Source organism: Rhinolophus hipposideros (assembly GCF_964194185.1).
Source record: "Rhinolophus hipposideros genome assembly, chromosome: 3".
In the NCBI taxonomy this organism is placed as follows: Eukaryota; Metazoa; Chordata; class Mammalia; order Chiroptera; family Rhinolophidae; genus Rhinolophus; species Rhinolophus hipposideros.
This window is the reverse complement of record NC_138049.1, coordinates 85,485,502-85,773,859: the sequence shown is the minus strand read 5'-3', so window position 1 is coordinate 85,773,859 and position 288,358 is coordinate 85,485,502. Positions and strand designations below refer to the sequence as shown.

The 288,358-nt window shown below is 34.8% G+C and overlaps 1 protein-coding gene across 4 annotated transcripts; it reads right to left on the bottom strand.

The window, feature by feature from the left end:
• Nucleotides 1–118,363: 118,363 nt before the first annotated feature.
• On the bottom strand, nt 118,364–272,286 carry COL21A1 (collagen type XXI alpha 1 chain). Of its 4 annotated transcripts, XM_081036182.1 has the most exons (30): nt 272,086–272,286; nt 221,476–221,601; nt 216,948–217,499; nt 211,828–211,996; nt 211,518–211,734; nt 209,078–209,251; nt 207,850–207,927; nt 205,870–205,878; nt 205,472–205,555; nt 198,497–198,559; nt 184,170–184,223; nt 184,019–184,072; nt 169,940–169,993; nt 169,385–169,436; nt 168,721–168,776; nt 168,554–168,607; nt 157,080–157,133; nt 139,678–139,722; nt 137,561–137,614; nt 135,867–135,920; nt 132,916–132,969; nt 131,029–131,100; nt 129,241–129,276; nt 126,365–126,409; nt 123,068–123,100; nt 122,448–122,594; nt 122,303–122,357; nt 121,628–121,828; nt 120,725–120,802; nt 118,364–119,631 (listed from the first exon to the last, which is right to left on the bottom strand). In XM_081036182.1, exons 2-30 carry the CDS (start codon nt 221,561–221,563, stop codon nt 119,444–119,446), a joined length of 2,874 nt encoding a protein of 957 aa, XP_080892308.1. In that variant the 5' UTR covers nt 221,564–221,601; nt 272,086–272,286; the 3' UTR covers nt 118,364–119,443. The 4 variants fall into 4 exon arrangements, with proteins under 4 accessions (XP_080892308.1, XP_080892306.1, XP_080892307.1 ...); XM_081036180.1 differs by lacking the exons at nt 205,870–205,878; nt 207,850–207,927; nt 209,078–209,251; ... (3 more) ...; nt 221,476–221,601; nt 272,086–272,286 and having other exon boundaries at nt 118,367–119,631; nt 168,721–168,774; nt 169,379–169,436; nt 205,472–205,602; XM_081036181.1 differs by lacking the exons at nt 205,870–205,878; nt 207,850–207,927; nt 209,078–209,251; ... (3 more) ...; nt 221,476–221,601; nt 272,086–272,286 and having other exon boundaries at nt 118,367–119,631; nt 168,721–168,774; nt 169,379–169,436; nt 198,505–198,559; nt 205,472–205,602.
• Nucleotides 272,287–288,358: the final 16,072 nt, after the last annotated feature.

The window sequence follows — 288,358 nt, the reverse complement described above, 5'->3', positions numbered from 1 at the left end:
CCTGCATCTGATGTTAAAAATAGGATATCTGGTCTTTGGAGGTCCCCTCTGGAGGAGTGAGAAGTTCCAGGCCCATGCCAGGCTCCCCAGCCTAGGGTTACAATGCAGGGGAGAGAAGTCCCCATAACTTCTCACGTGAAAGCCAGCAGAGACTGCAGCTGAGTGGAACGAGGGCAGCTGGAGTCCCAAGTGCTCGTCTTAACGGGCCCATGTACAGATTACTTGCTGAGGGACTCACTCACTCTGAGCTACAGTGCTGAGATAGCAGCTTGGAAGATGCCAAGAACATACTGGCACAATCCATTGTTTCTTTGTTGAGCCCGCACCCCTCTCAGTGTGCAGACACACATGCTGCCATATGTAAGTCTCCATCAACTTGGCTAATACCGTTCCCTTGCCCTGCCCTGGAGATTACCTGAGACCCTGCCTCACCCAATTTTCAGGCCCACCCAAGCCACTTCCAGTGGCTTTTCCATACAATTGGCCTGTCTTGGTTCATCCTACAGACTTTCCTAAAATCTCTCAAAGGTTCACAAAACCCAAACAAGCAGCATCTGACTTCAGCCTGTCTCATAACACTTGTTGAGCAGCCCCAAGTCTGGCATTAGCAACAGGGAGCCTTGGTGCATGGCTTGGCCTATTGAGGCCCTCCAAGCCCAGTACAGGTGGCACCCATCTGTGGATTACTTTGTGGTTAATGCCAAGTGGCCAGCTAGGCAGAGCACAGGCAGTGGCTGAACTTGTTCTGCACTGTAGCCTCTCTCAGGAGGCCTGACGGCTGGCAAACTCAGTGGCCAACTGCAGACCGAGCCAGAGCATCACTCGGCTGCCTCCAAGGACGACACACACAAAAGGCAGACTGGGCAGGCACCAGAGATCTGCTAAAGTGAATCCTGCTCTGTAGGGTCAGTCCCTGCACTGTAGCTCTTCCACTGTAGTCACAGCCAGTCTTCACAATCAATCAGCCCATTGATGTACAAACAGCAACCAAGGCTTAACTACAACTGAAGGGCATGCACAACCCACACAAGGGACACACCTGGAGCATCTGGCGCTGGTGACCAGGGAGGCGACACCACTGGGCCTCACAGCACACCTACTACATAAGGCCACTCTACTAAGACCAGGAGACATAGCAGCCCTACCTAATACATAGAAACAAACACAAGGAGGCAGTCAAAATGGGTAGACAAAGAGACGTGTCCTAAATGAAAGAACAGAACAAAGCTCCAGAAAAAGAACTAAACAAAATGGAAATAAGGAATCTACCAGACACGGAGTTTGAAACAGTTTACGAGGATGCTCAGTGATCACAGGGAGAACTTTAACAAAGAGATAAGAAACATGACAATGGAGATTGAAAACATAAAAAAGACCAGTCAGAAGTGAAGAATACAATAACTGAAAGGAATAATACATTAGAAAGAATCAATAGAAGATAAGGTAACAGAAAACAACCAAACAGAACAGCAAAATGAAAAAAAGAATCCCAAAAGATGAAGATAGCTTAAGGGGCCTGTAGGACAACATTAAGTACACAACATTTGCATCATAGGGGTACCAGAAAAAGAGAGAGCAAGGAATTGAAGACCTATTTGAAGTAATGACTACAAACTTCTCTAACAAGGTTAAGGGAATAGACATACAAGCCCAGGAAGCGCAGAGAGTCCCCAACAAAATGAACCCAAAGAGGCCAACACCAAGATAGATCATAATTAAAATGACAAAGGTTAAAGACAAAGAGAGAATCTTAAAAGCAGCAAGAGAAAGGCAGTTATTTACCTATATGAAAGCTTGCATAAGACTGTCAGATGATTTCTCAACAGAAACTTTGCAGGACAGGAGATTGGCACAAGATATTCAAAGTGATGAAAAGCAAGGACTTATAAACAAGATTACTCAACCCAGCAAAGCTATCATTTAGAATTGAAGGAAAGATGAAGAGCTTCTCAGACAAGAAAAAGCTAGAGTTCATCACCACCAAACCAGTATTACAAGGAATCTTAGGAGGGACTTTTTAAAAATGAAAAAAAAAAAAAAAACCAGACATGAATAATAAAATGGCAATACCTACATACCTATCAACAATTACTTTCAATGTAAATGGATTAAATGTTCTAATCAAAAGAAATAGGAGGGCTGAATGGATTTTTTTTTAAAAAAGACCCTTACATATGCTGCCTGCAAGAGACTCACTTCAGATCAAGACACACACAGACTGAAAGTAAAGGGATGGAAAAAGATATTTTATGAAAATGGGAAAAAAAAAAGAAAGCTGGAGTAGCAATACTTACACAAGACTAAACGGACTTTAAAACAAAGGCTATAACAAGAGACAAAGAAGAACCCATTAATTTTCTGAAGAAACCCAAAATGCTACTTTGAGGGGACAGATGTACGCATCCATACGTTCACTGCAGCATTGTTTACAAAGGCCAAGATGTGGAGGCAGCCTGGGTGTCTGTCAATAGACAAATGAATAAAAAGTAGGTGGTACATATATACAATGGAATATTTCTCTTCTATGGAAGGAACTGAGTACTTGCCATCTCTAGCAGCGTGGATGAACCTGGAGGGAATTTTGTCGAGTGAAGTACGTCAGACAAAGACAGATGCTATGTGATTTTGCTTATATAGGTGTCTAATGAACAAAATAAACAAACAAAACAGAAACAAACTCATAGATACAGAGAACATTTGATGGCTGCCAGATGGGAGGGGGGTTGGGGGGATTGATGAAAAAGAGGAAAAGATTAAGAAATTCAAATTTGTTGTTACAAAGTAGTCATGGGGATGGGTGCAGCATCCCTTCAATAAAGTTAATATTTTAGTAGCTATATATGGTGTTAGATTGGTACTGGATTTATTGGGGTGACAGATGGGAGGAGAGTTAGGGGCAAGGCGAAAACGTGAAGGGATTAAGATGTACAAATTGGTAGTTACAAAATAGTCTTGGGTATGTAAACCAAAGCATAGGGAATGTAGTCAATAATATGGTAATAATTATGTATAGTGTCAGGTGGGTACTAGACTAGTCTGGGGGATCACTTCTTAAATTATATAAATGTCTAACCACTATATTATACATCCGAAATTAACATAAAATAGTTAATTTCAGCTGTAATTTATAAATGAATGTCAGCTGTAATTTTAAAAATTTAAAGTGGGGAGAATGATGAAGGGGAATAAGATGTTCAAAGTTCCGGGTCAAATAACAAATAAGGTATGGGGATGTAATGTACAGCATGGGGAATGTAGTCAGTAACACTGTGATAGCATTGTACAGTGTCAGATGGTTGCTGGAACTTATCATGGTGATCATTTCTTTAGGTATATAAATGTAGAATAACTACAATGTACACCTGAAACTAATATAATGTTGTATGTTAGCTATGCTTTCATGTATAAGCATGATATCAGTGTATATGATTTCCCCTTTTTATCTATAAACTCCCTAAATCTCAGTAACGAATCCCAAACGATACCTAGCACAGAGCCTCACACATACGTACTAGACGAAGCAGAAATGTGTTAAATGAACGAATGCCTTTTTCTGCTACATCTTTTCTTCTCTACTAAACAATCACATATATACACAAACCCTGCCAACACCATAAATCACATGAATTCAAATTTTACTTATGCAGAAATTGTAACAATAGGGTTTCATAAAGTTTTGTCCTGGAAAAAAACAATGCGCTTTCAAATTTATCTTCTTATTTATAACTTACAATATTTTACTTAGATAGTAAAAGTAGTAATTGTTAATTTTATATCACAAATGAAAATTTAGTATCAGAAATTTTAATTATTTTTTAAATTTATATAATAGTGATTTCACTCCTGAAATAGAAGTAGAGAAAAAATTAAATAACTTGACAGTAACCTTTAGGCTAATGTTTTCTAAATATGCTATATTCTTGACTGTCCATAATAATTATGATTATGTTTCCTTTGAAAAATATTTAGAGGGGTTAAATCTGTGGTTTTAAAAAGTGTATGTATGGATGCAGCAGAAGGTCCTTTTTTCCTTTGGCAGAGTAATTAGAGTTCCTTTTTAAAAATAAGAAAGCAAGTAAGTATTTTGGCAATTCCAATGAGTTTCTTTAAATATTAGCTCTGCTGATTTCAAAAGAAGTCAATTGATCCCATATTATGCCTTTATTTTCTCAAGAGAGAGCAATCTTGCATGTATAAGACATGTCTACCTTAAAGATCACATCATGTTTTACAAATACAATTTCTAAAAAAAATCAAAAACAAAAAAAAGACAAAAATATGGTCTAAGGTAGTACCATTATATGAATAAATATCTTAAGCAATGATGAAAAACCTATGCATGACCAAATTTGCAACTTTTATATTTGCCAGTAACAGTAGCCATTTAATACTATGGGAAAATGTATACACACATATACATATATTTCTCCTTAAAATAATATCCTAAGAAGTTCTTAAAAAATAATATTCTCCATAGAGAGCATTCTGATGAGGTTTGAGTCAGAGTGACAGAAAAATCTGCTAATCTCCTATCAGGCAGAGAGTTAAATAACAGTGTTATTAGAGACTTTGATGATTTTGGAGGCAAATTTAATAATGATATAAATCAAATGTTAAAGTAATCCTCTAAGGAAACTTACTTCATTTGGGAGAAAAATAAAGTTTCACCAGTAACCATAGTGAGTTGATATTATTGCAGTTGTTTTTATAAGTTGTTGCTATGACTTTTTTGACTTTTGGGCTAGATTCTACTTCAAATACAACAGATGGCAACGATTACACTTTTGTAACTTTTTTTTCTTGAGTAACTAAACAGAGCACAATAAAATAAACAGGGTTATACACTAGAGAGTTTTGTCTTGTTTCACATTTTATCAAAACTAAAAGTGAACAAAGTAACTCAAACTAAATATAAAAAAGGACCTCCCTGTATCCCAAACTTTATCCACAAATTTTAAAATATTAAAATATTCCATTTTTTAATTCTCTCGTGGTTTCAAGAGGACTGAAACAAAAGGGAACAAAAACATTGTAAGGAAGATAGTTTGCGACACTGACAGCTCAAATCGGAAGCAAATGTTAAAGGCCTAGGAGAAAGTTCCTCCGTATCTGTCTCACTTCCTAGAAAATTTGAAAAAACCAGATTTAGATGGCATTAAAATATGAAAAAAAAAATCTTATAATAGAAATTTTATTACAAACATTTCAATTTATTTTTTAGTATTATATATCTCCCAACACCTTGATATTCTCTTCGCATGACCTCTCCAAAAATGATTTGGATAATTTTCAAAATTCAAACTAAAGTGTACAGATAAAGCCAAATTACAATTACTATTCACAAAGCATATTTTGAAATAAATTGATTCTATAAGGATTATTTACTGAAAATGGCATAGATGATGGGAAATAAGCTCAAATAAATAGGACACTTAATTCGATGTCAGGGAACGGAGTTCCATTTTCAGATGTTTAAAATGATGATGTATGTCCTTGGGTAAATCATTTAATTTTCATTCTTTATTTTTCTTATTCTAGTAAATGAAGACAGCAAGTTATCTGAAAAAATAGAATTTGTAAATCATCCTCAAATGTTGACATATTATAATTAGATAGGCACGTTAATGCATCATAATTATATCAATGTTAATGCTATTAGTCATAGTGATTTCACTGGCATCGATAAGAGTCTTTTTTAAACAGTGTATGGAATGGCTTCTAAAGTGCCAAATTGCCTTTTTTTAATGATCTCATCATGATTTCATTCTTTGCTTAACAGCTTGAGTATTTGATGGAATAAAGTGTTCTGATTGAGCAATACCAAAAGTATTTGACTATAAAAATTTTATTTTAAAAACAAATCACGTAAAAATTCAGCAAAATGACCAAAAATCAAGAAAACAAATCTTTGCAATGGTTAAAGATCTAATCCTGCTAATAATTAGTATTGCAGACTACAGACCGTCAATCCTAGAACAAATAAACGGAAGTTTCTTATTCATATGTTTCCTGATTATAGAAATAATACTTGATGATTACTTTTTTTTCAATTTGGAAAACCAAAAAGAATAAAACAAAGAACACAATAAGCATTCATAATGCTCATTTTACTCTACATCCTTTCAGGGCTGCTTTGTTTGTTCGTTTGTTTTGCTTTCAATGTCCAGGAAGTCCTCTATTTACATATGTTTGATTTCCTGGAAATGTATTTCAAAGTCAGGGGCAAAAAACAATCAAATATTTATATATTATGTGTAAGTAGATCAGGTTATATTCCCAAAGAATTAATTTCATATATATACATGTGCACACCATGCACATATTACAAAGCCTACTTAGCATAGTAGTTCAAATGGGCCCACGCTTATTTGCCTGAGAATCTCCAAGCACACAGATACTTCCCGCAAGAAGACTCTACTGGGACCATACCGGCCACGCCATCTTGACCAGATTGGGTCTTCTACCTCCCTCAACTCTTCTGCAAAGAACAGAGGCAGAAGCCCCTCAGCCCTTTTGGCCTGAATAAGCTGAGTGCCTTGAATGGGCAGTGGGGAGAAGGGGTTATTCTTCCCTTGCACACACTCGAACGTAATGTGTTTCAGCCAACCATGTGCACTGTGACCACCCACATGAGGTTCCCAGCTTGACTCCTTGTATACACACAAAAACAATGCTACGTGACACTCATCTTACCCACTCCACCCCTCCATCCTCCATCCCAAATTCACCAGGCAGGAAGTACAATAGGAGCAAAGCTTGAGTCACCTCTTTGCATTGTCATGGGGCCTAAGAGTCATGGGCTTCATGGAGAACCCTCAGCAAACCAGAAAGGAACATTAGAAGATCAGGGAAGGCTGACTGGCTAGGTAAGAGGTTTGTCTCTGAGGTATGGGACCAGCCTCACCACAGAGCAGCTCAAACACACAGTCAAGGCTGTGGCAACCTGCCTTTCTCGGTATCCTACCGTGTAAGCCCTCAAAAGCATTCTGCGAAAGATCAACTCTGTACAAAACTATATGTGTTAAGTAATCATATAAATGTGTAAGTTGTAAAAATGCCATATAAATTTATATATTGATATAAATATTTTACACATGCACATCTGTATACATATACTATATGCATATTTGATTGTAACATTGGACTATGTGAGCTTTTTTTAAAAAAAATATTTGTTTCCCCACTGCATTAAGTTACTGTCTTGTTTTTTGTTTTTTCTCAAAGGAGGGTATATATGTTTCCAATTTTTAAAATTTTGTTTTGTACCACTATCTACCATCTATTTGCTTATTTGCTCAATCCCAGAATATATACACATAGTGGTATCAGAATTGTTAATCTGTACTTTAATGAGAAATAAGTTTATTAACTATAATACAGTGCTTACGTGTAGTTCCTTTAGTACTTAGCTTATAGTCTCTACTCATATCCTAAGCTACTTAGATAAACTTTTTTCTACTCCCTTCAGCGAACTTATGTTATACATCTGTAACATAGATTTTTTTAAAAATAAATGTATATGTCTTTCATCCATTTCTTACCTCCCACCTCTGGCAATCACCAATCTTTTATTCGTATCTATGAGCTTGTTTGTATGTAGATTCTACATATAAGATAGGTCATATGGTATTTGTCTTACTCTGTGTGACTTATTTTACTTAGTATAATTCCCTCATGGTTCATCCATGTTATCACAAATGGCAAGGTTTCGTTCCTTTTTATAGCAGAATAATATTCATATATACACACACCATGTTTTCTTTATCCTATTCATCCATCAATGGACACTTAGATTTTCAGTTGTTTCTATATCTTGGCTATTGTAAATAATGCTGCATTATTTACCATAGGGTTGCAGATATATTTTTGCCTTAGTGTTTTGTTTTCTTCAGGTAAGTATCCAAAAGTGGAATTGCTGGATCATATGGTAGTCTATTTTTAGTTTTTTGAGGCACCTCCATACTGTTTTCCACAGTGCCTGCACCAATGTATATCCCCACCAACAGTGCAAAAAGGTTCCCATTTCTTCACATCCTTTCCAATACATATTTCTTGTCTTTTTGAGAATAGTCTTTTGAACAGCTGTGAGGTGTTATTTCACTGTGGTTTTGATTTGCATTCCCCTGATGATTAAAGATTTCCAGCATCTTTTCATATGTCTGTTGATTATTTGCATGTCTTCTTTGGAGAAATGTTTATTGATGTCCTCTGCCCATTTTTTAATTGGATTGTTTGCTTTTTTTGCTATTGAGTTGTATGTTTTCTTTATCTATTTTGGATATTTACCCCTTATCAGATATATGATTTGCAAATATTTTCTTCCACTCAGTAGGTTCCCTTTTCATTTTGTTGATGGTTTCCTTTGCTATGCTTCATCTTTTTAGCATGATGTAGTCCCACTTATTTTTTTTTGCTTTTGTTGTTTTTGCTTTTAGTGTTTGACAAAAAAAAAATCATCACCAATACCTATGTCAAGAAGATTACCACCCATGTTTTCTTCTAGGACTTTTATAGTTTCAGGTCTTATGTTAAAGTCTTTAATTCATTTTGACTAAGTTTTTGTACCTGATGTAAGACAGTGGTCCAGTTTCATTCTTTTGAATGTGGCTGTCCACTTTTCCCAATATCACTAATTGAATAGACTATGCTTTCCTCGTTGCATATCCTTGCCCCTTTGTCATAGGTTAATTGACCACAGAGGTGCAGGTTATTTCAGGGCTCTCTATTCTGTGTATTGATCTATGTGTCTATTTTTATGCTGATAAACGGTTTTAGTTACTGTAGCTTTGTAATGGAGTTTGAAATCAGGGAGCATGGTTCCTGCAGTTTTGTGCTTTCTTTCTCAAGATCACTTTGGCTATTTGGGTTTTTATGTGGTTCCATACAAATTTTAGGATTGTTTGTTCTATTTTTTTTTTTTGAAAAATGCCATTGGAATTTTGATATGAATTGCATTGAATCTGTAGGTTGCTTTGGGTAATATGGACATTTTAACATATTGATTATTTTCACCAATAAGTATGGAATAACTTTTCATTTGTTTGTGGCTTCAATTTCTTTCATTAATGTCTTAATTTTCAATATAGAGGTCTTTCATCTCCTTGGTTAAATTTATTCTAGGTATTTTATTCTCTTTGATGCATTTGTAAATGGGATTGTTTTCCTTATTTCTCTTTCTGTTAGTTTATTACTAGTGTATAAAATACAACAGATTTTTGTATATTGATTTTGTATCCTGCAACTTACTGAATTTGTTAATTAGTTCTAATAGTTATTTGATAGAGTCTTTAGGGTTTTGTGTATGTAACATTATGCCATCTGGAAATAGTGACAGTTTTATATCTTCTTTTCCCATTTGATGCTTTTCATTTCTTTTTCTGACCTAATTATTCTGGCTAGTACTTCTAGTATTATGTTGAATAGAAATAGTAAGAGTGGGCATCTTGTCTTGTTCCCAACCTTAGAAAAAATAAGCTTTCACCAGTGGGTAAGATGTTAGTTGTGGACTTGTCACTTATGGCCTCTATTATGTTGAGGTGTATTCCCTCTCTATACCTGCTTTGTTGAGGGTTTTTGTTTTGTTTTGTTTTGTTTTATCATGAAAGGATGTTGAATTTTGTCTAATTCTTTTCCTGCATCTGTTGGGATGCATCTGTTGGGATTACTATATATACTATATACTATATATACTTTAACCTTCATTTTATGGTATATTACCTTTACTGATTTGCAGATGTTGAACCATCTTGCATTTCTGGGGGAAAAAATCCACTTGGTTATGGTGTATAATTTTTAAATGTATATTTCAATTTTGTTGACAATTATTTCATCTATGTTAATCAGGGATATTGGCCTGTAATTTTTTTTTTTTTCTTGTCTGGTTTTGGTATCAGGGTAATGCTGGCCTCATCAAATGAGTTTGGAAGAGTTCTTCCTCTTCTATTTTTTGAAAGAGTTTGAGAAGGATTGGTATTAATTCTTCTTTGATTGTTTTAGAATTCACCAGTGGCACCATCTGGTCTTGGACTTTTGCGTGTCAGGAGGTTTTTGATTACTGATTCAATCTCCTAAGTGGTAATCAGTTCAGATTTTCTGTTTCATCATGACTTAGTCTTAGTAGGTCGTAAGTTTCCAAGAATTTATCCATCTCTTCCAGGTTGTCCAATTTGTTGGTGTGTCATTTTTCATAGTAGTCTCTTACAATCCTTTGCATTTCTGTGGTATCAATTGTAACATTTCCTCTTTCATTACTGATTTTATTTATTTGAATCCTCTCTCTTTTTTTCTTGGTGAGTCTTGTCATTTTTGTTTATCTTTCAAAGAATGAGCTCTTAGTTTCATTGATCTTCTCTATTGCCCTTTGGCAATATTTCATTTATTTCATTTATTCTCTATTTCATTTATTTCTGATCTAATCTTTGTTACATTCTTCCTTCTACTAACTTTAGGCTTTATTTGTTCTTCTTTTTCTAGTTCCTTGAGGTATAAAGTTAGGTTGTTTGAGACTTCTTCTTTGTTAAGGTAAGCATTATCACCATGAACTTTCTCTTAAAACTGCTTTTGCTACATCTCACAAATTTTGGTATGTTATATTTCCACTTTCTTTTGTCTTGAGATACTTTTTTATTTCTCCTTTGATTCCTTCTTTGATCCATTTCTTGTTCAGTAGTATGTTGTTTAATCATCACACAGTTCTGAATTATTTTCATTTTCTTCATGTAATTAATTTCTAGTTTCATACCACTGTAGTTGGAAAATATGCTTGATATAATTGCAGTGCTCTTAATTTATTCAGACTGGTTTTGTGGCCTCTCACTATATTAAGAATTTTATCTTTGAATCATCACAGCATGCAGGGGAAATTTCATTCCTACAAAGATGATAAACCTCACATTAAAAGAGAGAGAGAGAGCTATTGGAAGAAGATGAAAGTACTCACTTAAATATTTTAGATATCCCAGGACATGGTGGGGTGGAATAGTTCCAAAATGATTTTCAGACGGATTGCATAGGAACACTTAGATGGGATTTGGAAACCCAGGTGAGTTCAGAATCTTTCAGGCTTTTATTGGACATGAGATCTTTGAAAAAACATTTAAGTTTGCCTTTCCTCCTTTTTCTTAAGATTGGTTTGTGGATTACACCTATCTTTAATCCATTCCTTCTTCAATACTTTTATAACACATGTGGGAGTGGAAGTTGTACGTGAAGACAACATAGGCCAGGGAAAGAAAGAAGGGAAAACAGAGCAGAGGATAAACAAATAAAAAGTAGTCCGTAAATCACCTCTGGGGGAAAGTACCATAGATGGCGGAAACAACACTGAAGTGAAGGGAGAAAAGTGTTTCAGGAAGGAAAAAGGTGGTCAATAGTCAAATATCTCAGAGAAGCCAAGAAAGAGAAGAGTAAAGAAAATTTTCCATTGTCATTTTAGTTCAATAAAGAGAGCAGAAGCCTGCTCACAATAGATGTGATAATTATATAATATTCTTTTCAGAAAGAAAAAGGAGGGATGGCAACTGCTAGTCAACTGACATCCGTCATTCTTTTGTGAATATTGAAAGAGGATATGGGATCTTCACTTAATTAACTAGTCATTTTCTTTATTTAAAAATTCCCCAACAGAATTAGTAGAAATTGCCCCCACCTGAATGAAGCTCCATTGTAAATAGTCATGTCAATCACACCAAGAGTTCTAAATACATAAAAGTACACTAGTAAACTCCTCAGAAGTATGTGACTTATTCATCTATGTAGCTCCAGAAAATATTATAGTGCCAGGGTCTTTTTCAATGTGAAATAAACGCTTAGAGTTCCACATGATCATGGATCCTTTAGGTCACTAACTGTGCTAAGAAAAGCTCAAGAAAGGGTTTGGTGTTTTCTTTTTATTTATGTATTTATTTATGTATTTATGTGTTTATTTATTTATTAATTTTTTATTTATTATTTTAGGTAGATGGAAATTTAACTTGCTTATATAGAGAGGAAAATGAAACAATAAAAAAAAACATACACAAGAAAGTGAGAGATCACTGATGGACTAAAGATCACCATGGAGGTGACAGAGGATAGAATCCAGGATCCAAGTGGAAGGGCAATTCTTTCAACTAAACAGAGGGTTTAATGGAGATAAGGATACACGTAGGTGCAGATAAATGTCTATGTGACTGTGAGTGGGAAGAGTGGAGGAGTGAGACAGGAAGGAATTTAAAAGACTTTCAATCTGTGAAGTAGTCAGGTTATCTGCTGAATGTGAGAAAAGGAAATGGCACAGTCTTACTTGAGCTGTGATGGTTTGTAGTACCTGTTGGAAGCAATAGGCTGTTTGAGATAAGTATATGAAAGTAATTTCTACATTATGAAAGCTTACACAAACTTAGGTTCTTAATAATATATATGCAATTGTGGTCATGTAATGTAACTGAAATGCAATTGTAATGAGAAAGCAAGCTTATTAATTTAAATATATGAAAATCTCTAAACTACGCAAAAGGAAAAAAAAAACTGAAATAATAAATTTGTAAACCTGTGAGCATAAAATCACAAAAGGAAAGAAAAGGAACCAAATACTGGGGGAAATTCTTCAACTGCATTAGGAATCAACTAATATAAGTTAACAATGTGACTATTTCTGCCTTTCAAATCATCAAGTTGTGTTCTTCAATAAAAATTATCAAGAGTAATAAATGTCCCTCTAATGAAAGAAAAATTAGAAATTAAAATGTTCCAAAGAAAAAAATTTGTAAACTCACTTCAAATTCAAACACACAAATAGTCACTATTTAAATTTTGCTACATCTGCTTTCAGATTTTTCTCCTGCCCAAATACGTGTAAAAATTTGTGCCCAGATTTAGAGATTTATAGAAGTATTACATATGTTTTTCAAAAACTTGCTTGCTTCACTTAATATACCATGAACATCTTTTCATGGTGATATATATCCACACAATTATTAATAGCTATTTGCCACCCCAATGTAATAACAAAATATATTTAATGATACTTCTTATAGATATTTTCATTATTTATAATTGTTACAATTTGTTCCTATTACAAAGAATCCTTCAAGGATCATTTTCCCACATAACATCTCGGTGCATCTGTATAGTTATTTTCCTAAGGGAAAAACAATTTCTAAGTGAAATTTTTGAGTCAAAGACTTTGACTATTAAACCCTTTGAAAGAATTGTCAAGAAAAATTGATTCAATTTTTGCTAAGAGCAGTGAGTGTAATTATTTTTTGTTTAATTTTCCTACACCCATGCCAACACTTGGCATCACCCTTTAATCCTTGTTAAACTAATAAACAAAATATGCCATTATTTAATTTGCATTTGTCTAATACAAGTGAGATTGTAATTCTTAAAAACATTCCTTAATGGTCATGTGTATTTCTTCTTTTTTAAATTGCTTATTAATATTCTTTGTTTAGTATGGTAAATATTTTAATAGTGATAATATTCAGTGCTAACACCATCTACTATTGGTAAAGTTGCAAATTTATTAATTCTTTCCTTAGCTGTGTCACATATGCTATTTAACCCATTCATTAAGTTTTCAACATGAAAATTTAGTGTTTGATTTCTAGATGTTTTCTCAGATTCTTTTAATTTCTGATGGTTATTTTTTAATGTTTTTTTCTTCATAATTTTCTATTTTATCTTTTATTTCTGCAAATAGATTATTAATATTATTTTAGATTATTGGGTTCTTAAGAATCTAATTTTTTATTATTTTGCTTATTTTCATTCTCAGTAGTTTGTTTCATTTTATATTTGATAACTTTTGAATGTGCTCATCTCTTAAAAAAAAAAGCTTTTATTTATTTTAAGTGTGTAATCCAGGACCAATCAGCTCTAAGTCAAGTAGTTGTTTCAATCTAATTGTGGAGCGTGCAGCTCTCACTGTCCCATGCGGAGATCGAACCAGCAACCCTCGTTGAGCATCACGCTTTAACCAACTGAGCTAACCAGCCACCCCCTGAATGTGATCACCTCTTGATTAGAGCTTGGATTCAAGGAATAAAGAAGAATAGGCCATTTTGTAATATACCATAAGAATAATATCACTACTTTTTGTTAGGAATTTTCTTTTGCCTAAGAAAACTATTAGAAAAGATGCTTACTCCTCTAACTTTATTTCAACTGAAGAATCACCTTCAGCAGATACATGTATTGAAGTTACTATTTATACTTGTACCCCCGTCTGTGACCCCAGGGACTAATGAGTTTTAATAATTCTGTCATGTTTCCTCAACATACTGCCTTCCCTCCATTTTCAAATTCTATAAATTTTTCACGCATGTTTCCTCAGAGTAAAGGAAATGCCTTCATGTCAACCTATAATAATTTGATTGATTAGTATATTTCTTGAGTCTTTGAACAAGCCATATGAATTCCAGGTTAATTCCTTCGGATTTTCTCCCTGACTCTGAATTGAACTGGTAAGGGCTGGAAAACCATGGATTTGGGACTTCATACAGTAAGAGATAAGATGAAAGACACTTGGAGAAACAATTCTTAGCCAATTAATCTTTAATAAAATCTGTGGCACCCATTATATTAAACACCCCAAAACAACATTTGAGATTGTCTCAATTGAGCACCCATTCAGCTGGGTAAGGAAGAAAATAAATAAATCCACTGGAGGATATGTATAGAAAAGAACTTTGAATGAGGTAACTGGAAAATGGAAATGGCTGAAAGCAAGGAGTACAGAAGCCCACCAATTTTTTTTTAGAAAAAAAGTATTGTCTAAAAAAGCAAGAATCCTAATGAAAAAAGAGAAGTATACTTGATTGTTTGAGACAAAAGTTCCCACAACCCCTACATTTTCAAAACCAAGGCAGGTTTTAAAGGCTATATAGCCACCAACAGCCATTTCAGATATGGCCAAGGAGAATAATGGATAAGAAAAGTCCTCTCAAACGGCAAAGTAAAAAGGCACAAAAAAATACCAGATAAGAGACTCTTTCCTCTAGAACAGAATTGGAGACCTCCCCACCACCCCAAATACCAGGACTTTACAGAGTTTGCTGCACAGGATTCCAGTATTGCTATAAGACCCTCTGAGGGTCTTCCTTCCTTCCTTTTTCCCAATAAGAGGTTTACTAAGTTTATCCTGCCCAATCACTATTGTATAGCAGGCATATGGGGAAAAAGAGTAAGATTGGTTTTGGGAGGAAAACCAATCTTAGTAGCCCAAAGACTAAGTGAAGGGCTAGTCTTTGGGCTACTAAAACCCAAAGGGAGGGAGAGAGGGATGATTTGTTCTTTTAGTTTACAGGTTAAAAAAACAAGAGGAGGCATATTTGGGTTTGATGGAAAGGACTACAGAGACCTGAGGCCCTGAGGCCCTGAGGCCCTGAGGCCCTGGACGGTGAGCTGGATGCAGTGAATGCCTGGATTTCATGCCATTATCCTGGAGGATGGGATTGGTGTGTTCTATGTGTGCAGAGGTGACAGCACTTGATCCTCTGGACACACAACGGTAGGCAAGTACTAACTCATATACATGAGTGCTATATTTTTTCCAGCCTCTCTTCAGACATGGACTTTCTTTAAAGTTATATCATCTCTTAAGAGAGAAGGCAGGTCCATGCACATGTGGATGGAATTGATGTATGCTACTTTTAGACCCAACCCTAAACATGTTTCCTGAACACACTTTCTTTTATCTATGTGGCTAGGACCAAAGGATTCTGAGATGGTGTAGTCATGTTGATGGAAGGAGGTGAAATTCTTTCTTGACTGCTTTCAAGAGTCACTCAGTCTGCTTCAGACTGCAATGATAATAAACCATTAAGATTTGTTACAGAAGCTAATGTCATTTACTCTGAATAATACAAACCAGATTACTTAGCTGCTCCCGAACCAAGTCAGACCCTATAGCTGAACCAATGAAATATGATCTCCCATAGACACTTAACTTTTATAAGAACAGTTTTGGGGGGCAAAAGAGAATACAACAAAAGCAGTAGTAGACTTAAAACATCCTCCTAGAGGATCAGAAAATGGTGTAAGGAAAATGATTTGTCAGCCCCCAGAAACAACGTAGGGTGTTTGGCGGGTGGCCATGTATAATATGAAAGTGGATGTCCCAGACTGGTCATAGAATATGAGCTCATGTCTTCAGACATTGACTTAAAAAAAAAACAAACAAACAAACAAACAAAAAACTTAGATCACAGTCTGAAAGGAAAGGAAGGTCCACTGATGTTATGTTGATACTGGTTGGGACAGGTTCAAGACACATAGGTGGTCACCTTAAGATTCAGTACTGGTGAGCTGTGGCAGACACTATAGAAGCAATGCAACCAAGGTAAATGCTGCTAAATTCTGGAAACTTAAGGATTTACAAAGATGCATTAGGGGTGCCCCCAGGAGGAATATGAACCACAATTTTACCACACGATGGTATGGAAATCTTCGGAGACAAAAATAGAGTTGTGAAAATTCTGTAAGTCTCCTCTCTTGAGGACCATTTGTGGTTTAAAAACTACAAATTTATCAGTTTAGGCTCATGGCAGCTTGCATGTCTTACAATAAGTCTTGTATTATGTAATATGCCAAATATACTACTGCAACAAGAGTTACAATTTGTACACTGTAACTCAGATGTACCAAAATGCACTTTTACAATCCAAAGACGATGTCATCTGTTTCAAGTATGCATTTCTATTTAGTAGATTAAAAAAAATAACAACAACAACAACAACAACAACAACAACAACAAGTTCAAATGCTTTCAAGGGCGCTTGGTCCTTTTAACCTCAAGAGTCTTTTTAGGATATTAGTAATTCACACTTATCATTACATAAACTCATTGAATTTTTAATTATTCCCTTCCTCGTTCTTCCTGCTTTCCTCTCAAAAGAACAAATAACCTCGGGGGGGTTAAGCTACCTTATCCTATAATCAAGTTCAACCCAATTAGTCACTGAGAATTCTCTGCCCATATCTCTGCGGTGGGCATGGACCTAACTGGTTCACTTAGTCTTTGGGCTAGAATCCGATGCTGAAGGCCAATGCTGCTCTATCGCACCAAGACACATTCTCTGCACCCTCTCTTACAGTCTGGTTCTTTCAGGCACTTCTATGTCAGTAGGGCACAGGGAACTTCTGGGTTGCCTAGGTACTCAGGCTGTGGGGATGTGAGACTAATATCTCAGTTCCATTTACTTAGACATTTGCCTCAACCAATTCTAATTTATTACCCTGCCTTTTCATTCTCAAACCACTGGGTATAATGCTCAGAATCTCCCAAGGTATATCCAGAGATGAACACTAAACTAGCTTTTGCAGGATTCTCCTGTCCCTTGTCACCTCCCTCCAGAGGAGGAAGCAGGGAACTTTTGACTTGTTCCCAACTCTTCTTCTCTTTCTCTCCAGCTCTGTCTTGCAGCAGGAGAAGGGATTTCCATTTTCCATACCCGTAGGATAAAAATTCCCCTGATGATATATTCTTCTTAACCAAAAATGAGCCTTAGTCTCAGAACACGTAGCAATTAGCTTGAGGCACTGCAGATGAAATAGGGCTTATTGTCACCATAGGAAGTGGCATCTCCATGGTTCCACACTTGAATTTTAAGAACTCTTGTAGTATCTTTGCAAGGAAAATAGATACCTACTTTACCACCTCCATAAAGCAGAGTAAACAAACTGAAAAGTCCCCAGAATAGCAGATGTTTTCTGAGGAAACTCATAGGCAAAGACTTAGTAAAAAGGGTCAAATGCAGAGTTAGCACAGCATTAAGACAAATTAAAGTGGAACAGCGAAATAAATACCTGACTAAATTGTCACAGAAATTATTTTCTTATATATATATGATATTTAAGGATAATAAATTTGGGGGGAGGATAAAGGACACACTATAAACCCTTTTATAATTTTGAAGGGTTTAGAAAAATTTATATAAATATAGGGTGTTGACTCAGTCATTCTCAACACATCTAGAAGTCTTTGAAAATTTAAGGTAAATCTCCCTTTTGATATTTTTAATAGATAAATACTTGAATTGGGTAGATATATCTGACAATTAGAGTTAATATTCTGGTGGCCAGCAGAAGTAAAACCAGGTAAATAGCCCCCACTTAGTAATGTTGCCTTAACATGCAGTCCTCTCCAATCATTTGGGCATTCTTAATTTTTCTTGAAGACAAAATATCAGGGTCATTGTACATGCTGTTCCCTCTGTCTGAAGTGCCATTCACGACCCCCTCCCCCCATGGCATGGAGTTCACATCTCCTTTCATTGAGGTTTCTGTCTAAATGTTAGCCCATCCAAAGCATTTCCTGACCAAACTTTATAAAATAGAATGAACCTACCTTCAATCTGTGCGCTCTCACCTTCTTTACTTTTCTTCAAAGCACCTACTATTATCTAACATAATAAATATGTATGTATCTGCATCCTGTTTTACCTACTAGAATGTGAGCTCCATGAAGGTAGAAACATGATCTGTCTTTGTTCTTCTGTATTCCTAGCACACAAGAAATATGTGTTGAATACATGAACTAGACTATATTTTCCAGCAAATGCTACATATTACATACATGTATGATCACATACTTGGAGAGCATTTAAAAAGATGGGAATAGTTGCAATGTGTTAAGGTTATAAGTGGGTTCTCTTACTTTTTAACTAATACTTAGAATTGTTAATAATGGTAATTATTTGCATATTATAACTTGAAACTAACAGTACATTCCTAGTCTTCAAAAGTGTTTTTGAATCAAATAAGGTACCAAATGTTTTTGGTACCTTTCAGATCATTGATCTGAAAATGATAAAGATTTTTATTAGCATAGGATGTTGTATAAATGTAATGTTATTTAGGTTAGGGATATATGGTAAAAGTGAATTTTTAAGATAATTAACAGATAATAATGATACAGAATACAAACAGATTTGGGTGCCCCTGAATAGTCCAGATTATCTTTCTGTACTTATTGGATTATCTATCTTTGTTCATTAATTATTAATATATAACCTTCATTAATATTTCCTTCCAGTTTTTTCTGTTTCTAAATATGTCAAATAGACTATTAAATTATTTCCTGGATTATATATTATCCAACTACTTCCATAAAAATATGTCTCATATATAAAGGCCGACCATAAATATATTCTACTAAATATGACTTCTATATTTTTTTCAAATAAATTTAAAAGGTTCTTTCTTTCTTAATTAATTAATTAATTAATTAATTAATTAAAATTTATTGGGGTGACAATGGTTAGTAACATTACATAGGTTTCAAGTGTATAATTCTGTATTACATCATCTATACATCGCATTGTGTGTTCACCACCCAGAGTCAGTTTTCCTTCCATCATTGTATATTTGACCCTGTTTATCCTCATCTACACCCCTCCCCCCCCCCTTACGCTCTGGTATCCACTAAACTATTGTGTCTATGAGTTTTTGAGTCTGTGTCTATGAGTTTTTGTTTGACTTCTAAATGTAATTAAGCCATATTGCAGCACATAAGAAATCTTTTTAGATCACATATTTAAAAGAAGGAAAAGCTATCTTTATAATTAATGTTAAATTCTCAAAGTATTAACAATGATATTGACCTAGAGTGCATTGACAAAAGAGAATAGACTAAATATCAGACATGACAATACATTAGAGTGACAAACACTTTATTTCACATATGACTCTCCAGGGTGAAAACAAACCCTAAGCTTGAGTAACTTTTCTAAAATTTTCTGTAACTTCGAATCATCTTAACACTTCCTATTTTACATTTAGGTAAATATTTTTCCTTCTCTAGTTTTTCTATCTTTTGAGCACACTGGCCTCTTGCCAGAATACTTAACTAACAGCTATAAAACTCATTATCGTATCATTTATGGCTTTAATTCAAGCCGTAAAGCCAAGGCCCCTAAATGTCAAGTCTTATTTCTTAGAAATACAGGCTATTCCTACAAAGAAGTAAGATACGTGGCATCGTAGATAAATGCCAATGATTTTTTAAAAAATGAATATTTTATTCTAGCACTATTTTTATACCAAGTATCTGGTATTCTAGTTAGGAACTACTGGACCAATCCACAAGGTGTTTAATGGGCTTAGCAAAGTGCCAATTATGTGATAAAATGCACCTGGTGGAAAAGCATGCTCACCGCCACTTCTCCAACCCCTCCTTCCCCTAAGTAGACAGATAAAATTTGATCTCATGTATTTCAATCTTTATTATTTACTGAGTGATTTATTTATTTACCTTTTGCTTATTGTTTCTCTTTACAAAGTTAATATATGCTTATTACAGAAAACACAAACAACACTAAAACATATTGAGTATCAATACATGACAAAAATATGAGTGTCCTCATTTCTAAATAGGGAATATCATGGTACCTACTTCATATGGTAGCCAAGAGGATTCAGTGAGTTAAAACGTGTAAAAGCACTTTTAACAGTGCCTGGTTTTGAATGCCTCGTTTTTTCAATAAAGGTTAATTGTAATAAATATTGTCAATATTATTGTGATTATCTTCACACTCAGAGCACCTAGGATAATTCCTGAATAAAATAGGCACACACTGTGCTTCCCCAAAAATAAGACTTAGCCAGACCATCAGCTTAATGCATCTTTTGGAGCAAATTATGTTAAAATAAGACTGGGTCTTATATAATATAAGATTGGTTCTTTGATATGATATGATATGATATGATATGATATGATATGATATGATATGATATGACATGATATGATATGATATGATATCATATGATAATTAATACCAGGTCTTATACTAATTTTGCTCCAAAAGATGCATTGGAGCTGATGGTCAGGCTAGGTCTTATTTTCAGGGAAATACTGTATATACATTTGTGTTCTAAAATGCTTTGAGTGGTTCTCAAGGTATCCAGGAGACTCAGGTGACATTTGAATGGTTTGCCCAGAATGCAATTTAGAATGAACAAGATTTAGTAAAGGACATACAGTCTGTCATTCCTGCTTTGTGATCTCATAGGCATGTGGCTCTGAGTAAGTCACTTATACCCGATGAAACTGTTTCTCTATTTGTAAAATAACCGAGATAATATAAGAGATTCAAACTGCCAGGAATATAGTGACATAAAGGTGTTTCCTTAATAAAGGTGTTTCTTCCTTTTAAGCACACCATAGAAATTAAAAACTCTCATCCCTAAACAGGTGGAGAGCAGCCAGGGGCAGAATGGGTCTGTTTGGAATCACACTCTGCTAAACTTCTCAACTGTGAATCAAGTGAAAATGTCTAAATCAATACAATCACAGAACATTTGATTAAATCAAGCTTCTAAGGCCAGCAGGGCAGTCTGCAGTACCAGCATCAAAGTTCATATCTCTAATGTCAAAACACACTCAACTCCCCCCTCAGCCTGGGCATGCCCAGGAGCACCACTAGGTGAGACTTACACAGTACTTAACGTCCATCATTCATAAGTTCTTGGAGACTGCGACTTCAAGCAAAATAACATGTAACAAATCCAATTTTACCATCGGCTAACTGATACAAACCAGTTATGTTCCTACCTGTCTGCATATTTCTGTCACGAAAATATCACCAAATTTGGAAATAAACACGCCAAACACTTCTAATACTAAACATTGAAATACATGTGAACTATACATACATTTAAGAAATAAGAATAAGAGGAATCAGTATAAGTAAGAGAATGATTTTCCAACCTGCTTGTTCCAGTTCATTGTTACAAGTGGCTTGAGCCTCTCCCAGCTGCTCAGGAAGCCAGGTGAGACCCCACTTTGACACCCTTCCATGGCAGGCCCACTCACATCCACTTCCAAACTTACTCATACTGAGACAATATAAACACACCAATTCACCTCATGTACACGTCTTTGGGATGCGGGATGAAATCAGAGTACCCACAGAAAACCTACACAGACATGAAGAGAACATGCAAACTCCATACAGACAGTGGCCCCATCCAGGAACTATTTTTTTATTCCTCATCAATGTTACAATGAAATGACATGAAAGAAAAAGACATTATTTGAAGACCTGCTGTACTGATATCCTTGGTCAGTGCCAAATGCTTACCTCTCTAACCCTCTTTCTTCTTCCTGTACTGTCATTGCTACACTGCCATGCTACTTTTCAAAATCCATGTTTCCACTGTTCCTTCACAATCAACTATTTGTTTGTTGGAGAACTCCATTCTATTTAAACCAGACATCTTTGTTGTTAACCTTTCCTTGCCTGCTCCTACACCTGCAGTCTTGAAGTAAAACCTGGCTCTCAGACATGGTTCCTGCCACAGATGTCCTGGGTGTTGATTTCTCTTCCACACCCTAGCCCTTTGTCCCTCCATGTTTATGTACAAAGTCTCTGCTCCTTTGAAGTTTATGGCTGCTATCCTGGTCACTTGACCAGGATATTCCCATATTCATTTGGTTATTTTGACAGCACACTCAATACTCCATGCCATTTGCGAAGTGTAAATGCTTGATGCTCCTAAGTCAGATATATTTGACTTATCATCATCTCACTCCATATCTTTGTCCTACATGCTCGTATATAATCCCTGGTCTCCAACTAAAATCTATATGCCCTTGGCTCCTAAATCTATTTCTCCATTCCATATATTTTTGATTCCTGGACCCGAGAGTTAGTTCCATTTAAACATTCTATAGGCAGCTCACATTCAAGAATTGAGAAATGAATGCATGCCAATCCCATACCTTTAGTCACTTATCTCAGTGACTGCTTTCACTAACACTCAGTTGTCCAAATCTTGTCAGTGACTGTCATCCTGTTGCACCCCCTCTTTCCCACTTCCCAAATCTGAGCTGTCACCAAGTTTGGAGAACAGCATTTCTTAATCCTATCCATTTCACTCAACCCACTGACACTGCGTTAGCTCACACTATAATTTTTTACGTACATTGCTATAATGTTTTTACAACTGGCCTCCTTACTTTCATCTTAGCTCCTTCATATCTATCTCCATCAGTGCTAGGAAGAATCTAAAATGCAAATCAGATTCTATCATTTTCCTGCTTATAATCTCTAATAGCTCTTTAAAGTTTTTTTTTGTTGTTGTTGTTGTTTTTTTTGTTTTTTTTTTTAGAAGATTCCAAACTCCCTAGCATGGACTTAAAAAAGCTTTTACCAGTTGACCCTCTTGATTCCTCACTAAACTCCAGCTCTTCATTGGTCTAGTTATATCTTCCAAATATACCAAACACCTTCTCACCTCTAGACAGCTCAACATGCTAAAATGCACTCTCTGTACCATGTCTTCCTTTCCATTGCCTAACGGCCTTTCTTTTCCACCCAAATCTAGCTAATTCTTATTTATTTTTCAGCACCCAGGCTGAATCAGATTTCACCTTTTCAAAAAGCTTTCCCCCAAGGATCTCTCCTTCCTCATTTATACCCCTACTCCACTATGAGTTAGATGCCCCTCACGGCAGCTCTCCTTGAACTCTGTGCTTTATTCTATTATGGCAGTAACCAGGGTGTATTCACATTGTTTAGTTATCTGTGGCACAAACCTAAGCTGTCAGTTCCTGGAAGTCACTGACATGGAAGTTCCATGCAGTCATGTCTACAAGCCTCGTGTAATGCCTAAAATTTGGTACATAAATATCTGACAAAGAAGAGAAGAAGAGAAGTAAAAGGAAAGAAGGAGAGAAGGAAGCAGGAAGGTGTTGCAGAAGGTCATCAAGAAGACGTGACTGCTGGTTTGCCCCACAAACTGGACCCAAGCAATCTGAGACTCCTAAACTCCTCCCCTGTCCTTGGAATATATGCTCTGCTTGCTTCCCCCATGCTAGAATCTGCGCAAGGACACAGCCTTGAGATAATAACGTGGTGTTGAAACAACTTGGAGTGGGTATGTGACTAAAACGAATTTAGGATCCCTGTGTGCATAACCAACCCCAGTTAAGGCCTCTATATAAACTTTAAAGATTCTGGCGGGCAGGTGTGGAAAACTACTTGTCTTCTGGTGGCCCAAGACAAGCCTCGCAAGTAACCCCCCTTGCTTATTAAACCTGCCACCTATCAATTTAAAGTATTCTTCCCTTTTCTTCAGTCTCTCCCTGCCCTCTGTGAGCATGAGGGTCAGTTTTAGATTGCACCCAGGAAGCTCCCAAAGAGGCTGCAAACTAACAGAAGGAAATGAAGAAAGGAAGGTGGCTGGCTCTCTGGAGAAACTGAGGTATGGAAATATCCCCCAGAGATCCCTGTAAACATATCAGGCCAGCACAGGCCCTGATCAAAATCATCAGAAAAGATCAGCAACATCATAAATATTTAGGACATGAACAAAACAGTCTGCAAGAATAACCAATTATAAGTACTTTATTTGGAAAACACTGTTAGCAGTCACTTTTATCATGCTCACAATATGATAAATATTACTGCAAGTTTCAGCAATTCCTGTTCTGGGTGTTTATCTGAGGAAAATGAAAACACTAATTCTAAAAGATATATGTACCACATGTCCATTGCAGCATTATTTACAATACCCAAAATATGGAAGCAAACTAGTTGTCAATCAATAGATGAATGGATAAAGAAAATGTGGCACACGTGTACAATGGAATATTACTCAGCAATAAAAAAATAATGAAATTTCGCCATTTGCTACAACATGGATGGACCTAGAGAGTATTATGTTTAGTGAAGTAAGTCAGACAGAGAAAGATAATACTATATGATTTCACATAAATGTGGAATCTAAGAAAAAAATAGACAAACAAAATAAAACAAAAACAGACTCATAGAAACAGAGAACTCACTGATGATTGCCAAAGGAGGGATTAAAGGGATGAGTGAAAAAGATGAAGGAAAATAAGAGGTATTTTATAGCTCTACGTTATAAAATAAATAAGCCATGGAGATGTAATGTACAGCACAGGGAATATAGTCAATAATATTGTAATAACTTTGCACAATCGCAGATGGTAACTACACTTAGTGTGGTGATCACATTGCAAGGTATAGAAATATCAAATCATTCTGTTGTATACCTGAAAGTAATATAATATTGAATGACAACTATATTTTAATAATTGTTTTAAATTACCCTTTATTAATTAATTTCTCACAATCATACAAGGCAGCCATAGTATTATTATACTCATTTTGCAGAGGAGTAACCTGAGGCAAGGAGAGATCACATAACCTCCTCAAGATTACATTTACAGGGCAAGGGTTTCAATCGAGGTGATTGGACTCTGCAGCCCATACTCTTAACCCCTATGCAGCTCTGCCTGTATGCCTTTTAATTACATCAATTCATGTGGAATCACTATCCACTACAGAGTTCTACATCTCTTTGTGGAAATTGTTTTTAATCCATATTTTATAAGATGGACCAAACAAATACATGCACACATACACAATACACATACCACACACACATCAGGAAACAGTTTAGAACTGCAGTAGTGGTAAAAGCAGGCAAGAGTTAAAGTAAGGCATGTCTAAGAAACATGGATGAAGTAGTCTCTTACTTTCCTCTCAGGTAATATACTAAGTGTATGCGTATTAGCATTTAGATCTATCCAAGAGCTGTGCTCAAATGAATGCTTACCCTTCAACCTTCCCTGCTTATGAGCCGAGGCGTAAGACATTATTACTCTTAGAAAGCCAACAAGTATAAACAGTCTTTACAAACAGCTAGTCCAACTTCTAAGATTCTGCATTAATTTTTCTTTAGTTCAAGTCTCTTTTTGTATTGCTACAAATGATTAAGAAGTACTATTTCAAAGAAATGGCATGTGACCAATTTTTCTCTCTGAATATAAAAAGGCTCTCCCAACTTTTTCCAGAGCCACATTTAATGGTTGACTAAATGAAAGATGCTCCATTTTTACAGCAGATTTAAATCTGTATTGCATTAAGTTTCCTTTAAATTGTCTTTCTATAGTTAATGGAAGACACTATATTCCTGAAATGCTTGTTGATATGCTATTGTTTTTTTAGGCAAAACTACTAAAGATTATGGAGATTATAAAGCACTTCTTAAAACTTCCCAGGCTAGTTACACAACCTAGTGGCTCAGTCTGTATAAACTTCACCAACTGCCTGACCCATTAAAAATATTAATAGTAACATATGTGGCATATTACATTGAATAATTTTTGGGAAATCATTGAAAAGCCAAAAATAAATCTTTGAAAATACTTACATACTTAAATAAACATTAAATACACAAACATATTAACAATAAAACTGATTTTAACTTAAAAAATATCTATAATATGGGAAGTATTAAATGATTTTGTCAGTCTTTCTTTCAGAAAATATTTTCTTTTTTCTAAATTACCCTTTGGTTTTCCAAAGATTTGATCTTTCTCACTGTATTCACTGTTATAAGGATCCTGTGGAAACCCATAAAAACATTTTTTTCTTATATCCCAGATGGCCCCCTTCTTCCATTTTACATTTTTTTAGAGGCAGTACCACTTAATAACTGATGGTTTGCAGTCCCTCTACCAACCGGGCTGCTTTTGGTGTTTAACAGAGAATATACTTCTCCAAGGAACCATGCTTAAAGAAAAACACAATAGCTACATGTATTTTCGTAGCAAACTCCCTATTTGCTAAAATCTGAAGAGTGCTTATTAATGAACACCCAAGAAATACTCAGTTTAGAATCTACACACACACACACACACACACACACACACACACACACACACACACACAAACATGCAGCTGCAGACAATGGAAACTAACTGAATAAGAGGAATTACACATGTTAATCCACGACATTAATTAGGTTTCTTAATGATTTTTTACACAAAGGAGTAAGAAACACATTTTTGAAAACAGGGCCAGATCTTAAAAAAAACAACATTCCCAAAGAGCTTCAAACCCTGAGTCCAGGCCTGGATAATCACAGGTCCAATTGTCCAACTCTCTTTGTAACATGGCGAAAGAAAAGGTCTAGTTCACAGGATTCCTACCCCTAAACACATCATATGACTGGTCTCATTAACCTTTAATCGCCTATTAGTCATCTGTAGATGGCAGTATAGTTAAGTGCCTGTTAGAGATCAAATTGTTTCCCTCTCGAAATTTATATGTTGAATTCACATTCTAGTATCTCAGAATGTGACTGGATTTGGAAGGAATTAAGATAAAATGAGGTCATCTGGGTGGACCCTAATTCAATAGGACTGATGTCCTTATAAGAAGAGGATATTAGGATACAGTGACATGCACAGAGGAAGGCTATGTGAAGACACAGGGAAAAGATGGCCATCTACAAGTCAAGGAGAGAGGCCTCAGAAGAAACCATCTCTGCCAATATCTTGATTTTAGACTTATAGCCTCCAAAAGCGTGAGAAAATAAATTTTGGTTTGGTAAGTCACCAATATATGGTACTCTGCTATGAAACCCTGAGCAGACTAATACAGATACAGGTCTGTTTCACCAGATTCTTCTCCCAGTGTACATCGCATGACCAGTCTCATTAGCATATTTTCTTTTTTTTTAATTTATTGGGTTGACAATTGTTAGTAAAATTACATAGATTTCAGGTGTACAATTCTGTATTACATCATCTATAAATCCCATTGTGTGTTCACCACCCAGAGTCAGTTCTCCTTCCATCACCATATATTTGATCCCCCTTATCCTCATCTCCCAACCCCCACACCCCTTACCCTCTGGTAACCACTAAACTATTGTCTGTGTCTATGAGTTTTTGTTTCTCATTTGTTTGTCTTGTTTTTTTGTTGTTTTGGGTTTATATACCACATATCAGTGAAATCATAGGGTTCTCTGCTTTTTCTGTCTGACTTATTTTGCTTAGCATTATACTCTCAAGATCCATCCATGTTGTCACAAATGTTCCTATATCATCTTTTCTTACCGCCGAATGGTATTCCATTGTGTATATATACCACAACTTCTTTATCCATTCATCTATCAAAGGACACTTTGGTTGTTTCCATGTCTTGGCCACCGTAAACAAAGCTGCAATGAACATTGGAGCACACGTGTCTTTACGTATAAATGTTTTCAGATATTTTGGGTAGATACCATGGAGAGGGATTGCTGGGTCATATGGTAATTCTACTAGTAATTTTTTGAGGAACCTCCACACTGCCTTCCATAACGGCTGCACCAGTCTGCATTCCCACCAACAGTGTATAAGGCTTCCTTTTTCTCCACAGCCTCTCCAACACTTGTTACTATTTGTCTTGTTGATGATAGCCATTCTGACTGGGGTGAGGTGATATCTCATTGTGGTTTTCATTTGCATTTCTCTGATGATTAGTGATGTTGAGCATTTTTTCACATATCTATTTGCCTCTTTGGAGAAATGTCCTTCAGGTCTTCTGCCCATTTTTCAATTGGGTTGTTTGTTTTTTTGTTGTTGAGTTTCATGAGTTCCTTGTATATTTTGGATATTAGCCCCTTATCGGAGGCACTGTTTGCAAAAATCTTCCCCCATTCAGTTGGTTGTCTCTTTATTTTGTCGATGGTTTCTTTTGCTGTGCAGAAGCTTTTAAGTTTCATGTAGTCCCATTCGTTTATTTTAGCTTTTACTTCCATTGCCTTTGGAATCAAATTTATAAAATGCTCTTTGAACCCAAGGTCCAAAAGTTTAGTACCTATGTTTTCTTCAATGCAGTTTATTGTGTCAGGTCTATGCTTAAGTCTTTGATCCATTTTGAATTAATTTTGGTACATGGTGACAGATAGCAGTCCAGTTTCATTCTTTTGCACGTGGCTGTCCAATTCTCCCAGCACCATTTATTGAAGAGGCTGTCTTTCCTCCATTGTATGTCTTTAGCTTCTTTGTCAAAAATTGTCTGTCCGTATTTATGTGGTTTTATTTCTGGATTCTCAATTCTGTTCCATTGGTCTATGTGTCTGTTCTTCTGCCAATACCATGCTGTTTTGATTATTGTAGCCCTGTAGTACATCCTAAGGTCAGGGAGTGTGATACTTCAGTATTGTTCTTTTTTCTTAAGATTGCTTTGGCTATTCAGGGTCTTTCGTGGTTCCAAACAAATCTGATGGTTTTTTTTTTTGGTCTATTTCTTTAAAAAATGCCATTGGGATTTTGATGGGGATTGCATTAAATCTGTATATTGCTTTGGGTAATATGGCCACTTTAACTATGTTGATTCTTCCAATACATGAGTACGGAATATCTTTCCATTTCTTTGTGTCTTCTTCAATTTCTTTCAAAAAAGTCTTATAGTTTTCAGCATATAAGTCCTTCACATCTTTGGTTAAGTTTATTCCTAGTTATTTTATTCTTTTTGCTGCAATTGCAAAAGGAATTTTTTTTTTGTATTTCTTTTTCTGAATTTTCATTGTTAGTATATAGGAATGCAATGGACTTTTGTACGTTGATTTTTGTAGCCAGAAACTTTACTGTGTTCATTGATTGTTTCTAATAGCTTTTTGGTGGAGTCTTTAGGGTTTTCTATATATAGCATCATGTCATCTTGTTTTATTATCAGAGTGACAATTTAACTTCTTCATTCCCAATTTGGATGCCTTTTATTTCTTTCTCTTGCCTGATTGCTCTGGCAAGGACTTCCAACACTATGCTGAAAAGCAGAGGTGATAGGGGACAGCCCTGTAGTGTTCCTGAACGTAAAGCAAAAGGCTTCAGTTTTTCACCGTTAATTATGAGATTAGCTGAGGGCTTGTCATATATGGCCTTTATTATGTTAAGGTATTTTCCTTCTATACCTATTTTATTAAGTGTTTTAATCATAAATGGATGTTGTATCTTGTCAAATGCTTTTTCTGCATTAATTGATATAATCATATGATTTTTGTCCTTTATTTTGTTTATGTGATGTATCACATTGATGGATTTGCGAATGTTGAACCATCCTTGTGCCCCAGGGATGAACCCCACTTGGTCGTGATGAATAATTGTTTTAATGCATTGTTGTATTCGATTTGCTAGAATTTTGTTTAGGATTTTTGCATCTGTATTAATCAGAGATATTAGTCTGTTTTTTTGTGTGTGTGTGTCGTCTTTACCAGGTTTTGGTATCATCGTAATGTTGGCCTCATAAACTGAGTTAGGGAGTACTGTCTCTTCTTCAATTTTTTGGAAGAGTTTGAGCAGGATTGGTATTAGATCATCTTTGAAGGTTTGGTAGCATTCACTAATGAAGCTATCTGGTCCCGGACTTTTGCTTTTGGAAATGTTTTGGATGAGTGATTCAATTTCGTTACTGGTGATCTGTCTGTTTAGACTTTCCATTTCTTCATGGTTCAGCCTTGGAAGGTTACCTGTTTCTAAGAACTTGTCCATTTCTTCTAGGTTATTGAATTTGGTGGCATATAGTCCTTCCTAGTATTCTTGCATGATCCTTTGTATTTCTGTGGTGTCCGTGATAACCCCTTTTTTCATTTCTCATTTTGTTAATTAGTGTCTTCTCTCTTTTTATCTTAGTGATTCTAGCCAAGGGTTTGTCAATTTTGTTAATCTTTTCAAAGAACCAGCTCTTTGTCACATTAATTTTTCCTATTGTCTTTTTGTTCCCTATTTCATTTAGTTCTGCTCTGATTTTTGTTTTTTCCTGTCTTCTGTTGACTTTGGGTTTCACTTGTTCTTCTTTTTCTAGTTCTTTAAGGTGTAACATGAGGTTATTTATTTGGGATTTTTCTTGTTTCTTGAGATAGGCCTGTAGCATATTTTCTTTAATCACCTACCCACCTAATCATCTGTAGAAGACAATAGAGTTAATTTGGCTTTGAACCCATAGCATACATACGTCTTCAGACAACAGGAATTAATGAATAAGGAATCAGCAAAGTATTTTTGAAGATCAAGAGCTAAGCTCTCTCTTTAGTGGTCAAGAATTACACATAGCCCTAGTTAAAATCTACACAAAAGAGAAAGAAAAAGGAAAATAATCCATCCTATTTCCAGCGAAAATACTGTCAACAGGAATACAGGCAACGTTTCATCTCTGTTTTTTATTTATTATAGAGTATTTGTCTTTTAGTTTTGATAAATATGTAAGTACTTTGTGTGTATGAGTCTCTTGTCTTATAGTGCTTTCTAGAACCCCATGAGTATACTGCAATTCCATCAGTAACAACTAAGACAATTGTTCTAATGATAACTCTGTATCTGAAATGGAAACTACAACTCTTAAATTACTAAGAAAATATTTTCAGAATCTCAGAAGTTTGTTTTAGCACTATAAAGTCAAATCCATCTCATTTACTCATATACAATTTCTTAGTATAATCTATTACCAAGACCATGCAAAGAAAGCATACTAAAGTATTTACGTCCAGAAATACTTAGTGCTTTGGGAAGTCACTGTGAAAAGTGATTCTGTGAATCATGAGAGACCCCTATTGACCTTTTTAGGTATTATGAGAAATCCATCACTGCTTTAGACAATACTTTCTCTGCATTCTCCCATGCTTATGAGCATTTGTGTAAAACAAGGGTGCTTGAGATGTGTGGCCATGTCTTATTTATTTTTGTTTCCTAATGCCTATCAGAGCCCAGTAACTACTAGCAGTCCAATAATATCAGTTTTGTAATATTTAATTGTAGTGGCGAGAAGTGAATTGTTTACCAGTAAGAGGCTTCCCATTGAGGCTTAGTTAGATGCAAGGGAATTTAGAGAAAAGATGTGAGAACCTCTCACATTTCCAAAAACAGGAATAGAGTTGGGTTTCAGATACATCTGGAACCTATGATGAGAATGCAGTCAGGGCTCTTTGTTCATCTGTTTTTTTGGTTTCTCTCTGCTCATCTCTTTCTTACATCTCTGTCATTTCTCTAATCTATGCAAAAGAATACGAGGATATTAGCAGAAACAAAATTTTGATGTTGCAGTTTTTCACTACACGTGAAAAGCCTACTTTGATTAGTCCCCAGTCCAGATTCTCTAGTGAACTTTAAGTAGAGGAGGACACAAGTCTTAGATGAAAAAAATGAGCTGACATTCCCACTGGAATCTGTTCTATAAAAGAATGAATGAATCGACCAATCAATGAACAAACAAACTAATGAATAGTTGTCTGGCATCATAATATTAAAATAGTCTGAGAATATAAGAGCATATAGAAGGACCACTTTATATGTTATTAGGTTGGTGCAAAAGTAAAAATAATTGCAAAAATCTCAATTACTTTTGCACCAACCTAAATACCATACTGATTTTCTATTTGAGATGACTGTGAAGGGTTAACACATTCAATAAATTTGGCAACTGATATATTATCAATGTACTGGGAAAATTGTTAGCAATGGAAAATACCGGAAATATTAAATAAACTAAAATCCAAATTCATATACAACTATTTTATAGTGAAGCTGAATTTCATATAAATGTTAAAAGTGTGAACATTCTTTTTCTTTCCAAAAAAAAAGCTGACAGAATTTGTTTAAATTGTGGACTGGTTAGACTACAATATTGGAATATTGGAAAACGGGGCAAAATTCTTTGTTGGACATCTAGTAAGTTGACTTTAGTTTCAGATGCATCATTACTAGTTTTCTCCCAAGCAGAATTAGCCAGATTGGGTATGAATTTAAGGTCTTTTACATTGGATTCCTCCCTCTCTCACAAATCTTTAAGGCATGACCTCCAGACGTTTTCTAAAGATTTAAAACAATAATTTCAGCATTGTTCTGCAGCTTGCTACATAGTAGGTTCTCAGGAAATATTTGTTGGAAACATGAATCTCCTCTGCTCACTTTCCCAATTCTCTGCGGACAAACTTAGCAAAGTTTTCTGACAATTCCTGAAATGAAAAAACAACAACAACAACCAAAAAGAGGATGACTAGTGAATTGTGAAGAGTAGAAAATGAGAGAATTTATATGATTTAAGAGTCAGGGTATTCTATATTAAAATTCTAAATAGTTATGTGGTAGGTATTTGGTCTGTACTTTAGATCACATTAGGTGTTCAGGGAAGCACTGACTTCATAAAATTGAGATCTCTTAGGCTTGAATGATTCTGAAACAACTGAGTGATTTCCTAATGTTTATGTGCATCATCTTGAACTAGCAAATGTTCAAGTCACAGAGTTGTGTTAGCAGACTAAATTATCATAAAAGTTCAGAAAATAGTTCAATTCTTTAAAATCTCCGATAACCTGATAATTTCCAAAATTACCTAGAGGATTATATATGTATAAAATATGTCATATGTGTATATGTATATATGTATATGTATATTTGTATATATGCGTATACTTGTGTATATATATATATATATACACACACACACACACACACACACACTCACATACAGAGGGTGCCAAAAACTGTATACGCATATTAAGAAAGGAAAAAACTGTATTAAAATTGTAATACTCAATATATATCGATAACAAAAGATGAATACATATATCTTTTTATCACCCCTGGTATGTATATATATATATATATATATATATATATTTAGTAATAACATAACCACTGAAAAACTGCCAAGACCAACATGCTAACTGATTCTAATGAAATGTAAGTAAGGTATCTACAAGGTTGACAGAAGTACCATTGCTTGGTCTTCATTCTTCATTTTTCCTGTGTATTCCTAGAACTGAATATGACAAGATAAAAATGTACCTTAACCCCTCTTTCTTTTGAAGCTCTTATTTAGAATTTCCATTTCTTCTTTTCATCTTCCACACATTGGTCCCTTTAACCAAATAATTTCTCATTTATTTAAGATCCTAGATTGTGATTCGCATTTTCCTTGTTTTCACTGAGGATTGAGGTTTACAAAGCCTACTAGTTTAACCTATGTAACTGAAGCATTATTAAAAAGGGGCATGATTTGTTTCTGTAGAGATAGATTTCACTCCGTTTCCTGTCTCTATTTAATCTGGAAAAGTGGAAGTTTAATCACCCTTCTCTGACTAAAACTTACATGGTTCTACTAACACAATTCAGAGCAGGAATTAGGTTTAAAGATCCCATAAAATAAATTTTAGTTCTCCGTTTCCAAATCCCATGAACCATCCAAATGAACTTCAGATGATTTGTTTAAATGTTCTCTTTCAGAGTATTTATTTAAAATACACAAGAGCTAATGTGCTATGTTATACTTAATTAATGCCCAACTAAATGTTCTAAATTATAAATCTGGCATATTTATCCAAGAGTTAATTTTCCTTATAAAATAGGCCATATATACAACATTTTCATGGATTTCATGTTTGAATTATGTCGTTAAATTACACATTATTACTGAGAATGCTACTGAGCTGTTAAATTTCCATTATGCAATCGAAAATGAAGGTACTATTAACACTCAACTTAAACTCTGAGCCTTTAAAATGCATTACTAATTTCTCATTTTAATTACACATTCTCTCAGTATGTTGCTGATTTATTTTTCTTCAAGGGGAATTTTAAACTATTTTCATTTTATTCATCATGTCCACTCAATCAATATCCATAGTTTAGTACTGATAATTTAATAGGCCTAAGAGACTCTCTTTACTTGAGTTGTTCTCCTCTTTAAACACAAAAATTCAATGTATCTTGATTTATTTGATAACATAACTAACTTAATAATTTAAGCTTCTGATTTTTCACTTCAGTTAAAACTAAACTCAAATAAATTAGGCCAACATTTAAACATTCATATTGTATATTAGTACTCAGGAAAGGTATTATTTAAGGAGACGAACACTATCCCTTATCATCATAACAAAAGAAAAGGCAGATGATATTATCACATCACATAATTAAACCTTTTGAATATAGGTTTAAATTAAAATTTCCTAGAACACCTACCATACCATTGGGATATCTATTATTATTACCGTGTTTTCCCCAAAATAAGACCAGGTCTTATATTAATTTTTGCTCCAAAAGACACATTAGGGCTTATGTTCAGGGACTGTCATCCTGAAAAATCATGCTAGGGCTTATTTTCCAGTTAGGTCTTATTTTCAGGGAAACATGGTAGTTTCAGATTTCATCTAAATATTAAAATAAAAGCTAAGCTTACTAGTTTATAAAGCTTACTAATTTATAAAGTCATGTAATTTAATTACTCAATTAGGAAATTTAATACACAGAATTTCAGAGAAATTATTTCAAAATTCTTCCTTTTTTCAACTCTGCAGATTCTTTAAACACTTATTTCTAAATGCTATAACAATACTTTTATCATTTAAATAAAAATGTGTTGTAGAATTCACTTTTGAGATAGTTTTGTAATTTAAATCTAGCCTGTTTCAGTTTCCCACAGTCCACTTACATTTTAAACAAATAAACAATCTTACCACAGGGGACTATGACAATGAGAGCATGGGGAAAGTACATTTATTTGGAGGCAGTTAAAAATAAAAAATAAAACAAAATGGAGCCAGTTGTCTCATTCCCTAATATTTTACTTCTGGACACAAGCAAAGAAATTCTCAAAGCAGATGTATTGCTTCTTAGATTAAATATAGCTGACCTACCTCTGACTAAGACTTTTCTAGGACCCTGAGAATTTGAAGAAATCAAAGGAAAATCATTATGTATTTGAGGGGAGGGGGGCTGGGCATTTGGCCAATTTTATTTACATTTCCAAGCACAGATCTTTTCACACCTAAGTTGAAAAACACAACAACAAACTTCTATTAAACAACTCTTGGGTGAAAATAAAGACAATGGCAATAAAAGCACTACCTATTAGAGTCTGTAGGATATATTTAAAGCAAGTCAGAGGAAACCTTATAGCACTAAATACTTTTATTAGTAAAAATAAAACAACAAAAATAAATGAATTATGTCCCATTTTAAAAACTAGGAAAAGAAAACAAAACAGAAAAACAAAGTAAGCCAAAAGAAAACGCCGAAAAAAAGAGAAAGAATTAACGAAGAAAGCATAAAATAATAAGTTATATAAAAACAGTACATCTAATTTGTGAATGAAAATCCTCTTTTTTAAAACAAATATATAGCTACCATTAGCTGAGTTGATGAACAAAAAAGGAAAAAATATATAAATACAAAACATAAAAATGCCAATGAGAAAATATCCATTGAAACAGAAGAAAAAGTTTTTAAGTCACAAGAGAATAATTTACAGACACCTGTACAAATATATTTAAAAACTTCCATAAAATGGATAATTTCCTAGAGAAATACAGACTACCAAATTTGACCCCATTGGAATTAAAATCTTTAAAAGTCAGTTCTCTATAAAAGTAATAAAGTTATTAAAGGACTATATTAGTTTTCTACATTCCTGAAACAAATTACCACAAACATGGTGGTTTAAAACAAGAGATATTTATTCTCTCTCTGTTCCGAAGGCCAGAAATCTGAACTCAAATGTCAACACTGCCTCTTAAGGTTTGGGGGAGAATCTTCCTTTCCTCTCCTAGCTTCTGGTGGCTTCTGGCATTCCCTGACTTGTGGCAGTATAACTTTAATGCCTACCTCTGTCTTCACATAGTCTTTTTCTGTGTCTATGTGTTCTCTCCTTTTCTGTCTGTGGTAAGGACACCCACCATTGGATGTAAAGCTCACTCTAATGCAGGAGGATCTCATTTCAAAATCCTTACTTTAATTATACGTGCAAAGACCTAAAGATTCATTTTCCAAATAAGGTCACCTTCACAGGTCTGGGAATTTAGGACTTGAACATATTATTTGGGGGCCACTATTGAACCCACTACAGGAACTAATCCACAAAAATTACCAACCTCAAATGATTTCAGAGACAAATTCTACCCAAACTTCAAAGACCAGATAGATCTAATACTCTATAAATTAGTCCAGAGATGGAAAGGAAAATTCCAAATTCCTTTTATGAAACAAATATTACACTAATACTTAAACCTGGTAGACAGGTATAAAGATAGAAAATTACAGACCAATATCACTCATGTATATACATGCAAAAGCACTGAATAAAATACTAGCAAACAAAATACAACACAGTTTAAGAAGATAATGCACAATGACTTAAGTACATCTATTCTAAGAATGCAAGGTTGTTCAATATTAGGAAATCCATTAATGTCATATACCACATGAACAAATCTAAGGGGGAAATTATGATTGGTGTCACAGATGCTGAGAAAGACTGATAAAGTTCAACACCTATTCATGAAAAAAAAGCTCAAAAACAGGAATTGAGGGATACTTTCTGACATTGTAAAATATATATGCCTTAGTCTTATAGCTAGTGTCTAATTTGGTGGAGAAATACTGGAGATATTTCCTCAAGATCAGGCATAAGACAAGCATGCCCATTATCTCCAGTATTAGAGATATTAGGTCATGCAATTAGACAAAATAAGTTAAATAAAGGGCTAAGAATGGTTAAAAAAGAAAAATAAAATGATCTCTATTTGCAGATGATATAATAGTATACTTAGAATATCTAAAAATCAATCATAAAACTCAAATAAAAATAAGTCAGTTAGGGAGCAGAATGCAAAATTGGAATAAAAAAAAGAAAGGCCTTAAAATATACAAACACTAACCGAATAGAGATATATGATAGAGAAATCCTTATTTATAATAGCAACAGAGAAAATTAAATAGTTAGGAATTAACTTGATATTAAAATTCATGGAAAAACAAACAGAAACACACAGGAAAATACTGAAACATGAAAACTATGAGGAGGGACTATTCCAATCAAATATTAAAACATAATATACAGTGTCTTTAATTACAACACCTTGGTCCTGGATTATGAATGCAAATAGACCAGTGAAATAAATAGAAAACACAGAAATAGACCCAGATATATACATGGAAGTTTAGTATATGATAAAAGTAGCATCTTAAATCATCAGAAAAAAGATGGACATTTTAATAAACTGTGCTGGGACAACTTGGTCGTAATTTGGGAGTAAAGAAAATGATATCCATATCTGTATCACACATAAGAAGAAACTTCAAGTAGATTAAATGTAATGTAAATGTAAAACTTGAAACCTTACAAGTAGTAGAAAAAAGCATGGAAGAACGCCTCTTTGACTATCGAATCGGGAAAGGTTTTCTGATGTTGACTACTAATCCAGAGACAATAAGATTGATACATTTGACTACATAAAAATTTTAAAAGAAAAAGAACATGTTTTCATGGAAAATGACACCATAAAGTCAAAAAGCAATGGAAAAACTGGTGGAAAATTTTGCAACATATATCACAGACAAAGAGCTGAAATCCCTAATATATGAATAACTCTCAAAAATTAAAAGACAAAGTTGTAAAAATCTAGTAGAAAAATGAAAAAAAAAGATATAGACAATTTAAAATAAATATATAAGAATAACCCTCAACATGTAAAAAAAATGTTCAAACTTAATTAGAGAAACGTAAATTTAGATAACACTGAGATATCATTTCAGAATGGAAAAGTTTTCAAAGTATGAGAGCACATCCTGTTGGCAAGGTTGGTGGTAATACATCTGTGTACTATGTTTGCCAATTTTCTGTAAGACTAACAATATTTTAAAATAAAAATTGAAAGCAAAACAACAATAATAAGAACTCTAAGAAGTACAGGTTCATCTAAGCTAACATCTGGGCAAAATTAAAATGAAAATGATGAATGCGTTGGAATTTGAAAAGGATATAAATATATGTAAAAACTCCAACTGGGGGAAAAACCCAAAGTGTTACAAAATATAATTTGGTAGAAATTCTGAGAAAGGAGCTTAAAGGGGAGACAGATCTTGTATTGTATTGCAAGTCTACATATCCACCTTGGGGAAGAGTAGAAAATATTTAATTCATTACACTTTGGAGCTAGTTATTGTCTTTCAACAAGTCCAACCTTTGTATGCTCCTCTGTAATGGTGGAGCTGAAACTCTGCAAACTATGTTCCCCAGACTTCCTGCCAGTTGGCTTCCTGTTAAGATCAGCCAATGAAGGAAAATTGCAGTGGAGGAAAAATGGAGGATTATCTTCTCCAGTGGAGGAGAATTGGAAGTGTGAGGAAGAGTGAAAAGACTGCCTTCCTGGACTCCATTTCCTCTCAACATTGCCTCTAGAGCCACAGCCTTTTGTCCCCTCCCCAGTTCCCTTCAGCACTCCCAGCACCAGCTTCTCCAATCTCCCTCAAAGTATCACAGTAGGCAGCACTGTGACCTTAGGGGCCCAAGAACCAGCCAAGCCATGTGCTAACCAAGTAGGCCTTAGTCCAGGACCATCCAAGCACCTACCTGTCACCTTCACCTCAGCAGTCTGAGTACCCACCAGGCCACACAACCTTCAGAGCTCTGACTCCTGACAGACCATGCCCTCTCTTCAGAATCCCAGTACAAACTGTATAGAGCTTCCCTCCAAGTTCCAAAGAATCAGACTCACTGAGCCCTTCCGTCAAGCTCTTAGTTTCCAAAACCCACCTCTTCCGCATTGTCGCTCTAACTTCTTGAAGTTATTAAACTTAGATACCTCAGTATCCTCTTTTCACTCTTTAAAGCTTCTACACCTGTGTAACCAATGTCTAATCCAATCAGTTTGAAATATCCAGTGTGGATTCTGCTTTCCAGTATCTGATAGACTTTTTCTGGAAGGGTTAGGGCAGGGAGAATTTTGTTTACAGTTCATTTATTCATTAATTTAATATTTATTAAGTAAATAATTGGTGCACATGACAAATAAAGATGAAAAAGACACAGTTCCTGCCTTTAAGTATTCACAATAAACGGGGAAGGTAAATATGTAAACTAGCAATCATCAAGTAGATAAGTTCTATAACAGAGGACCACTCACAGTGCTGAGTGCACATGAAAATGTACAAAGACACAAGAGAGGGCTTTTTGCTCAGGTGACATGAAAGTATTGCAGGTCACGTAGAAGTCTTAAGGAGAAAAGGACATCCTGTCAGAGGAAAAACTATCTGAAAGCATATAACAGAGTCAAAGAATGTTGAATAAATCCTGTACCAGAAAGGGACACAAATTGAAGCCAAATAGGGAGACAATAATCAGGAACTAATTAATTTTAAATTCTCCCTAAAACAATGGAGAACCACCAAAGGATTTTTGGAAGATATTTCCTTTTTATATTACTTGTACAGTGTTAAAAAAGAAAGAAAGAAAGAAAAGGAAAACAAAGATATCCATCAGCTCCTAGACCCTTCTTCCAGAAATGTTTCCTACATATTATTTCCAGAAAAAAGTTGACTAACATATACATTCATAGTAACTAATATAGATATTATTCGCCAGATGCTGTTCAAAGTAAGTTACACGTATTTATTAAACCATTTAATCACTTTCACAACAGCCCTATTAGGTAGTTACTATTATTACTTCCACTTAACAAAGAGGAACTTGAGGCTAAAAAAGACTAACCAACTTGCCCAGGGTCATAGAACTAGTAAGTGGTGAAGTCAGACTTTGAACCCAGCAAGCATGGCTCCATGATCTATGCTGTTAACCAGTATGCTACAGTGCCTTCTATAATTATATATGTTTGTATAGATGTGTGCGAAAAACAAGAAATAAATATTCTAACATAAATGACACATACTCCACATTTTACTCTGTACTTTGTTGCTTCAATTAGTGACATACCTTGTCACATACCTAGTCAATTAGTGACATACCTTGAAGATAATACCTTATGAAAACATTTTGATCCACTTTATTATTAAGAACTGCACAGTATTTCATTATGTAAACACTCCAAACTATAGTTAAACATTTCTATGTTGATTAATAGTAAGGTTCATTACAGGTTTGGTTCTTAGAAATAATGCTGCAAGAAAATTAATAGTAGAGGAATGGTTGAAAGGAAAATTTATTTTTAGTATTAAAAACATTGCACAATTGCGTATCATAAATAAAGATGTCCAATAGCCATACCATCAGTAGAAGAGTACTTATTACCCCACATTCCTGTCAGTGGTAAATTTTCACCAAATTCTGTTTTAAAATTTTTTGCCCCTCTAGTAAGTAAAAAAATAACCCCTACAGTATTTAAAATAGCCTGCTGTGATGGAATGTGTGTTTTGAAAAGACCCTGATGAAGTGGTATAGAGAGATTCACATGGTCACACCAAGACTCAAGGCAAAAAGGACACATAGGGGACAATTGCAACAGATTGTATAAGAAATGAGAATGGTTTAGTTAGAGCAGGGCCTTGAATGTATTAGGAGGAATAAGTAAGAGGGAAGGCCATATCAGAAAGTCCAACTGTTGAAGGTTGCCGGTTCAGTTCCCACATGGGATGGTGTGCTGTGCCCCCTGCAACTAAAGATTGAAAACGGCAACTGGATGTGGGGCTGAGCTGCGCCCTCCACAACTGGATTGAGGGACAACGACTTGGAGCTGGTGGGCCCTGGAGAAACACACTGTTACCCAATATTCCCGAATTAAAAAAAAATAAAAGGCGAACTGTTGAAGTAGCTCAACAGATCTTTGTTCATGATATGTAATATAGTGTTAGAAGGGCGCAAGAAAGAGAAAGGATTCAAGAATATCTCCTAAGTTTATGAGTTAGGATACCGGGAAGATTGTAATGAAAATAACCGTCTTCGGAAACACAGAAGAAGGCAAAGTTTTGGGAACATGCTAGAGGAAACGAGAAGGATAAAAAGTCCCTTATAAATCTAAGATTCTATTATTTATTTATATAAACTACCTTTATCTGTGGCAGGGGCAATTTCAGAATATTCATATATATTTAATGTCACTTAATAATAAATCATTAGATTTTGCAGCAATATGAAGGCCTTTAAATCAAATTATCCAGCACATTTATGATACTAGCTATACTATGCTGGAGTATTCTTTTAGTATTCTGCCATCTAGCGAATAACCATCATTTGTGCAACTTGGCCTATAAATTGGTTGTTTGGATAAAAGAAACCTGAATTTTACGTCTTCTCATCATGTATCATTTCAGTTTCCACAACATAGAAAAATAATCTGAAAATGCCTCACATTTTTGGCATAACATAATCAGATGATTATTAAATTCATAAATATAGAGAAAAGAATGAAAGCATAGAATTTGTCAGCCTAACCCTAAAATTTGACCCTAGGCTCAGTTTGAAAATTCATGTCATTAAAGTCATGGGGAAAGTTATTGTGAGTTTCCTTTATGCCATCTCTTGCCATCATTAACAACAACAACAAAAATACAAAAACAAAGCAGAACCTTTACTCATTAGCAATTTTCTTCACTGAAATAAAATATATTTAAGTAAACAATCTTTGTCCATTCAACAAGCTATGCTTAATATTATTAAAAAATTATCATCTGAAAAGTTATCTTACATGACACATTAGAGATTGTATTTGAATGTTATGGAAGTATATTATAAAAAATTGTTTTCTCTATATTTCTATGAAATTTTTATTATTTTTTCCTGACTTGATTGCTTGTTTTGTGCAACTAATGTACTTATGTATTGCTAATGCATGGTATTACTTATCATACTTTATGCATATACATATATGAATTATTTGTTTGCAAGCGTGTATTCCCAAAGGACCTATGAATTTCTTGAAGAGACAATATCATGTTCAGTTTTATATCTCCTATAACTCTCATGACATATAGTACCTATTTGCTTTCAATAAATGTTAATAGAAGAAGGATTTGAAATAATTGAACTAATGAAAAATATTTTAAGTTTCATTAATTTTAATTCAAATTAAATTCAGATATAATTTAAAATAAGTAATTACTACATTCAGCTTCCTGAGTTAAGCCTAGACGAAACAACACTGAACATATTGCCCAAGTACCCACAGGGCCCTAAAATATAGATGTATGCACATTAGAATTATTGGAAATAGGTAGACAAAAATCCCCTTTTGAAATTTGTCCTTATGGGTAATGGCAATATTCCCAGACTTGTCAACTTCTTCCCTTGGCAGATCTCTGTGGTCTATCTGTTAATCTTGAAGGCTAAAATGCTCTCAAAGTGAGTATGCCTTATGGATATCTTTATTCTGCATGATTATATGCCAGCAGAATACATAAACCTGAGCAATTTCAGATTGTCAACTGAAATTGTTCCCAAGAGAATATTTCATTGCCTTGTGGATAATGATTATGGATGAAACTTCAAAATCATGAAATAAGAGTTCAATTGATATTAGTTGAGTGTGTTGGTTGCAAGGCTTCTTAATCCATCTACATGTCTGACCTCTTTGATTTTATTATATCCAAGCTAAACCTAAAGATTAAAATAAGGACCCTGTCTACGTTTTTTTGTTTGTGTTTGTTTGTTTTTGTTGTTGTTGTGTTTTTTTAAGTATTGTTACCCAATTCTGGTCCTTTGGGCAGCTGTTTTTATTTTTCTTTTAATTTTCAGCACCTCCACTTTTAAAAAACAAGTCTGAGTACTTTTTCTTTTTGGATCATTAATCATACTTGTGTATTTCACAGAGCCCTTATCCCCATCTATTGTGTGATATTGAAGCTTAAGGAAACTAAAAAAGAAAAACATTATTTCTCTTCAGAAACTTGTTCTATTTTAAAATTTATCTGACCTCTATGATATACATTTTCCTTACCTACTGTCTTGTGGATAACTGCGTGTCTCAGAAAATTTAGATGATAAACATAATCTTCCTGTTCAGATAGAGTCCCATCAAATTAGGTTGACAGGTGATTTCAGCAGAAGGAATTAAGCATCCCCTACTTTTCCTCTTCTGGGTCCTTTTTCCTTTCCCTTTTATAATTCTTTTTTTCTCTAGAAACACATTTTCTACTCCATCAAGCTGTGATTTTATAGGGGCACATTCTGGCTAGGGTAGATGGGGAATGGAGTTGTAGTCATCCAACTCTGGCGATGGAGAGTAATTTAAATTTAGAATGAAATATTAGAAAAATCCATTTGGCCCCAGATCCCAGCCATAGTTCCTATTAAACTGTATCTGTAATAAGCTGATATAATATTAATAGGTATTTGCTGGATATGTGTCTTAGTTCCTAATTAATACTGAACTCTGGAGGTAAAGAAATTAGTACAATTTATTAGTAGCCCCATCAGATGCCAACATGTATTATTAATCAGGCTTTCTTCTTTTCAACTTTTGCTAATGGCCTGGCTTTTATTTTCATAATTATCATAAGGTACATGATCTTTGAAATACTCCTTGTGATCTTATGATCTTCAGCTGAAAGAGCTTGAGAAGTTGCAAACAGAACGTATAATAGAAAAAAAATAGCATATAATAGGAAATATATTAAATAAAAATATTAAAATAGCATATAATAGGAAAAAATACTCACAGAAGTTTTAAAAAACAAAACATTTTAAATAATTATATAAAAATAATTAAAAGTAGTTTTTAAAAAGATTCATATTTAATACTTAGGTAAGTATAATCATATTAATATGAGAGTAGACACATTAAAAAGAGCTTTCTCTTTAAGAAAAACCTGGGATAAAAGAACTCTCCCAAGAGAACCATAAGAACATGGAGGAATTCATGGATTTAAAGAATCAACACATTGTAAAGACATTAAAGTGTACCTGGCAATTCAGACTCCAGAAGAAATGGAACAGTCAAACTGTGTCTTTAAGGCGTCCTGTATGAAAACAAGCTTTTAGCATGAAGAGTATTTCTGGTATCCAGGTGTTCTGCAGATAGAAGGCATGAATGCCATAGAATCAAACTTGATAACTGATTCAGTAGGTGAGACCAGACAAGTCTTTTTTTGCTTTCAAGCCACATATTGGAGAAAATGCTAGATCCCAAAGTGGCTGGGAATCAAAACCTAAGAATTAAGGAGCTCATCTGCAAGTCCACTAAAGAGTTCCTTCTAGGATGTTTAAACACTGACCCATTATATCAATTCCCACAATTCCTCAATGGAGGAAGGTATCTCATTGGCCACAGCTGAGCCTATAGAAGAATGCTGTGTGAGACCCACTTAATACTAAGACAAGCCCAAAGGATGTCAGGAAATCAAACTGGAGCATAAGAAAATGAGAATAGTTTCCCACTAGGAATTTTTTTTTTAAAGGCCAATAGAGAATAAGTACAACAGTAGGCATTAAAACAAAAATGCCTAAAGAGGATAATGACATGTTTGAAGATGCTGGTCATTTTAACTTTGTGAGATCAGAGACATCAATTCATCTCCCTTCCTAATAATCTAGAAAGACACCCAGGAACTGAGTATTAAGGAAGTTTTGTCCACAATATACTTACAAAGATACTCGTATAGGCTGAGAGCAATAGCTGCAAAGACTATCTATCCACCAAGTCTTAGAACCAAGTCAATCGTGCAATTCTTTCAAACACCATTGGCTTCCATGGCTGATTGACATCAGCCTGAACTGATGAAAATGATTGCTTCTGGAGAAAGGAATCAGGATATATAAGGAAGGTCAGGAATATGTATTGGTGTATGTATGTGTTGCAATGAGCTTGTATATATAGCTTTATATATAAAACTTCAGATTTTATCACTTAAGAAATAGAGAACATTGATAAAATGTTTAAATTAAGTGAAATAAAAATACAAACAAATTTTTTACACAATCCTTACATTAGCACGGATCAGTGTGATCTCCAAGCCAGAAGCTTCAGCATTACCTGGGAACGAGTTCAAAAGGCAAATTCTGCTGCACGTCTCTCCAACTTGATTAGAAACTTGGGGCGCAGGGAGGGGTGCAGTGTGTGTTAGAACCAGCCTTCCAGATAAGTCTGATAAACACTGAAGTTTGAGAACCACTGGCATAGAGTATAAAGAAATAACAAATTAACTTGCAAGTTATAGTTTAAGAACCTCATTCACACATTATGTAATAAGCACAGATTCAGAACTTAAAGTAAAAGAAGTAAAAACCTTAAATGATCACATGGTAATGACTAATACATTTGAAATTCATTACAGGTGGGAGTTGAAAGTGAATTATTTATTAATGGCATAATATGGTGTTTTTATGAAGCTAGAATATGTTTGAAGATTTTAAAAATGTATTCTAACTAAGAAATAATAGAACCAGTATTATATTGTATTATACTATTAATTGTTTCTGCTCATCTACTCTTGTAAAGAAGTGAGTAAATTTTTTCAAAGGTAGGACGTTCCCCTAATGAAGCGGAAGTAAATGAACAGAAAATCAAATGCAAACTCCTCACGCTTGAGAAGAAAACGTCAGGCTTAAGATCATAGAACAAGAAGTGGACAGCTGGACTGAGTGACACACTGAGTTCAGTGAGCAAAACAAATTAAATCTGAAGTCGCAGACATCCAACTTCCAGCTTACAAAATGAGTGAAATTCAAGTCTGAATAATTACATTTTACTGATGACAGGATTTGCTATTGATTCTGAATCTAAGGACATATCTAATGAGAAAGAAAATTGATGGAGATGGAATAATCTCAGCCAACTAACAGAAGACTGGTGTGAAAAAATTGAAAATGATCAATGTCTCACGGATATAAACTATAGTAACAAGCGTTGAAGATAGAGGCTGTTCACAACCCAGGCTGAACGGTGAGATGTCATCTAGGGATGAACTGAAAAACAGGTGAATAATTTGGCAAATGACACGTTAGCCCAGAAGTTGACCAAAGATTGATGAAAAAAAATGCAAACCCTTGCCACGGGAAGCGGAGATCCTTATAGAAATCCATGAGCAAATAGGCATGATGCTGTGAAATAAACTGAATGGAGAAGAGCAGATGCTGGAAGAAGAGTGAGGAAGTCTCCTAAAATACAGAGTACAGCAGATTTAAAAACAGAGAATTTAAGAAATAGAGGGTAAATTGCAGAAGATAGATACTCCTGAAACCATATTGTTCTTCCTCTGTAGGCAAGCTGTGCCCATGACTCACTGTATCTCACAGCTATTGAAGTGTGTAGCACAGGAAATCCGACCATTTTCATTCCAGTTCATGTAATTTGATTAATTAACAAATGATGTAAAACTAAGTGCCATGAAAATATAATGCTTTTCAAAAAATTGTAAAAACAAAGGAAAGAACTATCCCCATACATTTTCACTTACATGTTATTGGACTATTGCTAAGGATACTGATTTAGAGAGAGATCCTGTGAATAAATTTGATATATTTTAAAAGAAATATTTGGTCCTCAAGACAAGAGGCATAGAGGATTATGATCCTCAAAAGAAAATAAAAACTTGATGAAAATGAGAGAAAAAAAGATAGGAAGAAAGGGAGTGAAAGGGAAAGAAGGAGCAAGGGAAACATCGATCTGGTGAAAGGAAGAAGATATCTACACAAAAAATGAGAGAAGATATGGTAGCACCTCTTTTTTTATCACGTGATCTAATGGATCTGAAGCCCATGTGACAACCAGACCTTCCCTTCCCCACCAATGGACACAGGGGAACACAGACCTCTACTTGAACAGAATCTTGGAATATTTCTCATAAAATTTGGAAAAAAAAAACCCAAAAGATAAATAAGGTACTGTGGAAAAGTTGAAATCATTCATATCCCTATTATGCTAGGGAACTACCATTTTTGCATTTTGGCATCTTTCCTACTAATATTTTTCTCTAAGCATAGCCATGTTGAGATCATACTATGCTTTCATGTATGGCAGCAGTGACATATCTTGAAGGTTCTCCTAGATGATACTAGTTGCCTCTCCTTGAGTCAGTCTTACTGGTCATTACTTTTTTGGCTGACCTGAAACCAGCTTATTCTGCTGCAATGAAGATAATAAGAAATATCCAGTGAGGGTAGGAAGAAATACCAAGAATCTGTTCTGATTCTTTTTACTAAGCCACTCTTGTCTGGAAACAAACATCATGTGTATTTTGGAACTCTGTTCATTTCCCTTAATCCATCTGTTTATTTTTATTCCAGCAAAACACAGTTTTAGCTCCACAGTTAACATTGTACAATATGTTAACACCTGGTGGGTGCTGGTGTACCTTTATTTATTACCTTCTTAAAAATTGTCCTTTGCATTTTTATATGTTAACTTATTTTCAAATAAATTTTGGTACCATTTATCTCTAACTAAAAAATCTTTTATTGGTATTCCATTATGAAGATTTATTGAGTGCATAAATTAAGACAGTGTTAATAACATTATACTACTGAATATTCTTGTCCAGGACCAAGGTAGATTATCTTTGTAATGGCTTTCATTTGAGTCTCTTTTATTCCCTGCAATAGAGTTTTACAGCTATCTTTACATTGGTAGTATGCAATTACTGTTAAATTTACTTATAAGTAAATCTCTTTTTTTATAATCTTTTATTCAGTTATATTTTCTATCCAGTTATTATTTGTACGAAAAGGGTTATTTTGTGTGTGTTTTCTAAATAACTTACTCAAATCTCTAAACATTTTTAATATTTTTCAGTTCAGAAAACATATTCTCATGTTTTCCAGGTATGCAATGTTAACATCTGAAAAGCCTGAAGATTTGCATTCCTGCCATTTATTTTGTGCATCTTTTTAATTGCATGAGCAAATACTTCTGGAATAGCGCTTACAGTGGTGATAATGGCAGCTCTTATACCATTCATTACAATGAAAGAGAATAATGCTGACTTTCATCTGAAACATACATTTCACTATCATATTTACAGTAACTACTTATTCCTGGTTGTTAAGATTGTTGTATTTTATTAAGAATTTCTTATGGTTTTCCTCCTTCATAGTTCTCAAGAGTCTCACCAAAATAAGGTTGCAGTATTAGTTATAAAGTATTCAATGCCAGATGCAGAGAAGTTCACACTGGTTGGTCATCCTCCAGTCTTGAATCGAAACTGCCATACAGCAACCACTACCAACCCTCCTAATTTCTCTAAGTTTCACTGTACCAAAGAAGGTTCAACTCTGCTTCCTTCAAAGAGGGAGCAGAGCTCTGAAATAATTGGGCTGTATCATTTCCACAGTAGGTTGCAAAGAAAATCACAGATTGTTCCATGTAAATGATGGAGATATATATATATATACATATATGTGTATATATATATATATATATATATATATATATAAACAAAATGATTTGATTTATAGATTTATTAGTTGACTCTTATCAAGCACATTAATCACACCTGATTAGAAGGAATAAGTCTCAAAGTTTTACCACTGACAGGGAAACAAAAGCATGGCCATCAAAAGCCAAGAATGTGGACAAATCACATTAGTAATTGTCATTAATTTCAGCTTCAATCCGTTTAGATTAGGAAAAGAAAGATGTTTAAGCCAGAAATCCCCCATGACAGATGACTTAATCATTCCTTTCACAAACATCATTCTTTTCACAAATATCATGATATTTCACAAATATCATGAATATATCAACATAAATATAAGTCTAAATTAAGGGACTCTTGTGACAAGGCCCTGGGCTCAGTAGCGTGGTTCTTAGCATACACAAGAATTGCATCTCTGGGAAGAGATATTCTTCATTTCATAAAGTCCTTTTGAAGAAGCAGAAGTCAACAGTTCTAGTCTAAGGCTGAGTAGTATCAAATTAAGTAAACAAAGAAACCGTTTTACTTCAAAGCACAATTCCTCCAAGGATTCCACAGGCTGGAAGGGTTTTATTTTTTATTCTAAAGAAGAAGAAGAAAAAAAAAGAAAATAACGCCAAAGAAGTTAAGTGACTTTGCTTGGTGATTGTGCAACATAAGAACTAATTAGAGACTAGGTGTCAAGTCATCAAGTTTTAGCTCTGTGGCATTACCATGAAGTCATAGTTAATGGGAGGTAAGGAGGGGGGAAAAAGTATGCACAATTTTCTAAAAATGAAATAAATCAGTTTTTATCTTCTCTGCTGTAATTCATATTTTACAGGTTTTATGGTATACTTTCTTGTAAGCTTCCAAATATCTTTTGGATTCTAAAACTGTTTTTCAACACCTTGTGTTTTGTGATTCAAACCTAGATGGCTCAACAGCAGACATGCTCTTTAATTAATATTTTAATTGAGTTCACTAGCAACCTGATAATACCTGAGTAAATTATAAAATGTAGATTTTAAGCCCCTCAGGCAGGCCATGAAATAGATCGTATGGGAATTCATTAATAGACTGTTCGCTGATGAAGTTCTGCCCCAAAGGGCAGCTGGACATAGCCATTTCTTCACCAAAATAATAGTCCTGTACACTTTCATTAGGGGCTTTCCATATTCTTTGAAGAAGTAACCAGATTGATAGTAGCACTTTTTTCCTTGTCAACCTTTCTTTGTCCCTTTCTTCCCTTTTCTTTTCCTTCCTTTTCCCCTTCTCCCTTTCCTTTCTCCCTCTTCTCTGGAAAACATACTAACAAGAGGTTAAGATAATAGAGACAATGTTCCAGTCCAAACTGAAAAATGTGTTTGCAAGTAAGAAAAGCAAATAAAGACAATGAACCATGACCCTTCTTAACTGAAGCTGGCCAAAATTCCAGTGCATATTCAAGAAAATATCCTCAGCTCAAAGTGGAGAACCTTAAGGAGTTCTATCAGTCAACATATAATCCTACAACAGAAGTTTACTCAGGAAAATCCCGAACTGACTGGAAACAAGCAGAAGTTGACAGATGTGGAAGAGTGTAAGCTAATTCGACATTCAATACATGAACTATAAATTTCAGAATAAAAGGAGGCTCTGTAAAATACTAAGTTACTGTTAATCAGAAAGTACATGACAACTGGTTCAATATTTCTGCTGTAGAAAGAGCTTTCAAGAGAGAGAAACAGAACTGAATATAATTCTCTGAATGTTAATATGTATAACATTAATTCCATCAAATCCCTCCCTCTGCAGAAATATGTCTGAAAGACAAGTGGGCTCTGTTGCCCCAAGGTGGTGGACTATGCCAACAACTTCTCCTTCTAAATTTTACCAAAATGAAATGCCTAAAAGTAACTTGTGCCTCTGGATAATCACCTACCTCATTCTAGTAGAGCAGTTGAGTTTTCTGGAAACATACTTGTCTTTGATCTGAGCTCCAATGTGAATGATTATTGAAATGTAACAAAGATGACTTTTTTTTTGGCCCTTTCTCTGTGAGTGATGAAATATCTAATTACCTCTTGATCAAAGAGATATGTCAAGAAATTGTCGGAAGATTTCAGACCTGCCTCCTTCTGGTACTGATGGACCAGCTGAGAAGTAAAGAAAAATATCTGCTAGCTGGACACTAGGGCTATTTTACTGATGCACAGTGCCTAAAATGTTTTTTTGCTCATTCTTTGTGAGTGGCAAAGTGTAATCCCCTACGGAAAATGGAGTAGAAAGACCAACTGCCTTGATTTGTCTGGGACTGCCCAGATTTCAGCACTTAAATTCCCATGTCCCAGGAAATGCCCAGACAATGGTCACTCTAGGTACATGACACTGATGTATTTTTCTCTGCAGAAAGGAGATTTGCCTAGATATCAACATGAGACTGCGAATGGGGTTCCACACAGGTGCTGGTCAATACCAGCGTGAGTAGGATAAAAATCACATGTTTCTGGGCCCCAATCCAGAAAAGGCTTGAAACGATTCCCTGGAAACTCCAAAAGTACAAAAGTTTGACCCCCAAAACAAACAAGTCACTTTAACAATTCGGTTTGTTTTCCTGAATCTAAAAGACATGTTTCTAAGATTACAAAGAGAATACTCCTGATCTAGAGAATCACATGAGTCATTTGAATACATTTGTACATCTCACTGGGGCCCTGACATACCTCCCTGCGAGACCCTCGTAATGAAACTAACTCCAATATGAATTTTTCCCTGAAAACTATGTTTGCCTTCTTCAACAGAACTTATTTTTTACTACCCTGATGTTGTACATCCTTGAAGCAAACAATTCTACTCTGATCATGTATTTTTAACTAAATAAAGACCACTATTGAAAAAACTGCCTACAGTACTTGTGTAATACAAAACCACTCATGGTTCATTTCAGTTAATAACGTTCATCAAATTACTTAAGATGTCATTTAAAAAGCTTCATGTAAAAATCCGTATTATAGAAATAAGGTCTTCCCTTCAATTAATTAGCTTGTTATTCTTGCAGTCCATCGAGTCTGGATTAAAAACTAGGTTGCAAAAAGTTGAGGCAATGCCAATTCTAAAACATTTTCCAGTAATAGTTACAAACAAAACAAAACATAGAAGCAGTTTTGGAAATGTTAGAAAACTTCTCTGCAAATAACTGAGAATGCAAACCTATTTTCATCATATTATCACAATGGTAAGACAGGATTCAGAAACTAGCATAGGTACCCTGAGGTTTCCCCAGTCAACAGGAAAGATGCCATTGTGTGCTTGAACTGTATTTAATTTTTAATAATACATTTTTCTGGTTTTTAAAGCAATAAGTATTACTTAAAATTTTATGAACACTTTTGAAAATAATTTTTCAAAAGAAAAGAATTAAAATCACCTACGACCTCTCTTATCATATTTTCTTTCTGTTCATTATTTTTGCAACACATTTTTATGTTTTATTTGCGAATGCATACTTAAATGCAAAAGAGAAAAGAACAGAATTAGATCCACACTGCTTCTGATTTTCTGTGGGTGGTGGGGGACTCAGAGAACAGTCTTACTAGGGTGATACTTCCTCTGGCGTAGATCAGAGTGAATCATGCTCTGGGAATAAGGGTGGCCACTATTGCCAGGCTAGCTACGTAGTCCACACCGCTGTCTTTCCAAAAGTCCTCACAAAGCCACTTCTATCCTGAAACTCTCACCAGGCAAGGGTGTTCTATCTTTTTCTGAATAGAGGTCACTCTGGTTTCCAATGTCCACGTTTGGTTAGGCTCCATGGAATTTTTCTTTTCTGCCTGGGTTTTCTTTTGTTGTCCCAAGTGAGTAATTTTTTTTTTTTTCTGAGAGAAATAGAAAGGAAAAGTGTAAAATAAAGAAAAAAATGATGTAAGTGACTATACATGCTGAAAGAAAAAGAAAAAAATATATTTAAAGATGCATTCTATAGGGAAGAAAAGTATTCATATACAATCTAACTGGATTCATTGGAGACAAAATACCAGATTAAAACATCTGAACTCATCAGAAAGGTACATTTTCTAAAATACCATCATAGGAATTTATCTTTTATTTCTTTTGGTGGTGATGGTACCATTTACTTATTCGGTTATTAGAAATGAATATTTTATTGCACCTCAAAAGAAGAGGATGAAAACAGAAGAGTTCCCCAATTAAGAGAGCATTCTAATTAAGAAGAAAGTGTGTTTTACACAGCACCCTTTATAATCAATCTCTTTTCATGTTGTACATAGAGATTATTCTGAAAATTAAATTGTGATTTTTTTTTAATAAAGCTTAGGAATTTTTATATATACGACACAACTTCATAAAGCAAAGTCTATTATTCATTGCTATTTCCTGAAAATGTCATGCCTGCATGTCTGGTTTTATTTGTTAGTTTGTACAACCATGCATTAACAAGATGAAAATCATCCTTGAGACCAGTCCCAATTCTCTCTGTCCCGTTAATTATTTCAACATTCCTAACCTCTTTTTGTGTCCTCTCTCTCTCTGTTTCTTTACTTAGCAACATAGAGTTTATGATTAATAAAAATTTTTAATAACTTTTTCACAGAGTAAGGACCATCGATAAGACAGTGTTCTGTGGAAGGCTGTAGGAGTCTGTTCCCTGCATCCTATGTCTCTAGGAAATACCTATTGCCACAAATTCCTTGCTAGGGCCTTCTCAGTGTTCTGCAACCTTTGGAAAAACTGGTAAACATAACCTACATGCAATAGAAAGAGAAAAAAAGAAGGGAAAGGAGAACACACTCCAAAAATATAGAGATTATAGTTCTCAATTTCAGTAACTTATAAACTATAACCAACATTCCCTCCTTCATTATTTATTTCCTATTTCTCTTACCTCAGCCAGCACCTCTGCTGATTAGCTTTTTCTTCTGGTGGGCTGATCTAAACCTTAATTTGTTATTTCTGAGGAAATCGGTATATGATGCAATAGACAAGTGTTAACTTTCACTATCGAATATAGTTGTAGAATAAAGAACCTCTAGGCTCCCCAGACCCTCTCACCCCCTACCCTACACTTTTGCCAGGATTTCCAGCCATTCATTTGTTTTCAACAATCCCATTTCTCCTTAAAGTCAGGATCAGTTAATACACTTTTTTTTTGCCTGTTTCCCTAAGAGTGTGAGAAGTCCAAAAGGATGAGGTAGCAGTCTCACACTTAAATTTAGAGTGAAGGGAAAACACATGTCCCCCCCACTCCTCCCTTTGCTTTAGTGGAGAACAAGTTTTTATTGCCCAATAAGTATATTCTTTGCTTACTCCCTCCCTCTTCTTTTTGGACTGGGAAATTTGGGAAAAGGAATTTATGGGGTTTTGCTCGACTTTTTGGGCTCTCTCTCTATTAAAGCAACATATCTTTCAGTTACAGCAGCCCTCCCCACTCCGAAGGGAAAGCACCCTGCCCTTGCCATGGGGAAGTGTGTGGCCCAGAGAATGGTGCCAGCGACTGGGTGGGTCAGCCTATTTGATTCAGAAGTCAAGATTAGAGATTCAGGGTGACCACACACCTGTGCCACATCTTCCCATCGAGCTTTAATCTCCTAATATTCTAGCCTCCTTCTGTCTGTCTGACTATTGCACCTCTCTCTCAATTGGTTCTGGTTTTAGCGTTGAAGATGTGGCCACTGTTAACCCCTTTGAAAACCCACACTACTGATCTGAAGGACATGATTATGCCTAAAGCAGAGATTTGATTTTCCTTAACATTAGTGATCTGCAAACTTTCCCCAACTGTTTTTATTCTTAGATTCTTATGTGCCACACGCAATTAGGGAATACGAGACAAACTTCATGAGAGAAGGCTGTAACCCTAGAATTTAAGCCAGTTTTATAAGATGTAGCTGTCGCTTTGCTCTACATCTGCCCATTCTCAAACCTTTAAGGTTACAACATAACATCTGTATTGAACCACAAGCTATTTGTTTGTTTTATGTTATTGTTTTGTAAGTTATATAAAGCCGCTTTTTTGGTGGCTAATAAACAGAACTAACTAAAAAAAGTAATTTTCACATGGAATCTAGAAGATAACTTTAAGAATCAGTCCCAAAGTTTTGTGATACTGGAATTATTTTTTGTTTGTTTGTTTGTTTTTATTACTTTCTGAAATTGGTTATGGTGCTAAGTGGGTATGTAGAGGTTTATGTTGTGTGGATGAATGAAAACAATGAAGAGCTAGCTATCTTTAGTTAAATTATCAAAAACTTTTTCGGGGTAATGGTATTTCCTAACTTATTTTGCTAAATAAAAAATTAACTGAATATATGCTAACAATTGCCTGAGAAAATGAATATTTCTTGTACATTGATGTGATGTCATGAGTATTATTTAAACATAAACCATTATTATGGTTGTTCTCTTTTTGTAGCCTTAAAGGTAGGTTTTCCTAAAATCTAGATAAGAAATTGAGGTTTAAAGTATGCCACTCAAATTTAGAAAGCGATCTCTCAAAATTAGAATATCCAAATTGTATCAATTGATGAATTAGTTACTACATTGGACATAAGTTTGTTAAACTTTACTTTAAACATAGAAAGCAATTAGAATGGATAGCCTCCATAAGTGCTTGATCTAAGTATTTATTTTCAATACTTATTCAATACTAAGTATTTATTTTCAATATAAATTATGGCTTAGTGTATGTTATTAATAGCTTTCAGCTTTAGATAGTTTTGAATTTATCATAAGTATATAAGCCTTTATTTTCAGTTTTTTGATGATATCATTATTGACATCTGATGACTTCTTTCTCTTCATTAAATTATAATGGTATTTTTAACCATTTGTTGCCCCAGAAGAGGAAAACAAATTCCATTCTGATCAAATGATAGCTAGCTCTTTAGCAATGAAATGAATACATACATAAACTCCATCATTTAGTCTCTAGATATGAAACTGATTGATGTGCCAAAGATCCAGAGAAAGCGTTGCTGTTAGAGGGACTATTCCAATGTAGTAGAGAAAATGAGGATGAAGGAAAAATAAAGTACACTACCTTTATTCTTCATTTTTCTTGGAATAGGGTAATAATAGAGGACAAATACACGATGAAATATGTCAAAATCCAAATGGTACTTCTTTAGGACTCCCAGTTGCTCACATTTATCAATGTGTTTCTCTGGATTCAACCTTCAAAAAAAGAAAAACTTTAATAATAGTATGTTATTATTTTTTGTTGTTGTTAACCACTTTAGAAATTTTATGTGTTAGTTTTGGATACAGTTAAATTTGATTGCAGTTTCTGGGCAAATTGTAAGAATGATTTTCATGTGGTCAATCTTTTTTCTTCTAAGTTACTGTTGTGATAGAAAATGTTATTTGTAAGAGCAAGAGAGGCTCTATGTTCTTGTGTCTTATAGATAAAATTTTCCATGCACCAAACCAAAATATGAGTTAGAACACAGACAAAGTTTTTTATGGAGCAGAGTGAAAAGTGACAAAAAGAAAATAGAAAGAAAGTCAACTTGGAATTGAGACAGACCTGCGATTGAATCCAGGCTCTTCTACCTGGTATTCTGGTTTCCAATTGACGTTGGGCAACATGCTAACGTCTGTGAGCCTCCCATTCCTCATCTCTAAAATGGAAATAATAAAACCTATCCAGTGGGGTTGTTGTAAAGTCTAAATACTTAATACATCTGACAAATTCCATAAATTTTAGAATACGCCTGACTGCCTTTTCTTCCAAAATATTTTGTACTAATAAGGACATTTTCAGTGAACTATTAATGCTAGCAGACAAAAATGGGAGTTGGAGGGGGGAGGTCTAGAGAATTGCAACTACTCTTCCCAGATGATTTATTTTAAAATAAGAAGCAAATGGATATCATATCCAAACCAAAGTCAGTTCTGCCGAGGTTTTTTTTTTTTTTCCCATCTGAGAAAACACATCTCATAACACTTTACTTCATTAGCCAACATAGCAGTATACAGCTTCCCTAATCCTCCTGTGCAATGTGATTATTAAAATTCTTGGCAGCTTGATGTGCTGGAGATGAGAATAGATTAACTCAATTATAGGCAGAGAGGCATGCTTTTTTAGAATACTACCTTGCCTCTTATTACTTGGGTTTAGCTTGTCAAAAGTAACAAATGAAAGACTTAACTTTCCATAACTTTTTCCTCCCACTTCATCTATTACATCTTTCAATATCCTCAAAAGTACTTTTTGTACTCCAAAGAAACCTGGACTTAGATAGTCTTTGAATTTAACGTCAAAATGTCCATAATATATTAACTTTGCCAGACAAAGTTTGAGCCAAGTATTTTTTGTTACCTTTCTATCAGAGGGCAAGCTCAGTTTTTATTTATTTATAAAGATGTTCTGTTAGCAACACTTGACTCTTTCCCACCAACTGGGGAGACACACAGGAAACCTAAGTAAGCTCTAGTGCCTAACCAAACTGCCTCAGTTTTCTTTTTAACATTTCCGATAATAAATGGCTTCTTAGGGGCTGGTATTGAGACTGAACTGACCTCTAAGTTCTCTTTTAATTCTAAAACTCTACATATCTATGAGTAGGTTAAGCGCTTACTACGCATCCGTATTTTATACCTTAATAAAATATGCCTTTTGTTAAGGTATAAAATAGCACAAAATAAAATCGTGTTAAAATCAAGGAGGTTAATGCCAAGTTTCCCTCCCATCTCAGTCCTTAACTACTAATAAGTGGGTTCACTTTCTCAAGACACAAGATAAGTTGATTCTCATTTGCATTTTTAATTTACTATATCTGTTATGCACCAGGACTGGGTTGCAAAGATAAACAGAATAATCATAGTTTCTATCACAACAGAGCTTAAAGTCTAGAGAGGGTGTCTTTAGTCCATTCAGGCTGCTATAACAAAATACCATAGGCTGGATGTCTTCTAAACAACAAAAATTTATTCCTTATAGTTCTGGAGGGTAGATATCCAAGATCAGGGTGCCAGACTAGTTGAGTTCTGGGGTGGCCCTTTTCTGGGTATAAGAGGGCCCTGTTCTCATTCTATCCTCCCATGACAGAAATGAAGAGAAAGTCTCCTTTGTAAGAGCACTAATTCCATCATGAGGGTTTCACTATCATGGCTTAATTTTTTCCCAAAGGCCCCACCTCCAGATATCATCACATTGGGAGTTAGAATTTCAACTTATGAATATTGAGGGAACATTCAGTCCATAACTGAGACAAACAAATAATTAAAGCTAAGATAGGGGCTTTGTTAGGACAAGTTTTGAATGCTTCTGGTTTCTGGCTTAGACAACTGAATGAATGGTAACTGCTGTCAAGAGATTAGGATACCCTACTTCTAGAGATTAGAATAAAAATAGTTATTTCAATTTAGGATATTCAGCTTGGGATATCAGTTGAGTTTTAAAAGCTTTTTCCAGAAAGAGCTTTCAAAAATATATAACCTTTCTCTAATCGTGATGTTGGTGCTAGACTGGAATTATTTGGTACAGGATTAAGGAAAGTAGAATCTCCTATAGGGATTATTTTGAGGTTCCAATAAACCAGGGGTGTCAAAATTGGGGCCCACGGGCCAACTGCGGTCTGCAATCCATTGTTAATTGGCCCGCAGCAAATTCCAAAAATACATTTAATTTACTTAAATAAACCAGTTGAGGCAATATGTACTTCACCTCAAGTGAGTGGCCGGCTGTTTGTGTATTTCACTGCATATGGCCCTTGGTAAAAAACATTGAAAAAAGTGTAGACACCCCTGCAATAAACCTTCAAGCAAATGAGAAAGACGGTGACCAGTTCTCCTGCCAGCCAAGGAAGAAAAGTCTCAAAGGTTAGGTTCTTTTTAGAACTCTGTTAAGACATGGAAAGTGAAATGTAATTATAACTAAGGATGATTTGGGGGAAAGGGCACATGTTTTACTCTTTTAAAAAACAAAATTGGAAATTACTTTCTGTGATTGGAAAGAATCCAGTCATAGAAATTTTAAGCTCAGTGTTCTATGGATGTGCCTCTTTATCTCTTCTGTAGTCTTATGAGCTGAAAGAAATATTTGGGCCACAGGCTGTAATGTAAAGTTTTTCTAGTTGCTCAACAGTACTGGGAGAGAAAATTAAACACCTTTTTGATTAGGTTGGAAATAAGGGATCTCAAAAGGACTGTAAAAATAGACATTGCTGAGGGAAAACGAATCCAGGGCATGGAGAAGGGCTTTTGATTGTCACCTAAAAGTTCAAGTCAAATTAACACAGGAAAAGTTAAAGATGCTGTGTTTCACTGATCCTAAGTTCAAACTTTTTCACAATAAAATGGTAAGTGATCTCTGAAATCAGCATGTTAATCAGTTATCTTAAAGTTGCTATGATGCTGGTGGCATTCTTCATGTAACTGTTACACCTAAGTATGCACAAACTTGGTAGTAGCTATTTATTTTGTTATAATTTTAATAATTTTGAGGATTTTAAGGAGGACCCATGCTGAGTTTAATTACCACAAATTAAGATTGAGTTTAATCGCCTCAAAAAGATTGTATTATGATTCAGCATTTAATAAAAAATTACCATACATTCATAAGTCATGGAAACTGAGCAGTGTAATAATAATATAAATATCTGTGTCTAATAACTACAAAAGAACTTTTTCAATAATTATAGAATTTTTTTAAATTTGGAGAGAATGTTTAAATTCTACTTTTAGCAAATTTTAGTTATATAATAAAGTGTTATCAACTCTAGTCACCATCTTATACATTAAATCTTCAAAAAACAAATAAATATGAGAGGTGATGGATGTGATAATTAACTAAATGGGGGAATTCTCTCAAAATGTATGCGTAAATCAAATCATCAAGTTGTGCATTTTAAATAACTTGCAATTTTATTTGTCAAGTCTACCTTAACAAAACTGAGGAAATTCTACACAATAAGGAAGCATAATATTATTGTTTAATTGTCAATGTCTTTTCCTTCTTAATGATACATAAATGAACGGTGCTAGTTAAAATCAAAGCCATCTTAGACTTGATGAAATGTGGAGAGTGAACAAATCCCAAAGTATTCCATTGTCTCTTCAGATATCTTTAATTATGTATTCTTTAGTGTGATTTAGTCTTAGTTCATTATTTTAAGTTATTTTGAAAACTAGAGTCTGGACCTCAAAGAACACTTTTTTAAAAGGTACTATATTTGTTGGAGCTACCTGATGGCAGGCAATCCTAATTATTGGAAAATATTAAAAGAGAAAGCAGTTTCTAAAGTGCTGAAACTAAATTTTGGAGTAACACATTCTGGCAAATATCCCAGATACTTTTATGGACCTGAAAGAATACTTGCATTGGACTGTATAAAGGAAGTGACATGGTAGACTTAGATTCTGATTAACTTTTCCCAAGGACTTCAGAAAAACATTCTCTAAGTCCAGGTTTGTCAATGAGAGGGGATGTAAATTTCAGTCGTTTGGGAGATCATTTATGCATGCCATAAATGCTGAGCACCTGTTTGTATAAGGATCTGCATTGGGCTCTGTGGTGGATACAATTATAAATGGGCAGAGTCCTTGTCATCAAGGAGCTTATAATCTGGACTAGAACCTAAAATGGGATACAAATAATTAAAAAAACAATTCCATTTACAATTGCTCCAAAGACTATAAAATATCTGGGAATAAATCTAACCAAAGATGTAAAAGATCTGTACTCAGAAAATTATACGACACTGAAGAAAGAAATGAAAGAAGACATAAATAGATGGAAACACATTCCATGTTCATGGATAGGAAGAATTAATATAGTTAAAATGTCCATACTGCCTAAGGCAATACACATATTCAATGCAATTCCTACCAAACTACCAACGACGTTTCTCACAGAAATAGAACATATAATCCTAAAATTTATATGGGACCATAAAAGACCCCGGATAGCCTCAGCAATCTTGAGAAACAAGAACAAAGTGGGAGGTATAACGATACCTGACTTCAAACTATACTACAAGGCTACAGTAATCAAAACAGCATGGTACTGGCATAAAAATAGATGCATAGATCAATGGAACAGAATAGAGAGTCCAGAAGTAAATCCATGCCTATATGCCCATCTAATCTACAACAATGGAAGCAAGAATGTATGATGGGGTAAAGACAGTCTGTTCAACAAGTGGTATTGGGAAACCTGGACAGACAGAAGCTGGACCACCTCCTTACACCATATACAAAAATAAATTCAAAATGGCTTAAAGACTTAAATGTAAGATCTGAAACCATAAAATATCTAGAAGAAAATATAGGGAAAAACTTCATGGACATTACCCGGATTAAGATTTTCACTGATATATCCCCTCCCGCGAGGGAAGCAAGAGAAAAAATAATCATGTGGGATTACATCAAACTAAAAAGTTTTTTCACAGCAAAGGAAACCATCAATAAAACAAAAAGGGATCCTACTGAATGGGAAAAGATATTTGCCAATGATATATCTGATAAGGGATTAATATCCCAAAACTATAAAAAATTTACTCAACTCAACTCCAAAAAAACAAACAACCCAATTGAAAAATGGGCAGAGGACTTGAGGAGACAGTTTTCTAAAAAGGACATACAGAAGGCAAGAAGACATATGAAGAAATGCTCAACCTCACTAACCATCGGAGAAATGCAAATAAAAACCACAATGAGATACCACCTCACGCCAGTCAAAATGGCTATCATCAATAAATCAACAAACAACAAATGCTGGCGCGGATGTAGAGAAAAGGGAACGCTAGTGCACTGTTGGTGGGATTGCAGATTAGTGCAGCCACTGTGGAAAACAGTATGGAGGTATCTCAGGAATCTGAAAATGGAACTACCCTATGATCCAGTAATTCCACTCCTAGGCATCTACCCGGAGAAATCCAAAACTCCAATTCAAAAATCTGTATGCACTCCTATGTTTATTGAAGCACTTTACACAACAGCCAAGATATGGAAACAACTGAAATGCCCGTCGGTAGATGACTGGATTAAGAATCTGTGGTACATTTATACAATGGAGTATTACACAGCCATAAAGAAGAAAGAAATCTTATAATTTGCAACAACATGGATGAATCTAGAAAACATTATGTTAAGTGAAATAAGTCAGAAAGAGAAAGACAAGTACCATATGATCTCACTTATATGCGGAATCTAAAGAAAAGAATATGTGAATGAACTAATCAGAAACAGTTTTGGGGACACAAAGAAAAAACCTAGAGTTGTTAGATGGGCGGGGGGCAGGGGGATAAGGGGAAAGGTGAAGGGATTAGGAAGCAGCTGGTAACCACAAGATGGCCTCAGGGTTTTTTGAAAATTAATTTGGGGAACGTATTCAATAATGTTGTAAAGATTTTGTTGGGTATCCAATGGACATGCGTCCTATTTGGGAGACCACCTCGGGGAATCTGTGGATGCCTGATCATGGCATTGTACACCAGAAGCTAAACATTAATGAATGCCAACTATAATTTTATATATATAATGTGATGGCTCGGTGTGAGGTCAGAGGGATAGTGGATGGGGGGAGGGGGGGTTCACAGTGTGAGGGATATAAATGATGAACGTCTAAGTATTACCTTGTCTTGTACACCTGAAACTAATAAATTAAAATAAAATTAAAATAAATAAATAAATAAATAAATAAATAAAAAAGCATTCAGGGAGATGCGAACCAAGGACCCTGCAACCAAGGTGTTCACATACCTCTCTATTTTAAATGAAAGTGGAAGGGGGTTGGGCGAGCAGACAATTAAATACAGCTGTGTGTCATGAGGAGTTTTAATGAGCTACCCCTAGAAAATGTGAAATTGGATCTAATATTATTCTTCAAAGTCACCTTCAATATCAGTACACTTTAAGATGACTATTTTAAAATCTGGGGGAATAAAAAGGAAAATAAAAAGTATTAACATTGCTTTTCCTTATGATGCCACAGCATTGGCTTTTAAAAATAGAATTTAAATATGTGTAATTTTTTGGATATATCTCCTTTTAAAAATGCATTAGCATTTTAAGATCCAAGTTGAAATAATTTACAATTTATAATTTTTCATCAATGCTTTCAAAGTCATCGCTGAAATGAAAAAACGAACTTTTTTATTAATGGGTTAATAAAATGATTTAGTATTTTCTCTTTTTATGTAAGTCAATTAAATACATTTTCATGTCCACATCCTTTTTTGACTATTTCTTTGTTTTCACCTTCATAGAGATTTCTTTATTTCACTTTCTACCATAATTGCTTATTTATAAGAATGGCTTTTTATTTAGACCATGAGTATTTGAATGCAGAGACTATATCTTATTTACTTGCTTTCCCACATCACCTATTAGAGTGCCTGGAACTTAGCAACAACTCAACGAATACATCATAAATGAATGCAATAAAAAATATTTAAAGTATCTTAGGTCTCTCATATTTTATATGTCAAATTTCAATTCCAAAAGACTATATTTTTATCAAATGTTTTGAATTTTGTAAAATATTATTACCTATTCAAATGTAACATTTTGTTGTTACCTAGAAAACCACTAAACAGAGAGAGAAAAATAGTACGTGAATTATATGCATTTTGTCTGCCTGAAGTAAACCCAGTTAGAATTACAAACTACTTTCCATACTGGCTGTACCAATTTACATGCCCACCAACAGTGTACAAGGGTTCCTTTTTCTCCACAGTCTCTCCAACACTTATTATTTGTCTTGATGATAGCCATTCTAACAGGAGTGAGGTGGTATCTCATTGTGGTTTTGATGTGCCTTTTCCTAATGACTAATGATCTTACATGTCCACTCATGTACATAACGATCCTTCTTATACCATCTTTGGAGAAACGTCTATTCAAATCCTTTGACAGCTTTTAATTTGGTTATTTGTTTTCTTAAGAATCCCTTGTATATTCTGGATACAAGTCCCTTACTAGATACATGATTTGCAAATAATTCTTCCCAGTCTGTGGGTTTTTTTTGGTTTGTAGATGGTGTTTGAAGCAAAGTTTTCAATTCTGATGAAGTCCAACTTACTGATTTCCTTTTATAGCTTGTACTTCTGGTGCCATATCTGAGACATCACTGACTAACCCAAGGGTGTGAACACTTGCTCCTATGCTATCTTCTAGGAGTTTTATGTTTCAGCTCTTGCACTTAGTTCATTGATCTATTTTGAATTAAATTTTGCATGCTGTGTGAGAACAGGGTCCAAATTCATTTTTCTGAATGTGGATATATAGTTGTGCCATCTCCATTTGTGAATAATAGCATTTCCCCCCATTAAATTGTCTTGGTACCTTGTTGAAAATCAATTGACTACTAATGTAAGGGTTTATTTCTGCGCTCTCAATTATGTTTTATTGAGTTATATGTCTACCTTTATTTCAGTATCACACTGTCTTAATTATCGCAGCTCAGTAGTTAAGTTTTGAAATCAAAAAGGGTAACTTCTCTACCTTAATTCCTGTTCCAAGATTTTTAGGTTTTTCTGGGTTTCTGATATTTCTATATAAATTTTAGGATCAGTTTGCTAGTTTCTGCAAAAGAAAAATCAAGCCAACTGGTATTTTGGTAGGGATTGTATTGAATCTGTAGATTAATTTGAAGTATATTGTTATTTTAATATTATTACATCTTCCAATTCCTGAACATCAGATGTTTTCCAATTTATTTAGATATCCTTTACCTTTTTTTCAACTATATTTTGTAGGTTTTAGTGTACAAATCTTGCAGTTATTTTGGTAAATTTATTCTTTTTTTATACTATTGTAATAGGATTGTTTTCTTAATTTCATTTTCTAATTACTCATTGACACTCATTTGAAACTGCAGTTGATTTGTGTATATTGTTCTTGTATCCTGCAATCTTGCTAAACTTGTTTATTAGTTCTAGTAGTTTTTTAGGAGATGCATATGACTTTTACAATCCCATTTTTTATTTTATCAATATAGATAGCTTTTGAAGTCAATTTATATATACATTTTAATTCTCATTTTAAGAGTCACATGTAAGTAGTCCATATTATGATATAACAATATGTACTTATTCATCCCCCTATTGATAGGCATTTATATTGATTTCTCTGTTATGTTTGTTTTACTATCACAAAAATACTGAAACAAAAGTCATTCATCATGTCTCTACTCATACATGTTTATATGTTTTATAGGTCAAAATCCTAAAAACAGAATTCACTGGTCATAGTGCGTATGTATGTATGTGATGTATGTGTATGTATGTACGTGTATATATGTGTATATATATATACATATATGTATGCATGTATGTATATATATATATATACATATAGAGAATAAAATTTTCACAAATATTGCAAAATTTTCCCTCAAAAGGGTCCAATGTTTCCATCATCAAAAGAAAAGATGGGTTTGTTAAGGTCGAACATCAAAACTAACAGTTTCTAATAATGATCCTTTAACTTGAGCAGAAAGAATTTCTCTTCAATAAAGCAGCAAGACTCCTCCTGTGATAGTCAAATTGGTGTAGATAGATACAGAGCAGAACTCCTGGGGAAGGCATCTTCCTTTCCCGGATAATTATAACCAGGAATAACAGAGAGAAACTAAGAGGATTTACTGTAGTTCAATCAATCAACATACATGCTGTGAAACTTTCTGACATTTTTACTTACTGATCCCAGAGGAATGTGGTTCAATAGGTCTCACAATAGGAAGCACATGTTTGGAACACAGAGACATGTGCTGACTAGGTATTGCTATATACTCAACAAGTACTTCTCCAAATAAATGATTACTCAAGTTTGTATATACATATGCACTGATATCTGATATATGTACCATATACCAGGGGCGCCAGAAAAAATGTATACACAAGATTTGTGTTAATCTTTTGTTATCAGTATATATTGAGTATTACAATTTTAATACAGTTTTTTCCTTTCTTAAAATGTGTATACATTTTTGGCACCCTCTGTGTGTGTGTATTTTATATATGTAAATATTATATATATATATATATATATATATATATATATATATATATATATATAAAATAATGTTATACATATATATATATATATTTATATGAAATGGTTAACCAGGAACCCCCTTGTTGCTACTAGAGTCTGGAATATTATAATCATATTCCAAAGGAAGTGTGACAGTGGTGCCCCCTCACCAGGGAGATCCTGGTTAGGTTACACACCTTACCTTCTAAAGAGATTTAAACACTTTTTTCCATTGCCTCTGAATGCAGGGCCCAGTTGACCATGAATGAAAGGATAAAAACCACAGACAGGCCAAATGTTCCTACCTTGGAGCATCATAGCTTTATTCTCTTTAGACTGTAAAACTGCCAACCAGCATTTGTGCAGAAAAAATAGAATGGAAACAAAATCTTCAATAGAAATGACTTAACAAAAACTATTCTCTAAGTCAGTATATTATCAAAGACTAAATAAGATCTTTCTACCTTACCAATATGTTATCAGAAGCAAGAAGTCCACTGAAAATGTGATTCCTGTGCTGGATGACCAAAAGAACCTGGAAAGTGAGGAATGTAAGACGATCCCAGACCATAAATTATAACATTAGCCACAAGATTAAGGTATATAGATTTTTTCCCATTTGTTTTTTTTTTTTTTTTAGAGAGAGAAAGAACTAATTGACAGCAGAATCTGGGGTACGCAATTTCTAGTTGACAGGCATTTGGAGTTAACACTAAAGTAAAATCTGAATTACTATTTGTCAAGATTCCTTTGTTCTTAAATCAAAATTGTTTTCTATTTTTGGTTTTTATCTCATCCCCAAAGCATATTAAGCAATTTCTATATGAAAACTCTTGGCAAAACAGTGATAATGGTTAATGCCATAATGGTTAATGCTTTAAAGGATCTTACGATTCAGAGGAGAAATAGGCATACATATACATACATAGTTGTAACACAACCTATAAAAATCGACTGATCATAGTATGGAGAGATTTTTCATGCTTTATAAGTTTAATAGTGTCAATATTCTACAAACATAAAGCTGTTTAATCCTTTAAAGTTATTTTCCAAAGAAAGTTTAAATAATTATATTGCTTTATTCTGATTTTTAAAGTAATAAAGAAAACTCTCCAAAGTCAGAGGCTGAGTCTGTCTTGTTCATTGCATCCTTAGTAGACACTCAATAAAATTTGTTGAAATTTGTTGAAATCATAAAGGGAATTCAGATTAATGCACAAAAACATGAAAATAAAAACAAAGACAACACACAATTTGACCAGTTTCATAAATACTTTAAAAGTTTATTTTTAACCCAGTTTTTTGACTGTCTTCTTAGAAAATTATTATAATTGTACTTATTATGTTTTAAGTTTGTTTACATTTTACACTGTAATACATAATGACTACCTTCCAAAAAGTTTATATTACTTTATACTTCATCACTAGTATATGAGATTACTAATACCCAACCACGCCTCAGCACTTTGTCAATTCTTCCTTCTTGGTCAATCTACTATGTGACAAATAATCTTGCATTGCTATTTTTATTTGCATTTCTTAATTACAAAATGGAAAGAGCATTTTTTGTTCACTTACCTTTAGCAATACTTTATGAATTGGTGTTTTCTTCTCCAACTTTCTATGAGTGTGTAAGCTCTTTATATCGCATGCTATATAGTACTTTTATGTATCATACATTGTCATTTGTTCAATTTTATGTTTGTTTTTTAATGTCCTCCACTCTGTTATTCATCATGTATATGTATATGTTTTTATATACATTTATATATACATATAGAAATATATATATATAATTTTTTGTAATCAAACCTATAAAATATTTCCTTTTGATTTCTTTGGTATCATACTAAAGGCTATTAACAACCTATGATCACATCATTATTTATCTATAGTTTTTCTTGTTCCATTTTTTCATTTAAATTTCAATACATCAAGATAGCTATGAGGTATAAATTTAGATTTGTTTTTTACAATCAACAAGTTATTCTAGTATCATTTGATAAATAGACCAAGAGCCTTGACATGCTACATTATAGTGCTAAAAAAAATTATGACTATCTCTATTTTTTTGGTCTTGTGTCATTTATCTTTCTATTTTAATGATACATCACCTTTTTTTCAATGTCAGGTAGGCTAATCCTTACCTGTTCCTCCCTTTGGAGGGCAGATTGGAATATGATGATTGGAGTTTGCATGATTCCTGATTGTCTCCGCATAATCATGACTTTCAACATCCTGATTTCTCCTATTTGATTACTCCTGAAAAAAAAATGTATACCACCTTTTAAAATTACAGTATCTTTACAATATCTTTTGTTTTATAATATCTTTGTATTCATGTTTTATTGAGAGGTTCCCTTTCTTTAGGTGAAGCATTCCTGTTTCTGGACCGTTCTTTTATGCTTATTTTTTTCTGACAATTTTTTTAAAAAAAACATTTTTTAAACCAGGTTTTTCTCCCCAAATCTCATTGGAATTGGTTTGGGGATTCTCAGACCACTGTTAAAAACTCTCCATAAGATAGTTATTATGCATGATTTTAACAAAAATAATGGTACTTTGTTCAAAAGAACAATAATAAATGAAAAAATAAATACTAATGGGAAAATTCAGTGTCAAAAACCTCATCAGCAAAGAAAAGACTTGGGTCTTTCCTCTGTAGGAGTAAACTAAAACCAAACCAAACACAAAATAAAACCCTGTATTTTAACCACCAGAGGGCAGTGCACACTAAAAAATGGACCTCAGCAATCATAATGTAGCCCCGATTCATGTAACTCGAAGATCAAATTGATGTAGGAATAACAATAAGTCATAGGTTTATTTCAAACTCTTTAATAATTACAAAATTTTATCCTGATATGAGCAATACAACATTTATTTAGAATGTTTATAGAAATAGAGCCACCACTAAATTATCCATGTTAATACGTCAATAGCTCCTTGTATAGTCACATTGCTGAAGACGTACATGAAACAGGAAGATGCTCTCTATGAATGAGCACTCTTTGAAGACAGGAGCTGGGTCTTGTTTACCAGTTGTTTCTTCAGCACATGCATAAGATCCAGTTTATAAGGACAACTCAATTATTTGATGAATAAAAAAATAAATGATCTACTGTCTCAGGCTTACTCAATTTCTGAATTAATTCAAATTAAACCTGGAACTCCATTAGGAATAAGTATTACCCTTAGGCAATCAGGATGCCAGCCCTGGCCCCTGACCTTCAGCAGGCCTTATCTAGCCCTCCTCTGGCTGTACCACCTCTCTATCAGGCTAGGACTACCCTCCCATCCTTTCATCATCAACGCAACTTGGCCACTTGAAGCCTATGGTCACTTTTATGTCATGCTTGGCTTATCTCAGATACAAATCTCAATAGAGTATTCAGTGTTATGTAACCTACCTCCCTGAGATTGTCTTCTCCAGAGTAGATCATGCTGTGGGTGTGGAAAGCCCTATTCCCAAAAACTAGCTGATGGGAAGCTATTTCTTTGGAATGTAGAAAGAGTTTCCTTGTGGAAGTTGGGATTTATGGACAAGAGAGATTGAAGAATTTTCTCTCTTTATTCCTTATATTTCTGGATTGCATCATTTTAAATAATAATTGTGTATTAATTGTATAATTATTATTTTTTTAATACAGAGGGAAAGATAGGAAGTAGAATCAACATGATTTAATGACAGATGGGATGTAGAAGGTGAAAGGAAACAAGTGATCTGTCCCTAGCTTTCAGGCTTAGGAAACTGGTTGAGTAACCGAATCATCTAATAAAATTAGAAATTAAAGAAGGGGAAAGTGTTTGAGTGCATGATGTAAGAATGATAAATTCTGTGAAAAACAAGTTGTGTTGAGGATCCGTGTAATACAGGTATGCCCCGCTTTTCCACTTGGCTTTTACAAAGGATCTACATTAGTACATGGTTTTGCTAATCAAAAGAAATCTGAAGAAGATTTTTACTTAAAAAAAAAGGTGAAAAGTGAAAACAGCGGTCAGCATTTACTTTGCAAGGAGCTGAACCATTATAGAGGCAGCACGTCCCCAAGCTGCGAGAGTGGCCCTGTCAGCTCCTTCCCAGCAACTACAGCCAGCCTCTCAGTATAAAGCTGCCAGAGTTTTGACCTGTGTCTGTGAGAACCTGCGCTTTATCTTGATTTATTTTCTGCATTCATACTTTTACTATCATGTATCATGTATCATGTTAGGTTTTGTGTGTTATTTCTTATGATTTGGTAGATTATTTGGGGGGTCTGGGAACATTAAAAAATATTTCTATATATATTAATGGTAATTGCTTCTTTGCTTTACATCATTTGGTCTTCCCAAAGGTTTAATAGGATGCTCTACTTTCAGATAGTGGACGAAAACCTGTATTCATGTGCAAATATCTGAAAAGCAGTCAGAAATTCTAGTGGTGATTTCAGGAAAAAGAGTTGGATTAGACCATGCGTTTAAAAGACATCTGTGGAGAGCTGACAATATAAGCAAAGAAGCCAACCAGGAAATGTATATAAAGTACAAAGAGAATAAGGTCCAATCCAGTAGCTTGGGAAACACCAGCATTTTAGCATAAGAGGGAAGGTGACTGAGAAAGAGTGATCAGACAGGAAGAAGAAGAATGGAGAGTAGAAACTAAGGAAAAGTTTCAGTAAGTACAAAGTACTTGATTGTCAAATGGAGCAGAAAGTCCTATGCAATACATTCTTACAAGCACTGTCCAGTTTGATCTTCAAGAGGTCGCGTGTGACCTTAGAGACAGTCCTGTCGGTCAGTGGTCAGGGTGATGTCAGAGTGCTACAGGCTGAACAGTGAAAGGGAGCTTGGGAAGTAGAGCTTGTGATGCAGGGTACATTTTCAAGATGTCATCCCTGCAGAAGAAAAAGAGTTACTCAGAAGTTACAAAGAGTTACTTCTGAGCTTGATGGAGGAGGCTACTTCCAGGAGAAACTGTAGGTTACTAATAAGAATATCTGAAAAAATGTCATCTCAAAGACTGCCTCCTTTGGAAACTCAAACGTCACCTCTAGCTTTGGTCTTTGCCTGTTCCTTCTTGACTCTCAACCTCCAAGATCCATCTTTGAGTGGTGCCAATTAAAAGTCAAACATTAAACAAATGAACTATTTCTTGTCCAAAATATGTAAGTTCTCTTCTGTGAAGATTAATGTTAAAGTACTCCTTTTACTCATCATCATTGATCATTTTCTTGAAATGTAAATTCAGTAAATGGAGTCTCAATTTATTAACCAGAAAATTTAGACAACATAGAGTTCTAACCAGTAAGTAGTATGTTGACATGCTCATTTGGTAATACAGAGCCAGAGACTAGTAAAAAAAAATCCTTAAAGAAGTCAAAAGAAATGTAGGTTTCCCAATCTTTTTTTAGTTTCCTTTGGCATGCTTATCTTGGCTTTAATTTCTCTTCTTATGATTAAATTTCTAAGTAACGAAGGCTTAGTATTGATTTATGTCAACTTGGATTTTAATGGATTCATTATTGGTCTAATTCAAATATCACTTTCCACTTCTTTGAAGAGTCACTTTGTTCTGGCATATACAGCAAATCCCCCTGTCCCTGTTCCTCAACATTCTCTTCTCTCTCATAACCAGTTCCAACCGTGAGCCATTGTCACCTGAGAAGTTCATATTCTGCCACTCCTATGCACAGCCCCCAGAGTAAGTGCTACTGTGTTCATGTGGGCTCCACAGGCAACAAGTTGGTGAACTAAATCCTCACTTAACATCATCATTAGGGTCTCGGAAACAATAAATAATGGAAACAAATTTACCATAGGCTAATTGATATAAACAACAGTTAAATTCCTATGGCATGTTTCTGGTCACAAAACCCACCAAACTTCTAAATAAAGACCCAAAATACTTCTAATATTAAACAGTGAAATAAATGTGAGCTCTACGTACATTTAAGAAAGATGAATAAAAACAAGTAAGATTAACTTCACACAGACAGTGGCCTTGGCCAGGGATCAATTCCTCATCCCCCCTCACTCAGTATTAAAACAAAACAAAGTTTAACAAAATTATGTTATTCGAGGACCTGCTATATACTTTTTAGAGTCCAAGGGAGAATCCTCTGGACTTTTGGTTGGTTGGTTGGTTGGTTGGTTGGTTGGTGGGTTGGTTGGTTGGTTGGTTGGTTGGTTGGTTGGTTGGTTGGTTGGTTTTGGTGTCTGTGTGTGTATGTGTGTGTATGTGTGTGAGACCCTTTGACTGGATTAATTTACTTTCTGGGATCTTTAGGCCTGTAGCAGTGTAACTTCAGTTCTCTGTAAACATAGTAAGAAGCATTCAAAGGTAAAGCAAAGAGAAGCCAAACCTCCTGCTTTACAGGAGACAAATCACTACCCTATGATCTACAGTGTGGGGTGATAGCACATGTAGTGATTAGAAAACGTTTCTTTTTTAAAAACATTAAAGTTTATTGGGATGGCAATGGTTAGTAAAGTTATATAAGTTTCAAGTATAGAATTCTGTAATACATCATCTATGGATGTTCACCACCCAGAGTCAGTTCTCCTTCCATCACCATATTTTGATCCCCTTTAACCTCATCTCCCACCCCCACTCTCCCTGGTAACCACTAAACTATTGTCTATGTCTATGAGTTTTTGTTTCTTCATTTGTTTTTCTTGTTCCTTTGTTGTTTTCAGTTTTATATACCACATGTCAGTGAAATCATATGGTTCTCAACTTTTCTGTGTGACTTATTTCACTTAGCATAATTATCTCAAGATCCATCCATGTTGTCATAAGTGACAAAATTTCATCTTTTCTTATGGCAGAATAACATTCCATTATGTATATATACCACAACTTCTTTATCCATTTATCTATTGAAGGACATTTTGGTTGTTTCCATGTCTTGGCCACTGTAAACAAAGCTGCAATGAACATTGGAGCACACGTGTCTTTATGGATAAATGTTTTCAGATTTTTGGGGTAGATACACAGGAGAGGGATTGCTGGGTCACATGGTAATTCAATTCGTAATTTTTTGAGGAACCTCCACACTGCCTTCCATAACGGCTGCACCAGTCTGCATTCCCACCAACAGTGTATGAGTGTTCCTTTTTCTCCACAGCATCTCCAACACTTATTTTTACTTGTCTTATTGATGAAAGTCATTCTAACTGGTATGAGGTGATATCTCATTGTAGTTTTTATTTGCAGAAAATGTTTCTTTCATTAGCACATGCTATCCCACCTTATGAGGCAGAAGATTTCAGATCAGCATCCTCTCATTATCTTATGCTATCTCAAACACTATGAGTTACAAAAATATACTAAAGATGCCCATTGTGATAATAACATTTTCAGATTATCAGAAGCTATTAGCTATAACTTGCAACTCTGCCTATAACCATTACCTTTCAAACTGACTTTCCACTAAAAATCATAAACTTCCCTGTATGTACACCTATACGTTTGTGTGTGTGTGTGTGTGTGTGTGTGTGTGTGTGTGTGTGTAGGAGATATCTTTGAGGGATATAATAGCAGCAGTAACCAGCATTAAACCTCTTTTGAAATGTTGCAGGGTATAAGTCAATAATTAATTAGTGTGGAATGAAATTCAGTTTTTTTTCACTTGTTTTTTTTTTGAAATTCAGTTTTATATATTAAAAATTTTAGTAAGTAATAGAACATAAACAACTTTTCCACAAAAGAAATAAATAACACCCAAAATATATTTTAGATAAAACATTGCAACTATATATTCCATTATGACTGCTACCTAGAATGAATGTTACTGTAAGGACTGCATTATTATATTTTTGGAACACTGGATCTAACCACAGATGCTTAAGCTAACCAAAAACCCACAATGTTAAAAGTATGAAATTTTTTCCTTTCACAGACACACCTCCCTAATCCCAGATTAACAAAGAGTGGCTCCCGAAACTGAATCACTGGCAATTTACTTGTTTGTCCACAACTGATACAATCTTGGAAAATGTGAGTCTCCCCACAGAAGGGAAGGCCATTAATTAGCCATGAGGTAGCAATTTAGGTAATTTCAGATCTGTTATGCAAAATCTATTAGGCAAGTCTCTCTCTCTGCAGATGACAGAGACAGAGATAGAGACAGAGATAGAGATATAAGTCATATGTAATATATATAAATACATATATAACCAAAGATATAGACATATGTATTTTTAAGCATTTTCTCTTTTTTGTCTCCTCTCAACTTCCCCAGAATTGTTCTCAAATAGCTAAACGGCTATCATTTTCTCTTCTATTCCTCAGTTAATAAACAAGCATTCATTGGACACCTGTTAGGTCCTGCTCATCATACTAGCACCAAGGATACTGATGAATATGGTCCCATTTCCTGCTCTCATGGAGTTTACACTCTAGAGGCAGAAAATGGACAAAGAGAAAATAAATACATAAACATACACCACTAAAATTTTAAATTGGAAGGGTCTTTTTAAGCTGGAAGTGATCTTAAATAATAAGAAAAATACAGCCTTGAAGTGGTCTAAGGGAAACGTCTTCCAGGCAGAGACAACAGCAGGACATGAGAGCCTAGGGCTGCAGCAAGTAGTGCGTGTTTGAGAAACAAACCCAAAGCCAGTATAGCTGGAGCATACGTGATAAAGGCGGGATAGTCAGGACCCCGATCTTGTCATCTCTTGCTGGCAGCAATAAGGAGATTAGATTTTATTTTAAGTGAAGTGAGAAGCCATTGGAAATGTTTAATCAAAAAAGGGAACCAAGATAAGACTTACATTTAAAAAATATGATTCCAATACAATGTGGTGAATGGGTTCTAAGGGTAGAAGTAGAATCAGAAAAGATAATTAGGGAACTACTGCAGTAATTCAAAGAAGAGGTGATGATCACCTGAGCCAGGATTGTAAGAGTGGACAAGGAGCCATTCATCAATTCAAGGTATTACTTGAAAAGTCAGCTAAGAGCATCTGTGGATGGATCAAATGTGACAGGGTGAAGAAGAAAGGAATGAGCGATGGCACTTGTGTTTTGGACTAGGTTGCCAGTAGAATGGAAGATGACACTGTTTACTAAGAAGTGTGAAGGGGGTGCAATTTGAAGCACAGGGAGCAGGGAGGAGAAAGGGAGAAGGAGGCAAATGTTTTTAGTTAAGCGTGTTAAGTTTGGAATGCCTAATAAAGTAAGTTCACCAACAAGGAAGCCAAAGACAATTTTTAGATAACTTATCCAAGACCATACACAGCTAGGATATGTTCTAGCATTTAAAGTTCAGTCTTTCTCATTCTAAAGTGAATGCAAGTTTGGAAGAGACTTCAAAAATTATCTTATGCATCTTGTACCCACAACATAGAATTTGCCTACTTACTGATGACCAAAGACGGAATTATTCTTCTCTGTATCATTCTGGATATTTACTGAGCAGTATTATAGATAGTAAAAACAAAAATAATGGAAGGATTACCCCATGGAGTACTTTCTTAAATTTGCTTAATGTTAAGTATAACAGCACTGTGTATATCTTGATTGATTAAGGCTAGGAAAAATGGCTTACATGAATTTGAATATTTTCAGAGAGGAATGTACTAACAAGGATCATTGTTCTAAGTGTAACTTGGATTGAATCCTGGAACAGAAAAAGGACATTCATGGAAAAACTGCTGAAACCCAAATAGAGTCTATAGTTAATAGTACCGTACCAATGTTTATTTCTTAGTTCTGACAAATGTACCATGGTTACATGTGATGGTGATATTAGGGAAAGAAGAGGGAAGGACATACAGGAAGTCTCAGCAATGTCTTTGCAACTTTTGTGGAAATCTAAAACTATTCCAAAATAAAAGGTTATATAAAAACAAACAAACAAAAGGATACTGATACATCTCATGGGCCCAAGTGGTTGAAATGCCTCACAAGGAACTAGAACCATAATAGAACAATCAAATTGTGCTGATGATCATATACACACTGTGAGAGACACTCATCATATCAGAATATTTACTACGGCTAATAGAAAACTTACCACATACTGGGAAAAGAGGGACTTTTTTTGGTTATGGTACCTAAAAAGTTCAAAATTAGGTCAAGCTTCAAGTAAGGCCTGGTCAGAGTGTATAAATATCCAAGTTCTTTTTGTCTCTGCTTTCTATGGTGTCCACTTTATCTTAAAGTTGACACCCATATATCCCCAAACTGCTAGCAGTTCCCTTAGCTGTAATCTTCCTCCTTTTCATCACGTTAAGAGAATAACCTTCCCAATAGTTCTGAAAAAGAAAAAATTTCTTGCCTCAATGACTTGAGTTAAGTCATGGGTCCATCACTCTGGCCTGGAAGATGGTTTCCTAGATGGGTCCAATCCCTCCAACACCATCTGGATGAGAATATCAAAGAGAACGTCCATCAAAGGAAATGGAGAATACCATTTCCATACAGGAGAGGTATACATTAATTTAACTTTTTGGAAGCCTTTTTAGAATAGGGAATTTTCAATATTTTTAGCTTTTTAGTTTATTTAAAACAATCAAAACTGTACAAAAAAGGAGTGTGCACAAGAGATGTTTTGATAATTTTATGTATAAAAAGGTTGAAATAATCTTAATTCCCAGCAATAGTGTGTTTGTTACACAGATTACAATGCACTGCTCGGTGGACTATTATGCAGCCACTAAATATCATGGTTTCAAAGAATATTTATTGATACGTGAATAAAAGTCATACTGTACTAGTAAGCTCTAGCAATAATTATTGTAGTAATAATAATTGATAACCTACCAAACTAGTTACTAAATTATTACTACAACTAGTAATAATTATTGATAACCTACCATGTGTCAGTCTCTAGGATACATCAGGGAACAAAGCACACAAAGATGCCTGATCTCCTGGAATTAATGAAAAAATAACATTATAAAAAAGAATGTGAATCATTTTTTTTTAAATACCAACATTCTCAAAAGCATGTGTATACTAATATCTGTAAAGAACCAACATTTTCATACGCCTGCATACACAAAGATCTGTAAAGTTGTACATTAATATGCTAATAGTAGTTTTCTCTGGCTACTGGTATAAATGGGATTTTGGGGGTTTCTTCTTTGACTTTTACTCTATTTTTAAAATTATCTACCATAAATATGTTTCCTTTTAAACCAGAAAATAAGTAAGAAACTTGCTATTTTTTAAGAGTGACTATTGGCTTTTGTTGATACTTGGCATTTGCACAACATCTTTTAAATGTTTAATTTATTTCTTTCCACTCTTACCTAGTTGGGGATTGGGTAGTAAGAGAGGAAGAGAAAGAAGATGTTGAATTTATTTTTCTATACTGAGTTGAATAGATTGGGATAGACCCCCAATCTATTGCAAAGATTCTAGAATTCCTTTTTTTTTTTTTTTTTTTAGATTTTAAAACTGTTTTTATTTTGCTTTCTAATAACTGAAGGACAGATTTTTTCTAGGAGGAGGGGGAGAGAAAGAGAGACAGATTGAGAGGGAGAAAGACAGAGAGAGAGAGAGAGAGAGAGAGAGAGAGAGAGAGAGAGAGAGAGAGAGAGGAGGGGTGTCAGCAAATAAGTTTAGATGATTTTCACTTTAACAGATAATGTGCTGATTGCTGTATTTTATCCTTTTCTCACCTCTTCTCTCCCTGTTCTCTCTGTCTCTATCTCTATCTCTACGATTATGCCTGATAGCAGTGTTTACCACTTCCTCAGTTGTGCCATAGAATTCCTTTTAATTTGCTCAAATCAAACACTTCTTACATCAAGTCTCACTCATTTTAGTAAATGTTGATGAGGAATTTATAGGAATTTATATTTCCTAAAAATATAGGAAATATTTAAATATAGGATAATATAAATATAGGAATTTATAAATTCCTTAAAAATTTATATTTTCTAAGATAGAATAGATTTGTGAAAAAACAAATTTGGATGGAAGGGATGGGACATTACCTATTTTTATCATCTAAGATATGATTGCCGAGAGAATTAACTATTTTACATTTCAGAATTCCCACAGCATGACTTTTGTCATGTATTAAAAATAACTCCAATACTGTCCAAGGCATTCTGTATTAACCTTGGTGTGTGAATTCCAAAGCCATTCCCAGAGTAGAGATGTTTTTAAATCAATTTTCCCATGAGAAAACAAAGCATCTGATGTTGGTGATATGAAAACTAAAATGTCCACTCAACTATTCAACTTTTCTATATTAATTATCACTACCATGTCATTAGTGTTAACATTGTCCTTAGCATATATAGGCCAATGGTAAGTATTTTGAGGAAGCTGGCTCCGTGGAATCGTTTCACAGTTCATATGACATCTTAAACTCAACATGATCGATTTTGACCTTTTAGGATTAAACAGTTGGTCAAACAGGACGATAAAGGTTTCTTGGAATTTGCTGAGTGAGTGATGAGTGAATTCAAATTAATTCCCAGGAGTGTCATCAAGTTACTATTCATTCATATATTGAACAAAAATTTCTGAAACCCCTTTATAATCAGAGATGTTTAAAGAGTTCCCATGCACATGAGATGCTCTCTAAACATGCTAACATCCTAGCCTAAAGGATTAATGACTCCCTCCTGATTCCCAGAAGATTCTATTGCAAAACTGGCCTATGATTTATCCCAAAGAAAAATTGCTCACTAGATCTTTGACACTTGTTCTTTAACTATTTGTTGAACACCATTTAAGAAACTTGATTCATCTAAAGATAAATATCAAGGGTAGTGTGGGGACAGAGTACCAGAGAGCAGTTTCCAGACTCTCGGCCTCGTGTGGGGAGGTGCTGAAACCACGAAGGCCTCCCCACATGACAGGTGGCTAGTTAGCTCAGTTGGTTATAACACCAAGGTTGCAGGTTTGATCCCTGCATGGGCCACGGTGAGCTGCGCCTCCTTAAAAGACATTAAAAGAAAAGTAAATAAATAAAGTTTTAAAAAAATAAAAAATAAATATCAGGTATGTCAATTATTTTCATGAACAGGACCCCCAATGAAGTTATACAAGTATCAGATACCTCTCATTTCCAAATGTCTCTTCAGATCTTGGGTAATGACAGATTTCTGCTATATATTAGTTCCATACATTATTTAGTATGGGTGACTGCTTAAAATATCTAGACTCAGCCCATCACTTCCAGAGAGTCAGAGCATCCATTTAAAACAAATGAAGGCCATCTAGATTTTCTATAGGAGATTTAACTTTTTGGAACAGAGATTATTAAATGTCAGAGGCCAATGGCAAGCCAACATCAGCTTTAGAGCAGATATTTTCTGCAAAACATGAAAGGAAGTAAAAATAATACTAGATATGAACAGACTAAATAATTCCTAACCATACTGTTTATGAGTGTTATTATTAATATGATTTATGACTTTTTCAAAGATTTGAAACTTTTAATAAGCTATAATCTCAAATAAGATTTGAAGAATAAATATAATTTTTTTAAAAAAAGACTCTTAAACACTTTTCAAAATCAAGGTCCATAAGACAATATCAGTAAGAATTCTTAAATGTAGTTTTTAAATTATTTTGCGAAACATCCTAATAATACTGCTCAACTGTTCAACCTGACAGTTAAACATAAAAATACAATTGATATTCATGGCTCAATATTAAGAAATTGATTCAGCAGAAGACCATGAAGACTAATGCTTCATACAAATTGCAGTGTACAAATGGGAATTAAAATTCAAAAAAAAAAATGTCTACTCTGGAAGTCAAAAAACCACAAATTCCCCTTGTACTGCTATAACACCATATGCTAATTGACAATAAAATTTACAACTGTTTGGGTTTATTAAAATAAATCCCTTAAGATCAAGAAATAGGATAAACTAATTACACTAATAATCAGGTAATTAACTGCTAAGTATCCAGTAGGATTACTATCATTCCTGGCACTGTAAAAAGCAAATTAAACTATCCTGGCCTTGATATTCAAGAACTTCAAGATAATCCTGATTTTGCACCTGGAATTATCAAATTCTGTTATCTGTAAAGTCTTCTACCCAAAAATATATTTACTGTAACCCAAGTAAATCTTGAAATTCAGGACCTTCCATGTGCATGGGCCTCCTTCAAGGTTCTTGAAGAAACCCTAGCAATGTGTTACATGGTGAAGTTTTTGATAATTTAACTGCAACCAGTTAAGATCCCTGTTTCTTTCCTCACGAAACTCTTCTCCATCATATTTCTTATGCTACCATGTTTCCCTGAAAATAAGACCAAGCCGGACCATCAGCTCTAATGCATCTTTTGGAGCAAAAATTAATATAAGATGCAGTCTTAAATTATATATTATATTATATGTATTATTGTGTGTATGTATATGTATATTATACTAAAAACCCAGTCCTATACTATATTAAAATAAGATAGGTCTTAGACTATTTTTTGCTCCAAAAGATGCATTAGAGCTGATGGTCCAGCTATGTCTTATTTTTGGGGAAACATGGTAGGTAGTGTTGAAGAGGCCATGGGCATTTTGGGGATCTGGCTAAGAGATTTGTACTTGGGGATTCCCTTAGTTCTGGTTTGGTGGGATATAGTCATGGAGTTTGCAGTTACTCTCACGTATCCTTAAATACTTGTTAACTATCTCGGTGTACAAACGGGGTCCAATAATTTTCCTACTGCTCCAAGTAACCCAGCTTTGAGGCACAAAGATTCAAGACACGAAAGTAATGATACAAAAACATTCTGTGACATCTGGCACTGGAAATAATGTCATGAAGAAGAAACAAAATTTATCAGTTTATCTGGGATCTGATGAGTGGATTTCAGATAAATTCATGAATAATCTAATCTAATAAAATGGCCAGGTGGTTTTAAATTTTTCCTGCAAAAAGTCTTCAAAATATATACTCTTAATAATGTAAACCCAAGAGAGCAAAAAATAGGAAAGCTTACAATTCTGTTTCTAGTATGAACTTATACTCAGCCACATTAAAAGTTAAAATAACGATGATTCAGTGGTATGTGCCAAGATACTATCATAAATTATTTTCACTGTACAAGAGGAATATTGAAATATGGGTTTACAGCCTTGTCCTAAGGGTATATTATGCCTTAAGATATTAACTAATGCTAGTAAGAATATATTCTTCACAACAAGCAAAATATTTAAAAGCAAAGATGGCAAATAAGAAAGTAAAACTCTAATTACAAGAGCAACAAATATTTTGTGATATTAGTGAATTTTAAATATATTATCTTAATAGCTTACATTATATGTTTATAAAGCACATAGTGCGCTAATATTTATAGCTAACATTTACATTATACCAGGCACTGTTTTAAGCACTTTACGTATATTAATTTTCAAAGTAAACCTATAAGGTAATATTATTATTTTATTTACAGAAGAAGAAATTGAGCACCTTTTCTTGCCCAAGAGCACACATATAGTACAAGATGGAATGGAATCTAAGCACAGTTCCTTTTCTTACTAGATTCACCTTCCCCTTTCCTGCCCACCAGATCTTACCATAGTGCTTCTTGCCTTCCAGAATAAAAAAGTAACAATAAGTGATGAAATCAGTAGAAAGTATTCTGACATTGAAAAGGAAGTTTTAATTAAGACAGAAAAACATAGATCCCCTAGAGTCCAGGCTAACAGAGACAAACTTCTTATCATTTTCCTTCCACAGCAGGTAAATATATTTTTGCCTTACAAGAGACTTAGCTTTATATTGAGATTTTAGTTTCAACTCCATACTTTACATGGACCCAATCTCCTATCCCCACATAGAACAGTCACGCCCCTGGGATATCAAGACCAGCACACCACCTCCCATGCCCAGGGCACAGAAAGCATCGCATATGGACCATCAAAGCTCTAGTTGTCAGCTGTCTTTGTTTCTGGCTCCTACATGTTTTCCTAATTTTCTCTTGAGCCCTTCTACCTTTTTGAAAACATTCTATATCTCTAGCATTTCTAAGTGCCTTCCCAGGGGAGTTTCAGATTTTCCAGTCAGAACATTGTGACTAGGTACTTCTGTACTAGTTGATTTTCCTCCCATCCTCTGGGTCTCACCAGACAGGTGTTACTTCTTCCTCTTCATGTTTGTTCATGACACCCCTCAGGACTTCATTACCCTTTCTCAGACACTGACATTTGTTCTTCTTCGTTTCCGGGGAAGGGCAAAATGGCTGACAGGGAACATGAATTTTGGGGGAAAAGAATGAAAAAATATTGACTTAAAAATGTTAAAATTGTATCGCTTGTGCCAGAGACTGACTAGATACTCCCTGATCCTCTTTCTTCTTCTTGCACAGTCACAAAAATGGCATTTCCCAGTCATCCTTTTCATTAGGCTGAGAGCATCTGAGTACTTTCCAGTTAATGGGAGGTGGAAGGAGGAGGAGTACTACACCTTCTGGCCTGGCCCTAAAACTCCCAATGACATATTTCATACCTCCTCTCCTCTTTTTCAGATGATGGAGCTTCCCAACGGAAGACGCTGGAACCCCTGAGTTAATGACTAAAGGAAATCAACGAAGAGCTGCCTGATCCTTGTGAGACTGGGATTTCAGCAAGGAATTAACTTTTATTGTGTTAAGTTATTGAGTTTGTAATGTTGCTGGCATTAATTATCCAGACTAATATATTCCCAGTAGAGTTATGTGAAATATATAGTTTTAAGCTGAAATGTTCAAATATATGGTAAATCCAAAAAAAAGTGACCTCACTAAAGTCAAAATATGTTCATGATTTGTAGTGTCACTACATTTGTAGAATCTTATTGTAAATTTATCTATCAATTTTTCATTATCTGATTGTTTACTCCAAGTAAGATGTCAAAATATCTATTATAGTATTTCTGGCAGCTGTACATTTATTTATGCAATAGAAACCTCAAAATGTTCATAAATTTAAAAAAATAATAATAATGGCGTCTTGGAACCTGAATGAAATGCTAAAAATCTTGAGTCAATACCAGAGCAGAGAAGTGAATCCTCACCCATTCCCAGCACCCAACTGGATTGTAGATAGGCCCACAAGTGTGGGTATGTGGATCCCTCTCTGTATTCTTTAGAGAAAAATGAATATAAATGGGGTCAGCTTACAGATAAGTTCTATATCTGACTGAAGTTTCTAACTAGTGTCTATTATCTATGAAGATACATATATGTGTGTGTGTTTAACCATAAGCAAAATGTTTAAAACTGAACTCATCCTTCATAGCATTTTTATATATTACAATGTATAGAATTTATTAGCACTGGAAAAATCTATTTATGGAGAAGGAGGAGTCTGAATTCAAAATGAGAACTACAAATGTCCCATTTTGTTTTTCTCACGTACGTATTACTGTGACATGGTAATTGTTCAAAAGCTGTGTAACATTTTGACATTGTTGACAGTTATATTTTATACCTTTGCAGAGCTATCTTAGTTTGTTTCAAAACACTAGAGAATTTTCCAATTGGGAGGGATTTCAAAAATTACCATTTTAAGATAATTTAAGATGCAGAAACAAAGGCATAGTTAGATTAATTGCCTTACTCAAAGTCTTAGAGAAAGCCGATGACAAATCTGGCAATATAATCTAGTTTCTTGTTTCCCTATTTCTCTCTTGTTTTATGCCCCATTATAGAGATCTTCCTATTCTGAAATAAATAGCAAAATTTTTTTAAAACTTTGCGTTCTGCTTTTTGAAACTTATATACACATAACTTTTCATATTTGAGAGCAACTTTACACATTCAAAATGTATATTTTCTACTTTTGTTTTTTTCTAAGTAAAAATACCAATTTAGGAAGGAAGGAAAGAGAGGAAAGGAAAGGAAAGTTGCTTCAGAATAAAGGAATTTTTGTTCAGAACTGCATCTCTTAGCCACAAAGAAAGGCAGCCTTGGATTTAACCTAGATGCAAAAATGATAACCCTGCATCGGAACCATCCACATAGCTTCAAAACCAAATCCCCACTTCACAGCTGTGAAATCCTGGGCAAGTTGCTTAACTCCTCTGAGACTCAGTTCCCTCATCTGCAAAGTGTGTGTGCATTGGAGGAAGTGGAGAGTAGAGACAGTTCATAGAGCTTTTAATATTAATAAGACCCAATGCCTTGAGTGTCATAGAGCCTCAACCAATAAAATGCAATGTTATTTTAAATAATTCCTCTAAATATATACTTGTAGAAAACTATAAGTATTGTTTCCTGATATAAACCTAGAATTATAAGATATTTAATTTCAATGAAGTAGTTTTCACTGTTCTTATACTTTTTATTGCAAATATGTCATAATTTTATATTAGGATAAAATGTGAATTTCTAAATGTAATGTTCTTGGCGACAAAAAACAAGCTGGATTTTGCAAGCCGACTCATGTTGGAAGGTCTTTTAGATGAGAAAGTTTCAAGTTAGAATCCTCAAAGATCATTCATACTAAGAAGCTGGTTTGTCATCTGAATGTAATTTTTTTCCTACAGATGAACTAACTGCAAATTGCTTGGCTATAGAATAAATGATTTCAGCGCCTTTAGGATTAAATGAACATATGTTTAAATCACTTCCTAGTATTTGTTGATAAGGCTAGCTAAGCAATAAAAATACACTCAATATTAAAGAAAAAACGTTTCTGGGTTTAAACTTATTATTTCATGTACTAGACTAATTTGCCACTTCAAATATTAGTAGATTTTTGTCAAATAACATTCACTTCATTTGTTTCTTGCCTCTCAGAGACCACTGTCTCTTGTTGCCTAATATCCGGGATCTTGAGAACATTTTCATATATTTTGTTTGTATTTTTGTTGTCGTTGCCTTGGGGGTGGAGGTGGGGTGGGTGGCAAAGATGGTTCTTGCTACTCTTTCTAGGAAGCAAAGTACTGAAGTGATTTTAACAAGGAAGCATTCATGAAAACATTTCTGAAAGAGGGAAAACCTTGTGCTGAGGTAATTGTAGATGACTTACTAGGCATTGTGGAATAGCACGGAAAATAATGAATGGAAATCTAACTGATTTATTGTTTAGCGCAGACACAGGGAAATTGATTTAGTCTACTCTACAAAGGATATGGAAATTGACCATCTTACTTATCAGACCACTTAGGGTAATTTTTGTTGCTAAAACGTAGAAACACCTGAGAAGTTCACTATTCCTCTATCATAGGACCTGGACTGATAGAGCACCCTCCCTGTGAGATATATCTAGTTTGATGACAGAGGTAAAAAAGAAAATGCTGAAACTGCTAAAGGTTTTATAGCTTCTGCTCAAATATGTCACACATGACATTCATTTATATTTTATTGACCAAAACTACTCACATGCCTATCCTCATCTGGATATACAGACCTTGTATGTAAGATTCTTTAATATTTTCAACATTAGTAAAATCTACCATGCTCAATAAATATTAAACTAGTGGTGCTTAACCTCTTTTGAATTCTTATGAAGTTTTACCAGAAAAATATAAATATGTAACAAATGAGAATATTTTTCATGTAAAATCCTAGGTCTTGTGGGACCTCTGTAGTCTACCCAAGGACCAGAGGCCATAGACTCTAGGTTAAGAAACCCTGATTATATAGCTTTAATGTTCTATAGCTATGTGGCCAGGAGAAATCTTAGTCAGGCTATTGTAAATTTTATAGAATTGAAAGATCATACTTTGAGAAAACCAGAATATACCCTAATTCTGTTGACCATAAACACTAATGTGATTGTAAAGATATCAAAATATTCCATATAGTAAATATAAATGAATTTGAATTTATTAAACATTTGTAACACATAAGAATTAAAAAGTCATTGAATCTACCATGACTTATACTCCATTTTCAGAAATTTTAGTTGAGCCATCTTAACAAAAGTGTTCTTCAGACTAAAGCAAGTTTGCTAAACTTCATTTGAACTTTTAACTCAGTCATTTGATTGGGCCTGTGAGAATCACAAAACACCTGTTGGTCAGTGTTAGTTCTGTTTCTTTTAAGAAATCTTGCCAGATTTGTCAGACTGAAACTACACATGCTCCCTTAAAAATCAGAGAAAATCATAATAATATTGAAATAAGAGATAAAAGTAGTATTGTTTCATTGTTGTTTTGAAGAATGGAAAGGAAAATGGATTACATACAAGAAATAACAAAAAGGACCAAAGAGCAAATTTTATCTTTAGGGCACAATTTTATCCATCTCATTTTGTATGTGAGAGTTGTATTTTTTGTTGTGTATACTGATAATCATTATACAATATATGAAAATAGGTGAGAAAATACTTATTGGTTTAAGAATATGATTTTTGTATGTGTAATATTTAGTGAGATTCAGATAGTTTGAAAATTATAATTTTGTATTTACAAACAATAAAAATATACCATGTAAATTTTCTTTTTTTTTAAGAACAAGGCAAGAAGCAGATAAATAATTAAGACACAATAAGATGACTGAATGAACACTGTAATAATCAGAGTCCCAACATTCAAAATAGGAAAATTCTAGGAGTGCTTATTTACAAAAGAACAATTTTCAAAAGGATAGGCAGAGAGTGTAGGGGAACCACAGGAATACTGCAGCACTTAGAGTTAGAAACAGCAGAGCTTCACAGCACAGACAGCAGTAAGAGCAGTTATCGGGACTCCGAATCAGAGTCCTATAGAGAAATCCACTTGGAGAGGAGCAATGACCTTTGGTGGAAAGACACCATCATCCCAAAATAATTACCAAGAGTGGAAGGAATACCCTGACCTTATTCTCCTGCCTCCTTCTGATCTGCTGGAACTTCCTGTTGGTAAAATTAAGCTTGAAGAAAGCAGAAATCAAGGAAACCACTTTATGCTGGAGTGGATCTCAAGGGGCAAATGGGAGGAATCTGGCTCAAATACATAAGCACAGAATTGGATGATTTTGAGAAAATTAAATGACATGATCAATGAGTGAATTATACTCCAGATATACCTTTTACTTCCAAAATCACAGTAAATCTTGTTTCATCATTATTTTCTTTTATTCCTCCCATAAGGAGGGGGAAGGATGAAGAGGGGGAACAAGCTTCCTCAGAGACTTATAGTCTCAATGGCTTATAAATTGATCGCAGCAGGAAGCCACACTTACAAATCTTTCTATGGTAAGCACCTGGCATGTATTTAGAACACAATAAATATTTACTGAATTAATCGAATAAGTGAATGAATCATGTTAAAATGTGAAGGGATTGATGTACAGAAATCCCAATAGTAAAAATGGAAATCTATACAACACAGATTGTTAATCCTAAATGGAACTCTTCTGGTGGTTTCTCATAAATCTATGTGAAACCAAGAAACTTTAATTCTGTAACACCCTGGCCTAGGTTTCAAAATTATTCCTTTAAGTAATCTCATACAATTCTCTGCATATCTAAACATACAATCCGCCCCATGTTTTCAATTTATTTTATGGTAAGATGGTTCTCGAAATATATCATTACTAATTTCTCCAGTTTTCTGTGGGGGTTATATTGTAACATATTAATCTCCAAATGAAAACAGGATGATTTGTTGGAATCAATCAGTACTCAGACCACCCCACAGAAATAAATCTCAGCACTTTCAGGAGAGCCAAGGGAGCCTTGTTCTTTTGGCCTCAACTTGGCTCACCCAGAGAGGGATCATCTTTAAACAGCAGAGTGAAAAATTAAAGTCCCTTAGAAACCTAAAATCTGTAGCTAAATCCATTTGTAAGTCAGTTTTCACTTGACTGAAAACACTGCTCTCTATTTAATTCACACTCAGAAAGCCTATATCCTCAGGCTAATTATGAAGTCATTCTTCTCTGTCCTTCCCTTTTCCTTCTCTCTGTTCTTCCTCTATACCAGGAGACATCTACAAAACATTCCCAAATGCCATAAACAATTATATGGAAAAGGAAGGTGGGCCACACGTATGTGTATAATTTTCAACTTCTTTATAGACTTTCTGATAAAATCTAAGGGGATTTTTTTCCAAGTTTATGCATTCTAACTTGAACATAGTTATGACAACAATATCACATATATCATAGATGGAGGAAGAAATCAAGGAAAAGGGAGGAGGGCAAAGGAAGAAAAGAATGGATGGAGAATGGGAGGAAGGAGAGACAGAAGGGGAAGGGAGCAGTGGGAATGGACAGAGAGAGGGAATTTTCTTCTACTTATTCATTCATAATTCTTAAATCAGATTCTTCACATCAAAGTAATAAAGAAAAAAATGGAGAAAATGTGTAATAGAAACGATATGTGCCAAGTCTTCTAGAACCTTAACTATATCATGATCATCATTTGTTGGACTTTAAAATAGACAAGAAAAGGAGCTTTTATAATACAGGAATATCTTACTGATGTAGGTGAGCTTTAAGGTAAAGATAGAGGCACTTAGGGGAAAAGATGTAACCCCCATGTTACATCTTTAGTAAAGAGAGACCATGGGCTTTGAGGTCAGAATATGTAGGTTTGAGTTGTGACTATGATTTCAAATATGTCTTCTAACAAAAAAAAATGATTCTGATCAGTTACACAATTAAGTGGCTATAAGATGAGTTAAAAATAATTATTGAGGTGAAGCTTATCTTAGAACTGATAGAACTTGTTCTGTGGTTTTTCTGTAAGAGGACATTACGTGATGAAGAAAAACACTAAACAATAAATAAATGAGATTAGTATACAAAACCTATAAAGACTCTTGCAGCATGTTCCAAGGACTCAGATGTCCAGCTGTGTTATTTCTTTAAATCAAAAGATTTATTTCTTTAAGTCATTCATCTTTGGAAGGCTGCTTCCATTAATCAATCCACATACAGCTAACAGTCCTATAAAGCAATTCAGTGTAGCTCATTATCAAGCTGTATATTTTGACAACTAGTTTGTAACAATATGAAATTATATCGTTTAAAGCTAGACATTCTTTGGATGATTGAGGTTTTAATGATGAGACTTTAATTACACAATTTTTTATTTTATTTTATTTTTTGTTAAATTTATTGGGATGCCATTGGTTAATAAAATTATATAGGCTTCAAGTATACAGTTCTGTAACACATAACTTGTATATTGCATTGTGTGTACATGACAAGATTTATTTTTTTCTTTTTTGTTTTCAAGCATACATGTCTTAGTATTTTTTAGATGCTAAGATTGGTAGAGCATAGTGAAAAAGTGTGGGAAAGAAGATAAAAATGTCAAAGTAAAAAAGAACTAGATAACACAAGCCCTGATAAGCAACGATAAGAAATTTCATTTTAGTCTCAGAGCTACAGGAAGCAATTAAAAAGTTTTAAGCAGAGGAATATATGGTCTGAACTATTATTTCCATATTGTTTTAAAAGCCTATTAACTCATATGCTAGACTACAAATTTTATAAGGGTGATGTCAGGAACTTATCTTTTATTTTTTTTAATCCTCAACCATCTAACATAATGCCTTATGTAAGATGTATGGTACTTGCTAAACTAACTAAAAGGACTTTGTGATTGATTCATAGTACTTATGGGACATGTGGTTAACACTACCCATCATTGCTTCCTGCCTCTTAGTATTCACACCCTTGTATCATCCTCTAATTTGAGTGTAGACAAAACCCATGACTTGTTTCTAACCAACAAAATGTGTCAAGTGTGATGAAATATTATTTCCATGATTAAGTTAGGTAAGATTATAAGTTCCATCTTGCTAGCTGACTCTATGTTGCCTCCTTGTCTTGTACACTTTGATGAAGCAAGATGTCATGTTGAAGAGATCTCCTCATGGCAAGGTATAGACAAGAGCTAGACAGAAACTGAGACCTTCATCCAACAGTCCTTAAGAAACTTAATTCTGTCAGTTCTCCATCTGAAAGCAGCTCCTTCCTTAGTTAAGCCTTTGGATGAGACCTTACCCCTGGCTGACATCTTGATTGAAGCCTTATAAGAGACCCTGAAGCAGAGGAACCAGCAAAGCCACACCCAAACACTTGACCCTCAGAAACTGTACAATAATAAATGTATGTTGTTTTAAGCCACTATATTTTTAGCAATTTTTTAATATAACAATAGATAAATAGTATTATGAGGAGGGGCCCTCAATTCACATTAATTCATTCTGCTCTGAGGATGTCTTTTACATATAGGTGTGAGTGTTCAGGAGCCATATTTGGGCTAAGAGACCAGGCTCCACTATTAATTAATCCATGGGTAGTGTCCTGACTTCAGCTGGGCCATTCAGAATCTGTCTCCCAAGAATTTAACAGTTGGAAAAGAGAGACAATGGAGTAAAGGTAGTCACATTATTGGTGCCACTCTAGAAAAATGCTTGAAATGAGATACTACTATAGTTGAGGATATAATTCAATAAACCATATTTCAATCAATGGCAATGGCAAAGTGGGTGAATTTCAAAGAATCTCCTACAGATTTAGACCAAAACTAACAAACAAACCAACCAACCAACAAACTAGAATTTCTCTATCCAATCTTTTAAATCATAATTCAGGTGTAAGATAATTTCAGAAATTTATAGCCCATAACCAAAGCCTTTCATTTTATATTAAGGGAAGAGTTAAGTTAAATTTGTGGACAGTGATTTTTTTGTTGTTGTTCTTAACAATTTTCATTGTGGACAATGAAATTTTGGAATAAAGATACATATACCTAATCCGGAGAGGTAGGTTAAAGAAAATAATCAGTAAGAGGAGTTTAAGATGGAAGTGAAGGATGACTGAAATTACTTATAATTTTGAGAGAATAATATGAAAAATGCTGAGGTACCTTCTTTCTTTCCGGAAACAAAAAATAAAGGAAGAATAAAATTTGATTTAAAAAGCTTTTTCTATGCTTGTAAAATAATTAGATTAAACAGAATGCATTCCTAATCTCCTTTAAAGTTATAACTTTTTATGACCCTACTACAGAACACACTGTAAGGAGAAGAAAAAAAAGTGGGAAAAACCCCCTATTAAATCTGCTGTCACTTCCTCCTCCAGAAGAGGACAGCACTTAGGAACAGGATGGAAGACCCAATTCAGTAGGCCTTTTTAAGTTCTTGGAAGCCCGGTTACATTGAATATTACATATAAACCAAGTTAACAGAAAGAGATGCTTGGATCCAAGAAAAACTTGGATAAAATGTTTAGAAATCTATTTTTTTTTTTTTGTATAACATAAAGATGTAAGATTGAATTGTTATTTACTATGATCAATCCTGCATCATCCATCAACACACTTAACTAATACACAAAAATCACCAACAACCTAACGGGGACTTAATATCAGTTTTCTTTATAAAAGAAGTAGTATTTTTGGTTCATAGTTAGGCATAAAATGATACTCAAATGTCACTGTTAATTCCAGGCAGGAGGAGGCAGCAGTCACTCTGACTTGAGACTCTAATCTGATTAGCATGGCATTCCTTGCTGGGTGGTGAGAGCATGGAAATTTGAATAGCCACTTTCTTTGTCTTAAATGTGTATGCATTATCACAAGAGATGGAGAAACTGACTTGTAAGTTGAAATAAGATGCAAGATTGTTTTTCTGTGTGGTCTTCTTTCTTACAGTCTAATTCAATTTACAAAGTCTACCAAAAACAGCAAAGAACAATGGTATAACTCTGAGTTACTTCAACCCTTCTTTCTTCACCCCTCAGGCTATACACAGACATAACCAGGAAAACCTAAATTGTGCCTTTCATTGCGGAGAGGATGCCTTATAGAAAGTCTCATGTGTGGGTTTATGGTAGAATTTGGCCCAATATCCCATCTTAGGTGGATCCAGTTTGTTTGTTATATTATTTTTTTTGTTTCATTTTATTTTTTGGTTCAATAGCCATTACCTTAACTGTCATTTGTGTCTCCTAGCATATTCTAAAAAAGACTAAAATTATGCAAAGAATTTTGAAAATAAATATTAAGAATGTATTCAACTCAGGAACATTTTTCTATAGTATATAGGTGTGTATGTATTTTAATCATCACTATCTTGTGTTTATGCAAATACATCTTACCTGTAAGTAAAGGTTTTAGAATGTCCAGTTATTTAAGGGATCCATTGTTAACATAACTCAAAAAGAGAAAAGTAATTTTAAAAATAAAAAAAACAAAAAACTAATTCAAGTGTAATATAATTCAAGTATAAAAATTGTGAGGCAGAATTCTGAACTTTAAGACTGCTACTTAAGAAAAAAATTAAAATTTTTGTTAATTAATTATACTTTGGAAAAGTGTGAACAGTTGGCTATATAGATACAAGAAAAGTAGTTTAATTTATATAAAAAGTTCAGAGTCGGCAGTAAAACAAAATAATCTAAATTGTTTGTATAACAGTAAAAATTATAGTGTAGCAAAGATACTGAATACTGTACTAGAGTTTAAGAGACTAAGAATTAGACTAGGACTGGCAAATAGCCTCAATTCAAGTAAGAGGACCTAGAACACTGTTGAGAATGAGTTATGAACCATAGCTGGGTTCAGCAGGGAAAATACTAATTAACAATTTCTCCTATAGATAATCATGGAAAGAAGTGTGTTTAGGAGTAGAGGGAAGGAGCAGTGAATGTGTGGCATTTTTGTCCTAAGCAATATTGCCTACAGCTAATTAGCTATGTGATTTTCCCTCAAGGCCTTTTTCAGTTTTATTATTTATAAAACAACAGAGTTGGACTATGTTATAGCCAACTGTAGTAAATCTGTGTAAATTATACTCATGTATTTTAGGATAAATTCTTAAGATAATTGATAGCATGAAAACATTGTAAATATTAGGTTGGTACAAAAGTAATTGCAGTTTAAAAAGTTAAAAACATTGCAAACACCACAAGTACTTTTGCACCACCCTAATATATAACTCTACTTGATGCTTTTTATAAAACAATTAAGTGAAAAGACATAATTCAGGATTGTCATAACATCCAACTCAAGAGCCTGTTAGGAGTTATGCTTACAGAGTAATAGGGTAACATTACAATTATACTCCACAGATGGATTTACTAAAACAAAATATCAGTGTTTCAAGAAGAAATCATTGCGTATTGTTTTCACACCAGTATCTAGAATAATGCCATGAAGAAATCTCATGAAATTAATAACATGAGCATTGAGCACAGTTTAGAGATCCGACTATGAAAAGTGTATCTACTCCCTCAACTGGTATGGCTTACATACCACACATCACAATTTGGAAGGCACTATTAACAACAGATGATTTTTACAAAACAAATCCATTAATATTCTTCGTTCAAACTTAAGAAAGGAAAAAAAGATGTTATGAAGATATGAAATGAAAGAAAAGCTGTAGTGACCATGGCAAGACATCTTAATATGGAGTGCTTTAAATAAAACCTAAATCCTTGGTATACATTGATCTGTGTTAACTTAAACCTAAAATTATGACTCCAACATATTGAAACCTTACTAATAGAATGGGAGAGGAGTCTCTATTACTTGGATCTCCTTTTTTTTTGGTTCTTCTATAGCTGAAAAGAGTATGTGGAAATAACTACCTTTCTACCTAACACTGTTTTATTTGAAAATGATTTTAATATTCAGAGAGAAAAATCAAAATATTGAAAGAGAAAAATCTGTACTGAATGCATAAACTAGTTTGAAACATCTGGAATTCTGCTCCAGCAAATCGTTGATTTTATGTAAGCATTGACAAGATTCAGGATAAGTTAGTTGGGAGAATAGCAGACACATTCTTGCAAAGGTAAACTTTTTCTAATTTGGAAAAGATCTTTGTAAGTTCTAACACTTACAAAAGAAATATTTTCCCTTCTCTTTATTCTTTCTTATGCAAGGACACCTGAAGGTGAATTTAAAAATCAAGCCAAATAGAGCAGAGAAAGACTTATGCAGCAGATAACTAAGTTTCCTTGCATGTTGATAAATAATGGTAAGAGAGCCAAGGAGGAGAGTTATAAAAGCTGTTATTTTCCTCTTAAGTCTTAAATATAATAGATTGTTTCTCACATAAAGTTCTTGAGCCCACTAAGAGCAAGACAAGGCATAGTCTCTGGAGTAATTCTGACTCTAAGATGCAGAATTTTACTTCTGATGTAAGATTAAATGGTAACCGATAATATTTGTAGATTCATGAGCAGTGAAGAAAACTGTACATAGGCATTTGTCTTATTAAATAATTCTTTGTACAAAGTTTTCATAATGTACCTTTGGAAAAAAAATAACATAATTTTCATCAAAACTCATTCCTTTTATCACAGCAAGAAAGTTGTAGCCAGGCATATCATAACGTCCAGCCATAAGCATCAGTTCTCTCTCCTGCAAAGTGAGCAGAGGTGATATGAGCCTCTTCCTGATCTAGGTCTTGTTTTGACCTTGAACAGTCATGATTTTTTCTACCTTCCTGTAAGCTGGCACACACACACCTATAACTCAGCTTTTCCCATGCAGACAAGAACAATGCCCCGGGGAAAGGTGGAGAAAGAAGGAAGGAAGAGATCTGGGTCTTGGGGTGACAAACATGGAGCAGAGAAACCACAATAGCCTGAATTGTTTCTTTAAGGATTTTTCTGTGAGAGACAAATACATTAATTTTTTAAGCCACATATTTTAGAAGCATCTTGTGTAGCAGCTTAAATTTTGCACCATAATATTTTCTGTAGGTATTTTTACATTTATTGTGCAATATCATATATCTATATATATACATACATATAATAAAACAGTGATTATCTTTGTACCCTTTACTCATAATAAATAAAACATTACCAGTATGGTTATGGGTCCTGTGTGCTCTTTACCAATCAAAATTCTTCCTGTTCTCAACCTCTGAAGTAAATATCAGGTAGTCTTGAAATTATTCCACATTATTCCTAGACATGTTTTTATAGTTTACTAACTATGTATGTTTCCTTAAATAATATATGTATATTATCATTTGCATGTTTTATAATGCTATATAAATATCTTTATCAGCTGGAGATCTTAGTTGCAAATGCAAAAGAATCTACTTTGGTAAGTTAAAACAAACAAAAAAAAGGAATTTATTGCAGAATATTAAGTAGTTCATAGAATCTCCAGGGTTCTCAAAAAGGCAGAGTCTGAAACTACCCAGTCCAACTATATCACAAAAGCTTCTTTAATGAAAACGCCCATCTTCTAAGCAGAAACTGTGATGCTGTGGGATATAGAGAAAATAATTTGTGTATTTACACCATTGGTGCTTTCTGAATAAATTTTTCTGAAAACTTAGCCTCCTGGAATAAGATGGTGAGAGAATTCCAGAGGGATTCACCTAAGTCTGAAGGTATATGTTTATATTTCAAGAGAAAATGAAGCCTAGGACCTTGACGACATCTTTACGTCATAAAAAGCCAGAGAGATACATGAGGTTGTGGCCCCTGGAGAGATGCATGTACATTCTAAAATGTTAGTAAGACCCCACGATCCTTTCCATCCCTTCTCCACAGAGCAAATATTTTTCTCTGTCCTTTCAGGAAGGGAAAGAGAAGGCAGCTGTCTTTCTTCTTTATATAAGGAGAGAATCTGTTTTTTTATCTGTCCCTCACCAATGGAGTGTCCAGCTACTTACGCAGGAGATTTCTTCATCTGGCTTTCATCCTATCATCTCAGAGGTAAGGACCAAGGAAACAGGGAAATCACACACTTGTTAATTGTAAGGAATAAATACAAAAACTGTCTCTCACCCAGGAAACCTCTTGTACACATTCAAAATAAAATTAATAAAGATAAATATTAAAATCCCAACAAGTGCTTGATACTTGCTAGAAATTTCAACACTGCTTCCCCCAAAACATTGTACTAACCAGGTACCTTAGGTCAGGTTATTGGGAAAACAGTTCCCGAGGCTGAGATTTCCGTGTAGGATGTGTATTGGGAAATACTCTTAGGAACAGCAGAGTGAGGAAAGTAACACTGGGTAGAGGGGGAAATTTAACTGTAATGAAATTGTAAACAGAGACTTCAGACAATCTCTTAGAGAGCTCCGGACATTTAGAGTTGTCCTAGACTTAGATCAAAAGGTTGGACCCTTTAGAATTGGCCAGTCATTGAAAACAAGATGTCTCTAGGGACAGGGTTTCCTTTGGTGGCTCTCCATGGGCAATTCTGGAGGCAGACTCAGCTGAGAGCTATCAGAAGCAATATCCTGGCAACTTCAAGATCTGGGCAGTGTACTATGGGAACTGCCACCAGATCACTTCCTCCAAATGTAGCCAATGCTCACTTCTGAACCCAAGGCTGGCATGGATGTATCTGATGGGAGGAAACCTTCAGAAATACGGTGATCAAGAAAGGTATATCAAAATCCAAGTGTATATTCTAACAAAGACCGACAAAGTGGTTCCCTGTCCATGATAAAACATGTCCATTATATTCAGTCTATCATCAGTTGTCTGCAAGTTCTCCATGCTATGCAACTGCATTTGGGCAGGACAGAGCAGAAGTGGGAAGGGCAGTGATGTCAGAATTGGGTGCTGCCGCTAGAAACCAAGACACTTAGCAGTGGCAGTAGCCTGGTCAACTTTTATGAAGGGGCATCCATGCTGAGCTATAAAATCCCCATATTAGCAAATATTAATAGTTATTTCAGACTGATGGCGAGAGCAGATACAGACATAACACAGGAGAATAAAATAGCATTTCCTTATCTAAGTAAGGATTAACTTATCTTACCATAGAAAGAAGTTAGTACAATCAGCACATTGCAATCAGAATATTGCAAAGAGATTGGCGATATTATCCTTTAACAGATTTTGGTATGAGTTTCCATGTTGTCCTAAAAAAGAGAGAGAGAGAGAGAGAGAGAGAGAGAGAGAGAGAGAGAGAGAGAGAGAGAGAGAGAGAGAGAAAGAACCATTGCAAGTGAAAAACCTGATTGAAAGCTATGTCAAACTTTCTAGAAGCTCAAAAGCTACCCTTTTAGCCCAATCTCATATATATATATAAGCCTGATACACACACACACACACACACACACACACACACACACGTCTGGAAAAGTTTCCTACACATGCTAATCTGGATATGTGTCAGAAACTACACCATGTAAGCCAGGCAGACTTCATCAGACCAAGTGCTATACAATATAAAATATGATAATGGAATAGAGTATAGTTCAATCAGAATGTTCATTTTCAATGGCTCATTTATCACCCTTGGCTTCTCTGGATTAAATGCTCTCCTGAAATGAGAGCTAAGAAATGGGATGATAATAATGGGAGTCATACTAACAGATCCTATTCCTATTGACTTGGAAGGTGTACTACTGTCTCTGCAAGATGAAAGCCAACTCTTTCAGATCCAATTATTAAAATGAGCTGGAAGGGGAGGAAGTATTTTCCAGATCAATACCTCCATATCAAGTACCAGAGGATGTGTAGATTTGCTCTGCTAGAGGACTACATCTTCAGAGGAGTCACCACTTGATTAAACTTACATTCACAACCTTTATTCTCCACGATCCAAGTATGACAGGTGAGGCAAATGAGTCTGTAGTAAAGATAACCACACCTGCATCTTTTAAGTTTTAATAACGTAGTGGAACTAATCTTTATGTTTTCCTAGGGATGCAGTGTTTCTTCAGCTTATATTTTGGTGAAGTGCTAAATAGGGAACTAGTATTCCGGTATCTACCACTTGGCTCTTCTCCCATAACAGTCTTTATGCCATTTCGGAAACTTGCTAAGTATGGCTAATCCAGTAATATACTTAGTCGATAGGATGAATAATGGAAAGCTGTGTTTTCACATCTGATAGGCCCACTGTGGCGAGGTGTTGAGACAAAATTCCATTTATCACTTGACCTCAACACCACTATGACAGGTGAAGCACAAATATGTTCTGGGTATCAGTGTCACTTTTTTTTTTTGCTGATATATCAAATTACAATAGGTTTAGAGGCTTAAAACAATGTCCATTTATTATGTCACTGTTCAGTGTGCCAAAATCAAGACGTTGCTTTCAGGATCAATCCAGTTGTTGACAGAATTTAGTTCCATGCATTTGTTGGACTGAGGTCCCCATTTCCTTGCTGGCTGATATCTATGGTCATTCTCAGCTTCTGGAGGTCACCTGCATTCTTTGGCTCATGATCTCCATCTTCAACACCAACAATGGCTGATCAACTTCTCATGCTTTGAATTTCTCTGACTTTCCTTCTGGTGCATCTCCCTCTGTCTTCCTGTGATGGTACTGCAGTGTACTTTCTCAAGAATATCTGTTTTTACAGTCAAGAAGCTCTGAGTGTGTGACCTAACCATAGGTTGGGAAATTGGTAATATGCCAAGCCTACATATGTGGCCAAACAGGAGTTATACTATTGGAAAGTGACACAATATAAACTTGGCTAAAACAAATCTCTAATCTTAATGAAGTTTTCAAACATCAGTTTCCTATAATAAAGTAATATCTCAAATAATGTTTATAATTTACAGTAATTTAAGTTAATTTCAACTTTAGCTTAAAAGAGGTTGTACAATATAAAAATAGAGAAACAAGACTATATATGTGCTATGTTACATGTTTATATTTTGATGCATATATGTGTACTATTATATGTTGTGTTTGTGTATATGTGTGTGGTTTGACAATATATGAATAACAAGCCGTAGGTATGGACAGAGAAAATGTTTAGTATCATATGCAAACTAAATAAAATAATGACTTGTATTTAAATTATGCACATATATTATTGTATTTCATATAAAAATGTAGTATGGTTCACATAAATAATTAGGGTCAGTTGTGAATTGAGAAACCAAAGACTTTATTAGATAATTTGATATTTTTAGATAGAATATACATTTGGTAGTATGTAATAGATTCCTAAACTAAACTAGAAATTTATTTCTCTGCCTTGCAATAGTCTGGCCATGAATGGTCCAGGGTTGGTATAAAGAATCTATTCTACCAAATCATCTTGTTGGTCTGCTATCCCTAGCCTATTGTCCTTATCTATATAGTCTAAGAGGACCTGCTACCATGTCTACGTTCCCAGAAGCAGGATAGAGGAAGGGGACAAAAGAGGGCAGTTTCTCTCCCTTCATGAGCACAGCCTATGAATATTCCACATCACTTCTGACCACATCCCATTTATTACACGGCCACACAGAGCTGCAAGAAAGTCTTGGCATATATAGTCAACACTAAGACTAATTACATTTATTAAACCACTACTTAGTTACTGTCCTAAGCCCTTGATGTAGGATTTTATTTTAATTTAATCTTCACAACTAATATGAGGCCTACTTTACAACTGATTTGTCTGAAATCACAAAATTGGAAAACTAGAAGCAGAGCTCAATTTCCTCGATCCCTTGTTCTTTTCTCTTGCATGCTATTGTACATTACTGACAGTGTGATGATTTTTGAGCTTAGGGCAGAAGGGGTATACACATGTAATGTGACGTAGTCTTAAATACTAGGAAAAACATACCAGGGATGTCTTTTCCAACAAGTGATTTAGGCAGAACACCAATTTGGATGTCTTTAGACCCTTCCATTGAGAAGACTAATAAACATGGGAGGCCATCTGATCTATAAATAATGTTAAGCCTGAAGATTTTTGCAACTAAGTTCCACACATGAGAATGAGCATCTCTGAATTTCATGACCAGATGTTGACTTGATGATGCCAACTGTAACTGTGCCTTTACAGTCTCTGTCTGGAGCTTTCTATCCAGCACAAGTTCCTGTAGCACACGAGGTACTTTAGCAAGCTCTCTGTTGACATTGCCCCCAGAGATTTCCCTCTGCAGTGCACCATAAGCTTCCACTTAACCAGCATGATTTCAGTTGCTGGTTAGACATTTAACAACAAGAACAACAAACACTTTATCAGACAGTATATCATAATGTAGAAAGAACTATGGTACAGAAAGACATGTCATTTATGGGGAGCATAATGTAGTTCAGGAGTTGATGCAGGACAGACATGACAGCTTATAAAAACAATAATGAATTTAAATATATTTTTTAACAATTGAGCAACTGTCATTTGTTAACCTTGTACTTTTATGATGACAGAGAATTTAGCCAAATATCAAGAGTCAAAAACTCACTCAGGAAATCTTGGCAGATGAGAAACGGAAAACTCATGGCTTTGAGTAGGAAGGCTGATATTAGAAACACATTCAAAAGCAAACCATCCTGGTAAGAGAGCTCCATCATCTTAGATGCCTTTAGATACAGAAATGATTCCATATTTCCAAGTTGTTCCATTTCCCACTTCTAAAAAGAGAAGAGAGAAAAGAATGGCCAACTGCTGTGCAAGCTGGGACAAATTCTTTTCCTGTGAAGGAACTGTCATATATGACATCTCATAGTTCTTTGGTGGCCTTTTACCCTCATAGCAGAAGGGAATGTAACTAAAAATAAAGACAGAATTTCTCCTTTTGTAGCTACTCATCACTCCATGTCATGGGAACAATCCCGTCTTTTACAACACTTTACCCTCATGTAGCAATTATCAAAAGTTGTAAATGGGTTAAAGATTTGTTCAGGGATACAAGCTGCTTGATCTGAGCACAGAAGCCTTCTAGAAAGAAAGATGGAACATTTCGTACCCCTGGCTCCTAAGAGTTTATTGGCTTCTTATATAAGATACAGAAATAGACTGAACAGATTTTGTGGTCTCTAACACAAGGTCCAAAAAGGTTTTTAAGAGACAAAAGTGGATGGTTTTGGCATGATCCGAACAAATCTTTAGCTACACAGATGGCTACTCAAAATCCTCATGTGTTGTGGTTTGACATTTTCAATTAAAATCTAAGTTCAGAGTTCATCTTCAGAGGACTGACAGGGTCTTTTTTTATCCCACACTTTCAAGCCGAAGGTTCTTCAGTGAAGAGCAATTGTGCAGGCAAATGGGGAAGTGGTAGAAGCCAAAATGCTGTGACATTATCAAGATGATTCTTACCCCTGTGCATTTCTTCGGAGGACATAGGAGAGCCCTGCCTCTGACAATGACTAGATGAATCATTTTGAAGTGAAGAAACATTTCCTGTCCAGGACAAACCCAGAAGGAAAAAGGGAGAAGGGCATTGGGTGTGGGGTGGGGAGAGAAGGGAAGGGAGGAAAGTGCTCCAAAGGAAACACCCCACTTGAGTCTCTGGGATTTTACCCAGGTGGGGGCAGAGGGTACCTAGGGCCAGCCAGCCCCTCCTCTCATCTAACAAGCAGGTGGCTCGTCATAGCCTTATAAAGCTTAAGTTCTTTGTTATTTCGGAGGCAATACTTTTGAAAGACATGGTGATACTCGCTTAAACTGAACCAGCTTAAGAGACCTCCCAAGAATTTGCAAACCTCCGTGTCCCCCGCACCAGGTCCTCTTGGCTCTGCCAAAAGTACATGCACAGATGCATGTAATTCTGGTTCAGCTTGCACTGCAGCTGTCTGTTTTCAGAGCCTAGTCAATCTCCCACACCATCTTCTTGTCTCCATGAACTCATGATCTTCATATTCCATGTAAACTGAAGTGAACACAGGTAGCATCTTGAAATTCTTTTTTTTTTTTTTTCAAATCACTGTCTCCACTGCCCACCACATGAGGTAGGAGTGTCTTTGATTTCAGGTTCATGCAGATTTCTGCATTTAATCTTGAAGCTAAACTTGTTGAATAAGCTCCCAACAGCCCCCTGCTGGCCCTGGCAATTGCTAGAGGGAGAGGTTGGGATCATACCATCATGCCACAGGGTGAATCCTGCTGGTCATGCACCTGTCCCAGCTGCCAAGCATGAATGGTTTCCTTTGGACATACCCATGTGGAAGTTGGTTTAGTCTTGGGTTCTATCACTACTGCAGATGTTTTAGGTGGAATAGGAGGCTCCAGTGATACCAGGCTGGCCTGCAGAATCACAGTTACTCCCCGCAGCAGTCCACAGCCTGGAGATCTGGCTAGGTGGCAGAGGCTGGCTTGGATTCCTGGGAGAGCTGGGCTGGACCTGGGTGAGTACAGGAGAAGCAGAAGTCATGGAGGCCTCAGACCCTGGCATGGTTAGGCTGCTTTTGCCATTCTGGCTGGAGGCCTAGCTAAGGTTGGGCCTCACCAAAAGCAGGGAATTCTTGCTTTGTGTTGGTGGAGAGCTCACTGTTCCTGGAGGACATGGGGGTGATCTTCTCCTCCAGGCTGGGTAGTGGCCTGGCAGGCACATTGGCAGTTCTCCTGGCCTTCCCCCCTTCTCATATATGAGTACCCTGACTCCTGATACTCCTCAGACCCCTTATTTTCTGTGTTACAACTGAGAATATTCCTAGAATAGGAAGTAGAAGTAAGAATGGCAAGCTGGATGAAACTTTGCTGCTTGGAGTTGGCAGAGATGCTATGCTGTCCCTTATGGGATGGGAAAGAGTACTGGTATTGGTCAGAAGGCTAGGGGTGATGGTGTAGTCCTCCAGCTCAGATCTCTTTTACCCCAGGAGTAGGTCAGTAGCCATCGTTTCCTCATACTTCTAGCTCATCAACGAGTGCTGGACATCTTCCTAGGTATAACCCACGGACATCATCAGCTACTGTGTCTCCCCAAAAGTAAGACCTAGCCAGACAATCAGCTGTGATGCGTCTTTTAGAGAAAAATTAATATAAGACCTGGTCTTACATTATATTATGTTAGATAAGACCAGATCTTATATTATAGTAAAATGAGACTGGGTCTTATATTAATTTTTGCTCCAAAAGGCGCATTAGAGCTGATTGTCCGGGTAGGTCTTATTTTTGGGGAAACACGGTAGGTCTGACCAGATGCTTATAGTCAGGGAGTGGTTTAATATAAGGCTTTAGTTCCTCATTTTCATGACCCTAATTCATTCATGGATCTTTCACGACTTTCTCTAAAATGTCTTTCTTGTTGGGATTGAGAATGATACATTTTCTTGAGCAGGCTTTCATATTCCACGGACAGGTAGAATGGAATACAGTATTTTCTGTTACAATTGGTTCCTGCAGCTTCTTGAAATTCTGTTCATCAAAAGGTTGGTATCTGCTGGACAGTGTGTATAGAATGAGTCAAGATTCGCATATCCATCAGGAGTGCACAGTAGTCTACCTGATGGAATTTGGCTCAGGCCTTTTTTACTTGCCTATTGTCAGGAGCCTCTAGGTACTCAAACACCTCTCCTCCATTAGCATACTCCATGACAAGGTAGAGTGTTTCTTCAGTCTCTAGCATTTCATTTAATTTCACTATGTTGGTATGGTTCAAAGCCTTCATGATTCTTACTTCACTAGATCGTTTCTGGAGGCTGAGTTCTGTTGAGTCTTATCAATGATCTTCACAGCTACCTGTTTCCCAATGAAAGTGTGCTTCGGTAAGTTACTCTTCGAGATGTTACTCTTCGCAACTTCCACAAGAAATCAGTAGCTGCCAATGTGGGTGTCTTCCTCAGCAGACATGACTACCTAAGAGGCACTGTAGCATGGTGTACTGCTGGGCTTGGAGTCAATGAAACAGCTATGTGAATCTCTAGGGGAAAATATACCAGGCAAAAGGAAAAGCTAGTGCAGAGCCCTGAGCTGGGAATATGCTTGTCACACTCAACACATATGAGCCTTTCCACACTCATAGCTGGAAAGGAATGAACAGGGGGTAAAATAGTAGTAGGTTGTGTCAGAGAGTTAACAGGGATGGGTGAGGAGAAGAGAAAAAGCATACAGGACCATATCCAACAAAACACTTCATATCCAAAATCTATAGAGAATACCTCCAAACCAATAAGAAAAGTGTGGGCAACCAAACAGAAAAATGGGCAAAAGACCCAGAAATCTCCAAAAATCCAAATGGCTCTCTCCTTCAAATCTTTGCTCTAATATCACCTTAGTAAGGCCTACCCTTATCTCCCTATTTTGTCTTGGAATACTTCTTACATGTCCTATCTATCAAGTCCATTTATAGCTTTTTATTTTTTATTAATCTCTATATTATGGAAATTTTAAACACAGAAAATTAAAAAGAAAAAATAGTATAAAGACTTGGTCGCATATCTATTATCTGACATTAATAATTATGAACATTGTTGTAATCCTTTTTTATTTTATCCATAAATATTTCAGTCTACATCTTTAAAAAAGTACATTTTTTGAAACACAGACACCATACCATCACCAAATCTAATTAACAGTATTTACAGTACTAATAGTACTGTTAACATACCAGTCAATATTCAAATTTCCCAGTTGTCTCAAAGATATCCTGTTCCAGGTGATATATTTGTCTAAAGTTCCAAACAAGGTTAAAAAGTAATAATTACCTTCTTACGTTTTATTCTAGCCTTCAAACACTATTCACACATCTTTTAATTTTCTTTAAAAAAATAGAGTAATTGTATGCATTTCAGGGCAATTCTGAATGCATGTTCTGTAAGAGCAAAAGCTAAAGTAAAATCAGTTCCAAATATGATTTTCTTTCATTATCATGATTATTAGACTATTTATTGGAATGCAGAGCTACAGAAGATGTGCCGAGTTTCTCATATCTTAAAAATCTAAGTAAAAATATATTTGTAACCCCCAAAGTAGACACCTTCAAAGTTTATATAAATGTGCTACATTCTCAAAAATTTGTCAACAAAAAATGGTCAAAGGTGCTCTAATCCTCATATTAAGAACCATACAATAAAGTTCACAATTGGGATACATGATTATTTTGAGCAATCAACTTGCATATCAATCCATTAAAAGAAATGTATTAAATTCTTCTTGTTTAAATTCAGTGGCTGTAATATGTGCTGCAGCTATTCAAAGGCTATTAAAACTAAAATGTTTATTTATATTAATTTAGACTCCAATGTTCACATAGATTTAGGTAGGATTTTTAAAAGAGTATTTTGACAGAGGCAGAGTAAGGCAGCAGAGTTGAGAAGAAAACATTATTAAACTGAGAATTAAGAGATAAAAGTTCTGGCATAGACTCTATTTTTCATTGGATACTTGATATTAGGGAAGTCAACAATTCTTTGCTCCAGCATCCTTCTCCAGAATGAAATTAAATATTTGTCCTATTTAAGTTATGGGGTTGTGAGCTTTCTTTGTAAAGTGAGACTCTTTTAAAGATACCAATAACATTTTCCTCCCAAACAAACCATCTTTTTGACAGGCTCTTTTCAACAAATATAAGTGTATTGTAACTTACTGTTTTCATTTCCTTTTCAGAAACTATAGGCATACACATTTAATTTTGATTTTAAAATAGAGCAATTGTAATCTAAAGCTCATAAGATTGCCTTTTCAATACATGATGAGTTTAGTGGCTATAAACATTGAGGTAGCAGTGGCCTTGTACAATGGACTAGAGTCATTCTTTCCAGTCATAGTCACCTCCAAGTGTATTTCACCACTCTCTCCACACACTGATTGAAATACAGTATTGTGGTGCTTGCAGCAACTTTAGAGACACCCATTGTCCTCATTTCAAAGTTCAGCCAAATCCTGTGCTCTTTACCGAAGTACCCAAATAGGACGGTACTTAACTTGACTTTTGAAAGTACGTCCATATAAATGTGACTTTCTCCACTTTTTCTTTCACAATTACTCTTCCCTCTTCTCTCTCCTCTATTTTCCTCAAAAAAAAGAAAGGAAGGAAGGAAGGAAGGAAGGAAGGAAGGAAGGAAGGAAGGAAGGAAGGAAGGAAGGAAGGAAGGGAAGGAAAGGAAGGAAGGAAGGAAGGAAGGAAGGAAGGAAGGAAGGAAGGAAGGAAGGAAGGAAGGAAGGAAGGAAGGAAGAAAGAAAGTAAGAAAGAAAAGAGCTAGGAAAACAAACATCTGGCTCTTCTACAGCTCTCTCAGAAGTGGGCCTAAACGACACTGTCAAAGTGTCAAAGGAGATGATTGTATCTGACTATTCTAGTGTCCCTTTTGAATTCAACCTTTTTTTTAAATCTTTTGTTTTAATTATGCACCATCATGTTGGGATAATGACTTTTGTATATTTATAACCTGCCATATAATGTGGTACTGCATTTGTTTTCATTCCGCTTAAAACCATATCTTCTTAACATGAGGGGCTGAGCTTTGCTGGAAGTAGGCACAGAGACTCTGAGAATATATCTAGACTGTGATTTGAGGAGGGTGAGCCAGAAGCGGGGCTGGAATAGAATGCAGATTCAAGGGAAGGCAGGTATTTGAAAATACAGCTGCCAAGGCTGGCTAATTTGGTGTGATGTGCTTAGACAACAAATCCAGGGATCATTTCAGAAGAAATTCTGAAAGCTTTCCTTCACATTGTTTAAGAAGTCAAACACAAGGATCACCTGAGTCTCTGCTATTTCCTTCTTAATCCTGTCTGTCCATTTTGCAAACATGATCATCAAGGAGTCTTACTGGGTTTATTATCAAAGATAGGGAAAGTTTTCATGATCCTTGTAGAATTTCTAGATTTGTCTTTGTTTCTCTGATTTAGAATTGCAACAGTCTTATACTTTGTGGGTTTCTTGTACTCTTATTAATATACTTTGTCATTTAAACAATATTTTTCATTACTTTTCCATTCTTGCTTTGCTATGCATAAGTTTTTATTTGAGATCAACTGTGTTTGCTAAATATTCGATAATATGTTTCCAAACTGTCTGTAAGCTTGCTGCTCACTGATTTTCTTTTTTTTCTAACATTTACTTTCTAACTTTTCTAAAATCAAATATCTATAAAATGAATTTGTTAGGCTTTTTTCTTACTGTAAATAAAGGATACCATTCATTTTTAAATAAAGGTAGTATATGTACAGAACAAATACATTCTTTATGAAGAAAACGCAATATAGAAACTAGTCTTTCCTTTGGCTTAACAAGAGAGAAATTCAGACAACTGCATGTTGTAAACATTAGAGGCACTAATGTAAAACTGAAATGTGTAAGCATAGCTTATACAATAATGGAAATAAAGTGGAATACTAAAATATATTAAATCCATTAGATGGAAAGAATAAAGAAAAAATAATATAGAATAGATGGAACAAACTGAAAATAAATAGAAAGATGGCAGCTATACGTCCAACCAAATTAATAATTACTTTAAATTTAAATGGTCCAAACCAGGTATTCACAAACTGTGTCCAATGGTATTAAATTTAAATGGTCCAAAACAGGTATTCACAAACTGTGTCCAAATACAGCCTGCCACCTGTTCTGGCAAATAAAGTTTTAATGGAACACAGAAATTGTCATTTGTTTATGCATTGCCTATGTCTGACAATTAAGTTCACAAACTTGTTGCAACGATGGTGCTAACTTATTTCATAGCACAGGGACTATTCATTATGAATTTGTTCCAACTGGACAAACAGGTAACCAAGTTTACTATTTGAAACTGCTGTAAAGGCTGTGTAAAAAAGTTAGATGAAAATGACCTGAACTTTTCGCCAACAATTCATGGCTCTTGCATCACAACAACACACCAGCTCACACGGCACTGTCTCTGAGGGAGTTTTTAGCCAGTAAATAATTAACTATATTGGAACACCCTCCCTACTCACCTGATCGGACCCCCAATGACTTCTCTCTTTACCCGAAGATCAAGGAAATATTGAAAAGAAGATATTGTGATGACATTCAGGACATCAAGGGTAATACGACATTAGCTCTAATGGCCATTCCATAAAAAGAGTTCCAAAATTTCTTTGAAGGGTGGACTAGGTGCTGGCATTGGTGCATAGCTTCCTAAGGAGAGTATTTCGAAGACGACTGCAGTGATATTCAGCAATTAGTTATATAGCACTTTTTCTAGAATGAGTTCACAAACTTTGTTGTCAGACCTCGTACTTTGACACTACAACAATAAATCTGATTAGATGTAAGGAGAGACTATATGGCTTTCAAAGCTTAAAATATTTACTATCTAGATCTTTATAGAAAAAGTTTCCTCTGGTCTAAAAAATCCAATTAAAAACAGAAATTGCCAAGCTGGATAAAAACCAAGATTTCACAATATACTGCCTATAAGAAATCTTTACACTTTTGATGTAAAGATGCAGATAAAAGAAAAAAAGAATAAAAGTACAGACATACCTCAGAGATATTGAAGGTTTGGTTCCAGATCACCACATAAAGTGAATATCAAAATAAAGTGAGTTGTAATCTTTTGGCTGGTGGAGGGTTTGCCTTCAATTTGTAAAAAATGCGACAACTGTGAAGTGAAATAAAGTGAGGCACAATAAAATGGGGTATGCCTCTATGGGAACATACAGGGGTATGCCTGTGCAGATTTCAAAAGAATCCTGGGTGTCTATATTATCTTCAGACAAAGTATGTTTCAGAACAAGGACTATTATTATGGGTAAAAAGAAGTATTTATAACAACAAAAAAAGGATCAATTCATCAAGAAAACAACATTTCTAAATGTGTATGCACCCTGTAAGAGAGCTACAAAACACATGAAGCAAAAACTGACAGAACTGAAAGACAAATCCACAATTATGGTTGGAGACCTCTATTTTCCTTTTTCAGCAATTCAAAGAACATTTAGACAGACAGTCATTAAGAATAGAGAAAACTTGAACAAGGCTATTACCCAATATGGCTTAATTTATAGAACACTCTATCTGGTGACAGTAGAATACATTCTTTTTAAGTGTAAATGATAGATTTTCACAATATACTATGTGCTGCTTCATAAATTCAACCTCATTAAATTTGAAAGAGTTGACAGATTTTGTTTTCTGAAAAGGAAAATAAATCAGAAATCATTAAAAATTTGAAAAATATCCAAATATGTGGAAATTAAATAACACAGTTTTAAATAATGCATCGATAAAAAAGGAATCAGAAGAGGAGTTATAAAATTCTTTAAACTTAATGAAAATGAAAAACAGCATATCAAAAATTCAGGATGTAACTAAAGCAATGCTTAGAGGGAAAAATAGATTTAAATATTTATATTTGAAAATAAGAAAGGCCTAAAATCAATTAAACAGTATTTACCTTAAAAATCTAGAAAAGAAAGAGCAAATTAAATCCAAAGTAAGTAAAAAAGGAAACAATAAAGAGCAGAAATTAATAAAATAGAAAATGGGGAAAAAGTACAGAAAATTTATGTAACCTACATCTGGTCTTTGAAATTTTAACAAATGTACAAAAACAAAACAAAACAAAACAAACAAACAAACAAAAAATAAAACTTGAACTAATAATACAAGTGCATTTAACAAGGTCCCAAAACAAAACAAAAAATCAGTATACAAAAAAATCAGCAGTATTTCTATAAACTATATTAGAAAGAAACAAGTGAAAATTTAAATCCAAAGCATTCAAAAACATGAATTATTTAAAATTAAATTTTACTAAGTAATGTGTAGAAAACCTGTACAATGAAAACCAAAAAAAAAAAAAAGTCAAAAGCAAACAAACTAACAAAACAAAAACATTTCTGGGAGAAACAAAAGAGTTAAATAAATTAAAATATATACTATGCTCAGGGATGAACAGATTAAATATTTTTTAAATGTCAACTTTCTAATGTAAAGAATACATTAGAGGCAATCAACAGTAGTTTAGATCAAAGCAGAAAATTAAAACAGTGACTTGGAGAAAACAAGGTAATAGGAAACACCCAATTGGAACAGCAAAAAGAACAAAGAATCCAAAAAAATGAGGATTGTTTAAGGGACCTCCGGGACAACATCAAGTGTACTGACATTCACATCATAGAGGTACTAGAAAGAGAACAGAGAGAGCAAGTAACTGAAAATCATTGGCATAATAATAGAAAATTTCCCTAAACTGTCAAAGGAAATAGACATACAAGTCCAGAGAGTGCAGAGTCCCAAACAAGATGTACCCAAACAGACTCACACCAAGACACATCATAATCAAAGTGACAAAGGTCAAAGACAAAGATAGAACCTTAAAATTAGCAAGAGAAAAGCAATTAGTTACCTACAAGGGAGTTCACATAAGACTGTCATCAGATTTTCAATAGAAATTTTGCAGGCCAGAAGGGATTGGCGCAAAATATTCAAAGTGATGAAAAGCAAGGACCTACAGCCAAGATTACTCTAACTAGCAAGGCTATCATTTAGAACCAAAGGACAGATGACAGATAAAGAGCTTTCCAGACAAGAAAAAGCTAAAGGAGTCCATCATCACCAAATCAGTATTAAGTACAAGAAATGTTAAAGGGACTTCTTTAAAAAGAAGAAAACAAAAAATATGAATAAAATGGCAATAACTACATACCTATCAATAATTACTTTTAATGTAAATGGATTAAATGATCTAATTAATAGACATAGGGAGGCTGAATTGATAAGAAAACAAGACACAAAGATATGCTGTCTATAATAGACTCACTTCAGATCAAAAGACACACACAGACTGAGAATAAATGGATGGAAAAAAATATTTTATGCAAATGGAATGAAAATAAGCTGGAGTAGCAATGCTTGTATCAGAAAAAAAAATGTACATGAAAACAAAGGCTGTAACAAGAGACAGAGAAAGACCCCACAATTCCACTTCTGGGTATTTATCTGAAGAAACCCAAAACACTACTTCAAAGGGACATGTGCATTTATATGTTCATTGCAGCATTGTTTATAATAGCCAAGATATGGAGACAGCCTCGGACTTCATCAATGGATTAATGAATAAAGAAGAGTGGTGCATGTATATAATGGAATATTACTCATTCCATAAAAAAGAACGAAAGCTTACCATTTGCAATAACATGGACAGAACTAGAAGGTATTATGCTAAGTGAAATAAGTCAGAGAAAAATAAATACCATATGATTTTACTTATATGGGGAATTTAAAAATAAAATAAACAAATAAAACAAACCTATAGATACAAAAAACAAATTGATGACTGCCAAATGGAGGTGGCTTGGGGTGTGGGTGAAAAAGAAGAAAGGATTAAGGGGTACAAACTGGTAGTTACATATGGGGATGTAAAGTATAGCATAGGGAATATAGTCAATAATATTGCAATAATTATGTACAGTGTCAAATGAGTAATAGCTTTATTGAGGTGATCACTTCATAAGTTCTATAAGTCTCTAATCTCTATGTTGTACACCTAAAACTAATATAATTTTGTATGTCCACTGTAATTGAAAAATAAAAAGAATTCTTTAAAAATAAAATATAATAAATTTTTAAATCGATCACAGACCTGTCTAAACATAAAAGCTAAAAATGTAAATTCTTCAGACCTATGTTGTCCAATAGAGTAACAACTAGACACATATAGCTATTTAAATTTAAATTCAAATTAAATTAAAAATTTAGTTCTACAGCTGCACTAGGCACCTTTCAAATGCTCAGTAGTCATGTGTGGATAGTGACTGCATTGCAGATGTAGAAGCTTTCCATCACTGTGGAAATTTCTATTAGTGCTATTCTAGAAGGAAACAAAGGGAAAAAATCATCATGATCTCAGGATCAGCATAATTTCTTAGATGGAACACAAAATGTACAAATTATAAAAGAAAAAATGAAGTGGCATTTCATAAAAATTGTAATATTCTATTCTTTAAAGAACTATATTAAGAAAATACAAATGCAAGCCAAAACCTGAAGTACATATTTCAATATATAGCAAAGACTTGTATACAGAAAATGTGATTGCTTACAAAGTTAAAAACACAGTTAAAATACAGTAACTTTACTCCTGATACCCTAGAGAAACGAAAACATATCTACACAAAGACTTGTAAATGAGTGTTCATAGAAGTATTATTCAGAATAGTTTCACATTGGAAATAACCCGTTTCCATAAACAGGTAAATGAATACAGTCATACAAAGGAATACTATTCAGCAACAACAACAACAAAAAATAATAAGCTATTGATGAACATATCATGGATGAAATCTCAAAAACATTATCCTGAATGAAAGCCAGAAATAAAATATTACATAAGGTATGGAACTCTACAAAAGAAAATTCTAATCTATAGTGATAGAAAGCATATAAGAGGTCACCTGGAGCTGGAAGACATAAATTATCAAAGAAAAGGCACAAGAAAACTTTTGGGGGGTCATGGAAATATTCTATATCTTAATTGTGGTGGTTGTTTCTTGGGCACATATATTTGTCACAACCTATCAAAATTTACACTTAAACTGGGTGGATTTTATTGTATGTAAATTATGCCTCAACAAAGTTGAGGGCTTTGTTAGCCAATTATATTTATTAAATATATACAATAAACAAAATCAAGTTTCAGTTTATATTTTGGCTTTATGTAAGTGCAAAGAAAAGGAGAGATAAGAGAAAGGCTGGACATAGAAAAAATACAATGCAGGCTATTTTGAAATTGTGAAATGAGGAGGGGGAAATAGTTATTTACTTGGACATATTTTTATATTTCCATTTGAAGTATATTTTGTGTAATCAGAAGCACAAAACCATTGCTATTATTTTTGCCTTCAGAATTTTTTTTCCCCTGAGTAACATGTACAAATTTCATTTCATAGGCATTTAGACAGATTTTCATGTAAATACATATTTGGGAAAGAATGTTTCCTTGCCAATTTCCAATGAGAAAATTAGATAATGCTAGGCACAAAAAGTTATGTGGTTGAATACTTTTCTTTAATTTCCATGCCAAAAGACTAGAATCTCTAATATTCAACAAGCTCTTTTAATTTCATCAAGTTAGTCTTGTGGAATGCAGAATTTGGTTCCAGAAAACCACATTGTTCCACTGACAATGAGATAACATGGTCATGTGCTTAGAAAGCAACAATATTAGATTAGTGGAGTATCAGAAAAAAATAAAATTATGAATTATGATTTGCCTTAGCAACCTATGTATTTTTTTTCCTATGACCCCCTTTCCCACTTTTCCTCCAAACTGACTACTTTTTAATGTTTCAAGGCATTAAATTAATTTGAATGCTTAGAATTTTTCAAAGCCTGATTTTTCTACTTTCTATAAAACAACACACGATTTGGGGATGTTAACAAAGACATCACAGTGAATTTTGTTTTTCAGAAATTTTAAAATGAAAAAAGTATGTTTGAATACATCATTTGTTATGTAGATACAGTAAGTTTCATTCAAATAATAAAAATCAGTTTTGTGAGAATCACAGAATAAATACTTTAGCTTAGCTCCAAGAGGTTATTAAATAAATATATCCCCCCAAAGTACTAAAAATGCACAATTAGTTGCAATTCTCAGCAATGATGAGGCTTGATTCCACACAAGTCAAGTAGATTTATTCCCATACTCATTTATTCCCATATCACATTTATCAGGAAGCGGAGGAAGTGTGCAATACTTGTTATGGGCACAGCCCATCATGACCACTGAAGCCACCAATCTAAAGTGTAGGCCGTCTATTTAGTTACTATAAAAAGAGAGCAATTCCCTAGCTGATCTGGGATAATGGCGATGCTACCAATGGTGATGATGGCATTAAAGTAGCAAGGGAGAACATACCAAATTCGTTATACATCCACAGTGATGGGACGGTAGGATATTCCAGTGAAGTGAAGAATCTTCATTAATCTTCTTATATGGCAGACTAGAGAAAGAGTTAGGATCAAAGTCTGAGATGAGATCTGATTGCTGTCTGTATGGGTGAAACCTGTCCCAATACTTTAGCCATTAGCCACTAATGATGAGATAGTAGCTAGCCTGAGATCTCCAGCTCCACTGGTAATGATAACAGCTCACCTGTAATAGGTACCTACTATGTGCCTGCACTTGTTCTATATTTTTAAATTATCACATTTAGAAAAAAATCTTCTGAGATATTATTGCCATTCTCTTTTCAGAGATGAGAATACTGGTGCTTACCATGACTAAGTTGAATGCCACATTGCTAGGACATGCTGGCAGTTCTGTCCTAAACCTATGCTACTAAACCTTCCTGGTTCCCTGGTATTGTTCTCGTCATTGATGAAATTGAATCGAATAAGCCAATCATCGGAAAGTTGTAATAATGATAGCAAATAGTTGTTGAACACTTACTGGATTCCAGATACTCCACTAAGAATTTTACTCTACTTACAAACATCCTAGGCTACGGGCGTCAGCATCACTCTCCTTCATAAAATCTATGGTTCATAAAGAACTTCAAATCAAGCCTTGGCAAGAGGTATACATGAACACATATTTTCAAACACTGTAAGAAGCTTGCCCTTAACAAGCTCATAGACTCATGAGGGAGAGTGACAAGGAACAATTACAAAACAGGGTTAAAAACAATAAAATAAAATAAAATGCCATCATGGGTGAAGGCATAGGATGTTAGTTGAACACTTAGGAGAGTTCCCAACATTGACCTGGGATAGTCTAAATGAAACCTGCAAATGACATTTCAAAGGACAGAAAAAAAGTAGTGCAATGACTTCCAACAGAACTAGATAAATAGTAAGGCAAGGGAAAATTCTGCCAGATAAACATGGACATATATTAGATGGTCTCCAGGAACCAACTAAACATTGCATTGCAACATGAATGATATACAGAACACATTTTCAGGCTAAACACACGGGTTTTGGAGCCTGGCAGATCTGTGTTTCAATCTTGGATTCATCACTGTCTAGTCATGTGAAAGCTCAGTGTTTTTATTTATAAAATGAAAATAATATTACCTAGTCCTAAGGAAGCTGTGACTACTAAAAGGAGGCCATTTTTGAAGTCACTGAATCAATAATAGCTGCTATTATTGAGGTCACTCTCCTGGTTTCCTAATGTAACTGTCCTTCTTGACAGAACTCAAGAATTTAGCAGGCCCTTTTTACTTCTCTTTTTGGCTGGTAGGACTCTAAAATCTGCCTGGAGCCATTAACATTTCATGGGGAAAGACAACACCATTCATTTTTTTAATTCTCTAGGTGTTGAAGGCAGTGATCATTTATGTGAGATAAATTTTAACTAGTTTGCTTTAAAATGAACAACAAAATCATGGTATGATGAAGCATAAAACTAATCCGAACCTCCTTTCTTTTCCCCCTTCTTCCTACCTAGGTGCCACTTATTCCTCTAAAGGCTTAAAAAAATTTCCCCCATTTCTGATTTCTTGATAAGGTGTGAAGTAGTGTTTATTAGTTAAATGAAAGCCATAATAGCTGCTGATACTTACATTTAGAAAAGCTAATAAAGAAAAGTGAGCTTTCTTAAGTGGAGTCAAATATATTATTATCAAAGGGATCCCTGGGCAGGTAGATTGCATATAAAGAATCTTAGATGTTTCTGAAATTTTATCAGAAAATGTCTGCTTGGTTTTAACATTCTTCCTTTTTATCCTCAAGAAATACCAACTTTAACCACAGACTTTTTCTTCTGCAGTACTCATTTGCAAAAACAAAATGCTAATTAGCATTAACATTGTCCATCTAAAAATGGTAAGCTAATTCACAAGATCTGTTGTAAAAGCAATCCTCCACCATTATACTCTTCCTTATCCTTCTTTGCTATCCCTGTTTTTTAATTAGACTCTGTTTCTCTGGACACATAATTATGGAAGCAAAACATACAGGAATATTAAATACATTTTGATCTTTTCACTTATGTGGGCATAACGAGGTTCATCCTTTAAAAGCACGTAAGTCCCCTGATATGATAAAAACATATTCTCCATGGCCAGGCCATCCCAGGACCAATCACTACCATTCTGTGTTCTCACTGGTTCTTTTCTATATAACATTTGAAGCGTATTTCTTGACTATAGGTAAGCCTTGCCCAAATGACTCTTGAGGATATGTCCTTTCTCCTGAGTCACTTCCTACCAAGCAACCTTCCCCATTTCCCTTTTGCCTCTCAGTTATAAAACCAAACAATCCCTTTTACCCCCAAGTACTGAGCAATCCTCAAAGGCTCAATTTGTCCAATGAATCCTTTCTAGTACAAAAGTTTAATAATGACTCTTAAAATGGAAATACATTTCTGAAATTACATTTAAAACTCTTGATTTTATTCCTTTCTTTCACTTCACTTGTCATTTAGGACGAGTTATTAAATACATTTCTTAATCTCTGAATCTGAAAATATTTGTTTTATTATATTGCCAGAGGAGGAAGTTTCCACTAGGAGCCTCAGTGGGATAACCAATGTTAAACTAATTCAACAACGATGCCATTAGACTAAGGTGGCTTCAGTGCCTTAGTAGACTATATAAGAAAACCAAAACATAAGCCTGAAAAGCCTCAAGATTAAGAAAACAAAACCTGAGTACTAAACACAAATAGCCAGCCAACCTTTACCAAATAAAGCAACCCCTTAACCTATAGCTACACAAATAATTTCTTTGTCTTTATTTCCACTTCTTCTCTATGTCTTTCCCCAGCTCCTGTTGCTGAAGCACTCCTAACTTCCAGTTTGGCATTGCCGCAATTAGAATCTGCGTTTTTCTCAAGTAAACTCTCAATGTTTCTACTATGCCACTGTTTACTTTTTAATACTACAAACGAATGGAATGTGAGTTAGACACTGTTGCCCAAGCTCCTCCCCTTTTAATTATTCTTAAAGGAAGTTCAGCTTAATTTTACTTTTGATTTCTGTTATCACTAAATTTATCATGAGGATAAATAGGGGAAATAAAATAAATGAGAGTAAAATACTTGTAACAACTTTCTTAGTTTTCAGTTCTCATAGGACAGGACAATAATGATGGAACATGGCCTAGTGTTTGAAGACAGAAGGAACTTAAGTTTGAATCCTTACTGCCTCCTAATTCCTATATAACATGAACAATCTGGATTGTGGTTTCTTTAATATGCAAAATGAATAAAATTTACATATGTCATACAGTTAATTCCAAGATTAATAAAGGTATCATTAAAGTTTACATAATCTAGTTTGTTGCTAGAAAATCCCTAGATGAGGTCACAAGTGGAAAAAATTATTTCAAATTGATTTTCCTCTAAATCCAACCCACACAGAGATCCTCACATTCCTGTTGAAAAACATGTAACTTGAACCCTTTGTCTTAGATATAAAAAAAAAAATTCAGGGAAGTTATCTGATTCATCCATGGTCACACGTCACAGATCTCTCTTTGCTTTTTCTTTTTTAATCAAAATGACTTTATGAGACTTTTGAAATCTATTTATTTAAAATTCCTCTCTAAAGACCTACTTCTGGGAAGGCAGAACCCATAAATAATTTAATGAGTAGGAAGAGTAATGTTCCTTATTTCAAAAATGTTATTTGGGACAAAACAAAATTTTCTATGTAGTCTTTGAAGTAAAGTTTTGTTAAAACATTTCTTCCAGCTCAATATAACTAAAATGGGGGTTTCTTTCTGCTTTTCCCTGAAAACTATAGACATACTCTTAATTTGTTTCTCTCTGTGCTCCCCATCAAGCCGCACAGCCCTCAAAGTTTAGACTCAATGCTTTAACCACAGAGCTGTTAATTTCTTGTGTTGACATTTTATACAATGCACTGGACCAGAATGATAGGACATGCGGTTTGACTATTCATTGCAATATTTACATAATGATAAGAACAACTGTCTGCCTCCCCCAGGAATAACAGCTAAAATCCCGCTGGTGGGCCAGATCTGTAACTGAGGAATACCAGGAGTGAGCTTCGAACCTCTCCTTTGCCAATATTTTTTTCAATCTGAAGAAGTGATCAAAGCTCCTAGCCAGAGCACTTTAATTAGATAAACTGAACCACATAAAGGTAAAGCAGATAGGCAAGACTTCAAAATATCAATTGTTCATTAACTGTGGTTTCGACTTATGAAAACTATATTGTTTTTTCCTTTGGATAATTAAATTTTAAGGATATAAATCTAATCATATTTACAAAACTGAAAAAATGTTCAGGCTAAATATATATAGTAATACTCCATATGATAAATATAATGAGAAAAAGTTTATTATAGCATCTTTGTGGTGTGTGTGTGTGTGCGTGTGTGTATGTGTGTGTGTGTGTGTGTGTGTGTGTGTGTAGAGCAAGAAGAGCGAGAGCAAGAGTGATATCTTCCTCTCATAAGGCCACCAATCCTATACGATTAGGATCCTGCACTTAGCATCTCATTTAACCTTAATTACCTCCTAAAAACACTATCTCCAAATATGGTCACACAGAGGTTATAGATTCAACAAATGAATTTGGGAGGGACACAATTCGGTCCATAGCATCATTCTTCACATTTCTATAGCACTTTCTCCTTTCTTAGAATGAATGTATTGGAACCATCTGTTTTCTTACCTGGGTCTCATCAGACATGAGTTCCCTCAGGTCATAAAGTGTAACTATATTGTCATTGTATCCCTAGCACAGTAATTGGCATTTCACGGCCATGTGATCAATGCTGGTTGAATGAAAAAATTATACCAACTACTTAGTCTGCTCCTTTACCAGGTCTTAACGGCAAATGCCATAACTAATAGGGATATTTAGGCCTAAGAAGACACCTGGGGCTTTGTTGGAGATAAAACATCAAGCCAAACCTTACGCCAATTCAGCTACGAAATGTCATGGACTTCAGTCTCCTCCAAGATCCTCATCAGAGTGATAGAATGACATATCAATAAAGCTAAACATTGATCAACAGCCATTTCTGCGCCAGGAAGCAGATGCTATACCTGTTTAGGTGAGTAGCACACCAGCTGAATTTCTAAGTTCTTATTTCAGACGAACCAGTTATTTAAAAATAGGGTATATAAACTTATACCCACTGAATAAATGACCATTTGATATGGATAATGTATTCAACAATCAGTTAAAATTAACTATAAAAAAAAGACACTACAATCCGTCTTGTACAAAACTTTATTGTACTTTGAATAACAAGCAAATATAAAATTTAGAGCATAATATGAATGAAATATCTCAAATTATATTTCTTACAAAAGCATTAAGCACAGTATAAAAGACTGTTCATAGTAATTTAAAGTCTACCAAAAATGTCAAGACATAATAGGAACTGAGGAGTTTCATTCAACTACAGCATTTATTCCCATTAGCTTTGTTACAACGAAAGTTAACATATATGAACATACACATATAATCAATGAAATAGAAAATGAAAGCATACAACAAACATTCTAATTACTCAGCAAGTATGAAGAAGAAAGTCTTTTTAATATTTCTGAACTTCTGTTTTCTTGGAACATGCTGAACAAGTACAATGAAATGTTTTTTTCTAAAATGTTTTAATGTTACATAATTTTGACCATTCCCTGTGTAATCAATACTTTCATAGCTTAGTCATTAATCAAATTTGATAATTTGCAAATGAAATAAGAAGCACATTAATTTTATTTGGGCGGTAATATTCAAAACATCGACCACCCAGCAGTCCATCACCCCATCAAATAAGCACAGACACTGGAGTAAATGATTGGTATGGCAATAAGGTCTGTCCCAGCTGAATATCAGCCCTGATCTTATTTCCAATTACCAGATACATGTTTTGGCTAATGTAGAAGCATGAGTCATGAGATATGAAACATGAAATTGACACAGACATGAAACTGAATTCAAATACTCAGCTACATGGAGGTGGAATGTGAAATATTTCACAGTGACTGACATGGACTAACAGGCAATGGTGGTTTTCCATATTCAACTTTGATGAAAACAAATGGACTTAACAAGAAACCCTTGAGATTTAGTTAATGCTACTAATCTAAAGGCTCCAAGGTACTGAGGAGACTTTAAAATCAGTATACGTGACCTTTCATATATTTTTCCTTTAAGGAAAACAGTAATAATAAAAACACCGAGGTACTTTAGTTTCTTTTCAAGGGATTACTGTTGGTTATCTTCCTGAGATGCAAAAGACCACAAAAGAAAAGCACCAGGCCTAGGTTGCTGAATGAGGCATCAGACACTAATAGTTCGGTCCTTTTCTAAATGGATCTCTTCCGACAATTACACTAAAACATAATGATGGATCGCAGATGCCAGGGGGACCTGGTTGCCCCTGGATGCCAGGTTTTCCATGATCTCCATCTTTGCCAGGGAGACCTGGGTCTCCTTGAGGACCTTCTTTGCTTATTCCAGGAGGGCCCTCTGGACCTAAGATGGGACATTAACAACATTTTAACAAAGGAGTTTTGTTTTTGATGATGAGATAGCTGATTCTGTAAGATATTAAAACTGAAAAAAATGTTTTTTGAAAATTGTACATATTTGCACTAATGTGAAAAGAGGAGGTATTCTCTTGCTAATTCTACACACCATCCACTTTGAAAAGGACCATCCAAAAGTAATCAGTAATTTTTGTAAAACTAAGGTAAGCTATATAATGTAGCAATCATGCTTCTTAATAAGACATTGAGCTAACATTCTAACACTTTAGTGTGTGGGCTCTAAACTTATTTCTTCCTTTCAGTATATTTTTTGCCAGTATCATTATAAATTATCAGGTGACATATAGGTAAGTTAAAACTCTAATGAAGTCACTTTTGAGCCATATTTGCAAATGACTATTACCGGTACACATATTTTTTTAGTTTGCACATCTAAATACATTGCCCCTACCATAGTACAGTAGTGATCAGTACACAGGTGTTATGGCACTAATTTGTGAACCATAAACTAATTAGTTCCATTAGCACGTTCAAAGAAAGGAGAGTTAATTTAGGATGGCCTTTTAAAGTTGATACCTCAAAATAACAAAAGCAAAATATTCAGGTTTGGGGATGAAGCAGAACGTTTCGGGGCACTTCTTACTACTACTACTACTACTTCCTGTTACTAGTACTACTAATAAACATTTATTTAACACTTAACTACAATTGTAGATATTGTTCTAAGTGTTTTACATAAATAATATTAAATTATTTGATCCACACAAAAGCCTCATGAGGTGGTAACGTCATCTAAAATGATAACAGGGCATATTTATTGAAAATATAACTATGAATGTCATGTACTGTCCTAAAAGCACTATATATTTTAACTCAGATAATCTTCCAACAATGTCATAATACAGAAAACATATCCTCACCATTTTACAAATGAGGAAACTGAGGCATGGCAAATTTAAATAACACAGCTAGCAGAGGTGACTTAAAGAGTCTTGGTTTCAAATTACTGGATATAGATTTATGTTGATTTTTTAAAGCAAAACATGCAGCAACACTTATGAGGGTATATGAACTCTTACCTGGTGGACCAGGGGGGCCTTGCTGTCCGGGGTACCCAAACCCTTGGCTTCCCTTTGCCCCAATTCTTCCTGGTAGGCCTGCAGTGTCAAAGATGAGAGTGAGCTAATTTTTCCTGTAAAATCACTGCCTTCTAGATTATTTCTTTCAAAGCTGTTAATATACACATTGGAAGAAAAACAAATCTTTTTAAAATAGCTTGCCACCTATTAGTAATAATATTACTAATGGGAAACATTTTTGAACCGAAATTTTAAAAAAATTATCAGTGGTTTAGAAATATTTAATGGGGATTAAATATTAAGAAAGAAAAAATAGTTTGGCTTTACTGGCCCTTTCTATTAATCACAGTTGTTTTTTTATTGTTTTGCTGAAATATCTAAATTGTTCACATAATATTAAATTTACAGGGAAGAATTATCAACCAACACTTCACATAAACATTCAAAGGCAAAGAGAAGTAATTTAGTTGTGAGCTATAGGAAGTACGGTTCCTATACAAAAAATGCAAAACATTTTTTCAATAATTAAAAAAAAAAAGGAATCATTTTTGGTAACAGGAAGTTATCAAAGTCAAAATACAGGAAGTGGTATCTCTGATTTTCTATTTAAAGACCTTATTTGACTCTAGTAAAATTTCCAAATTCATGGTCAATATGTTCTAATTTGTAACTTCTCATGCTTCATAACTTTGCCCTCTCTCCCCCTGCTTGAAAATATTGCTTCAAGAAAATAAGTGCTCTTTATCTCAGTTGAAAAATTATTTAAATACTATAGGATTTACGATATTTTGTTGTTGTTGTCATGAAAACAAAAATGAACTCTTTCCTATTAAGTGAATTTAGGGCGAGGATCCGAAAAGTACCATTTTGTTGTTCATTTGCTTATGCACACAAATTAAGTACCTTTTAATCCTCTGGCACCTGGCCGTCCAGGAGCACCCATTAATCCAGGAACACCATCTCTTCCTGGCAAACCAGGAAATCCTCGGGGACCTTCTGGGCCTATAGGACCTGGTGGCCCAGGAATACCAGGGGAACCGTGTTGCGCCTGGCAATGATCACAATTTTGAATTCTTCCACTCTGGAGTAAGACTGGTAGCTGGGCTTAAAAACAAACACCCCCCGCCTTCTGTTTAAATGGTAAGTGGCAGTTAATGGTATCTCTAAGAATTTTTTAAAAATTTACAGACGCATATCTATTAGCCAATAATGTCACTTCTAAGAATTCACTGTTCTGTAAAATTTGATCATTTGCTTAAAATTGGGGGGAAAAGAAAAGTGCTCTCTGCAAAAAAATGGTAAATAAAATTAACAAATTTAACTATGACTTCATATTTATGAAGTATCATAATTATGTCAGAAAATTTAATTGAAATAATTATAAATTGCTTAACTGAAAAATTTACAAAAGAGTATTATTTCATCTTTATAAAAACACTAATCTAGAAAAAAAACAGAGAAGGGTTTATAAATGTGCTCTATTTTCTTCTTTATCTTATTTATATCTTTTATAATTTCTACCCAAAATTGGTATTACGTTTTTTTAAAAAGTTATTAAAAACTCTGTTCAAGACTTACCTCTTAATACATCAGTGCAAACTTGTCGAATAAACTGTTCTGAAAAGTCTCTCCCCTGCATCAAATTATTAGGGATTACAACGTGTACATACCAAGTGAAAAGCAGTGAAAATATGAAAACTATGAAAGAAAGTAGAATACATACAGGCTTCCCATCCAATCCTGGAGGTCCCTGAGGCCCTGTTTCCCCAGGTTGCCCCTGGGGACCCATAGGCCCCATCCGGCCATCCATCCCAGATTCTCCTTTTGGTCCAATGGCACCTCTGATACCAGGTTCTCCCTTTTCACCTTTCTGAAAACAAAAGAAATCTTCAAAAGTTCTATTTAAACATTTTAGGAGTTATAATTAATTGCATCTTAAAAACCCTCAAAGATATGGATATGAACATACATAAGTTATATTGGAAAGAGCTGGGAAATACTGTTATTGATCAGGAAGGGAGTTTCATATCACATTAAACTGTCATTTATCCATCCACCTACCCATCCACCAAACCCTACAGATATCCACTTTTTATTGAGTATATTATGTAGGCAGTAGGTATAGTGCCAGAGATACGCCAATGAACCGATAATATTGGCAGACACAAAACATTTCATACCTAATTGAATGAATCTACATCTCCCCAAAATCACTATTTAGGAACTACTGAAGAACATGAAGGATATTTTCTGTTTGCAAGGTCATTTGTTAGATTTATATAATATTGAAAATCCAAGCAACAAGAACTGAGCAGAGGAAGCATAATACATGAAGAAACGTACCTCTCCTCTTGCACCATGATGACCTTGAATTCCCTTTGAAAATTAATAGGAAAAAAATTATAATAAATGTGCAAGCTACAATACTAGCAATGTGGTATGCACCTTTATCACACATTAAATCAGAATTTAATTTTCAGTTTGGAAAACACTGATAGAATTAGTGCTAGAATTTCACATATAAGAGACTTTTTTTGCCTTTTTAAAGGATGTTAATGACTAGGCAATATGCTCAATGGATAATATAAACCTTAATTTATTGAACTGTTTCATTCTTAGATGTGAATATTTCTATATGCTGCAGGTCAAATATTGAGGTTAGAATGGGAATTGTAGTATTTTAAATTCTATTCTGAATTTAAAATATGTTAGTATTTTAATAAAAATGAAAATTCAAATCAGGTAAGATAAGGTATATTTCCTTTTTTATTTTATGATTAAGAGGAGTATTCTATTTTCCAAATGTATGCTCTTAAAGTTAAATTTTGATTGAGTACTATGACAAACGATAAGTTAAGGCAAAGATACCATTAAAGGTAATTAATAGTGAAGAAAATACATATTTATCCTATGACTAAACCACTCACTACTGGTAATTCAGATATTAGAAAATCAGTGTAATGTACAATATGGTATTTTTCCCCAGTGATACAAACACTGAGGAGTCCACACATGAAATTAATTCATTCCAATCACTGGATACATACATGTATAGGGCTCTATTAAATTACCTGCCACTCATCTCTTTCACATATTCATTCCAATGACATAGATGATAAAAACTTTCAGGAAAGGCATTGAATTGTTTTTTTCAATTTTGTAATCCATTGTACACTCAAGCTCTAAAATCACCCAAGATCAGTTCAGGGAAAGGGCATGGCTTTCACATACACAGGTAGGATTTCATTACTCAACTTGAAAATTAAAAACTTGTGTTCTGCAATTCAATATAAAATTTAGTATATAACATTTCACATAATGAATTTTGAGTTCGAATATTTATTTTGATTTGTTTCTAGGTTCCTTATACATGGATATCCAAATTAGACAAAAGGAAAGAAAAATTAGGTAAAATCAATATATGGCACAGAGAAAGGTAAATTCTCAAAATAAAATGTGAGCATAACAACACTAACTTAATTTTCATATAAAAATCTATTGGTGAGCAAAACACTCTCTATAAGGCCATTCTTGAAATATTGAGGGTTCTATAGAAACAAAGCAGTATTTTCTACCAGGCATAATCCTACAACTAGAGCCCATGTAAAAGGAAAGATAAAACAGTAAGTGTTCAGGACTAGAACTGAATTAGGGCTGAAACTGAAAACAGCTGTCATCTGAAAACCCACTAAGATAATCTCATGAAAGAAACATTCAGCTGAACTCCATTCACAATGGGGAGGCCAAAAAGTTACACACATGCAACACCTCGTAGGATGACACGTGTTTCCCCGAAAATAAGACCTAGCTGGACCATCAGCTCTAATGCATTTTTTGGAGCAAAACTTAATATAAGACTCGGTATTATACTATTTGTTGTGTTACGTTACATGTTATGTTATGTTATGTTATGTTATGTTATGTTATGTTATGTTATGTTATATGGTCTTATATTTTAGTAAAATTAGATTGGGTCTTATAGTAAATTTTGCTCCAAAAGACGCATTAGAGATGATTGTCCAGCTAGGTCTTATTTTCAGGGAAACTGGGTAGGTAAATAAGTCTTTGTTTACTTAAAATGTTTGAGTAGACTATTCAGCTGTTGAAAACCAACAACTCTTCTGGTCCCAGGATATTCCACATAGGCTCAGTTCCTGATGGTGGGAAATATGGGCTTTCAATAAATCTAGGGCAGAAGCTTTCTAGGGAACCCAAAACCCAAATCCTGCCTTAGGGGAGCAGACCTGCTATTTTTTTGTTGTTGTTTTTGAGAAGCGAGAAAGAAACAAATTAAGGGAAACTCGCAGGCAGTGTCATCTATAAGCCAGTGAGCTAGCTAGTAAGTAGTGAGCTCAAATTCCAAAGGAAATATCCTTCTTTGTAGAGTTATTTTGAGTAACAATTTTTTGGTGAAAGGCAAAGGTTGGGGAGGTTAAAAAGCTGGAGGGGTGAAGGTCTTCCTCTAAGAACAGGTGTTTATAGATACTGTGTGATTAACTTAGGGAAACTGAGGGCATCAGTCACTGTTGCCAGGGAGGGAAAAGGACAGAGTTGGTAGTGTCATCAAGTGGATTTACGTCAAGTGGAAGAATACCAAACTTAAAAGACATTTTCTCACTGAACATAACAGGGAAACTGAATCCACTTCTCTTAGATACTTTTGTGCTTATTGTTAGCTTCTAAAGCCTCAACTCTTCTTACTATCTTGCACTCCCCTTATAGCCCATGTTACAGACAACCTTGCTGTCATATGCTTTCCAACACTCTCCCCCATGGACTTTCAGATTCCTCCAAGGGATGAGAAACAGAGACCCCTGTGCTCAGAGACATCACTATACAGTTTTATCTCCCTATCTCCAGAACTGGTGTAATTAACCTTCTTTCACCAAATGTGAGAGAGGCCCACCCTGTGGGAGGACTCCTATGTACAGCTGCCCTCTCCGTGCTGACCAAGTTGGAACTAAGCTGGATTGTAGGCAGTGCAGCAGCACGCATGTTACACAAGTATTCACCACTTCTATGGTTTTTGTTTTTGTTTTTGTCCAATTTGGATTTGACTCAACTTACGTGCCACATGGTAATCTCACTGAAACACTACTTAATAATGAGAGTATAGTCAGGGAAAAAGCAAAAGAATCTTATGTATCTGTTCCATAACACAGTCCCTCAAATTTGCATTTTAATAAGTGTCTGGCATAGTGATTTATATCTCTGAATAAATTACAAAAAACAAGTACAATCCTTCACTACATATGGTCTCATCCATTCCAAGAAGAAAATCAAAACTAAATAGTAGGTATGGAGATGCTGCCATTGTATGACTGCCTTTGGCCAATAAATACTCCAAAAAATGGGTGGAATTGTCTACCTTCAGTCACTTACATGGCCAGAAAAAAAAAGCATTGAAAAGCAAGTCTCACAGCCACCAAAATTATCAGTACGGGAAAAAAAAAACCAAAATGAACAATTAAAGCAAATCATTATACCACCATCCCCTAACATTTTAATTTTCATAGGCTTAGAATGTACATTATATCTATACTTCTCTCCATCCATTTTAATTTACAAGTAATCCTCTCTCTCAGCATTGTTCATTTATATTATTCATTATTTTGTTTTCCATCCAAGAAAAAAAAATACCTGTTGTCCTGGAATCCCTTGTCTTCCATGTTCTCCCTTTTGACCCTTTAAAATTCAACAAATGTTACTAGTTAGTTTGTACACATATAATGCAATCACACGTACAACATAAACCATATATTATCCTGTAGTCTAGCAAATATGTCACAAAAGCAGGAATGAAAATTTTTTTTATTATTTTTAGTTTTTAAAAATTTATTAGTTTCAGGTGTACAAGACAAGGTAATACTTAGACGTTCATCATTTATATCCCTCACACTGTGAACCCCCCTCCCCCCATCCACTATCCCTCCGACCTCACACTGAGCCATCACATTATATATATAAAATTATAGTTGGCAGGAATGAAAATATTTAAAATGATGTTAGTTATGGGGAACTTAGTCTCTCAGAGAAAAAGATTAAGTGAAAGTCAACCTGATTTTATAGTCAAAATGGATATAGATGAGGAACAAACTTTGGGAGAACATGTAAATAATTTTAGGTTGTTGAGAATGTTCTGCTGAGTCCACATTTGCAGCATGAAAATAATTTAAAAATCCAATGGCTGTGGACATTGTATTAATTTCAATGACATAATTATGTTCAGTGTTGACTATATACATGGAGATAAAAAGACCACTTTTTAAAGGAATTTTTAGAAATTAAAAATATACTGCAAAAATATTTTGAATGAAGGTATTTAAAACAGGACAAATGAATAGAGAGAAAAATTAATAAGATATAAACACATTCATTGGTTCAATAAATATTCTTGGATACCTACCATATACAACACTGTGCTAGACTCTGAAGCACTACTTTATCCCTATGTCAAACAAGATAATTAGCAGTTTCTAGAAAAACACATGCCTAGATAATATAAGCAATTAAAGACCTAGTGACTACAAGTTTAAATCATTCTTTCATAGTGATTTGTTCATTTACTTACGTAAATGTACATTTGTACATTTGGCCAATATTTACTGAGAAGCCCCTATTTTGCTGGCCCTTAAGGAAACCGAAACAAGATATCATTGCTGCTTTCAAATTGCTTAATATGTGGTGGGAAAGATAAGCAATTAAATCAAGAATGATGAAGATAAAAAAATTAAAAAGAATAATGAAAACACTGTCTGATAAGTGTACATTGTGTAATTGGACATTTGGGCTGGATACTACTGGAAAATAGGAAGGAACATCTGCCAGACAGGGGAGGGTAATGACTCAACCTTGGGTGCAGCCTTCAGTGAAGAATAGAGGTCGCCAACTAGAGAAAAAATAAGAGGGTGTACCAGGGAGACAGACACAGGACAAAGGCAAGTAATTCCTTTTGGCTAAAGCAGTGGGCAATAGTGGATAATAGTGGGCAGAGTGGCAAGGGATAAGTGTAAAGAACAAGATTCAGTAAAACTAGGAGGCAATTTATGGGACAGACTTTATCTTGAAATTTATGGAGCACCATTGTGGAATTCCTAAGCAGAAATATAGTGTAGTTATTGTATGCTGGTAAAAGTGTGTGCGGAGCATGGGGGAGGAAATAGACTAGACTCAAATAGACCAGTTAAGAGGATATTACAGTTTTCCAGGATCTCTAACAAGAAATAATTAGGACAGTGGGGACAGGGAAAAGAGGCCAAGCTCAAGAGACATTTATATGTAAAAATTGATGTAAAGAAACAGAAAGAGATTGAGTTTTAAGATGATTTCCAAGAACTTTTTCCCCTTGAGTGACTGTAGTGGTACCAATTACCATGACAAAGAAGCTATGAGAAGGAGAGGTTTATGGGGAAAGATGACAATTTCTGATTTGGACATGTTACAGTGAACACGAGACATCCAAAAGCAATGTAAAGAAGTAAAAGGGAATATATGGGTCTAGAGATCACAGACATTTATTTAAAATTTACCTCACTCCTAATTTCAAAATTAATTTATAGGTATCATAATAATAATTGAATATTTGCAGTATAAAAAGTCCATGAAACAACTGTTAGACTGTGTCCTTAGCAGATTTTGATTCTATTATTACTTCAATTTGAAATGTCCTTTCATGCCTCTAGAAATTCTGGAACTTTCAAAATTGTGTGAAATTTTGCAAAGTATTTTTCTTTTCACATTGAGCTCATTCTATATAGCAAAACTGAGCCACTATAACTGAGCTTTGTAGTCTTAAAAACATCGTTAAAGTACTATCTGGACACTAGATATGTAATTTATAGTTGAAAAAGTCCTACATTTCTAAAACTTAAAAAATTGAAAGACCAATAAATATAATTTATTCCAATAAGTATATCATTGATTCCGCTAGTGGTATCCTATGCATGGGTCAGTGTTCAGTTAATGAAAAAACCCATTCAAAAGCCACTTAAACGGAGGGGAAACTATCCTTGTCTCCCATAGTAGTAGCAGTTCTCCTCTTTGCTTTTGTTGCAAAGATAGTCCAAACCAAATATCTTTCTAAACCACCTTAGATTTCCTCAGCCTGATATAATTTTCGGTATAATTCTCCTTCTAATTATTAGTTTGAATATGTTTTATATTTTATGTTAATGATTTATCAAATTTACTTGTGCCATAAGCCATTTCAAATCCTTTTTGAAACATGTACACTGTAAATATATAAATAAATACATATTAAAATTATGTGATATAATTTATGTCTTTATTTTGTTGAATCACTTAGTTCTCAAGTTTTCTAACCTAATGAAGTGGTGAACAACCTTAAAGTTAGACTTGATGAGATATGAGAAATTTAGTAGCAAAGGAGAAAGCTGGGATTTAACAATTAGATATTGATGGTGAAAGAGTAAGGGGTTGTAAAAGCAATGTAAGAATTAAAAAGAACAAAGCCCTGATTTTATTGCTAAGCAGAAAAAAAAAAGGCAGCAACATACCTGAATGCCTTTTTCACCTTGATTTCCTTTGTCCCCCTGCAAAAATGCAGTTTTATAGGTATCATAATCTAGTACATGCTGCATCCTTTCAAATAAACATGTTTTTCTACAGTAAAGAAAAATATATGATCTCATGCAAATTCCACAAGTACCTTAAATACAGAAGCTGATTACAACACAATATTTGGGAAGAGAATAAACCCCCCATTATGTCAAAATGATGTTCTAAATGAATACTTCCCCGTGCTTGTACATTCAAAAGAACATTTACTACTATTCCTATTTTACGGAGAAGAAGAAAACTTTTCTATATCGATCACAATCTGTGGTTAAACAAACAAGTAAGAGAGGACTTATTTTGACAAACGTTGTTTTGTGATATCAAACTGAAAATCTTCCATTAAGTTCACAGTAGGCACAGATTCATAGGACACAATGAAATAAAACATAACGTTGAAACAATATTTTAGAAAATATATCTTACAAAAATAAATTTTGTAGGGGAAAGGAGGATTTATATCCCATGATAGTAAGTTTGCAAGAGTTTCTCAGCTAGAAGAAACATTAGAGGTTAACTAGTTCAATGTCCTCATTTTCATAGATCATGAACCCACAGGAAAGGTAAGCACTCGACCTAAGTTGAACTTGGGCACTGTTTTCAAATTTCTATCTCACCATGCTATCTTAACATACAGAATAGAGTTTTGTGTTTACAGCAAAAAAAATACAGGATTTATTTTAAATGGCAAGTGTTTGAACTAGGAAATTCTCTAAATCTAAACATATATTCACAGTACATTGACTTAATATTCACTAAGAGTCTAACACTTAATTGCTGCTATGAGGGCCATTCCACTGTCAGTAAGTGATTCCCACTGTTCATCAAAACGAAGAGGTCAAGGATTGGACTGGGCATAATAATTTAGGGGCCAAGTAGACAATACATGAGGGATAGAAAAAGGAAATGGCAGAATAACTGAAACAGCAGAGAATATGAAGATGGAGACCTAAGAGTTTGTATTCTTTCCAGAATAAAAACCAGTATATTTGCTTTTAGCCTGAAAGATATGTATTTAAAATGGGATGGACTTCTTTGACAAATGGGCAGTCAGTGTTTCTTACAACTTCAAACAAATAATAATATTTATACACATACAGCTCAGGGTTCCTTAACACGAGAGAGAGAGAGAGAGAGAGAGAGAGAGAGAGAGAGAGAGAGAGAGAGAGAGAGAGAGAGAAAACCTAAAGTGTTGCTGCCTTATCTCACCAACATTTTATATGAGTATATATGATTTGTATTTGAAACCCCTTATTAATTTTAAATAAACTTCTATGTAACGTAATTGTTTTAAAGATAGGAACTTCATGATCAAACATTCTGGTTACAATTTTTATCCTTTCAGATTTTTGCCCTAATTTTGATAAGAGTGATATTCATATTTGGTAAGAGTGCCGGATGGTGAATACTTTTCCAAAAATATTCTTGACTCACCTGGAATGACTGCAAAACAATCTAAATTTACAGGATACTATGTAATTGTATGTTTATATTTCCTGATCTGCATGCCCCTTTCAAAATCCTCATGTATGAGGCAATCCCCACGCAGGGGCATGAATGACACCACAGCTATTAGCATCGGATTGAACATATTATACATAGTACAATAAATATACACTAAGTCAGCTTATCATTAAAAGTATAATCAGTCCTACTATGTTACTTTCACTAAAGGAAAACTCACGCTAGTAACTGATTAAAGTGAATTATATGTCCTAAACAACAAATACCTTTTTCCCTTGAATTCCAGGTAGGCCCAGGTATCCTGGTTCTCCCGGGGGACCCACTGCTCCTTGTTCTCCCTGAGTAATACAGAAATTTCATAACTATCACAGACCTGCTGCTTATGAGCAATACTACTGCTTTTATCTCTGCAGACACTTCAAATTTCAAACTGGTAGTTAAACAATGTGTTGACATGTATTGTTATTACTACAGAAATAGTAAAGGATGAAAAGTTTACTGGAACGCCAAGAAAATTTTTTACATTTTTTCCTATAATTAAGAAGTTCTGATGGCATACCATATTCTAAAATGTTATAAATATTTGGTATTTTTATTGTGTTTTATAACTTCAATAAAGTAAATAATAAAGTAGTGAAAATAAACACAGGTATCCTTTTTTATTTACTAGCCACTTTCTCTTCCTTCTTGAAACTTTTTTCTCATATTGCTACATTAAAAACCCTATTTTATTGCTACAAAACTGGTAAATAAAAATAATAAAAATTATTGAAATCTCATTACCCACTATTTTAATTTTGTTACATATTTTCTCTCTACCTCTCACAAACACACATACACAACTTAGTTACTAATGTGTGCTATGTATGCATAATTACATCTTTTACTTCAAAATAGATTATGAAGTTCTTTAAGTCATATACATATACAAATACGTGTATATGTATACATATATATGTATATATATATGTGTATATATGTATATGTGTACATATATATATATATATATATATACATGTATATATATATGTGTTTTTAAGGAGGGCGCAGCTCACAGTGGCCCATGTGGGAACTGAAGCAGCAACCTTGGTGTTACTATCAGCACCACGTTCTAACCAACTGAGTTAAACGGCCACCCCTGTCATATGCTTTTTAAAATATAATTTTTAATTACATAATAGTATTCAACTGCATTGGCTTACTGTATTTTACTTAATACATTTTCTATTATTAAACACTAGCTTAATAATGTTTATTTTATAAACAATATTTGGGTGAACAACCTTATACTAAATTGTATGCATATTCATATTTTTTCTTTATACCTATGGAATATTTTCTTAGAAGTAAATTATTCAGTACAAAGAATATCCATGAGTTATCTTAACTCAAATTTTCTACTTTCCATCATCTCATAAGGGTTCTTCCCTTTCTTTAAAATTTCTTTAGGCAATTCTCAGAAAGTGATGTCTCAATAATATTTAGTTTAAAATTGCAAGAGATGGGATGTAATCCTGAACATGCTTCATTGTTGTACTGTTTTGTGTTTAACTGTTGGTCCAAAACTCTGTCATATGAACTAAAGACTACTGTCTTTTGTGTAAACTAAGTTTTGTTTTCTTTGCTCACTATGCCCACTCCTGAGCTATTGAACATTACTCTAGATTTTTAAAAGCTGGAAGAAAATTGAAAATCTCTTTGAAACAAACTATTTGGTTTGAAGGACACTGGTGAAGGCAGCCATTGGTCTCCACACTGAAAATAAAGTTCCATCAATCAGCAAACAAAGGAAATGCACCACTCACAGAAGTCACACACTTTTGTTTTGAGTATGTAAGACAGTGATATTTTCTGGACCAGAGAATGTGTTCATATTAGCATACAAATGTCATCATTTCTAGAAAAATCAAGTCAAAGCAGTCAAAGCATATTTCATGCCTTTATTATCCAAACCATGATAAAGTATCCAAAAAACAGAAATGCAATTGGCCCACATCGGCCATTTCCTTTCATGTACCTTAATTTTGTGACATACACAATCCTAATTTCAGGTAACTTTTCTTAAGGGATACAAAATGTTAATCCCATCAAATGATGGGGGGGGGATTTATAATTCTTTGAAAATGTTTCCAAATGCCTCAAATCACAATTACCTTGAGCCCAGAAGTCCCACGCATCCCTTGCATTCCAGGTTCACCTTTATTTCCCTGTCAATACATCAAAACCATTAGAATTAAAATAAAATAAAAAATCAGTCAGATTTTTCTGACATAGACATTTAAGGAAATATATTTTAAATAATTTTTACATTTTCAACTTTTCAATTGTTTGAAATATAGACTCTATATGTTAAGCCTACTTATGAAGAGAATTTTTTTATGCAAAGAAGTAAGCCCACACATTTATAAAGCTCTTGAAAAGCATGTGTTAAATGCTTTACTGGCCTTTTATATTGGCAGCTGCAAGTATAAGGGGAGAGATTCAAATCTTTAGGGACCAGCACTAATTAGCTAGGTTTCCACACTGCCCAGATGAGAGACATATATTTTAACAGTATTCTCTGGGTTGAGAATATTTATCTTTACTTTGTTTCACTTTCTCACTATGATTTACCTGCCGAATGTGACTGAACAAAAGCAAATTAGCTTCAGATGTACAGTGACTTTTTTGAAGAAGTACCGGTATGAATCAGAAAACATTAGTTTGTGCTTTTTTTCAGGATTCCAGTGTAGACTTCTCTAACAGAGTCTTAGAGAGTAAGACTAAGTTGACAGAGCAAAGAATGTAACATAAGAAAAGAGGATTGGATACTGGCTAATAAGGAGAGATTGTTAAAGGTAGTTCTGGTTTTCAAATATATGTCATTATCTGAAATCACAACCCAGTCAAGGTCTGGAAAAAGCCCTAACTAAACAGGTCGGTGTGACACTTGGAAGGGGCAGGTAATGATCACCCATAGCCAAGTTGGGTTCAATCATAAGGGAACCAACTTCATTTTCAGCTTTTGAAAAGTTCTGGGCTGCTCATGTTAAGAAACATGTGAACCTAATAGGAATTTAATGAAAGCATTTAGCACATAACAGCACTGTTGAACCATAGAACAAGGTTTCCTGAATACTTCTCATTTTACAAATGATTAAGCTAAATAATTAAGCTAAATTCAGAAGTGACACTTGCCAAAAGTTGCATGACTTGATCATGTTAATATATCCTAATATCATTTAAATAATATTTTTAAAAAGTATAGTATGGTAAAATAGACTTATGATGGTTCAACAGCTATTTTAAAAAGGGGTATGATGATCTAAATTAAAAGTTTTCTAAAGATTTACCAGAGAACTTCAGCCTCAGCCCTGCCCTATTTAATACAGCGTTTTGTCTCACCCTAGACCTTGTACCAATGATATGGAAGGCACGGTTCATAAACATATACTTGACAAAACTGGCAGCGATAAGCTGATACAGAGGTCAATAAACTAAGGCCCATGGGTTAAATCCAGCCCAATGCATGTTTCTGTAAATGAAGTTTTAGAGGAACACGGGCACATCCCACACAGTTTATGTTTCTTCAATGCTGTTTTTACATTAAACTATCAGAGTTGAGTAGTTGCAACAGAAACTATATGGCCCTCAAAGACTAAAATGTTTACTATCTGGTCCTTTGCAGAAAATATGTCCAACAATGGAGCTAATATGTAATGCATGAAAAGAAGTTGAAATGTTTCACTGAAAAGATTACATTAACAGGTATAATTTTAAAATATTGAATCCATTTTTAACAAAATAATTGCACAGGTACAAAATAAGGGAAAGTGAACTTTACAGCCATTCATGTAAAAATGAACAAACTGTGATATTGGAAACAGCTACTTATTTCCCCAGCCAAATCAACAGAATTTACAAATGACGGAAATACCTTATTCTAACATCTTTTCTAGAAAATCCAGCAGATTTAATTTACCTTCAGCTCAGCATGAACCAACAATGTGAAGTGGCTAACTTATAAAAGCTGATGAAATCTGAGGCTTTCAAGAATTCTCAAGAATTAGAGTATCCAGAACACTATGGGAGAGGCCACTATACCTCAGACACTCAAGGGGTATACAACTAAAAATGACCTTGAGAAATTATGGAGAACCTCTACTTGGCGAGCCCAGTCACTCAAGGGTTTTATACCAACTCTGCACACCTACAACTACTTAGGACCCTCAATATTCCAAGGGAGGTGTGTGTGGGGGGGTCCACCCTGGGTGAAAGGGCAGCTACTTGTCCCTAATCATTGGGTTCCATGTCATTTTATCCTGCCTCTTCTTTAATACTTTAGAGATTTAATGTAGAATAGATTAGTGTCTATTCCTTCGGGTTAATGCCTAGTTGAATGCTTCCAAAACAGCAATTCCATCACTTCCTTTTGGAAGGTTGTTCTTGACTCTACTCATTAAACATTTGAGAAAGTTTGATTTGAACCTCTAAAAATATAATAATAACAAAAAAATACTTCTCTTAGAGTATGATTCTTCTATACACCTAGAAAATGGTCATACTATGGTATTCAAAGAATTTCAGTTCTGCCATGAGCATACCTAACCTGACATTCTAAATATATTTGCCAAGCTTGTCTTACTTTTTAAAAACCTGACAGTGAAGATAATATGCACCCACAGTCCTGAGGGAAGAAATGCTTAAAAAAACTCACTACAAGACATTTTAAAAATAAAAATTCCATCTACGTTCCACTAAATATAAATACTAAGAATAGTACGGGGTAATTGATATAAGTGTTAGTACTCAATCATAACTACTAATGCTCTAGATTGGTGGGTTTGGCACGATACATCATAGAACTCTACATATTCCCGAGTGCCCTCTGAGATGCCAATAAGAAAGTAGGGCGCTAAGCAGTGAGAGATTCTAGGCCCTACCCAGAGTAAACCAGACCTGCTCTACTCTGTCTTACATGTCTAGTTTTGGCTATGATCTTATTTTTACAAGTGATTGTCACAAAATTAAAAACACATTCAAAATAAATATAGTTAAAACTTTTACTGAGGTACATAGTCACTTTGCACAAAGTTCTCAATTTTACTAATTTCCTTATATTTACCTTCAATCCTGGTGTGCCAGGCTGACCTGGTGAGCCATTACTTCCCATCAAACCCTACATTATTAAGCAAGAATTTAAAAAGTAATGTAAAAATATATATTTTAAGATACTAAATTCATTTTCAAGTTACACATTCTCATCATAATTAAGCCATTGAAATATAATACAATATTTGGGAAAGTTTCTCATGCACATCTAAATAAAGGATAATAAAGAATCAACCTATGCAAGGTAGCAAAAAGGCTAGCAGAGTCCTTGTTATTCTGTTGCTCAGTCTACAAATAGCACCAATTACTGGAGAGCTAGTAAAACACAAACGTAAAGAAAACTTTATTTTTCCTACACTTTTTCTTTTTTGTCATGATGGCTAAAGAATTAGGTTTCTTCATAGATGTTATCTTGATCAACATTATTTATAATTTCTATTTTTTGAACAATATTTTGAAAGATTTACAACCTAATGAATTCTCTGAATAATCTCTCTTCAAGTTACAAAAATGGCCATATTTTAACCATATAATTCAAATAAGACAATCTTAACTAATCTAGCATCAAGGACCTGATTTATGTTTACTTTAAATATAATAATATTTAACACTTGCTTCCTCTTACACATGACAAAGGAAATATGATGAGCAAAAAAAAATAATTCAGTTAATATCATCAGAAAACACAATCTCAATATGTTCATATTAAAAATGTCATGTTATCACTATTATACTTTACTGTCAATTTAGGATATCATTGCAATTATAACATGTAAAATGTATTAGTTCATAGCACTGTGTAAAATATATTAGGAACGTTAAATATAGATATTCTTGAAGTTCACAATAAAGTTCTATTCAAACTTTCACTTTTCTGGAGGCTAACTTAGATACTGGTAAATAAACAAGTTTAATTTATTACTTCAATGGACAAATAACTTGGTAGTGATGATGTAGGTAGAGGAAGAATATTCCATATAAGAATCTTCTTTTAAATCTCTCTATTTACTCTGACATGCAAAGTTCAGCAAATCTTTTAGCAAGCACTGAGTAAAATATCTGCTTTTTTAACTTACATAATTAAATGTAAACTCATAAACTCTCAAACATGAAAGTGATTTCTTTTATTTAAAGAAAAAGCTATTATAAGCAGTTTGATTCATATACTAAAACATCATTTATAGCAATAAACTTATAAAACATTTATGTAATTCTGCACACACCTAACAAAATTTTCATAATTTCTAACATCAAACTCATATGTCTCTTCCACTTTCAAAACTTCCAAAATAATTTGTTCACTAATTTAGGATCTTTCTATACTACCCCTTCTGAATGCATTTGGCATCATTTGTACAATAAATTTGTAAATTTCTGAAAAATGGAAAAAATAACATTAATTGAGCTTTAGACTTTTTCATGGTACTTAGTACTTTTTTAATGAATAACTAGAATATTTGTTTTCTGGTTTATCTATAGTAAGGAATCTTGATCTCTGCATGATCAACTTTTTGAAAATTAGAAGAAATCTACAATCTTCTAGAAAAATGACTATAAACATAATCTTTTTCACACAAATGGATGGAATTTGTGGACCCCCAAAAGCACATTGCTGGGTCCCATCCAATTTTCTGAACTCCAGAATGAAAATACCTAGTACATAGTAACAATATTTCAAACACTCTGATAATAATAACATTAACATACAGGTATCCCTGGAGCTCCTTTTTTTCCTAGTGGTCCCGGAGGCCCAATTTCTCCCTAAAAATCAAATACAGATCAGATTTAATATCAGAAATTATCAATTTATTTCCAGGAACTTCCTACCAAAGCACTATGGAATAAAAAATCATTATCAACCATCCCAATTTTTCTTTATTTCCTTAATCTACTGTAAGAAAGGAGGAAGGCAAGGCTGAAAATTCAGTAATCTAACACCTTAAAGATTTGGGTCTAGGGTCTGTGGAATTACTAAGTCAAATATTATCCTTAGGAAATCAGGTGTGACACTCGCCATTCTTTCAAAGGAAGACTACCAGTTCACAAAGAGTTGATAAAGTGAGGCAAAAAGAAAAAAAAAATCAAGAGAAAATTTTCTTATTAGAGGTTAAGCACTATAATAGCAAACACAAACATTTTAAAAATTAGGGCACAGAACAACAGCATTTAGACTTCAACTTCAGGGACTGTGGCTGATTATGTGCTCCAAGGGAGTCTCTGAATCCAGAACACAACCCCCTGGAAATAACATTCTCTACAGTGTGAGGGATATAAATGATGAACGTCTAAGTATTACCTTGTCTTGTACACCTGAAACTAATAAATTAAAATAAAAATTAAAAAAAAAAGAAGTAGGGGAGGTCTTCGAAGGTCCCTCATTTGAATAAAATACACTCTGGGTTGGGCTATCACTATGATGATTTGAAACTGTTCAGAAACCTTGCCAGAGGGGGAGATTCAGGAGTCAGAAGGTTGGGATTGTCTGAGAGGAGATGCTCAACTCAGGGAAACTGACTGTTGGGCCAGCCATGGGAAGAAGCAGAATTTTCAAAGGGGGCTGAAATGGTACCCATGGCTACCAGCAGGAGGCAGCTCTCCATGCCTCAAGTTGGCTCAGATGACTTCCATAAACTAATATGAAGCAATGAGTTCATAATCAACAAAAAAGAAAGAGGCAGCAAGCCACAGAATGAGAGTCAACAGGAATGTGAACAAACTGCAGGTAGTAGATTTTCAGAAACAGAATTTAGAACTATATGTGAAATCTTTACAAATTGAAAAATGGAATCAGAAAGACTATTAGGACTGAAAACAGAACAAGAAACTATTAAGAATAAATAGATGCTATTAAAAATTGGAATAGAAATAAAAAATATGACTGTTTAATTTTTTAAAAATCAACTGATGATTTAAACAGCAGATTAGACACAGTAAAGGAAAAATAAGTGCCCTGGAAAATATGTCCAAAAAATTAACCAGAAGTAAGACAAAAATCAAGGATATGAAAATAAAAAGCTATTTAGAGATATAGAAGACAAAATTAGAAGGGATAAAATCTATCTAACTAGAATTCCAGAGAGAGGCAACAGAGTGAATGAAAAAGTAGTAATGTGGAGATAATGGCTGATGTTTTCTAGAGTTGATGGAAATAATTCCACAGACCCAGGAAGCAAACTGAATTTCCCCCAAGATGAATAAAGAGAAGTCCATATCTAGATACATAGTAGTAAATTTTAAAAACACTGAAAACAAATAGGATACCTTAAAAACAAAATCCCAAATGGAGATACTGCTTACAAAAGAATGGTAATTTGCATCAAAGCAGATTTTTCATAGTTAACAACAGAAGCCAGGGGATAATAGAAAAAAAAATCCTCAATGTGGTAAGAGAAAATAATCGTCAACCTTGAGTTATACGTCCCACAAAATTATTTCTCAAAAACAAGAGTAGAGATATTTGTAATTAAATAAAAACTGAAAGTTTATTGCCAAAATAGTTGTACTAAAGGAACTTCTAAAGACATAGTATTTCTGGAAGCAGTAAAACTACTCCCAAAGGAGGGTCTAAGAGCACAAGATAGAAAAGCAACCAAGTAAAATAGAAAGCATGTATGTAAATCTGAATTAACATTATCTGTATAAAACAACAAAAAGAAGTAATCTGTAAGTTCAAAATAATAGCATCTGAAATTATACCGTATTTGAACAATTAACTGTTGCCGTGAATGTGGTAAAAAACGTATTCTATGTGAAGACGTATCACCACTTTGCCCTTTTAATAGGCAGATCCAGGCCTAAATCTTTCAACTTTCATTAATACTTACCTTTTGTCCCATTAATCCTTGGTTTCCAGGAAATCCTGGGATTCCCTAAAAAGAAATAAAGCGATTATTAATTAAAATATTTATTCACTGTATCCTTAGAAAGAATGTTATAATTGGATTTTTAACTTGAATAATGCATAATCTCAAACATATAATCCATTTAGAGTTAACACTGCTACTTAAAATAATCTAATTTGGAAAAGGAAAAATTTATGAGAATCAATATTATATGACCATCTATTGATATTTAAAGTTATAAATAAGGGCTTTCATAAACAGAAGCTGAGGCTATTAACCTTGGTTCTTCTTTCAGACCAAGTGACAAAATAAGGATATTATGAATAATACAAATAAAACCCATCAAATCAGAGTTCAGATTCAGTACAACCGTTCCAAGGGCTCTCATAGTATCACAACTGTAATTAAAAACTAATGGATCAATAATTTACTCCAAACTGAGCCTTGAAATACCCAGGAACATAACTCCTTGAGTAAAATATGATAATCTTTCTTCTAATGATTCCCTTGCTGATAAAATCATGAAGAATATGTATACCACAGTTTGTACAAAGAGAGAAAGAAAAATAGAGAACTTTTTCACATGGCTCAACCCAAACGTACAAGTTCTCTAGCAAGATTCAGAGGAAATTAATATGAATTGTATAAATTTGAGAATAACTTTTGCATATTTATTAATGAGAAAGCAATTCTATTCTCAGCCATTCAATGCATTTACCCAAATAATCATTTATCGCCCAAAACAGTGATAGTACTAATCAATTTTCATTTCTTATTCATTCTTCATAGCTTTTTTTTAGTATGATTCTACATGTATGAAAATTTTTTATTATTATTAGTTTCAGGTGTACAAAACAATACAATAGTTAGACATTTATACCCCTCATAAAGTGATAACCCCCTCCCCAAATCTGCTACCCCTCTGACATCACACACAGCAGTTACATTTCTACTGTCCCTATTCCTTATTTAGCTCCTTTGTTGATGAAACTTCAGATAAAATAATTAACATTTGCCTTTGTGTGTGTGTGTGTGTGTGTGTGTGTGTGTGTGTGTTCACGAGCTGGCAGGAAAAGGAATTTGAAAGACAAGGAAATTGGGCCCCATCAGTATTTGTTTGAAAGCTCTCTCCATCATCAGGGCTTTCAAAGAACAATAGTATTCTCCTCAGTAAACCAGGCAGGTAGTAGAGATGCCACTGTCAATGAGATCAAATGTCTTTTATTACAGGGAGAGCTTGCCATTATTTTGATTTTCACATCTGGACTTTATTAATACAATACTGCTCAATGTATTAGCCACAATTATAGTGCAAGACACGAGCACATAGTTCTAGTTGTTAAACCCACTTGAATCGTAAAATTGTGATTCAATTTGATTCAGTTTGCCTCAATTCAGTTTGCCAGGGCACTATACCCTTTGCAAACAACAAAGTTGCATGTGAGCCATGACTATCAACAGGAGCTTGCAGTCTAGTTGAAAACACAGGTTTTATAAATATACTTACTAGATAATAATATAAAACATATAAAAACGTAAAGTGACATTATAAAACATGAGCACAGGACACTATAAGCACACTAAAACATAAAGCAAAAGTAAACTAATTGAGTTTTGAGTATAAAGACAATAGAATGATATGACATATCCTTATAGGCAAAAAATGCATATTCCCAATGCAATCAATTAAGATCAATATTGTTCAGAACAAAGGTTCCATTTCAATGACTACGGTTCAGTATGAAACCACCTGTAACCAAATCCCATTCAAGTACACACACACTCACAAACTCACTATAAGCTTAGATAAAATTGTGAATTTAAATAAAATATTTCTGTAAAATCTTACCAACGTGGCCACATACTGTTCTATGCTGTAACTGATACATCTGTGTGGCTGCAGTGTCCCTTGGCCCCAAGGATCCCTAACGGGGTCATGAAACTGCCCATGATACTGTCAGACTTGAAAAGCTAAAATTTTCGCTTCACAGAGTCCTTTATTACTTAGGGTTTCATCACTATTTAAGTCTCTATGCCCTTATGTAATTTATAATCTTACGTAGTAGAAATTAGTTACAGATATCCCGACTCTACTACTGTTTCTAATGCCAATCTCAGAGTCAATGAAGCTATATCTTCACTCTGGGGGAAAAAAAATAGAGTTATACCCAGGCATCCCTGAGCAGCACCCTGGATTCCACCTCCCAGGAATCCTTAAGAGTCCCCACATTCACTCCCTGGATCTGATTTGACACCCTACTATCTGAGTAATTCTAAGACTGATCTTGGTCTATATTATGACACAGCCACAAATCTTACATTATTTCAACATATCAGATACTGAGAGTATTTGGGGAAGATCCCAGATTACGAAAAAAAGTTTGTTTTCCTACTGTCTTTCTTCTTAAACTAGTAAACAGTAAAACAGTAAACAGTAAAACATTTCATAGATTTGAGAAGTTATAATATCTTCTATGTCCACTTACACCAAGAATTATTACTTATTTTATAAATAACAAACAAAAATATATAAAAATTCTTAATATTAAAAACAAAATGTAAAAATAATTTATAAAATCAATTTTTTGACAAAACTAACACCATAAAGATGCATGGAATAAAAGACTGTTGAGAGAGAGGTTAACCAGAAGAACTGAAATCATTCAGAGCTATACCCATTAGTTAATAAAATTATCCTAGATAACATTTTCCTGGGCTCCCAATATATTTATTGAAATTCACTAAACTTTGCCAATTTTACATTAGCAGAAATATCATTCAAAACAAGTTTTTTATCCAAAAGTATTTAGTAACAATTACTTCATAGAGCAAACGTTTTTCCAAGCAAACTCTTATATTTCACTTTCAGCCTGTGTAGTTTTGTATTCAGGCAACTGTGAAATGTATAAGACAAAAATAAGTATTTTATTTAGTCAGATTTATTTATTCCTTCTGTTCTATGATTTCACTTTGGGTCTGAGTAGAGCAAAAAGTCAACTGGAAAATTCTCCATAAGGTTGTAGAGGAAAATGTCGCCCTGAAAAAAATGTTCTAGAAGCATCCCTGTAAACATTAAATATTGCTGTGTAACAAACAAAAAAAATCATTAACAATAGATATACATAGTTTAGAATAAAGTGATCGATCCATATTTCCTGAAGACTACTTTATAATGAAGGAAATATGTCCATGATACATCACTTAGAAAAGACAAAATATCACTTTATACTTTCTCACATGCAATGAATGCTGTATCTAATTACCCCTGAAATTAGAGTATTTTGAATCAAATCTGCTTTTAAGTAATGCATTTTCAATGTACTAAAAACAGACCTAACTCATTAATGGAATTTTTAAATCAAAATTTTCAATGTAGTGGTGGAGATGGTTAATATTATACAGTTATCAAACTATTAGAAGCATATTATATGCATATTTTCTTCTATTATATCAAGAAATTATTTGTTCATTCCCAAATATTCAATGAAAGAAAACCCCATGTTGAAAAAGTATTAATAACAGCTACACAGATTACAATGATTATAATATTAATAAAAAACATAGAAGCAGAGGTAAGTAGTTAAGTTTAGATTCTGGAGTCAGCCATTCCATTATGTAGTGGCTGAATGACTCCAGGCCAGTTATTTAAACTGAAATCTCAGTATCACCACATTAGATATGGAGAAAATAATAGAATCTATCTCACTGAGTTGTATCAGTTAACTCTCATAAGTGCTTAGTTCAGTTCTGGCACTGCAATGAATGGATTTTCATGACTGTCTTTTCACACCTACTCCCTGACCTTTGAAAGTTGCAAAATAGATGAAGTCAATTATCTTCCAAGTCTCAAAATTTGTCCTTTTTCTCCATTTTGAGGATGTCCTTTTTTTTTTTCTTTTGTCTTTACACCTTGTCTTTTTCTGCCCTCGTTTTCAAAAGTTTCCGTTGTATCCAAGATAACTCTGGCAAACTAAGGCTTCCCATTAGGGGGCGCAAACATATTGGCATTGCCCTTCATTAATATTACCTTTGCCTTTTAATGTTTGGCTTACTTAGATAACACAAAAATACTAAAACGACTTTTGCTTTTTAAACATTTTAAATATATGTTATCACTATTTTTTCAGTAAAAAATGTCAAAAGTTTCAAATCTATTTGCAGTTGAATCCCACAATGGTTTTCAATCCATTTTATTTTAAATTACACAATCACAGATCATTATGAATTATGTACAAAAGATTACTCTATGGTAAGGTAACTCTAGAGAGAAGTCATAATCATAGCTGCCAGACATAAAAGAAACCAATACATGCGTACTTGCAATAAACACTTAATAAGGAAATTAGCAGTTTTACTATCCCCTTTAATATTTAAATACATTTTTACTACTCTTTAATCTTCAAGGGGAAAAACAGTAATCTAAGTAAAATTGAATGAATTTATTCTCCCTAGGTTATAAACCAGGACCCACATGAGACTGGACCTAAATTAACCAATATTAAATAATTTCAATAGAAAATGCATTGGTAAATATTCTTGGGCTACTAATATTTATATGCAACAGAAAATGTTACCAGTTTGACATAATAAGTTGTAGAAAGTGACATGAGATATCACGGGAAAGAAAGCTATCTGGCAGCCCTTTGCAAAGTTGCTTCATGTTACTGGCATTTCTTGCCCTAACCTAAAGGCATTTATGCATTTTTTTTAAGCCAGAAGATATTCTACATGATTTGCAAACATCTCATTTTTCAGGACAAGACAAAATGACAAATATTTAGCAAATTGGGGTTAGAGCGTGAGCTCTCAACAACAAGGTTGCCAGTTCAATTCCTGCAATGGATGGCAGGCTGCGCCCCCTTCAACTAAAGATTGAAAACAGCAAATGGACTTAGAGCTGAGCTGCGTCCTCCACAACTAGACTGAAGGACTATGACTTGGAGCTGAAGAAACACACCGTTCCCCAATATTCCCCAATAAAATTTATAAAAACAAAAACAAAACCCAACTTAAAAAAAATAGCAAATTAAAATTACATACCTGAAAACCCAGAGTAGGTTGAGGAGGACAGGAATAAGAGACCCAGGGACAGTCTCTGCACTGCCACATCATGGTAAAGTCATTTAACTGCTCTGAACCCCAAAATCCAGAAAAATAACCCACCCCTTTACATCAGCAAGTAAAGTGAAATCATGTATGTTGAACACATTACTGAGTTTAAAGGAAAATATGTATTTAGATATATGTAAAACTAAACACCAGTTTCATTTGAAAAGTTCCAAAGTAATATCAGAGTCGTTCTAAAACGAGCTCTGATCCTCTGAAAACCTAGTAAGTACAGATCATACTTTTGTGGGCGCATGGAATGTCACTATATAACTCAAAACAGATATGGTGAATTTCTCATTAAGAAGAAAACTGAACATGGATTTTTCAAAAATCTTTATAGCTGACTCAGTTGCTGAGTAGAAGCTGTACAGCATTTTCCAGAGATATCGGAAAATTACATGAAATTTCAAAAAAATAATACATTTCATCAAATAAAAATATTTTAAAACACCAAACAAAAGATGAAGCTTGTTTGAAAACAAATTAATCATTTTTAACCTAAGTTAATTTACATGGTCAAAAGTAAATAACCAGTTATTTGAAAATTATATCTACGTTGTAATCTGGCATTTTTTATTTATAAACTTGTATTTTGGAAATATTATGTAAATACTATTATTGCATGATTGGGTAACTCAACCCATTATGAATTGTTATCTTTATATACTATATATCCCCATATTTTCTATTGAAAAATAATGAGATGATAGACTAATAAGCATTCACTAGAAAAAAATTGAAGGGAATTATATTAGTTTTCTATTGACCCATAACAAATTACCACCCATGACAAATTACCATGACAAAATAAACAACACAATTTATTATCTTACAGTCCAGCATGGGTTTCCCTGGGCTAAATTTAAGGATTGGCAAGACTGCACTCCTTTCTGGAGTCTCTAGGAAGGGACCCATTTCCTTCTCATTCAGGTTACTGGCAGAATTGAATTCCTGGCAGTTGTAAGACCAAGGTCTCCATTTTTGTGCTGGCTATAAACTGAGGGCCATTCCCAGTTTCTAGAAGCCACCACATTCTATGGCACATGTGCCCATCCTTCATCGTCAACATTAGCCATGGCCAGTCAGGTCTTTCTCCAGTTGAATATTTTGATCCATTCCTCACCCATATTCTTCCACTTTTAACTATTTGTGATTAGACAGCTCCATCTCAAAGCCATTAACCTCAATCACATCTGCAAAATCTCTTTGCATGTATATTAACATTCTCACAGGTTCTGGGGATTAGGAAGTGGATACCTTTGTGGGTATCCACTAATGATGGAGAGTCATTATTTTGTCAACGACAGAAATAGTATCTAATATCCAGGACCAGATTGTTTCTATGTTACTTAAACTCCTCCAGGACATTAAAAAAGTGGAGATCATCTAAATTAAAATTATGAGGCCATCATAACCCTAATAACAAAATCAGTCAAAAATAATGTCCAAAAAATAAATCTATAAATTGATCTGATTTGTTACTACAAACACAAATGGCTTTACTACTATTTTAGAAAATCAAATATAGCAGTGCATTAGAAAAAAAGTAGAGCATGATTAAATAGGGCTTGTTTCAGGATGCAATCAATGGGTATTCAACAATAAGAAATATAGCCATATATTATGTTCATGTAAGTTACTATATTAATATTTAGAGGAGGAACAACACAAAATCATCTCAAAAGATACTAAAGATATATTTTGTAAAACTCATCATGCATTATTTATTACAAACTCTTAATAATCCAGTACTAGAACTTGGGAAACCTGAATCTGAATCAATGGGAAATGAATTATAAACATCAGACTTGGTGAAACACTAGACTTAAAATTAGGAATAAGATAATAAAGCATAGGATATGTTTTGAAGTGGTAATTTCAAATAGAAGCTTTCTGAAAAATATTGCATAAGTATGTGGGAATATCTGTAACATGAATAAGAGAGGTTAAATGAAATATACCCATGTTATAAATAACATGAGATAGATTTTATATTCTCTTATTAATTCATATGGTAAAACATTCATACTATTTTAAAATTAAAGTTTCTATAGATTTTTTATTTGAAAAATATGTATGTGTTTTATGCATTTGAATATGCAAATAATAAATTTGGAAAGAATTTCACTGAATGAATAACAGCTATTATCTCTGGGTATGAAATGAGATTTGGGTAAGTGAAGGTAGACTTTCAAATTTACAACACAACTTCTATGTATTTTGCCTATTTAAGAGACATTAAATAATAAAAATTAGCAATAAATAATATACATAATGAATAAAATAATATAAATAATAAAATGTAATTAAAATATACAATAAATAGAAACTTGGCTAATGCAGTTTTTATATTTCAAAAATTTCTAAGTTTGGAATCCATTTGGAAATATGATTTCATACTATCACTCATGGAAATACTGAATCTTATTTAGGCAGAGGAAAATATTAGAGCACATATGACCTAAAAGGACAATAAGGTCATAATTCCATATTCCTTTACCAATGTCATTAAAATGAATTGTTCTCCCCAGCTGGGTAACTTCATTCTACTACTTTCATATTCCTATTTTGATTAAACTGTTCCACAGCCTCTATATCACTAGTTATCAAACTTTGTCTCAGACTCACATAGGACAGCAATTAAAAATAATTTCCTGGGCTTTAGCCTGTGATTCTGATTCATCAGGACTGGGATGGGCCCAGAAAACTGAATTCAGCAGGCATTTCTGGTGATTCTGATTAAGGTATTCCATGAATCACAGTTGGAAAAATAGTGTTCTACACACACACACAAAACTTTTTAAATTAATTATCTGTATTTTGGGTATTAAGCTAAGAGAGTCATCAAGGAGTTTTTATTTGATTTATGATTATCCACCAATTAAATTTTCACATAAACCATTGTATATCTGTTTAAAAACTACTACATAAACATTATTTTCCCACCAATCTTTAACTGTTGGTCAAAATTCTTAACACTTCACCTTTCATGATTAACTTTGTTTTTCTTTAATGGCTTTTAAGAGTCTTATCCTGCCACAAGATTTTTATATACACTTTTGTAGAGTATGTTTCTTGAGTGAATTTTCTATTCCCTAACTGAAGAACAAATGTTCCATCCGAAACCACCTGGTACAATGTTGTACATTCTATGATTACTCAGCAAATATTAGCACCTGATTATACAGCTCTATAAAAATCTAGAACAATTCTAAGGCTCTTTAGTAGTGGTTTCCCATTTTGTATGATTAGACATTCCATTTTTTTAACATATTGTTCAGAAGTTCTTCATGATTCACCTAACCCATTCCTTAAGTTCCTTCTTTTTTATGTAGACAAAAGAAAATTCTATTACAACAAAGAAATTATTCATAGTTTTTAGAACCAATAAATCATTGTAAAACTCCTTCACCTGATTTATTTTAATATTAGTTTATCAAATTACTCTTCCTACTTCATTTGTAAGAAAATATTTTCATTGAAAAAGCCTCGTCCCTGTGTTCTAATAAAATTAAAAGAAACACATTCTATTATCCAGTGTAGATATTTTCCATCACACTAAATTCATTGTGAACTATTATAGTAGTACATGACTTCTAGAATGTGTTTATAAACACTAGTCTCATGATTAATATAATCTTTAGTTAAAAACACACTTTTTAAATATAACCCTCAAAATGTTGTATCTATGCCAAAAGCATTTCAAAACCACAATCTTTTAACCAAAATTAAAACAGAGCATAAATAGCTAAACATGATTTAACTACACATATCTTTTTCAAACAATGGAACCCTTCTGTTCAGTATTCAAAATAACAAAAATAATTTTTATAAGCGATTTAAGTACTTAGAACTATTGGCAATCAATTACCTATTAGGCACTAGCCTCATTATTGAAAATAAAAACGCAATGAATGTAAACAACGTAAAGTTGTTTAAAGTTGTTGTAAAGTCAATTTCCAAGTGCTGTTTCTCAGATATTCCCCATCTGTTTTAACATCCCTTAAACATATCTAGAACATAAATGATTTTCTGGTGTTAATTCTCAGAGACATTATATATGCCTGATGTTCAAAGTGGTAACCACACCCAAGCATTTTGAAAATATATATTAAAACATAAAAAACAGGAAAAAGATCTTTAGAATGAAATTATCCAGTTACCAGTTACCAAAGTGTACACTATGAGTTACATAAAAAATGTAGTTTCCAAATTCATTGAAAGTAGCATGATAGTGAAACATTCTCATTTCATCTGCTCAAATAGTAGTTTATATGGATAATAAACTCGGTTTCAAAGTAAATGTGCCTTGTCTTGAGCAACACTGTTTTAATTCTATATTTGTCATACTTGAAAATGGAGAATGTATTTGGACTTAATCAAGAATATCATATGAGTCCCTTTTAGATATCAAAGATTTTTAATGAAAAGTATGCAAAACCACCCTTGACCCCGTTGTGACTAAAGAACATAATTTTAAAGTCAAAGTCTTCAAAGCCTTGAAATCTAAACTCACTATGCTATATAGATGGTGATAGAAGTTTCCTTTCACCCATTCTCTTCAAAGCAGAGATGGATGTAATCAATTCCCATGCTGGTGAAAACACTGTACCTACGTAAGCACCAATGAGATCATATTTACTCAGAGGACATATTACCCATTCTGAGAATTAATCATGCATCATTTCATATGTTCAACTGCATTTATTCCTCTTGTTATTTCAGGGCTCAATAAAGCCTCCTTCAAATTATACAGAAATCAACAGAGAAGAGGAAGATTATAATAAGTATAATTTAATGCTTATCAATGTTCTTACAACGACCACATTTAAAGAGATTTCTTCTGAAAAACACCAACAAAAATGATCAATATCATAGACATAGAGCTTCTAAATTTAAAATCCATAATGTTCTTTATAAATTTATTTGATGGTGGTCTGGTTTTACTATGTCTGAGACATCATTTAAAATAGGAAAGAATCAAACAGATCTATGATTATACCTGGTGGGACTTTATTAACTAATTTATACAAATAACTGACCAACATTTGCTTTGTAAGATTAAAGAAAAGATGTAATATTTTTGCAGTTATTATAATGTCAAATGCCATATTTTGGGAGACCAAAAAAGTGTAGATGTTGCTTATAAATTTAGTCACACTCATAGATAATCCAACATTTACATTAATTATGTAAAATCTACTTCAGAATGCATTCTTTGAATTATGCTCAATCAAGTTTTAAAACCTAACCCTGGAATTAGCAGGGGATTATTATAATAATAATTAAATTTCCTATATTGTTAAATGTGGCTCCCTTTCACACTAAAAGTGTCACGTGAAATTCTTAACAGCAGTTATTAGGTTAAAGTTGTTCCACTTAACACATACCAAGGATGTGCCACTCCTGGTGCCTGCAAGAGGAGTGGGAAAAAGTGTTACAAATCTGTACAAAAGACCTTAAAAAGCTTGCCATACAACTGCAAATCAAACAAGAACAAGGACAGAACTACTGGGTAATTTTCCTGTTATCTTTCTTCTCAATCTAAAAACCAGTCAAGTGGGCAAATAAAGACATCTCCATGTTACTAGCACTATAAAGTGGATTATTCCTCATGGGAAACCATCATAGCCATTCAACATTAACATCCCCCCAGAATTTTACACATGTCTTTGGTCCCTATGCATGAAAATGTCATAATCACACCACAGAAACGGTGATCAAGCAAAAGTCCTACTTGTCCCTTAAGTCAATGGTAACATTACACTATGAAGACAAGCATAATGCGTGGTTTAGCAAGAATTCGAAAGGCATGAGGAAAGGTAACAACAAAAGCCTCTATGTGCCAACGTCCTCAAATATAGTACAGTGATCCCAAGTCTTTATTCCTGGAAATAGCACAGCAAACATTTCCAGAATAAAAAGGCTTGAGACATCATTAAGTAAGAAGTATGTGCTCACCTCCATATTTCCAGATAACGTGGCATCCTTTCTCATCCTCACGGAGCTCCAGGGATCTCGGCTCAAAGAGTAGAACCCTACTCCCACCTACACATCTTCACCATGAGCCATAAGGCTCCCTGTGCACAGTGGGGCTCGCTAGTGAGCAGAGAACTAGCACTGACTGGCTCAGCTACCTGAGGGAAAACGTTACACTAAATACGCGATGTCATTGCGACTGAGCACAAGAGCTACAACAAAGAAGCAGTGGAAACACTGCTCCTGCAGGTAATTTTGTTAGCAACAACTGGCCAATGCAGAATGCTGGCCAACATGATAATTTGGTCTAAAATCTGATTTGGTAACTGTTTCCAGTTACCATTTTTCGACTACTGGTAAATTTAGTGTGATACTGCCCTACACTCCCTGTCTAACACCTCCCCACCCACCCATCCACCTAACTGCTCAAGATAAAATCAGAGTGATTTTATTAGAAGTTAGGAAAACACATTTCCAACCATTGAGGATTCCTTGAAGCAATCTGACTTCCCAAGGCACAAAAATGAAAATGTAATCTGACAAACTAACCATCTTTTAATAAGAAAGAAATGCTATAAAACACTCAAAATCCAGGCCTTAAATTTGTATAATGTATTACAAAAAACATGTTCACAGGTGAAAATAAAGAACAGAACGTAACATCAAAAACTAACCTGGGGGAAAATATAAGCAGAGTAACTGAAACATAATGAAACCACCTCTTTATCATGTAGATCCTTTCTTATGCATATACACATAATTCATATAGTATTATGTATTTTTTTTTTTGCTCTTCTTTTTTTATAAAATTTATTGGGGCGACAATAGTTAGTATTCTATTTTTAAACTCTGGTTTATATGCATTATACTTTACATATCAGACCTTTCAATTGTTCCAACTTTGCAATAAGACGAATAGTACGGAGCGGACCTGTGGGCTAAAAGTTACTAAACAGAGTAATGCAAAAAAGTAGAAAAATGAGAAATGGGTACAAACAACTTTTTGAAAACACATGAGGGTTTAACAAAATTGATGACACAAAAAATATGAATGATGACTAGGAGCTGGAGCCTTGCTTTTAACCAAACTGTCATTTAAACCTGTTTATCTGCTTGCTGTAAATCCAAATGTTTGTGATCAATACATGTGCTACCGAGAGTTTGCGATATGTATCAGTTTGTAGTAATGTGACTAATTACACAGGTTTATTACATAAATGATAAGGATTAGACTAGATAAAAAGCCCAGTGTACTGGTTTCCTTTGGTTGCTATAAAAAATTACCACAAACTTATTGGCTTAAAACAACATCATTTTATTCTCTCATAGTTCTGAAAGCCAGAAGTCAGAAGTCAAGATGTAGACAGGGTTGTACACCACCCGCCCCAGCCGCTCTGGGGGAGATTCCACTCCTTGCCTCTTCCATCTTCTAGTAGCTGCCAACATTCCTTGTCTTGTGGCCTCATCACTCCAATCTCAGCCACGGGGATCTCTTGGACTCCTCTGAGAGACTTCAGTTCTGCTCAGAAGGCATTTCTGTTTGTATCAGACCCACCCACATAATCCAGGAAAATCTCCCCATCACAAGACTTTTAATTACGTCTGCAAGGGCCCTTTATTCAAATTAAGACAACATTTACAGATTTCAGGTATAAGGGTCTGATATCTTCCTGTGAAAGCAAAGTATTTTTCAACCTACAACACCTAGTATTCACAGAAATTCTTATAAACGTTAACTTGAATCTGAGCCACTGTTTCTTACCTGAATTGTAGGAGTCCCCACTTTTACATGCCAAAGCTTAGTCCTATTTAAAAGCCTTCAATGTTACCTAAATTTGTTGCAGTTGAAAATGTATTAGGATAACCTCCCCCAGTCAAAACTGATTCTTCTTGCTCAAGTTCCTGTGTATTGCTTGGTCTTCCTGTGCCTCTATCCATGTGGTAAGACTTTGAGAGCCATCCTCTTTCATATTACTCACATCCAATTGATCCTTGAGCTCTACTGGTACCTTTTAGTTCATTTGAAATAAATGAACTAAATTCCACTCTCCCCCTCCCAACTCTGAATGTTCTTGCCTTCGTTGGAACTGGAGGCGACAGAGCTCAGCCAGACTGCTACCAGCTGTGCCCTCTACCTCAGCTCACCTTCTGTACTTTCTCTATTTTGCTGTCAGAGTGATCTTTCAAAAACTTTCTAAATCTGATCAACTCACTTCCCTTAAAACCTTCACATGGCTCTCCTACCCTCAGATTCAAGTCCAAATAACATAGGTAGATAAGGACTTTTCTTGATTTGGCCTCTACCTACCTCTTCAAACTCATCTGGTACGTCTACCCTATCTCCTCCATGTATCCTTAAAGCCTGAACTAGTGACAATTTTCCCCAAAGTATCATAATTTTTTTTCCTATAGTACATCTATGTTTTAGAATATGCTATATAGATTCCTGCCTTGCCAGGCCAAAAAACTAGCCAACTCCTGTTTATCTTCTAGAATCTGGCCAAGACAGCATCTTATTTCAGAATGTATCCTTATACACTTTAAAAAGTGAACTGTATAGTTAGTGAGCAGTATCATTATAATGCTGTTATTTAAAAACAAATAAGAAGAAGGCATCCCTTTCAGTAGTGTCCCCAAATTCATGTAGTGTTACACACATCTTCTACAACTTTGCAAGACCCACTGTCCTACCTCCATAACATTTATACTATGCTGTGATCTAGGAGCTCATCTAACTGTATTGGAACACCCTCCCTACTCACTTGATCCAGCCCCCAATGACTTCTTTGTTTATCTGAAGATAAAGGAAATATTGAAAGGAAGATATTTTGATGACATTCAGAACATCAAGGTTAATAGGACGACAGCTCTAATGGCCATTCCAGAAAAAGAGTTCCAAAATTGCTTTGAAGGGTGGACTAGGCACTGGCATCAGTGCATAGCTTCCCAAGGGGAGTACTTCAAAAGTGATGGTAGCGATATTCAGCACTGAGGTATGTAGCACTTTTTCTAGGACGAGTTTGTGAACTTAATTGTCAGACCTCATAAGTTACCTTTAGGACTGAATTACTATAATTGACCAATACAGACTTTAAAATTCAGAGCTTAGTCATGGGAATGTAATTGTTTTTTAAAGCAGTATAATCATTTCCCAATGAAATACAGCCTTTGTCCTCAGGTTGAATTCCAGGAGTTAGTGTTCATATTTATCAATCTGCTTACATGATGAGCCATCATTTGGCTGTGATAAGCTGTGTTTAACTAGCTTTAAAGCATTTTTCTAAGAGCTTCTGTCCTTCCAACTTAAGTTCTGTTAATTCTCTTGTCTGCCACATTATATAGAACAAATAAAATGAACATGTCCTTTTTAGTGGGGCCAAATCAGTCATTATAAATACTTAAAACCAGCATCCACATGCAACAGAAGAATCTTCATTTGTTGGCATCACCAAATACATAAACTCATTTTTTTCCTGTTTTTAAAGCTTCCCCACAAATGGTAAAGATTACTCTTCACAGGATGGTATTTCTAACAACCAAGTTGCCATTAATTGTCAAAATAACAAAATAGTCTGTAATGTTCTATGTTCTTAATTGGAAGAGAATAAAGACCAGAAGAATTATATCCAAATTTTAGAGGGTTAATTTATTGTTTTCCTAACAGATTATGTCTCCTGGCATAGAAAACTTGACTTCCTCTCCACTGTTTAGCAGGAAAGAGAGAGAAGTGGGAGAAAAGGGACAGGGGATTCTTTCTTGTCCTCCCTGATCTGGTGGGGTTGGGTGGGAGAGACATAAAAGAGTCTCACATTATGGTAGCTCCCAGTTTTCTATCTGGTTGGTTTAGGAGGAAAAGTTACCTCTAAATAACCTTCACTATCCCACTGCCATTATCCCCTGCTTCAACCCCTTGCTTGTCCTTTATTAGAACATTGTAATTGAGTTTTTGTTTCTTTTCCCTTTTACTGTCTATCTCCACTACAAGGCTATCTGCTTTCATGGGGCCTTCCCTATGTTTCTCTCCTCACTAAACCCAATGCCTTCATATTCTTTGAATGTGCTAAATGTTGGGTTGAAATCTGAAGGCCCACATTGCCTGGGATGGAAATCTATACTAATGCCAAAGCTCCAGACAGGAGTAAGTCTTGAATAAAGCAGGAGCAGGCAGGACAGGAAAAAATGCAAATCGGGGTCTGCTTCTGTCTGACAGTAAGGAACAGGCAGCCTTGAGAGGGGAAATCATCCCCTCAAGTGTTCCTCATCTCCTATTCATTTTTTTTTCCTGTTTGGTTTCATTAACAGGGTCATAATAGCATTATTTCCAAAGTAAATATATGGTGCTCACATTGCATTATGGTTTACACAGACATCCTGGTTAGTCTGCCCTTTATAACACTGCTTCTGTAGAAAAACATGAGTCACTAAGGTTGACATATAATTAACACAAACATTTCAAACACAATGGACTCAAATTGTAACCTGGCTCTAAGGTCCACTGTCTCTTATTTCCCTCATCCCTTTCACCTTCTTTCACCTCTCTGTCTCCCCCTACCCAACCCTCTTCCTGTCTTCACACACACACACGCATGAACACACACACATGTATATTTTATATTTTCCTGAAGCAAAAATATAAACATATCCAGTCTCAATTCCAGTCTCTAAGTCCTAGAATTATGCCTTAGTAGTGATTATGGGTCAGATACTTGAGCTCACATTATCCCCACTGAATTCTTCCCATTCCCTTAACACCCTACTTAAGGACTTACTCGTCCATGCCCAGTCTGTCAAAATAGCCAAACGTGTTAATATAATTAATATGTAGCTAATTAGTGTCCTGATTCCTATTGCTTCTCTTTTTGATACATTCTGCATAGGCCAATAGCTCATTACTGCCTCTAAAGCACTACTTTTCATCACGTTATTCTTTTTTTACTCATAAAACTCCCAAGGCAAGTGAATCAAGTTTGCTCCCCAAGTTCACAGTCAAGGATCTCCATGTTGTGACCTAACCACCTCCCTAACTTTACTCCCTACCACCCAATAAGGACCCTTTACAAGGCCTCATTAAGATCATTTCATTATTTCTTGGGCACACCCTTAACCATCCTACTCGTGTGTCTTCACTCACATTAGTCCTCCCTCTTGTCTTCCTTTCATTTCTAGTCCTTTCATGACCAAATCTAGCCCCAAATCCTTGATAAAAATGTTCCCATCACCTCATGATACAAGATGCCCTTCCTACAGCCTTCAACATTTAGGATAGCCCCATGCATTTGTGCAATGTTTTCACAAATTTTTTCATGTTTCCCATGTTAGCCTCACAACAACACTACAAGTATGTACACTTTTTTGATGAGGAGAAAAGGTTTTCAAGAGATGTGAAGCGATTTGTCCAAGCTCACACAGCTGAAATGTGGCAGAGACTCCTATTTAGCATCTACTATAAACTGCCCCAGGTTGGTAATTATTTGCATCATTTTTCCTGTCTTCCAAACTAGATTATAAGCTCCATGAAGGCAGTAGCTATGAGAACTTGCTTCAGTGCATTATAATATGCAAAATGAGAATTCAATTAATATTTGATTGAATGATTCTAAGAGGTCAATCCCTCTACCCTATTTAAGAAGCCTCTGTGATTCCTCCCTCCCTCTTATAGTCAATGTTCAGATTCTGAGCACTCAAATGAATACTTTGTGATAAACTGCAATATACTGTGGCTATTGTTTAATTTCTTGACCTAGTTGCCCCCAAAACAAACTGCAAATTCCTTGAAGATAGCTAATGATGACAAATAAAATGAGATCTGGTGGTATTTCAATGTTGGCCATGAGTTATAGGAATAACTATATTTCCAAACTAGTGAAGTTCAGACATCTGACACACTTGCTAAGAACACATATCCAGGATACGGATTCAGTGCTTTCTCAATCATATGCTTCTTTACCCTGGTTCTTATTGAACACATGATCTCAGACACTACAAAATAAGGAGCAAGTATCAAAATGATATTGACTTAAAGGTTCAGCAAAGAACCATGTTGTTGTGTTAAATACTTGTTTGTGTGGGCTTCCAATTCATACTGCACAAAGATTTCCTGCTAGCTAAAGTCATCCTGGTTTGTAAAAGAGGATTAAATATTTCAATATTTTAAATCATTCCACAAGGAGCTTCTACAACTTCCAAATCTGGAAGTCACTGAACAAGAATAGGGCATCCAGGAGGAGAATTTAGTCGGAAATTTCATAACAGGAAAAGAACTCCGTCCTTTAGAACTGAATTGGGAAGATACTCACAGGTTCTCCCTGTGATCCATCCAGGCCTGGAGCACCCGGAGGTCCTGCTTCTCCCTTTTAATGATGAAAAGAAATAAAGAATTGCATTTTCAGGCAAGTTTATAAAATAACGGGATATGTTAGAACATTATATAATAAAGCATATTAGATACAAACTGGAAAATGAAAATGACTTCTAGATTACTCACATTAACTTTTCCTGACATCAAATATCTTACTCTGAAATTAATAAAGTGACTATACAGATATCAAATCTACACACGACACAGATAGTTAAGTAATAAAATAACTGTGGTACCATATACTAATGAGAATAGGACATTACTCTTATCTTTAAAATAAATGTGACCAAGGTTTATGTCAATCTTTTTAATATTCATTTTGTTTTCATATTTACTTTGAAATTTGTCACTTTACTGACCTAATTTGATCTTGTCTCCCAAGAGTTGCATTTTTTATTTATAGGTTATTACATGAAAATTTTGGCACTCTAGTATCTACCTATGTAAAAAAAAAAAACATCAAAAATGTGTAATTTTAGGTAGCTATCAAAATTATAATTTTCAGTTTTACACCTTTAAATTTCTATGCTCAAATTATTTAAGCATTTCATTCTAGATCCACGTTTTAACATCCTAAAAGTTTTCCCCAAATTTAGGCTTTTTGAAACCTAACAGTCACTAAGAGCCATGATTTTGTTTCTGTTCAGCAAAATGATTCATTACAACAAGTAGTTCTCTACAATTATGCCACACTTATTTCATACCAGGGAGAACACTTCATCCTATATGAGAGCAAGAGAGAAAGTAAAACAAAAGCTTTTTTTTTTTTTTTTTTTTTTTTGGTAAATACCTCAAATGCCTGAACTGAGATAGATTTAGGTGGAAGAGTCTCAGAATACATGTACTGAACCATATGCTAACACTATTTTCCATAGTTTCACATTCTAATGAATTTCCCCCAAATCATAGAAAATGCACCACAGAGGGAAGAACCAACAAAATTTGGCTAATATAATCAGCACTTAGAAAGAAACTCAACCATATCACATTATATAAACACTGATTCTCCCAATTTCATGAATTCTTGCATTTTATGAATTCTTAGCACAGTGAAATGCCAACTAAAGCCAAGTATTCCATCTGTTCCAATTTTATTTACAAACACTAGCTGACAGTTGAGAATAGAGGGAGCAAAGAATGTTTCCTGTAAATTAACCAAATTGGGGGGGAGAAGTTCCTGCTGATCCAATGATTCTACAGAAAAGCTTATGAAAATATCAAAGAGAAAAAAAGACATGTGTTGGATCCACTTAGTTTAAAAGCTACAGATTTCAAAGCCTGAATATTTAAAGAAAAGAGATATGTCAAGTCCTAAAACAACAGGAAATAATGCAATAACTATATGTGAACTCAACACTCACATCTCTAGTCAAGAGGACTCATCCAAGTCAGTGGTTCTCCAGTCTGGCCCCACACCAGCCAGATCAGCTTCACTTCATGTGGGAACTTATTCAAAGTGCAACTTTCGGGCCCTCCTGCAGACCTACCAAATCAGAAACTCTGGGTGGTGAAGCCCAGAAATCTGTTTTTACAGCTCTCAAGCTGATTCGATGATATGGGAACACTGGAACAGCAGTACTTCATTAGGCCACTTACTTCCCCTACATCCAGGTACTGTTATCTATGATGTGTATAAGTAAAGCTGTAGTTCAGATTTTTCTATTAAGTAAAGGGGGAAGGGCAGTTGTCAAGTAGTGAAAATAAGTCATTTGGGATTACTTGGCTACTTCAGTTGGTAAAAATCTCTTTTATTTCTCTGACTATTGACCCAATCTTATTCTTTATTTTAATTAACAGGAGGTTTTCTTTCAAAAACACTAATCATCAGCAAGGTTTATCAATAATGAAATCCCACAATTATTGCAGGAATTAGTTTATCTTTATTCTTCCTATTTGTTGTTAGGACAGATAATCAGAATGATGCAGAATTGTATCAACAATGTATCACCAATTCTTTATAATCTACAGCAATGATTCGCAAACTTTAGCTGCCATTGGAATCACCTGGAGGGTTTATTAGACTGCAGCTTGTAGATCCCCACCCAAGGTTCCACAGGTCTGGGGTGGATCCCCAAAATTTGCAATTCTAACAAGTTCCAGGAGGTGTTATTATTGCTGGTCTCAGGACATTACTTTGAGAACCACTGCTCTAGCTCAGATCTCAAGACAGAGACTTACACACCCATTCTGCTCTTACCATTGCCTTTCTCTGTGAAGTACAATGGCATTTTATAGCTTTACACTTGGCACTGAATTTTACAACAACCAGTGTCGTGCAGGGAGGCCTGCGGGGTCTCTGGTACCGCTACCCACATAAGAAAGCAGGATGTGGTGAGGCCAAAAAGGAACACGCACAGAGCCATAAGTAGGGGAGTCATATCACTATATTCTCGCTGGAGACTGGGTTGGAGACACAGGAAGCAGGAGCCACACTGTTCTCAACCCTCACTGCGCCACTTGCAGGCTCAGCCACCATCTTCTTGCTAGCCCCCATTTTTTCTGCTAGTGTAGCCACAGCAGTTATATAAGTGGCCAGTGGCTTATGGGTTACAGCTGACGGCCAACTAGCCACAGCTGATGGCCATCTGATCACAGTTGATGGCCATTTACTACCCGAGCCAGCACCTTTCTATGAGGCCGAGAGCCTGGAAACTGCTTTCTGGGGCTCTGTCCCCACAACCAGGTTGTTCAGCAGGTGTGTTGTTTATGTAGGTGTTGTTTTCCTGACTTGCACATTCTTTAAAGGCAGAAAACACATCTTCTATTAGGTTTTTTTTTCTTTCTTTTTTTAATCACTTAGAATAGTGCTGAATAGAATGTTAGACTGTATGTGAGACAGTATGTCCCCTTGTTTACAAATACTAACTTCTTGCTTGATATAAAAAAATGAGAAAATGTCATGCTAAACATTATTCCTCAACCTAATTTCTACAGCTAATATCAAAGATGATTTATTCCACAATAAACCAGTTATTTTTAAGAAGGAAATTTAACTAAAAACAAACATATAAACTTGCATTGCATGGGTATCTCCTTTCATGCTGTAGTCCTTGATATCCACAAAAAGTAAAAGGGTGAGGCGAGTAATTTAGTTTGTGGCCATAGCAACCCTCAAAATCAGGTAGAAGATGTGTGACCATTACAATATAATTTAATTTTGAGGAAGCTCTTCACTTGTTATTACCCAGTTTCCCCGAAAATAAGACCTAGTCATACAATCTGCTCTACTGCATCTTTTGGAGCAAAAATTAATATAAGACCTGGTATTTTATACCATATTATATTATATTATATTACATTATATTATATTATATTACATTATATTATATTATATTACATTACATTTATTATTATATATTATATTATATTATTATATATTATATTATATTATATTTATATTATATTATATTATATTATATTATATAAGACCCGGTCTTATATTACAGTAAAATAACACTAGATCTTATATTAATTTTTGCTCCAAAAGACGCATTACAGCTGATTGTCTGTCTAGGTCTTATTTTCGGGGAAACATGGTAAACACTTTATTTTGACTTTGATCTTACTGCATGGTTTATTCTTAGTATGCAAACAAATCTCTAGCATGCCAGAGGTTACACTGAAGATGTAAGGTTGGGAAGCTTCTCCTGGATGACCAGATAAACAGACAGAAATTTGGAAGGCATCAGGCATACACAGGCTCACATAGACCAGGCCTGGAATTCTAGCTCTGCCATGTAACTGACTGCACTTTTGAGTAAATTCTTTAATCTCTCTTAATCTGGTCTTAATGTCTAAATGACATTAATACTCCTAATTTCATAGGTATTTTTTTAAATAAAAAAAATACATAAATAAGAGCCTTTGTGAAAGAGCCTTGCACAGCTCTAGGCACAGAAGGGAAGATCCATAAAAGTCGGCTACTCTATTGCCACTGAAAAATTTGTGTTTTAACAATCCTTTACTTTTATTATATGTTTTAGCACTTCAACATTATTTTTATATTTGTACTGCTGTGGTTTGGCAGTATAATTTAGGTGAAATGAGTATTTTAAAAAATAAGGTCCATATTTTAATCTAGTTAAAATGTCATAAAAACTGTAGTCAATAGTTAAATTACCATTTTCTAAATTTGGAAAAGATTATTTGGATATCACATGGTTTTTCAACAATTTGGTGAAAGAAATTTTCATTACTTATTTAATTATAGCTACATGATCTTGGGCAAATTACTTCATCTCTCCATTCCTTAGTTTCCTCACCTGTAAAAGGGTAATTTTTTTTACTTATAACTCATAATGATTTATGGTACTAACGAGAAAGTACATATAAAGTGCCGGGGAAAGAGCCAGGCATGTAGTATGTATACAATAAATTATATCTTTTGTTATAATCTGTCCTCTCCTGTGTTTAGTTCTTTTCCTATCCAGTTTAAACACATTTCAGTATTTCAATTGCTCTCCAACTAAAATTGTCACCCCTTTATCTATTCATCTCCTTCACTTGCTTATGCAAACTCCAATATTGAGTAAATCAAACTGAAAGCCTCTTCAGACCCATGCCTGGGCTTCTAAGTACAGCCAAGGGAAGGAAAAAAAAATAGTACAACAGTCACACAGATTTTTAACTTCCAGCTTCAACTAGACTTCAATGCAGATTCTATATTTCCTTAATCTCCACTCTGTCACATTTTCCCCATAGATATATAAAGTTACCCAGCCAGTAAGTTATGCAACGTTTTCGTCCCCTCTCTCAACAAAGGACAACTCCCACTTTCTTAGAGAAAACAAAAAATCAAACATACTAGCAAACATACTACCGCTAAACTAACACGCTTGACCTGCATTTACATCCATCCATTATTTTTTATTTTTTCTTTTCACAGTGAAACAGGTATCCCTCATACAACCTAAGATAATCCCTTCCAACTCTGTTCAGTATCCCATTCATTCCCCTTCAAAATAAGATGGTGCTCCTTATCTAGATCTAACTACCTGTTGGACATCTACTCATGGATGTGTCAGAAGAATCTTAAATGAACACATTATAATTCTCACTTCCCCACCTCCTCAAAAGAAATACTTAACCCTTCCCAATAAATAATTCCATTGATTAAAAAAACTTCTAACTTCACCATACATAAAAAGGGAGTCACAGAAAATTTTACATCCCTGCCTATTATTGCAAGTCTAAATATACATGACATTTCAAACTGAAAAAGAATTGGCAGACAAAATCCAAACAAAACTATTAAAAGATAAAATAGAAAAGAGAATCAAAACATTTCAGTAAATTTCCCTGACACAAAAATAAACATGAAGCAGAAGAGAACTGCAACAAAATGCTGCAGCTTGAATTAACATTATACAAGCATTTTTCAGATGTACAAAAAGGAATATATGAAATAAGAATTAAATTAATTCAGGAAATAAACTGAAAAGACAAAATTATCTCAGATATTATGATTATATTACTAGAAAACAAGGGAGAATAGATTTAAAATTTAAAAAGGTATTAAGGAGGAAACTAAACATAGCCAATAAAAGTGAAATTTTAGCAAAGATAAAAAGGATCAAAAAGTGGCAGAGGTAGAGACAGTTAAATAAGTCTCAACATATCTATAACTGGAGTCTTGAGACAGAAAACAAAACAATTTTTAAAAGTTATTTTTAAAACTAAAATTTAAAAGGACATTCCAGAATTAAATGAAGCCCTGAATCTACTTATTGAAAGGATTTGGGGATAATTGATTTTTTTTAATTCAAGTTTATTGGGGTGACAATTGTTAGTAAAGTTATATAGATTTCAGGTGTACAATTCTGTAATACATCATCTATGTATCACATTGTGTGTTCACCATCCAAAGTCAGTTCTCATTCCATCACCATATATTTGATCCTGTTTACCCTCATCTACCACCCCTTACCCCCCTTACCCTCTGGTAACCATTAAACTATTGTGTGTGTCTATGACTTTTTGTTTCTTCATTTGTTTGTCCTGTTCTTTTGTTGTTTTCAGTTTTATATACCACATATCAGTGAAATCATATCGTTCTAGACTTTTTTGTCTGGCTTATTTTGCTTAGCATTATACTCTCAAGATCCATCCATGTTGTCACAAATGGTACTATTTCATCTTTTTTATGGCAGAATAGTATTCCATTATGCACATATGCCACATTTTCTTTATCCAATCATCTATCAAAGGACACTTTGGTTGTTTCCATGTCTTGGTCACTGTAAATAAAGCTGCAATGAACATCAGAGCACACATATCTCTGATGTTATCCATAAGATAAATGTTTTCAGATTTTTTTGGCAAATACCCAGGAGAAGAATTGAATTTTGAGACATAAATTATGCTATTAGAGTTTAATCATAAAGTTAAAACAAAAACCATAATACAAAAAACCTCTGGGCTTCATACAAAAACAAAGCCATTACAAAGGAAAGAAAGACAATTAAGTTGACATCAGCAACATATATGACAGCAGTGGAGCAACATATTAAAGAAATTTAAGGAAAAACAGTGAGGTAAGGGTTTTATAGTTAGCCAAGTTGTCACTCAAGTAACAAGAAGATAGAAAAATATGTTAAAATATAAGATTTCAGAGAATACTGTATTCACAAGCCCTTCCTAAGGAACACATTAGAGAAGGAGCTTTGTCAAACCCATATTACAACTATGGGATATTGGTCAAGGGGACGATGATGAACACTGAATATATTTATCTGCAGATCTAAAACAAAGATGAAGAAAGACTAGAAAAATAGTTTATAAGTATTGTGTGATCTGAAAAAGTAGAAATAAAATGATTAAACAGATGAAGAAAAGGAGAATGAAAGGGGGAAAATAGAATAAATTCATTAATTGTGACATAGATACTAGGTATCATTTAAATTTCACGCTAAAATGTATTAAAGGAGACAAAAAAGAAGACATTTTGTAATGCTAAAGCCACAGTTAAAAAATGAAGATGTAACAGTTATGACTATCTATGCAACAAACAAAATAAAAAACACTTTCATGAAACAGAAGATGGAAGGAGAAACAGATGAATACACACTAAGAAGAGACTAGCACACCACTCTGTATCTAAGTCAGGTCAAAGAAACCAAAACTAAGTATATAGGATATCTAAACAAGATCTTCAGTAAAGTATATCTTGCAAAGATATATTGAGTTGCACATTTTCAAAGAAAAAGAGATTTACATTCTCATATGCACGGGGGACATTCTTGAAAATTGAACATATAATAAGTGAAAGAAAAAATTGCTCAAAGAAAAATAATAAATCTCATAAAGAAGAAATTATACAAATAACATTATCCGATTCAGTGCAAGAAAGCCAGAAATTGACAATAGAATCAAAAAATTAAAGCCCTTCCAATCCAAAAAAAAAAAAACTTTTAAACACTCTTAAAAAAGGGAAATAAAGCCAAAAGTGAAGAATTTCCAACAATAATATTAATGAAAGTGTTGTACATTAAAATCAAGGTAATTCAACTGAAATAATATTCAGAAAAATAGTTATGAGTTACCTAGAGCAAAAAAATTGTAAAAGAATGAAAATCAATTAATTCAATTTTCAATTATAAAAGCTACAAAAAAATATACAAAAAAAGAAAAAAGAAATAAGTAGTATAAATAAAAGGAAAAAAAGGAAAAATCACTGAAGTGAATAATTAATTACAATGTTGGATTTTTTAATAAAAGCCAACATAATAGAGGATACAGAAGTTCACAAAATCAAGAAAAAAAGTGAAAAATAAAAGCATAAATATTCAAAGTAAATAATGACAAAGGGAGAATAGTCATTGAAACAGAAAGAACATTTTTAAAATCATGACAGGAATTTGCATAATACACAAATCCCTTGAAAAATCTAGAAGGAATGGCTAATTTTCTAAGAAAATGTAGTTTATTATTATTCACCCTACGAGAAAGATAAAATGCTTAAGCAGAACAATTTTCACATAAGAAATAAGAGAAAGTTATTAAAGAACTACTCAACAAAAACAAAAGCATCAGGCAGATGGCAGAGGGGAAGATGAGGAAAAACCCTCAGGTGCTTGATTTCAATTGTAACTGCCAATAAAAAAATCATTACAAAATACAATTTCAGGAATGAAAGATAAAATACCATTATAAATTCTATGTTAAAAGGACAAGAATAATTTAATATTATAAATAAAAATTTCCAACAAATTTGAAAGTTAAATGAAATGGATAAATTCCTAGAAAGGCATAAATCACCAAAACTTACTTAAGAAGAAAATGTAAATAGTAAACAGTAAATTCCTTTTCTAAGTAAATTCCTTTTCTAAGTAAAAGGAATTTAATCAGTAACTAAAATCTTGCTCACACCTAAAAAGCCCAGGTCTACAAGGTTTCATTGGTGAATTCTACCAAACAAATAAGGAAGAAATGATACCAATTCTACATAAATTGTTTCAAAAGATAGAAGCTAGTATTACCTGAATACCAAAGCTATACAAAAATATCACAAGTAAACTACTGACCAATATTCCTCATGACCACAGTTTATATAAAATTCCTAACAAAATATTTCCAAGTTAAATCCAGAAATATAAAAAAACAATAATATGATGACCAATTGGGATTTATCCCAATATTGCAAAAAGCAATTATTGTTATAAATCATGTTAAGAAAATAAGGGAGGAAAATCGTATAATTAACTCAAGTGCAGAAAATTTTTTTGAAAAAATTCAACACCTAATTATAATTAAAAAGAGGACAATCCATGAAGAGACTAGGAATAAAAATAATTTCCTCATTCTGATGAATATTTTTTTATGTAAAACCAACAACTTTTACTGGTGAAAAATGAACGCTTTCTATCTGAGGTCAGAAACAAGGCTAAAATATACGCTCTCTTTTTTTTATTTTCAATATTTTTTTTTCTTTACCCTTTATGTTATGTTTAAGCGCATAGTACTCTATTTTGTGTTGGGTTGCCATTTCCTGCTTCTGTCTATCTGTTCGTAATATTGCTTATGGTTTCATATTCTTTTGTGTGTGTTTTTTGTGTCAGGTTGAACAACCTCCTTCAGTATTTCCTATAACACAGGCCATGTGTTAGAAAAACATTTATCCGTAAAGACATATGTATTCCAATGTTCACTGAAGCTTTATTTATGGTGGCCAAGACATGGAAACCAAGGTGTTCTTCAATACATAATTGGATAAAGAAGATGTGGTATATACTCACAATGGAATACTTACTCTGCCATGAGAAAAGATGAAATAGTGCCATTTGCAACAACATGGATGGATATTGAGATTATTATGCTAAGCTAAATAAGTCAGACAAAAAAAGTTGAGAACCATATGACTTCACTGATATGTGGGATATAAAACTGAAAGCAACAAAAGAACAAGACAAACAAATAAAGAAACAAAAATTCAAAGACATAGCCAATAGTGTAGAGGTTACCAGAGCGTAAGGAGGGAGGAGGGATAGTAGAAGAAGGTAAAGGGAGTAAAATATATGATGATGGAAGGAGAACGGACTCTGGGTGGTGAACACACAATGTGATATATGCATGATGTATTACAGAGTTGTACACTTGAAACCTATGTAATTTTACTAACCATTGTCACCCCAATAAATTTTAATAATAAAAAAAGAATGTCTGTTCTCACCACTTTTATTTGATATTTCATTGCATTGTCAATGCAATAAAACTATTAAAATAAATAAAAGTCACCTAAATTAGCATAGTAGAAGAAAATTATATTTATATGCAGACTATATGATCATCTATGCAGAAAATCCCAAGACATTTACAAAGAAAGTTGCAGGACCCAATAAGTGGGCTTAGCAATATTACAAGATATATGATATATAATCTATACACCAAAACAAATTGTAGTGTATGTATTTTCATACACTACCAAAAAAAAACCCACCAAAAAACGAAAAATAGCATTTTAAAACATCTATTCAAAACAGTATGAAAAAAACATAATAAAATACGTGGGTATAAGTTAAACAAAAGACATGCAAGATCTGTACACTGAAAAGTATTAAACATTGCTGGAATAAATTAAACTTACACAAGTGAAACAATGTTCCATGTTCTAAGATTGAAAGACTCAAAATCATTACCACAGCAACTCCCCTCAAATAAATGTAAAGATACGTAGATAACCTCCTCTCTAAGAGTTGGAACTTAATTCCACCCCCATCCCTATCTTCAGAAGGGGCTGGACTTGGTGACTTGCTTCCCAAGAGAATGTAGGAAGAAAAAAGCTGTAACTGTATGATAAAATGTCAGGTTTCCCTGGCAGATAGTACCATACCAATTGTCAAAGTTAATAAAACCAATAATTACTGACATGAATAACATATACTCTTTAATATGATGAGGAAGGCACTTCACCTCTGTATTATCCTTCCCTTCCCCCCAAAAAAAAAACATAATCACAGTCTAATCATGAGAAAAACATCAGACAAACCCAGATTGACAGTCTACAGAATATCTAACCAATGCTTTTTAAAACTGTAAAAGTCATGAAAAACAAGAGAAGACTATTAAATTATCTCAGATCAGAGGAGATTAAGAAGGCATAACAAACAAATGCAATACGGCATATGCTGGATTGGACGCTGGAACAAAGAACAGCAGTAAAAAAACTAATGAAACCCAAATAAAGTATTGAGTTCAGTCTACAGCAGTTTGTCAATAATAGTTTCTTACTATTTACAAATGTGCCATAGTAATATGTTAGTATCAGGAGACACTGGGTAAAGCATTTAAGAAAATTCTGTAATATATTTGCAACTTTTGTATAAATCTATAATTATTCCAAATTAAAAAGCTTATTTAACAAACCTCAGTAGGATTTTTTGTAAAAAATTTCAAGTTGATACCAAAGATAATATGAGATGTATATGAATCTACAATACCCAATACAATTTAAAAACAGAGTACTTACTATCTGTTTTAAAAACTTATTTTAAAGCTATGGTAATCAAGAGAGCGTGCTGTCGAGGAAGGACAGAGGTATAGATTATTGAAACAGAACCAAGAGTCCAAAAGAAGTTCCACACAGATATTGATCAATTGATATTTGGAAAAAATGCTCATGTAATTAAATGGGAAAAGATAGTCTTTTCAATAAATGGTGCTGGAATACTGAATCTCCGTATAGAAAAAAGTGAACCTTGACTTTTACCTCATGCCATACATACATACATAGAAATTTTATTTCTAACACACACAAATTCACAATAGACTCAAAAGAAATTTAATACCATTTCTAAATTGCAGTAAAGCTCATTAATTTTATATCAGTGTCATATGTAAATAAGTCAAATATTGGTACCTTTTTCTAATGTTCATTTATAAGTTACAGAAATCATTTTTTTTTCTTTTTGTAAATACCTTGTAACCAGGACTACCCATTAATCCATCTTTTCCATGTCTTCCTGGTTCTCCCTGAAAAACAAATACATGTATTTTAACATATATTTGCACTATTTTTTTAAAGAAAGATACCATAAGATACTTATTTAAAGTAAAACGTGAAAGAACTTTTCTATCAAACTCACAGCACGTCCAGGAAGGCCAGGAAAACCAGCATTCCCCTTTTCACCTTTTGCACCCTGTATTAGAAAAGAGCACTTAGAAAAACAAACCTTACAATAATGTTTTAAAAGTCTAACTCATACTTAAATAGAAAAGTGAATAAATTAACCTCATTATGTAGGGACAGAATTCATGGAACTACAGCTTGTGTTAGCCCTGCAATTATTAGTAAAGCATTATTTTACCAGGGCAGTGGACGAAACAGAAGACATTGAAAATACTGATGGATGCAGAATTACTACAAACTCTAAACATACACATCTTGGAAAAATTAAAAGGCAATGTGTATTTCAAATATACAGAGAATATAATCTTCCTTCAATATAAAGAAGCAGAAAGTCCCATACACTGATTCTCACTGGACATCCTGCTAAGCAGCTACCACTGCCAAGGAATCTTTCTCTGTAAATATTTTAAAAGTTCAGAATGATCAATAAAACAATGTATTCTTACAGAACACCATGCATAACAGTCACCTCTGTTTTACATTGTTCTGAATAAATCCTCTGGGAAAGGTGAACAAAACTAATTGCTATAGTGGTGGCATGGGACTGAGACTCAAGTTATCTGTTTCCATTACACTGAAAGTTCAACATGGATACTTAGTTTTGTGATCCATACTTCCCTTTTTGCCATAATATCCAGGTGATCCTTTATCTCCTTTGGGGCCCATTTCACCCTAAAAGGCAATACTAAATTTTAGTAAATAATGAATATTTCCCACATAGGTTAAAGAAAAAGGAACAATTAAACAATAAAGTTAATATGTCATCATCAACATAAAATAAAATAATTTAAAGTGGTTTTTTTTAATAAAAGTCCTGTTTTCCAGGCTTTATAAAGAAAAACAAGGAAAAATATGAACAGTTGGTACTATAACAGAGACTATAGTATAGAGCTTATAATTAAGAGAATTTCCATACAGTAAAACTTACTCATCAATTTTTAAATATTTTGAGATTTATATCACTGCGAGTTTTAAAGAAAATTTGAAAAGCTTTATGTGAACTATGATTTTAATCTTAATTATTTACTTCAAATATTACAATTGATAGATGAGTAGTAATAATATATTTGCAACACTTCCAATTTGAAATAAAATATAGCATTGCTGAACTTATTTTCTTATTTCGTTTGTTTTAGCATTTTTGAATTAACAAAAACAAATCAGATTTCTTCAACCTTTAATCCTGGCATTCCATGAAGCCCAGGAAAACCAGGAAGCCCACGGTCACCCTGAAAATAAAACTGAAATTAATTAAATAAAACATATTTCAGCCTGACAATCATACATTTTTCAACGTCACCCTTGTCAAAATCCATTGAAAATAAATCTGCAAACAATTAAATGCATATCAATATTAAAAGCCTATCTCTATGGGAGATTAGTCCTCATTTATCATGGCTTCACTTACGTTCATAAAAGGAAAGTATTTGGGGGTCCAGAGTTAGGTATCTTCACAGACCAGACGTGTCTGTGAAGATGAAAGGTCTTAACTTATTGTCAAAAGAAGGGAGACGAAGAAAAATCACAATTTGATATTTACTAGATATAACATTAGTACTTAGTTCCATGGGAAATATTGGGTGGTACTGTCTTAACTTCAAATCTTAATTGTGAAGACACAGTTTCAAGAGAGGACAAATGGCTGGCACAGCAAGATTTGGGGAGACTGACATTTATGTAGGCAAATAAAGATACTACATACAAACATTTCCTTATACTCTTATCTTGTCAGGCAGGAAGAGAAGAGGATGTGACCAGTTATCTATGATTGATGTAATTCTTTAAAATCTTAATTTCTGTAAAATTTTCATTTATATATTTATTTAGTCTTTATTTATTCATATGTTTTAAAGAATGACATACTCGTAGTTGTGCAAGGCATAGAACCAGAACACTCCAAAGGCAAATCTTTTTACTCTAAAGTTCTGTATTTCTATGAGTTCAAGTCATCAAACCACAGTTATATTAATATCACATTTGCAGATTCCAGCATTACTTACTAACTTCCCACTGTGAAAGATGAGGATTCACTTCTCACACCACCCACTCCCCATCTCGATTTCTAAGAAGCATGGATCCCCTTAATCTTCTGTTACAGTTTTGGTTAAATCAGTAGTCCATGTTTATGATATTAAGATTCACAGCCAAACCATAAATATGCTGATTGTTTGCCTTTTCCTGCCCAAACGTTTGTTTGTCCTAGAGTTACAAATTATGTTTCTTTCTTTTTTCTGGGGGGAGGGGGACTGCTTAGTTTTTTATAAATTTATTGCAATACTGAACTCCAAATATCTCCAGTTGTCAAAATCACTTCTAAAATACACTCACACGCATTGAAATTTTCATATTCTTTAATATATCTTTCCTAGAGCCTTCTTTGTTTCAGTATAGATTTGTTGTTTTTCATATCTGTTTATTCCTTTGTTGAAAGGAACACATCATCCAATAACTTCCTGAGAAGGAATTCATGGGAAACAACTTTCTTGAGACCTCAAATTTCTAAAACTATATTTATTCTATTCACTTATGTAATTGATAATTTGCATATATATGTATAGAATTTTTTTCCTTCAGACTGGTGAAGGCTCTGTTCCATTCCCTTCTTGATTTCATTGTCACTAGTGAGATATTTGAAGCCATTCTGATTCTCATCATTTGCATGTGACATATTTTTTTGGTTGGAGGTGGTAGTGGTTGTAGAGTCTTTACTCTCAAAAAGCTTGTGAGATCTTCCTTTTGTTTATAGCATCAAAATTTTAGTGTTAAGCATCAGTATGGTCTATAACATCTATTATGTTAGGCATTATGGAGGACTGGTCATGTAGGGGGCCTCATGCCTCCACATGTGGACTTTCAAACCACAACCCAACTCCATCCATACTTCATATAAACAACTTTCCCTCAGCTACTTCTAAGCATATGGGTAGATACAACTGTGATAGAAGGCCCTCTAGAACAGACAGGGAAAAAGCCTACAGACCCTGGGAATGAGATTGGGGTGGTTTATGCAGGGATTGCCAAGAATAATGATCTGGAATGTATCTACAAGGAGGGTATCCACAGGTGCTGCCTTTAAGTTGGAACTGATGACCCATCACCCAACACCAAGGAACATAGCTGATACAGGGTCTAACAGGGCTATGTCTCTCTGAGGGCATTAATGACAGAGCTTTCGCAAGTCCTCCTCTCCATGCCTTATATAGGTTTCTTCTAAGGTTTTTGGTTGATCTTTAGCTTTCCTATTTGGTGGTTCCTGATTGTCAGCTCATATGGAAGTTGATAAGCTCTCAGTGGGTACTGTTCATTGCCTGAGCTTCACTATAATATGGCCCGGTTGAGTCATTTTACTGGACAGCTCTGGATGCCCCAGGATTCCTCACAGATGGATCTTCTGTGCCTGTAGTGTACAGGACTGGCTGACAGCATTATAGAGGCCAGAGAGGGGAAAAATGTAGGAGGCGTTAGCATGGGTAAATGTTTTCTAAATCCCATGGTTTTAATACAGCTCAGCCTTTTCTTCCCAGTGTAGAGATCCTCAGCTTTCTCTTCTCCCGATATGAAACTTTTAGATTTCTGACAGGGTAGAAGGAGGGAAGTATACGTGGCTATACAGAGTTGAGGAAGAGATAGTGGGATTTCATTGTTCTTAAAGGATCATTCAACCATGCTTCCATTTTTAGTTCTACCTGCAATTCACCTCCCTCCATTTTCAGAAATACTTGATATTATCATTTCCTGAGCCTTTGGGGTACCTATGTGCATGTGTGTGTGTGTGTATGCAGGTGTGTATGCGTGTATATGATTGTATACATAAGGGGGGTCTCTTTCATATATATCATGAGTTGTAATTTTATGATTCAGTATCCTTTTCAGCTTCCAAAATTTTGAAGCTGTTATTTCCTTTCATTCTTTGTGTCATGTTAGGTATTTATTGTTTTATTGTTTTTATTGTTTTGTTAGTGTTGTTGTTGCTATTATTATTATTACTATTATATAATTGTTATTAATCATTTGACTATTACTTTAATTAAAGATAGAGAAAAAAATGTGTGTATTCAACCCTTCATCTTCATCAAAAGCCCTAGTAAATTATTGATGCTTCAACATTCAGAGTATCTTGTCCACTAGAGAGGTGGGTTTACAATGGTCCACTGTCACAGGAGACAGTAAGACAGACAGCAGAAATGATACAAATCAACACAGTACATCACTCTATGAGGTTACTTTTGGCCATATTTATTACAGAATCCCTTTTTCTTCCACAAGCTTATATCCCCAAAGTTCAATAATTTAGCCAAGCAGAGGATATAAGAAAAAAAAGAAAAATAGTATTTAGGGGGACACCAAGAGACACAGCAAGAAAACTGGATGATTTTCTTTCCCCTACCATGTAGACTCCTAATTCAAGAACTAAAACTAACTTTTAAATATATATTTTTTTCTTTTTTGCTTGAAGTAGAAAGGAGTGGTAAAAGTTCCTAGAAAGAAAAGAGATTCAAGTTAAGAGAACAACATGAACTAACTCTCAGAAGACTGAAATGAGATAACCAATGGAAGGCCAGGATAGATCAATTAAAAAATGGTCAGAGGACCTGATTAAACATTTCTCCAAAGAGGACATACAGATGGCCAATAGACATATGAAAGATGCTCAACATCACTAATCATCAGAGAAATGCAAATAAAAACTATAATGCGATATCACCTCACAACAGTCAGAATGGCTATCATCAACAAAGCAATAACAAGTGTTAGAGAAAAAGGAACCCTCATAGACTGTTGGGAATGCAGATTGGTGCAGCCGCTATGGAAGCCAGTGTAGAGGTTCCTCAAAAAATTAAGAATAGAATTACCGTATGACCTAGCAATCTCTCTCCTGGGTATCCCAAAAAATCTGAAAACATTTATCCGTAAAGATGTATGTGCTCTGATGGTTATTGCAGCTTTATTTATGGTAGCCAAGACATGGAAACAAACAAAGTGTCCCTCGATAGATAACTGGATAAAGAAGATGTGGTATATATAAACAATGGAATACTTATTCTGCCATAAAAAAAGATGAAAATGTGCCATTTGTGACAACATGGATGGATCTTGAGATTATTATGCTAAGCTAAATAAGTCAAACAGAAAAAGTCAAGAACCATATGATTTCACTGATATGTGAGATATAAACTGAAAGCAACAAAGAAATAAGACAAAGAAACAAAAATTAATAGACACAGACAATAGTTTAGTGGTTACCAGAAGGTAAGGGGGGAAGCTGGGGTGGTAGATAAGGGTAAAGGGGATCAAATATATGGTGATAGAAGGAGAACTGATTCTGGGTGGTGAACATACAATGTGACATATAGACAATGTATTACAGAATTGCACACTGAAAACTTATGTAATTTTAGTAACCATTGTCACCCCAATAAATTTTAATTAAAAAAAATAAGACACACTCTTGATAAGATGGAATTTAGCTAGGTCATTAATACTTGGTAATACTACAAAAGAAAGGTACATACCAGGTTTTCCTTATAAAGCTAAACAAAATCCCAGTAAGACTTCCATTCTCCAGCAAGGAGTTATACAAACAAATCTCTGATGAAGTGAGAAGACTAGGAGCACATTCACCCATATTTGGACAAAAAAATATAAAATATGGACAAAGCTATGTTCATGTGCATAAGCAAGATTTTTAAGTAAAATAAAAAGGCATGATATCCATGTTCACATACAGCAGTTAAGGGGACTGGGGAGAGAAGCTGGGAGCAGAGAAATTTAGTGAGCAAAATGGTTGGGGAATATTGAGACAGTATCTACAAAATACAGAGCACAAGAAAGTGTGAGCCAAACAGTGTACTCAAGCAAGTTATGAACAAGGTTCAAAAGTAATTGATAGCAAAAAAGTGGTCAAGTTAAGCCAAAGTTTATCCATCATGGGTATGTAAGGTGAAAGACAAATACATGCTCTTGTGTTGGCCAATGATCAATGAGCTATATGATCATCTATTACTGAAATATACCTTAGCCTAAGTTAATTAATATAAAAATTGGTATACTAGAAAGAGGAGGGCCAAAACGATATTAAAAAATATAAATGGCCTTGGCTTTGGGTCTAGATAGTGAGCAGGGAAATTATTGGAGATTGGAAAAATGTGATTCATGTAATGCAGTGGTGAATATTTAATTAAAAAATTTCTTAAAATAACTTGCAAAGGCAAATAATGCAACAAATGAATTTGTAGCCAGAGGTAAAGAATTGAAAAAAAAAACACTAAGTATTGGTATCATGAATGAATTGATATTGGCTGTATTTAAAAAGGCTCTATAGAAGAAATGAGCACAGAAAAGCAATGGCCAGTTTGCAAGTCATAAGTAAATGAATGAATGAATGAATGAATGATTTTAATAAAAGGTACAGACCACATCCAAAAATATTGGGATTGGGAGATGCAACTCTTTTCTCATCTCTACCAGGAAAATGATGAAACTGGAGAAGGCCCTTAAAAGAATTTCAATTAAATCTCAGCCTCTAGGAATGACTAAATCAAGGGAATGGCCCTAAACACCAATTCTCTGAATCAGTTTAGCTGCATCTAACAAGTCCTTTCAAGCCGGACATAATGGCTCAAGAAAGAGAAGCTAGGAATGTAGTGAATGTTTGAAAAATTCAAGCCACTTATCATTTATTAATAATTAATTAATGTAGAGGGGGTCATGACTAAAATGGGATTATGGATGCTGTTGCTGGTTGTAATCAAAAGTCAAAAGACACAAAATTACAAATTTATATTTGCTGTTGAGTTATTCCATGGTTTAACTGCAGTTTAAAAGGTTAAAAATAATTGCAAAAACCACAATTACTTTTGCACCAACCTAATGCCAAAAGAGCCACAAACCTGGACTAAAAGAGACTGTGACAGTTTGAAACTTAAAAAGTAAACAAAGTTGCCCATTATCATCACTACTTTTGTTTTTCTAGACAGTTTTGACTAGCCCATGAATTTAGATAAAATACAGAAAAAAGTAAAAACTAGAAGGAAGAAAATAAATTATGTTTATTGATGATTATACCTCTTATGCCAATGCACTTAATACCCTAAAAAATTAATAAGAGAAATCAGTTAACAGCTGTTTAAAAATTAATAGCAAAATAGTCTTTTATATGTAAACAATAACTAACATAACAATATATTTAAGAAAAAGTACCATTTATAATACGAACAAAAAAGATAAAAATTCCTAGATATAAACTCCGACAATGTTGAGAACCAATATGGAAAAAGATTTAATATTATTCCACTGAATTTCAAGACAGAAATAAAAAGAAAGATGAATCATAATCTTGAATAGAAAAACTCAAAATTAGAACTATGCCAATGCTTCTATAATTGATTCATAAATTCAAAGGAATTCTAATTAAAATATGAATAGGAATTTCTTATAAAATTGAACAAAAGATACTGAGCTTTATCTGGAAAAATAAGCATGCAAGAATAGCCAAGAAAATTTTGATTATAAAAAGTAATGAGGAAGGACTAGCCCTGCCAATATTAAATCATATTATGAGGTGACAATAATTAAAACAATTTGGCAGTGGAGAAGATGTAGACAGATAAATGGAACAGAACGGAAAGCCCAAAACACCAGACCCAAATTAAAATGGAAATTTAATGATGATGGTTTTTCAAATAAATGGATAAAAAGTGATTATTTCACAAATATTGTGGCAACCAACTTATCCATTTAGGAAAAGAGAGGGAAAATATGAATGTTCCTCTAACTACTCCAAATAAAAAATTATAAAAGTTAAAATATAAAATAAGAAGATTCCAAAATAAAATCATGAGTAACTATATTCAAAATGTTAGAATGCAGAGCCTTCCAAACAGACACAAACATAGAAGTAAAAATTTTAACAAATCTATATATACATAAAATTTTTAATTTTCTATATGGCTAAAATTTAAAAAGTCAAAACACATAATATAAACCAGGAGAAATATTTTCACACAATTTATGAACTGCAAATAAAAGTCAATATTTAAAAAGATAAACAGCCCAGAAGAAAAAATATGATATGTATAAAAAGCAAATTACAGAGAAGTAACAAAAAAATCCAAAAATTACATAACAGGATACTCTCCTCACTAATAAACATGCAAATCAAACCAGTACCATTTTTAACCTGCACTGGTGAAAATTAGAAACTTGAGTAAAACTCAGTGCTGATAAGAGTGTAAGTAAAGATATTTTCACAAACTTGTTGAGGGAATACAAACTATCTGGAAAGTTAATAGGCCATTCGTTTCAAAGTTTAATTACGAATTTCATCTTTTGATCCCATAATTAATTGACGTCTGGGAAATTTTCCTATGGATATAGTCAGAAAAACTAAGAAATATATCTAGAAGTTGTCCATTACTGTCTTGTTTAAACACACACACACACACACACACACACAACAACAACAACAACAACAAAGAACCTAAATTAACCCTAAATTAAAGCAATCTTAAATTGGGCAAGAACAGCCCCTATATTGTGTAGCTGTAATTAACCTTCTGTTTATAGTTGATTTCATGAAGCCTTTTTGAAAGTTGAACTTTCCTCTAAACTTCTGGAAAATTTTATGAAACTCACCTCGTTGGCACTTAATACTGTCTTAAAATACAGTTACTTTGTGTGTGTTATGTGCTTTATTACATCCCGACCTCTTTGAAGAAAAAAATCCATTTTTGATTTATTTGTAACTTCTTAGTAAACATGACCACTATTTATTGATATCCAGATTCTCTCTGTTTCCCAGTACATGAAAGCATCACACTTTCCTGACTCTTGAAATTGCTGTAATATATAAAATTGCTCTGGCTAATTCAAGGTGAATAGAAATGGCTTAAGAGCCATTGTTTGATTCTTCATGCACCTGCTACCATAATTAGTTATAATCTAGGTGAAATTTCTGTTAGCCTGAGTCTACACGTGAGGACAACAGGGGACTCCTGCTGATTGCTTCTAATAAATGTGTAGTTTGATGAACAATAAACATTTTTTGTTTTAAGCCATAGGCATCTGGGATTTGTTTTTTACTGCAGCATAACCTACTTCATCCTAGTTGATGTCTTGCATGTGATGGATGATAATATGCTGAATATACAAAACATTTTCATTTTCTAAAACATGGTAACACTCCGGTGTACTCCAAGAAAATGTCAATAAAACAATTATTTTGAAGAGTCACATTCTTGGTTCCATCTGAGTTTACATGAGATTATAATCAAAGAGAATTCAAGGTTTACAATAAGATGGTTCCATTTTCCACAGGTTGCCTCCAAAGCTTTCATGATTGATGAATCATGAAAGACTCTGTCCACCTCATAAATTGAAGACTCTGCCCACCTCATAAATTGATCTAAAGTCATAGTCTCTAATGTCAGGTCCAGATTATTTATTTCAGTAGTAAGAGAATAGGATAGCCAGCATTTAAAAAATCTCATTCTTTTAAAATTTCTGTGTATATATGTTTTTTAGGTATACAATGATGCTTTTTTCAGTAGCATAGGCATATAATTAATACGTATATATGAGATTACATGCCAAAAAGACATTAACTGTAAAAATTTTGCAATTTAAAAGTTTGGTAATCTATGACCGAGAGTGCACTATCCCACTTCCTTGAGAGAGATGTGAACCATGAATCCTCTTCTCCTGGCACAGTCAGTGCAACCTAAATCCATCTGTCCAACTCCCTCTTCCCCCTCCTATCTGCTTGATTACTGACAGGCATTCAGGGATTCCTCTCACAGTGAAGGCAACAGAGTGAAAGTGGAACAAATCACAATGTTCCAAACTATTCTGGCCAAAACAGAAAGATATGGTGAAAAGAAAGCCAGACTAAGATCAAGACATTTTATTTCAACCCCCTGATCCTTGGGTAACTTCAGACAAATGATTTAAGTTCATCATTTCTCAGTTTTCCAAACTATAAAACAGGGATGATTTACTTCACAATTATTGTAAAAATAGGCCTTGTATGACTTATTCTACTAATCTCACATGACTTTTTGTGAGGATTGCATGTGATAAGGAATGCATATGGATAATACCAATGCAAATTATGTCTAAAAATAAAACAGAAAAATGTACACACAACAGTAAAAGCCTTGAAGCACCCAATACATCAAAGCTGTATAATCTTGGTTGTTCCTTTTTCACTCTGATTAAAGAGAAAAAAAATGCTAAATCTTACTCAGGCTAAGGAAATAATGAATTATGGGAAACTGTCCAAATCTACTAAAATGTTTCCTCTAACACAAGGGTGGGCATTCCCCTGGGGTTTCGGGATTACCATTGGACTACTCGGGCCTAGAAAAAGGGTAGAGTCCTGAGCTCCTATTCTAGGGTCACTGCCATAGTGTATCAATGATCATAGAATAGAGTATACCCAATGCGAACATGAGAAGTAGAGTTGAGAACCAAGAAAATATGAAGCACTCGAAAAATTTGATACAAGTTGTAAGTTTCCCAATGACACCAGTAGAGAAAAACAAAAGAAGACAGAAAGACACATAGCAGCCAATAAATAAGGTGGGACATGGAATTAATAGTTCTTCATAATAAAATGAGATGCTGAATCCGTTATAGATCCTTAAAGGGGGTTGAGAGGTCAGGAAGCAATCAAGACTTTGCAAAGGTATCCAGAGAAGTAGTGAAAACCTGAGCACACACAGGTCAACACCATATATACAAGAGGGGAACTCAGCAAAGCCTGACTTCAGAGAGTAAGTAGGGAGGGCATAGCTAGTGCTGCTTTGGAAGAAGAGGCCCTGAGAAAAGGATGGAGGAGAGATGGAAAATATGGTACCATTCCTTCCATAAAAAGTGGAGAAAAGTGTTTCTGAATATTCCTGATTGTAACAACAATTCCATGGATTCTCCAGATTCAGATGAAACAAAGTATTAGAAAACAGTGTGTGTATATAATATGTATTTAACAATATTTTTATTTATTGTATTGATTATCAATTAATCATATCAATATATTAAGCATTACTATACTTATCTCCAATATGTATATTTATATATGTGCTATATAAATTTACATTCCTAGAAGTTTATAGTTAATAATATTGAAATAATAGAGTCTACTAAGGAAGGAGAGGAAGGGCGTGGGGCTGAACCTGGAACACCCCAACATATACAAAATGGATAGAGGAAGAGGAGAAAAGTAAACTGTGAAAAAGTAACCAAAGAAGGCAAGAGAAGAAACTGTTCCCAGAAGAAGGAAATAATCAGTTGTGTCAAATGCAGCAAGAGAAGCAGAGATAATTGGAAAACACTGACTACTGGATTTTAAAGATGGTAGACAGTAGTGATCTAAATATTCAGAAGGTGTGGATGGAAATCAGATGGGCACTGGTTAAAGAGAGAAAGGGAAGTTAGAAAGTGAAGAGTGAGTAAAGGCATACTTATACTCTAATGGAAAACAGATAAATGGGGTATTAAGTAAAGGAGGCTACATGGTTCGTTTCAGGGTCATCATTCGGGCTACTGGGAATATTTAACTAGAAAATAAAAAAAAACTGAAGACACAGATGAGAACAGTTAATTAATAACACAAAGTAATAGAGAAAGATGTGATTCAGAGCACAAGAGGTAGGTTGGGGATTATATATGAACAGTTCATCCATATTAAACAGGAGAGAAGGCAGAATATAGGAACATATGCAGGTAAGAGGGTAGATGTAGTGGGAATAAGTTTAGGGAATTCCTGTCTGAATGCTTCAGATGGGGCACTTCAACATTTACAGAAACGATAAAAAAATAAACCAAAGGTATTTCCAAAACTTACCTTAGGTAAACAGCAAGTCATTGTCATCGTCACCATCACCACCATCATCACCATCATCACCATCATCATCATCATCACCACCATCACCACCACCACCATCATCATCATCATCATCATCATCATCATCATCATCATCTATAGCACTTAATTTTGGCCAAGCACATGCCTGGCCTCATTTTATCTAGAAAACAAGGCTATGAAGTAATGCTCTAGAGCCCCTACTTTCTAGATTTTGAAAACCAAGTTTAACAAGATTAAGAACCAAGGCTGGGGGGTTAAGCAGCCTGAATTCAGAGTCCAGCTTGTAATCTGTAACTGCTTCACATCTCTCCTTTCCCCCCAACATACACATACACCCATATTTGGGCTGTGGTGCTTTCAGAAATCTACAAGGGTAGATGACTGTCTTTGAGAAAACAGAAAAAAAAGTTGCAACTTTGCTAAGTCAGTTGTAACTATCTGTCCTTCTTATGTCATCACTAGCTTTGCTTTAATTTTTTAAATATTCTGGAACACGGCAAGAAGTAAAACCACTAACATACTAAGTTTGAACTTATTATTCCTTAACAATTCTCTTACCTTGGTCCTTTGTCACTGCTCTCTCTTTCTCTCTCTCTCTCTCTCTCTCTCTCTCTCTCTCTCTCTCTCTCTCTCTATACCTCTCTCTCTCTACCTCTCTCTCTCTACCTCTCTCTCTCTACCTCTCTCTCTCTCTCTCTCTCTCTCTCTCTCTCTCCCCCCCTCTCTCCTTTTCACCCTCCCTCCCTCTCTTATTTCTATGAAATCACTGTAACACCACTTAATCTTTGGACGTTGGAAGCCCAGATAAAGAAAATAAGGGACTTATTTAAGCAGGGAAGTCTCACTCATCACAAAATATTCTGGTATGGATGCTGAGCATAATGCAAAACAAGGTCTTGAAGGACCCATTTAAATGTTAAATTCTGTAACAAAGAACTTAAACAAAATGTATAAAATGTTCCATAATGATACCATAGATATAATTGGCATATTTTATTCCTTAAACCCAGAAAACCAAGTGATGAGTTTGTACAAAGTCTGAATAAGTTAAAAAAATAAATTATTAATACTTTCTGTGTATTCAGACTTCAATTTGACATAAAGTTTCATATACTATTCAAAAACCCATAAATATGTATCAGGTAACCAATACAACCCAATATAAGTTTTAACAAAATATAGTTCTCCACATAATTTAAATATATTAGGTTTCTGTAAGGTTGAGTAAGTGTTTTGAAGTACTTAAAGTATTTCTTAGATTCCAAACAATAGCTTTAAAGAATATTATAAAATGAGTTACCAATTGAAAACCATTGGGTAGTTTCCTTTTGATTTGTAAATTAAGAGAAAAGAAATCCTGCAAAACTATACACATTCAATTTGTCTGATATGCGAAGAACAAATGTTGAAGTAAGCAAGAAAGTGCATCTAATTTTAATTATCTTAGGTGGAAATTCCTACTATGGGAGTTTTCGGAGGAAACCCACAAAATGGAAATTGTTCTGGAAAAATATCCGAATGGAGAACAAGATTGTATGGAACAATCTCCCAAACACCACTGTGTGATGACTGGAAAAAAATATCCTGTACTACCACAAATCAAGGCCATTTCAGGGCTTTATTTTTTAACATTCCCACTTCTGAATATCAAGGAACCGTATTATAGAGGAACAACCACGGAAAAGTCTTTAACTAACTTACTAAATTATTTTAAGTCTAGATAAAGAACTCTCTGAAGCCACAAGGAATGTGAGGTGGAACTTAAGATGATAGCACATGGTGATTTTAAGCCCACAATGACTGCCTCAAATCAGATTTATGCCCAGACAATGAATTTCAGAAACAATCAATTCTGAATGAAATCATTGTTGGACTGAAAACAGAGAACTTTTCATAAACATACTTCTTATTTATCTAATTCAATAAAAACTGTGGCTTTGTAAAATTCACACACATCTATTTTAAAGACAGCACAATAGCCCAAAACAATAGAGCAGTTAGTTTCAGATGTGAGTAATAAAATTGTTAATCCTTCATTTTTAAATAAGGCACATTTATTCCCAAGGAAACTTACTCCAATTCTTCTAAGGTAAATAAAAAGCCCCCTTTTCATATTTAGTCTCTAAAACCCAGATAAAGGGGAAAATAAATTTATTCATTCAACCATCCATTCATAGATGCATTCATTCACACATGAATGCATATTTTATGCATCTCCCAATCCCCAAATCAGGTTATTTGTAATAATGTCAAAGAAAGAGCAACGATCCTGTAGACTAGAAGGTAGGTCTCAGAACAGGTGTCCTCCTCACCTCTCCAGTGGAATTCCACATTCACCTGGAGAAGGTCAGGTTGTCTATTCCCAGAGCTATGACATCTCCCGTTCCTGTGGGCCTGGCCTGCTCCCTATCATCTCTTAAGCTGCACCTCCATCATTTAAAATAGGCCCTCCAACTCTCCCCATATTATAAGGCTTCCCTGACCTATTTTACCTTCTGTGTTTCTCTTCCATTCACTAACCCTCCTGTTTGTCCTGGTGATCACACTAACCCATGTTCTGCCAATGAGACATGCCGGCCCACCCCTTGTTACATCCCAAAGGCAACCAAGCTACTTAATGAACAAAGCAGAACTAAATAGCAACCATTTATTTAAGAAAAACCCTGTACTACAAACCGTACTACATATTTTTCATACATTATCTCATTTAATCCTCACGAAAGCATATAAAGAAATCCCCATTGTGTCAATGAAGAAAATAAGATTCAAAGACATTAAGTCACGTGCCCAAGATCAAATAGCTTGAAAGTGGCAGATTCATCATGAGATCTGCCAGAGATCATCCAAACATGATACTTGAGCACCTATAATTCTCTGCAACCAACATGAGTGACCAGAAAAACATAAAATGGATATAGTCTACATCAGTGTTTCTCAAATGTGGATGCTACACACATTATTTTAAAACGGTAATAATTTTGCAAGTATCGCAGTTAGAAAATTAGTACAGGTTTTTTATCAGGAGCATACAGCAAAATGCCTTTGAAGAACTTAGAAATAAGATTGTGCTTTAGGAATTAAGCTAACCAATCAACACGGGGATCCGATCAAATACAAATGGGCACCTGGGATGTGCACCAGTAGGCCTTAACTAGATCCATAGAAAGGTACTAACATATTGAACATATTTAAGGAACATGCACTTCAATAGGAAGATTGGCAAATCTTAAAGTGGCAAAAAAGGAAAGTAAGCAGTTCAAATGTTGTTAGTACCCACTGAAACCCTACGGGGAAAGTTCAGTAAGGCTAAGCCAACAGGCCACCTGCCAGACAGGTATCTATTGCGGAGTGACTAAAACAACTGGACACATTTTTGTTTGTGTGTGTTTACCTTTTCACCATCTCTCCCTGGTTCTCCTTTGTAACCTGGTAGTCCTCGTCCTCCCTAATTCAACCACAAAATAACATCATGTTAATTATTATTATCTTTTTTTGTTCACTAGAAATGCTATTTCTAAAAAGTCTACAAATGGATCACATACTTGTATTCCCGGGGATCCTGGAACACCTGGTGATCCTGCAATTCCCTGATATCCCTAAAGAAAATAAACAAGAGATAATGAACATTTTATCATATTCACAAAGAGCAGCCCTCCACTTCAGGATCCACTTCTGTCTCAAGTTTTTTACATCTAAGACTTCACATAGTTTAAGAAACCAAAGTAACAAAGTGTCAAATGTTTAATAAGGAATTTATATCTGCCAGTCTTTAGGGAAAAGGTCTTAAATATCTCTATATTAATAAAAATATCCAGAAATGTTTCCATCAAAAGGAAAGCTTTGGGATGAAAATACAAAGCCAATGTTCATAGTTTCTAAAGAAATGTTCTGCACATTAGAAATATATTTAATATATCCTGGGGTGGCCGTATGGTTCAGTTGGCTGGAGCGCGAGTTCTGAACAACAGGGTTGCCAATTCGATTCCCACATGGGCCAAGTGAGCTGGGCCCTCCACAACTAGATTGAAGGGCAACAACTTGACTTGGAGCTGATGGGTCCTGGGAAAAACACACTGTTCCCCAATAAAGTCCTGGAAATACACACTATTCCCCTTCCCCAATTAAATCTTAAAAATAAAAAAAAAAGAAATATATTTAACATATCCGAGAGAAAAACATATAAGATTAGAGGATTAAACAAATGTAACACATTTTTAAACTACCTGATTAATGGCCATCTGAGTTAATCTCTAGAATAAATTAAACCCTGAAGGATGTTTTTCTTCAGAGTAAGTCTGTAACAGCCTTAGGATTGCTCATTTTAGAAAGTTGCTGCTGTTAACCTCAAGAACGTGGCTGTGACGTGCGCCCCGCCCCCCGCACCTCCCCAGGCTGAACTGTCTGCTGAGGTGAGGGTCACTTCCATCTCCATTGCTTCTTAAACATTTCTCGAGAAACTGGACCCTTGGTAAAATAGCACAACTTTTCAGACAGAGGAAAACTATTCATCCTTCACTCAGCACATGGCAACAAAATTCCAAAACAAATTGGCAGGCCCTGAACACTTCTCTAGGTTTCTCAAAGTCAGTGTCAGGTTGACTTGGACTACCTAGCACCTGCAAACACATTTACCTCTCTTATTCAGATTCCATCTTTCTCTCACTCTCTGTTCATCATCCATCTTTCTCGGATCTCACTGTTTGGGTACAGCTTTCTGTCGTCAAGAGTATTCACACAGATCTCATTAACGTTTCCAATTCCATCTTCATTCTTAAATTCAAAAGCTTCATTTCCATGTGGTTACTCCTGGGTATCTGCAGTGGTATTTGTACTCATCCAATCACTTGTCAGTAGTATTTTTAGCTGTATTTTATAGACATCATAATTCTCTGCTTTCCATGCCTCATTTTCAAATATTCCTTTTACTATTTTTTGCTCTTTCAGCAACGATAATAATAATAGAGGTTGTCTCAAAAAGAACAGTGTTATAGGTTTTTTTTTCTTTTACAAGCACTTGCATTTCTTATTTTGTAAAATGCTCACTCTCAGAATGATAACGACTATACTATATAATTTCTATCACCACTATCATCCTTTCCATCATACACTATTCAGTCCTTCACAGAGTGTATATCATTATGCTTTCTCCAGGATTTCTCAAACTTGAATTTTTCTCAAATCCCTTTCCACAATCTTTAATCATTTTACTTCACCAATGAATGAGTCTCATAACCACCTTTCCATACTCCATACAAAACAGCCTACACTTTTCAAACCTGCCACATGCTCTCTGGGCTAGCACTGTCTCTGTGTCACTGGATTATGTGCCCCCTTGAGATGAGGAACCAGGTCTCAATCATTTCTTTATTTCTGCCATTGAACAGAGCATTTGGCACATTTTTTGTTAGTAAACATTGGAAGAAGTGATCTTCAAGTCATCCACACTACACACAAGTGTAAAAAATCTCTTTCCCCACAGAACCATGTTATGTTGTGCTGTTTCCAATAGTAAATTGAAACTTTTACTAATAATACCATGTGGTTCATGTTCTCAAGATCTGTCAGACGAAAGTCAATCTACATGGAGCTTGTTCCGTCTTATGTCTGTACCACTCTAGTTATCACTGAATCTCCTTCCCTCAACTACTTTGCAATCAGACAGTCCTGGAACTGAATTTCAACTCTATCGCTGGTAGCTCATGCCTAAACAGAGTTGGACTACTTATAAATGCCGCCACATAGGATGACCTTGAGATCCTTCAAAACCTTGTATGCACTCTCTGGATAGTCTGACATGATTTACAACAGACTGCTGTAACTGGGAGAAATAATAATAGCAATAGTTTACATACTACTTGTCATGTTCCAGATTAAGTACTTCACTAAATACTCACAACCACTCTTTAATATAGGTTCTACATTATCCCCATTTTTAAATGAGAAAACTGAGGCACGGGAAGTAACTTGTCCAAAGTAACATAGCTAGTAAATTGACAGAGCCAGTGAAAACATCCTCTATCAAAAATGCTTCATGGTAGATGAGACCTTACGATTCTAGAATGATTAACTAGATTCACAGAAGTCCATTTAACCAGACTACTTTTATATTGTTTAGGATACTGAGTGCCCAGAGGAAAGGAATTTTCAGAAAGTTCCTCAAACTAATGTTACCATGGAGATTAGCCATTTATCAAAATGTGAAGTTCACATTTAATGAATTATTTTTGTTTCACATTTTCAGCCAAATGTCATAACTGCTTTATTACTTTTTTCAGATTAACTATCAAATATAGAATATCAAAAGCCTCCTTGCTGTCTCTCCTCTTGAAGAAGTTAATGTAATGAATTTGTTAGAGAGGGTATGTTGTATTTTAGCATTTAAGCAGCGTGGAGATGTCCTGACTGTGTTCCCAGCTCACTTAATAACTCATAATGTGACCTCAGGCAGAATTATCAAATCCCCACATCCTGGGAGGGCAACACAGTAAAGTGAAAGACAATAAATTTTGAAATTGGAAAAGACCTTGGACAGAATTTTTACTCCTCCTTTTCCTTGGGATTTTGGCCAAGTGACTTTGCCTAGCTAAAACTCAGTTTTCTACCATAAACCAGGATAATAATACCCACTTCACTCATGAAAAAAACTGTCACAGGTGAAAATATCTGGCAGATGCTAGGAACACAGAAAATGTGAGTTTCTTTCATTTCTTCAGACTCAATGACTATTGTACAAAGCCATGAGAACACTTCTGTAGAACATTACTGTGTTGCCTTAACAGCCACCATTAGTGTATGAGAAATGGTAGTTTTAGTTATTATCATTATGATTTAACACATTTTCAATATTCATACAGATGAAATTCTGAACACGGTCTCTGTATTTTATAATGGCCTTGTTGGTTTTGTTTTTGGAAGGACTACAATACAGGAAGAATAAACGCTTCCCACAATACGAGAACGAAGCTATTGCTCTTTATTTTTTTCTTAACTTACAATGAGATGCAGTCTTGAAAACTCAGTTGTATAAAAAAATTCAAAGGTTATTTTAGAAGCTAGAGGGAGCATGATTTGCAACAAAATAAAGAAAAACCAAAACCACATCCAAGCTGGGGGATCCCAGGGCAAATAACCAGAAGAAATTGGATGAAATTTAGAAAAAAAACAAATTTTGGACTAAAAATCATAAAAATAAAGGTTAACAGGAATATTACAACAATTTCCAAGAGGAGCAAGAAATAAAACATTTGTTGACTCATAGCCGGACATATTAAAACCAAAAAAAAAAAAAAAAAAAGAAGAAGCCCTGGAACAGGAAAAATTATGAGCTTTTTATATAGCTTACTAAGTTTTTATTTTTCTGGATACATAAGTTTCTGTGTTTTCTTGTATAACTGTAACTTCCATATGATCTTTGGCTCTTTAATATGTTCAGTATTAATTTCACCATTTTGTAATTATTAACAGGTCCAAGTATCCATCCACACCACCCCATCTGCGTGATTTCTGACAGTATTTAAATCTTTCCCATGTTCAGAAAAAGTTTCTTTGTAAATGAATCACTTTAGAGGGAAAAAAATATTCTCACTGCCAAATTGTAGGGCTGAAGTATACAGAATCAATTTACTTTTCTTCCATGATTCATAGTTACAATGCTCCAGGAAAGATGTATAGCTTTGAAATGGAAATTGGAAATCAAATCATCAAATGTGCAAGGGTCACAATCTCTTCTGAGCCCAATTCTAATCATACCATAAACTATTCTGCCACTCAAAACATACAGGTTTTTTTTTAAGTAGTGACGAGGATAGAGTAATTGGTTTCCTTTAAATGCTCTAAGCTTAATGAGAATAAAATCCAGAGAAATTACTTGGGATGTCTTTCTTATTTTTTAAATGTAAGAATGTGATTAAACGTTTATTCTGTTACATAATTTTCTTCAAAGTTTTCCAAATTTCCAACAGATACTGTCAGATACATAGCCAGGGTAAGTAACTAGGTAACCAAAAGTAAGTGTATGTCCACTGTGGATTCTTCTAGTCATTGGCAGACTTTACAGCTCTATACAACCAAATTCCAAGAATACTCATGAATCTGTCTTTCCATGTATATAATTAATACAGAAGATAGTTTGCTTGCCACTTAATCAAACTATAAGTCATTTATATTCTTTAACTGATTGCTCAGTTACTTGATTAACAGATCACATTTATATATACATATAAATATATATGTATATATAATATATAACATACATATTTTATATATATATATATGTATGTATATATATATAAAATTACACCTGAGTTAACTTCTAAGAAAGAACCATGATGCTATGGGAGGTGAAGAGTAGGCAGTCTAGGGAAGCTTGTGAAAGCATTTGAATGCTTCCTCTGGCACATAAGGTCAAAGGAACCCTAAAGGAAGCACAACACGTAGGAAGAAGCCCTTCAATGTGCCATGCAGCATGATAGGATGAGCCAAATCTCTGGAGACGAAAGAAACTATGTATGTATGTATGCTGCATACAAGACTGAAACAGAAAACTGGAGTGCCCTGAACAGCTTGTGGGTCTTAGGAAGGAATCTGAATTTTATCCAATCCACTAAACCAGGGCATCACACAATCAGACTTGAGCTTTGAAGAGCTCACTGGCTACACTGAGGAGAATCAATTTGATGGGGCAAGGAAAAGCATGAAGACCATGCAAGCATGAAGACCATGCAAGGGGAGAGATGATGGTAGGTAGAACGTGAGTCCATTCAAGGGATATTTAGTCTAACCTGATGATGGGTTACAGAAGGTGAGGAATTTGGAATTGTGGAATGATGCCCAGGATGCATGCTTGTGTAGCAGGATGGCTGACGGAGGGACACTGGAGGAAAATACAGTTTGATCGCAAATTATGAAGTAGCACAAAATTTTAAAAATATTTTAATGGACTAAGATAAATGATTTGTATTTGACAATGAGAAGCTATATGCTTTTTTTGGGGGGGTGAACAGAATTGCTACTTCAAATTAAAGCAAACTATATTTATTAGAAATGAAATGTGATCTAAATCCAATCTTCCTCCCATTAGGAGAAGGTGGATGGTTGATAAATACACAGCAACATCATCTGCTTTCCTATAACGATTTGCCTGGAGCTAAGCACAGGAAAGAAACATTGCCTACCTCTGACAAATCATCTCTGCAGATACAGCTCACTACACAGAATTTAATTAAATTTAAGTAAATTGCCTCATTCCCCAAGAAAGTGTATACTTAAAGTTATAGTAAGCTTATTTCAAAAGGAGAATACACAACTTTTTAGGGTAAGTTATACCTTTTTAAATAATTCTTACTTCCCAACCTAAATCTCTGGTAATTACGCTTTATATTCAAAGGGTGGCGACCAATAACTAACCCCATTTCTTCTCTTGTTGTCCTGAAATAGTTTCCATACTACTTACCACCATCTGATATGATTTACTTATTTTCAGTTATTATTGTGTATTGATTATCTGTTTTGCCCCACTGGAATGTGAGCTTCAAAACAGCAGTAGTTTTTGTCTATTTTTATTCATTGCTGTATTTTCTTGGCCTAGAAGAGCACCGGGAACACAGTAAAAACCCAACGAACATTGGGTGGATGAATGAAAGAATGAATAAATAAGCAAACAAATATATACATTTTTATTGAGTCCAACCAGTCACTACCACTGAAGGCTCTAAAAATAATCATAAAAACAGCCCTGCATTCACAGAGATTATAATAAAAAAAGACACAATATAAACATGAATTTAACTTTGAAGTCATAAATGCTAGATGTGTGTCCAAACAATTCCTTGAAGAATTCAATGTCTATACACATCATTATTGTACATACTATCTATAATATATACAATATAAGTAATCTATTTCAGAGACATATGAGATAAACTTGGAAAGATCCACATAGGAGATTTACATAAGGGGAGTGTTGGAGAAAAATGATTTAGCTAGTCAACTAAGGAAAGCTTTACAGAAAAGATAAGTTTTAAATAACATTTTGTTACAGAAAGGAAGATAAACTGCCCAAGTGTAGAATAGTTCATTCAAGGCAAACAGTGCATATTATAGTTTATCAGTGGGATGCTAATGGGAGTGTGTGTGTGTGTGTGTGTGTGTGTGTGTGTGTGTGTGTATGGAAGAGGAAAACAGTGAGGCAATAAACCCTTTTGCTAAGGAACCCAAACTGAGGTGAAGTAAGAGTTCAGGTAGAAACTATTCATTCTAGAATGATGTTTTGCACACTTCATAATTAAGTTGCTCCTTTGACTTCTTTTTTCCAAGCCAAATAATAGCCATTTATTTGGCTTTTATCCTAATGCATCCTATTTTCCAACTCTAAACTGGCACTCAGCTCTAAACTTCCCATAGCTCTTAAACTGTTGAGTCCACAATTGGCATCATATTCAGTTAAGAGTCCGAAAGGAGGAAAGCATAAAAAGCCTCATGGGTCCTATTGTTCTACTACTGATTATTCACTCCCTGTTAAACTTACTCTGCAAGCCTCAGTGCTAATTTTACCCAACTCCCTTCCCTCTTATACATCATTCTTGAGTATTTAAAAATGGTATCTCTTGTTGGGATTACACTTGCAGTTCAGTAAATCCTCCCCCCAACAGGCTGTCATCTGAGTTCTTTCTCTCTTCCAGTTACTCTCTTCTGAATGAAATCCAGATCCAACATATCCCTAAAGTGTAGTATCCCTACACCAAATCCAAAAGCAAGACTGTCATCTTTCTTAATACAGACATTATATATTTACTCACAAGGCCAAAAATTGCATCAGCCTTTTAGGCAGCCCCCTCACATATGTTAATCCCTTTTCACCAAGGCAGAACATAATGTCTCTCAGACAAATAGGGGCCATACATTTATTCCAGCTGAATCTCTCTATATTAGAATAGCCATTCACCCAGTTCACCAAATCTTTTTGGATCTTCATGGTACCCCAAACACCAAAACAAATTCTAAAAAGGAAATCAAGAATTTAAAATTCTTAAAAACCGTAATAAAGTAAATGAACATACAGTATCTAATGCTTAAAAAAAAGAACACTGTAAGAAATAACAAGAGAAAATACTTAACTGTGGGAAAATTTTATATTTCTAAATATTTAAAACAAAATTATAAACCATATAAATGGAAGAAATATTTATAACCTGTATATATCAAAGAGTGAATTCTCTTCATGCATATGAAGCTCTTATTAACTGATATGCAAATTGCCCTGACCCCTATAGAAAATGGGTAAAGGACAAGAAAAGACACTTCACACAAAGGAAACTTACCCTGAATGTCAGACTTCAGTATTCAAATCCCCACTTAAAATTTCTACCTGAACATCTAACATAAAAAGTTAATGTATCCAAAAACCAACTTCTGATTTCCCCCATCCAATTTTCTCTATCATGTTCTTCCACATTTCACTGGAGTCTCCTTGGACTTCTCTTCCTTAAATTTACATCTAATACATCAGCAAATCCTGTCAGCTTCAACTTGAAATATACCCAGAATGTAAGTAGTTCTCTTCACCTCACTATTACCCTGCCGATGCTATCCACCATCATCTTGCTCCTTGGTTATTTCAAGAGCCCTAAAATCTAGTCTCAACTCAGAAGTCAGAGTAACATCTTTTTTAAAAAAGTTATCTCACATCACTCATTTACTCAAGACCCTCCATTAGCTCCTGAGGTCATTCCAACTGAAAATCAAAGTCATCACAATGGCCGAAACTAGATCTACTCGATCTCTTTTCCTTTCTCCCTCCTTTCTACAGACACACCTTCGTCTCCTACTAACCTGTCCTTATCTCTCTCTTTATTTGTGGTTTGAAAAAGGCATAACTCTGAAATTCCCCATCTGTACTACCAATTCTGTAAGGTTTAGCCCTCCTTAATAAGCTGGTCCCTTTCTGGAATTTCTAGGGGTACAATGAGGGGGATGGGGACAAAGTGGGATACTGTATCACTGTGACCCAGTGACCAATCCACTCAATGGTATTGGTAGCAGGGCATCGTTAATCTTCCTGAATCACTTGTGAAGGCCAATGATATGAAAAATCATCTCCAGAATTCTGTAGCTTAGTCACCTTTCTTAGCAAATATGATAGCCTTCATAGAATCTTAGAAAATCAGTATTGGAGAGAACCTGGCCTCATCTGACACCATCTTCTCATTTTATAGATTAAGAAACTGAGATCGTTGGAAGCAAAGCAACTTTTAAAAGCAAAGCAGAGGGCAAAACAACAAGTAACAATGAGCTAAAGCTTTGGTTTCAGTAAAGTACTTTACTTCATGCAGAGTAATTAATAATGACTGAAAACAAACAAAAAGGGACACTGTAAAAAACTTCTACAAAATCATAAAACAGTCCTATTATATGTTTCCACATATGGCCTTCTCTTAAAAAAATCAGTACCATGTTTTTAATAGTTTACTACTCTGAATTGCCTAGCAGGACATATAAATATTTCCCCTGCCTCTCTTTTTATAATGATAACATAGTAATATGCTCAGATATTGTGCTGATAGAAGTCATTTCTCTTATGTAAGAGAAATGAGAAAGGAGTGGAAGGATTTGAAAATCTCTTTAAAAGCTCTCTAATTTTGGTTGAAAGCATTTTCCTTATGAAAATTAGTATTCCTCCAGAGTAGAATAATTTCCTATTTCAAGCTTTGGTTGACTTGGCCTGGTTATAATGAGAAAGAGACTCAAATTGCTTATTGAGGGGGGTTGCACAGAACTAAATCCAAACAAAGCAGAATTCCCCTCGAATTGTTCCATCCAAGTTTCCTTGGTCCAGATGGCTTCGATTGCCAGCCAGAGGCTCCACCCACACCTTCCAACTCCTGCTGTGTGCAAGCCCTAGAGATGTACTAATGACCCTCAGCTGTTCTGGCTCCCAGGCTCACTTTCTCTTCTTGCCTGGCCACCCAATCTCGTAGCTCCTTCACAGAAAAAAGAAACAGGGGGGAAAGGGGATATTTAAGACAAAAATCTTACCTTTGGATAAGATTTGGGTTAGTGTATCATCAGTTCTCTATTGCTGTTGTAGCAAATTATCCCAAACATCGTGGCTTAAAACAATACAAAAGTACAGTTGTCCAAAATGGGTCTTACGGTGCTAAATTCATGGTGTCAGGGGCTGCATTCCTTCTAGAGGTTTTAGGGGAAAACCTGTTCCTTCCCTTTTCCAGCTTCTAGAGGCTGCTTCACTCTGATGTCTGCTTCCATTGGCATATCTCCTGACTCTGATACTCATGGCTCCCACTTATAAGGCCCCTTGTGATTACACTGGGCAACCTAGATGAACCAGGATCATTCCTGCATCTCAAGATCCTTAATCATACATGCAAAGTCCCTTTCGCCATTTAAGGTAACATGTTCTCAGGTCTTTACGATTAGGATGTTAACATTATTCTATCTACCACAGTTGGCTTGTTCTTTCTTTAACATCAGATATCATCTAATACTATCTAACATCTAGTATTACCTACCATTAAATACTACATAGCTAAATCAATATACATAAAATCATATACATGTACACAAAACACATATATACATATACTGAATGAGATGAGACACTAAATCTATTATAACTTAAATAAGAGTCATAGAGTAATGCCCATGATTATTGTATCAGGGTAATTATAATGAATTCCCAGTACCTCATTCATGGCAAGATATTAAGAAAGAAAAAAGGTGAACCAAACTAGAACTGCTAGCCCGTGAAACGTCTGCTCACCACTCACCTCCTAATATTCCCCAGGAGCTTTCACCATTGAAGAAACAAAAGACTAAATCATTTAGCAGTGTAATCTGGGGAGCTCTGTGTCATTATGAGGTGTCAGCAGACGACACTTCATCATGTGAAGTGTATCTGCTTTGGAGTTGGGACAGCACTGCAGCTACAAGTAACAGAAAGAGTCTGAACCAGGGAAAGGGTCTCCAGGCAAAGAAGGACTTACATTTAGAAAGCTCATCTCACCCAGTGAGATTAGGTCCGAATTCACATAGGACCTCAAGCAGTATCTTCCATGGAATTGAGAGTTGCAGTGTGGGAATGGAACAAATTCGCATGACAATTAAGTGAGAAAGGGATAGGCATCTACAAGGCAAATGTCGGCAGGGAATGGGAGTTAAGGATAAAGGCAAAATAGATGTTAGGTTTGGAATCTATTCATTTCATTCAATTCAAATAGAAGCAGCCTGATGATAAATTTCTCATCCCATTCCCACAAATACACTCCCTAGCTATTTCTGTACTTATTGGCTTGGCCCTCTATCCCATAAAGAATTAACTGCCCACATTGTTATCCAGGCCAAACTCTCCTCTCGCAATGCTCTCCTACCTAGCTAAAGATTTTCTTCCTGAAAATATCTCCAGTCTTCCAAATCATCATTTTTTTCCCTTTCTGCCTCATTTTATCCATCATAGAAAATGCTATGACATCTCCCATCTTTTTAAGACCCTTCTTTTATCTCACATCCTCTCTATGCTATTGCTCTATTTCCCTGCCCCTTGTTACATCTCTCAGAAGCACCTACATTCACTGCCACCATTTTATCTTCAACTCTCGCTTGAACCCATTTCAATCCAACTTGTGTACTCACCCTCCCTGAAACCTCATTTATCGAGGTCTTCAATTCCTCTATGTAGCAAATCCACTGGTCTAGGCATGGTTCTCATTTTTCTCAACTTCTTAGCAACAATTACACAACTGATCCATCCCTTCTTGAAATGCTTTCTTCACTTGGCTTCTAGGATGACAAACCCTCCTGGTTTTACTCCTACTTCACTGATTATTCTTTCTCATTTCTTTGGCTGTATCCTCCCCTTTTTTTCTCTGTAACAGAGCCCTAACTAAGCTCAGTCCACTGCCACCTTCTCTCCTCCAGTTATCTGTACTTACTCCCTAAATGACCCATCCACTCAGGTGGCTTTAGATACATCTACATGCGGCAGAGTGTATTTTCTCTCTCAAACATATCCCTGAATGCAAGATTCCTATATCTAATATTCCAGGAGACACCTTCAGCATATCCAAAAATGCATTCTTGATTTCCTCCATAAAACTTACATCTTCCCCAGCATTGCCCAGCTCAGTAAACGATACCACAATTCACCCAGTTACTCAAACTAAGATCCTCTAAGTCTTCCTTGACTCTTTTTCTCATGCTCCACATCTAAGTTAACATTAAAACATAATCCAGAATCTGATCACTTCTCTTCCTTTCTGCCACATCACCCTCCACCAAGCTTCTCTTACTTCTCACTTAGAATCTTGAAATAACCTCCTACCTGGTCCCCTGCTTCCATTCTTGCCCCATATAATCTACTCCCCACACAATATTCTAAAAAGTGAGACAGATCAAGTCACTTTCCTCTTCAAAAGCCCCACATAGATTGACATCACATTTAGAATGAATCCCAGTGGATCAGTTGAGCATCATTGTGCCAATCACCCAGCAGTTCTTCAGTCTCTGCAGCTCCAGCTGGCCACCATTTTGTCAATTCTTCAGAATCCCTTCTTTGGCAATCTCTCTCTAGAGGGGCTTACCTGTATCATTAACTTCTTTCCTATACAACACTGGTGTAAACAGCCCCAGAACATGACTACTCTTAAAAAACTGGTTGTATTTTTTTTGTATTAAATTTGTCAGCAAACCTCTCTCAGGGACATAACAAGCTCTATCCTAGTGGGATGTCGATGATTTAACATTAGGCCTGTAGTCCTTTAATTGCCTGAACATTATTGGCTCACAAACCTTCCTATCCTTCACGGCAAGAGTTGTGTCTCATGATAAAGAAAGTCTCTTAGGAAATACTTTTTGTGGTGACAATTATTTAACATCAAAGCTAATAGGGGCAGGCCCGGTGGCTCAGGCAGTTAGAGCTCCATGCTCCTAACTCCGAAGGCTGCCGGTTCGATTCCCACATGGGCCAGTGGGCTCTCAACCACAAGGTTGCTGGTTCAATTCCTCGAGTCCCACAAGGTATGGTGGGCTCCGCCCCCTGAAACTAAGATAGAACACGGCACCTCGAGCTGAGCTGCTGCTGAGCTCCCGGATGGCTCAGTTGGTTGGAGCACATCCTCTCAACCACAAGGTTCCTGGTTTCGACTCCAGCAAGAGATGGTGGGCTGTGGCCCCTGCAACTAGCAATGGCAACTGGACCTGGAGCTGAGCTGCGCCCTCCACAACTAAGACTGAAAGGACAACAACTTGACTTGGAAAAAACTCCTGGAAGTACACACTGTTCCCCAATAAAAAGTCCTGTTCCCCTTCCCCAATAAAATCTTAAGGGAAAAAAAAAAAAGCTAATTCCTAATGTTTATTTACTGTTATAAACATTCTGACAGTAACTTACCTATAAATATTTGCCTTGAATGTTTTAAAGTGGATTTGCTTTACATTTATTTAATTCATAAATGTCCCTAAAGTTCTCATAAACCTAGGAGATATTATTTTTCTGGCAGATTATAAGTGTACACTAGTGCAATATATTCTTAGGAAAATAACATCACCTTCAAAAATATTTTTAACTTGTGTGAAAGAATTTAAATCTAAAATGGAACTGGAGGATATAAAATGAAAAATCTCATACATGTGCCCTCAGAAAAACAAAAAAGATTGAGAAACTGAATTCCCATAAATGACTGATTTACAGAAAACTGATAATGTTGGAACTTTCTCAAATGATAGGGAATTGGTCATCAGTTGCTTCTTATCAACCTTGGGAAGTTTTGTTCATGTTTTCCAGAGGCACGAACAAAATATGGGCTGAACTGAGCTTTGTTTGTGTGACTGCATTGGTTTTGTCTGCTCTGGGGAATTGTCAAAGCTGGTCTCTGTTCATGATTTTAATAGACTCTAATTGAACCCTTCCCTCTACATTCCCACTTCACAAATGCAGCCTACACCAAACCCTCAACCGATTCACCTGTAGCTTGGTACAGTTTGCATAACCTGAAATGCTATTCCTCTGCTATTCCCAAATAAACTCATCTTTTTTGACAATTTTGAGCTTGACACAGTTTACTTCTTTATTTAGGTCAACACTTGAAAGCTTCCATAGGTGTGAAGGGAAAATATAAAAGGAATTCTGAAAATGGCTATTTGTTACTGAGAATTCACTGGACATTTTTTTAAATGTCTGCAGAAAGATGTATGCAGTTTTGAAGTCATATGTCTAAAAAGTGACTAACTAGATCCTGATTCTATTGACCAAATTTCCTTAATGTTCCCTTCAGCTTGAATAAACTTTAGACAGACTTCTTTCTGACCTGAGGCCCATGACCTCCCTTTTCTTAGAGCATTTACTTTGGAAAATTGTAACTGTAAATTCATTCTTCACCTCTTTGACTCGTACATCTTTTTCAAAAGCTTCTTAATAGCTTCACAATTAGCAAGCAATGTCTTTCTCAAGGACCTGGGAAGCATCTCTTTGAAATATAATGATCAAGGAAGGTAAGAACCCAGATCTCCCAGTCTCTGTGGTAGGGTAGTGCCCTAACTCTGATGGGTGCCAATCAGCAAACACAGATGGCCTAATCACAGAACAAAACATCTGCCAAACTCAGGATAACTCAATTTGCTCCATCCTACTGATCAACTTCCCCTTCCCCACTGAAGTCCTCCAGTACTTTTCCACTCGCTCATCTCAGCACTCAAGGAGCCTCCCTCCCTTTGTTTCAGCTGAGTGGAGTTCAATCTCTCTCCCCTATTACAATAATCTTGAGTAAAGTCTTCTTTGCCTGTTTAACGTTGCCCAGTGCAATTTGAACTTTGACACTATAATCCCAATACTGGAGATGACTAAGCTTTCAGTACTCACAGGCTTACCATCTTGACCAGGCTGTCCAGGGTAGCCGGGGTTTCCAGGCTGTCCAGAGTCACCCTAGAAAGGAAAAACACTTCTCAGTAGAAAACCAACCACATTGGTGCAGTCAGAGCCCATCAAGATTCAAAGTCAATTCCATTATTTACTGCTTTTTATATATTAAAAACAGATACACAAAACTCCTAAAGTACGGTTAGAAAAAATGATGCCATATTTTAAATACATACCTTAACAAACAGAGGCTTTTTATTATGTAAAACTTTCAGTGATTTATTTCGGTGAGCAGGTATAACAGGTAAAGTACATTTCACTGATGTAAGCTATCAAGATTTATAGCAGAATACATTTTTAGAATTCTGAAAATAACTGTGAAGTGTCAGCAAATACAGTTTCAGTGATAGTAATATTTCACTCATAAGTTTACAGACTTAATTCTGTTCTAAATGTCATACTACAGACATCAATAACCTATATTTCGATTCACAATTATTTATTAAAAAACAGTACATAAGCCATGTGATCTTACATATGGGACTCAAGCTGAAAAGTACAGAACATTCATTTCTTTCAATCCAGTCAGTGTCTCTTTGTCTATATTTATCTCATTTTAATATGCTAAAATTCTAAAATTTCAATATTTTCATGAGAGGGGGGCCCAAGTAAAATGACTCTGCCCAACGCTCATAGTCCTTGAGCACAAGTAATACCTAAAAAATGAAATGACCTTTGCCTTCACAAACGTGAGATCTTCAAAGAACATTATTCCATACAACATGGCAATGAGCCCAGGCACACATGGAACTCTAATATGTGGCCCTACTGCCAGTACTGACTTTTCGATGGTCACCACCCTTGAAAAAAGCAATAAAAGCAACATTTTTTTTTGTGAGGTGAGGGTGTTTTATAATTTAATTACAAGGAACACTTCAAAAATAAGAGCATATTCTTCTATTGCTAGGTCCATATGTAGCATCTTGCAGAAAAACAAGTCCCAGCCATCAGCATCACTAAATTCCTGCAGAGGCAACTGATTTCAACTCAATAATTCTTCACTCCTTTCATCAAGAAATCATTCACACAGAACCCCAGTCATTATATGTTAACTAAACACCAATGCAAGGGTACTTTCACAGCATCAAATTTTCTGGTCTGAAATACTACTTTGGGCTACTGGCTAGAGAGATTTGTTCCAGAAACTTCACAGGAAAAATGGAAAGAACTATGCGAACTCTGTTAAAGAGCCGATGAAGAAGGGAGGGGCTTTTCACCTAGGAGCTGCCTAAGAGGTTTGCATAGGAAAGGCTAAGAAAAGGGCGAATACCATTTTTTAAAGAGACAGAGAAAGAATAGTTGTAAATCCAGGAAGAAATATAACACTGAAACATTTAATGTCTTGCTAAAGAGATATGATTTGTAATTCTGATACAAGGACTTCCAGTGTTAGCTGGGTATGAGGGAGCAACATCCTAGGTTAGAATTCTTCTCTTCTTATTTTGAGAAGATCCATGTTAATCTCTGGCCTTCCTGCCATCTTTTTTTTATCCATGTTCAGATTGGATTCACTGCCTTTCAACAAATTCCATTTTTTCTTTTTCCTTCTGGGAAGAAGATTTTCTTCCTTTTACATGTAAGAGTCAATACGACAAAATTTTCTATCACTGCACCTTCCTCGTTACTCCATTTTCTTCTGATAACTTTTTCTATTGAAATGCTATAGCAGCTCCTCTATCACTGATCACTTATTCATAACTAGAGTTTTCTCAAAGTTTTTCCTTGATTAGTCTTCACTTATCATTTCGATTAAGACTCCTTGAAAACATGGTCTATATTTTCTACTTTTTTTCTTGACAATGCTGTATATCAAGTAGAGATTCAACAACTATTTGCTGATTGACTTATTTCAGATCAAATTTGGTAACAACCCCTTTACCTGCAGAATATTAATGATTAGCAAAATCTAGAACATCCAAAAGGATCTGAGAGGGTCTAACCTCTACGGTGATGAGGTTGAAATAAAACCTTGGCACCAGAAGAAGAAATGGGATTTGCGTTTTTATGCTTCATAAAGTACAAAACATAGTTAACATTTTAAATGAATGAAAACCAAGTTTCCAAGGGAAAAAAAAATCACCCACAAGATAAGTCCAATGGGATTGCATGGTGATTATAACACGGGTCAAAAGCTTCACAAGGGAAAATAATCTTTTTTTCAGGTTTTGTTATTGCTGGTACATTTTACTAGTTATTTTGACTCTACTGGTTATTTGGCTCTACTGATTTATTTGCAAAAACTCAGGTAGGTTTGGTGCTGTTTCCATACAACTGGAAAAACAAAGTAAAACCTTAACTAATTTTGGAAACAAGGCCAAGAATAAAAAATAAATTTTATTACTGTAATAAAAGCTGACACCCAACCTTTACTGTGTATGCTAGACACTGCTTTAAGAGATCTACATATAACAAATTTCTTAATCCTCATAATAATCCCACAAAGCAGGTAATTTAATTATTCTTATTTTGTATATAGGAAAATTGTGGCCCAGCAAGTTTAGGTAACTTGCTCAAGGTCACATAGCAATAGGGAAGCTAGCACTCACACTCAGCCAATTCAGCTCCAGAGTCCATGTTTCTAAACACTTCTATCCCTGCCCACGTTAAAATGCATACACTGATCAGAACCAGATCTGGGGACTGCTAGCAAATGTAACATGAAAAAAAATTTCCAAATACATTAAATTAGACATATGATTTATTATTGTACAACTGTGACTAAATTCCCAGCCCACTTTCTTCCAATTTAGTTGAAACACTGCACATTTTGAATTTTAAGAAATATGTATTCAGCTGAAAAGCAATACTTACTTATGTTGAACTGAATTTGTGCCATAGGATTTTTGAGTTGTTGACAGACGTGAAAATATCATGGACTAACTAAAACATCTCTGAATCTGGACTCTCAAGTAGAGAATAGTTAAAAATGAATAATTAAAGTAAAAAAAAACTGCTCTGCTTACAAACGCAAGCTAATATTTAAAGTTGTTCATCTAAATAAATGTCTTTGGGACTCTTCATGTAGGACCAAATCCTATGTTATCAAGCCCTCGTCCCAAAATCTTTGTATCTTCGTGCAACCCAAGGCCTTCACAGGGGTATCTGACCTAAGTAAAACTTATTCCATTCTCCAAAACCAACCTCTTCCCTCCCTCAAAACCCAAACACCCACTCTCTTTGGCTTCAAGGAATCTACTTAGTCTGGGGAAATTAACATAAAAATGCAAATTCCCAGTGGCCCCTGACATTTTCCAAAGGCTTTTTGTATTTTAGACAGAGGATACTTTAATAGTCCAAATGAATCTCTAAAGGTAGAATTATTAGGGTGAAATAAAGGGTATCAACAGGAATATAGTTGTAGAAAAAGTAGTATTTCTTAGCAAAGAACTTATTAAGAAATTGTTCTTTCCTAAAAATGAAAAAAAATGTTTTCTTTTCATTTCTGAACTAATAGATCTAACATTTAAGGTTAGATCAAATATGGGGAGTTCGTACTTATAAATATTGCTATGGCTACTGACGAGGTAGAAGAAGCTGCCATCTGTATGTGTAGGTCTTTTAAAGCGGAGTTGTTTGTAAATTGGAGATTGCCTGGATCTGTCTTACAGAACAAAGACATTCTATATCGGTTTATAGGGAAAAGTGATGAATCTTGTTTTTTCAATGATTTCATAAACCATTAAATAAAAAAGTTACTATTAATCACTGTGCTAGACACTAGAATTTCAAAAGAGAATTTAGTTTGTATTAACCTTCATTGTAAAGTGCTTGCACATAAAAATGATTCCAATAGATTAATTAATTTAATCACTTCCTATGTTGAACATTAGGGACACAAAATGAATAAGCTATTCTGCAAGGCACTCAATTTCCAAGGACATATTTTCTTTTTTCTTTGCTTATTGAAGAGTTATAATGGCATGACAAATCTAAGTGTGTGATCCCACAGTTAGTTAACTAGACCCAGTTTTTCAACAGTTTTGTCATATTTGGGAGTAATTTAGAGAACTTTTAACAGATGACTTCCTTTATCTTAGAATAAGCACCTACCCACCTGTCCACACAGGAATTTCTCCTGCATTTCAGTCTCATGACTAAACTGTCAACTCCTAGAATTCTATTTCTGGCTAATAAAAAGACTAGATTTGTTTGCACAGGTAACTGCTTGATGGACAGCTGTAAAATTTTCCAGAGAGCATCTAACAAAAATGGCCAAAAAGTCGCAGTTGGATCTATAGTAAATTTCTTCATCTGCTTTAGTTCCAGTTCTGTTGATCGAATTAAAACCCTATCAATTTTCCAAGTCAAAAATTCTCTAAAGAAAGTACAACTCAGAATGTTGCTAGGGATTCTGTTTTTCATATGTAGGTCCCTGCTGTGGGTAAGAAACCACCTCCAAGGGAAAGAGCCCTAAAAGGATAGAAGAGTGTGTGTGTGTTCCTCTCCTCCTGCCAGATTTTCTGAAGAAAATGGAAAGCAGATCAAGAAGGCACGCCAACATGAAGACTGGTGGAAAACTGCAATTTCATTTAAAGTAGTAGGTGGCAATTGGGGTTACAGTATGACTAAGAAAAGAGAATTAAAATAACGGACATATAAAACTTGCAAATACTAGAAATCAGATAAGACAAAGGTTGTGTTAAAAATGTGCTGTAGAAACATACGTGAATAAAAATTGGTGCTACTACAAGATGCCCAATGGGCCACTAATGAAAAATCAGATAACAACAGAGGTATCTGGTGCCTCCTCAAAAGTGGACAGCCTGTTAGAAACACTGGAGGTGGCCTGAACCTCACTGACATTCAGAAAAGCACTCTGGGCTTGGAGACGTAAGCATCATGGGACTGTGCTTTTCACGTGATAGCTCTTTCAGATCAAAGTATGTTTGTGTGTATAGTATTCCAATATTATAAACTATATAAATATGTTTTTTAAAGAAGTCTACTGGTGGGTCACACCAAGCTTGTTTTACAAGGTATATTCTCCTTGGACCATCTTATAGGTATTTCTCATTTATGTCAAGGCATCCTAAATAATATTCAGTTACTTTAAAGAACATTTGGATTAACTTCTCTAAATGCAATCTAAAAATAGTTTACAACAGTAAATTATAACATACTGAAGAAAAATTCCAAGTCAAAAGATTTACTTTGAGTGAAATATTGAATGTATACTTTTATATCTTAAATTTGATTTTTCTTGATTTAAACAGCTAGGCTTAAAGAATGTCATACACTATCATATAAAAATGGATGAGAGAAACATGTACAAAAGACAGGAAGAATTAAATTATCTTAGATCAGCAGTTCAAAAGTTAAAATTTTTCAGTTGTGGTGATTGAAACACTAAGAAAATTCAATCTAAATAAAAATAATAATTCATAGTTAACAAAAATTATTATGGTCACCTCAAGTAATAGATCATCAATACACAAAACACTTTTTGGCTTAAGATTCTTATTTGCTTTCAAGTTAGACATTATTTTTATTAGGTGATTTCAAAATAAAATTAAGTGAAAAAGATTTATCTATAGCGAACAAACTACTTAACTTCTCAGTATCTTAGGATGTGTCTAAGTGATGCCACAATAAGTATCAATTTATTTAAAAACTCATTCATATTTAATAGCATAAGAACACATGCAGAATATTTTGTTATGTAAAAAAGAACCAATTATAAAATAGTATGCACATCACGGCTCCAATCATACTTCCTCAAAATAATTATTACATGACTAAGTGAAATAAATAAATATATGTATGTCTCAATTTTTAGAATTAGACATTCAATGCAAAAATTAAAATCAATTTTTAAATTTTCACTTCATTTTTCTGTCTGAAAATTGTTTTGATAAATTAAGAATTTAGACATTTAAGAATTTAGAACATACACTGTTGGTGGGAATGCAGACTGGTGCAGCTGCTATGGAAGGCAGTGTGGAGGTTCCTCAAAAAATTAAGAATAGAATTACCATATGACCCAGCAATCCGTCTCCTGGGTATCCACCCAAAAAAATCTGAAAACATGTATTCGTAAAGATACATGTGCTCTGATAATCATTGCAGCTTTATTTACAGTGGCCAAGACATGGAAACAACCAAAGTGTCTTTCAAAAGATGATTGGATAAAGAAAATGTGGTATATATACACAAAATGGAATACTATTCTGCCATAAGAAAAGATGAAATAGTGCCGTTTGCTACAACATGGATGGATCTTGAGATTATTATGCTAAGCTAAATAAGTCAGACAGAAAAAATCTAGAACCATCTGATTTCACTGATATGTGGGATATATAACTGAAAGCAACAAAGGAACAAGACAAACAAATGAAAAAACAAAAACTCATAGACACAGACGATAGTTTAGTGGTTACCAAAGGGTAAGGGGGAAAAGGAGTGGTGGATGAGGGTAGACAGGATCGAATATATGGTGATGGAAGAACTGATTCTGGGTAGTGAACACACAATGTGATATATAGACAATGTATTACAGAATTGTACACTTGAAACCTGTGTAACTTTATTAACCATTGTCACCCCAATAAACTTTAGTTTTTTTAAAAAAAAAATATATCTTAATAAGTTCCCTTTCTTCATTTTTTACTAGGTTATAAGAATCATTCTTGGGATCTAGCAGGAGTGTCTGGGGGGGAAAAGTAAACACAAAAGACAAACAAGCAAACTAATAGTGCACCCTCACTTTATACTGTCGGCTAGGGGTATCAGTTTTAGGTTTAAAGGCAAATACAGATTAGAATATACTTTTTTAAAAAACAACATTCAGGTTTTAAACTGTTTTAATGCATTAAGTGGAAATAGTGACACAACAGGGTCCATGGTGATTAGGAATTTTGTGCATGTGCTCAGCTCTTATTTGTGTGTTTCAACAAAAATAGCATGTTAGGTATTACTCACTTTGGGGCCTTGTAGTCCTGGTTTTCCTGGAGGACAAATACAGGGAACTGGAGTTGAACCTACATCACTGGGACCATTGAGGCACTACAAAGAAAAAAATGGAAATAAACAACAAACATGGAAAGATGAATACATATGTATCTGTACATACAGGTATGTGTGTATATATGTCCATATGTTTGTGTAAAATGATAAAGAGAATTACATTTACCTTACAATTTTACTTAGCCTAATATAATAAGAAATTCCTAATCACAAAAAAATATGAATACTAAATACATCTAAACTACATAAAAATTGATTACATTTGTCCAACATACTTACATTTGATGGAAGGAAGCTAAATAGTCCTACAATGTAAATGTTACCTTAAGGAGAATAAGAGTAGCCAGGCCTACCTCACCGTTCTGCAAGAAAAACAACAATAAATGTGTCTTAAAACATGCTTTTAATTAAATTTCTAAATTATACAGATATTTCATTGCCCAGGTTAGAGATGCCTAAAGTATCAAAAACAGCAAAAGCTAAAACATTTGCTTGCAACAATTCTAAAAAATTGCGTATCTATATATGTTATCACTATTACTTATAGTAGAATAAAGGAAGAAAATTAACTGATGAAGAGTGGAAAAAGAAAATTTAAATGCCAAAGCTGCTTCATACAGTGGCCACGCGGGAACAAAAATACCTCAAGATGGGATTTATATGCTCTCTTGAACTTACTGGAAATCATTGAATAGCCAGAGAAAAAAAGCCAAACTCATCGAACCAAGTCATAAACTGCATGCATTAAATTTTATTCATTTTACTTTAGGAGAGCTTCTCTGTAAACAATCTATTTCTTACTGAATAACACATAATTTTAGATAGTTTAATAATCTTTCCAAACAATAACAAATTAGATCAGAAAATGAGAGGTAGGAATGAAGGTACAAAAAGCAAGGAAGCCACATGAAGTCACAGTTGACAGTAAGGACATAAAAACCAAAAAGTGGATGTGAGAATTCAAAATCTGCCCTGTAACAAATGCTATGTCTTTATTACAGGAAGGGTAATGGTAATGGTTATAATGCCGATGCACTGATATCAACAAAGTATGTATAATGGAATCTCAAAATGCAGTAACTTGTTAATAGTTTTAGGAGAGATTTATATTCCAAGTTATAAGTTATACTGCTTAAACAATTACTTCTCTAGAACACCAAGAATAACCATTTCTAAAAGGTTCCATCTTTGAGTATACTATAGATCCTTTAAAGGTGCTACTCTATGTCCTCAAGTCTTAAGAACATTCATAAATTACTCAGTTTGACAGGAAAAAGGGAGATTATGACAGCGTGACTACACAAACTAAAAGATCCATGTAGGGCTCAAATACCACTGGGAATCCACATTGTCAAAAAGTTTACAACATTCTAAGTGCTAAATTAGCAACACTACTTTCTGCCCAGAAAAAAAGACTGATTACACACACACACACACACATAATCAAACTTTGTAATATTTTAGTTTATAATCTTTCCCCTCTTAACACATTAATGAAAAGAGCTAAATAACGGGAACCATATGATTTCACTGATACGTGGGGTATAAAACTGAAAACAACAAAGGAACAAGACAAACAAATAAAGAAACGGAAACTAATAGACACAGACAATAGTTTAGCGGTTACCAGAGGGTAAGGGGGTGTGGTAGATGGGGGTAAAGGAGATCACATATACAGTGATGGAAGGAGAACTGACTCTGGGTGGTGAACACACAATGTGACATATAGATGATATGTTACAGAGCTGTACACCTGAAACCAATGTAAGTAACTTCACTAACAATTGTCACCCCAATAAACTTTAATTTAAAAAAAAAAAGAAATGTTGTATATATCCTAGAAATGTAAGAAAATCTTACTTAGGTAAACACCAAAAAAAAGAAATACTATATGTACATTTTAGTTTGAGAAAACATGCTGGTGAAAAGGAACATAAGTTATTTCCTACTCCTCAGAATTGTGCTGTGCAATATACTTAATTATACATTTAATTGATTATAGAAATGTGTTTTACTCACCAGCTATTCAGACAAAGAACCCCATGTTTTTCTAGAATAAGTCCAGTCCTATTTCAATTGAATACTGGGATAATCACACCCTGAGAGGATGTGGGAAAAAGTGTCTTGTGGTCTTACATTCACACTTGCTCAGTGAAACATAATTTTATTTCAATTACGAACTTCAAAATATGTTTTGATCAATGTAACTTTATTTCCATTGACTGTTGAAAAACAAATGAACTCTATATAGTAAATTAAGGCTTGCATATTATCTGCTTTTGATTGCTTTGAAAGTACTGAAGCAACACCCGCGAATATTCCATCCTACTTACAAATCCAGGAATCTCACATGCTGTCTCCCGATTGTTCTGTTCTGGATCACAATAGATTCGCAACTTTTGGACATCAAACTAGAAACATAAACCCAGTTGAGTTCAAGTCCAGCCATAAGCTAATTGCTTTATAAGAGCAACTCAGATACACAGAAACAGCCAATATAGTTAGCAATCGTGTAAGGTTTAAATTATAGCACTTAGCTAAAACAATAAAAATATAAACTTGAATGCCTAACATAGAGTGTTAAACATGTGATGCAACGTAACTCCTAAAGAAAACATCTCTGGTACCCAAAACAAATCTGATATCCTTCAGGAACACTGTAGAGCTTTTTAGTATCCCCATATTAAAAACTAGTCTAAAGAGCATTTCCTAGGATACTACAAAAGTTTTCCCAGGCTCACTGTGTTTATTCTAAGTTTCTACAACATTCCCGATTGCATAGGGTGGCTCAAGAACTCGTCTTTAGTTTCAGGGATTTAGGTGCTGGCATGGAATATTGTGATGAGTAGGCCCAGCATCTGTTACTATTTAAATGTTTACTACAATTTGACATGTAACATTAATATGTAGAGACCATGTGTGTAATCACACATTTGAATGTGACAGTCTTCTCTTAATAAAAACAGAGTGGGAAAGACATACCATCCAAATAAAGGCTTTTTTAGGAAATGGTTTTTACATACACATTTCTCAACACACATACACACACACACACACACACACACACACACACACACACAGATATTCCAGTTTATGAAAATATTGAAAAAGTTATAGTTTTCTTCATGAAGAACCCTGCATGCATTAATCTAATTTTATCCTCACTGCTGCAAAGAATTTTTTTATAACCCCACTTACAACTCTAATCATACTCCCTTTTCCAGATTCATTACTTAATTAATCTATGCCTCTCCTGGGAAATATGAAGTTAATGTTTCACAGGAATATGGAATTCTACCCTGAACATTCTACCCTGAACATTCTACCCTGAACAGGGGAACACTTTTCTAAGTATTCTTATAAAATAGATTAAGTCTAATTTTGGATTTTCAGACTTACATGCAAACACACAACTTCACTAATGAACTGACCACATTTGATTAAGTATCTTAAAGGAATTCACAATTAAGTTCAGAATAATTAAATGTGGTAAATACTATCAGAAAAGACAGCAAAAGCTCCATTTTACACAATGGAAAAAGCAAATCGTTATTTATCCACCTGAACAGTTTCTTCTTTCCCAGAGTATTTTCCAATTTGGGTTTGCCCACTGATGAAGATCCCTAAAACTGGATGCAGGGGCTTGCTTTCAATTTGTTGATCATCAATATACAGAGTTACATCTTGTTCTGTTACTAAGAGGCGAATCTGATGCCAGCCTTCATCAAATAATGTCTATAGAAAAAATTATGGAAGAGTCATACATGAAATTCCAAACAATCTTTTAGTTTGTTTGTTCCCACTCCTTCGCTGCCAAACATAAATCCACACAACACAAATTAGCTGCATTATATACAAATGCTCCCTGACCTAAACTGGCCTCAAACGCTACCCACCAATTATTTTATTAATCCCTAAATTTCTGTTGCATATCTCAAAGCAGTTGTGTCAAACAACTCCCTCAAGGTCACACATGAGTTCCTAATCTCCTAATGCAAATAGTTTCTCTGATTCCTCATTCTTTTTACTACATTGCAACTTTGGACTCCATAAACTAGTCTCTCCTCTTTGATAATCACACTCAACTTCCTAATGCAAACCATCTTGATCATCTTCATTTCTTCTCCAATTGCTCAGACTATATGTCTTTAAGGGATCCTCTTCCTCAACATGACCTTTAATTAGGCATTCCCCAGATGTCTGTCCTTCTCCCCTTTGATTATCTCACCCATTTCTACAGGTCAATTATTACATCTGTGGAATAATCCCCATATCTACATCAGCAGCCGGGACCTCTCTTCTACAGACGATACCTACAACGCTAACGCCGGCTAGAATAATTCTGTCAGGGTGTCTCACAATCAGCCTGACACAGTATATAACAAAACAAACTTGAACTACCCCCCAAACTTTATTCCTCTCCCTATGTCCCTTGGATAATAGCATTCTCAGTTTCTAAATGAAAATAAGTTTCTTTACCTCCTTGTTACCCACATTGGCAATAACAACTAGATGCAAAGTTCTACCAAATATGTCTCCTGAACATGACTGAAATTCACTTCTCCATGTCCATTCTCACTGCTATAATTTAGGCTCATTCAAATAAAGCAAGATATATTTTCAAACATATCTTTATCTCTATCTCTAATCAAGCTGTCCTTTGAATCTCCACTAATCTCTCACTAGAATTTTGTCAGAGAAGATGCACTATCTTAATTTCTGTATTCCCAGGACCAAACACAATTCCAAGATAGAGCTGAAAGTATTGTTTATGAAAGGAAAGGAAAAGAGAAGAGAGCTGTTTTGACCACGACACACCTATGATCAAGACCTTTTGATGGAATTCTGTCAGCAACTGAATGAAGTCCACATCCCTTTGTGTGGCTTTCCAGGTCCCCACAATTTGTGCTCATACCTTGCTAGCCTTTTCATTCATGCATTTTATACTTCAAACACAGGGGATACAAATTTCTACTATCTAAATAAATACTCTGAATTATATGACATATGTCTGCTCAATACTGAACTACTGACTTAGCATGTCCTTATCTCTTTCCATCAAAATCCATTACATCCTTCAAGGTCAGTACAAAAACCATCTCATTTATGAAGACTTCTTCACATTCTCTGTTAGAATCCACTTTTCCCTCCACATCCCACTAACATGGTATACTTCTATTAGATATAGAAGCCTTGAATCTCACATTAAAAATAAGCTCCTTGAATGTAATAAACATGCCTTATTCCTTTGTCATTTCTTATAGAACCTAGCATGTTACCTTTAGTGAAAATAGCAGACAAGTTTTTTTAATTGATTCTGTTTACCAAATGAAGAAATTGTATAAATGCATTTTAGATATAACCTGGACATTTCCTAAATTATAATATATTGTTAGACTTTCATAATTATAATAATGATCAAAACTTAAATTTTTATTATTGTATCTGTATTCTAAACACATGACTTGAAAAGTATACCTTTATTTTCAGTTTATCAATTTTATTAAATACATATTCTTCTATAAAAAATAAAATGTCCTCCTAATTAATGTGAGTTCTGCATCCACTTCTTCCTGTATTTAATGTTCTAATACATGTCTTTATTTCAATATCCTGTAGGACATGGCATGTAAAATAGACCTATATGGACTCCGACATTGACCAGACCTAATGTCACCACTTGCTAGCTGTGTTACTTTGAGTAGGAAGGTAGTATCTCGAACCTGGGTTTGTCTGTAAAATGGAAGCAGTAGCTTCTTCCTTGGGTGATTATTATAATTAAATATGCCTGGAATCAGTAGTAAGCATTCAAAAAATGTTAGTTCTCCCCACCCCTTAATTCCACATGGATTAAGAAACAATTTTCCTTCCCGAGAACAACATTAAAATACGAAGTCATTATCGTTCCAGTCATGTTAAAATTATAGCTCTCTTTCCTCAATACAGACAAACCCAACAGTGTTTCTTCATGGATACCATCATCATACCCAAGCATATTTACCTTAACTTGAGGGTCAGCAAAGGTGACCACTTGTGAGCCATTAATCACGCTGGTAGTTGTAAAGAGCAATGTTTTATCCACACTATTTAAGGTAACTGCTATTTGTGGCCTTGCATCAATGGTTAAAATTCTCCATAAATCCCACATTTTCTTGACCTTAAATCTCTGAGTGGAGACAAACACATATGATGGAGGAAGACCTTCTGGGAAAACATTGCTAGAAAAAGAAGAACATGAGTAAGCTGAAAGAAGTCTCAACATGCCAACAAACATATCAAAAAAAAAAATGGTATTAACATGTAACATTTACCTTGTGAATTCTGATAAATCAACTTTTGATGTTACTTCATACCCTTTTATCTTTGCTGGTGAAAGCTGTATTCTTTTCTTAACCTTATTCTTTACACCCAACCCTAAAAGAATATCAAATCCTTTCTCATCTCGAGCTGCCACTGGAATTCGTGTTGGACAGACAGATTCTATAAGGAACAGCAGTAAAAGTTGATTAATCACGGATTACTTCAACAAGAAAAGAAAATCAAGGGAGGTATATCAGAGAATATAAGAATTACAAAATCTATACATGCACACAAATCTATATATATAAATGTATGTAAATGTATTTTCTGAGAAAACATGTGGGAGTTTTTATTGGCATTTAAGAGTGAAGTCTCCATTGCCTTTTTCCCCCCTAAAAGAAGATAAACATAAAACAGAACTGTAAGAGGAACATTTGTTAATGGATTGTTTTAAGGGTGAAGCTTTTTTGTTTTATGTTGAAGCTTATAACTCACTACAGGTTTTGAATATGAGGCATACCTCGGGGAAAGGGGTAGGAGAACACTAAAACAGGATTCATGATTCTCATCCAGGATTTGCTATTAATTAGTCACATGACCTTGGATAACTCTCTTAAATCTATTGGATCTATATGAATCCTAAGATTCCTTTCTTGCATTTCTAGCTTTTGAGAGGTTAAAAATGTGTTGTTCTTGATATTATTTCCAGTTCTAGCAGTTTATAGCTCTACAGTTCAAATATTATTGGTTCTGTTATTCTGGAGAAAATTTAATCAACTATAGGTGTTTTCTGTTCATAGAGATTGTAAAAATGGGCCCATTGCCTCATCCATGATTGATTACATTATATATTATATTCATCATATTTATAAATAAGTAAAGACTATTTCCTTAAGAAAAATAATTAAGGTTTGCATTATACAGTCATCTACAAGGTTTGACAATTAAGGTTGTGAATTTGTTGCACCAATGTAACCTTTTTTGATATCAAAGGGATTATTCACTATGAAATTGTACCAGCTGGACAGTTAACCAAGTTTACTATTTGGAACTGCTGAAAAGGCTGCATGAAAAAGTTAGATGACCTGAACTTTTCACCAACAATTCATGGCTCCTGCATCATGACAATGCACCAGCTCATATAGCACTGTCAGTGAGGGAGTTTTTAGCCAGTAAACCCTCCCTAATCACTTGATCTGGCCCCCGATGACTTCTTTCTTTACCCAAAGATGAAAGAAATATTGAAAGGAAGACATTTCAATGACATTCAGGACATCAAGGTAATAGGATGACAGCTCTGATGGCCATTCCAGAAAAAGAGTTCCAAAATTGTTTTGAAGGGTGAACTAGGCACTGGCATCATTGCATAGGTTCTAAAAGGGAGTACTTCCAAGGTGACCATACTCACATTCAGCAATGAGGTATGTAGCACTTTTTCTAGGATGAGTTTGCTAACATAATTGTAAGACCTCATACATAAATTATAAAAATATGATACGCCTTTCACTTCTCTGGGAAACTAGTGTCTCAAATTATGCGGAAAATATTATACTGGTTGAAATGCTATTAAGCTGTTATACTATAGAAATGTTCCAATATTCTCAGATTCTTCCAAAACCCTCATATAATAAACACACTGAGCAAGACTGTTTATATTTCAAACAAGAGCTAACAGAACAAAACAAAAACAAACTTCACTAAATATACTTTAAGATAATCACTCTCTTACATAACAGTAAGGAAAGAGGCAGGTATCAGGTTTATAATACAATAAAAAGTAATGAGATGGATTTTATTAGCCCAAGATGTACTGCCATAATTTGTACCATAGAATATTGGAAACAAAGGTTTGATATAAATAAAATTAGATGTATTCCTGGGAAGGGTTTTGGGTCTTAAGATACTGAGTTTTGAAAGGAACCAGTTAATAATATCCTTCCTCTGGTACGCTTAGAGCTAACTGATGGAGAGATAAGGCAATCAGGCAAGCAGAAGATGTTGGTTAGATGTGTGACCTGGCGAGATTCATGAGACTGCACACCATAGTAAACCACACCCTCCTGGCAATGCTGGGCTGATTTATTCCCACCCTCACCTCAGGAGCATAAAAATGATCAAAAGTATCATACACCATGGTCAAGTGGGATTTATCCTTGGGATACATACATGATTCAACCTTTGAAATCAATTAATGTAGTACACCACATTAACAGAATGAAGCATAAAAGTCCCATGATTGTCTCAATGAATGCAGAAAAAGTATTTAACAAAATGCAACATCCTTTCATGATAAAAATACTCACTAAAATAAGTATAGAAAGAATTTACTTCAACATGATAAAGGCCATATATGAAAAGCCACAGCTAACATCATACTCAATGGTGAGAAACTGAAAGCTCTTCCTCGAAGATCAGGAACGAAAAAAAAAATGCCCATTCTCACCATTTCTATTCAACATAGTATTAGAAGTATTAGCCAGAGCATCAAAAATAATATAAAACACTAAGAAATAAACTTAACCAAAAAGACGAAAGACTTGAATGTTGGAAACAAATCATTGCTGAAAGAAATTGAAACAAATGGAAAGACATGTCATGTTCATGAACTGGAAAACTTAATGTTGCAAAAATATCCATATTAAACAAAGTGATCTACAATGAATTCCTTATCAAATTCAATGAAATCCCTATCAAAATCCCAATGGCTAGTCACAGAAGGACAAATACGGCACAAGTCCACCTTTATGAACCATCTAAAGTAGTCAAATTCATAGAAACAGAAAGTAGAATAGTGGTTGTCAGTTGGAGGGGGAGGGATGTGGGGGAGTTGCTATTTAATAGGCACAGAGTTCCAGTCACGCAATATGAAAAAAGTTCTAGCTATCTATAGTACAACACTGTCCATACAGTTAACAAGTGTCCTGTACACTTAAAACATGTTAAGAGGGTAGAGCTCATAGTATGTGTTTTTTACCACAACAACAACAAAAAAAACAAACAGAAAACAAAAGAAAAACTTAGATTATCAGACAGATAAAGAGACAATTGTTCATCAACAAAAAGGGGACCTAAAATAAGGAATGTAGTTCAGAATACACCTCAAGGGAAAAGGTAGGTCCACGAAGATGAAATGATCCATGTGGGACAAAAGATATAAATAATATTTTGTTCATTGAGAATCAACAACAGCAGAGCATAAAAGCAAACTGTCAGGAAATGGTCATTTTATAGGCTGAGAACCTGAAAGTAGAAGTTAATCAGTTGTCCCCAAAACAGTGAAATTGTCAAAAAATTTAAGTATAATTTACCTGATTTGAAGCTGCTGCAATATACCAATCCATTAGTTTAGTCCATTGATCATAATCTAACATAGTTTAAAAAGTCAAGTACAAAAAAGCCCATACATTCCATGATTTCAAAAACTACACTTTAAAAGATGGTTACTGTACAAGATATATGTGAATTTAACAGACACAGACATTACATACATCCTTTTTTCAGTGTGGATGGAAAAATATTTGACAAGATTCCAAATCTGATTTTTTTTTTTTTTACAGATTGTAGGTTTTAGCTGAAAGATTTTTTTTTTTATCCTCTTTAAGCACAGCTACTCTTTCATGTGTAATTAAAATTTTTTAAATAGAGAGAGTGCATTTACCAAAATACCTATGCATAGAAAAAGTCTATGGAGCAAATACTAAACAAACATATTTAATCAAATTTATAGTTTAGGATAAAAATGAATGGCAAGTGAAATTTCACCATGAAAAGTCTATTTTAATAATAAAGTATATTTAGATTCAAAACCAAAGAGTCAAACTATTTTGACCATATATTAAAAATCTAAATCCCTTTGGCCTGTTCAAGTTGATAAGTTAGCAACAGTCTGTTAGAGACTCATAATAAGAATAACTCTGATAACCATTTGTACTAGTTATAACATGTTTTTAAACATTTGGTTAATGAAAATTCTGGAAAAAAAACTTTGAAATGTTTTTATCTACCATATAACCCAAACAAATATAAAAAATAGAGAAATTAATTTTTTCTAAGCCACAATCATTTAGAAATTTTTCTATTAAAATGTGAAATTACTTTTGGAATTTTTGGTGGTAAACCGGAAGAAAATCCTTTCCATTTTACAGGAATATTATTTTTTAGGTATATGGCATATTAAATGCCCATGATAGTAAAAATAAAAGATTTAAATAAATTGTTCTCCCCCAAATAATCTGAATATAAACATGTGAATACCCTAACAGGATTAACGTTTACCAAAAATTGAAATTTTTCCATACCCATAAAGTTATCATGAATATGAAGCTAGATTTTATGAAGTGGCATAAACATAATTAACAGACTGGTAAGTACTATATTTTCAAATGTTCTCTCACTGCTGGTAGAAGTTCAAGTCTTTCTCAAGTACAATTTTTAATATTTTTCCAGAGTTTTAAAAATGATAGTAATTTGATCTTTGTTTTCTGAAGACATAATGAGAGATACTCATTCAGAGTTATGTTCAAGAATATTCACTGTCTTTATAATAGAAAAACTTAGAAATGAACTAAATATATAAAAACAGAAGAATTATATAATGTTAGGCGATTGCTATCATGTTAATAGACTTTGAAAATTATACACAATACAATAATAGAGTATATAATAATATGGAAATTGAGTACTAAATTATATATACAATATTATCCTTCTTTAGGCCCATGAAAAAACTATCAGACACACTGAAATAAAAAAAATAAAAAGGCTGAAATACAAAAGGCAAAAAACTCACTAACAAGAGTAGTATGATCAGCCTCATGTGGAGTTTACATCTATTTTTATTCTTTAAGTATCTTTATGTTCTACTATATCCACAGTAGACATGTTGTAATTGAATGGAAAAAAAAAACAAATATAACAAAATATTATATTTTCCAACTTTAGTTTTTATAAATAATTGCCTCTAAAAACAAAACTTATCCAGAATAAACATAATACCAAAAAAGTGTGTTCACTTCAATTCTAACATATTATTTGACATTAAATAACAATCTATACCAGTTTACATGAGCAGGCTATACCAAAATGTAAGAAAGTATAATCATTATTGTTTCCAAATGATATGACAGCTTACCTTCACAAAGTTTCTGCATCATCACCTCCCTTATTTTGGATATTGCAATATAATCTTCCACATAAAACACATATGTAGATGAAGGCTTATTGGCAATAGCTCGAAGTTCCGCATCTTCTGTTTCTGAACCAACACCGATGGCAAATAATGTTATTTTACTGTCTCTTGCTGCTTCTGCTGCATCTTTGACTTCATCTTGGGATTTACCATCCGTAAGTACTACTGCTATCTTGGTCAGAAATCGTGAGGACTTGGCAAAAAGGTAATCGATTGCAAACTGGATGGCCTTTCCAGTCCTCGTGTTTCCTCCTAAGTAGTGTATGGATTCCATTGCAGTGATCAAATTATCTCCTGAATCATGGCTTCCAAGAGGAATCTCCAGTACAGGGTAGTCACTATACTGGACCACTCCAACCTGAATAAACTTCGGTCCTATGTCAAAGTTTTTTGTGATATTGACAAGCCACTTTTTCACTATTTCAAAGTTTTCTGGGCCAACACTATAAGAACCATCTAAGATGAAAACTAAATCTGTCGGAGCTGTACGGCAACCTAAGTGAAAAAGAAAATCATCAGAGCACATTTGTTGCATAAAAAGCAAAACAGGGAAAGTTTGAAATGCATGATTTTTTTAATTAACCAGATGGACGGAATCCCTTCACAATGTTTATGTATATCAAATCACCATGATGTACACTTTAAATATCTTACAATTTTACATGTCCATTATACCCCAATAAAGCTGCAAAATTAAAAAAGAAAAAACAATAATAGTAAGCAGTTATAAGGAGCCTTGTGAAGCCAAAATAAGATAAACTGCCTAGCTCATGAAAATTCTTTGTAAATGAGGGATATTATTTTTGTTGATATCTTTTAATTTTCATCTTATTTTTAAAATTAATGATTCAGCTTTAAAAATAGGAAATAAAAAGGCATGCTGTATGTGTATATGATATCTAGATATTTCTTTGTAGGGACAGGTATTATACCATTAAGCAGCATTTTATTCCATGCCCCCCACTGAATACATGAAAATAAAAAGAAATGAATGCATGACTTTCAGCTACCCACCAACATTATTGTTTTACTATTGAAATGTTTTATTTAATACCACATGAAAGATTCACATGCACACACACCAATAAATAGGGGGAAATAAATCAAAACAAATTTTCTGCCAACTTCAGGACTCAAGTAGCCACTACATCCATATTCTTTAATGTAGCTAATAAAAGTTACATGATCCAAGATCACCAAAGCAGTCGCTCTTGCACTACATGCGAGATGAGTGTTCCAAGGTCTGATCCCTCATCTTCAGCCGATAATGTCATCGAAACATTAGCTTGTGCTAAGTGAATCTATATTTAAAGGTCTAAAGCTATTTCTTTCTCGGCAGAGATAAAGATTCTTGTTTCAAGATACCAAGAAACAAGAGTGATCAGCACATCTTATAGTTCTATTGGGAAAAAAACTAACTCTGGTACAAGTTACACTCAGACAAGTTCTAAGCTCTGTGAAAAACAAACAAAAACTCTTAAATCTTTTTTCCACAGTCCATGACATGCCTCTAACCCTATTTCATTCTTGCATTATATGTATATTTTATTCTTTCATTATATGTATATTGAATGCCTACTCTGTGCCTATCATGCTAGCTACTGGCGATACAGATAGATATCTTAAAAAGCTCACATTCTAATAAGACAGACAACTGTCTGATTAGGTAAAGTACAAAGCATTATGAGAAAATTTAGGAAGGGCAACCTAACTGTGGAAAGTTAAGGCAGGTTGTGTGGGAACGCCTCCAGGCAAACTAAGATCTGAAAAGAGAACTTTAGCCAGGTGTAGAAAAGCACATTCTAATCAGAGGAAACAGCAAGTGCAAAGGTCCAGAGATGAGAGACAGCCTAAAAGACAAATTGATTTTTGTGTGTGTGTGTAATTCCAATAGTTTGAAATGGCTAACGTAGTATACAGGAAGCAATGGCTACATTTGCCTTCACCTTCGATATTTTCTCCACTCAAAACAGCAAAAATACTAACGTTCACGGCCCCTCTGATAAGAATCGCATGCCCCTGATTTGAGGAGTTGGGATAGAATGAGATGAGCCAAGGTAATATGATTAGCAAATTTTCAGTCTTGTGTTTTTACTCATATTAATGGTCTCCTTAAGTTTTGATCAGATGCTCAATTTAAAGTTATAAAATGGGTGATTTATTTTCTGATAGTGCAAATACGGTATCATAATTGCAAAGAATGGCACTGGGGGAAAACGTTTAGTGACAATTAGTATAAGTATTTTTACATCTCCTTAGGAGTAAATCAATCCATCCATCCATCAATTGATTAAATTGTCTCTCCCTCTCTTCCTCTTCCTTACTCCCGACTTTGCTCCCCTTCCCTTTCCATTCTTTTCCTTACCTTTGTCTATTTATGTATCTGGAATAATAACAAGGCTCACAGGAAGAGGCCTCCATTTTACAGTTATCTCCACTCACCCATCACAATAACCAGCAAAAATAAACACTATTGTCAGGTGAACATGTATAATAGTCACAAAGCTACCAAAGAAACATGCCAAAACATGCATTTGTCTCAAAAATGTAAGTGTGATTGTGACATAACTCCTAAGATGCTATGGAGCAGGTGGTGGTGAAACATGGAAAGGCACGAGGGACACTATTCCAACCTCTGCCATGGTGACCACTGCCAGAGTTCAGGGCAGGGACAGCACAATGGAATTTGGCCTAGAGGCAAATTTTCTAACCCAAGGGAATGCAGTTCTTCTGTTATTGTTGGAAACTGGTCTGGGGTTATGCTTCTATTGAGGTTTTGTGGGAAAGACGAAAGGACAGGAAAGTTGTGTTTGCAGAGCTCTTCAGTGTTGCCCTTCCTAAATACTATGAGATCTTTTATTGTCTGGACATGCCAGTGTTTGTGTGCCACTTGATTCAGTGGTTATAAACTCTTACAGGGCTATTCTTAGCCCTTCCTACCCCTTTCCACAGCCATGGAGCATATATTTCATACCTGCAAGGTTGGCCAAAACCCTGCGTACAAAAGCAAATATTACCATTTATAAACCCCAGACAAAATACCAGTCCAAGAGATCTCCTCCTTACAGACATGAATCACTGGTGTCATAGAAAAGGAATGGACTGAAAGTGAAAAGCATAGTTCAAATATGAGTTACGGTTCCAACAAGCTGTATGACATTAAGTGAAAGCCTCTTAAATTCTGTGAATCTCTTTTCCCACTCAGAAAAACCCAGAAGAAACTATCTACCTTGCTTGGGTGGTTTAAACAGTAAAAGTGTTATGCAAACACTAAATATTATTGTTTTAATAAATTTTTAGCCAAGTTGAATCGAATAGTCAAACCATCTGATTTAACTGTTATAGAAACCATAATCAATTTAGAGTGTGGCATTTATGTTTATGAATTTTAAAAGATGAAAATAAGCAAACTTTTAAAAATAAGTATGGTATTTGTAAATGGTGGTCTAGGTAGCAGAACTACTGTATTTTGCCGTGCATAATGTGCTTCCATGTATAATGCACACCCACTTTTTTGGCCCAAATTTTCAGGGAAAAACTCTTCCATTTTAATTGTTTAATTCAAATTTTTATTTGTTTATATTTAGGTACTTGCTTTTTGTATTACAAATAAATTTTAGCATTAATTTTTAAAAATGTTATGGTGCAAGATATTTTATGTAACAAATCATTACAAAACAAAAGAACAGATACAAGGCACAAGAAATTATATGGACCGGTAACAAATTTACGAGATTTATGCATCACAGAAGGCCAAGAACTCTTCGTCACTGCAAGTTCGATGTAAGTTCAACAAAATCGATTATCGTATTCCAGTGTATTATTTTGCATATGAATATCATTATTGATTTCTGAAGTTACACTTTTAACTAATAAGCATAAATAAAAGAATTAAAAACATTTATGTAGATATGGAATTAGTACTACCCTTGTAAAATATGCATCCTTATTTTTCCCTCACAAATTTGGGGGAAAAAGTGCTCATCATACACAGCAAAATGCATATTAATTAATTAATATAGCCTTCCTTCTCTAATGAAAGACTTCCTATAGGGAATTAGAATAATAGTTACCACTTACTGAGATGTCACTGTGTTTAGCAATTTACAGGCATTATCTGATTGACATAGATTATCTCATCTCTATGACATAACCTCAGAGGAGGTAGGTATTTTCTTTTATCTCCATATCAGAAAGATCAAAAATGGCTGAAGAGAGACTCAGTACTAGAGTGTTTATTCAAAAGCCTGATGGGTTAATAGAATAAACAATTATCACAGAAGTTTCTCAAAATTACCTCCAATAGAAGCTTTTCCTCTCAGTTAATGTGTAACACAGAAATTCATTCATTTTTAGGGAATTATAGCATCAAAGACAATAAGATCCTTAAAACCATTGCTTGAGCTTCCCTTATTTGATTTCTATAATCAATCTATTGATAACAAAATGAGACAATGCTTATAGTTCTTACTTGATCTTATTTCCCCATCTTCAGCTAATACAGAATTCTGAAGCAGCAGGACGAAAACTATACAAAGAAATGTAATATGATGACTCATGTTTCTGTTTTCGTTTTAATATTTTGGTTTGAGGATTCCTAAAAAGAAAAAGAAAAAAGGAAAGTTAAATACATTAGAAAAATAAAGACAAATACCTAACCATTATAAATTTAATTTTTAAACTACAATACCCAGTTGTAGTACAGTTAATTTTCACTATCGTTAGCCACGTTTTAAATATATTATGCAAGAGGACAATGTAGGAGCTTAGGAAGACCATGATAAATCCTTTAATTCATAGTTATCTTTGAAAAGTATAAACTTTTCCAAAAGTTTGGGCTTTGCTCAAAATATTTACTCGAATTCCTTTTAGCACATTCTGTAGACCCTTATCACATTCTTGTTATCTCAAAGGTAGCAATCATTCTTCTTTTAAATATGGATTTGCATTTAAGAAACACTCAAAGCGTATCTGGCAAAAATATTTATATGATAAACTGAGTGATATAATTTATTTTTTAAATGGGGAGTAATTATGATCTGTTTTATTTGATTTTTAAACACTCAGGTTATACACCTTTTACATATTTTCTAAGTTAATCCAAGGACTTCACTTCTGCTTAGAATGTGTAAAGTCTCAACAGACTTTCACTTCAAACAATGAGAATATGGCAGATTAATTATAACACTATAGTCTTTATAAACCTAACAGAAAAAACAGAATTTAAAGAAACCTAAATGAACCAAATTCCAAAAGTTATTAATCCTTTATTAAGATAGAAGAAATTCAGGGCTGCTTTTGTCCCTAGAAGAAAGGGAATTATCCTCAAGAATAGGAATTTGCCACAGCATAGGAGAAACCCATCAAAATTGGCCTGACAGATTAGAAGCCTGAGTAGGCCGAGTCACAGAACAAGTATGCTCCCATCCAGCAATTCTTCCCCATGGGCTTTAACTGAGTGCATGGAGTAGACAAGTAATACGAGGTCTGACAATGCAATTCGTGAACTTGCCACTGTGCGCTTACATTGGTAGCACTGTACAAACAGCTCAGTAAGGTTTCATAACCTTGGTATACCAGTGTCTTACAGCTGTGTTCATGTCTACGTGTGGCGGTATCTTGCTGAGTGGCATTCATTAATGTTGTTACCTGTTTTTGTGTGCCATTGCAAGAATGTCTGAGCTTGAATTAGAGCCACGAACAAACACTAAATTTCTCGCTAAACTTAGCAAGATTGGACGTGAAATCAGGGACATGTTAGTCCTACTTTATGGGGATAATACCATGAAGACAATAGCAGTGTACAAACGGATTGAACGTTTTTCTGAGGGGAGAGAACGCATCACTGATGAAGAGTGGTCAGGGAGGCCTGTAATGAGCAGAACTGACGAGAACATTGCAAAAATTCATTGAATTGTGTGTCAAAATCTTTAGCTGACTGTGAGAAGCATAGCAGACCAAGTAAAGTTAACATCGATAGAAAAACAGTCAGGAAAATCTTAACTAAAAATCTTGGCATGAGAAAGGTGTGTGCAAAAATGTTCCCAAAGGAGCTTACCGATGAACAAAAGCAAAGGAGAGTCGAAGTCTGTCACGAGCTTTTGGAGAGGCAAGACAATGTTTTGTGCCATGTTATCACTGGTGGTAAAATATGGGTGTACCAATATGACCCTGAAACAAAGTGTCAAAGTGCACAATGGAAGTCAGCTAATTCTACACAACAAAAAAAATTTCGCCAGTCCAAACCAAGAGTCAAAATGATGATGCTAACCTTTTCTTTTGTAATCAGAGGGATTATTCATTATTAATTTGTACCAACTGGACAAACAGGTAACCAAGTTTACTATTTGGAAGTGCTGAAAAGGCTATGTGAAAAAGTTAGAAGAAAATGACCTGAACTTTTCACCAACAATTCATGGCTCTTGCATCTCGACAATGTACCAGCTCATACAGCACTGTCTTGAGGGAGTTTTTAGCCAGTAAAGAAATAACTGTATTGGAACACCCTCCCTACTCACTTGATCTGGCCCGCAGTGACTTCTTTCTTTACCTGAAGACAAAGGGAATATTGAAAGGAAGACATTTTGATGACATTCAGAACATCAGGGGTAATACAATGACAGCTCTGGTGGCCATTCTAGAACGAGCTCCAAAATTGCTTTGAAGGCTGGACTAGGCACTGGTGTTGGTGCATAGCTTCCCAAAGGAAGTACTTCAAAGGTGACTGTAGTGATATTCAACAATGAGGTACATAGCAGTTTTTCCAGGATGAGTTCGCAAACTTAATTGTCAGACTCCATATGGAGAAAGATGAGAGCAGTTTGAACTGCCTAGGGAGATCCTCCCCCTGTTCAGATACCCAAGGAAGACTTCAAATACAAATCCTTGAATTACTGAAGGCTGAAAGAGGAGCAACAGAACTAAGAGAAGTTCCTCCAAGGCACTCTCGTCCTTCACTACAATGGAAATTCACTACAATGGAAAGAAAGATCTCAAAAAGCAGAAAACCAAAGGAAGGACAAGAGAAAAATAAACTTAGAAATACAAAAAACTATAAATCATACTAAAAAAGCTGAAAAAAGTCTCTCAAAGTTTTCCCAAGATATGAGAAGAAACCTGAAAATGTGATGTCTGATCAGAAGAAAAACACTCACTACAAAGCAGATCCAGAGATGATCTCAATATCGGAAATATCAGTGTTTATAAAATGGTTATGATGAATATTTTAAAAGATCTAATAAATAAGATGGACAACAATGTGTGAAACTATGGGAAATTTCAGGAGAGATGTTATCTATTTTTTATAAAAAGATACAAACTGAAATACTTGCAAAGAAAAATATATCAAAAAAGAATTCATACAATGGGCTTATCTGCATACACTGATGAAAAAGATTAGTAAACTTGAAGATAAGTCAATATAAATTATCACAAAGGAAACTCAAAGGAAGGAGGAGGATAGTGATAAAAGTAACAGAGCATCTGAAATCTATGGGAAAATATCAGGTAATCTTGATTTAGAACAACAAGTAATTAGTTTTTCAGATGGAAAGTAGAAAGTGAATGAAGAGATATTTGAATATACAATGGCAAAGAGTTTTCCAAATTGACAACAGTTACAAACAATCAAATTAAAGAAGTTCAACAAACCCCAAAATATAAGGTAAGTCACATCTAAGCATGTCTTAATCAGTTGAAAATAAAAGAGAAAATTCTTAAAACTAGCCAGAGAAAAACAGGCATATTCCACACCGGACAACAAGAATTTAGATGGAAATTTCATAGTAATACATGGGCAAGGGACCAGAAAGATATATAAAAAAAAATCTTAAATGTGTAAACTTCTAATAATAAAGCTTCAAAATACATGAAGCAAAATATTTGTTAAAAGTTTTAAAAAGACAAACTCAAGTCATAATGTGAGATTTTAATATCACTTTTCAGTAATTATTGAATTAGACAAAATTAGTAATGGTACAGAAGGTTTGAAAATTATCAACCAACTTAACCTAGTGATATTTATAGAATACTCCACCTAACAACAGCAGACTATAGAATCTTTTATAATGCATATAAAATAGTCACCAAAATAGATTGCATGTTGGAGAAAAAGCCTGAAATTCCAAAGAAATGAGATTACACAGACTATGTTCTTTGGCCTAAATGGTATTAAATTAGAAAAGAAAATACCAAAATACTTTAAAATTTAGCAATATACTTCTAAATAATCGACGAGTTAAAAAGATTACTATACTTTTGTAATATAGTTTAAAATCAGACAGCATGATAATTCCAGCTTTGTTCTTAAATTAACTTTATTAATTTATTTTTAATATTCTATTTCATTGCTAATTGGATTTAATATTGTTCATGAAAATAGTTGCTGTTACATATAACTTTTCCAGTAAAAGTTGTGTTATAAGCTGTAAAAAAATAAAGACAAGAAATATAAATTATCTAAGTCAATATTGAAACAAGACATTGCCACTGTAGATCCTAGAGACATTAAAAGGATAGTAAGTAGACAGATAAAATGGATAAAATTCTAGAGTAATCTACTATTGACACAGGTCTAAGTTGAAGTTATCTATTACAGAATTTCATTTTTTAACCAAACATTTTCTCACAAAGATGACTATAAGTCCAAGAAGTTTCACCAGTAATTTCTATCAAACATATAAGGAAAAAAATAATACTAATAAAACTGTTTCATGAAATAAAATTAAATGAAAACAGAGGCCACTCCACTGTACACCTTAAACTAATATAAAATAATACTGAATGTTAACTATAATTGAAAAAAATAGTCACAGGAATATAAAGTATAGAGGATATAGTCAATAATATTGTAATAACTATGTATAGTGTCAGATGGGTAACAGACTTATCGGGGTTAACACTTTGTGAGGTATATAAATGCCTAATCACTAAGTTGTTTTGTACCCCTGACACTAATATAATATTCTATGTCAATAGTAATTGAAAAGGAAATTTTTAAAAACTAAAAAATGAAAATAGAGAAGTGAACTCCCCAACTTTCACTATGAGGCCAAAATAACCCTAACAGAAAACTAGACAAAAATATTACAAGATAAAATTATAGTCCATTTCCTTCATGAACAGAATGCAAAATTCCATAATGAAATTAAGCAAAGCTAATCTAGAAATATATAAAAAGATTACGACCAAGTGAGGTTTATCACAGAAATGCAAGGTTGGTTTAACATTAAAAATTCAATTGATATAAGACTCTGAAAAAGAAAAATCACATGAACATCTCAATTTATTCAGCAAAGATATTTAACACGCATTCATGATAAAAATTCTCAGCAAACTAAGAAATAGAAGGAAACTTCTTCAACCTGATGAATGCCATCTATGAAAAATCTACAGGTAACATCGTATTGAATGATGAAAGACTAAATGATTTCTCCCCAAAATGAGTAAGAAGTTAAGCATACACTATAACATCATTTCTATTTAAAAAGTACAGGGAGCCGTAGCCAGTGCCATATGCAAAATTAAAATAAAAAATATAAAGAAAGAAATAAAACTGTAATTAATTGACAAACAACATGTCTGTCTATATAGAAAACTTTTTGAAATCTACCAAAACACTAGTAGAATAAGTGAATTTAGCAAGGTCACAAGACACAAGGTTAATAGTTTTTTTAAGGGTTTCTATACACTAATAACAAAATTGGGGGAAAATTAAATATCATATCCAACAGTATTATAAAGCAGCATAAAGCTACCAATAAAGCTAATGAAAATGTGAAAGACCTCTATACTAAAACATATAACACATAATTGAGATTAATTAAAGAAAGCAAAAAGTGGAGAGATCTAGCTTTGTGGATTAAAAGACTGAGTATTTGTTACATGTCCATCCTCCTCAGATTGACCTATAGATTCAACACAATTCCAAAAATATCCCAGCAGATTTTGAAAAGAAATTTACAAACTTATTCTAAAATTTATGTAAAATGCAAATTGCTTTGAAATTAAAAAAAAATCATATATGAAGAACAACCTTGAATAAAGAATGATCTTCAGCAAGAACTAAGTTGAATAATTTACACTGTCTGTTTTGACTTACCATAATCTATAGTAATCAAGAAAGCATGCTATTGTGTAAGGATAAACACATAGAATGGAACACAATAGAGTTCAGAAATAGACATACACTTTCATGGTTAATTGATTTTCAGTAAGTTTCAAGGTAATTAAATAGGAAAATCTTTTTAATAAATAGTACTAGATCAACTAAATCAACAGAATAAAATGAATCTTGACCCTAACTCATTCTATATAAAAAATTTAGTTGAAGTACAGATTTAAATGTAAAAGCTAAAATTATAAAACTTCTAGAGAAAAACAGAAGAGAATATCTTCACAACTTTGGGATTAGGCAAATTTTCTAAAAGCACCAAAACTACTAGTAATTTTAAAAATGTATACTTTAGATTTCACCAAAATTAAACATTCCTGTTCCTCAAAAGACACCATTTAGAATACAAGCCAATATTCAGAATAAAAAAGTTATGAAAAAAATCACTCATATCTAGAATATGTATTTTTCAAAACACCTACAAATCAACAATAAAAGGGAAAACAATCCAATTTTCTCTAAATAGGTAAAAGTCTTGAATAGACACATTACATAAGATACAGAAATAGCCAATAAACATATTAAAAGGAACTCATCAGAAAAATGTTAAAACCAGAGTAAGATATGAGTCCATACCCACTGACATCTCTAAAATTAAAAGGTCAATGATACCAAATGTTTAGAGTCTATGTGAAGAAATTGGATCTCATACATTGGTAGTAAGAGTGAAGAATGATGTAACTATTATACTTTAGAGAACTCTTAAGTTCAGTTTCTTACAAAGTTAAACCATACCAGTAATTCTTGTGCTCAGCATGTAACCTAGAGAAATGAAAAATACATGCCTAGAAAAAGACTTTAATGATGTTTATAGTTTTATTCATAATAGTCCAAAAGTAAAAATAACTCAAATGCTATCAGCAGTAGAATGAGTAAACATGTTGTGTGATATACACACAATGGAATAATCTATAGTAACAACAAAAAATAATAATGGATTACTGTTATACCCAATGCGAATAAATTTAAAATACATTCTAGTTAATGAAAGAAGCCAAACACAAAAGAATACTTAGAGCTTGATTCCAGTTAAATGAAGATCCAACACACAAAACTAACCTATGGTGTTAGAAATTTGGAAACATTTGCCTTTGACAGGAAAAGTCAACTGGAAAAGCACAAGTAAACTTGCTGGTTGATATAAATATCCTACATTTGCACTGGTGATATTTGGGTATATAAATTTGCCTAAGGCCATTAAACTAAAGGCTTGACAACTGTATAATTTGTTGTATATAAATTATAGCTTAATGAAAAACACTAAGTCCAATGTCATCGCTGTCATTTTTCAAATGTTGCTGGCCTCTCTGGACAAAACTATCAAGGTCATAACACATCAGTGAGACGGGCGTTTTAGGTGAGTTATCAGCAGGATCTGCTATTTTATGGCAACAACATATACTAATAAATGTTGACTTCCTCCCCCAAAAGCCTCAAAATTAAGTTATTATGCTCCTGTACCAAAAACATCCTCATTATTTCTATGTAGTATCTAATTCCTTCAAAATTCTTGGGCTAAACTTAATTGTCTAATTTTATTATATTCTAGATTGACAACCATTGAACTAATGACATGAAAAGGGCATTAAATACGTTACTGCAATATTATTTAACCACTGAAACTGGTGTTTCATAAATATGTTTTATAGCTATTTCTATGTACATGTGCTTGTGTACAATGCATATAAACTAAAGCATGTTAAGTTTTAACATTTACTTCAATCATCTGGGGGAGCTTTCTAAACATTTGGATGTCCCAGACCTACCTGACAGCTTCAGATTATAGAGCAAGGGACCAAACCTTAAAAAAGAAAAAAAAAAAAAAGCTTCCCACATACTAATGTACACCCAAGTTGTAGAAATTCTAGTATAAGGCAATATAAAAATGATGAATAAGAGGGGAAAAGCCTATTGGTTCCTATTCCCCTGGTAGAGAAGAAGTTAGCAACCCCAACAGGAAAGCACAACTCAGAGAATCTCTACAAGCAAGCCTATCTAAAGATTTGCTGCTCAAAGAGTAGTCAGGGAGCTTTAGCAACCCCGTTTCTCAAATGTGAACATGCATACAAATCACTTAGAGATCTTGATAAAATGCAGATTCTGATTCGGTAGCTTTGATTTATAGCCTCAGTTTTTTCCATTTCTAACAAGCACCCAGGTCATGGTGCTGCAGCATAAAGTCCTCAGCTGCTTGCCTCAATTCTAGCGAAGTGACCTCTGAGGAATATAGGAATATATGCCACCTTTAAACATGGAAAATTCTGTTTGGGAACAATTTAACCTTTTAATGCTATATAAATGGTTCTTCATGAGTAATGGAAAAAGATGAAATTACTTTCAACAGAATGTAGGAATGTAGAAATGTAAACTGAACTCACTTGTTCATATGGAATATATACTAAGCTAAATATACACCATGCCATCCAGATTATAGATTTAGCACTGCCACTAACTATAATACCCTGAATACTGTGGTCTAATGTTCAAAACAGAAAAGGAGATAAAATTGGTGATCTGTAGTCCTCCCTTCAACTACAGAAATAATGATCCATGTTCTCTGATCTCACAGAATTATTGAGCTAATGAAAATGTATAGTTTACAATGCTTGAGACCACACTATTTCTTTCAATCTTGGGAAATGTTGAGGAAAATAAAACTTAAGCGATATGGCTTGCCTGTCATATGCCTTCTAATAAGCAACAGGCCCAAAACTTAAACTCAGTTTTTCTCCCTCCAGAACTCTCTCCGCTATATTCATTCAATAACAAATATTTACCAAGTGCCTCTTATGGGACAGGTACTCTTTTAGGTGTTGGGAATTCAGAAGTGACAAAACTAGATAAGGATCTGCTTTCATGGAGTTTATGTTCCAGAGACGAAATAAACAATTGGATGAGATAATTTCAGATAGTGGTAGGTGGTATGAAGAAATGAAAAACGTCAAGTGTAAATTGGGGCCAGGAAGTAAGGAAGGGCTCTTTTAGATTTGGAGGTCAGGTGAGGCCCCTGAAAAGGTGCCATGTGAGCTGACACCTCAGTAACAGAAAGGAGCCATCCTTGTCCAGAACTGAGGCAAACTTTTCCTTCTGTGGATGGAGCAAATTCAGCTTATTCTAGGAACAGAAGGAAGGTCAGTGAAGCATGAGTATGAGAGCATGAAGAATGGCAGGAACAAAAGTAGAGCAAAGACCACATGTACCACTTAAATTTAGAATAGTTTTCCCTAAATGCAAAGGGAATGCTGTGGAGGGTTTTAAGCATGTGTGCATTCATGGTCAGTTTTCACATTAAGTGGATCATCCCACTTTCAAAATAAAATAGCTCTATAAAATTTAACAATTATTTGATTTTCAGAGACCAATTGATTATTATTATCTTTTATTTTCATCTCTCATTCATTTCCTTACCTTATGTATTTATCATATTCCATTGCCATTGTCTATAATATTTTATTAAAATTAAAATAAGTACTTGTGAGTAAATTTCTGAGAATGGTGAATACAAATGAGAGCAAATTCCTTGTCTCCTAGCAATTAAGGTATCTTCCAGTGGGTCCGTGAAAAAGGCATGGCAATTACCAGGAGGAGCCCCAGGAATTTAATAAAAGCTATCAAAATAAGGGACTGTCAGAAAAGAAGCCATCTCAAAATTTGGTTGCTGTGCTTGACTGTTGAAGACTAAAAACGGTTCCCTCATGAGACACTAACACTCATGTTTATTTATAGGCTGTTTCTTTGAACTAAATTGTAAAACAGGAAAACTGGAAAATTGTAAAACTGAACACACACACACACACACACACACACACACACTTATTGTGTTCTATATTTCTGATATTAAGATAGCAGAATGAAACATCAATTGGGACAGATAGAATTTAGAAGGGTGAAATCTGACAAACTGGTGAAAGAACTACAAGTTTATTCATATATATATATGTGTGTGTATATATATATATATGCATATACACACACACACACACACATACACACATGTATGTATTGTAGAGTTTGGTTTGAGTTATTAAAACAATAGAACTATACTGATAACTTTTGGAATTTCATAGGTCAAATCATGCCCCCAAAATATGTAATTAATGAATACCACCTTGATTGTGTATAACAACTAATGGTTAATTAAACAATTGACATTTGTTACCACATTTTTCTAAACAATTTAGTATAGTAGGCAGACAGGTAATTATAAATTCCCATTTTATTGACAGGCTAACAGATTCAAAAAAGCTATTCTTTTACACATTGCAAAGTTTGGTTTCATACTGCAGAATGGGTAACTGCTTCTTGATTCTTGTGCAGAGTACATTACCTAGCATTCATTAAAGCCACACAAAACAAAGTGAACTGCAGGAACTTGATTGTCGGTAATCTGGTGAAGTGTCGGATTGTCGGTAATTTGGTAAAACCCAAGTGGCCAAAGCAGCTTCTAAATGTTAAAGCAACAAAAGAATATACATGTCTGTGCAATCATTCAAAATGAGACCAATAAAAGATAGCCAAGGAACATGAAGTACAGTGCATTTTATTTGCCTGTGCCAGCAAATCCACTGAAATTAGACCAGGGGATTCTGTTGGTAGTTTTTAAGCTGTGTTTCAAAAGGAGCCCTTTTTGCTATCCCTAAATTCCTCTTATATTAATACATCTTAGCCTAATTTTTTTCTTAATTCAGCTCTAATTTTCACGATAAATTATCAGAAAAGTAAAGATATCAGTTCCCAAAGGGAAAGTTAATACATTTTAAACATCTAACTCAGTTCAAATTGTTCTCCAACCAACTAATCTTCCAATTCATCCATAATACACACACACAAAATGGTGGATAGCAAGTAAAGAGATGTGAGTTCTAGTCCTAAGTGTATCCTTTTGCCTACTCAGAAAATAAAATGTAAGCATATGTGAAGTTCAATAACAATACAAGATAATCAAAACAATAAATGGCATCTGAAAAGAGGAGCTAGGGTGAAAGGAAAAGGGTGGAAACGAGCAATTTAGGTTCAAGTGAATATGAATAAAATCATCAATAAGCAAACCAATTGTAGTTTTCTAAATACACATTAAAAGGAACCAGGGTTTTGGGAGAAATAACAAATTCCAGATCTGGGGTGCATGATATATCAGACAGAGAAATCTTGTCATTCTGAAAACAAAGAAAGTCTCGAAACTTCCTGGGATTGGATCAAAAGGACCCAAGAGCTAAGTTGAAGGACTCCTATTGGCTAACGGTGAAACTATCTTCTGATGGTTAAAAATAATAACTACAATGGATTGAAATACAACAATTTTCTAAATCTTTGAGTTCATGATGATAAACATAAAAAAAAAAAACCCACCATGGGTCACTTTTGGAGGTTGCTGGAGAACAAAGCAAGAGAATCAAGCATTTATCTTATTTTTCCTACATGACAGATAGTTCAGGATAATAAAACAGTTGATAAGGCAGTTAATAAAGTTGATAAGTAGTTAATAAATGCCAAATAATAAAGTTGATAAGTAGTTAATAAATGCCAAAAAAATACTAGAATTTAAAATATCATATTTTTAACTACTAAAATAATGCATCTAGGCAAGGATCACAAGTGCTGCTAATATTATTAGGTGAAGGGTTAGACAGGAAATTAGGGCAAATGCATTACACTTGCATTGAGCTGAACCCATCCATCAACCTTAACATTATTAAAGTAGAGTAAGACATGTTCTTCCTGACATGACACGATAGAAGGAGCGCATTTCCATCTGTGAAATAATTTTGGCCAATAAAACATAACACCACAATCTACTCAAGTCTCTGTACGTATCTATCTAATTAAAAGAAATTTGGGGATATATTAAATGACACCAACAGGATAAAATCAGCGAAATCTAGAAAGTGAAAAATTGTATTTAATAAATAATGGCATGAAAACAAAAGTAAGGAGACTAAAGAGACACATCAATTAAATTCAGTTGTGGACTTTGCTGGGATCCTGATTTAAACAACAAACTGTACATAGATATTTTTGAGACAGAGAAAACTGAACATGGATTGGACATTAGATGTTATTCACCATTTTAAAAATTCACTGGATGTGATAGGAGCATGATGGTGCTGTTTGCTTTAGTTTCTTAAGTATTCAACAAAAAGACACAAAAATAATAAAAGTACGAGTTACACTGGGAGTACAGTGGTAGAAAATATTTGTAACACATAACACCAACCAAAAATTTGTATCCAGAATATAAATTTTCTATTCTAAATTTTTTCTAAGATGAATAGTAAACCTAGTCTGTTTTGTCTTTTTCTTACTTTAAACCTTTTTCTTACTTTAAAACAGGATTTACTGAAAAATATGTCACAAACAAAATCCGTTGGAGTGGCTAATAACAGTATACTCACAGAGCATGCATGATAGTAATGTAAACACAGCCATTGTAGGGAAGAAAGCACTGTATGGAATATTTACCTCCATTAAAAAAAAAAATGTCAGGTTTTTAGTGTTTCTATTCTAACTAATTAACCAAATTAGCTTAAATGTATGAGTAATATACATAATAATTAGTGCAATCCCCCCTCCTTTTTTTTTAACAAACATTATTTCATTGGGCCATTCTCAAAAAACTACTTATTTTTCTTCATTGACTTTTCCCCCTCTCACAGTTTCTAGTTTCAAATTAAACTAATTTAAAGCTACCTAATTAATAAAATACCTCAACTGTACCACTTTTATCAAAACCCAATGAATGGTTATATTGATACCAGCAATTCTAACCATGATGTTATATGAGTAGTTATTTCTGATTTTTCTAACAAAGTTTGATGAATTTTAAAGATTGTGAAATTGTCAAGTGGACAATGAAGAAAAAGATGGCACCAATTCAAACTTCCTAGAGAGTTTAGAGACTTGATCTAACCTGAATAATTTGTTCCTAAATCATTCTTAATTCCAAGAGGACCAATAAAATTAGTGCTAAGCATTTCATTAACATTACTTATATTCAAACTGTAGCTATGACACCCTAGAGGGTTTCCTAGAAATGCTTTATGGTACCTTGGGGTCTCATATAATTGATATGAACTGTGTACTCAGGTCCATTTTTAAAGGTTTGGGTCATTTTCTGTTTTGAATTATCATGGTTTTATAATTGCTGTTGATAGATAACTACTGGCATATTACTTAATGTTAATTGCTAGTCAGGAACAGAGTCCCTCCCAAAATAACAATATTCCTACAGTGATTATAAACCACTTAAGTGATGATTTTATAGCATAGTTTTGCTACAAATAAAACAACTGTTCCTACTCTGAAATATTCTAGGTTTACAGGATAAATTCTAGATTTGTTAGACTAACGACACATCGATATAAAGAGTTGGTATTTAAGTAGAATGATTATAATTATCCTCCCCCAAATTTAACTCTTCCCTCTCAAGGGAAACAACGAATAGTGGAAAGTAAAAATGTATGATATTTACATGGAACCCAAGAGAAGACCTAAGAAAAAACTAAAATTTGGAGTGATTGCCCAAAAACAAAAAACAAAAAAACACAAAGAAACAAAAACACAAATAACAAGGAAAAGGCATACACACACACACACCCAAAAAAAAAAATAGACAAAGGATAGATACAAATCATTATCACCTAATTTAATAATGTACTTAAAGTTTTCAGTTATCTCTAAGAATATTTTATACAAAGATGTGAAATGCATGGTTTCTACAGTAAGATTTATAATAGCTAATTGAAGCATAAGAAAATAAGTTATATGTACTCAAAAATTATTGGAATTATTTTATCCATTAATAATCTGTATCTATCTGCTACAAATCAGTGAGTGAAAACATCATGTGGCTTAAATAATATTAGACTGGATGTTGGACAACTGTATTTAGCCTGATTGTACTATCAGATGAATTTCAAGCACAAGAAGAAAGGAAAACATCAGCTGCTCTCTGGGACTTGGTTTTTCTTTTCTATAAAAATAGAAGGATTGACCAGTTTGACATTCTGTGAATCTATGATAATCAGCAAAATCAATTGACATGTTTTCTTTTTTTGTTGTTTTTTTTGTTTGTTTTACACAAAAGAATAATTATGTAATTATATACCCTGCTTTAAAAAAAAATAACACATCACAGACATTTAAGAATCTAATTTAGGAGCCAAGATATTTTATTCCAGTGGATGAAATGCAAATATATAGTGCTGATTAGGTAAATTGTACACAATTAATGACGTAGTAAAGAGTGCTTTCGTTCACATTATCCATGATTACTCCCATCGATGTAAACTTTCCTTGTCTGAATTCCTCACAACCAGTAACATTTACTACTTCACTAATTGTTTTCTGTATAGAATTGTCTCTCCAACTACTAAGTGTAGTTGTCAATGCAGTACTGGTATTCAAACTCTCATCCACCAACTACTAGCCTGGGCAAGTTCTCAAACTTTGATTAGCCACAGTTTCTTCATCTGAAAAAATCAGTGTAATACCATAGCCCTTCCAGAACTGTTGTAAAAACTAAATGACATAGTAAGGCTCTGGTTTATGTGAGGTTAATTAAATAGTAACAAACACTTACATTTCTTTCTTTACCCATCCTAGATCCCTAATTACAAACAGGAAAGCAACATATGTCTTTAGCATTCCACAGAGTCTTTAACAAAGATAAGCCCGCAAAAGGGACGGAAATATTTGTTGCATCATTGACTCAATAAATTTTACTGAGAACCAACTTGTGTCAGGCTTTGGGGTAGACATGGGAAGAAAATAAAAATGAAGAAAAATGTCACAGCTCTTTCACAAAAGATTTCTAAATCAGCTAGACACCACATGATAAGGATATTAAAAGTATGAAGTAATTTTAATATAACTTGGAATATCTGTAACTGGAGGTTGGCCAAAGTATTTAAAAATACAAAGCAAAAATAACAAAAATAAATAGTAGTACCTAACTAGAAAAGATTTTAGAATATGGCCTATTTATCTCCCTAAATGAAAATGTCCCATGGAGTTCAACTTTAATGGGCAAAATGTGAGTGTTTGTCTAATTGGAAACCTGTTCTCTTTTTCTTGGAGCAAGAATCACAGGAAAAACATTGCAGAAATTCAAGTTCCATGATAAAGGAGAAAAAACAAAATGGGTTTTCATAGATGGGATGAAATCATGTTCCGATGGAAACTATGAACTGGTTTTCTGCAGCCCAACTTAAGTTGGCAATTTTGGCTAATTTCAACTACACAAATGAATTTTGCAACTCAAAAAATTTACCCATTCTATTACCAATGTAATTTTAAAATGATAGCTAAATACATGGAAAGCATCTCACTGGATTAAAGTAATATTTTTAAATTTCTTTAATCATTACCAACTTCACCTGGCAAAGATATCATTTAAATTGGAAACAAATCCAATGAACTAAGTTGTGCCAGAGTAAATAGAATCTAGAATATGGTTGTCCTCTGTTTCTAATGTTGGAACAAGAACAGGGAAAAGGCTTTCTTCTGTTACAAACTAGCGGAGGCTGTGGGTTTAATAGCTTTTACTGAATCACGATAACCAGAATAGACTCAACATCCTATCCCAAACAGGCAAGGCCACCTTTCTTTTCCATTTAGGTTTTTTTTTTTTTTTTTTTTTTTGTGTGTGTGTGTGTGTGTGTGTGTGTGTGTTTGTTTTGTTTTTTCCAAATTAGAGATCCATTTGATCATTGGCATATGGTTGTTTGGCCACAAAGAAGAAAAAAAAATATTTATGATTTGAAAAATATTTTTGTCCTATGTTTTACATTTTTTTAAAGGTTTTACCCTTATGTAAGGACCTCATCACTATACAGGAATTGACTCCAACCTTTGAATTTGCTTCATACGAAATTCTTTTGCATGACCCCATGCTGTCAGACACAAGAAATAAAAAGAGACGAGGGGCAAGTAAATACATATCTCAACAATCAACTCTGTATTAAAACTTTCTAGTCATACTTTGATCAGTTTTTCACCACGTCCAGTAACTATCTCACCATTGATTTTTTAACTCAAGTTTAATCTCCTGTGCTTTATCCAAGTGACAATTCCCAAACTGGGAAACTTAACAATTAATTCTTAAAGGATCATTCTTCCTTTGCCTCTTTTACTTACATCTTCTTTTCTCTCTTTCCCTTCATGGCCAAGCTTCATGAGAGAGAGGTCTTCATTTCTTTTCCTCCATTTCCTCACCTCCTGCTAAAGCATCATCTCACTGCAAGCCAATGTCTGACTCTAGCCCTCTGCTGAGACTGCTCCTGTGTAGGGCGCCAGTGACTTCCTATTTGCCAAAATATGTCAACTCTTTCTGGTCATCTTTCTTAACTTTCCTGTATTTGGTTCATACACATGGTGTTTTTTTTTGTTTTTGTTTTTTAATTGAAACTTTCTCCCTAAGTCTTCGTTGACGCCATTCTTCCTGGAGTAACTTATTTCCACGCTTATCTGAGAGTCCTTCCTACTGTCCTTTATGTGTTTAGGTTCCTGGGATTTAGCCAGAGCCTCTGGTTTTCTTATTCTGCAAATTTTCACTAGGCAACTTCCTGCTCCCCTACAGCTTTATCTACCATTTTGATGGTAGATAAAGCTATCAAATCACTAATTTTTATCTCCAGAGTATACTTAACTCTTTTGTTTGAGTCCATTTTTGAATAATTATATCCAAAACTCATCTAAACAACAACTTTTAAATCAACTTTTAAATCTACTCCTACAAAATTACTATTCTCTTTCTATTGCCTTATTCAAGTAATGACTCTATCATTTACCCAGTTATCCTAAATCAGAACTGTGAGTGTCTTCCAAAAGCTACTTTCTATCCATCCTCTCTCACAGCTACCATAATAACAAAATTCTCAAGATTCTGTTTGCCACTCGCATCGGCTGGGTCTTTGTCATTTCATAGCCACCCAAACTACTGAAATAGATGCAGAAGAAACATTTGATAATTTAAACACTCATTATTTTGATATATGCAACACCCATTTATTATTTGAAAATAAAAAGACAACTTTGTTAATGAATAAAACCAAAAAGCTTTAGAAAACATAACAATTAATGGTGAAATTCTCTTTGAATAATGCCAAAAGTAATACAATGCTTACAATCACCACTTCTACTTGGCACTGCAAGAAAATAAGACAACAAAAGGTATAAGACTGAGAAAGGAATACAATTACTAGGGCAATCATCTAAATTTAAAAATCTACATAAAAAATGAAAGCACAACAGATTCCAGCAAAGTTGTTGCACACAAAATTGTTTTTAAAATTCAAATCCCACTCCCTCATTCTAGCAGCAAGAAATTCAATAAATGTATTTTTGAAGATATTATTCACAATGGCAATAAAAATAATGGTATGTCTAGAGCGAATAAAACAAAATTAGAATTAAAGGATAAAAAAGGCCTAAATATATGAAAAATAAATATATTCATATGGCAAGACAATATCACAAGGGTGAAAGACTTTCCCTCAAATGAGGGAAACACATTCAATGCAATTCTAATCAAAACCCTGGGGTTTTGTGTTTGAGTGTTGGTGTGGAACTTGATAAGCTGATCAAGAAATTCAAATGGAAGGAAAACAGGCCAAAATTAGACAGATAAGACAATTCTGAGATACATGCCTGACCTCTGTGACCACTGTGCTGTACCTGCAGTTGAATAATATTGTATGTCAACTATAATCAAATATATATGTATATATATACACACATACACATATACACACATGGTCATGGGATGTGGAGTACAGCATAGGGAACAGAGTCAGTGGAATTGTAACAGCTACATATGATGTCAGAGGGGTAGTAGATTGGGGAAAGGGGTTATCACTTTGTGAGGGGTGTAAACGTCTATTACATTGTTTTGTACACCTGAAACTAATTTATAAAAACCAATAATTTATAAATTAATTTTTATAAATTAATTATTATAAATTCATTATTATAAATTATTTATAAATTAATTATTAATAATTTATAAATTAATGAAACTAATTTATAAAAAAAGAAAAAAATAAGGAGGAATAGATTTTTACTAACAGACATCACATTTTATTTAAAAACTATAGTAATTAAAAAGATTTATTTCTCATTTGTTTGTCTTATTCTTTTGTTGTTTTTGGTTTACATACCATATATCAGTGAAATCATATGGTTCTCTGCTTTTTCTGTCTGACTTTGTCACCCCAATAAATTAAAAAAAAATGATTTAGTATTGACAAGAGTTTAGACTACGATAGTGGGTCTGCATCAAGTCCCTAGAAACAAACCCACCTATTATGGGAAGTTGTTATAAGAGAGAAGTGGCATTATGAGTGCAAAGAAATGGACAATTGAATAAATGGTTGTGATAATTGGGAATTATATGGAGTGGAAATATAGATAAAATTATATCTTTATTTACACCATATACCAAAGATGGACTAAAGACCTAAAGATGTAAAGCTAAACTTTAAAACTCTTAGAAGAATATAGGGTATCTTTTAAACATTGGGGAAGAAAGAAATTTATATTTTTCTAACAAAAGGCACCATAAAGTTAAATAACAAATCTAACCTAGAATAAAATATTTGCCACATACATTTCCAACTAAAGACTGGTGCCTTGTATATATAGAGAAAACCTTGTATATAGAGAGAAAATTCAATAAGAAATATAAATAATCCTATAAGAGAATGAGTAAGTATTATGCTCAAGAAACTCAAATAAAAGGAATCTTAGATATCCAATATGAAAATATGAACAATCTTGACAATAGAAAAATACAAACTAAAGCAAAACATTATCCACACTCACAAAAACATGTTAACAACATAGGAAAATGGGAATTCGTGTTCCTAGAGCAAATGCACTGTACAGCCACTTTCAAGAACAATTTAAAATGTTTTGTAAAGTTGGAAAAGCACATGCTTCAATCTCGTGATTCTATTTCAAGGTGTATACTCTGAAAAACATGCCTATGTACACAGGAGACATATATATCACTGCAGCATTATGTATAACCAGAAAAAAATGGAACTTGCTAATTGTCCATCAATAAGAGGGTGGATAAATAAACTAGCTATTTCAAGATAGTGAAAGTGGATGTTTCAGAGTCGTGTTTACCAATATAATGTTACGGGAAAACAGTAATTTCCAGGAAGAAATAAACAGTATGATGCCATCGATACAAATGTTTAAATTTACAAAATAATATCATGTTGTTTTGGGGTACACACATATACAGTAAAAGTGCAAATGTATGCATTATCATTTTTGGAGAAGAGTTTATTTTTAGATACATCATATTTTAGCTTTGAAATTATGACCCAATTAGAGCCAAAAAGCTGGAACAACAAAATATAAAAACAACAAAATATAAAAACAGCAAAAAGAGAACCATCCCCTGCTCATACACATGTAAATTCGCTTTTTGGCCAAGGATGACCTTTTTCTTTTATTTTTTTATTAGTTTCAGGTGTACAAGACAAGGTAATACTTAGATGTTCATCATTCATATCCCTTACACTGTGAACCCCCCTTGCCCCATCACTATCTCTCCGACCTCACACCGAGCCATCACATTATATATATAAAATTATAGTTGGCATTCATTATTGTTTAGCTTCTAGTGTACAGTGCCATGATCAGGCATCCACAGTATCCCTGAGGTGGTCTTCCCAAATGGGACACGTGTCCATCAAATACCCTACAAAATCTTTACAACATTATTGAATATGTTACCCAAATTAATTTTCAAAAACCCTGAGGCCATCTTGTGGTTACCAACTGTTTCCTAATCCCTTCACCTTCCCCCTTATCCCTAGCCCCCCCCCCCCCGGCCCATCTAACAACTCTCAGTTTTTCCTCTTTGTCCCCAAAACTGTTTCTGATTAGTTCATTCACTTATTCTTTTCTTTAGATTCCGCATATAAGTGAGATCATATGGTACTTGTATTTCTCTTTCTGACTTATTTCACTTAACATAATGTTCTCTAGATCCATCCATGTTGTTGCAAATGGTAAGATTTCTTTCTTCTTTATGGCTGCGTAATACTCCATGATGACTTTTAAAGTCCATCCACACTAGGATGAATCAAAGAGGTTTTGGGAATCCCATTCTCTCCCCTAGTCTGTTCTCTGTTATCAAAATAATTCCTCTTAGAATCATCAACAGATCCTCCTGGCTATAGTCAGACTCATACAGATGTGAGGCTCAGTAGTTGTGTGGAGCCAATGCTAAGTCAGCATTATTCACTGTCTCTGACTACAAGAAGCTTCCAGTTCAATTCCCATCCTTAACCACCTATAGAGTCTTGGAACTACATTTTATTGATGTGTATTTTCTTATCCTGGCCAAAACTTCTTAACACATGAGGGTTTAGCTGGATTTTTCCACACTTGTTTCCATTTTTAAACAATGAAAAAATGTATGCAATCCTTTGCTTGAACATCTTCCGTAGTTTTTTTTTAAATAAAGCAATTCGTCATTTCTTCCTGAAAACTAAATACATCAGAAAATAAATGTGTATATTTAACAGGTGAGTCCTAATCATATATTCCAAAACAACTTACAAATATTTCCTACATTAAGCAAACATATCATATTCAATAGTATACATATTTGTCAAATATGTAAGTTCTTATAAAAATATGGCTAGTCCATATTTTTAAAAAACTTTTTAATGTGCAGAATTTGAGTACTAATTGTGGAATATATTATGTTTCAAAATAAAAAGAAACAGTGTTGGGGAGTAATATTCTCAACCGTGATGGAAGTATGATGCTAGCTTTAATTAAAATAAAATTTCTTTGAATGGACACGATATTATTTTCATGGAATAGTGTCCTATTTCTGGATAATTGGACCAGTGAATGAAGAGGACTGCATTGGTTGGAGTCTCATTACAGGGTCATTTGAAGCCAAATAACTTACTAAATCAAGGCTTTATCTCAGTTAACACCAGGTTAGAACAGAAATCCAGCTCAACTGTGGGCTTCCCAGCCATGACAAACAAGAATTGACCTTTCTCAGAAAGTCAGAAGAGGGTGCATTAAATACATTCAATGAACAAGAAACTCCCTATGAAGAGAAAAGTAAAAGGAATGGCCCCTAAGAAAAATGAACCAAATGATTGAAAGTTAAAAAAAAAAAAAAAAAAAAGAAAGAAAGTTACCAGAAAGTCCTTCCTTCCTAATTTCATTATTTAATAGATAAGAGACCGGAGCTCAATGAGGTTAAATATTCTAACCAATATCAAAGGCAGTGACAGAGCCATTATCCGAGGTATACCGGTTCTCACTACAGTGTTCTTCCCATTCCATACTGCCTCTCTTAAATAGAAAAAGGTCTCATGTCAATGCTCTGGAAGCAACCCGTAGGAGTCAGCCCATGGTTTAAATAAGAAGGCTTCTATTCACATGCAGTATCATGGGAGCCTCAAGAGAATGTCACCCACTCCTCAACACTGAGCAGAAGCAACCCACTCTAGTCGCATCTCTGCAGACAATAAGACACATGATCCCTCTGATCATTGGGCACCTCTGAGAGCCAGAGGCTGCATATGTACACACAGATAAAAGGCAGATTCGACGCCATCTCACTGTCAGGAGTACCAAATGTCATAATGACAGCTCACGAGTTTGACATACGGTGACATGCTCTACAAAGTATTAAAAATTCTGTATCCCCAAATGAGACAATACCCATAGCTTGATCAGTACTCTAAAATTATCTGAATACAATTTATGACCTTTTTCTTTAAAAAGGGGTGCATTAAAAATATTTATAGAACACTAGCTTAGTACAACATGTAGGAAGGTACAATTTTCTGAGATATATTGCTTTCTAAATAGAGAGAAAAGATGTTTTATAAATATTCAGTAGTGTCCTAATCCTTAATACTGTTCTCTAATATTATTTCCAGGCATAAAAGTAATTCACTTTGTAAAAAAAGAAACTATAAGAAAAACTTCAGAAAAGTTGTTAATCATATCATTATTTTGTTCTTAATACATTTCCCAACACTTCTTAAAATCAAAAGTTTTTCCTTCAGGGTGTAATAACATCACCACATGCGCTGTCATTGCTATGGATCTACAAGGCAACAGCTTCCTTTTACTTGGAAATAAAACATATCACTCATTCATTTCAATCACAAAGAAAACACCCAATATATAGTACTCTGTAATTCCTATGACATGAGCACCAATAAAATAATTTCTATTTTCCTTGTATGAAATGAGGGTTGTTACATAACACCTTGAAATGCCTTTTAATACTTGAAGCACTGTGCCTCCACTCTTAATGTTGAATATATTATAAAACACTGAACACACCTGTTTGAGGTTTTTGAACTGGTATTTACTATTTCATACTTATTCTTAAATCTTAGAATTGTGTTCTTTTCAGAAGTAAAACTAAAGATATTATCCTCCTTGCGCTATCTCAGACATAATTTTACTCTTTCTGTCTAACCACATAAAGTAGGAAGAAAAAATTAAATTGGTTTAAGTTTGTATTTAAGTGATTGGCTAACTCCATGATTAGGTTAGCACCAGGATCATGAAACTGACATTTTACAAGTAGAGAAAATTTATTCTAAAAAAAAAAAAAAAAGGAGGTTGTCCCCCTTGTACTTTTGCATTGAAAAGCTGACTTACATGTGCAGAGTAACACAAAACGAAAGTGATGAAACCTGTTACAAAGTAAAATTATTTAAAATAAGGAAACCTGATCTGATTTACAAAAATTTAAGTAGCAAAATTTCTATAAAACATCTACTGCTTTAAATGAAGCCTATATATCCTTTGTGACACCACCAAGATAAATTCTATTTCATTACAGTTAAAACAGTATTTTGTCAAGCCCTGACTTTTGCTGCAATAAAATTTTGCTGATCTACTCACTGAATAACACTTTGTTCAATTATTTGGGATGATGAGTGTCTGACTTACTGAATACCTAATATTTATTGAGTGCCTGATATAAGTAACACTGAGGTATTATGAAGATATATAATCCATATTAATTAAAGCACTTAACTATGTAAAGAATTTTAATATAAATATATCCTGTTTCTCAAAAAAAGCAAAGAGCTTTTAGAGGGGGATGAAGATGTATTTTACATATATTTTTATTTTTAATAATAACAGCATAACTACATAATACATAGGAGTTCAATTAGCACTGTTTTTACTGTTAATATATTTGTTCACTTATTCACTCAACAAACATTTATTGCCCACCTGCCTGCCAAATGATATAACACATGTACAGCACATTGCATGGCATGTGGCATACAGTGGTGCTCCATGAATGTCACGTTAGATGGATAGCTAGACAGCTATGACTTGTATTAGGCAATGGGTACACAACAGATATACAAAGAAATCTGATTCTACAGAAACACAAAAAATAACCTGGGAGGAATCCAAGCAAATGACACTGGTTAGCAGAGGGAACGAAAGGAACATATATGCAAAAAAGAGTCAACGTCTTCCTTTCAAAATACAAAACAAGTTTAATAATATCAGTGAACGAAATTGGTGCTATCTATGTTTCCTTGATGTCAATCTAACCACAAGTTTCTTAGTTACTAAAGACTGAAGGAAAACCATCAGTCATATTATGTCTTATTTAGGAATGGTTTTGTGTAACTAAGAAAGATGAAATGCCATTTAGAAACGTATTACAAAGTTGGAAGGAACACAAAATGTTGTCCACATACTGCTTAAACTTATCCAAGAACAGGAAATGTACTGCCTTCTAAACAAAACATCAATCTTTAGATAGTTCTAATTGCTACAAGGTTCTTCCTGACAGTACTCTGAAAAACAGCTAACTTTTATTGAGATCCTATATGAACGAGGCAATAGATTAAACAATTATATACAGTATTTCATTTAGTCCTACAAGCCCTGGAAAGCAATTATACTATTAGTTCTATTTTACAATGCACAGTGAGGCTCAGATTTAAAGGAAGTTGGTCATACAAAGGCACAGCCAGAAAGTTTAACAGAGTTCCTCTGAGGCCATATGACCCCTGCTTTCTACTATACAATTCAATGCTGCTCTTGAGGCAAAAACCTTTCTCTTGTTATTTGACAGTCTGTAGTTCTTTATGCATTCAATGTGCTACTGTGTATTTAATCCAAGTTTTCTCAACTTGGGATTTCTGGGACCAGATAAGTCTTTATCGTGAATCTGTCCTGTGCATTTTAGAATGTTTGTGGTATTCCTGGCCTCTAACCACTAGATGCTAGTAATACTCCCTCCCAATTGTGACAACCGAAAATGGTCTTGGCCAGGATGACTAAATCAACCCCTTGGACAGAGTGACTAAATCAACCCCACTGAAAATCACCAATTTACTCAACAGAGACTTGCCTCAACAACTGGCAATTAGAAGACCTTAATAAATGAAACTGCAGTTGACTTTTGTATACCAGGTCTCACAGTTAAGTTCATGAACTTGTTGCAAGGATGTTGCTAACCTTTTTTGATATCAGGGATTATTCATTATGAATTTGTACCAACTGGACAAACAGGTAACTAAGTTTACTATTTGGAAGTGCTGAAAAGGCTGTGTGAAAAAGTTAGACAAAAACAACCTGAACTTTTTGCCAACAATTTATGTCTCTTGCTTCACGACAATGCACCAGCTCACAAGGCACTGTCAGTGAGGGAGTTTTTAGCCAATAAACAAATAACTGTATTGGAACACCCTCCCTACTCACCTGATCTGGCCCCCAATGACTTCTTTCTTTACCTGCAAATAAATGAAATATTGAAAGGAAGATATTTTGATGACATTCAGGACATCAAGGGTAATAGGATGACAGCTCTGATGGCCATTCCAGAAAAAGAGTTCCAAAACTGCTCTGAAGGGTGCTGGCATCCGTACATAGCTTCCCAAAGGGAGTACTTTGTAGGTGACCATAGTGATATTCAGCAATGAGGAATGTAGCACTTTTTCTAGGATGAGTTCACAAACTTGTCAGACCTTGTAAGTCTTACATTTCAGAATTACCTACCATGTTCATAGCCTTGCCCCCAAAATAAGGCAATGAGGTAAAGAGCATTAGTTTGTTTGAAATACTAAAAAGACTTGAATTTGTTGGTTAGCCTTTCTGTTTCAGAATTGGCATAAACTTTACTCTTATTATCCATATTTCCTGGATTTTGCTTCTATTTCAGAATCAAATGTTCTTCAATAGATCAGGTCAAAAAATAAATAAATAATTGAAAAGCAAATCAAGAAACCTACCACACATGGCTTGTATTTGCTTTTTATTCTTTGGCCATGAACAACTGAGTCCTTTTAAAATTGAAAGCATTTTCCTTCTATTCTGGTTTCACAGACAACTAATTGTAAAACATTATAATAATGTTGTCTGTGAGGATTTTTAGTACACTCCTCAGTCCCATGATAACGGTGGCCGCACGTGTCATCTTTTTCAATCCATACATCTGCAAAGCTCTAAGATCTCCTGGCTATAATGAAATTGTTATATAATCTGAGGCTATAGCACATTCATGGAAAAGAGACACTGCTTCTCTAGGGGGTAATGTTTAAGGCATGTAATCTGTCTCTGTGATAAAATGCAGATTTCCCATTAGAAGACAAATCATTCATTTAAATCACTTAAGTAAGATAGTACTAAAATAAAATTCATCTGGTTACATTTAAAGTTCAGGAAAAAAATCATGTACAAAAAGATTCTTGGCTTTCAGCCTGGAGGATTTTCAAGTGATTATCAATCAGATATATTTTCATTCAGTTTAAGCTCATATTCTTCAAAAAAAGGGACTCTCAGGGAGGCACTGGGCGAATTTCAAAGTGGATCACACAAATCAGAGTTCCCAGATTCCAAAAAATTAAGCTTACATGATGACTTCAGGAATGGTAGATGAGTGAACTAATTCTATGTCTATTACTTGTCTCATCCTTTATATTTTTGCTGTCATACCAGAGAGATCTTATGTAAGTGGTTCATTATTTATTTCTCGCTAACTGCTTCTGAGAAGGTTCACATTGAGGGAAGAGAGAAGCTTAACCTACTCAGAACTTAAAAACAAAACAAAAAAAACAAAACAAAAAAAACAACTTTTGACATCCCTGACCTGGCTAAGCAATGATTGGGCCAGGCACTCCTGGGATAAACAATAGTCCTATTAATATTACTATCCATGAAAATTAGTCTATGTAGCAGTTGTGTTCATATGAAGAAAGGCTGATAGTGATTGACAGTAATATCAGTACAAGGGAGGATGATAACAAGCTTTTTTCTCCTTTATTCTTTGCTTTTTTAATTATTGTCTTGATTTTATCTTTCCACTGAAAAGTATCCTCCGTGAATTCAATATGAAGAAAAATGTCAGTACTTTCTTATTTCATGTTTTTATTCATGCTTTATTGGGCTGCCATAAGTAATATTCTTCATTCTATAGCATTTCTCCCAGAAAAACTAAGCTACTTGTTTTTCCAAATAACTGCCATTAAATTTCGATAGATGATTGAATAAAGAAGATGTGATACGGACACGTGCACACACACACACACACAATGGAATGCTATTCTGCCATAAGATGAAATAGTGCCATTTGTAATAATATGGATAGATCTTGAGATTATTATGCTAAGTGAAATAAATCAGACAGAAAAAGTCTAGAACCATATGATTTCACTGGTATGTGGGATATAAAACTGAAAGCAACAAAGGAATAAGACAAAGAAACAAAAACTCATAGACACACACAATAGTTGAGCGGTTACCAGAGGATAAGTGGGGAGGGGGGTGGGAGATGAGGGTAAACGAGATCAAATATATGGTGATGGAAGGAAAACTGACTCTGGGTGGTGAACACACAATGCTATATATAGATGATGTATTACAAATTTTACACTTGAAACCTATGTAACTTTACTAACCATTGTCACCCCAATAAACTTTAATTTTTTAAAACAATGAAAAAATATTACAAAATTCTTCTAAGAATTTAGGTTACCAGGTCTATGTCATTTTCTATATATGCTAACAAACAAGGTGCATTAAAATTTTCTGGAGGTCACCAGTAAATGGTTTCTGATTGTAAATACAGTTATTACATTGGTTTTTCACAGGTGTAGGAATAATTCTTAATTTCAAAAACTATATAATAATTTTAATCAGTGTAAAACTGTATCTGCATAATGCATTCATGGTAAACTACCTCTAAATCAAAGATGTGCAGGAATGTGTATCATTAGCTATTGCCAGAGTAACAAAAGGCTCCCTAGTTCCTTTGACAATCACCAAAAACATTTCCATCTGATAAGAACTAAATTAACTGAGATGCAATACATACACGTATTAACATTTTGCATTTTAATTGATGTTTTCAACTGTAAAGTGTTAGAAGACAATTCTGCCTCATGTCTCTGTGTTTCTTGAATCAGTTTATATTCCTAACTATTTCCAAGGATGCTGGAGATATCCCAAAACAGCCTTGAGAGACCGACAGTGTCTCCCTCTTTGGATGAGGGCAGATTTGTTTCCTGACTACCGTATTTGCCGGCGTATAAGATGATTTTTTGGCCCCGAAAAATATGCCTCCAAGTGGGGGGGTCGTCTTATACGCCAGGTACACTTCAGATAGACTGCCCATAGTGCTTGCCCCGTGCCATAGTGGCTTCCCGATGCCCACCCACTTCATTCCACATACCGTTCAGGCATCAGCAGCGCTGCTGGGTGTATGCTCGGCTGTTATGCGATTTTGCTGTTATGCGATTTTACCACACTCGCAAAATCGCACACAGCCGAGCATACACCCAGTATGATAGCGCAAAATCGCGAATCGCGATACCATACTGGGTGTATGGTCGGCTGTGTGCGATTTTGCGAGTGTGGTAAATTCGGGTTACCGTATATTTCTTTACATATGCATTGAAGATTCGTGATTTTGCGCTATCATGGTGCCTGTTAGAATGTTGAAGAGCTCGCACTTGCGCACTAGTGAGGTCCCAGGGAGATGCTGATGCAAGGGTGGACCAGACTGCTATAGTGATAGGGCGGGCAAACAGGGAGCAGGGACCAATCAAATCAGGCTTTGTATACAGCCAACAGCCAACCACAATACTGCACCATTGTACAGTACAGCATAGAAAATGTCGACCAGTCAAACCCCTATCATCCCTATCATGGCACCAGCCAAAAGAAAGAAGTATGATGCAAATTTTAAACTGAAAGTTATTTGGTGTGTGGAAGGTGTGCGGAAGAGGGGGTAGTCTTATACGGCGAGTATATAACAAACTCTGTATTTTGAGTGGAAATGTTAGGGGGTCGTCTTATACGCCCAGTCATCTTATATGCCGGCAAATACGGTAATATAATAAAGATGATTTCTTCCTCCCATGTAAAGTTGGACATGTTTGCTAGCACCCTTTTTATAAAAAGTATTTCTTAAGCTCAGAATTCCTTAGCTGTGATATAAATCACTGTGTATGCAGCATCTACCTGGGTCCCTCCACCATCAATCTCATGGGATTTAGGGAACAAGAAGAAGCAATGATAGTGTTAAAAAAAAACTAAAAAAAAAAACCTCAAGCTGTCTGCTGTGCTGTGAGTAATAAAGTCCTTTGTAACTCAAGAGTCTATCTGCCAGCCTACAACTGTGGCAGACTCACCTGTCAGATTGCAAGGAGGGGAAAAACTCAGACCCTTCATAGTTGTTACCGTAAACATAGTAAACGCACAAAATTCCAGATGTTAAACAAAGAGGCCAGGTCACTATGTATAACTGAACTCCATTATTTATTATGCAGATTTACAATTTTCTTTAGCAAAAGTATATATTACAGTCTATACTTTGTGTTAGACACAATTCAAACAAAATACTGATTATTTTAATATTTTCCATTCTGACATCTACATGTCTTATTTCAATAAGTGACTGCTACTTAACAAGTATCAATCTCTTTGGAACACAGCAGGCATAAGAAAAAAATCATATTTAATAACAAAACAAAAAGGATTGTGTCTCTAATGGTGATGGAAGGAGAACTGACTCTGGGTGGTGAACACACAATGTGATATATAGATGATGTGTTACAGAATTGTACACCTGAACCCTATGTAATTATACTAACCATTGTCACCCTGATAAATTTTAATTTAAAAAACCCAGCATATTTGACTGCATCAAAACATAAAAACTGTGACACTATGGGTTGTTGTTTTTCTGACATTGCTCTATTTTACCATGTTCTCTACTGGAAAAAAAACAAATCGATACGAGCCATTTGATGACAGTAATGACATATTAGATTTCATTTGGACAACCATGCTGGAATATATAATTGGACAGTATTCCATTCTATGTAATTCTATTATTTAAATGTATTTAACAAAAAGTAGTGCTTTAACTATCATAGCTAATGAACCAAATCACACCAACCACTTTGCCTAACTCATGAAACTGATGATAATGAAAAATAGCAACACTCTTGAGTATGATACCATGTAATGTAAACAGTAATGTTAAACAAATATTTAAGTCAATAAACAGGGAAAGAAAGACAAAATCCTAACTAACCGTCCAGGAAAAAAATCAGAAAGTGATTTCCCTTTGCTCAAATTCTAAAAATGGTCACTATAGCCACAAACTTAGTTTGAACACCACTGATTCCTTCAAAGCCACAATTTAAATTTTCCTCCCACAAAACCCTTAAAATATTCCATTTTCCTTTAATATACAAGTTACAAGAAGGCTCCTTTTAGATAAACAATTTCCTCTGTACTAAATGGCCTTTCATTCAATTATTTTGAGACCCTGGGCTACTACTATCTAACCTACTAGATCAACTGATCATCATTGATTCAGAACACCTGCTGCTGAGTTAGGCAATGACTCAAAATTTCTGACACAGTACAGAATTTCACCTTTAGTGGTAGCCACTGGTTCATCAGTAAGGAAATTTGAAAGCTTTCAATAGCTAAGTTCTCTGCTCAAGTACAGGGCGAAGCTATGGTACTTAGTAAAGGGGTGGCAACCAAAATCTACTCTGATGGCAGAGACCTGGCATTTGGCTGCCAAAATGTTGCCACTTGGGGGAATTTTCAGCTTGTTCCTGGCCAAAGGAGATGCTATTTCCAGGAACTCAAAAAAAAAGGAGGTAAACAATCTACATCTTAAAAGAATCTGGTAAGGATTTTGGCACAAAAGGATCATTTTAAAGAAAAGAAAAGGACTTGAAACATGGCAAGGACATGTCATCGTATGAACCACAGGCAAAATTTTGCAATGTTTAAATATATTCATGACCTTAAATTTTAAAATATATTAATCATTTAACAGAACATCTTATCATTTTTAAGGTATGTATACTTATAGAAGTTACAGTCAGTATTATGCCAGCTTTTTAGTGCTCTCCTTGTTTCACTTTATTTCAAATCCTCTAAGAATTGGCAAATACTAAAGAGAATTGTTTAAAGAATCCCTATGTCTTGAATTTTACTTTTTAAACCCAACATCAGAAATGTTACCAATGGTTAATTCATTCACCAACAGAAAAAAATACTGAAACTATCAAGCATAGCCAAATCCCCAACTTTAGAGTCAAGTCTGTACCAAGATAAGTCACCTTGATTTCCTCATCCACCATGATAGGAAATGTCCTGTTATTCCTTTCTAGAAATTTTAAAGAAAGGTTAACTTTACCAAACGTCCCTCCATCATTTAACTTATGGATCCACCTTCTAAATAATTCCACTTTTCAAGAGATAAGTATGTGTCCCTCTCCTTCATAATTCACAAAGGGAAAGATAACTACCATGAAATGTTTTAACTGCTTTTTGAAATAAACAGTATAAAATAAACCAGTTCCTCAATCATGTAAGTGTCATCTGGCTTTTTAGGACAGAACAACACACCACAATATCAGACTTCAGGCTAACCAGCTGGTCTGCCTTGAATCAAGTTGTATTGAGAAAACCCCATTTTTCTAACTTAATTTAACTTTAGTTGTATTTGCGAAGGTGTTCTTTGGTTTGCTTTGCTTTTATTGGACAATGTACTCCTTGGTATCTTTAGTATTGCAGTTTATATAAATATCAGATATTCTTCACTCCTATGAATAACAGAACAAGGTGACAAAATTAAATTAGCAGGATTTAAGTTAGTATGAGAATGAAACTTTTGATGAGACTGTCAGACATGCAAAAGGGTCACTGAGAAAAATCAGGAAATGCTTTCTGTGGAGTTTCCCTTCCCTTCCCTTCCCTTCCCTTCCCTTCCCTTCCCTTCCCTTCCCTTCCCTTTCTTTTTAACGACAAGATTCTCATCCCTGTGGGATGGCTTCTGCAGAAGGAGCCCACAAACAGTTGAATGGACTTTGAATTACTCAAGTGCTTTTCCAAGCCTATTGATGACATCCACCAGGATCTTCAAAGGAACTAAGAGAAAAGCAGAATGCAGTGCTAGATTACCAAAACGCTGCAATGCTGGCTTTGTGACCTTGACTCAGAGTCACTGGGATGTACTGGGATGTACCAGGAAACCACAATTCTTGGCAGATGCACTTTTTATGTGCAAACGTTTACCAGATGTTCATATGATCTCTGCTGTGCAATAGAAACAAAAATGAATTTGCTGTGTAATCTGACATGTCAGTTTATTCTGTGAGCCAGCAGCTAATAGGCGTGCTCTCATGGTTAGGCAGTCTATGGGATATACATTTGGAGCAAAGAAAACTTAAGCCCCACCTCTACCCTCAATTAAAACCAATCCCATATGCTCATTAAGCCTGAAATTCCACCAAGAAAGATTTCTTTCTTTAGATTAAGAATTCTATCCTTGTTAAAACTGAAATGCCCTTGGGAGTCATAAATGGTTATCAGTTGTTTATACTTCAGTGTAAATGAATTTCAAATCCTGTCATGACAGCTGGTTTTGATAAGAAGAATACATGAAGCTTGGGTTTTGGACTGTAAGAGAGTGGAAACAATCTTCAAGAGATAAAAGTTACTACATGAATAACTACTTTAACCACTACTATTGTCTATTCATTCAACAATATTTATGGCCACCTACTATTTTTCAGTGTGCTAAGCAATGGGGACACAAGATAAAAAAACAGTTAATGGCCTCAAGAAATGCAGGGCTCTGTGGAAAGCCATCAAACATGCAGTTATCGCGGGAGAGTAGCCATGTTAAAGGAAGTGTGTGCAAGGCACAAGGCTGCTCTGAGAAATGGATACCCAAATCCACCTGGCAGAGAGGAGATGAGAAAGTTTTCCAAAAGGAGATAAAGTCTGACTTGTGACTTCAGGAAAAACCAGGGATTTGTAGGAAACCTGAGGATAAGAAGACAGTATCTAATTATGCCTGGAAAATTAAAGAGCAAGATGTTTTCAGTAAAACAGCATTTCTGAAGTAACAATTTCTGGAGTAAAGTATGTGCGAGGAGTGGGGGGCAGTGTCTTGGCTCAGGCTGCCATAACAAAATACCATAGAGACTGGGTGACTTCAACAACAGACATTTAGTTTCTCACAGTTCTAGAGGCTGGAAGTCCAAGATCAAGGTAAAAGCATGGTACATTTCTGGTGAGACCTCTCTGTAGGCGGGCTATAGTCTTGCTGGCTGTGTCCTCATTAGGGAGGGTGGGAGGGTATGTTGTAGGGACAGGGCATGAGATCCCTGGTGTCTCTTCTTATAAGAATGTTAATCCTATCATCCTACTGCATCAGAGCTCCACCCTCCTTATGACCTCATTTAACCTTAATTATCTCCTTAAAGGCCTTACTCCAAATACAAGATAGGGCTTTAACTTAAGCATTTAGAGGAGACTCAATTCAGTCCATAGCCTGCAGTGAGGGAAATGAATGACAATGACAGGGAAGGTACTCAGGAAACAAATCATGAAGGGCCTTTCAATCAAGTGAATAGGAATGGACTTTTTCTGTAAAGCTCATTCTTAGAGTCCACATAGAAACTTAAGCAGTGAGTGACATTTTGGTTCATATTTTAGAAAGCTCATTATGGCAGCAAAAGGGAGAACCATGCACAGGAAAACAGGAAAGCCACTGAGAGGCATGAGGGCCTGAGGTAGGACAGAAGGATAGGGAATTGAGTTGAAAGAGATTCAGGAGTTAAAACAAGCCAAATTTGATTGATTATATCTGTGTGGTGGGGAGGGCTGAGAATGACCCCAACCTTTGTCTTAAGCCTCTAGTAGATGGCAATGACATTTCCTGAAAGAAAGAACTAAAAATAAAAATAAAATTTGTTTGCTAAGAGATGGAGAAGAGGACATTAAAAGTCTTGGTTTTCAGAAAATTGAGTATAAGCTTTGAGGTTTATGTTCATATGGAACTGCTTACTTGGCAGAAGAATGTATGGACCCACTCTGTGCCAAGAATGGGGTAATGGGGAGATGCAACTCATGCTAAGCAGAGTGAGGGATGTGAATCCTACTCTAGCTTACCATTTGCTTTTGAGTGCCAAGGGCTGAGATTTTCGACCATTGAAACTTTTTGTATTGAACAAAACTTAAATGTCTAACAATACAAGAATAATTAAATAAATGCTGATTCATCTATATGATGGAGCACTACAGAGGCATGAAATTCACGTGCTCCAAAAATATTTAGTAATATTAAACAGTAAGAGAAAAAGCAAAACATAAAACTGTATAGTAAACTAATTCAGGAAAAGTATATATTTTTTCAGACATGTCAAAAATTGTTACCACCAAATTGTAGTCTTACAATATATAATTGTTTTCATTAGGCTTTCCCTAATGTTTTCCAAATTTTTCTATAAAGAAAGCATATTGGTTTATAATATGAAATTAAAAACTTATTTTTAAACTCGTATATGTTTTTAAGCAAAGTTAGTATTCCAAAAGGAGGCTCTCCCACCACCAGCAGAACACATAACTCAATTATTCTCTACCAATCAGGAGAAATTAGGTTATGCTGAGTAGCAAATATATCAAAAAGAATTGTAGTGCCTTACAAGAACAAAGCATTAGGTTTTACTCATACTGTATATTCACTATGGACTGGCTAAGGGCTCTGCTCCACGTTCCTATATTTGGGACCAATTCTGAGGAGCATGGATACCTGCCTTGGCAGAGGTAACGAGCTCTGGAGGGTCTCAAACCTGCAACTAAATGCTGCAGTCCAGAAATGTATGTCAATTTCCACTGAACTCAAAAGCCAGAACTAATATGGATCAAGAGATGTAAACTCATGCACCTTAAATGTATTTGGCAAACAGAGCTAACAACGATCACATACAACTGTAAATTCATCCCCCCAAAAAAAGTTTTTGGAGGGATTTTGATGGCAATGTTGTTCCAACTGCAAGCCAGGACCCAGCGGTAGATTGTAAAATCAATTTAGTGGGTCATGAGCAGTGATTTTTAATAGAATGGAATGGAAGGAAAGGGGAAATGTCAGAACGTAATTGTAGAAAAGGTAGATGTTTATCATGAAATAGTATTTGACATACATCTATCAAATAAATATGGGTGTGTCACAATGCGAAATATCTTCCTGTGGTTCCTTCCTATAAAAAAATTTTGAAAGCCATTGTTCTGTTAGAGCCCCAACTAAGTCAGATATAGAAAAACATAATTTCCACACTGGCTCTTCTAATCCAATGTTCTACGACTACCTTTATGAATGATTGGGGAAAATCTTTCCTCTGTAGTATGAATCTCAAAGAAGTGAGTCCAAATTTTACTCTTTCTTTAAGATAAGGCTCTCTTAAAAATAAATAATTACAAAATATCATGAAGTGACTCATATTTTAGCACCTTGCAAGTATTGAGTTCACACTTCATTTCTTCTAAAATAAAAAATGTTAAACATCAAAAGCTTTTCCCTAATTCTACAGAGCTTCATTTTATTGGTTTGCTAGGGATATATACAATTCTTATGTTAATTTAAATAGCATCCTTGACCAAGATGAATGTTACTAATTTTTTTTGTTACTTTGTATTGCTGTTAACTTATAAAACATTGTCGTGGATGATTTTTATCTTGCTTACTTATGCTTTGATGTTTAAGGGTAGAATGCATTTTTCAAAACTGCAAAATATCCATTGTATCTAACTCCTTGACATAGACTTACTATTCCCAGTTTCCAATTTTCTCATTTTTATCTTCAACCAAGAAAATACAAATTTAAAATATGCACATTCTATATGTTTGTTTATGGGAAAAGTGCAATACTTAATCAATTTAGTTCCAAATTTCCAAAGTGAATTCATCTTAACTCTTACTTTCTTTCATGCGAGATGTGTATAAGTGCATACTCACAAGTAAATGTGAGAGGTTCAACCAATTTCGATGTGTTCTACCCTTCCTCCAAATACACTGCCATGTTTTCCCTACCTCTTGAGAGCACTGCCAATTTAAAAGCCAGCCTTTTGTTTCTACAAGGAAAATGCTTGCTAATCATCCAAGAAAAACAGAATGTTTCATGTGGTACAATCTTCTTTTACCTCCCAGATGGTTCCACTGCCAATGAGATTTCCTGAGGAAAAAAAGAATCAACATGAACTAATACCAGCTACCATCCTGACATTCAAGGGAACCAAATAAAACATGACTGTGTTTCAAAGAATGGAAAATGAAAGGACCATCCTCAAAAATAAACTTGTGCACAGCTTTTTATCATCTAAAAGGAAGCTCTGGTATGGAAAAACGAACATCCTGCATTTGTTAATTAAGGAAGCATTATACTCAGGTCAGTAACCATAACTTGTTTAAAAATGATGAATCAAAATATTCGATTCCTTCCTGGCCTTATTCAACTATGTGTGGGGTAAAGAAGATTGTACTAGCAGTTGGACTATCTCTGTCCCAGACCTAGCAAGGCAATTAGGATACTGTAGGAATCTGGGAAAGAAAACAAGCCTGGCTGGACTTCAGTCTCTCCTCTGGAAAACCAGGGAATGAGGAGATGATTGAGTTGGAGGATCTCTTCCATTTCAAATTGGCTGATTTCTATTATTTTAAATAATTCACCTAATTATTTATTTGATTAAATACAAGGTTAATAATTAGCCCCTCTTAAAACAATCCCCCCCAAAAGTAAAGGTTATTTCTCTCCATTATTCCAAACTTGCTCTACATTATGAATACATTATGGATTTTCTATAAATGAACATTTTTGTAATCAAAATGATCACACCTGTAACATTTCTATTACATTTAAGGAGCTCCAAAGACATGAACAGTACCATTCCGATCGTTCTCTTTTCATTATAGTTTTTTTTTTTTTATTGCTATCAGACCAAAAAAAAAAAAAAAAAAAAAAAACAAGTCCTTGCAAATGCTCCTCCTTTTAAACAAATGACAAGCACTACACAAATCACTGAATGCTTGCACTATGGTTTTGAATCCTAAGGCACGATATTTCTTAAACTATTTATTTACATTGTTCTTCCCAACACATACAAAATGTTGGCAAATAAATACCACAGTCAAATTTTGATTACCTGTCAACTGAGATGGTGAGAGAAAACTACATAGTACAGATATTCTGAAATGGTAGAGAACGGGGCGGGGGGGGGGTGTATAATTGGGTACTGGAATGTGTTTCATTCTTACATTTGAATAAAAGTATGTCTGGCATTCTGGAAATTAACAACACTGTACTTCAAACCAAGTAAATAATGAAACTTTCCTAGGAAAAACCAACCTAAGAGAACTAGAAAACATTTTAGTTTATAAATATTTTGGTTCACACCTTGGCAAATGAAAACAATGCCCAATGTTTAAAAAGATATTCTTAAATCCCTGTTCTGTGAGATTAGTGCGATGCAGAGCCTGAATTTTAGGAGGTAACATTGTTATTAAATATGTATAAAAATTCTTGTAGAAAGGAGCCCTAAAAGGGATCATGCTACACAAAGGGATCATGATACACAAACTCAAAATAGTATTTTTATTATGAAATATATCAACAACACACGGAACTCATGAGGGGAAAAACTCTCATGCCTCATTGTTCACTCCAAAGTTTGTTGGTTACATCCTCTTATACAGATTTTCAAATCCGATGGTGAAAAGCAGAAACAGCTGCACTGGACTGGATTCATGCTAGAAAACTGACATTTCTCTAGGAAGTGCCAAGAACAATTTCAGAATTACAATATGTCAGACTTTATCCAAAAGGACATGCTCTTATTTTTCTACATCATCCAAATGCTGTTCAGAAGAAATTGCCAACAAGATCCCTAACACCATATTACCCAACAGCCCAAAGGAACAACTATGACTACATACTGCTTGGTACAAAATGTTCACTTCATAGCGGAAGTAATAAAGCAGGTAACAAAATGAGTTTCATTCCTTTCTACAATTACAGGTGCTTTAGGATATTGTCAGATTAACACTGAACGTGATCGCTTCCCAACTCTATGGCCTACACTACTACAACTCTATGTCTGGGAAGGTTAGAGGAACAATATTACTCCAAGATGGAAGAAAAAGAATTCTCAGAACTGGAGCAGGAAAAGTATCCTGACAGAGACAGATGCCTCTTAGGCTGAGCAGGAAGTGGTTTGTGTGAATGAGAAAAAACAGTGGCCTCTTGGACATTATGCAACTCTTTTCCACTTGTACCTATGGTAAGCCTAAGTATGGGCTCTTAGACTGGACTGGCAAAGCAGGTCTCAGGTAGGTTCCCCACTAGCAAAACCCAAGAGGAACAGGAAGCAACCATGTCCAGAAGACAAAACACTATCTAGTACATTGCCCACCTCTACAACCATTAGGAGCAAGCTATAGTAAACGGGAGAAAAATCCATAGAGTAGTAAATATGAAATTGCAAACACCAAGATGTTAACAAATATTCAATAAAAACCAGCATCATAGACGAAGACCACAAATTCAGCAAATACGGTAATGAACACCCTTAGAAACAGAATTAATAATAGTAAAAAAAAACAACTAGCTTAAATGTGATTAATATATTCAGAAATATTAATACATGTGAGAATAGTTGAAGAGGGGAATAGCTAGATGAAAATCAAGTAGAAGAATTCTACCAGATTACAATGCAAAAAAACACAGATTTTACAAAATATGAAGAAAGGATTTTCAGGAAAGGAAAAAAAGAAATATGAAGAAATAAGGAAAAGCTTTCAGAACTAAATAAAGATTTGAATCTTCACATTGAAAGGGTCTCAATATTACCAAATTGCTTGAATGTGGGAGAAAAGGCCTCTTTTAGACATATATTTGTGAAAAATCATAATTCAAAGGATAAAACAAAAACAAAAAACAAAAAACAAACAAAAAAAGACCTAAGAGTTTCTGTGGGGTGTGGGATAGGGAGAATACTTAAAAAGAAATAAAATGCAGATGGTCCAGATATTACCACAGAAGTGAACCCAGAAAACAATGAATCAAAATCTTCAAAGTTCTGCAGGAAAATATGGACCTAACCAAAGAAACATTCATTTATGAACATTTTGATCATTTGAACATTAAAGAAAACAAATGTTTACTGTCTATTCACTCTTTCCAAAAAATTACTAGACGATAAACAAAACTATGCCAGTTATGGAACAGAATTTTCTTTTAAACGAACAAAATTTGCCACCCTCTTCTAATAGTTTCTCCAAAATAAACTTCTGTCTAAAAGTATTACTGAAAAAACTTAGTAACTTTCTAGAAATAAAATACAAGCTCTCAAATTGGGAGCTGGGTGGGAAATGGGCAATGGGGGAAAGTGAAGGTGATATAAATCATGTAAACAGAATAAGTTAACTGTCTTAGAGGTAGGTGGATAGATACCAACTAGCTATTGGGAAAATATGTTTTAATTGATACATAGAAATATAATGGTAACCATTATTATGTACATAGGAGTAGAATTTCCAGAGATAACTGGTAGAAGAAAATAAAGCAAACTTAATTACAAAGACAGAAAAACCAAGTAATAATTATAATAAAGAACAAGAAAGCATGATAAAAATAGAAAACCAAATAAACTGCAAAAAAAGAGTTCAAATATATTATCAATCATAATAAAGTTTAATGGGTTACATTTGCTATTTGGAATTCAGAAATTTCAGATTGTGTTTTTATTAAGTCCACCTATGTGCTGCTTAGAACAAGAAATCCACCTAAAACACTTATTAAGTGCCAAGAATAAATCATATCAAACTGACCTGTACTTCTTTGCTGGGAGTATTAGGCTGACATCAGAATACTATGCTCATGATATTTCAAAAACAAAAAGAGATAAATGTAAACTTATTATAAAACCAATTAAATGGCTCCCCAATGGAGGGTAAAACCTGATGCCAACCTGGTAGGAGGTTTCTAGTGATATGTTTTAGAATTCTGCCATTTGCTTTGTTGTTAATTAGTTATTTGTAATTTGGGTGAGGGCAATAACGACCTGCAAATCAAATTAAGCAAACAAAGCAAAGCTAAGAACAATTTCTATCATTAAATGAAAGTCTTTGATTTAAAAAGAGCTCACTGAGGTCGGAGGGATAGTGGATGGGGGGAGGGGGGTTCACAGTGTGAGGGATATAAATGATGAACGTATAAGTATTACTTTGTCTTGTACACCTGAAACTAATAAAAAACAAAAATTAAAAAAAAGAAAAACATATATATATATATATATATAAATAAATAAAAAGAGCTCACTGAATAAATAATGGGCCACTGCAATAAGACAAAATTCAAAAGAAATACAAAAATACCCTGGGATCCAAAATATGTATTGTACTATGTTTCCCCCAAAATAAGACCGGGTCTTATGTTAATTTTTGCTCCAAAAGATGCATTAGGGCTTATGTTCAGGGGATGCCATCCTGAAAAATCATGCTAGGCCTTATTTTCCAGTTAGGTCTTATTTTCGGGGAAGCATGGTAGAATTCTCAACAGGAATCAGTTGGCTTAACGTCAGGTCTTAGTAGACCGAAAGGTTTTAGCTAATGGTAAACTGAGGTCACGAGTGTGAACTGTAGCCCAAGTTCTCTCTTGGGCTACCAGGGAGAAAAACAACAGGACTATACCCAATTAGGTTGGTGCAAAAGTCACTGCGGTTTAAAAAGTTAAAAACTGCAAAAACCACAATGACTTTTGCACTAACCTAATATTTAGCAACCAATGGTCAGTGAGAATCAAAACTCACTGTGTTCAGGGAAGGCTGAGAAGACTGGAGATGTAACCACCCACCACTGCAAAAGAGAAGCAGTTTTAGAATATGATGTTTCACTTGTCTTCAAATACTGGCAAAATTGTCATATGGAAAATAAATTAACTTGTCCCTTATACTCCCAGAGTATAGAATTAGGACCAATGCCTGGAAACTCCAGGGAGGAAGTTTTCACTTTAAGGAAAAGTTTGTAATAAACAGGGATGTCCTTAAAACTGAAAGTGTGCCATTATTGCAGGTGTCTGACATTAGATAATTTGGCCATTAGGTACACCAGAGGTTAGGGCATCAAGTACTGTTGGTGTAAACAATATGTGTATTGTAAACAACAATTATGTGTAAGATAATTTCCAGCCCTATGTTGACTAGAGTGTGTGTCTAAACTGCACCATTTGTCCAAATTGAACCATGCTTCAAGAAGCAGTTTCAAGCCCCATCTCCTCTATGAAGCAAATCATGACAAAAACAGATCGTATCTTCCACAGTGCCTAACTCCAGTATTAGACCATCTGGAGCTCAATTAGAATCTTTTTTGCTTCTTAAAAATTATATTTTAAATAGTAGTCCATCTCCCAAGTGTATCATAAGCAACCTGGAGTCATAGCCAACCTCAATCTTCTCTGCACCTTGGTAACCACTAAAATTAAACATGATGGCTCATCACCTCTCTTGTTTTTTTTTTTTTTATTTGTTTGTTTGTTTGTTTTTTATATAGCATACATTCCATGTTTTTACAATTACCAATATCTCCTTGTTGTGCAAGCAATGAAATAGAGAGTAATGGCTCCCTTGGGAGTTCCTTCATCTAACCTTTTGCCCCCTTGATATATCAAAATTCCTCTATTTTTCTATTTAAACCCTCCCAACTACCGAATGAGAACAATGGTTGCCGAAACAGAAACCCATTATTGCAACTTTTGCAGATAATAAAATATGCCTTCCTCCGTTTCCCTTTTACCTTAGAACATATCAATAGATGGACATGAGGAAACAGAAATCCCAGGAAAAGAAAGATTTTGAAGGAATAAAAGTTAAAATTTTAAATTCTCTGGAGTCTAGGGTAATTAATAAACAGTAACAAAGTCTTGTACTCCAAAGAAGCGAGGCTACCTCTCCTCTTTGCTGCAATTTGGAAAGACTGCAACTTTGTATTAAGTGGCTTCCTTGAGGACACAGTCTTGGATAAAATAGATTGGCCTTGCCTAAGGATTGGCAATATTAAAACAATGAAAGAAGGTAAAGGAAAAATTTCTTCTGCAGCTACCTTTATGATAAATGTTCATCTTTGGGGATAAACTGGAGAAGAGGATAAAGTGGAAAGCATACACACATTTACTTTTAAGTTTAAATCATAGGTATTCAAATCAAGTTTGAAAATGTGATATTATAGTTGCGTCTCTAGACTTAGAGGGTGCTTTAGGCCCAAAGCTTAAAAAACAGGGCAGGTTACTAGAAGGGAAATTTGGAATTCAACTTGGCAGCCATATCCAAGATGATGCAAAAATATTTAAAATGTGCAAACTCATTGCACTACTTAAGCTTAGCATTTCTTAATGTAATAGATCTGGCCAAAAACTACCTAATCTGAAATTACACTAGCCACCTAAAAATTAAAAATATTTAGAGCTACAATTAAGGAAACACAGATTCACAAATGGCTCTAACTATCCTCTATTGGTAATTGTCCAGACATTCATTTAATTAACTAATTTAGAATGCATCAGAGATCAAAAGTATTCACACTTGTTTTCCAGCATTCCGACACGTGCAGTCTAAAAATAATTGATCCTGATTTTTCCAAAGCCTTCATAACTTCCTTCTGTCAAGCCTCAATCACTTCAATTCATTTCATCATGGTTTTTTGTTTGGTTTAGTTTTTGCCTTAATAGAGGAAATACTTAGTCTCAATACTTGGTAGAAACTTACTGATGTGCATTATGTGTATAGAAGTCATTACAGTTTTGAGGAGAACATAGATCCACCCACAGCCCCTAATAATAAACTGTCAGTGGGTGTGGGATGATTAACATAGGAACAACTACATCAACCTTCTCAAGGTGTTCTATCCTTAGAGGCAATGGAATAGTTAGGAGTTTTGTGGTATGACAACTGACCCTAATACCAGAGCATTCCTGGGGAAATTTGCGGAGGGATCATTAGTCCTTGAGGGCAGGGATCATGTTCCATTTATTGTTGCATCCTAGGAACCATTTTAACCTATAGAAAGAGCTGAAACATATTTGCTGAATGGATGAATTCATGCATATCCTATATAGAAGCACCGAAGTCTGGACTGCAGCAGCACAAATGCATGTGCGGAAGAGGCAAATTGATGCTGCAACGCAGGGCTGCATCTCCCCTGAGAAAAAGCTGTCTTTTAATTTTCAGGAAGCTGTGAGGTGAGCCATCTACGGCCCTGACTAAAGAGATCTCTACAATTTCTAAATCCAGGAGCTCATCAAATGTCACGTGCAGCTACAAGCAAGACTTGAGGATGACACCTCAATCCCACCCAACAATCACGGGGACCTTCTGGAACTGTGCCACATGGCAAAGAATGACAGCCTCTCAGACTCCAGAAGCAACACTTACAGTCACAAGGAGTTGTTCTCTAAAGCCTCTGTTACTGCTGCTAGTACCTTGCGAGCTTCAGGGGACACCCCTACCCTGCACCGGCACTTTCCTCTCCTCCAGCAAAATGGCAGAAATCTGGATTTGCCTCATTTCCATGACCCAGGGTATATGGAAGATATTCTTACGTAAAGAAGTAACACAGTTTTCAAAAGATAGATATCCAGATCACAAACGGAACAAAGCTTAGAAATAGGGAGAAGATTATATTTGTGATAATAAGAAATTTTGAGCTAATCTGAGTACTTTTGATCTGCCAGGCACTATGCTCAAGTGTTTATTTGTATTATTCCATGTAACCTTTCTGACCACACTATGAAGTAGGTCCTATGACCCTCACTTAACAGATGAGTAAATTAAGCTTTAAAAAGTTAAATACCATGTACAAGGTCACGTAGGTACTAAGTGTCAGGGACACGATTGCACAACATCCAGGATTTTAGCTATTATCTTATATAGCCTCGACATGTTAGAGTACATAATATTCTTTTGGCATTCACAAGTAGTAATAAACTGATTTTTCTACTTTAAAAAAAGTTATTGTGTCACTTCAGCTAGATTTTACTAGCTGTGCTTAGTGTGTTTGATATTTAAAAGTACATCTGGCACAACATGTAATTTATGAATTATAGGAACATAAATTAATCACACAATAACATCATTATCTCTTTTATATGGTAATTCAAAACTATAATTTCAAATGTTTCCATCTACAAAGCACATAGTTATGCATTCATTTTTGCATTATAAAAGCAATACATGTATATTGAAAAAAATAAGAAAAGCAGGAAAGAAAATATCATCCTGCCACCCAAACACAACTGTTAACATTTTGAGAAGCATGCAATTTAGAGCTCAGAAATATAATTTGATTACTCATATAAACATGATTTCCCTCACAAAACCTGTAATTCAAATTTAAAAAAAATTTTTTTTCAACTGTTGAAAAGACCAATGAACATTATTTATATAATTCCCACATGAAGGTATTGTGAAATTTAAATTTTCTTGAAATTAAAAGATCTATTATTTCATTATTACTCATTCGCAGTAATATCCATCTTCAGTGAACATTTAAGAAGTATGTTAATAGGAATTTTAGGAATGCGTTCTATATTTCTTAGTAGACTAATTTCCTACATGGTGCTACTCCACAATTACTTAAACTCTACATATGGATGCTCTAAGCCGCAATTCTTTACATGTTCCATAATGGAGTAAAATGGTGTTTTCAACCAAGAAAAAGAAAATTATGTAAAAAGCAAAATGAAAGACTTTACAACCACACCTGCCCAGCTCTCCCCTACAGCAGCCTTCTCTAAGCTACCAACTTTTCAGTAAGTTGGTGGCAGGCTGGGATGAGAAATCGGGTTTCCCATTTCCTGGTCCAGGGCCCTCTTGGAAATAATGAGAGCATCTATTTATTTGGTACTTGACATGTAAATATTATTACTATTATTTCAATGGCAGTATAGAAATGCCATAGCCTAGGCTGTAGATACCTACTTGCTCACATATTAACATGCTTGCTTTTACTAGGTGTCCAGGAGTTCCAATGAGGTCTCATGTGCCTCCAATTGCCCTCGGGAGCTCTGAATCCCACTAACTCTCCTTATCCCTGCTCCCGCCTCATTCCAAAGGGAGCCAAGTAGGAACTCTGCCTATACCATTTTAGTTAACACAGTTACCATGTCACTCCTGCTCCCAGTTTTTATTTCACTCTCTCTCATTTCAAACTGGAGTCCAGAGGGCCAGGTAACAAGCAATTTGATGAGGGAGAGAAAAGTAAAGGCGCTATAAATGATGCAAAGGCAGACTGCCCCATGGGAAGGGTGAGTTTCTACAGGGAAGGAGTGGAGGTGTCTACATTCTCAGGACCTTGGATGTTTACAGTGCCTCTCTCTGGGATATCCTCTCCACTCCTGGCCAAGGTAGACCTTCAAATCACATTCAACCTTTTCTAAGATTGGTACACGGTATGATGTCAAATGAGAATTAAAAATGGTTTGAGACACATTTTGTCATGCTTGTAGATTTTTCTAAATTTAAATCAGAACTATATTTGCCTTATACATTTTTTGCACTTGAAAGGTATTTACAAAATGTTATTTTTATATAATAAATGGAGTTTCCCATTTTAAAAAAGGAAACTGTCAATTGGTTATCAATAGAAGTACTAAACTGAACTTAGCAACTTCTCTGAATCCTTCTAGGATAGCCAAGCATTTGGTATGCACTTAATCACTATTTGATGAATGGCAGACCATTTACAAAGAATGTTCCTCCCTGTCTTATCTTTAACACTCTATCTAATTCTGGGTACTACTGGAAAACACATGCCTAGACACATCCCATGGGGTGGAGTCAGACTCTCTCTTCCTAATAAACTAGCAAAATTCATGTACAACTAGGTTTCGAATTTTTAAGAGTGTGTGTGTGTGTGTGTGTGTGTGTGTATATATATATATATATATATATATATATATATATATATATTTCAATAAGTTGTTTTAATCATTGAATCACCTATGGATTTGAAAGTTACAACAGAAATACATATGTTCTGAGTGTTTATTTTTATTTACTCCTGTGACATAATAAAAAATTTAAAAACTAAATTTCTAAAGAATATTTTTAGAAGAACAAATTTTCGATAAAGTTCAAACTTCCCTAGAATGTTTTTTTTTTTTTCACTTTAAATTTAAAAAGGAAATTTTCTTGGTCCTTAATCTTTTCTTCTTGACACCAATAAGTCAAAACAAATAGTGAAGGGATACCATAACACTACAATCATGGCTAAACTGACCTAGGTCAAAATAAGGCAAGTCAAAACAAAAACTAAACACCGAATCAAACACAAGAGACTGGCAGGTTTCCCAGAAGGTCACCAAACTTGGACTTAAGAAAATTGTCAATGTTTCCTGAAATTTTCAAAGGTATCTTGAGTTTTTCATTAGTGAAAACCAAATGTCAAAGAAAAACAAAGAGAAAAAAAACTAAATTAAATCCTTAGAAAATACAAACCTCATGGAAAAGATTATCCTTTTCCCAACTGAAACCTATGGATTAGTTTTCTTGTCATTGTGAACATGTTTTCAGTGTTTTTTCATTAAGGATAAATAAACCTGAAATCAAACTGGGTTAAGTGGGACAAGGAGATCCACAGTATTCCAAAAACACTCTCTATTGGATTATGTGCCTCTGTCACATTTTCTGATTTTTTAGAAGGCAAGGTAGTTAATGAACAATTAGAGTAGAACACAGGAAACCTGCATTGTTATCCAGGGCTACCACTATTTATGATCCCTTAGCCAAGAATGATGTCTCCAAGCCTCTGTTTCCACAAAATTCTAATATCCCTTACCGTTCTAAAAATTCTGTGAGTACATGTATATAGTTAATGGGCCTCTCTTTATAAAGGACATAAGTACTTTATTCCCTTTCACAATAAATTAACTAGTTAATTTAATCAGTTTAGGCATCAACAGTCTAAAACACTGTCCTCAGGTGATTGATTTCAATGTGCAATCCATTTGGGAACCAGTGACTCAAAGTGTGGTGTCTGGCCAGCAAGAGCAGCACTATCTGGGAATTTCTAGAAATGTTCAAAATGTTGTATGATTTTCTGAGAAACTTGAAGTACCTCATGTATTCTGAAATAAATTCCCCCATGAGCTAAAACAGAAAAAAACATCCAGTGAACATGCCCTAAGTCACTACTTCTTTTTTTAGGTTCTAATATTCAGAGGTGAACACAGAAAAGAGAGCTTCAGCTTAAACCATTCATTAAAGGCCAAAGTAAAATAATAGCAAATTCTTATTAAGCATGTACTAAAAGCCACAGAAGTTTATAGAAACTTCTTTATATAAAAGAAGTTAACTCATTTACTCCTCACAAAAATCCCATTTTTACTAATTAGAAAACAGAAGCGAAAAAAGATTAGGTAACTTGTCCATGTTGAAACAATTAGTAAGTCACTGTCAGGATTCAAGGCTGGGCAGTCTTTCTGAAGAGTGTATGTCCTAAAAGTTGAGAACCTCACCCTCCATGGCTAATCTTCTTTGAGTGACAATGGACCACCTGTCAGAAATAAACATTTCAACCTTGTTTTCACAAGAATGACATGGAATCAAGCTAAAGAATTACTATTGCGTGATGAACAGTATAATCCAAAGATAATAAATACGAAAATAAAAAAAATGTGTCCATTTTCCATGATGTGTTTTACTCATAAGACTTTCAAGATTGGCCTTAATAATAAAACCATATACTTTGAAACAAATAGGGCCCTCAAAATGAACTTAAATGAATGCCAGGTAACTCTCCTCAAAACCTTTCTAAGTGAGCCAGGTTATGTAAAGTAAGTACAATTAAGCTAACTTCTCTATGATTATCTCTGCTCCAGGCCTTATACCTGTAAGTCAGGGGTGTCCAAACTGCGGCCCACAGGCCAACTGCAGCCCGCGATCCCTTGTTAACGGGCCCGCAGCAAATATCAAAAATATATTTAGTTTACTTAAATAAACCAGGTGAGGCAATACGTACTTCACCTCAAGTGAGTGGCCCGACTGTTTGTGTATTTTACCGCATATGGCCCTTGGTGAAAAACGTTGAAAAAAGTTTAGACACGCCTGCTGTAAGTGGAGAATTATAAAATTACTGTGGAACATTGCAATATCGATCATTTCTAATCGACTACATCCTGTCACTGAATTTTGACATCACCGACTCTCTTGGCTCTTCATTAAATTATCCAGAACACATAATTTGATGACTGAGAGTTTGAATTTGCTTCCACATGCCTTCATTCCTCCCATCAAGACAAGTGTCTCTGATATTTCTTTTTCATTCCCACAGCTGCTCATTTCATACATAGTGAGCCAAACAGAAAACCCTATTTACATTAAATTGTAATCACAATTAATTTAATAACATTAAATTCTAATTATAACATTAAATTGTAATTTCAAAAGTGTCCCAATAAAGACCTGATTACCTGAACAGAGAAGTTACTAAAATGCTTATATGCTGGAACTTGGATTATGTCTAATCTTCTAGAAGTCACATAAGATTGGTAATAGGCAGGGGATTTAATAGGCAGGTAATAGGCAGAGGATTTAAATGCAAATCCTCTTGCATTTAAAGATGGAAGATGAGTCATAAAAAGGTACTCAAGTTAGAAATCTAATATTCAATTTATCACTGAAATTATAGAATCAAGACTAATTTCAAAGTACAGAATCATTTGGCATTCTTTTTGGAATACCTTTTTTTTTTTTTTTCAGAACTAGTTGGTCCTAAAAGGATCATCCAGATTAGTTCCAATCAAATAATGTAAAAGGAGTTGCTTTTTGTGTATATAGTTTATAGCATTTTGAAATTATTGCAGTTAAATAGGAAAAGGATTCTTAAATTACCTCATCAATCCTTTTGGCCATGTTAGGCCTGTCCTTGCTGTGTGTCCTTATTTTGCTCTGTCTTATATTGTCTTGAGCAAATCTTGATGTAACTGATTAAGGCTTCATTTTATTCTCTCTCTCAAAAACCTAAGAAACACCAAATAGTACTTCTCAACCGGTTCTCTTGGGGGCCACAGTATGCCACTTTTAGATGCTCTTTTATCATATGAATTTTCTTTTGCCATGTTTCCCCGAAAATAAGACCTAACCACAAAATAAGCTCTAGCATGATTTTTCAGGATGACATCCCCTGAACATAAGCCCTACCACATCTTTTAGAGCAAAAATTAATATAAAACCCGGTCTTATTTTCAGGGAAACACGGTATAAGGAATATCCTGGGGAGCTAGATTTTAAGGCTATTTAAATGTGAGTGTGAAAAGATTATAAACTCCACCACATGGTAAAATCCTTCACCAAAGACAGTGAGTAGATAAAGACAAGGCTGTTAATTTGAAGCTAAGCTACTTAAAATTTTTTTCTAGAAAGTTTCAATAAAACTGCAATAAAATTATGAAGACAATTTGAGGATGTCCATATGTTCACATTCCAGTAAAAAGCAAAACCTGTGAATTCTAAGGGTAAGGTTGGCATGTAAGTACAAAATCTGACCATGTAATCAGTATACTGTAATTTTCATTTCAAGGTGTTTGGGAATTAGGTTTTGTTTTGTTTTCGGTTTGTGTAAGATGTGTGCATATTTTATGCCAAGAAATATTCAGTTTACTATTCTAGACACTCCAGAAGCATTATTTCCTTTAACTTTGGCAACAATATGAGAGTTATGAAGTATGCATTATACCACTGTCCCCATTTTACAGATGAGGAAAGTGTGGCAACCATCCAAGAGCCTGAAGAAGCAGAAGGGCCGGTCTTGAAGTTGAGGTTTGAGCCTCATACCAAGGCTCCTGCTTGTAACCACTATCTGTTTCCCCAGTTCTCTGAACCAACCTTAGTACCTGTCCGTTAACAAGTTTCCATGCCTCAATTATGTATTGGCACAGAAAACAGCAACTTGGAAAACAAACATTCTCTGTACAGAAAGTCCTGGTATAGTTAGCACTGAGTTCGCTGCACACACGTGCTGGGACTGGAGTCATGCCTGGTCTAGCTTTTTTATCCAATATTAGATTTTCTAATCCATTTAAGCCTATTTGCAAAGTCGTTCTATTTCTGTACTAATGACTTAGAAGCAGCTGGAATTATTTTAGCCAAAATTTTGAAACCTCAGATCTCTATTAAAAGAAAAAAGGGAACCATTTGAGACAGCCCAGAGAGACCTATAATGCTGAATTCCCTTTCACTCTGAAGAACTGGCATGAATTCCTTAATCCTCCAATTGCTTTAAAAAATAAATAATTACTGCATGAGTCCTGTAATGTGCACTGATGACAAGGATGATCTGGGATCATTTCCTCAGGGCCAAGATTCATGTTATTACAGTTAGAAGATGCTTATGTACATTTCTGCTTTGGCTTCCGTTCAACTCTGAAAAAAAAGAAAATTCCTCATCTCTCCTAAAGCAAGTATGCAAATTATACTATGTAAAAATTGCTCAAGATAATGGCTAAGCCTCTGTCCTTTATAGGATCCTCCAAAGTCCACAGTGTGTGTGTGTACACATAAAATGTGTGTACACATAAAATGTGCAAACCCTATTGATGAATACTTTAGATTTTCCGAAAAGTGGTCTGTTTCTTCCTCCATCTGTAGAAGGACTTTTGCAGGTGTTTGCCCTTACCTTAATTGAGATCCAACCCAATTTTTTTTTAATTAAAGTTTATTGAGGTAACAATGGTTAGTAAAGTTACATAGGGTTTCAGGTGTACAATTCTGTATTACATCATCTATAAATCCCATTGTGTGTTCACCACCCAGAGTCAGTTCTCCTTCCATCACCATATATTTGATCAACCCAGTTTCTTAAAAGCATCACCTGGAAGGCTCCTTAAAACACAGATCTCTCCTTGTTCCTAGAGTTCCAGCCCCAGCCCTTGACGGCATTTCTGAAAGTTCCCAGGTGATGCGGATGCTGTGGGCAGAGACCACGTGTGGAGAACCACTGCTCTAACTCACTGGTTCCCAAACTCCTCCACGTGGGAATCACCTGAGAACACTTTTAAAAACGTGGATGCCCGAAATCCCACTCCTACAGATTCTGATTTAATTGATCTGGGGTGCTGCGTGAGTACCGATGGTTTTTAAAAGCTCCCCAAGTGAACCTACTGTGCTGCAAGGGTAAGGAACCGCTGATCCACCCCACACGGTCCCCGGCGTGTCCCGCTCCCGCGCGCGCCACGTGGAGACGCTGGAGCCCCTTCCAAGGAGACGGACGCAAAGGAGGATGAGCTTAGGGTAGTAAATGCCCCCATTGTTATTCATCCTCAGAAGCGAAACACTCTGACGCTGACATCAGCGCTCCTGGAACCTCTGAAGATTCATTAACACTCAGTAACTTTGCAAGACAAACCCTGACGTGCCAGCCTCCAGCCTGGGCGCGGAGTCTATCTCACCGTTTCACCGACAACTGCACGCTCTGAACACCCAGAGTGCCAACTGCAGTCCGGGGAGGACCAGCCCTGAAGCCCCCTACTTGTCGTTCTGGCAGAGACAGGGGAGAAAGCGACGTCACCTTACCTGGCGCAGCGTCCAGGGTCGAGGTTGCCGTCGCAGCCAGCTGCGCGCTCCACCCGGGGGATGGCGGTGTCGCAGGCGGTGACCAGCCCCAAGCAGGACGCAAGCGGGGCTGAAGCGGGTTTGCCGCCGTCCGCCCGGAGTCCGGTCTCCCTGCAGCGGCCAGGGCCGAGCGCCGCGGCTCCGAGACTCGCTCTCAGCCCCCTGGAGGCGGAGCCCGGGAGATAAGGTTCGCGCTCCCCACCCGCCCCCTTTCCGGGGCGAAGGCCAGAGGGTGGGCTTTGGATCGGGATTTCCAAGTGCCAACTGCCAAGTGGAATCCTGGTAGAAACATGCTCAGTTCAAATCCTGCTGGGACCAGAAAATGCACCCCTGGGGGAAAAGCGGAGGGGACGGTGCGGGAAGCTGGATAGATAAAGGCAACTCAGAGGTTGAAAGGGCGAGCACTGAGGGAGGCGAGGACCTGGAGAGCGTCTTCGGCACGGGTCAAAGGAGTCCCTCCTCCCTCGGCCTGTGAGAACGGCCCCTGGGGCGCCAGGGTCGGTCACCCAGACCGGCCACCAACAGCAAACTGATGTAGCTACCTTTAACCTAAGGTGATCGCTGCCAGAAAACCTGAGGGGAGTTCGTTTTCAGGCAGTTTGATGCGCAGTTACCTTTGAGGAGTTAGGAGATGCAGGAAGTCCTGGAATAAGGTGACTGCCTTATGACAATAAAGGGATGCTGTGTTCTCTGCCCCTTTCAGTCCATTCTTCACAGAGCAGGCAGAAATTTCTTTAACATTAATGTACTTAGAGCACCGGTGTGCTCTGGCTCCTCAGCTGACTCTCGTCCATCACTCTCCACACTTCTCACTCTGTTTCCCCCCATGTGGCCTGCCACATGTCACTTCAGAGAGTCCTTCCTGCACAACCAATCCAAAGTGAACCCCCCACCATTCCCATTCCCTAGCACCCCCCCTTTTTTTTAACAGGTCACTTGTTCCTCAATCAATTTTTATTGCTTGTTGTTCTTTTGTTTCCATCTCAAAGTAAGCTCTATGAGGACAGAGACATGGTCTTGTTCCCAGCTTTAGCCTTTCCATCTAGAGCAATACCTGGAACACAGTAGGTGCTCAGTAAATGTCTGCTGAGTGTATGTGTGAATTAATATCTCCCCAGGGAAGAAATTTGACAAATGCCTTCCTTTAGTAAGCCGGTCCTACTGAATTCAGGACAATATACAAACATATTGGGATGATCCTCATTTCTTGCATTTCTTCATTTATTCATACATTCATGTTATAGTCTACTGTTAGGCAAATATGTTTCTCCATGGGCCATATCAATGAAAATATAACAATTTTTCAATATGAAGACATGGATAACAATTTCCTAATATTTTTAATAATGACAAGAATACATTCCAAACTCTCAGCAAATGGCCTCTTTTACTTTGCAGAGGAAACTGAAACCTGCCCAAACCAAATGTATACCAACTGATTCTGCATTGCATCTCTTAAAATAGAAAAGGGCCCCCCACACACACACATACACAAAACACTTATTCTGTGTCCCACCTCTTTCTGTCTCCTTAGGAACCCCACATTGATGGTTCCATGTCCTCTTGCATCTTTAACCTCTTCTACTTAAACGACTTACTTGAACTTATTCCAGGCTCTCCTATCCCAACTCTTTACATACTGGTGTGCTTACCAGTTCCTGAAACGGCTCCAGGCAAGTTTGCTAACAATCTCCAGTATTCAGTGGACCAGGGATACTTTATCAGATTCTGATTCAGGATGCTGGTGATGGGAATTAGGGATCTATAGTTTGCAGAAGAGAAGACTTAGGAATGGGCACCTAGAGACAGTCAGAAAAGGAGGCTGTAGGAAAGACAGATATGATAGGGAGGTAAATAATGCCCTAGGTTACTATAGTACGCACTTTTTGTTAAGAACTGTTGCAAACGCTAGCTGACAGTTCTTTCCTTTCTTAGTCTCTCAGTATTTTTTTGTAACCTAGTTGGTCCCTACCCTATCCTTCTTGAAATACTTTCTCCCCCTGTCCTTATTAACTCTTCACCTACCTATCCATCTCTGCTACAGTCTCTTCTTCTGGTTATCTCTAGGTGCTCAACCCTAAGCCTTCTCTTTTCCTGGTGAACTCTCATTAAGCCATATTATCCATTTCTGTAGTTTCATGGATACTTGAAGTTCTTAACGTGGGATCCATGTTGAGCCCTCAGGGAAACTGCTGGGCCCTAGAATTTTTATCCAATAATCTGTGTACATGTACATGTTAATTTTTTCTGGAGAGAGGTGTTTTTCAGATTCTTTTAGATTATCAGAGCATAGCTCTCTAACCCCTATTCCACCCATAATAAAGTCAACAGCCCTTCATCTGTTCCCATGTCTACGTCTCCAACCCAGGTCTCTTTCTCCAGCTTTTGTCAAATACCCCAACTGTCCACTGGACACCTTCACTTGTATGAATGGCAGGCTCTTAAATAAAATATGGTCAGGGCTGAATTTATTATTTTTTGTCCTCCTCCAAAAAGAACTGTTCCTTCTCTCTGCATCCCCATCTTTCCCAAAGGCACCACCATTCATCTAATTACTCAAGATGGGACTTTGCCACAGTCTCCACTCTACTGTAAATCTGACCCTCTCCTGATTAAAACACCAACATGACTTTTTAGTGCTCTTAAAATAAGCTCTGAGCTCTTTAACATGTCTCCACAACTCTTACCTCGCTTACCTCCACCCTCAGGACTTGCCATGTCCTCCCCACCTCCTTACCCCCATATGGTTTAAATACCACCCATATTGAACTTCAGCTGCCTCAGACCCTCCATGCCCAGACTTCCAATTTATAAAAACTGTGATACAATTCATTTATGTTGTTTTTAAGCTGTAAAGATTGTGGGAAATTGTAACACAAAAATAGAAAATTAACACAATGAACCTAACAGCTCTTCCAGCAAGGTCAAAATTTCCCAAGCCATTCATTTTAATAAATAGAATACCTTTTTTATATCTAATTAATATTACTTTATTATATCCTTCAATAAATATATTATTTACTAATTTTATTAATCATTATTATTTATTAATAATTATTATGATTATTAATTATTCAATTAATTATTTGATGCATTTAATATTTATTATTAAATTTATTTAAGACTTGCATGTAAACCTTTAAATTTTTAAATTAAGGGGAGAAAAAAGCTTGGAAAATAAAATTTCCCAATTTTTGTTTTAGACCATAATTGTACCCAAATCTACAATATTACCTCCTCCTCAACAACAACAAAGATCTAAGTCATAAACCCCAAATTTGAACAGAAAAGACCAAAAGAATCCTTCATTTCCTTTACAGTCTCTCTTTGTCTCAGCATCATCCAAACTTACACTACTCACACAGAAGGAGCTCTTACAAAAAGATTGCCTGCAACTGTATATTGCTGCAGTAGAAATGCCTTCTGCCCTGGCTTTTCAGGGCTCACCTCTGCTGCTCAGGGTAATAATTTGTCCTCTTCTCCAGAAGAAGAAACCAATATTATTGCTATATTGTTGTATTTTAAGTCTCAAATTCTCAACAACTAAAGCATATTTAAGCAATGCACCACAACTGAGCTCCACAACTACAACCGGAAGTCAGCACCATTGACAGCAAGTGCCATATCTTAATTGCTCATCATTACATTCCCATGAGAACAATAAACAAACATTTATTATTTGAATGAATGAACCTAATGGGACAAGACGGAGGGAGAGCAATATCAATGTATATATACTGAATGCACTAGTGTTAGCCCAGCCACCAGCCTAGTCCTTTGGGAAACAACGATGAACAAAACAATCCCCTGCCTTCCCTCATAAATAGCTAACCTCACCCTAAAATAATGTACCCTTCGCCAAGGCAGGTAGTTCTCAAATGCTCTCTCCAGGATTGCGGGCAGGGTCATTCTAAGCAAATTTTATTATATTCTTATCCTTTCCTCCAGTAATGCTATATATGAAATATATAGCATTCTATATATGCATTACATACCCTTTCCTCCAGTAATGCTATATATGCAAATATATAGCATTCTATATATGAAATATATAGCATTCTTACCCTTTCCTCCAGAAATGAAATATAACTATAACTTAAATCACTGGCATGTGTGAAAGGAGTAAGAAGTCACCTGGAAAGGGAAAGGGCAAATTACCTGGTGGTCTCAGAACTGCAAACCACAGAAACCAAGTCTTGCTGAGTTCAGCAGCAAAGGGATGCATTGGAATGATATGGCCACAGAATTGATAGAAAGGCTGGAGAACCAGGCTTGGGCAAAGAGAGACTGGGTCAGAGAAGAGTCTGTGCAACAGATTTAGCTCGACAGTCTGCGGAGGTACCGCCGCTTAAGAGAATGCAGCACTCCGCCACTGCAGCACTCCACCTGAGATTCAAAGTCCAGAGAGACTCCAATAGTCTGGCTTGGGTTACATGCCCACTGCCCTAGTGAGGGGAGGGCAGGTCTGACAGTCTCAAAGTTGGTGGCTGGGAAATGTCTGACCATAGGACACCAGGGGACAATCAGGAACTGGGTAATATCTGAGTAACCTGACCATAAATTCAACCCTGCCCAGTAGTACTCCTTCAAATACAGAGCAGACTTTAGTAGTTTCCAAAGTCACAAGGAAGATGGACAACTTTGAAGCAGTTGCCATGGGAGGGACATCTAGGGTGCTGACTGAGGAGGGTTGGGTCACATGCTCCATTCAGAAGTGGAGCCCCACCGGGAGCCCACAGACTGGAAGAGGGAGATGGTGGTTCTTCACAACGAACCAGGGCTCTGTTAACTAAAGGAGAGGAAACAGTCCTGAGAGATGAGGATATCAAAAAGCAACAAATATTCACTGCAGTTCACACCTTTGGCTGTCTGGCTTCCAAATACAATCTTTTCCCAAGTAAAGATAGCCCAAAACCTCATCAGATTACCACATTCAGCCATAAATCCAAGATGTACGTTTTCCTTGGTCAGGTTTAGATGGTCCACCAACCTGTGGCTAAATGATCGAACTAACCAATGTCAATACTGTAGAGAGAACAAGTAACCACAGGAAAGACCTACCCCATTTGGAAAAGGGGAGAAAATGCACAGTATATATTGTCCATAATATATCCTGCTAAACAGAAATAGCCAAGGCTGTTCCCTGAAAGAGAAGTGAGTATCCTGGTCAGCTCACTGGTGGCCCCTAATTCTGGCTCCAGGAAGATATCCTTTGACCACTGACCAAAGGACATTTTTGCCAAGGTTGAGGTCTATCTGAGAAGACCTTTAATCTCTAGGTGGCTTCTGGTCAGTTCCAGAATCTCAAGTTCTACTTGAGGATTCTGGTTTCCTGGCAGCAGTATTCTGCCCATGTTCCTAGCCTCTGCCTAGAGCAATTATGTACATGGATTTGGGGTGGAGAGTCTTGCCCAGTCTGACCTTTGACTCCAAACTATAGCCCAACTGCATCTTTGCAGTGACTGTTTTTATCCCCTTTGACAATCAGATACTGCATAATGAGAGCTGCATGCCAGGGTACTGGGGATTCAGCTTCTCCCAAAGGCAATCTTATTTCCTTCTGTGGTTCCTACCTTCCTAACTTTTGACCACACTAGCTTTATCGCTAGGGAGAGAAGTTGGCTTTTCCAACTATCCAAGGCTTCGCAGTACCAGGCTCATACGTTGCAGTCAGTGTCTCTAGAAAGGCTTTCCTTTCTTTTCTTTTTTTTTTCACTTTCTCTGTTTTCAAAATGAGCTTAACCTTAAGTGTATCAACTCTTTCTAGGGTCCTAATAAAGACTGCAAGATGTAGCCAAAAAAAATCGATGCCTTCACCCTTTTCTTCTGTGTCTCTGAAAGACTCAAACAATCTGAGTCTCAAGTCACTATGGACTACAGCTTAACAAGATTCGCCCCTATTGTATAGTAATGGTGGCCAATTTCCCAGTCCTGGAGAAATACGACTTTTCTGCCCTCCATCCTCCCTCACCTAGATAATTTTGCATGTTAGGTTATGTGACTTATAGCATCCTACTTCTGGCCCTCATTTCTGTATCAATTAGGGCTCTTGTTTGCAAGCACAGAAACTGTTTCTGATTTACACAGAAAATTAATCCTTTGGACATATATAGTAGCTCACAGAAGGTCTGGAAAACCACATTTAGGAAAAAAGGAACCGGGTAAAGTGGCAAAGGTAGCAAGGATTACTCAGCATTCTTTAAAGGGATACCACCAGTGGTAGAAGTGAGCGACATTTTTTTCCCATTCATATATTAATCGACTCAATATATAAAGATAGTGGGTTTCATTGGCCTCACTGGGGTCACCTACAACCCCTTACCTTGTATTAGGAGAGAATAAGGCATCTAATTGTACTGGTCTGCCAAAACTGCCCACAGTGGGAAAGAAGAAATCCTCAAAGGAAAACAGGCTGCTGCTATCATCACAAGGAGGCAAGAGGACTGGATGGGCAAAGCCAAACAGCCACCTCAGGAAAGCTATGCCATTTCCTTAGCACTTTTTTCGAACCAACTATAGGGGCTACAGTCTGCTCTTTCAACCCTTACATCCTCGGATTGTACACACACCTTCAGTTTGATGGATAAATCCAAAAAGCCTGATGTATAACTGTTTTCTATCTAAGAAGATATGACAAATAATAGCTCTACCCTGGAAATAACTGGGAAATGCCTCAGATGCTCCCTGCTGAGCTATAGACCTTGCGCTGGTGTTTCTAGAAACACCACAGCTCAGAGGCCCGTGATTTTTCAGGAGTGAATTCTAGTGATCCTTGGTTTTAGCTCCGATGATAACATCACTGGAACACTCAAACCGCAGAGGGCATCATCCATGTGAACTGCGTTAGGGATGACACATGACCCAAACTGCGCCAGTTAGAGGTCTCCCTAGGACTTTGGAAGGGAGGGAAAGAGGTTGTTTTTGTTGTTGTTGTTGTTGTTGTTGTTGTTGTTGTTGTTGTTTTGTCTTTGGTTTTGAACACCAAGTACCATGTAAGCCCAAATCTTCCTAAAGAAGACCTGGACTGACAATTTAACCAAGACAGAGAAAAGTAAAACCACAGAAAGAGAAAACAATCTACTGACATCTTTTGAGTATCTACATCCAGCCATTACTAAAACTGAGCCTATTTCTGGATGTTTCCCTTATGTGGGTCAATAAATCCCTGTGTGCCTTAAGCTAATTTGAATTGGGTTTCTGTTACTCTTCAATGAGAAGAACCCTAAACTGAACACTCAAAAGAAATCCAAAAACTGAAAGACTGTTAAGAAAATAGAATGTCAATATAAAATTGTTTTGTGTTGTAAATTCTCATTAAATTTATAGCTTTAAATGCTAAATTTTGATACTTAATATCAGAGCTTGACATCAGTAATGAATATTTTTTATAAATTCCCTTAAAAGTCCAAAAGCCCAAGATAATTTAATTCATATCCTAATATGGTTGGATGATTGTCAGGTCTTATTTCTCAGGGAACGATCTTAGATCCAAACGTGAGACCCTCAACTGGCCTGTAAGGATGGGAAAAAAAAATTAAAATATACCCAAAAGTGCCTTCAGAGAGAGTTTGGAGGTAATTCTTCCATGGCATAATTTCAGAGTCCCAAGTTCTTCTGGCTAAGAGAACATTGAATTCCTGTTCCCCAGGATGTAGGTCACACTTCTTATATTTTTATCTTAGGGCTGAAAAGAAAATTCAACTTTTCTCACAGTTAAACCATAACATAAAAATGAGAAAGTATCCCATTTCTAACTGACTGTAACAATTATTTCTTGTTAGTCCTCTTCCTATAGGAAATATTGAAAAGATCCTACATTATGGTTAGCCCAGTGAAGAGGGAAAACAAGAGGTGATTTATATACACCTCTACTTGAAAGTAGAAGGAAGATATATTCTTTGTTGATTAACTTATGATTGAAATACTGTCTCTAAAGTGAAATCACATATTCAGTGCTGGGTGGGTTTTCCTTTGACTTAAAGTTAAAAATCGGAAATAGTGTCCTGTCAACAAGGACACTACAAGTCCCTGACTTCTTAATAGCAATGCTTAATAACAGGCTGGAACAGATTTTTTAAAAAGTCCAATTTCCATTAACTTTGAAGTTAAAATATTAATATATAACAAAATAATTGTTTCAAGTTCCAATAGACTATGTGTGCGTGTGTGTGTGTGTGTGTGTGTGTGTAAAACTGAGAAATATTTGAAGATACTGAAGTTACTTAATATATTTTTCTAAAAACTATAGCAATCCCAGTTCTTTTAACTTGCCTTAGAAGTCATGTTTTCATTCCTCCAATCATTTTCTTAGCACTCTTTGGCGATTTCTTCAAGTGTTGTACAGGTCCTTTAAAAATATTTCATATAGGAAATTATCAGTGATCACTTGGAGAAGCCATTCCACAATATGCTGCTTAATTAAAAATATATATACTGTTTGGCTTCACAATTCATGTTAACAATCATTAGATTTTTTTTTCTGTCACAATAAGTCATTTATTATCTAACCTGCATCCTCCCCCCCTCCCCCAGGTAAATGACTCAGCACTCATTCCCTTACATTTTAATTCTGTTTCACTCCAAATACTTTTCAAATAAAGGTCACTTTGACCAGATTTAAGAGTGATTTCATCATACGTCATATGAAAAATTAGGATGATGGATGAAATAATGTCTACAGTCCCTTTCCAGTTCTCAAGTGCTTGATTCTCTGTGGGGACAGACAGACAAGTCATAGTTATTATCACACATTCTAACTCGTCTTTTTTTCTCTTCCTTAGTTCCCATGTTCTGTGTATCACAATTAATTGCATAAATTGTATTCTAGATTCGTCACTTTCTTTTTCACTTCTGGGCACAAAACCTTTCTTTCCCTAACCATCTAGACTGATCATCGGTTCTTAAAAGGGAGAGAGACTCTATGTGTACTTAGCGCTTGCATGTATTTTGCCCCAGTCTAACTTCACAGAGCTCTGTGAAGCTCATCTTTCTTAACAATATACATTTTTTATCTGATGCTATCTCTAGAACTTGCCTTCGTAATTTAGGCCACCTGCCTGCATGACGTCCTGTTGTAAAGAACAGGGACAGAAATCTCCCCCTCCTTCTGCCAAGGCTTGTCGCTGACTAAAAACATATTTGGACGAGATTGGGCGCGTTCAGGATGGTATGTGTATACATGTATATATGTTTTATATATATTATATGTATATAGTTACAAGAAGTGGAGTACAGCATTAGGAATAGAGACAGTGGAAACGTAATGGCTGTATGTGATGTCAGAGGGATAGTGGATGAGGGGATGGGGGTTGACACAGTGTGAGGGATATAAATGATAAATGTCTAACTATTACATTGTTTTATACACCTGAAACTAATAAAACAACAAATAAACTAAATAAATAAATAAATAAAAATAAAATAAAATAAAAACATACTTGGGAAGCCTCCTGGAGCAGCAATGGGTGGGGATGAATGCCTTGGCTGACTGCATGCAGATTTTCACAGATGCCAAATTATTCAAACAGGGCAGTCTCTCTGCTGTGCCAGAGTCATCTGCTAGAGTCTGTGTACAAGACAGATGTGGTTTCCTTCTCAGTCCTTCAAGAGCTTGAGTTTGATAAAGCCTCTGAGCCTGCTTTAAAATAAAAAAAAAAAACAAAAGCCATAAAACCCACAATGTACCTGACGAAAAAAAGATTTAAAAGTAGTCCCAGCCCCACCTCTCACCACAGCTGGTCTCTGAGAGGAGTGGACTGCACAGAAGGACTTCTCTAGGTTTCTTCCAAATGTGAGCTGAGATAATTCTAGGAGGTCTGCTTGGCTCAGCTGAAAGATCCTCACCTAAGGCTCTCATCTTGTGATTGCCAAAACCCATGTAAGGACGGATGTAAGAGGATACTTCTAGAGTCTCCCTATGAATGTTTCTGGGTTCCCCCCACCCTACCCAAGGAAAAATTAAGAAACTCTAGAGTATTTTCAGCAGAGAATTTTACCCATTAAATAATTGCTGAATAAAGGAATGAGGTTCTCTAGATGACAAGTAGGTTAAGATCAGGCTAAAATTAAAGGCAATTCAGTGGCCCCTAACGCTTTTCAGCCCCAGTTACTCTCATGCTGTTCTTCTTTAGGAATCTGGAAAATTTAATCTGAGGAGGATCATACAGGGCTTCAGATCTAGCCTCTTTATTTCTGGTGGCTATAGGGATATGGACAGAGATGGGAAGTACTCATCTCACAAACAACATTTCATTTTCCCTTCAAATCCTAACAGAATGTATTTCTTCATTGTCATTCTAGATGAAAATCTGTTTTATGTCAAAACAAAAGTTTTCTTGCTTAACACAATATTTTCCCTATGAATAGAAAAAAATTGAGAAGTGTTAAATGAACATCAAATTAGTTTTCTAAAAACCTGATAAGCAAATATTGAGAAATCAGGACCAAGGCATAACCTTTGTGCAGTGTCAAAAGTAAAGCTTCAAACAGGAAGACATTCAAAATTGTATCTTCTATAATATAAATTAGTTTCATATTATGGAGGGGTAAAATCTAGACTTAAGATGTGAAGACTAAATATCTATTCTCCACTCCCCTAACCAAATAGCATTAAAATGAGGGTTACTAGGTCCTTTTCACAGGCACAGCTATCTCCTTTTTAGTCCCATATGGGAGTGAAACTAACAATGCTTCACTGTTCAGGAGGCAAATATATTCATCTGCTGAAGGAGAAATGAGTGCAGGCAGGTTGGGTTAGAAGTTTTAATGCTGAGTCTAGAACCAATCATGCAAAATACAAGGCAGAAAAAGGAACCTGCATCTCAGATTTACACAAAATCAAGTATAGATTCTGATGAAACTTCTATCCCCATAATATAGGGAGGTATTTCTCCGTTAAACATTCCTATTTATAATGACTGAAGAGAAGAGCAAGGTCTCCCAACAGGATGTGCTAAGAGTAGAAGCTGCATAGATTCTGAGTTGTATTGAAAGGAGAGAGAAAAATTAGAAAGCACGTGAAACTCCTCCATCAAATTCTCATTATTAGCAAGATTGGACTTGACTAACGTGGTTTTATTATTAAACTTAAAATAGCTTAAGCCTGGGTAGTATAGAGATAATACTACCAATTAGAAAATCTTTATAGCTCCTGTATGCTTCTTGTTGGAGATGTTAGTTTGAGCTTTCTGTAAAGAAATTTGGAAGTATGCATTGGGAGTCTTAAAATACGCATACCCTTTGACACAGTAATTCTGTGTTTAGGAAAATATCCAAATAGAATAATCAGAGAAGGATGAAAAGATATATGTGCAAAGATAACAATTAGACATCATTTGTATAATGGGCAAAAGAATAAAAACAGAAGAAGCCCCCAAATTATAGACTGCTTAATGCACAGGTCCGCAAACATTTTCTGTGAAGGCTCACTTAATATTTTAGGCTTTGCAGACCATGCTGTATCTGTCACAACTACTGCTCTGCCATTGTCGTGTGAAAGCAGCAGAGACAACAGTAAATAAGTGAGCATGGCTGGGTTTCCAATAAAACTTTATTAATGGACACTACAATTTGAATCCATATACTTCTTAAATATCATAAAATCTTTTGATTCTTTTCAACAATTTAAAAGTATAAAAACCTTAGCTCACGAGTTTTACAAAAACAGGTGGCAGGCCAGATTTAATAACCTCTGGATTAAATTCAAATATCATTATTAAAATTTTATGTTCATTATTTAACATGAGTCAAAATTACACAATTTGAGAGGAAGAGGGAGAGCAAGAGGCGAGGGAAAAAGGAGGGAAGGAGGGGGAGAAAAGAGGATACTGGAAGGTAATATGCCAAAAGATTGATAGTAGTTATTTCTAAGTTGAGAAATCATGGATGACATGGATTTTTTTATTATTTATTTTTAATAATTTTGAATTTCTCTATAATAAGTATATGTTATTTTATGATTAAAATGATACTTCAAGGAGAACTTGTTTTGGCTAGAAGATTCATTTCTTTCTCATTCTTTAGACATTACTCAGAAACTTTGGACTTTCTAAAATTCTTGACAAAGCTCATGCTGTTGTTTAGCAATAACTTTTAAACAACACTATTTTTTAAAAACATAAGCTAACAATTCATTTTTTTTCAGGGGCATACACTTTTTAAATTTAAATACTTAAATCTTAGCCCCAAAGTCAGAGTTTACCTCCCTTAGCTTTCATTTCTCTCCCAGCTGTGTACACCCTTCAGTGTCTCCCTAGCTACTTGGCAAGTACAGGCTGCCCCAGCTCCCCCCGAGCTGCACTGTAATGCTTATAACTATTTCACTTTACCTGCATCCAGCCAAGCTTCTTAGGTGCACCCTTCTAACCTCAGATTCTCAGCGTTCAAAGCCCACACACAGGCATGCACCCCATTCCCTCGTCTCTAGCTCACTTGTTATTGGCTCACAGTCAGTTAAAGAAGCAACCTGTCACTTGCTGTGTCAGGGCTGTGGTGATATATGGATGATGGCTGTAACTCTGTAAGACCTCCAGAAATATCTTTATATTTATTTTAACAGGAAGTTTGGAATTTTCCTATCTTAACTCAGTTGAAAAATTAACTGATGGGTAAATTTCAGGCGTCCAAGCCAACATTTCCCAAGCATTTTTCACAAACACTTGTCCTGTGAGATATTACAAGGGAAAAAAATTATCCGTGTGCATATCATTTTGAGAGATGTTGCATATAATACTGCATACAATATTTGTATGCAAAAATGCATACAATGTTTCTGAGGCTCACAATTTACATTAGAATATTAAAGGCTTTGCAAAGTCCCAAAGTAAAGAAACCCATTTAACTTTGTTCAATTCATTGTATTCCAAAGATAACTTGCAGCCTCTCTTCTCTTCCCTCCCTCCGATTTGTTCTTATAGGAACACTTAAAAACCTAGTAGATGCAGTGTTCCCAAGGATCACTCTTAGGGAATACTCTGACCTGGCCAACAGAAGAGCTGATTTGGAAAGAAATGGGTGGAATAATATGCTCTAGCATCTCTCAAATCATTCTGCATTACACGGTGATGGTCTCAGACTGAATCAGACCCCTCCTAGCCTGGGGTCCCCTGAAGTCTCCCAGCTGCTTCACCACTGCTCTATTTGCATTTCTACCTAGACAACTGGGTGCTTTCAATTCCTTTCTCCATGCTCTAGTACATTCCCATCATTGTGGAGGGCTCACTCACCAACAGTGTATTTACATTTACATGAAAAGCATCAGAGCTTCCCTTGGCTGCTGCCTAAAATTAGCATATGCTTTCAGTATTTATGAGACACGTCCAGCTGACATTTCTAAAAATTACACTGTAACTGTAAAAACATATGTATCCAACTGTGGTGAGATTAGATGGTCCTGCATTTATTTTTCTAAGAATTGACCACATCCAATATACACTCTTCTCTGAATGCATCTCATTGTTTCTATTTTGGCAGTGGCTTTCAAATATCCAACCACCAGGGACAGTTATGTATTAATGTTTAATTCAATTAATAGCTTCTTAGAAAAACATGTACTTTTCCCAAAAGCTAATTTCTAAAGCCAGTCTGCAAATGACATAGAATAGAATATTGCTGCTGCTTAAGACAGCTTTTACAAAACCAATTATTTCAGATTGCAAATGTGTGCCCCTTGTAACTAGAACTTAAAAACAAAAAACATGGCCAGTTCAGTATTTGTTGGTTTTCAAGCCACAATATGATGTCCTGGATTTTTTTTCTGGGCACTTCCGGATAAGTCTCTTTGTCAAGGAGCAATTAAAAAAAAAAAAAAGAAAAGAAAAGAAAACAAAGAAAAACATGCCATACTTTCTCTCATTAACATTTGGATTCTAACCCAGAGTGTAGGCGTTATCCACTACCACCCCACCACAAATGCACAGCATGATTTGAATGGAACAACAGGGAAGAAGAGAGTTGGAACCAAATAATGTATCTGGTTTAATAGAATATTATTCATGAATGTAGGCTTAAGCCAAATTACTTTTAATCCTCCCTCAAAAATGACTCTAAACCTGATAGAGTGGTTCTTTTATAACCATGAACTCACAAGAATGCCTTAGGGGGAAATAATTAAATGGAAGTTGTGAAGTACTGTTGTTATATTAATAAAGACAATGTGGAACCTCCAGGGAGGATTTTTGAGAAAGTGGCAGTAGAAGACAACTTTTTCTCACAGAAGAACCTTTCTGGAGTATAATTTTGCATTAAAAAATTAAAGCAAGTTTTCAATGTCTAAATGCATTCCTCTGGTTTTCTTGAAATTTCCTTGCTTTCACTTTTTATAGAAAGTAAGAAGTTAACTATAATTGTACTATAAACCTAGAAATCTTTCCATGGTCTTTGTATCCTGTCAATCCCATCTCTCACCATTCTTCCTCCCACTCACTGTGCTTTGGTCATAATATCACTCACCTGCAGAAACCTAAGCCTGTGTACCTCCTTCCGTCCTGCATCCGAGCTTCCTCTTAACTTGCCTCCCCCTAAGCATGGCCCTGATCCAGAAGCTAACATTGTACTCAGGAAGATTAACTATTGTATTAGTAAGGATGAGCTAGGATATGCTGCAATAACAAACCAATCCTAATATTCCACTGGGCTTAACTTAATAAAAGATGATTTCTTGTTCTCACTACAGGCAGGTTAGCCTCTGCTCCACATAGTTGCTTAGAAAACTGGGTGATGGCAGCTTTTTTTTTTTATTTCGTTAGTTTCAGGTATACAAAACGATGTAATAGACATTTACACCTCTCACAAAGGGATAACCCCCTCCCCCAATCTACTACTCCTCTGACATCATATATAGCTGTTACAGTTCCATGGACTCTGTTCTCTATGCTGTACTCCACATCCTGTGTGTATATATATATATATATATATATATATATATATATATATACACACACACATATATATATTATATTATAGTTGACATTCACTATTACTCAGCTTCAGGTGTACAGCACAGTGGTCAGGCATCTACACTGTCCATGAAGTGGTCTCCCTAATAACACAAGTGCCCATCTGACACCCTACAAAATCTTTACAACATTATTGATTATATTCCGCAAACTGACTTTCACAGGGTGATGGCAGCTTTGCCATGGTGTATCCTATCTATCTGGAACATGTAGTCTCTGATCACTGTAGTAGAGGAAGAACATAGACTTTACCGTGCCTCAGCCCAGAAGTGACACATGTCACTTCCTTCATATGTCATTGTCCAGAACTGCAAGAGGACTGGGAAATAGAGGGAAGAAAGTAAAATAGTTGATAAAATGTACTATCTCTGCTAAACGCATATGTACAAGTAACTACAACTGAATATAACAGATATCAATTTTAATTATTAATGCATCCAATTCTCAAACCGAGGCTCTTTCTAATCCCTCGGCTTTCAAACATAATGTTCCCTCTGCTCAATATAGTCACAAACGCACCCCTCTCTCAAATCCTACTCAACCTTCAGGTCTTCGCTTAGACGGCATTTCTTCTGATAATCCTTAAATATCCCTTCTTTGCTCAACCTAGACCCTCCTCTGTGCTCTTACATACTTTCCCCCACAATAACTGCTAGCATTTATTGTCTACTCTATGCCAGGTACAGTTCTGAGTACTTTCTATGTAATCCTCACAATAAACAAATGAAATGGTTTCTTAATCCAAGCTCCCTAGACACCAGTTTGAGGCAAAAGCACTTAACTGGTCTTGTATTAGGTGGAAGATCCCAGGGAAGCAGGAGAATAAGAAGAGGGCAATGAGGCAGGGAAGGAAGGGAACATACATAAGGGACCAGGATACAGACCTGGTCACAGCTTGTGACAAGCTGGGTGTTCACAGCAAACAGAGAGATACAGAGAGGCACATATACACAAATAGTACTGACTACTGGAGCTCTGAAAAGTCCATCCCATCTCCACTTAGACCAGGAGCAGCCACTCTGCAGGCCCCAGGCTGGAGTAGTGGCAGCAACCTGGCTCCATGCCCAAGGGAAGAGGACAAACTGTTACAAGAACCGCTCCAGCTAGAAAGCAAGGTGAGTGCATGGATCTGGGCTGGCACACAAACTGAAAACAAAATCATTTCTTGTAGGCAGTTGTGATTCCTGCTCAGTGTTTGGATGAGGGCACTAATGCACAGAAATACAAAAATACGAACAAGATGACGCAACTAGAAAGTAACATAGCCAGGACGCAAACCC

What these genes read in the sequence shown, in the direction of transcription:
- COL21A1 (XM_081036182.1), bottom strand. Translation starts at nt 221,563, where the DNA reads ATGAGTCATCATATTACATTTCTTTGTATAGTTTTCGTCCTGCTGCTT. An exon ending in AAGGAGCTCCAGGGATACCT is followed by an intron (nt 135,921 to 137,560) that starts GTATGTTAATGT and finishes TTAATAATGTAG; the next exon opens with GGTTTGATGGGAAGTAATGG. An exon ending in GTGGGACTTCTGGGCTCAAG is followed by an intron (nt 131,101 to 132,915) that starts GTAATTGTGATT and finishes TGTATTACTCAG; the next exon opens with GGAGAACAAGGAGCAGTGGG.